General features: G+C 42.9%; 2 protein-coding genes across 4 annotated transcripts; one reads left to right on the top strand and one right to left on the bottom strand.

Moving 5' to 3' along the window:
• Positions 1 to 45,619: 45,619 nt before the first annotated feature.
• On the top strand, positions 45,620 to 65,147 carry ptbp2b (polypyrimidine tract binding protein 2b). 2 transcript variants are annotated; one of them, XM_039003829.1, is made up of 14 exons: positions 45,631 to 45,731; positions 46,437 to 46,467; positions 46,564 to 46,615; positions 47,961 to 48,136; positions 50,310 to 50,453; positions 50,644 to 50,919; positions 51,114 to 51,309; positions 53,313 to 53,390; positions 55,994 to 56,109; positions 59,480 to 59,513; positions 60,054 to 60,146; positions 61,268 to 61,484; positions 63,398 to 63,475; positions 63,637 to 65,147. In XM_039003829.1, exons 1-14 carry the CDS (start codon positions 45,724 to 45,726, stop codon positions 63,764 to 63,766), a joined length of 1,629 nt encoding a protein of 542 aa, XP_038859757.1. In that variant the 5' UTR covers positions 45,631 to 45,723; the 3' UTR covers positions 63,767 to 65,147. The 2 variants fall into 2 exon arrangements, with proteins under 2 accessions (XP_038859758.1, XP_038859757.1); XM_039003830.1 differs by lacking the exon at positions 46,437 to 46,467 and having other exon boundaries at positions 45,620 to 45,731.
• A 16,389-nt stretch (positions 65,148 to 81,536) lies between these two features.
• dpydb (dihydropyrimidine dehydrogenase b) lies at positions 81,537 to 219,800 on the bottom strand. Of its 2 annotated transcripts, XM_039003827.1 has the most exons (23): positions 219,480 to 219,800; positions 207,861 to 207,971; positions 201,580 to 201,662; positions 182,830 to 182,917; positions 182,423 to 182,584; positions 168,416 to 168,612; positions 167,831 to 167,912; positions 166,575 to 166,662; positions 156,614 to 156,721; positions 156,074 to 156,243; positions 148,664 to 148,874; positions 145,376 to 145,560; positions 144,897 to 145,112; positions 123,393 to 123,557; positions 121,077 to 121,145; positions 104,520 to 104,603; positions 96,073 to 96,193; positions 95,574 to 95,693; positions 92,581 to 92,723; positions 91,016 to 91,195; positions 83,446 to 83,595; positions 82,946 to 83,086; positions 81,537 to 82,540 (listed from the first exon to the last, which is right to left on the bottom strand). In XM_039003827.1, the coding sequence occupies exons 1-23, from the start codon at positions 219,507 to 219,509 to the stop codon at positions 82,370 to 82,372; spliced, it is 3,075 nt and encodes a 1,024-aa protein (XP_038859755.1). In that variant the 5' UTR covers positions 219,510 to 219,800; the 3' UTR covers positions 81,537 to 82,369. The 2 variants fall into 2 exon arrangements, with proteins under 2 accessions (XP_038859755.1, XP_038859756.1); XM_039003828.1 differs by lacking the exon at positions 123,393 to 123,557.
• Positions 219,801 to 288,358: the final 68,558 nt, after the last annotated feature.

The following is a 288,358-nucleotide window of genomic DNA, read 5'->3' as shown; positions in this document are numbered from 1 at the left end:
ACATGTTAAGATTACAGCTCCAACACCAATGTTATTTCTGACGCCATATCGCTGTATACTTTTAATCTGCATCGGTTGTTGAGGACTATCAATTATCATTGTAGAGAATACATTTGTCCACAGTTTCAGTGTTTGTGTGTGCGTGTGAGAGACTATTGTGTGTGTGTGTCTGAATGCGTAGCCTACATATCCGTGTCTTACATTACAATAGACAAACCATCCTCTCTCTCTTTCTATTACAGTTGGCTTGTGTATTCTATCTCACCATGGGCTCAGTAGACATTTCTACACTCAAAGAATTAGGGGTTCAACAAGGGTTCTTCTGAGATCCTTAAAGTTCTTCGAAGAAAATTACCCCCAAAAAGGTTCTTCCAAGAACCCCATAGGAGGTGGGATTCATCGAGGAACCTTCTTAGTTGGTGGGGGTTCTTGCAGGAACCTAACTACCCAACTGAAACATTTGGATTTGAATGTGAAAGGAAAGGCACTGAACTGAAACATTTAAAGATCTCAATTTAAGGTAAGTTTTGTCCCTTGTATGATCTAAATGTATATTGTTTTATGATGATACCATCTATCTTTTCATATTTGTGCAAATCTTTCTAAAATAGAACATGGACACAATTTAATGGTTAACAATCAACAAAGAGGTAAGGCTATGTAGGCTATTAGAGTATGTTGAAGGCTAGCTGTATTGGGTGCAGATGACTGAACTGCTCACTTTTGTGTCTGTGTCTGCAGGTATACAGACGAGGAGGCATACAAAGGTATGTCAATAGGTATTGGTATGTAATACAGATCACATTTACCATCCTCCTCCCTTACCTCTTCAATGAATATCCCAGAGGCCTCTACATTATGGACAAGGTATGTTTATAAAAACCATTATCAAAACAGTTTTTTAAATTCACATTTAACACAAAAACCAAGGTATGAATACTGTTGTGTGCACGGTTTGTTAATCATCTGTATAATTACTATTTTTTGGATTCAGACTTCACCCTCCCAACACCTCTGATGAATATTACAGGAAACCTGTTCGATCACTGCAAAAAACATCAACACATTAACATCAACACGGTAGAGGATAAACCCATTGGACTTTGGGCTCTACTGGGAGTTAAACTCATATTTGGATTTTAAAATTCTGTTTTGCCACTAAAATCATAATAAACACTGACAACTAAAATAGTGTGTTATTGTTATGCATATTATTAATAATAATAAAAGAGGAGGGGAGGGGGGGTAGTTAAAAAACGAACCCCAAAAAGTTATTCAAAGGGTTCTTCGAGGATCCATTAAAATGAGTTATTTTTATAGAACTTATAGGGGTTCCCCCACCGTTTCAATTTGAAGAGCCTCTAAAGGATCCTCCAGGAATCTTTTCAGAGTGTGGTACAGGGCCTTATTGCTTAAATAAACACTGACAACTAAAATATGGTGTTATTGTTATGCATATTGTTATTAACAATAATAATAGAGGGGGGTAGTTAAAACATTTACCCCAAAGGGTTCTTCAAAAGGTTCTTAGAGGATCCATTTGAAGGTTCTTTGAAGAACATATAGGGGTTCCCCCATAGTTTCAATTTGAAGAACCTTGAATGGATGCTCCAGGAACTGTTTATTTTTAGAGTGTATGCCATACATACTACTACGTCCAAATGGGATAAAAGCCAATGATGGGGTGCTTATGAGCCATACGCCTTCCCTTTGCATAATTCATGTTTATTCTCCTCCTCGGCCAAGCCTCGCCTGCCTGGTCTCCATGCTCACTGTGACTCAGTGAACAAAGATAATGTCAGGCAATGTGTTCAGACAGTCAGTGATTATTAGTCCAGGTGATGGGAGGTAACATGCAGGTTACTAATGAAATCATATCAGGCTACTTGGATACCGGCCTCTAGTGAGGGATTATGAATTGATAGGCCAAACAATTAGCATATACGCTCAAACATGACTGGCATGCATTCATGCAAACATGCGTGGAACACAACACACACGCGCGCCCACACAGCTTTGAACCCGGGGAACAAAGATAGGTTATAAATGTGAAGCATACCAATAACTATAGCTAACAAAAACATTCCTGTCAAAATGGATTAAGAGTCATTTTACACAGTTGAGTAATACAAGAATCTGAGCTTCCGAATTTGAATAATGAAAGCTATCAGATACATTTTATTCTAAGAAGCAAAGACAACTTAACAAAGTTCATTTGTCAGGCGGCTGCACCACAACCAGATTTTGTTGCTGAGAGTGAAACGTTTCATTTCAGCTAATTCAGATTGGCAGGCAAATGAATCTTTCTCTTTTCGACAAAAATCTGCCTCCTTATTTGTGATTTACGCATACTAAATATTTAGAATGTCTCTGAAAAAATTGTCCCACACAATAAATCCTCAAAAAACGGGTTTCTGACTGAAAAGTCTTTCCTAAATAATACATTTCCTAATTTATGACTTTAATGATTTGCAAGCACTAGATAAAGCAAAATTATAAATAACTATACTGAACAAAAATATAAACGCAACATGTAAAATGTCAGTCCCATGTTTCATGAGCTGAAATAAAAGATCTCAGAAATGTTCCATATGCACAAAAAGCTTATTTCTCTCAAATTTTGTGCACAAATGTGTTTACATCCCTGTTAGTGAGCATTTCTCCTTTGCCAAGAGAATCCATCCACCTGACAGGTGTGGCATATCAAGAAGCTGATTAAACAGCATGATCAATACACAGGTGCAAATTGTGCTGGGGACAATAAAAGGCCACTCCAAAATGTGCAGTTTTGTCACACAACACAATGCCACAGATGTCTCAAGTTTTGAGAGAGCATGCATTTGGCATGCTGACTGGAGGAATCTCCACCAGAGCTTTTGCCAGTGACCTGAATGTAAATTTCTCTACCATAAAATAATTTTTGAGACCAGCCTCACAACAGCCGTGTAACCACGCCAGCCCAGGACCTCCACATCGGGATGTGCGGGATGGTCTGAGACCAGCCACCCGGACAGCTGATGGAACTGTGCATTTGCACAACCGAATAATTTCTGCACAAACTGTCAAAAACCGTCTCAGGGAAGCTCAGGGAAGCTCATCTGCGTGCTCGTTGACCTGACTGCAGTTCGGCATTGTTACCGACTTCAGTGGGCAAATGCTCTTCAGTGGGCAAATGCTCTTCAGTGGGCAAATGCTCTTCAGTGGGCAAATGCTCTTCATGGAGGAATCCAGGTTTCAACTGTACTGGGCAGATGGCGTCATGTGGGCGAGTTGTTAGCTGATGTCAATGTTGTGAACAGAGTGCCCCATGGTGGCAGTAGGGTTATGGTATGACGTGTACGACAGCGTTTTCCAGTTCCCACCAATATCCAGCAACTTCGCACAGCCATTGAAGAGGAGTGGGACAACATTCCACAGGCCACAATCAACAGCCTGATCACCTCTATGAAAATGAGATGTGTCTTGCTGCATGAGGCAAATAGTGGTTTCAACAGACACTGACTGGTTTTCTGATCCACGCCCCTACTTTTTTTTAAAGGTATCTGTGACCAACAGATGCATATCTGTATTCCCAGTCATGTGAAATCCATAGATTAGGGCCTAATTTATTAATTTCAATTGACTGATTTCTTTATATGAATTGAAACTCAGTAAAATCTTTGAAATTGTTGCCTTTTGCATTTGGATTTTTGTTCAGTGTATTTAACACTCCTATCACTGCATATACTGTGGTTATTAGTTACGAGTAGAAAATCCCCAGTTCATTGTTACTGTTACCCATGTTACTCTTAGTTCACCTCACGTGTCCATGGCATGTCAATCATTTGACCACCTGGTGGTAATGGAGTGGACGGGGCACCAACGTGGACACAGTAGCTCACCCTCAAACACCTCCTAAATGAAACATACTTAAAAAGAGGTCTTCCCCCTACATTCCCACCCTATCATGACACAGGTCTTGACTCTGAGTCTTGAGGTGAACTGCTATAACACAGGAGTCACACAGTGTACCATCCGGCAGCTTCCTCAATAATTTATACCAGTAGCACAAGCAGTGGGGGGTGGGTGGGGGGGGGCTGTTGTAGGAGACACGCCCGGGGCGACAAACAAACCCAGGCCTGATAGTTACAGTTGTACTCTCCCTGTAGAGCTCCCTTCCCCTCCCCATGCCCTCCGTCACTCAGGCCCCCGACCGGGCAATTGTTCATTAAATGCTGCCTACCACTGTTTCCATGGCGCCCTGAAGTGTTCTGTAGAGGAACGATCAAACAGGACGATGATCATGACAGGTTGAGGCCGGGGTCTGGGAGATGGTCAGTTGACCCGGGTCCTAAGAAAATTCCATAAAGTGAGGGTGTTTGTATGTGTGTTAAATGTTAGATATCATACTTCTAAAACGAAGCACAGAGATCACAACATCTGGGTGATTGGTACATTTCTGTGTTAAAGTTAATAGAATTTTGGCACAGGGTTCATTGTAAAACTGATTTTACATTATGCATAGAGGACATTCATTAATTTCACTCTTTTTCATTGTCATGGGAATTCTAAATCATAAAAACATAAAATAAACCAAAGCAAAGTTGGTAGAATGATTGAAGTTAGAATGTTTGGTTGACAATAGCAACAGTGTTGATCTGATAACCATTCTATTTCGTTGCCATGGCGATTCTATTTATATTTAGGATACATTTAAACATCATGATACAACAATTGAACTATAACAACTTTAGTATAATTGAAATTGTCTGTTTGATATGGCCCAAGACTTGCTTCTAATATCCAAGATGATACATTTTTCAACAATGAGCTTCAATACCCAGCGATGGGGGTTGATGCCAGCTGCTCCGCATAGGGCTACATGTGATGACAGCATCTGGCTCCGAGGATCATTCCTTGGCGATGAGGCCACTACCCAAACTATTTTAATAAGCGTTCATATTGCATTTTGTCTCTGTTGTTCATTCAGTTGAGCCTTAAACTCGATGGAAACAGTGATGAAGCAGAACATCCATTATTTACTATCTCCACTGTTCACTAACATACTTGATGTGAATGTATCTGTTTGGGGCTAGCTTACAGTACTCCTTGCTAAGTACTGAGGCATAAGAAATCTTGAACCCAGATTTACCTTGATTTCGAGTGGCATGCAATTCAGTTCCATGTTCAACAGCACAACATCAGTTTCTTTCTCCCCCCTCCCCTCCAAAAAAACAAACATATCTCCACAAGAGAGTACAACCCAACCCAGCCGCACTCAATCACCCTGGTTTTACATCCTTTGCTTCTATCTCCGTCTCTATCTCCCTGTCTTCAAACCTGGCTTATTGAAGCTTTACGGGCAAAACGAAACCTGCACCTTTATTATTTCAGTTCATCGTGGAACCTGCGATAGCTTATCTTGTTTTATGGGGCTAATATAATTTACCGACTTTAAAGCACACCCACAGGTGTCATACTTTAAAGCTTGACTGTTGCAATCAAGCCGTGTGACATGTTGTGATTTAACAAGCCATGGGAGACCCCCAAGGGAAACGGAGGAAGCGGGAAAATGAAAGAGAAAAATACAAACCGCAGAGAGAAAATCAAGCCGATAAACAGCTGGAGCTACAGCCCAGGCAGCGAAGCCTTTGACGAGCGTTATAGCTTGAGGTAATTATAGAGATATACATCAACCTCGACCATATATCGTGGAACTGCCATGAGCAAAACACAAAAAGGGTAAATCAACCTGTCTGCAGAAAAGTTGTCACTAGCCTTATTGAAAAATACTCCATACATTTTTCTTTGAGTGGGTGGCTGTATTTCTAATCATCTCTATCAGTCTTGATGGTATCCCCGAGCGAATGCCTGGGCTTTAGCTCGGTGGACTAACAAGATTTTCAGATCCCCAGACAACCTGAGGATAACATTTCAGCACTGGACAACAACTTATCATTGCAATTGCAGTGTCGGGTTCAGCTAGCTGCTAGACCCAATGTGTCAATAGAAGACAGGAGAGAGCGAGAGAGAGAGAGAGAGAGAGGACGATGAGGGAATTGTGTTGTTTAGCTTTACAGTGTGCCACAGAGCGATGGCTCCCTTCTGTCAGTCAAGGGAAACGTATTGATCAGTGGGAGGTTCAGAGGGGGCAGAGAGATGACTGGATAAGACTGCCTTTTAGAGAGAGGGGAGGGGAGGGAGAGGGAAAGGGAAAGGAAGGCAGCGAGAATCGGGGGAGAGGAGAGGTATAGAGAGGAAGGGAACAGGGCGAGGAGAAAGAAAAAAGAAAGAAAGAGACAGCAAGAGGGAGAGAGAGAGAGAGAGAGAGAGAGAGAGAGACTCCACTCAAGCAGACACAGCACTAGTCTGACCTGCCCACTTGATCACAGACCTTTAACAGGAAGAGGCAGCTTGCAAGAAAAACGTGCATGATGGGAGAAACCAGGCAGACTGGAGCATAGCAGAGCCTCATAGATACGTATACTATATCCATTTCTTTAGCTACAGTATCAGCTCTCTCTCTCTGTCTTTCTCTCTCTTTCTCTCGAGGACAACCTATATATAACTCTTCTATACTACAGCCTAACATTATACTGTTCTCTAATGCCAATGGACTATGATATTGAGGAGATTTATTGCGTTCTCATTGCATAATGCTGTGGTATTCATGGAAATCCTCTGCAGCAAAAAGAGAAAATCAATTATCTAACATTTCATATCCCGACTCTGTTACACTTTTGACGTAATGAGATACATCATTTGGGATTCGGCTCGGCCTCTAAATCACGTTTTCATGGTTGTCACAATGGATTTAGGGGAGTGTCCCATGTCCTTTCTCCCTGAATACAAGATAAGGCCTATTCACTCAATATGCTACAGTGCCTTCAGAAAGTACTCATACCCTTTGACTTATTCCACATTTAGTTGTGTTACAGCTTAAATTCACAATGAATTAAATATATTTTTCCCCTCACCCATCTACACACAATACCCCCACAATGACAGAGTGAAAACATGTTTTAGAAATTGAAGCACATTTATTGAAAATTAAATACAGAAATATCTAATTTACATAAGTATTTTACAAACCTAAGTCAATAATTTGTAGGAGCACCTTTGGCAGCGATTACAGCTGTGAGTCTTTCTGGGTAAGTCGCTAAGAGCTTTCCACACCTGGATTGTGCAACATTTGCCCATTTATTCTTTTAAATATTCTTCAATCTCTGTCAAATTGGTTGTTGACCATTGCTAGACAACCATTTTCAGGTCTTGCCATAGATTTCAAAGTACATTTAAGTCAAAACTGTAACTCGGCCACTCAGGTAAGCAACTCCAGTGTAGATTTGGCCTTGTGTTTTAGGTTATTGTCCTGCTGAAAGATGAATTCATCTCCCAGTGTCTGGTGGAACGCAGACTAAACCAGGTTTTCCTCTAGGATTTTGACTGTGCTTAGCTCCATTCCGTTTCTTTATCCTGAAAAACTCCCCAGTCCTTAATGATTACAATCATACCCATAACATGATGCAGCCACCACTATGCTTGAAAATATGGAGAGTGGTACTCAGTAATGTGTTGTATTGGATTTACCCCAAACATAACACTTTGTATTAAAGTGAATTTCTTTGACACATTTTTTTGCAGTATTACTTTAGAGCCTTGTTGCAGTGACTGGGTGTATTGATACACCATCCAAAGTGTAATTAATAAATTCACCATGCTCTGCTTTAAAAAAAATTGAACCCATCTACAAATATGTGCCCTTTTTTGCGAGGCATTGGAAAACCTCCGTGGTCTTTGTGGTTGAATCTGTGTTTGAAATTCACTGCTCGACTGAGGGACCTTAAAGATAATTGTATGTGTGGGGTACAGAGATGAGGTACTCATTCAAAAATCATGTTAAACACTATTATTGAACACAGAGTGAGTCCATGCAACTTATTATGTGACTTATTAAGCACATTTTTACTCCTGAACTTATTTAGGCTTGCCATAACAACAGAGTTGAATACCTATTGACTAAAGACATTTCAACCTTACATTTTTAATTAGTACAAACTTTGAAAAACATAATTCCACTTTGACATTGTGGGGAATTGTGTGTAGGCCAGTGACAAAAAATCTAAATGTTATCCATTTTAAATTCAGGCTGTAACACAACAAAATGTGAAAAAATTCAAGGGGTGTGAATACTTTCTGAAGGCACTGTATATCCAGGAGACTAATAAATATACATATCTAATCCTACCGACTATGCTAAATGTAGGGCTATGCATGCTCACTCAGATACACTGATAATGTCACATTTCCTATATACATAGTTACAACTGTACGTTCTATCTAGATTCAGGGGGGATTGGCCTGGGTTGCTGATAAGCACTTTGTATCAAATGTATTTGTAAAAAGTACTATGCAAATACAATGTGATTGATTCATTCAGTCATTGAGATTGATATGTACTTCGTAATTCAAGGGGTAGAACCATGGCTAGATAGTCAACTACTTCAACTCACACCCACGCTAACACCTACCGTATCAGGTGTGTGACCCCTCATATGTGGAAGCCGTGTAGCACACAACAACATGGCAAATCTGCCAAAAATGTCAATGTAATGTCAATTTAAATACATGGCAACTCCCATGTCAGGTTTCCAGGCATCCCAATAGTCTTTGATCTCTGCTGAATTATTCCCTCGTCAGAAAGTTTAGCTTTAACTCTCATTTTCTACCCAGCAGGTTAGATATCTGTCCACACTAACCGCTGTGTGTTTCCTCCTCCGTAAGACCCCACTTCCTCTCTCAATGGGTCCTGAGGACCTGTTTGAGACCATCAAATCCAGGGCCGCAACACTGTAGCTCCTGGCCTCTGAGGTTCCCCTCACTTTGAAGTCCACCGAGTGAGCTCTCTCTCCCCTCCAAAACCCAAAACGTATCAGTATTTTACAGAGGGACAACAACATGGGTAATATGTGCGGTTGGACCTGAGGCTTTGCTTTAACCTTGTTTGCTTTAAAGAGAATATTTCAAGTAGTAAAAAAAGGATGTGAAGATCCCAAATTTACTGTACACTCACATATTGCCGCATGGCACGTGTTGTCTTACTTGTGTGTTCCGCTGCAGGTTTGATGGGTGTTTGGTTCAGCTTGTCCAATGCTCTTTCAGTGGAGCTGTGTGTCTCCATTTTTGAACATTTTATCATGCTTTCTCCTATCTAACAAAAGACGGAATCAACAAATGCCTATGCAACATTACATTTTTTAGGGGGGGGGGGGGGGGGGCAGAAAAGAGGAAACGAATCAGTCCAGTATCTCTCCAAAAACACCTGCCTTGCCTGGTTTTCTACTTGTCAAACCAATCCCAGTGAAGAATAGGAGAAAATCCTAAGCCCTGTAGCCTGTAACATGGGACAGCATTTCCGCACTGAATGAGCCATTTTGCCACAGAGCATCAGAGAGGTAATAATGCCATTAAGAGCCATTGGGGAGAAAGGGACGAAGGCAAGTCGATCTATTTCAGCATGCAGGCCAGACTGCCTGTCATCTCCTATTTTCTGCCCAATTGACAACAGCTTCTCCGGGTGGCCTTTCTATTCTGGGTTCCTGTCACTCTCCTCTCGCACTGTATGGGGAGATACATGACCTGAACCAAACCGAACGACGCTGCTGGAGTCGACTGTGAGTCAGCCAGAGCCTCCCTCTGTGAAAGACAGGGTAAATAGAGGAAAAGAGAGGAGACGAGACTCTGATCTCATTGCGATGGTGGATGGTGGTTGGTTGATCTCTGTCTCACGAGGCAAATGCTTTTGTACACTTGGAGATCTCTCGCCTGATTGGACAGAGGTTCAGGGAGGTGAATGTGAAAGTGTATCTTTGAAGAGAGGGCTGTGGAGAAGCAGGGGACAATAGGTCGACTGGACTGGGTTGTCCTACAAAATATGCACAAAGCGTATCTCTGTTATGGGGCTAACACAGCTGATTAGTTTGCGCTCATGAAATCTACAGTAGCACTTCTTTTTGCCATTCCCCATTCACTCGTTTGAAGTGGTACATGGATACCCCGAAAGTTACCTCTGAAATAACACACAGGACCATGCAGTGTTGTTGCAGTCTACACTAAAGAAGTACAATGCGACACAAAGGTAGACTTTAGTAGAGGGGGCATCAGGTTGGAGTTGCTGTGTGGATGTGACAAGCACCTGCAGTATAGGTCTTGAATCTTCACCTCCCATCAGTCTCTCAGTGACTAGAGAACCCTGACCTTTAAAGTGGAGCTTTGCCAGGAGGGAAACAGGGACGCAGTCAACGTCAGTCTCATATGTTTACATTGTGTTGTGGTGACAGACCTAAATGTAACAGGCTTGGTTTGGCAGGGGAGAAGCAATAAAGCGTATAGAAGTGAGAGAACCAGTGAAGTGGACTCTGTCTTTCTTCCTGCTTTGTCTTTTTCAGTGTTTGGCATGTAGTTTCATGTAGTTAGGCTTTCATCAGAACTAGTAACATTTTTGCACATCTACAGATGTAGGATATTAATGAGCAAGTTTGGTACAGCAAGGAAATTATGTGAATTATTATGCGGATTATAAATAGTGGACATTTTTGTAGGGTTGTTACATTTTTTACAAGAGAAAATCAAGTCTGAAATTTCAAAGTGGAAATGACAAACTTCAGAAGCCTTTTTAAACGTCAAATACACTACAGGGTTTACATTTCTTGCATTGCAGGAAAGTTCTCTTGCAAAAGGTGATCAAATTAGGACACTACATCTGTATGCAAAGTAACATTTTCGGATGTTTTCGGAAGTCTGTCAGGTTCACTCAATCATCAACCATTTTCACTTCCCAATAATGTCTCCAGGTCCGCAACCAGAGTTTTAGTTTTAGTGAGGTCCGGAAGGGAGTAAAGTTGATTTAGTGCATTTCTATACAATAAAAAAATTATTAAAATTCTATTTGAAGGACAGCAAAAACAAGCAAAAATGACCCCAGACATTATCACCTCAGCTGCTGTACACTCTTAGAAAAAAGGTGCTATCTAGAACCTAAAAGGGTTCTTCGGCTGTCACCATAGGAGAACCTGTTTTGGTTCCAGGTAGAACCCTTTTGGGTTCCATGTATAACCCTTTCCACAGAGGGTTCTACCTGGAACCAAAAAGAGTTCTCCTAAGTGGACAGCTGAAGAACCCTTTTTTGTAAGAGTGTAGATTCATTCACCTCAGTCGATCTACAAACACATAGCCTATTAGCTATACCATTGTAATGGTATACCCCTGAAAGGGGGGAAATATGAGGCATGATTCACACTGACACATAGCATCAGTGACGAAGCGAAAACGTATATCATTTTTAGAAATGTATTGTTCGCGTTTTGATTGCATTTTAATGTAGGCCTATAGGGAAGATAGGCTATGTGGAGATGTTTCTATTGAAACATATTTTATTTTTTAACGTTCCTAACTTGTTTGATAAGATTAGTACAGATTTTCTCAGGGGACCCCACATAGGGCCCGACCACTGTACTAAACCACTGTACTAAACTCTCTCTCTCTGCTTGCTTCCTTTCTCTCTCTGTCTCTACTTCCTCCTGCATGCATTGCAGCCTGCCTCAGCCTCACCACTGAGCGCCACGTCACTGTCTGTCTCAGTAGCCTCGCTCTGTAAAGCAAAGGTATGATAAAAACTTAATAGTGTATTTTTTGCTCCTGCTGGGTTAGGCTCTGTTTAACCTTAACTTCATCCTTCTAGCTGGCTAAGTAATACTAGCCAGACCCCTTCAACGTTACTGCAATATAAGTCTCTGCCAGTAGCAAGCCACCTGAGTGACTGACATATATATATATATATAAGTGACTATTTACCAGTTGTGCACTCTCAGAGAGTCTGTTTTTGTTTGTTTGGGGGATGTCTGTAGACATGGCAAGAGCCGCGGGACAGTTTTGAAATGTCCTTTCATCCGGAATCTCGCAAACACACTGTCATCAGGGTCTCTAGATCTTACTCTCTAGGTGCCTACTTGAGCCGACTGGGAGCCGGGGTAGTTCGTTTCACATCTCAGGCCCTCGGCCTGTGCCGCACGTGGGCGGAGTTAGCCATTTGAGAGAGTGGTGAATGTGCTGCTAAAAAGGCGAATCTGAGGAGGCAAATCTGAGGAACGCATGCAAATATAACGAAGAAACCACTGTTCATGATTCAACTCATTTCTCAAAGAGGCAGGCGCGATTAAAACTCAATCAGATGCATTCTGAGCTTTGATCATTGTTGGGAGCAATATTTAGATGTTGACCTGTAATTGATTTTCTTTATTATGTACAACATATATATTTATATTATTATAATTTTCTTTCAAATTAAACCGGACCTCAGTGTCCTCATATGCAGTTACAGCCATGTCTGTTAGAAAACATGATTAGTCCAAAACTTCTTCTTCATACCACAAGTATCGATTCAGTCAGAGTCCACTGTTTAAAAGGATCGACAATCTCGATCCATCCTACTTTGAGATTCCCTTCCTGCTCTTTTCCTCTCTCCATCATACAGCTGTAAATTGATTTCACACTTAAGTGATAACCTGGCCAGTGCCTAGCTGCTGGAGCTCCCATTGTCTGCAGGCAATGCAAATTAATTACTGCAATTAGCTGATGGAAGAGGAGTGGACTGGAAGGGAGGACGAGGGGAGAGAAAGCTGGCTGTGTTTTTGTCACTGTGCTCTCCGTGACTTGAGAGGGATGGCTAAAATTAGCATCCATCTTGTCAACGTTGGAAGGTTTCGGTTGTGACAGAGATGGAAGCTATACTGTAGGTATTTCTGCTGTACAAAGAGAAAACAAGGGGCTAAGAATGGATCCCTGCTGGACCCCACATATACTTCAGGTTGGATCTAATGTCCAGAATATGCATTTCCTTGAAAACCAACAATGACACATTATTCCATCACTTGCAGGTGTCATCTCATGCCCACTAGCTGCTGTGCTTAAGTAACTGTTATATTTAAAGGCTTAGGCAGCCTTTCCAAAGACAAATATGTCCATTTGAGGGAGGCCTCATTTGAGACCGAGACATATTTTAAGCAGTTTCCTGGAACACAATGTGCTGGAGATTTATTTTGGTTTGAATTGCTCTGGTGGTACATCTTTGTAATGGAGCTATGAGCGGTGTGAGTTTGACAATTATCTCTGGCAGCTAAAGAGCGACAACATTGTTTGTCTCCCAGTGGCCTGCAACCATACAGATGACATCAGTCGTTCTGTAGAGAAAATGAGACAATCTCGAAATGACATTCTGTTATGCTACCCCTTGTACAAATATACAAGCATGCATAACACAAGCACACATTTCTGGGTTGGGGCTTTAGCTACTATGTAATAAATAGGCAACAATATAGAGACAACATATATCTCCTATTTTATTTGTACAATTTGTATTATGAGTCACACTCAGGATTTAACAATTCAATCTATTTTCCCCCTTTGTTTGGAGCATATTTCTTTCTCACTATGTTTCTATCCTCTACCTCTTTTACATTTGCATGCTCTCTCCCCTCCCCCTCTCCCTGTGTTGTTCTCTTTAATTTCGTTAATCCACAGCTCTCGGCTGCTAATCTCCAAATTAAACAGAATGGTTGAAAGGTCAGCCCAGAACAATCTGCTGAGGCATTATGGATCCCCTGAAGCCTCATTCCTGGGTGGAACTAATCTCTCTGTGGCCCAGCAGCAAGGGGAGCCCTGGTCCAGCGTTGCGCCCACTCCGTGTTACAAATGACACGCTCCCGTCGAGCCAGCCACACTACGTTAGCCATTAGCAAGAGCGTGGGTGGAGGTCTCCGGGCCTCCTTGACCTCCCTGTGCTAAATGTATATTAGCATATTCCCACCTGTGGCAACCATTATGCGCTAGCCTTGGTTACATGAATTAAGCCTTGTTTGCTGTTAATATTATGCCAAAAGTGATACCATGGGAACGTTAAAGCGCATTGGTACCATTTTGTGTCCTTTAGTGCTTGCCCAAATCCATCTGTATTCATTAGTAGCCGATGCACGATGCTACTGAGTGAACTAAGACTCAAATAATCCATTAGGTTGAAGAATGTTTAGTTAGAATTCCTGTGTTAGGATGTTTGTAAAATGATAGGCCAACTACTATTGGGCAATGTCACTGTTCTAGGCATAGGGATCGATTTTCCTTTAACTCTGGACTGTAATTCTAGTGCTATTAAAACTCTATTTGCAAATCACAATCCTTACCTCCCATTTCCTCCCCGTCTCGCCTTACCGTCTCTCTCACAGTTTCAATTAGAACAAATTGAACAAGAGGGAGAAAAAAACGCAAAGACGAACATAAAAAATACATAATTGCTATCACTCCCTTATAATTGCCTGTGATGGAGATTGCACTGTAAACCTGCATGGTACTCCAGAGAAAACATACTCATATAACAGCCACTGAAATCTTACCATTGTGATTGACATGCCACAAATTTGCGCAATTGTTCTCCGTGCCTTCGATGGCGTTAAGTTCTGTTAAGCACATTAGGAATTCATGAAACATCAGGTCGTAGTTGCATCTGACTAATTACCTGAAGACCGTAGTTGGTAAATAGAATGTTTTTCCTCGTTGACAGCATATTTTAATCAAGCACGTCATTTGTTAGCAGGAGTTAACATCAACCTGCTTCACCAAGAAAAATATATGATGACGTTACTTTGTCTTCTTGGTCAGTGCTCGTATTGACAAAAACAACTCTCTCTTTAGACAACATTTTGCCACATTAGTTATCCCAGACGAGCCCCCAAAAATCTGGAACATGTGTAACATGATAAAATGAAGAGAACCAGAGATGTTACCTTGTTTTTGGTTGGCTTCTCTTCCACTCATCAATGTGAACTAACATCGCCTACAATTTTGGATGACGTACAGTGTATTTGGAAAGTATTCAGACCCCTTCACTTTTTCCACATTTTGTTACATTAGAGCCTTATTCAAAAATGTCCCTCATCAATATACACCCAATACCCCATAATGACAAAGCAAAAACAGGTTAAGAAATTTTAGCAAATGTATTCAAAATAAATAACTGAAATATCACATTTACATAAGTATTCAGACCCTTTACTCAGTACTTTGTTGAAGCACCTTTGGCAGTGATTACAACCTCAAGTCTTCTTAGGTATGACGCTACAAGCTTAGCACACCTGTATTTAAGGAGTTTCTCCCATTCTTCTCTGCAGATCCTCTCAAGCTCTGTCAGGTTGGATGGGGAGCGTCGCTGCACAGCTATTTTCCGGTCTCTCCAGAGATGTTCAATCAAGGGCATTCAGAGACTTTTCCTGAAGCCATTCCTGCATTGTCTTGGCTGTGTGCTTAGGGTTGTTGTCCTGTTGGAAGGTGAACCTTCACCCCAGTCTGAGGTCCTGAGCGCTCTGGAGCAGTTGTTCATGAAGGATGTCTCTGTACCTTGCTCCATTCATCTTAGCCTTGATCCTGACTAGTCTCCCAGTCCCTGCTGCTGAAAAACATCCCCACAGCATGATGCTGCCACCACCATGCTTCACCGTACGGATGGTGCCAGGTTTCCTCCAGACGTGACGCTTGGCATTCAGGCCAAAGAGTTCAATCTTGGTTTCATCAGACCAGAGAATCTTGTTTCTCATGGTCTGAGAGTCCTTTAGGTGCCTTTTGGCAAACTCCAAGCGGGCTGTCATGTGTCTTTTACTGAGTAGTGGCTTCCGTCTGGCCACTCTACCATAAAGGCCTGATTGGTGGAATGCTGCAGAGATGGTTGTCCTTCTGGAAGGTTCTCCGATCTCCACAGATTAACTCTGGAGCTCTGTCAGAGTGACCATCGGGTTCTTTGTCACCTCCCTGACCAAGGCCTTTCCCCCTCGATTGCTGAGTTTGGCCGGGCCGCCAGCTCTAGGAAGAGTCTTGGTAATTCCAAACTTCTTCCATCTAAGAATGATGGAGTTCTACTGTGTTCCTGAGGAACATTAATGCTGCAGAATTTTTTGGGACCCTTCACCCAGATCTGTGCTTCAACACAATCCTGTCTCGGTGCTCTATGGACAATTCCTTCGTCCTCATGGCTTGGTTTTTGCTCTGTTACATCTGCGCCTGCCACGCCCTCTACTGCTCATCCTGTGTGTCCCTAACCTGCCGCCGCTCCCCCAGTGCTCTCTCCCTCTTTCTCTCTGTGCGTGGGTGTGTGTGATTTTGTGGGCGGAGACAGGTGTGCTGGAGTCAGAGCAGATCCCCACCAGCTGCAACCTGTTCCATAATCAAGACCTCTACAAATATTCAGCCCTGCCATTTCCATGCTGCCAGATCATAACTTCTGCTCAGTCAGTCTGCATTTTTAGCCGTTTGTTCCTGCATATATCCTGTTTTCGTGTTGCGCCTGTTTTCCCTTACCTGAAGCTGCTTTCCTCTCCACTACAGTTCTGCCCGCTCTGAATCTGGTCCCTGTCTCCAGTCCCACGTCTCGCCAGTCCTGCAACCCTGTCCTGGACCCCCCCACTCTACTGCTTCCTTGGATTCCTCCCCGGGACCTGCTTACCCAGCCCCAACTCCCCTCGCTCCAGCCTCAGCACCTGGCTCCCTGCAACCCGCCCAAGCTTTCCCTGGCCTGCACCCCATCTGCCCCTGTTTTTCAATAAATAACTTGGTTACCTTATCCCAGTCTCCTCGTCTGTCTGCTCTTGGGTTCACCTGCGCCGCTCAGCGTAACACTGTCAACTGTGGGACCTTATATAGACAGGTGTGTGCCTTTCCAAATCATGTCCAATTAATTGAATTTACCACAGGTGGACTCCAATCAAGTTGTAGAAACATCTCAAGAATGATAAATGGAAAAGGAATGCACCTGAGCTCAATTTCAAGTCTCATAGCAAAGGGTCTGAATATTTATGTAAATAAGGTATTTCTGTTTTTTAAATTCAATACATTTGCAAAAATGTCTGTCCAAACTTTTTGTCACTGTGGGGTATTGTGTGTAGATTGATGAGGATTGTTTTTTATTTAATCCATTTTAGAATAAGGCTGTAACATAACATTTGGAAAAAGTCAAGAGGTCTGAATACTTTCCGAATGCACTGTCTCTGTACATCAGCACTGATGAAAACTATGTGTGGTCCATAGACAAGTTCTTAGAATTAATGTAGCAGCAAATCAACCCACTCATATGTGGTCGTGACAGTGGCAAACAGAAGCAAATCCCACACACACACAAACAAAACTCCTACCTCCATGCTCGAGCTGATTGTTTTTGAATGTGATGGATAAATACGTGTTGAACAACTTTTGGCAGACAAAACTACCAATTTCAAATGAGTCCAAGTGGCACCCATTTACACTCAAACTCTAAACACTCCTTGGGCCACAAATCTCTGTTTTTCATCTAAGAAATAATCACTGTTGCTCCCTCAATCTCTGAATAGTATTTCCTTACATGAATCACTTGTAGGCTAGGCACACATATTTGAACTGTATTGTTTAATAGGATTTTGAAGAATGTCTTTTAAATCATGTATGCCCATGATTTAAATATATATTGTCAGTGCGTGCCGACCTTTAATAAACTCTGTGTGAATGGGATACATGAACAGTATGTGGAGTAATGGGAGATATTGTGTGTGCTGTGGGTATTGCTCCTCTCTCCATCAGCAAGGTGGAGTCCCCTCATCATCGTGACCTTTCTATTTCACTGGAAGTGATTGCTTCCTCTGCCGCGATGACTCACAGAGCTAATGCACCCACTAAGTGTGTGTGTGTGTGTGTGTGTGTGTGTGTGTGTGTGTGTGTGTGTGTGTGTGTGTGTGTGTGTGTGTGTACATGTGTGTACGAGAATAGTACATATATAGTACATTCTGTGAAAGTCAACTCTTGTGCACGTGTGATTATGTGTGTTTTCAGGCATCCTCTCCTGTGTGTGTGTGTATATATCCAGCATCGTCTGTGTGAGTGACACAGGAGCTGATGTGACATGGACTGGCTTGAGGGGCTGTTGGAGGTGTGAGGTGTGAGGTCTGGGTGAGAGGACCGCAGCAGTCAGTCTGCCTGGCAGGACTCAGCCACTGAACACACTCGTTAGAGTCCAGGCCTGGTGAGATGATGTGTGTGAGGCAGAGGATTGCATGTGTGCATGTGTGCATATGCTGTATGTGTGTGTTCGACTTTGCATGTATGCGTGCAAGTATAAATGCACGGCGTGTGTGTGTGTGACAGCAGTGAGGCCCAGTATGACTTTCCTCCACAGTGTCCACTAAGTCAAGGAGGACAGTGACCCCATTTCTCAGGCTGATCTCTATGTTCTCTCTCTGTCTGTGCACAGGCTGGAAAACCATAATGAGAGGGAGCAGAGCAGAGGGGGTTGGCTTCGGCTTTATGGGCTGGGTTATGGTGTTATTCACATGGAGTGTCATTGTGAGTGTGAGTGTGTGTGTGTGCATGCGTGCGTGCGTGCACCAAGGGCCACATAAGCATTTCATTTGATGACATTGTGGTATTCGACATCGATGTTGAAATTATGGCCCTTGGTGCGCAAATACAAATCATGTTTATTACTATGCAGCTTGTGCTGTTCTGTAAAACACACTTCAAAAGGACCAGTGCAGTCCAAACATATATACACTACCGTTCAACAGTTTGGGGCCACTTAGAAATGTCCTTGTTGTTGAAAGAAAAGCTACTTTTTTGTCCATCAAAATTACATCAAATTGATCAGAAATACAGTGTAGACATTGCTAATGTTGTAAATTACTATTGTAGCTGGAAGTGGCAGATTTTTTATGGAATATCCACATAGGCGTACAGAGGCCCATTGTCAGCAACCATCACTCCTGTGTTCCAATGGCACGTTGTGTTAGCTAATCCAAGTTTATCATTTTAAAAGGCTAATTGATCATTAGAAAACCCTTTTGCAATTATGTTAGCATAGCTGAAAACTGTTGTGCTAATTAAAGAAGCAATAAAACTGGCCTTCTTTAGACTAGTTGTGTATCTGGAGCATCAGCATTTGTGGATTCGATTACAGGCTCAAAATGGCCATAAACAAAGAACTTTCTTCTGAAACTCGTCAGTCTATTCTTGTTCTGAGAAATGAAGGCTGTTCCATGTGAGAAATTGCCAAGAAACTGAAAGATCTTGTACAACGCTGTGAACTACTCCCTTCACAGAACAGCTCAAACTGGCTCTAACCAGAATAGAAAGAGGAGTGGGAGGCCCCGGTGCACAACTGAGCAAGAGGACAAGTACATTAGTGTCTAGTTTGAGTCCTCAACAGGCACCAGTCCTCAACTGGCAGCTTTATTAAATAGTACCCACAAAACACTAGTCTCAACGTCAACAGTGAAGAGGCTACTCCGGGATGCTGGCCTTCCAGGCAGAGTTCCTCTGTCCAGTGTCTGTGTTCTTTTGCCCATCTTAATATTTTCTTTTCATTGGCCAGTCTGAGATATGGCTTTTTCTTTGCAACTCTGCCTAGAAGGCCAGCATCCCGGAGTCGCCTCGTCACTGTTGACGTTGAGACTGGTGTTTTGTGGGTACTATTTAATGAAGCTGCCAGTTGAAGCTATTTTTCTTTCTTTTTGACAATTTTAATAGAAAACAATCACAGTAAGGTACTGAATCATTACCCAGAAATGATTTGATAATGAGATAAAAACATCTGCATTGGACCTTTAAATAGAGAGGTGTTTTCTTCATTCTCTGCAATAAAAGGATGATACTATCAAGAGCAATAATCTTACAGTATATGTGACTTACTTACTTCCACAGAAGCGCTGGTATAAACTGTAGTCATATGAAGTTAGTGTTAGATTCTCCTATGACCATAATAATAAAAGGCATGAGGAAGTACAGTATATCTAACATGTTCATGGTATCCTGCCACCAATAGCAAATATTATATTCCCCTGTGATTGGGTCTTTCTTGTGATAGCCTACCAGGATCTAGTGGACAAAATGACCTTATTACCAGTCAGAAGACAGTTCTGTCAAATGGCACTGGTTTCATGTCAAATAATTCATTTGATACCCCTTGGGGTCCTTAGATCGATACTATATCTAATCAAGTGTTCAGCAGAGATAGGTTTGTTCAAGGTTGTTATGCTATGCTCTTATGTATCACTTCAGTTTCAGTCAAATAGACGCAAACCTCAGCACTGGACGCAGGAAGCCGTCTACCCTGCTGTCTTGGTGCTGAAACATAGACAAAGCTGAACTATGCAACAGAGGTGCTTAGTTATTTTACACATATTTTTGATATATTGATTCTTACTTTTCCAAAGGGGTGATTTAGTACAATAGTACATTGTAGTAGTACAATGCTGTAGTACATTCAAAGTACATAAAATAAATAAACAAACATGCAAAAGGAAGAAGTCACAAACACTTGCCCCACACTGTTGATAGTTTCCAGATAATCTCAGCCTGAAGCACAATTTTATCCCTCCATCCATCTCTCCATCCATCCCTCCATCCATCTATCTATGTATGGATCTGCCTTTTCTGCAGCAGATGGGCCTCTTAAGCAGGATGGGGAGGCATTGCGGTAACACTGAGCTCCTAAGTAACTCCAGTCAATCACCCTGCCACTCAGCCAGCCTGCCGGCCAGCCACCAGAGCCCATGTCTGCTTCTGCTTCTGCTCTACTCCAATCTTCCACTGCCACCGGAAGGGCCTGGTGGAGAGATAAGGGCCCCAGCGAGCAGACAGACTCATCAACACTGCCTCCCAATTAACTGTAACATAACACCGTGTGTGTGTGTGTGTGTGTGTGTGTGTGTGTGTGTGTGTGTGCATGTGTGTGGGCGTGTACCCCTCCCCCCCATCCCTAAACCCATCACCGTTCACCAAAGACCCCAGTCAAAACAAATCCAACTTTTGGGCTGCCCAAAAAAACAAAAACCACAGCACAGATTGAAGCCCTGACAAACAACAGCGGGATATATCAGGACCACTTCAGATGGATAGATACAAGGCAGAAAGGAAATGAAAGAGGAGAGGGGATGGGGTTTTTGTTTTGTTTACAACAGTACCTGACGTTTATTAAGAAGTGAAGGCAGGGCTATTGATTCATGAAGACAGAGATAATGTTGGGCACAAAATAACCCTGATATAGCATTACAACTTTATTGACATTAGAATCGATCAACATAAATCAATGTTTTCTTTTCAAACCGCTAGTTAAATAGTAGATATGCATGACACAGCCTAGTTCAAGGCATTCAGTGAATGTATAAACTGAAAAACAGCTGACGGTGAGACATGTATGTTTTGCAGGTTTTGCCTGAGGTAGCTGAAACTGTGAAACATGATGGAGAACGGAAAAGCATTAACTGCTAGGCAACAGTGGAGCAGACTGATTTAAATCTCAGGCCCACTAATCAACCATATGTCATGGATTTTACTCCATAAGCTTTAATTAACATTTCCCTCATCTGTGGGTTACCTCCCAGATGCCGGTACATTTCCCTAGAGGCCCAGAGAGTTGCTACTGTTATTTGTTCAGTCTGTTTGGTCCTGGACTTCTCTCTCTGGTGGTTGATTATTATCTACACTACAGCTGTCCATCCCTTGGGTGTCCCCTCCATAAACCCTAACCAACAAACGGAGCACTCTCACACTCAATCAACAATGATTACGTGTGTGCGTGTGTGTACTTCGGCTAAAACAAATACCAAAAAAAATATACAGTACACAGCCATCTCCAACGTAAGGAAGATAACTTCTGCCATTGCCTTCTACACAGAACAAAAATATAAGCGCAACACTGTGGCCCACAGTGTCTCCTGACCCCTCCTGTCTCAGCCTCCAGTATTTATGCTGCAGTAGTTTATGTGTCGGGGGGCTAGGGTCAGTTGGTTATACCTGGAGTACTTCTCCTGTCTTATCCAGTGTCCTGTGTGAATTTAAGTATGCTCCCTCTAATTCTCTCGTTCTCTCTTTCTTTCTATCTCTCTGAGAACCTGAGCCCTAGGACCATACGTCAGGACTACCGGGCATGATGACTCCTTGCTGTCCCCAGTCCGCCTGGCCTTGCTGCTATTCCAGTTTCAACTGTTCTGCCTGCGGTTACGGAACCCCTACCTGTCCCAGACCTGCTGTTTTCAACTCTTAATGATCGGCTATGAAAAGCCAACTGAGATTTATTCCTGATTATTATTTGACCATGCTTGTCATTTATGAACATTTTGAAAATCTTGGCTCTCTCTAATTTTCTCCTTCTCTCTTTCTTTCTCTCGGAGGACCTGAGCCCTAGGACCATACGTCGGGACTACCGGGCGTGGTGACTCCTTGCTGTCCCCAGTCCGCCTGGCCTTGCTGCTATTCCAGTTTCAACTGTTCTGCCTGCGGTTATGGAACCGCCACCTGTCCCAGACCTGTTGTTTTTCAACTCTTAATGATCGGCTATGAAAAGCCAACTGAAAATTATTCATGATTATTATTTGACCATGCTTGTCACTTATGAACATTTTTGAACATCTTGGCATAGTTCTGTTATAATCTCCACCCGGCACAGCCAGAAGAGGACTGGCCACCCCTCATAGCCTGGTTCCTCTCTAGGTTTCTTCCTAGGTTTTGGCCTTTCTAGGGAGTTTTTCCTAGCCACCGTGCTTCTACACCTGCATTACTAGCTGTTTGGGGTTTTAGGCTGGGTTTCTGTACAGCACTTCGAGATATTAGCTGATGTACGAAGGGCTATATAAAATAAACTTGAAATAATCTTGGTCCCATGTTTCATGAGCTGAAATAAAAGATCCCAGAAATGTTAATTTTTCTATCAAGTTGTGTGCACAAGTTTGTTTTACATCCCTGTTAGTGAGCATTTCTCCTTTGCCAAGAGAATACATACACCTGACAGGTGTGGCATATCAAGAAGAAGATTAAACAGCATGATCATCACACAGGTGCACCTTGTCCTGGGGACATTAAAAGGCCACTTTAAAATGTGCAGTTTTGTCACACAACGCAATGCTATAGATTTCTCAAGTTTTGAGGGAGTGTGCAATTGGCATGCTGACTGCAGTAATCTACACCAGAGCTGTTGCCAGAGAATTGAATGTTTATTTCTCGTTTTAGATCATTTGGCAGAACGTCCAACTGGCCTCACAACCGCAGACCACGTGTAACCACGCCAGCCCAGGACCCAGTGGGTGGGCCTGGCTGCCAAGTGTGTGAGCCTATACCCTCCAAGCCCCACCCATGGCTGCACCCCTGCCCAGTCATGGGAAATCCATAGATTAGAGCCTAATGAATTTATTTCAATTGACAGATTTCCTCATATGAACTGTAACTCGGTAAAATCTTTGAAATTGTTGCATGTTGCGTTTATATTTTTGTTCAGTATAGAAATACTGTAGGGGTTTGGGGATCTCCAGAGGTATCCTATTAAGGTCGCCATTAACTCTTCCTGCAAGATCTTTGTAGTTGCATGAGTCATGACAAGTGTCCTGTATGTCTACAGGCTAAGTGGGCTTTGCAATGAGCTGTGGCCATGTTGGTGTCCCTCCAGTGTAGGTGTCAAACACTAAAGTGTGTCTATGGCGATCTGAACCGCCCAGAAGAATGCTCCTCCCATTAACTCAACTTCCTGGACCTTTTTATCCATATATTCCATCCAGATCCCCACTACAGTACTAGTGTTTTCATCCATACAGCAGCTCACAAAGAGAAACCAGAAACCGCCCATGCTTTGTGCAGCAATTCGAATCCTTCATTCATCTACTAAACGTATAATATGTGTTTTCAAGGGGAGAATGGGTCATCACTGACTATCATTGGCAGAATTATGACAAAGGAGGACTGGCTCTTTGCCTTGCCTTACTGATTTAGGGGCCAAGATGTATTCCGAAACTCCCTAAGGAGTGTATGTCACCACGGCAGCTGAGAGTTCGCCCAGGCATTAATGGGTTTCCTCGAGCAAACAGGATTGGCCACAGCGTCAACGGCCATGGGCACAGCTCCTGGGAGATTATGGGATGGTCACAACAGGATAACAGGCAGGCAAAAGCAGCTTAAAGCTCAGGGGCGCCCCTCTCTGGGAGAACCACTGACCTGTTGTAGGGATGTGGAGATGGGGTGTGTGTATGTGTGTGTGTGTGTGTGGGGGGGGGGGGGGGGGTAGGCCAGGGATAGCGGGGGAGTAGGCCATGTCTTCTTGCCTGTGCAACTCCCATTCCCCCTCTGTGCAAGTGCATCACAGCATCACAGGAAACCTTGCCTATACGGGTTAGTGTTTACACCTCATCACACAAACAGATATTCCCCCGCTTCTCTCTCTCTCTCTCTGCCTCTCAAATACGCACAAACACACACACACACACACACACACACACACACACACACACACACACACACACACACACACACACACACACACACACACACACACACACACACACACACACACACACACACACACACACACACACACACACACACACACACACACACACACACACACACACACACCAGTGTTTGTGAGGACTCATCTACTTCAGTGTCTGAGGACTCAGTGGAGACGCAGAGACACCTTAACAGCTCCTGTTAACAATGATCCTTTATTCCTAACTCTTTTGTTTGGCCGGCTGTGCTTCATTAAGTCTTTGTGGCCCCCGTGTCCCTCCTTAACAAGCTGCCTCGTGTAGCAGGATCACAGTGTGTCACAGCGCTGCTTTAGAAAACCTATCAAGGTGGCCATGAAGGGTTCCCTCTCCTTTCCCCCCTCAACACTCAATGGTTCATCTCTATAATCTATTCTATAACACGTAATCATTTCATTTTTGCTGACTGTCATTGGATTCCACAATGCTGTGCGGTATTTTATTTCAATTTTTGTTCTTTAATTAATAATTATCCTTCGATATTACAGGTTTCATCGACATTTCTGTCCTTATTCAACCTTTCCAAAACTGTCATGAAAAAACTACTGACTTACAATTCTGGGTGTATACTGTAAAGCTCACTATATTTAACAAGGACAGATGGGGGAGTAATTAGCTAGGTTTCCATCCAATTGGCGAACAGATTCCCATGCGAAAATTCAAAAATCTGCTTAAAAACAAAGATGCGCATTTTTTCACCAGAGGTGTGTTTCCATCAAATTGACTTGTTGCGCATGATGACGCAGTGCACATAAAACTAACTTGAGGTTTTACTGCTCTGGGGTTTGATCACTTACATTTTGTGGTCTTGACTCTCAGATGTGCAGAATTGAAAAGCTTATAGCTAGCTAGCTATAAGCCAAAAATATAGACTTTTCATCCCAAGTCCAGGTAGCAGATAATGGACTTAATCAAATATTTATATAGTTGCTGCTGCATATAAAAACCATGAAGTCTGCCGGAAAGGCCCGAACCCAAGATCATAATTTTGATGACTGACACAATGAGCCTACTGTAACCTACTGTACATAAACTGGTGCGCACCAAGTTGTACTTCACATTATAGTATGGAAAGCGGCTTGTGAGGATTTTTCTACAACATTCACAGCATATTGACACAATTACAATCTTTATAGAATTAAAATCGAATTGAATCAATTACATGCGGAAAAACGTATTTGAGTGAACATTATCAAGCCAGCAGCAGATTGAACAAAGTGAATTCTCTCCTCGCTCTCTCCCCGGTTGTAGCTTGCAGCTATAACTGTCTAGCTGGCTAGCTTTCGGATATTTACTAGCCAATACCAGTGACAAACTATGTTATTGATATATGGCAGTACATAAACAAAATCTACCTCCCCTCCAAAGAAAGCCCGTCTCCAGGACTTCTCCAAAATGACCCGAGATCCCCGATCAGATCCATGACCAAAGCTTCGCATTTCAATTTTGCCTGAAGGCAGGCTCTATAGAAACTCCCCTGGCGCCACAGACACCATCCAACGAGCCATCCACACACACACAGAAAACCCAAGTGCAGACAGCCAGCGGCTTCCAAAACACAACTCATGAGGCAAGCTCCAGAAATAAAACTTTCCAATTGAGCAAAATCCACAATCCACCCCTCTAAAGAAAACCTGTCTCCTTTCTCTGAAATGCCACCAGACCCACGATCGAATACATGGCTGAAGCATGTCTGTTTAGCCAGCCATCAACACACATAGACACACACACAGTTTTGGCCCCAGCCACAGGGCTCTATACAGAAACATTGACCTCCATCACGACCAAAACTACTCTTTTCCTGTAGGCTTGTACTATCTATAGTATGACAGCACCAGCAGTTAGCTACCAACAGCTGGCAGACATGTTTATATGGTTACTTTAGCGTTCATTAATCAGTGTTATTTAGATGGAAGACGTGAGCTAAATGCAGTAGCTCTACAGCTAGCTAACATTAGCATAGAGGTAGCAAACCAGCTCTTTCACTTAAATGGTGAAGCCCTGATAATGCTGTCTTTGCTGATGCTTCTGGCTGTTTGTGATATCAGCCACGTTGTTGGTAGGGCCAGAATCCACCTTGAGAAGAGACATTTTGATGAAGCCCTCCTTCCATTGTTGATACATATGGAAGTTCTCTAGGATGAAATGTGCCCCGCAGATTGACGAGTAGATGTCCAATTCGGCCGCCTCATTCTCACAAATGGAAAGGGGAAAACCTAGTCAGTTATACAGCTGAATGCATTCAATTGTACAAAACAACGTAATCAGCGATTGGATCATCTCTAACCAGTCAGAGTAGCAAAGCCAATGACAAACATCCGCTTTACCCACGTGTGTTCTGGCTCTGGCCCAACAACCCATCAGTTTCTGGGACTAATCAGAATGGTTAGAATGTTTTTCCATTCTAGAAATCATCATGGAGGTACGTAGATCCAGACTAATTGCGGAAAAGAAACTAACGTCCGTGGGTGTGTCGTAGCGTTTGGCTGGAGCAAGGAGTTTGGGCAGCCAGGCAACTGATGAAGAGCTCCAGCCTGTTTGTCAGACTGTCATTGTTTCTTCCTGGCTTTACAACCAATGCCCCTGCCACTGAAGCTACACTGCACTTCCAATCCAAACTACCTCAACTCCCAACCTTTACAGCATCTGAAACCCTTACTGACATTCAACCCACTGGGCACACACTGGTTGAATCAATGTTGTTTCAACGTACATCATTTCAATGAAATTACATTGAACCAACCTGGAATAGACATTGAATTGATGTCTGTGCCCAGTGGGAATCTTCATCATCTAAATTTACAGGTGTTGTTTGTTTGCGTTTTATGCGCTTTGAGATTATTTTCGGTAATGAAAAGCGCTATGCAAATTAAATAAAGTATTAGAATTTTGTATTTTATGTACCGAATAAAAAAATACAAGTTAAATGGGTTTCCATCGCATTTTCAACTCTACTGATGGTTTTGTGACAAAACATTTTGTTATAAAAAGAATGTGTCCATTCTGGTCTTGGCATCTGCGCTCTTACCCAATAGCTCACAGATACAGTGTGGGTACAGTAGAGCCTACATTATGAGATTATTATGAACAAAAGAGTGAGATCATTTTTATTTGCCAAACGGCATGCAGCCAAGCATCGATCATCTTGTCACCGGAATAAAACCCTCAATATTTTTATTGGAATGAAGCATCAAGCTCATCACTGTGCTCTTTTGGACCATGCAACATATCATCGTGTGACTTGAAGTTTACTTCGACATGATGGTTATTTCTATCAATATTTGCGCAAAAAGGCATTTCCACCGCCATTTCTCTCATAATTAATTTTACAGACACACAAAAAAAAAAAATCAACCTGTTTCCATCAGGCCATTTTTTATTCGATTTCTTATCCCGTACTTTATTCGCATAAAAATGTTGGATGAAAACCTGGTTATTGAGCAGTGGTGTAAAAGACTTAAGTAAAAATACTTTAAAGTACTACTTAAGAAGTTTTTTGGGGGTATCTGTACTTTCCTATTTATATTTTTAACAACTTTTACTTTCACATTCCTAAAGAAAATGATGTACTTTTTACTCCATACATTTTCTCTGACGCCCAATAGTACTCGTTATATTTTGAATGCTTAGCAGGACTGGAAAATGGTCCAATTCACACACTTATCAAGAGAACATCCCTGGTCATCCCTACTTCCTCTGATCTGGCAGAATCACTAAACATACATGATTCGTTTGTAAATTATGTCTGACTGTTGAGTGTGCTCCTGGCTATCAGTACAGTTAAAAAACATGAACATTGTGCTGTCAGGTTTGCTTAATATGAGCAATTTGAAATTATTTATACTTTTACTTTTGATACTTAAGTACATTTAAAACCAAATACTTTTAGACAGTGGTGTGAAGTACTTAATTAAAAATACTTTAAAGTACTACTTAAGTAGTTTTTTGGGGTATCTGTACTTTACCATTTATATTTTGCCAATTCACACACTTATCAAGAGAACATCCCTGGTCATCTAATCTGGCGTACTCACTAAACACAAATGCTTCGTTTGTAAATTATGTGTGAGTGTTGGATTGTTCCCCTGGATATCCGCCAATAAATAAAACAAAGAAAATGATGCCGTCTGGTTTGCTTATTATAAGTAATTTTAAATGGTTTATACTTTTACTTGTACTTTAGGTACTTAAGTACATTTTAGCAATTCCATTTACTTTGGTACTTAAGTATATTTAAAACAAAATACTTTTAGACTTTTACTCAAGTAGTATTTTACTGGGTGACTTTCACTTTTACTTGAGTCATGTTCTACTAAGGTATCTTCACTTTTACTCAAGTATGAAAATTGGGTACTTTTTCCACCACTGTTATTGAGACAGTGGCTTTATCTGCTATTTATTGAAAGAAATGTAGGAGCTATCACCTCGCAGCGTGCCCTCCTTATGACTTACTGTCTTGCTGACTGCCGTGCTACAAACTTAATTCCCCCGGAGACACGATTCAGAACCTCTCGTAAATTAAATAAATTAGCACAACATAAAACGCTTCCAAGAGTCATAATGAGAATAACATTTGAGATGTGGTAGGGACAGCGTTAAAAAATAAATACCAACAGGTTTGGGGAGTAACTAATCCCTACATGTAATCAGTTACATGTAATCTGATGACCAATTATGTTTGAACTGTAATCAGTTACATGTAATCTGATGACCAATTATGTTTGAACTGTAATCAGTTACATGTAATCTGATGACCAATTATGTTTGAACTGTAATCAGTTACGTTACCAGCAAAAATACTGTAATAAGATTACAGAAACTTTTGAAAAACTAGAAGATTACTTCATGGATTACCTTTAAATTCCAAAAGGATTTTTGTGAAAAAAATACATTATGACACCTTTCAGTTTTCTCGATGACCTTCAATTCAGCTTTGAAAAAAGGCGCAAGTTTAATTTTGCTCCACCTGAGTGAGTCTGACCGCAAGTCAGAGACCACAATGATGACACAGTAAATGCGTTTGATTTATCGTTTTTGTCTTCTTCTAATGCCTCTTAAGGGGAAAGTAACTGAAAGTAATGAGATTACGTTACTGAGTTTGGGTAATTCAAAAGTTATGTTACTGATTACATTTTTTGCCAGGTAACTACTAACTGCAATGGATTACACTTAGAAAGTAACCTACCCAACCCTGAATACCAAGTAAAAAGGTCAAGAACACATTCGCTCTTCATAAAAGAAGTCCTAAAGACATGGAGTTCAGCTTCTTGCAAGAATAGCCCTCATTACCTAGTCATGGCCGAGAGGATCACACCACTCATACTGAACACTGCTTGCTGAACCTAGAGGTATAAGTGAACACTTATGTGAAAATTAGATCATATTTAATTAACTGAAAAGGTTACAGCATTTGTCTTTTCAACTAAGCTTCCTTGGTATCTTTTGACCAAATCTGTCTAAAAATCACATTATATGGCTGTGAAGATTGCATACATATTTCAGTCTGGTATTGACTACAATAGCTACAATATATACAATGTTTATTGGTTTAGACGATGCACGCTTCTTTTAAAAGCAAATAGGCTGGCAGAGACCGCGGTGAATGGACACGGTGAATGATGTCTGACATTACTGGCAGACCTTTCAATGACTTTCCAACCTTGCTCTGAAAAAGAAGGGAAAATGCTTTCATTCCTAGACACGACCTCACAAAGATATAACCACATCATGATTCTACCTATTGACTAGTATCATCAGTCTGATCTCTTGGCTCACAATGCCACCGAATAAAGAAAGATCTGGGAGGGAAATAGCTCTGGATGAGATGATAGACACAGTACAAGTCAAGAGAAACTTTGACCAACTCCAGCCTAGTTCCAAGATCCATTTGCAGCCCTTAAGCAGAGTTGGCAACCATCAAACACTTCAAGCCGTCACGGCTGGTGGAAAGTGAGTGGCCATAAGAACAGAACTGTGGACAAAGTGGAATAAGAAGGCCAAATCTCTATGGGCACATAAAACAAGAAGGCCAGTAACCTAGTGTACTTTTCACACACTCGGCCCACTAAAGGAATCAGGGAGGTAATAAGAGTGGTGCCCTGACATTTTAAAACACACTTCACTGACCGGGAGTCCATTTCAAAGGCCACTTGGCTTTGCAAAAAAAGGAATGGTTTGTTGACTGAAGTTACAGAGGTTTTCTAGAGAAGCTATTTGGGAATGTGTGTTTAATTGATCTAAGGACTGGCTTTGTTCCATTCTGCTTTATTGGTATCTTTATCAATTTTGACGCACCGATATGCTCGGAGTATTATGCAGCCCCAATGTCACCCATTTATTCCTTTAAGTACTTGATTGGCTCTTATTTTTACATGTTTCATATAGCAGGCACTCTTATTCGGAGCAACTTACTGGAGCAATTAAGGGGAAGTGCCTTGCTCAAGGGCACCGACCTTTCGGTTACTGGCCCAACACTCTTAACCACTAGGCTACCACTGCACAGCACAATAAGTTGAGGAAAACTGCACCCGCGGATTTCGCCTAATTTTTTTTACTTGCTTCTTAAGAAATACTGGCGGCATTGACAGAAGCCAAATGTGAGTTGGCTTGGGTGTATCCTTGCCAGACCCATCTGTTAGAACCTTGCCCGCAGCTGTTTCCCCCCAGTCAATAACAACAAACAAACCCCCGGCAGGTTTGAATAGGTTAGGGAGCTTTGAATTTGTCAGTAGCCTACAGAGTCATGAGAAGAATGCAATTGATACATTTATGTAGATATTCTAAACTAAATGTTTCGATACATTTCAAATGTGGTAACAGGTCCATGTAGAATAAACAACCCTTCACATAATACCATAGAAGCAGTGTCCTGCTAATATAACACTTTTTAATTGTCATTCTCAGCCGATACAGATACTATGATTATCTGCATTTTGTCTGGTGGTAATGGGGCTACGTGTACCTTGGCAAACATGTCAGAGTGGTCATACCTTCCTGTGTGGTGTCCCATACAGTGAGCACCATAATTCATTAGACAGAGACCATTTTTTTGTTATTTTGGTTCTGTACTCTAGCACTTTGAGTTTGAAAAGATACAATGACAATGAGGGTGAAGTGCAGACTGTCAGCTTTAATTTGAGGGTATTTTCATACTTATCGGACAAACCGTTTAGAAATGACAGCACCTTTTGTACATGGTCCCCCCCCCATTTTAAGGTACTACAAGTATTTGTTGAATTGGCTTCACAGTAGTGTGTCGTTAGGCAGGTGTACTCATTTGTGTCGTTAGTGAATGCAGGAGAGCAGTTGATGAATAGTATTGATTCTAGACTTTGCTATTGCCTTTGGAGGTTGTTGTTGGGGTGTGACAACATGAGGAAGACAGCAGTGTCGATGCAAATGAAGCTGGCTGTCATAAAGCTCAGAAATGAAAACCATTCAATCAGGAACATTGCAAAAACCCTGGGCATGGTTCATCATTAACAAGAAAAAAACAACCGGTGAACTCAATTACGTCAAAAGACCCACTAGGCTGAGGAAGACCACTGTAGTGGATGACCGGAGAATGCTCTCTATGGTGAAGAAAACCCCCCTGACAACAGCCCAACAGATCAAAAACACTCTCCTGGATGCAGGTGTAGATGTGTCAAAGTCTACCATACGTAGAAGACTACACCAGCAGGACTACAGAGGGTACACTACAAGATGCAAACCACGGATAAGGCTGAAGAACAGAAAGGCGAGATTACAGTTAGCTAAAAAGCACCTAAAGAGCCCCAAGATTTCTGGAAAAAAGTATTGTGGACAGATGAGACAAAGATTAACATGTACCAGAGTGATGGAAAGAGGAAAGTGTGGAGAAAAAAAAGACATGTCCATGATCCAAAGCATACCACCTCATCCGTGAAACATGGTGTAGTAGGTGTTATGCCTTGGGCCTGTATGGCTGCCAGTGGAACAGGCTCACTTGTCTTCATCGATGATGTGACTGCAGACAGAAGTAGAACAATGAATTCTGAAGTCTACAGAAATATTTTATCTGCTCAGATAAAACCAAATGCCTCCAAACTCATTGGACGGCACTTCATCATTGCAACAAGACAATGACCCTAAACATACTGCTAGAGCAACGAAGGGGTTTTTGATGGCAAAAAAGTGGAAAATCCTTGACTGGCCGTGTCCCTGGATCTGAATACAATTGAACATTCATTTTACATGCTGAAGAGGAGACTGAAGGCAATAAGTCCCCGAAACAAGCAGGAACTGAAGATGGCTGCAGTACAGGCCTGGCAGAGCATCACCCGGGAAGATACCCAGCGTCTGGTGATGTTACAGGCCTGGCAGAGCATCACCCGGGAAGATACCCAGCGTCTGGTGATGTCGATGCATCGCAGACTTCAAGCAGTCATTGCATGCAAAGGATATGCAACCAAATATTAACAATGATTACTTTATTCTACATTACTTTAAACTGTCTAATGTTTTTTGATGCCCGAAAATGGGGGGACCACGTACAAAAGGTGCTGTCATTTCTAAACGGTTTATCCGATATATATGAAAATACCCTCAAATTAAAGCTGACAGTCTGCACTTCACCCTCATTGTCATTGTGTCCTTTCAAACTCAAAGTGCTAGAGTACAGAACCAAAACAACAACAAAAATGGTCACTGTCCAATGAATTATGGTGCTCACTGTATAAGACAGAAGTTCCCTGATCCTCGTGAATACACAGAGCTTCTCCCTCCCCATATTGACCTATACCATTCAATAATTAAAAAAAGACAATACAAGTAAACGTTGTCTAGTAAAAATGTTATGCAGAGTGCCAGGTCCCTCTCCATTTAGAGACTTTAGTATCAAGCCGGTCACTCCGGACTCCATCTTGCAAGTCTCCAAGTGCTGGCTCCATAAATGCATCTGTGAACACATACAGTCACTGTTCTATTACCAATGGCAGTTAAGATAGGTGATATATGCCAAGAGTGTGCAAAGCTGTCATCAAGGCAAAGGGTGGCTACTTTGAAGAATCTCACATACTAAATATATTTTGATTTGTTTAACACTTTTTTGGTTACTACATGATTCCCTGTGTGTTATTTCATAGTTTTAAGTTATTCACTATTATTCTACAATGTAGAAAATAGTAGATATAAAGAAAAACCCTTGAATGAGTAGGTTTGTCCAAACTTTTGACTGGTACTGTAGGGCGTCACTAGTTAACACAGTCACAAAGCCTGCCTATTTCTACAATTTCTCTTTTTAAAATGTGATTTTAAACCTAACCTTAACCACACTGCTAACCTTATGCCTAACCCTAACCTTAAGTTGCAATATAGCCTTTTACAATAAACCCCTAATTCTATGCTTTACAGATGTACTGCAGTCTGACTGTAGCTCCAGATTGGATTACATTCCGTTACGGTTTGTTGCTCCTAGTTCACTATATTAGTCAGATTTAAATTAGCTACCACGATAGCTGCATCCATTATTTCGTTTTTCCCTTGACAATACAGAATACACTTGTAAGAGCGACGAACTAACTACGCCAACTAACCTGCATCACTATCAAAAGATATCTACCTACATAAACAGCAATAACGTTATCTAACATGGTCGTTAAGATATACCAGAGGTCATTATATCCCAGTTTCTCTGGTTATACTCCCCACAACCGGTTGTTGCACACCAAACGCTAGCATTACTGGTGCAGACTTGGGGACCGACAAACTCCAAGCATCTATTCTGCATACTAGCTAGGGTCCTTTTTCGGCAGGGCATGCAAACTATAGAACTTTGGCTGTGGAGTCATGATCAATCCGTATAGGGTCAGTTGTCCTTTGAACGCATTGCGGACGATGAAACAACAGAGCCCCATTCAATAAAGGGAAGCGAAATGGGAGGAGGGGAGATTTGCACGTGGATCTTTGCAAAAGTGGGAATGATTTGTTAGACACTGACTTTCTGACCAATAGTATCCTATTTATACTTTGTAGACAATTTTGACACTAGAATAAAAGTTTGACTCATATCGATGCCACATCTGCCGTTTTCAAATGGATTAGTTGATTTTTAGAGGTAGTTGCTCTTTAATGAAAAACAACTTAAGTTCAGTATAGATTGGAGCAAACTAGTGCTATTATTTAGGCAAGAGATTGAAATTACCCAGATCAGAAATGAATAATGACCTATCAAATTGAGAAAAATGTGAGCCTAAACTAATGCCTTAATTTGGTCATCAACTCCAGGGCTTTGGAAATTATTAGTTAAATGGGTAAAGCCTTAGTTTTAAGACACCTTCTGAGGAAAGGGGGCTAATGTAATTGGATAGAGAAACTGCCTGGATGAACACCTCTCATTGATTAATGCAGCAATGCTATCTAATCATATACCCACATCACTAAAAGACAACCCTGTGCTGTTTCCCAGTTTAACAGTTCTCGCAAGAAATGTAATAGCTCAGAAATTATAGATTAAACACTTCAACATACAGAGACACAACCAATCACTCTATATTCTTTCCTTTGTGGGGATTGAATTGGCCGTTTTCGGGTAAAATAATAAAAAAAAGTGTCATACTAAGTGTGTCACGTAAACATACAGTGTCGTAAATCATTAACAGGTCTGTGAATTCTCAGCAGTCAGGGTTTATTTGAGGACATTAATCCACTTGACATTCTCCAGTCCCGTTCATCTTCCCTGGATAAAGAAGTAATCTTCAGCAGTGCCCTCTGAGGTGAGCTGGGGAACCAATGGAACAAAGACAGTGTGGTTTTCATGAGGAAATAAATGAGAGAAAGCTGTAAAAGGAACTGTGAAAAAATAATTTGGGATCAAATATTAAAATGGTCCAACTCATGAAATGAAAATAAAGCAAGCGAATGGTTTGGAAATTCTGATGTTCATATGCATTTTATTTGGTTATTTTATGTAATATTCTTTTTATGGATTTAGATCACAATAATCAATCTATATTTCCTTGAGTATAATCAGTCTCAAGGTGCCTTTTCAGTATCTTGGCAATTAAAACAGAAAGACATTGATTACAAAAAAATACTGATAATCAATGAAATCCTATTAACCCAGTAAAATGTATTGTTGAGTGGAAACTCCTTCAATCTCTAGGCCTATATGATGTACAACACTCAGCCTAAAACACCCCAAGTGACAGATTGCATGGGGGTGTAGACATAGTGTGTGGGCTTGTATTACCATCCTCGTGGGTACCAGAATTTCTCCCTCATGGGGACATTTCCCAGGTCCCCAGGAGGACAAAGGCTATTTTAGGGCTTAGGGGTTAGGGGTTAGAATTAGGGTTAAGGTTAGGGTAAGGGTTAACAGTTTGGGAAAATAGGATTTTGAATGGAAATCAATTGTAGGTCCCCACAGGGATAGTAAAACATGGTGCTTTCAATACACCGATTCAGAAACAAAAAAAACGGGTGGATAGAAACAAAAGGGGTGGAATTGCATCCTCCCTGTTCACTTTGTGACTGGGCCCCATTGCAATGAGTGTCCTGAAAATTGAAAATCTATTGGGTATAATGACCAATATATATATATATATATATATATATATATATATATATATATATATATATATATATACACACACACTGCTCAAAAAAATAAAGGGAACACTAAAATAACACATCCTAGATCTGAATGAATGAAATATTCTTATTAAATACTTTTTTCTTTACATAGTTGAATGTGCTGACAACAAAATCACACAAACATTATCAATGGAAATCAAATTTATCAACCCATGGAGGTCTGGATTTGGAGTCACACTCAAAATTAAAGTGGAAAACCACACTACAGTCTGATCCAACTTTGATGTAATGTCCTTAAAACAAGTCAAAATGAGGCTCTGTGTGGCCTCCACGTGCCTGTATGACCTCCCTACAACGCCTGGGCATGCTCCTGATGAGGTGGCGGATGGTCTCCTGAGGGATCTCCTCCCAGACCTGGACTAAAGCATCCGCCAACTCCTGGACAGTCTGTGGTGCAACGTGGCGTTGGTGGATGGAGTGAGACATGATGTCCCAGATGTGCTCAATTGGATTCAGGTCTGGGGAACAGGCGGGCCAGTCCATAGCATCAATGCCTTCCTCTTGCAGGAACTGCTGACACACTCCAGCCACATGAGGTCTAGCATTGTCTTGCATTAGGAGGAACCCAGGGCCAACCGCACCAGCATATGGTCTCACAAGGGGTCTGAGGATCTCATCTCGGTACCTAATGGCAGTCAGGCTACCTCTGGCGAGCACATGGAGGGCTGTGCGGCCCCCCAAAGAAATGCCACCCCACACCATGACTGACCCACCGCCAAACCGGTCATGCTGGAGGATGTTGCAGGCAGCAGAACGTTCTCCACGGCGTCTCCAGACTCTGTCACGTCTGTCACATGTGCTCAGTGTGAACCTGCTTTCATCTGTGAAGAGCACAGGGCGCCAGTGGCGAATTTGCCAATCTTGGTGTTCTCTGGCAAATGCCAAACGTCCTGCACAGTTTTGGGCTGTAAGCACAACCCCCACCTGTGGACGCCGGGCCCTCATACCACCCTCGTGGAGTCTGTTTCTGACCGTTTGAGCAGACACATGCACATTTGTGGCCTGCTGGAGGTCATTTTGCAGGGCTCTGGCAGTGCTCCTCCTTGCACAAAGGCGGAGGTAGCGGTCCTGCTGCTGGGTTGTTGCCCTCCTACGGCCTCCTCCACGTCTCCTGATGTACTGGCCTGTCTCCTGGTAGCGCCTCCATGCTCTGGACACTACGCTGACAGACACAGCAAACCTTCTTGCCACAGCTGGCATTGATGTGCCATCCTGGATGAGCTGCACTACCTGAGCCACTTGTGTGGGTTGTAGACTCCGTCTCATGCTACCACTAGAGTGAAAGCACCGCCAGCATTCAAAAGTGACCAAAACATCAGCCAGGAAGCATAGGAACTGAGAAGTGGTCTGTGGTCACCACCTGCAGAACCACTCCTTTATTGGGGGTGTCTTGCTAATTGCCTATAATTTCCACCTGTTGTCTATTCCATTTGCACAAGAGCATATGCAATTTATTGTCAATCAGTGTTGCTTCCTAAGTGGACAGTTTGATTTCACAGAAGTGTGATTGACTTGGAGTTACATTGTGTTGTTTAAGTGTTCCCTTTATTTTTTTGAGCAGTGTATATATATATATATATATATATATATATATACACACACACACACACACACACACACACACACACACACACACACACACACACACACACACACACACACACACACACACACACACACACACACACACACACACACACACACACACACACACACACACACACACACACACACACACACACACACTGTGCTGTAACCATTGTGGGCTAGGCCTGGGGTGGTGAGAGAACCCATGGCCAGACAATGTCAACCAAAGAAAAACAAGTATTATACACTGAACAAAAACTGATCAGGCAGTTGATTGTGGAATGTTGTCCCACTCCTCTTCAATGGCTGTGCGAAGTTGCTGGATATTGTCAGGAACTGGAACGTGCTGTCGTACACATCGATCCAGAGCATCCCAAACATGCTGATGGGTGACATGTCTTATGAGCTATTGAAGAACTGGAACATTTTCAGCTTCCAGGAACTGTGTACATATCCTTGCGACATCAAATCAAATGTTATTTGTCACATGCGCCGAATGCAACAGGTGTAGTAGACCTTACACTGAAATGCTTACTTACAAGCCCTAACCAACAATGCAGTTAAAAAATATATATATAAAAAAACAAGAATAAGAAATAAAAGTAACAAATAATTAAAGAGCAGCAGTAAAATAAAAATAGCAAGGCTATATACAGGGGGTACCGGTACAGAGACAATGTGCGGGGGCACTGGTTAGTCAAGGACATTTTTTACATTTGATTTAACTAGGCAAGTCAGTTAAGAACAAATTCTTATTTACAATAACAGCCTAGGAACAGTGGGTTAACTGCCTTGTCCAGGGGCAGATCGACAGATTTTTACCTTGTCAGCTTGGGGATTCGATCTAGAAACCTTTCGGTTACTGGCCCAACGCTCTAACCACTAGGCTACCTGCCGTAATATGTAGGCAGAGTTTTAAAGTGACTATGCATAGATAATAACAGAGAGTAGCAGCAGTGTAAAAAGGGGGGGGGGGGCAATTCAAATAGTCTGGGTAGCCATTTGATTAGATGTTCAGGAGTCTTATGGCTTAGGGGTAGAAGCATAGGGACGTGAATTATCATGCTGAGACATGAGGTGATGACGGTGGATAAATGGCACGACAATGGGCCTCAGGATCTCGTCACGGTATCAATAAAATGCAATTGTGTTTGCTTTCCGTAGCTTATGCCTGCCCACAGCATAATCCCACTGCCACCATGGGGAACTTTGTTCATAACGTTGACATCAGCAAACCACTGTCCCAAATGACACCATCTGCCCAGTTGAAATGATTCATCCCTGAAGAGTACACTTCTCCAGCGTGCCAGTGGCAAGGTGAGCACTTGCCCACTGAAGTCAGATATGACACCGAACTGCAGTCAGGTCAAGACCCTAGTGAGGATGATGAGCACACAGATGAGTTTACGTGAGACGGTTTCTGACAGTTTCTTCAGAAATTCTTCAGTTGTGCAAACCCACAGTTTCATCAGCTGTACTGGTGGCTGGTCTGAATAAGCCAGACGTGGTTACATGTGGTCTGCGGTTGTGAGGCCAGTTGGACATACTGGACATACAGGACATACTGCCAAATTCTCTAAAACGACATTGGTAGAGAAATTAATATTAAATTCTCTGGCAACAACTTAAAATTTGAGAGAAATAAACTTTTCGTGGATCTAAATGTTTTTCCTCATAATCCTGGACTATCAGACCACCATTTTATTACGTTTGAAATCGCAACAAATAATCTGCTCAGACCCCAACCAAGGATCATCAAAAGCTGTGCTATAAATTCTCGGACAACCCAAAGATTCCTAGATTCCTATTTTTGATACTGCCGCAAAGCTAACTAAAAGCAGCATTCACTTCAGCAGTGATGAATTCATGAACTTCATTAGAAAGCAAATTACGGACTCCTCTTTGAATCTACGTATTTCTCCAAACTCAGTTGTCCTGAGTCTGAACAGAACTGCCAGGACCTAGGATCAATGGAGAAACCATTTTATCTTGACACATTCATGAAAATAGCAATGGCCTCTAAACCGGCAAGCTGCATACTGCACCCTATTCCAACTACTGAAAGAGCTACTTCCTGTAGTTGGCCCTCCTATGTTGAAAATAATAAATGGCTCCCTATCCACTGAATGTGTACCAAACTCACTAAAAGTGGCAGTAATAAAGCCTCTCTTGAAAAAGCCAAAACTCCCATTCCTCTCGCCAAAAAATGTAAAAGCTGTTGCGCAGCAACTTACTGCCTTCCTGAAGACAAATAATGTATACGAAACACTTCAGTCTGGTTTTAGACCCCATCACAGCACTGAGACTGCACTCATTAAGGTGGTAAATTACCTTTTAATGGCGTCAGACCAAGGCTCATCTGTCCTCGTGCTCCTAGACCTTAGTGCTGCTTTTGACACCATCGATCACCACATTCTTTTGGAGAGATTGGAAACCCTAATTGGTCTACACAGAAAAGTTCTTGCCTCGTTAAGATCTTATCTGTTGGAAAGATATCAGTTTGTCTCTGTGGATGGTTTGTCCTCAGACCAATCAATTGTACGTTTCGGCATTCCTCAAAGCTCCGTTTTAGGACCACTATTGTTTTCACTATACATTCTGTCTCTTGGTGATGTCAAAGATATCTGCTGTTTGATCTGACAATTCATCTTGATGATTGTACAGTTGTCTCAAATAAAACTTTGAAGGACCTCAGCGTTACTCTGGACCCTGATCTCTCTTTTGACGAACATATCAAGAATATGTCAAGGACAGCTTTTTTCCATCTTTGTAACATTGCAAAAATCATAAACCTTTTGTCCAAAAATGATGAGGAAAAGCTTATCCATGCTTTTGTCACTTCTAGATTAGACAACTGCAATGCTCTATTCTCCGGCTACCCGGATAAAGCACTAAATAAACTTCAGTTAGTGCTAGAATCTTGACTAGAACCAAAAATATTATCATATTACTCCAGTGCTAACCTCTCTAGACTGGCTTCCTGTTAAGGCTAGGCCTGATTTTAAGGTTTTACTGCTAACCTACAAAGCATTACATGGGCTTGCTCCTACCTATCTCTCCGATTTGGTCCTGCCATACATACCTACATGTACGCTACGGTCACAAGACGCAGGCCTCCTTATTGTCCCTAGAACATCTAAGCAAACAGCTGGAGGCAGGGGCTTTCTCCTATAGAGCTACATTTTTATGGAATGGTCTGCCTAGCCATGTGAAAAATGCAGACTCGGTCTTGACCTTTAAGTCTTTACTGAAGACTTATCTCTTCAGTAGGTCCTATGATTGAGTGTAGTCTGGCCCAGGGGTGCCAAGGTGAACGGCAAGGCACTGGAGCGACGAACCGCCCTTGCTTTCTCTGCCTTCCCGGCTCCCCTCTCTCCACTGGGATTCTCTGCCTCTGACCCTATTACAGGGGCCGAGTCACTGGCTTACTAGTTCTCTTCCATGGGTGCGTCATTTGAGCGGGTTGAGTCACAGACGTGATCTTCCGGTCTGGTTTGGCGCACACTCAGGCTTGTGCGGTGGAGGAGATCTTTGTGGGCTATACTCAGCCTTGTTTCAGGGTAGTAAGTTGGTGGTCTGTTGATATCCCTCTAGTGGTGTGGGGGCTCTGCTTTGGCAAAGTGGGTGGGGTTATATCCTGCCTGGTTGGCCCTGTCCGAGGGTATCGTCCCCCGACCCCCCCCCCCCCCCCCCCCCCCCCATCTCAGCCTCCAGTATCTATGCTGCAATAGTCTATGTGCCGGGGGGTCTAGGGTCAGTCTTTTATATCTGATGTAATTCTCCTTTCGTCATATCAAATTTTATTTGTCACATGCGACGAATACAACAGTTGTAGACCTTACAGTGAAATGCTTACAAGCCCTTAACCAACAATGCAGTTAAGAAAAATACACACAAAAATTAAATAAAGTAACAAATAATTAAAGAGTAGCAGTAAAATAACAATAGCGAGGCTTAAAAGAGTAGCAGTGACATAAGAGTAGCAGCAGCGTAAAATATGGGGGGGGGGGGGCAATGCAAGTAGTCTGGGTAGGCATTTGATTAGATCTTCAGTAGTCTTATGGCCTGGGGGTAGAAACTGTTTTGAAGCCTCTTAGACCTAGACTTGGTACGCCGGTACCGCTTGCCATGCGGTAGCAGAGAGAACAGTGTATGACTGGGGTGGCTGGTGTCTTTGACAATTTTTATGGCCTTCCTCTGACACCGCCTGGCATAGACGTCCTGGACAGCAGGAAGCTTGGCCCCAGTGATGTACTGGGCTGCACGCACTACCCTCTGTAGTGCCTTGAGGTCAGAGGCCGAAGTAGTTGCCATACCAGGCAGTGATGCAACCAGTCAGGATGCTCTCCATGGTGCAGATGTAGAACCTTTTAAGGATCTGAGGACCCATGCCAAATCATTTCAGTCTCCTGAGGGGGAATAGGTTTTGTCCTGCCCTCTTCACAACTGTCTTGGTGTGCTTGGACCATGTTAGTTTGTTGGTGATGTGGACACCAAGGAACTTGAATCTCTCAATCTGCTCCACTACAGCCCGTCAATGAGAATGGGGGCGTGCTCGGTCCTCCTTTTCCTGTAGTCCACAATAATCTCCTTAATCTTGATCACATTGAAGGAGAGGTTGTTGTCCTGGCACCACACGGCCAAGTCTTTGACATCCTCCCTATATGCTGTCTCGTCGTTGTTGGTGATCAGGCCTACCACTGTTGTGTAAACAGCAAACTTAATGATGGTGTTGGAGTCATGCCTGGCCGTGCAGTCATGAGCGAACAGGGAGTACAGGAGGGGACTGAGCACGCACCCCTGAGGGGCCCCCATGTTAAGATCAGCATGGCGGATGTGTTACCTACCCTTACCACCTGGGGGCGGCCCGACAGGAAGTCCTGGATCCAGTTGCAGAGGGAGGTGTTTAGTCCCAGGGTCCTTAGCTTAGTGATGAGCTTTGAGAGTACTATAGTGTTGAATGCTGAGCTGTAGTCAATGAATAGCATTCTCACATAGGTGTTCCTTTTGTCCAGGTGTGAAAGGGCAGTGTGGAGTGCAATAGAGACTGCATCATCTGTGAATCTGTTGGAGCGGTATGTAAATTGGAATGGGTCTAGGGTTTCTGGGAGGATGCTGTTGATGTGAGCCATGACCAGCCTTTCAAAGCACTTCATGGCTACTGACGTGAGTGCCACGGGGCGGTAATCATTTAGGCAGGTTACCTTCGCTTCCTTGGGCACAGGGACTATGGTGTTCTGCTTGAAACATGTAGGCATTACAGGCTCGGTCAGGGAGAGTTTGAAAATGTCAGTGAAGACACTTGACAGTTGGTCCGCGCAGGCTTTGAGTACACGTCCTGGTAATCCGTCTGGCCCAGCGTTTTTTTCAGGTTTTGTTCTCATCGGCTGCCGAGAGCGTTATCACAGTCATCCAGAACAGCTGGAGCTCTCGTGCATGTCTCGGTGTTGCTTGCCTTGAATTGAGCATTAAAGGCATTTAGCTCGTCTGGTAGGCTCGCGTCACTTGGCAGCTCACGTCTGGGTTTCCCTTTGTAGTCCGTAATAGTTTTCATGCCCTGCCACATCCGACGAGCGTCAGAGCTAGTGTAGTAGGATTCAATCTTAATCCTTTATTGATGCTTTGCTTGTTTGATGGTTCGTCTGAGGGCATAGCGGGATTTGTTATAAGCGTCCGGATTCGTCTCACGCTCCTTGAAAGCGGCAGCTCTAGCCTTTAGCTTGATGCGAATGTTGCCTGTAATCCATGGCTTCTGGTTGGGATATGTACGTACAGTCACTGTGGGGATGATGTCATCGATGCACTTATTGATGAAGCCGATGACTGAGGTGGTGTATTCCTCAATTCCATTGGATGAATCCCGGAACATATTCCAGTCTGTGCTATCAAAACAATCCTGTGGTGTAGCATCTGCGTCATCTGACCACTTCCATATTGAGCGAGTCACTGGTACTTCCTGCTTTAGTTTTTGCTTGTAAGCAGGAATCAGGAGGATATAATTATGGTTAGATTTGCCAAATGGAGGAAGAGGGAGAGCTTTGTATGTGTCTCTGTTTGTGGAGTAAAGGTGGTCTAGCATTTTTCCCCCTCTGGTTGCACATTTAACATGCTGATAGAAATGAGGTATAACGAATTTAATTTTCCCTGCATTAAAGTCCCCGGCCACTAGGAGCGCCGCCTCTGGATGAGTGTTTTCCTGTTTGCTTAAGGCGGTATACAGCAAATTGAGTGCGGTCTTAGTGCCAGCATCGGTCTGTGCTGGTATGTAGACAGCTACAAAAAATAAAAAATTAACTCTCTAGGTAGATAGTGTGGTCTACAGCTTATCATGAGATACTCTACCTCCAGCGAGCAACACCTCGAGATTTCCTTAGATATTGCACCAGCTGTTTACAAATATACATACACCGCCATCCCTTGTCTTACCAGAGGCTGCTGTTCTATCCTGCCAGTACAGTTTATAACCCGCCAGCTGTATGTTATTCATGTCGTCGTTCAGCCATGACTCAGTGAGACGTAAGATATTACAGTTTTTAATGTCCCGTTGGAAGGATATACATGCTTTTTAGTTTGTCTCATTTATTTTCCAGCGATTGTATGTTGGCCAGTAGTACGGATGGCAAGGGCAGATTAGCCACTCGTCGGCAGATCCTCACAAGGCACCACAATCTCTTTCCGCAATATCTTTTCTGTCTCTTTCTCATCTCTTTCTGGGATGAGGGCCTGTTTGGGTGTCTGAAGTAAATCCTTGTCCGACTCATTAAAGTGAAATTCTTCATCCAGTTCAATCGCTGTTTTGATTTCCAGAAGCTCTTTTCGGTCATAAGAGACGGTAGTAGCAACATTATGTACAATATAAACTGTAAAAAAAAATAAAAAAATAGCATGGTTGGTTAAAAGCCCATGAAAACGTCAGCCATCCTCTCCGGCGCCATTTTACACTTATCTGGTGTCCTGTGTGAATTTAAGTATGCTCCCTCTAATTCTCTCTCTCTCCCGGAGGATCTGAGCCCCAGGACCATGCCTCAGGACTACCTGGTCTGATGACTCCTGCCTGTCCCCAGTCCACCTGGTTGTGCTGTTGCTACAGTTTCAACTGTTCTGCCCACAGCTATGGAACCCTAACCTGTTCACCGGACTTGCCATCTTGCCCGGACCTACTGTTTTTGACTCCATCGCAGCTGCTGTCTCTACCTCTGAATGACCCTGCTGGTCATTTATGAACGTTTGAACATCTTGAAGAACAATCTGGCCTTAATGGCCATGTACTATCGCCACCCGGCACAACCGGAAGAGGACTGGCCACCCCTCAGAGCCTGGTTCCTCTCTAGGTTTCTTCCTTTCTAGGGAGTTTTTCCCTAGCCACCGTGTTTCTACATCTGCATTGCTTGCTGTTTGGGGTTTTAGGCTGGGTTTCTGTAAAGCACTTTGTGACATCTGCTGATTTAAAAAAGGGCTTTATAAATACATTTTATTGATTGTGTGTATAGACAATTTCAGCTCATGAAACATGGGGCCACTTTACATGTTGCACTTATATTTTTGTTCAGTGTAGTTGTACATTGATTAAGGATCTGAAGTTGCATAAGTCATGAATAAGTACTGGTAGTGAGGTCCAGTGGCTTGTGATTGAGTTTTTGCTGATTGTTTTATTTATTTAACTAGGCAAGTCAGTTAAGAACAAATTCTTATTTACAATGACGGCCTAGGAAAAGTGAGTTAACTGCCTTGTTCAGGGGCAGAACGGCAGATTTTTACCTTATCAGCTTGGGGATGTTAGCTCGGGGATTCGATCTAGCAACCTTTCAGCCCAACACGCTAACCACTAGGCTACCTGCCGGCTAACAGCTGAAGCTGTTGTTTCCCTTATAATGACAATAAATGCAAGTGCGGGAATGTTTTGTTCAATAAAATGCTTTTAAAAACCTAAGTAGCAAACAATAACACTTGCCTAAACTCATATTTAAAGAAAGTATATCTTTAAAAATGTGGAATTAAGCCATTCCCACTGATGCACTGTAGATAAGTGGAAACTCGGTTTTGTTCGGCATTTTCCGTCTCTCGGCATACTTCATGACAGCATTTGCGACCATTTTGCTGACGTGCTTGTGTGTCTGAGTGGAGCTGAGGTTTAAAGAATAAATAGATACACGAAAATAAACCTCATTCGGCAATGGACGGGTATGTGTTCACGTTTGCATGTTGCTCTTAATTAGATTCGCTAAAGGTTTTAATGTTGCATGGAAATAGCTATTCAATAACGTTAGCAAGCTAGCTAACTCACTGGGCCACGTTTGCCTTCGTTCTGGACATGGTGCCCGTCTGCCACCCATCTTGTTAGAATTACATTAGCTAGCTAATGCGAGTACAGTAGAATTTGACATCGTGTGTTGGATGGTATAACTAGCTACCCAGGAGGTGTGATGACTACGCAAAAATTGAGTAGCGTCAATATTTCTACAAGTTCGTTTGGCTAACCATTCACAATGTCGTGTTATTCTCCGTATGTTCGCTACTACCTAGCTAGGCGTGCAGGCACTCCTGCGCTTTGTTATGGTTGTATGGCAGGTTTTCCTTTGTCTCTTCGGATGAGTTAGGTGGGCACTGTAGCTAGCTCTCATGTACCGCTAGCTGGCAAGGTCTGATACTCGAATATACTAAAGTAGAATTTGCAATGCGCTTTTATATCCAACCTGTAAATACGATGAATACACATTTAGCTAAATATAATTGAAAGCCAAAACTCACGCGCCTTGGAAGATGGTTTTAGCCTGGATGGATAACGTTAGCAAACCGGTAGGATAGTAGGCGTAGCTAACTTGATTATTAATTGCAGACACCCTAGCAATATTTTTGGTTCCGTTAATTTTCATGTTTCTTATTCAGCATTGCCACTGATGTTGCAGTTGGCGTGAAGGTAAGTTTGCACTTTAGCACCTGACTTTTCAGGACACTTTCATCAATTGGGAAATTATGTACCAAATATATTAATGTATGCATTCTTATTTTACAGAGAGGCTCAGATGAATTAAATCTCTACAGCACCAGCCCTAACTCTGTGACTGGTGAGCACTTTTTCTCTCCCATCCAGGCATATAGGAAAGTAAAGCTAAAGCCATTCACATTCTAACATATTATCCAGTCAATTGTCATTGACATGTTTTAAAGGCCCAGTGCAGACAAAAATGTGATTCCTTCCCCTGTGTTTTACATATATATTTCTACATTGAGGTTGGAATAATACTGTGAAAATTATGATAATGCCCTTTTTGTGTAAGAGCTGTTTGAAAAGACCGCCTGAAATTTCAGCCTGTTGTGGTGTGATGGAGTGGCTCCTGAGTGGCACAGCGGTCTAAGGCACTCCCTGGTTCAAATCCAGGCTGTATCACATCCGGCTGTAATTGGGAGGCCCATAGGCAGGCACACAATTGGCCCAGTGTTGTCCGGGGTAGGCCGTCATTGTAAATAAAAATTTGTTCTTAACTGACTTGCCTGGTTAAATAAATTTAAAAAACGAGTTTTGGCCTGCCTGAGGCGGTAAATTAGTTAAACTAATAAGAAAGAGTTCCAAACTGCTCTGCCAATAACAGCTAGTTTTCCCCTCCCCACTTGTTACCCAGAAAGGATTTGGTGTTATTTATAGTGTTATATTGATATTGATTACTACATTTTTGGGTTCAGGCCTTGTAAGTAAAGCATTTCACTGTACTTGCAGTGGTGGGAAAAACCAATTGTCATATTTTAGTATAAGTAAATATACCTTAATAGAAAATTACTCGAGTAAAAGTGGAAGTCACCCAGTAATATACTACTTGAATAAAAGTCTAAAAGTATTTGTTTTTACATATACTTAAGTATCAAAAGTAAATGTAATTGCTAAAATATACCTAAGTATCAAAAGTATAAATCATTTCAAATTCCTTATTAAGCAAACCACACTATTTTCTTGTTTTTGATTTAATTTACAGATAGCCAGGGGCACACTCCCAACACTCAGATATCATTAACAAGTGAAGCATTTGTGATTAGTGAGTCCGCCAGATCAGAGGCAGTAGGGATGATCAGGAATGTTCTCTTTTTAAATGTACGGGGTAAAAAGTACATTATTTTCTTTAGGAATATAGTGAAGTAAAAGTTGTCCAAAATATAAATGGTAAAGTACAGATACTCAATACAAGAGTGTTGGGCCAGTAACTAAAAGGTTGCTGGATCGAATCCCCGAGCTGACAAGGTAAAAATCTGTCGTTAACTGCCCCTGAACAAGGCAGTTAATCCACTGTTCCCCGGTAGGCCTCCATTGTAAATAAGAATTCGTTCTTAACTGACTTGCAAGTGAAATATAAAAAAGTCAATTTAAGGGCTGACCAACAGTTGATGCGATATATTCATGCACGATGCTTGATTTCATAGCTAACGGCAATGACAGCAGTAAAAAACTGAGAGTAGAGGACAGGATGGAGAGTCCCCCATCCCGGGTGCTCCACATCCGGAAGCTGCCCAGTGAGGTGTCTGAGACGGAGGTCATCGCCCTGGGTCTACCGTTCGGCAAGGTCACCAATATCCTCATGCTGAAGGGCAAAAATCAGGTGAATTTTGTGGCGGAAATTCTATTGGATATTCTTTTTTGTTGCCGTTATTGTAGTGGCATGATTAGGGCCAGGAGTTTATCCTGACCATAAAAAGCAGGGGTATGCAACTATGGAGCTGATGGTCGGGGGGTGGAACAATATTATAAGTTGTATACTACTGCAAATTGACCATAACTATGCACAAAAACGATTTTTTTTAAATATACAGAACAAAAATAAGAACGCAACATGTAAAAAGATCACAGAAATGTTCCAACTTATTTTTCTCAAATTTGGTGCAGAAATTTGATTACATCCCTGTTTAGTGAGCATTTCTCTTTTGCCAAGATAATCCATCCACCTGACAGGTGTAACATATCAAGAAGCTGATTAAACAGCATAATCATTATACAGATGCACCTTGTCCTGGGGACAATAAAAGGCCACTCTAAAATGTGCAGTTTTGTTACACAACACAATGCCACAGATGTCTGAAGTTTTGAAGGAGCCTGCAATTGGCCTGTTAACTGCAGGACTGTCTACCAGAGTTGTAGCCAGAGAATTTAATGTTAATTTCTCTACCATAAGCTGCCTCCAACATCGTTTTAGAGAATTTGGCAGTACTTCCAACCGACCTCACAACCGCAGAGCATGTGTAACCACGCCAGCCCAGGACCTCCACATCCTGCTTCTTCACCTGCAAGATTGTCTGAGACCAGACAGCTGATGAAACTTCTGTCTGTAATAATGCTCTTTTGTGGGGAAAAACTAATTCTGATTGGCTGGGCCTGGCTTCCAAGTGGGTGGGCCTATGCCCACCCATGGCTGCGCCCCTGCCCAGTCATGTGAAATCCGTAGATTAGGGCCTAATGTATTCATTTAAATTAACTGATTTCCTTATATGATCTGTAATTCTGTGAAATCGTTTACAATGTAGCATGTTGCGTTCCTATTTTTGTTCAGTATACAATCATTTCATACATTGAGACACGATCACATCTTTAAAAAAATGTTTTTTTAATGGGAATACTTGGTGAACAGATATCCTAAATGAAACCCATTTTTGCTGAATTCCTGGTGATTTTAGTCTTTATTTTTTTTGGGACAGCCTGCTGCCGACCCCAAATTAAAAGTGATTTTTGCATTGATTTAGACCCTTTGACTACTTCCCCAGAGTTAGAAACTTGTGTATATACCACTTGTATGTGTCTGCATCCAGTATGAAGGGAGTTGCGTGGTAGTTTCTCGTACCAATAACTAACTAATGTTAGCGCAATAACTGGAAGTCAACAGCAACAGCTAGTATGACTTTCAGTCATTGCGCTACTGCTAGTTAGCAATTGCGCTAACCCTAGTTAGCAACTTCCATCAAACTGAAGCAGAGAGGGAACATGGTATGAGTTTATCTGACTCATATAGATGAAGGGCTTCATTGACAATTTTGAAGTATCCCTTTAACCGTATCAGTCCCGAGACCCCAGCAAGAATCGTCTTTTCATTTATGACTTTCATTTATCTGCATGTCTAGCTCTTATATTTAGCCTCACAATTAAGTGTTTTACTATTTTATTTTCAAGACAACCAGGGCTACAAGTAGAACACAAAACAATTTGACAAACTGTTGCATTCATGACTTTGATTTACAAATAAGGTCCACCAAATCAAAACCCGATAAATGAATTCATATGAATGCTGTAAGTACAGAATTTGTTTGCTCACCGGAAAATTAATATCCAATTACTCAGTAACAACTGTGGAGTTTGTGACTGCAACTATGTGAGCTTATTACATTATAGACACTATGTCCTAAGATTTCCTATGATCTATGTAGAATAACCCCTTACCTTTTCTCAAACCCTGCTCTAGCTCAGCCCTCGTTAATCACAGAGGCTAATAGTTGCTATCTACGGATGCAGTAGAAATGGACAAATCCAATTAAATCTGTAGCTCAAACACACAGTTTAAAAGGGGTAAAAGACCAAAATGTGCCCGCGTTAGTGGGACTCTTGTGTTAAACCTCGCCCGAGCTTTCCCTGTTCAGGTCAAATGGTCAGGAACTCCTGAACCTACGTTTTTTTTTATTTTTTATTTTTTATTTACCAAGCAATTTAATACTACAACGTAGTACTGGGCATAGAACAAATGTTTCCTCTTTTGTCTTTCTTAAAATTGTCCTCTGTCCGTGTGCAAGGCGTTCCTCGAGCTGGGTACAGAGGAGGCGGCTGTTACAATGGTGAACTACTATACGGCAGTGACGCCTCAGGTCCGCAACGTCCCCGTGTTCATCCAGTTCTCTAACCACAAGGAGCTCAAGACAGACAGTGCTCTCAACCAGGTGAGATTGTCCTTTCCCAGAAAATACACCTGTGCATGACTAGTATTGAGTCTCTAGTGTAGACACACAGAAATGTTGTACTAGGCAGCCTTGGCATTTGCGACTAAATCTATGAAAGTGCAGACTGCCATCTTAATTTCTTATTTTCTCTCTTCCTCGCTCTTCCTCTCTTTCATACATACCCGCCCAGCGTGCACAGGCTGTCCTCCAGGCAGTGTCGGCGGTTCAGGAGGGTGGCTCTCCCAACTCTGACACCAGTGCGCTGGATAGTGTTCTAGCGCAGGCCCCGAGCCCCGTGCTCAGGATAATCATCGACAACATGTTCTACCCCGTCACTTTGGATGTCCTCCAGCAGATCTTCTCCAAGTTTGGAACAGTCATGAAGATCATCACGTTCACCAAGAACAACCAGTTCCAGGCCCTGCTCCAGTTCAGCGAACCAGTCAACGCCCAGCAAGCCAGACTGGTGAGCAGACATTCAAACCAGTAGTATATTCAGTTCCTCAGTTCTCAGTCAATTTACCTGTTAAAATTAAGGTTGATAACAATTCCGTTTTGTCTCCTGATATCTCTCTCTCCAGAATATCACAATGTTGAAAACAAAAATTATAAAAACAAAAAGCTTACTAATGAAGTTATTTCTTTCATCACTGTCTCCAGTCCCTGGACGGCCAGAACATCTACAACTCATGTTGCACACTGCGGATCGACTTCTCCAAACTGGTCAACCTCAATGTCAAGTACAACAACGACAAGAGCCGCGACTACACCCGGCCCGAGCTGCCCGCTGGCGACGGCCAGCCCTCCCTAGATCCTGCCATGGCTGCCGCCCTCAACAAGGACTCCTCCCTGCTTGGTAAGACCTGCCTCCACCTGTCCAACCATCTTCTCTCTTCTCTCTCCCTCTGTTCTCTTCTTTTTTTCCAGTCAGCTCAGTCCAGTCAGCTCTCTCTCCTCTGTATAAAGGTCAATACCACTAAGTGTTTTCTCTCAATGGGAGGCTGGGTATATACAGTTGAAGTCGGAAGTTTACATGCACTTAGGTTGGAGTCATTAACTCATTTTTCAACCACTCCACAAATGTCTTGTTAACAAACTATAGTTTTGGCAAGTCGGTTAGGACATCTACTTTGTGCATGACACAAGTAATTTTTCCAACAATTGTTTACAGATGGATTATTTCACTTATAATTCACTGTATCACAATTCCAGTGGGTCAGAAGTTTACATGCACTAAGTTGACTGTACCTTTTAAACAGTTTGGAAAATTCCTGAAAATGATGTCATGGCTTTAGAAGCTTCTGATAGGCTAATTGATATAATTTGAGTCAATTGGAGGTGTACCTGTGGATGTATTTCAAGGCCTACCTTTAAACTCAGTGCCTTTTTGTTTGACGACATGGGAAAATCAAAGAAATCAGCCAAGACCTCAGGGGGAAAAAATGTAGACCTCCGCAGGTCTGGTTCATCCTTGTGAGCAATTTCCAAACGCCTGAAGGCACCACTTTCATCTGTACAAACAATAGTATGCATAAACACCATGGGACCACGCAGCCGTCATACCGCTCAGGAAGGAGACACATTCTGTCTCCTAGAGATGAACGTACTTTGGTGCGAAAACTGCAAATCAATCCCAGAACAACAGCAAAGGACTTTGTGAAGATGCTGGAGGAAACGGTACAAAAGTATCTATATCCACAGTAAAACGAGTCCTATATCGACATAACCTGAAAGGCTGCTCAGCAAGGAAGAACCACTGCTCCAAAACCGGCATAAAAAAGCCAGACTATGGTTTGCAACTACACATGGGGACAAAGATCGTACTTTTTGGAGAAATGTCCTCTGGTCTGATGAAACAAAAACAGAACTGTTTGGCCATAATGACCATCGTTATGTTTGGAGGAAAAAGGGGGAAGCTTGCAAGCCGAAGAACACCATCCCAACCGTGAAGCACGGGGGTGGCAGCATCATGTTGTGGGGGTGCTTTGCTGCAGGAGGGACTGGTGCACTTCACAAAATAGATGGCATCATGAGGAGGAAAATTATGTGGATATATTGAAGCAACATCAAGACATCAGTCAGGAAGTTGAAGCTTGGTTGCAAATGGGTCTTCCAAATGGACAATGACCCCAAGCATACTATCAGAGTTGTGGCAAAATGGCTTAAGGACAACAAAGTCAAGGTTTTGGAGTGGCCATAACAAAGCCCTGACCTCAATCCTAGAGAGCATTTGTGGGCAGAACTGAAAAAGCGTGTGCGTGCAAGGAGGCCTACAAACCTGACTGTTACACCAGCTCTGTCAGGAGGAATGGTCCAAAATTCACCCAACTTATTATGGGAAGCTTGTGGAAGGCTACCTGAAACATTTGACCCAAGTTAAACATTTTAAAGTCAATGCTACCAAATAGTAATTGAGTGTATGTAAACTTCTGACCCACTGGGAATGTGATGAAAGAAATAGAAGCTGAAATAAATAATTTTCTCTACTATTATTCTGACATTTCACATTCTTAAAATAGTGGTGATCCTAAAACGGAATTTTTACTGGGATTAAATGTCAGGAATTGTGAAACTGAGTTTAATTGTATTTGGGTAAGGTGTATGTAAACTTTCAACTGTACATATCTAATGCTTTGTAGAGGTAGTAGGTGGACAATAAATCCATACCAGTCCAGTAACACACCACGAAGTGACAAACAAAAGAAGGAACGAGAACAAAATGGGTCACTGTATATTATCGACAGTCTGTTCCAAGCCATAAAAGGGCCTTGTCGATTTGCTTTTCTACATTATAACTGCTCTCATCCAGCCCTACCCAAAGTGTATATTTGAGCCTTTTCCTGTACACACTCTCTGTAGGTACCCCCTCAGGAATGGTAGCTCCCTACTCTAGCGGTGGAGGGTTTCAGTCTTCTCTCTCCTACTCGCAGGGCGGAGGTAACTATGCTTTACGTTATCTTTTCTTTCTTTCACTCTCAAGTCTTACCTGGTGTGTCTTTTGCCCTGAGACAACAGAGACAGAAATAGCTGGTGATATAGCAACCACTCCTGTCAGACCAAGGAAGAAAACACGTCTACTAGCATGATTGACTTGTTTGAAATTACACTGAACAAAAATATAACTGCAACAATTTTAAGGATTTTACTGAGTTACAGTTTATATAAGGAAATTGAGAAATGCATTAGGTCCTAATCTATGGATTTCATGTGTCTGGGATTACATATGTATCTGGTCACAGATACCTTTTAAAAAAAAAAAAAAAAAAAAATTAAGTAGGGAACCATCTCAGGGAAGCTGAAAATCTCTGAAAACCAGTCAGTATCTGGTGTGATGTCATGCAGCGCGACACATCTCCTTCGAGTTGATCAGGCTGTTGATTGTGGCCTGTGGAATGTTGTCCCACTCCTCTTCAATGGCTGTGCGAAGTTGCTGGATATTGGCAGAAACTGGAACACGCTGTTGTACATGTCGATCCAGAGCATCCCAAACATGCTCAATGGGTGACATGTCTGCGTATGCAGGACATGGAAGAACTGGGACATTTTCAGCTTCCAGGAATTGTGTACAGATCCCTGCGACATGGGGCTGTGCATTATCATGCTGAAACATGAGGTGATGGTGGAGGATGAATGGCACGACAATGGGTTTTCAGGATCTCGTCACGGTATCTCTGTGCATTTAAATTGCCATCGATAAAGTGCAATTATGTTGGTTGTTTGTAGCTTATGCCTGCCCAAACCATAACCCCACCGCCACCATGGGGCACTCTGTTCACAACGCTGTCATCAGCAAACAAGCATTTCGCTACACCCGCAATAACAGCTGCTAAATATGTGTATGTGATTTGAAACCACACGACGCCATACACGGTACGCTATCTGCCAGGTACAGTTGAAACCAGGATTCATCTGTGAAGAGCACACTTCTGCAGCGTGCCAGTGGCTATCGAAAGTGACCGTTTGCCCGCTGAAGTTTGTTATGATGCCGAACTGCAGTCAGGTCAGGACTCTTGAGGATGACGAATACGCAGTTGAGCTTCCCTGAGATGGTTTCTGACAGTTTGTGCAGATATTCTTAGATTGTGCAAACCCACAGTATCATCAGCTGTCCGGGTGGCTAGTCTCAGAAGATTCCGCAGGTGAAGAAGCCAGGTGTCTAGGTCCTAGGCTGGCGTGGTTACACGTGGTCTGCGGTTATGAAACCGGTTGGACGTACTGCCAAATTCTCTTAAACTACGTTGGAGGCGGCTTATCGTCGAGAAATTAATATAAAATGATCTGGCAACAGCTCTGGTGGACGTGTCTGCATGACAATTGCACGCTCCCTCAATTCGCATCATCTGTGGCATTGTATTGTGTGACAAAACTGCACATTTTAGTATTTTTTTATTGTCCCCAGCACAATTTGCACCTGTATAATGATCATGCTCTTTAATCAGCTTCTTGATATGCCACACCTGTCAGGTGGATGGATTGTCTTGGCAAAGGAGAAAAGCTCACTAACAGGGATGTAAACAAATTTGTGCACAATTTGAGAATGTTTTTTGGTGCGTATGGACATTTTCTGGGTTCTTTTATTTCAGCTCATGAAACATGGGACCAACACTTTTACATGTTGCGTTTTCATATTTTTGTTCAGTGTATGATAGTTGCTTGAGAATAACCAAGGATGTTGTTATGAAAGGACTTAGAATGTGGAATCATGAAAGGTTAGCTTTAGAGTTGACTAACCTTTCGTGTGTCTTGAATAGCTTTTGACAGAGGTTGTGTGTGCGTGAGCACGTGTCCCCATGTGAGTGCACGTGCTCCTGTGTGCGTGTCCGGCCCATTATGTAAATGTTTGCAGGCATGGCATGCACACTAGCGCATCGATTCCCAAACTAGGGGTTGCAACCCCAAGTGGGGTCGTCTGGTTTGAAAATGGAGTTGTGAGAGAAACTCGACAAAAAAAAGTGCTCGGTTCATAGCACCTCGGTACGTCAGTAACCTCTGGTACTAACTGCTAGATGCGGTTGTAATAAATAGTGGTGCCTGTTTTCCTCCCACCAATGTGTCTATCTTTTTTGAACGGTTTAATACTATGACCCCATCACTGAAAGATACGACTCTCAGGAACACATACGTGTCTTCTGTTGTGCTTTACAATGCCCACAAGCCGCGCAGTACTCATTAAAACAAAGTGGGCAAGACCAGGCACTAAATCAGACTGGGGGGGATCTTCCCTATTCCTGATGATCTTCTAAACTTCCCAATACCTTTCTGGTGCATTTCAGTCATTTCAAACTATACTTCATTCAGATTAGGGGGGGGGGGAAAGAAGCCCCAATTTAAAAAAAAAAAAAAAAAAAGAAGAAAAAAAAAGACATAAGCTGTTGATTACATTAGTTTTTCTTTTTTTACATGGTGGGGTTGTGAAAAATGTTTATCAAAATGGGACCAACCCCTGCTGTAGTACATGCCTGTGTGTTGTGCTTTGCCTGTGCTTGCTCTCTGTCCCCATTACCATGTTAACGTGCCTGGCTCTCTGGCCATTCCTCCAGGAGCCATCAGTCCTCTGAGTGCCGCGGCTGCAGCGGCGGCAGCTGCAGGGAGGGTGGCGCTCTCCGGACACTCTGGCTGCAGCGGCGTGCTCCTGGTCAGCAACCTCAACGAAGAGGTCAGTAACATCCCCCAGACCTCCCCCTTTCTCTCGCTCTCCTCCTACAGGAGGATCTCATGCTTCGCTGACGTTACATACTTGTTCATTGTTTCTGACATGGAGCAGACATTTTTTATGGTTGGTATGACTGGTGTTATTTCATGAGTGGAAAGGCTCAGAAGTTTGGAGGGAAATATCCTCATCTGTACAATTTGGCTATTTAGTCCACCCTTACATTTAGTTGCACAAGTACTCAATACCTGCATGGAATTATCTATTATACCCCTTGATCAGTACACAGATCTGAAAATATATTTTATAAGATGGCTACAACTTAAATGACTAGTATATTCAGTGTTGCTCAGTATTCCTTGACTGTTATTCTATAAAGCTCTGCTGCACACACATCTAGTTTAGCCCTTGGAAATGCAGACCCAGTTTTCCTTGCATAACATTTTAAGTGATTAAGACTGCCAAAAGAGATCCCTAATAACCTATTCTTGGGAAAAAGTCTAATTGACCTGATATTGCCACGCAATCCACACAATATGCATCGTGTTTGTTTTTTAAATTGTTTTTGTATCACTTAATTCCCTGCGTAAAGACTGACATAGACGGGTTAGCTGACAACAAATAAACCTCAAACGATGTGTACGATTCAATGGGCAGAAGTTTGTGTTGTGATTCTGGAAGAACAGATAGTTAGCAACAGTGAAAATAAGTGGCTCGTTTTATCTTGTCTTTGATAGCATGTATTGTTTTGACGTCACGTCTATGCAAAAATTCGCTAGCTAACCAACAACTTTAACAATGTGTTTGAGACAAGTGCTCATTGTGCAAATATATTTGTTTTCAATAGACATTGGCGACAAATGTAGTTTACATGTTGTCAACAATCGAACAGGGTGACTACACCGTGCGTGAGCGTTGCAAAATAAATTTAGAAATCCATGTTATTCAATTATTGCACTAACAATGCTCACGCACACCAACGAGCGTCTACGTTGCCAAGGGCTAAAATAGAAATCAGTTCTATTTCTGAAGCAGATCGCGCTGCAAGTCCTGCCTCTCCCATCTCCTCATTGGTTTATAGAAGCAGGTGCCCATGTGCCATCTCCTCATTGGTTATACCCACGTGGGTGACTGAAAGACGAACGAGGTCAGTGGCGGTAATGCACCTAATTTATGAAAGTTGCCAATCGCAATATAAAGTCAAGAGAAGAAAAAGCCTGGAAGGAAGAGATGACTAGAAACGATTCGGTTGACCGTTTTATGTGTGGATTAATTGGCGGAGTAGAGGACCTTGTGCATTTCAGGTAAAATAACAACTCAATGTTTTATGTCCCAGGACAAATTAGCTAGCAACAGCAAGCTAGCTAAATAGGACAAATTAGCTAGCAAGCTAACTAGCTAAATTGCCATAAATGTTTAATGCTTTTTGACCTGTCCCCAAATTAATATAGTTGATTCAGAGTTTATTTTGACATTTTAACCTGCGTGCCGTGATCGCGTTTGGTGTGGGGGGACAAAATACATTTATGCACGATGGCGCACGCACGCAGCCGGTTTGGGTTCCGTGTAAGCCAACCCAGTCTGTTTTGCCCATAGTTGCGCACACTGTTTTGTTGCTAAGCAACCAATCCGTCTATATAGATGATGCGTGCGAATCAGTGGCCACAAGCCGCACGTTATGATTCTGAATGGTCAGATAGCTAGAAACAATGACAAGAAGCAGCCATGTGGGGAATCGTAGGTGTCAGCTCCTTGTATCTTGTTAATGATCTTGTTTTTGACTGATTTCATGTCAATGCTAATATGGCTAAAATTTGCTAGCTAGCTAACCAACAAATGTAATGATGTGTTTGAGACATTTGCCTATTGTGCAAATGTATTTATGCTTTCAATAAACATTTGGAGGCAACAGTTAACATGTCAACAGTCGATAAGCCAACCCTGTCTGTTTTGCCGCTAAACAACCAACCCGTCTATAGGACATCAGGCTTTAATTAAAGGGTTAGTCTGAGGGTGTAAGTACCAAGATGAGTGGATTGTGTTTCTCTGTCAAGCGTCATTCACCATGAGGAAAGACGGAAGGGTGGGAATGAACGAGGTTGCACATCCAGTCAAGAGATGTAATGCGAGTGATGATGATGATGCATTCTCACATCGGTGCTCATTTGTGAATTTTATGTTAGCCTCAGTGCTTGCATATGTTTTGTCTCCATAGCCTAAGTCAACTGAACTGCAGTTACTTCTCAGGCTCTGTCTTAGTGAATGGAGGGGCTCCGTTCACTCTCTCTCTTTCTCTATCTGCTATGCATTCTGTGCACATTTTAACCGCTGTCTCCTAAACTCTTTCTCTCTTTCTCTCCCTCCCTTTCTCCCTCTTTCATGTCAAGTGATAGTCCTTCCTAACTGTCGTTCTTTTCTGTCAAGCCCCCCCCTCCTTCACTCCTCTCTCCCAATGAATTTCTCTAAGCTATGTCAAGTTGGTATGAACTGTGGGGGCTATACCAACCACTCCCACACCAAATTTTCTCAGCCACTGTCTCTATCTATGCTATATCTATAAATTCTCGACAGAAGTAATATTCTCAGATCATTTCTCTCTCCAAACACTGGGTTTGTGGACTTGAACATGATAAGTTTTGTTTTATGCCATAACTTTGTAAGGTGGTTTTCATGTCTTTACCTGCATGCCCCAAACGCTCCTCCTTTGGAAATTGATAGAGGGTAGCGCCCCTGCCACCCGCTTTAACCAATATTCCTGCATTTCATATGCTACCAAGCTTACTTGCGTTACTAAAACCTTAACTTGAGACTCTTCTGCATGCCCAATCCATGCCCCCCCCTCATCACTATTGGCCACAAACTAGGCTTGGGTGTAAATGTACTCTGCTCCCCCTTTGGTCTCAGGTGTTGACATTTGGCACTATTATTTCCTTGTATGTTTGGGATTAAAGCCCCCCACAGCAAAACCAAATCCAGCCATTTTCTGACCAAACTCCTGCATTTCCAATGTACTGACCTGTTTTTATTTTTGTCCCCCACCCCAACTCTTTGTTTTTGATTTACTCCGCATTGCTGCCCCCTCCCACCCCCCTTCCCCTCGTTCATTCCCACCCTTCCGTGTTTCCCCCTTTGTGTCCTGTCCTCACCCTCCTCCTTTCCTCCCCCCTCCTCCCACACGTTCATGCTTTGTGCCTGAACAAAAATGTTCCTCCTCGGACCAACTTCCCCAATTAACTGCCTTGAACCCATGCTCCATGACCACCTCACCATTCTACGGGAAACCACCCTCCGTTATGGATGATCTGTCCATCTCCGCTCTACCTCCGACTCTTCTCTCTACCTGTCTTACGCTGCTTGCTCTTCTCTCCTTCTAAAGATGGTTACGCCCCAAAGTCTGTTTACCCTCTTCGGTATGTTATCGTTAGCACTCTACCTTTTCCGTTTTTAGTTTATTTATTTTTTTACTCCATGTTTTTTGTTTTCTCTATCTCATTTGATTTATGGTTAGTATTTCCATAGTTGAGTAACTGTTTCATGTTTTTCTTTCACGTTTTGTTTAATCGCACATATTGATTCAGTTGAGTACAGATTTTGGCCTTCAAGGCCTCTAGTCTCATCTCACTCCATGAATAAATTACGCTAATGCATGGTTGATTATTTGGCATGTATTTATTTTTATTTTTCATTTCAAAGCTTGTTTTTTGGAGGGATTTTATCAGCATATTCTCTCTTCTCTCTCTCTCTCTCTGTTATAAGGCTATTGTTCGAAGACTCTCTTTGATTGGTTTAAATCATATGGATGATTGCTCCATCCTTTTTCACGTCTCATATTTAAACTCCCTAAAGCACTAACTTTGTCCTTCATGGTTCACTCCTCCCTCTCCTCTGCCTGCCTTTTGCTCTCTCCTCCTCTCTCTTCCTCCCGCCGTCTGCCTATCATTATAATGAAGGGGTGTACGGTGATGCTCAGCGCGTGAAGATCCTCTACAATAAGAAGGACAGTGCTCTCATCCAGATGTCGGACGGGAACCAGGCCCAGCTCGGTGAGTGGGTTCCCATTTACCATTCACATGCGTAGGCAACGGTTGGCAGGCTTCAGCGCGTCAGGCAGCATGCAACTTGAAAACACATGTCATTAAAAAAATTAAAAAAATTATAATATTATGAGGTGTCTTACCTTGCTTGAAAGTAGCATAAAGCCAAAATCCGACCATATCGTCGAGGCAATTATTTCATAAAGACTTCCATATGCCATTGCAACCAGTAGCGCCTCTTATGTTCTATTGGTTTTCAAATCACCTTTCTTTCATTGTCCGGTAGTCATATTAGTAACCCGTGCTAGTTGTTGCATCTTTAGTTGTCCTTTTTTTTTTTTTTATAAACATTTATGGATATTTTTATCTGTCAGATTAAACCCCTCCCATGTGCGGTGTGCTTTTGACAAGTGTTTTCCTGCTAACTGCGTTATGGAATGAACATTAGCGCGGCGTAACCTACTGCTTTGCGCGCATTGCCTTCGCTTATAATGTGAAGACATTAAGCTAAATGTTCAGATCTGTTGCATCAGCCTCAAAGCTTTTTAGTTGTTTTGTATGTATCCTAGGCCTGCCTACTGGTTGTATGAATTTGGATCTATCGTCCCAGGCATTCTTTCTCGCACAGATTGACAAGATTAATAGAATAGATAAACTCTTCTACAATGGAGGATAGTAGTTAGACAGGCTAGTGATTTTTCTGTTTGCTTTACTCGTCTTGTCTGAGAAAAAGTAAATGTGGACAGTTATTCTATCATCAAAGTGCGCATCGGAATTTCGTAAGAAGGATGCACACCGTTGCATCCCATGTATCTTCGAGTTGCATGTTCTGTTAAAATAAATTGCCACAATCTAAATGTAATTAATTTCTGTCATTCTGAGCAGCACCCCTAATCAGGTTAAGTACCCAATGCATATCGATCTGATACATTTCTCAAATTTCCAGTGAATTTAAATCCTGCTGGTCAAATGTCCGGGGCCACATTTTTCTGACGGAAACCCTGTTCCTAACTAATCAGTTAATGAATCAATTCATTTCATGTTTCTAATTAATGGCAGAGAAACATCTCCACATTAACCACATGAGAAACATGTCACTGTAACCATGTTTCCTATGTGCCTTTCCTCAGCGATGAGCCACCTGAACGGCCAGAAGATGTACGGGAAGATCATCCGTGTGACGCTCTCCAAGCACCAGGCAGTGCAGCTGCCCAGGGAAGGGCTGGATGACCAGGGCCTAACCAAGGACTTCACCAACTCCCCCCTGCACCGCTTCAAAAAGCCAGGCTCCAAGAACTTTCAGAACATCTTTCCTCCGTCCGCCACGCTCCACCTCTCCAACGTCCCGTGAGTTTGTCTTGTGGTTTGGCTTGATTCTGTCTAACATTTCATGTTTGTTGTGTGCTAGCTAGTGCATTAGCATGGTCTATGGAGTTCCTCAAGGCTCTGTTCTCGTACCACTACTGTTTTCATTATATGCTGCCGCTCTGTTACGCTACATGACCAAAAGTATGTGGACACCTGCTCCTCAAACATCTCATTCCAAAATCATGGGCATTAATATGGATTTGGTCCCCCCCTTTGCTGCTATAACAGCCTCCACTCTTCTGGGAATGCGTTCCACTAGATGTTGAAACATTGCTGCGGGGACTTGATTACATTCAGCCACAAGCATTTATAAGGTTGGGCACTGATTTTGGGCGATTAGACCTGGCTCGCAGTCGGAGTTCCAATTCATCCCAAAGGTGTTCGATGTGGTTGAGGTCAGGGCTCTGTGCAATCCAGTCAAGTTCTTCCACATTGATCTCGACACAACATTTCTGTATGGACCTCTTTGTGCACGGGGGAATTATCATACTGAAACAGGAAAGGGCCTTCCCCAAACTGTTGCCACAAAGTTGGAAGCACAGAATCGTCCAGAATGTCATTGTAAGCTGTAGGGTTAAGATTTCCCTTCACTGGATCTAAGGGGCCTAGCCCAAACCATGATAAACAGCCTCAGACCATTATTTCTCCCCCACCAAACTTAACAGTTGGCACTATGCATTGGGACAGGTAGCGTTCTACTGGCATTCGCCAAACCCAGATTCGTCCGTCGGACTGCCAGATGGTGAAGCGTGATTCATCACTCCAGAGAAAGCGTTTCCAATGCTCCAGAGTCCAATGGCGGCAAGCATTACACCACTCCAGCCAACGCTTGGCATTGCACATTGTGATCTTAGGCTTGTGTTTGGCTATCTGCCAAGGAAACCCATTTCATGAAGCGCCCGACAAAAAGGTATTGTGCTGGCGTTGCTTCCAGAGGCAGTTTGGAACTCGGTTATGAGTGTTGCAACCGAGGACAGACTATTTTTACGCGCTTTAGCACTCGCCGGTCCCGTTCTGAGAGCTTGTATGGCCTACCACTTTGCAGCTGAGCTGTTGTTGCTCCTAGACGTTTCCACTTCACAATAACAGGACTTACAGTTGACCTGGGCAGCTCTAACAGGGCAGACATTTGACTAACTGACTTGTTGGAAAGGTGGAATCCTATGAAAGTGCCACGTTGACAGTCACTGAGCTCTTCATTAAGGCCATTCTGCTGCCAATGTTTGTCTATTGAGATTGCATGGCTGTGCTCAATTTTTATGCACCTGTCAGCAACGGGTGTGGGTGAATTAGCAGGATCCACTAATTTGAAGGGGTGTCCACATACTTTTGTGTATATGTTATTTGGTTGCGAGAGTTGTAGAACATTAGCATTGTTTATTTTTGCACTAGACTATATTATTTTGTAGTTTTGCTACTGTATTTAAAGGGATACGTTGAGGTTTTGGCAATGAAGACCTTTACTTCCAGAGTCCGACTAACTTGTGGATACCATTTGTATGTCTCTGCGTGCAGTTTGAAGGATGTTGCTAACTAACGTTAGCGCAATGACTGGAAGTCTATGGGAACAGCTACCATGCTAGCTGTTCCTGTAGACTTCGTCATTGGGCTAACCACTAACGCTAGTTAGCATTGGCTTGCGAAACTGCCTTGAACTTCCTTCATACTGGATGCAGAGACCTAAAAATGGTATCCACAAGTTCATCTGACTCTGGGGAAGTAGATAAAGGGCCTCTTGCCAAAATCCCGAAGTATCGTCTTTAAGGGTTGGTTGTAGTGCTGGTTAGAAGGTCTTGCAACACAAGTAAATTTAAGTAGTTTAAAGTGTACCATTGACATGGCTGAATGTGCTTGCGTTGAGTTTCGCTCACTGTTGATTTCGGATTCGACAGGGAGGACGTGACTGAGGAGGATCTGAGACAGCTGTTCTCTAACGCAGGTGGCACTGTGAAGGCATTCAAGTTTTTCCAGTAAGACACTATCTTTAACTGCCTGTAACTTCTGATCAAATTTAGTCCCAAGCCTGGACCTTGGAACACCATTTGGAATGTGCTGCCATCATCATCATAACCACCTGTGTGTTTGACTAGATCGTGGTTATCTGAACACGTTCTTCTCCTCCCCAATATAGAGGCCACAAAATGGCGCTACTCCAGATGTCTACAGTCGAGGAGGCTATCCAGGCCTTGATGGACCTCCACAACTACGACATGGGCAGCAACCACCACCTGAAGGTCTCCTTCTCCAAGTCAACCATCTAGATGAACCACGCCATCACAACCCAACCCCTTCTCTGACAAATCTCAATGTGTGGTGCTCACCTGTTCAGTCCCCTCGGGGAGACCACAATGATACTTACCTCCTAGGGAAAACATTTGAACCAGTCATTCCTTTTTAGACAATATAGATTATCAAAAGCCCCACACTAGATGTGATGGTAGTTTCTACGATGTCACTGTCGTAAAACATCACCCGTCGAGGTCCCCTTATCCCCCTCCGCCTTAGTTTGTGTGGTTGGCAAGCTCCCTCCCTTTGTTCATCACGAGAATGAATTGGATTCCCTCTTTTTCTTAGAATGAATCAGCGAAAATGTGCCTTACTCAGCAAAATATTCTCATCGTTTTGCCTCCTTACGTTTCTAAAAGTGATAGAGGTCTAGGCACATTCTGTTTGGTTGTGGTTTCTGTTTTGTTTTCCCCTCCCCTTTTACATTACTTGATGTTCACCCATTTGAAATGTAGATTTAATAGTTTTGCTTTTGCGCTTTGTTGATGATTAACCTAATTTAGCGGACTTAGATAAGGACGCCCATCTCTATTCAGTTGGTTGGGTTGTTTAATCCCAAACAACTCAAGGCAAGGCCATTTTGCCCGGGTTGAGAATGATTACTGTAAAGGCTGTTGATGCCATTGTACACTTCACCTGCTAAGGATGACTGCTTAGATGTTTCCCTTACTGACTGTAAATGCTGTCTAGATGTTTTTCAAACCTTACTTGCATACGTCAATGTTCCCCTTTTTTTGGTCATTTTTTTTTCTTTCTTTAATTGAAAATGGCAGTGAATCTTTTTGAGCATGTACTAATGGGTCATGGTAGTAGTGAAGACATGTTGCTGTTGCATGCGTCCAACATCCAGATGGGCAATGTGTTCACTGGTGAAAGTGAAGTATGATTGTACATGAGGACGGACTACCTGTTGGGACCAAAGTAAATGTGCCTATAGTCCTACTTTACGATTTAATTTAAAAGAAAAATATTTCACAAAAACAAATGTGGATTATGTGTTTGAGAAGGGGGAACAATACAAATCAAAGTCGAACCCTCACAGAATGTTTCTCTTTGATTTCAACAATCTTCTGTGGTGTTTTTTGGTCAAGAATTACCCTTAAACTACACAGCTTCAGTTGAAGCAACAACAACAACAAAAAGATTGGAATGTGTGGGGAAAAGTTATCAATATTTTCTACATGGATTGAGTTTTTACATCTCAATTGTAATAATCAATATAGTTTGGAAAAGGCACGATTAAAAGCTCATTTTCTACCGCGTGAGTCAATGTTTGATGGTTCCTGCTGTGTGTACCTACTCTGATTTACATCTGTAGCATGCTCAATAAACTTTCCTGTAGCTCTATTCACCCTCTTCTGTCTCTATGCTCTCGCTTTCTTTCTCCTCTACACCTCACTCTTACTGTTCTGATTTTCTCTGCCCAGGGTGGGAAATCAAAATTTCTTTGTGGCACAACTGCAAACCAGAAGATGACTACATTTAAAACATATTTACTAAATTTGAATTTCCCACCCTGCTTTCCACTCTTGCTTTACTGAGATCTCTCTGACTCTACTGTCACTGTATGTTCTCTAACCTCTACATTTTCAGCATGAACTCCTGTCTTTTGATCGCACTTTTATCTAAATCTCTGAAATTAATATTGTGTTACTATATTCACCTATTTTAATTGAACTGTACAGTCCTGGAACATGAGTGTCATACTGGACCACACTCAACCGTACGGGATGGATATCCATTCTCCAACATTGTAATCTAAAGATGTGCAAGAAAATGACCTAGACCTGGGGTCTTCAACCTTTTCTGTGTTAGTAAAATGTCTCGTCTTATCAGGTCAATGATAATGGGAAGGAGAAGTAATCAACATTTTAAAATGAATAGATGTGGTAAATAGTTTAGCATTATTTTGACCACATAATTGTAAACTATTAGCTAGAAAGGTAACTCCAACCCATAGAGATAAAGGGACTCATTAGACATAGTGTCTGTGACGGCATGGGCAGCGTCATTGAGGCAATTTTGAAGTAGTCCATTTTCTTCACGATTGGCTGATCCTCCCTGGTGATGACCACGTTCAAAGTCCCACCCAGTTGACTACATTAAAATGATGGAAGACCTCAGTGGCACTGCTCTGCTAGTACAGCCTTTCATTCTCTATGCTCAACACATTTTCTCTAACAGGAGCTGTTTAGCTCATTAATCCTTAAGTCTATTCTAAGTAACATTTAAAAACATCCCCATCAAAATCTGTCAGTTTAAACTAGAGATATGTTTTTGGGCTGTGTCTTAATCCGCCTATGTCGGCCTTCCACGTCTGCGGTGGAAGGTGGCCGAGCTACAGCGGTGTTTGTCAGACCATGAGACATCCTGAAAATCAGTCTTTTCACAAAAACGTCTGTAGCGTCTGAACGGTTTGGCTAAACTAATATGAGCACTCTATGGAAAGATGACTCTCGTGAATAGGACGGTGTTTTCCGTTTTGCACTACGACTCCCACAAGCCTCGGGACTTGTCTGAAGATAACCCATACAAATGAATGGAAGAATGGTGGTAGTTTTGTGCCGAGACAAATATGTATCCAAAAAAACTAAAATATTTCCTGAGCTTTCTTATATCTCCTTCAAAATCTTATTCCTTATGATTTTTTGACTGTCTTTTTTGCCATTTATGAATGTGTTAGTCAATTTGTTTCTATGGCTATAGTAGTAAAGGCTATAACCCTATTTGGATGGGATTCATTTTACTCGGAGAGGTAGGGTAACATTATGTGCACGAGCACAAAACACCACATCCTTCATTTTTGTCACTTGCGAATCTGCCATGTCAGTAATTTTCACATGGGAGTGTAACAATTCCAGCCAGAATAGCCTACTGTTTTTCGGCAGATTTAGGTCCTCTGATAGTACTTACTCCGTGTAAATCTATATTCCTGTGTTTTGAGGGGTATTACATTGTTCAACACCAATTCAGTGGCCTTTTGGTTAAAGTGTCAGCCCTGAGTTTGGAAGGTTGGGAGTACGATCCCCGGCCGAGTCATACCAAAGCCAAGAAATGGGACCCAATGCGTCTCTGCTTGGCACTCAGCGTTAAGGAGATACTGTAGATTGGGGGTAAGGAGTTAGATTGGGGGTACGGCCCTTCGATAGATTAGCATCCTGCCCAGGGGTGTACTTGTACATCAAGGTGCCTCATGCTACAGAAATAAGTTATACTGTTGTACCATTGAGAGCATCGTGACTGGCTGCATCACTGCTTGGTATGGCAACTGCTTGGCATCCGATCGCAAGGCGCTACAGAAGGTAGTGTGTATGGTCCAGTACATCATTTGGGTTGAGTTCCCTGCCATCCAGGACCTCTATACCAGGTGGTGTCAGAGGAAGGCCTTCACATTTTTTCAAGACTCTAGCCACCCAAGTCATAGACTGTCCTCTGCTACCGCGTGGTACCAATTCACCAAGTCTGGAACCAACAGGACCCTGAATAGCTTCTACCCCCAAGCCATAAGACTGCTAAATATTTAACCAAATTGCTACCTGAACTATTTGCATTGACCTCCTCTTTGCACTAACTCTTTTGACTCATAAAATACACTGCTGCTACTGTTAATCTATCCTGTTTCCTAGTCACTTTACCCCCTACCCATATGTACATATCTTCTCAATTACCTCGTACCCCTGCACATCGAATCGGTACTGGTAACCCGTGTATATAGCCAAGTTATCATTGCTCATTATGTATTTATTCCTCAAGTTATCTTTCTATTATTTTTCTCTCAGCATTGTTGGGAAGGGCCCGTAGGTAAGCACGGTTAGTCTACACCTGTTGTTTACGAGGCATGTGAAAAATGCATATGATTTGATTTGAGATAGGCTCCTGCTACTATAACCCGTCTTTTCTGCTGTGCTATCGCGCGTGCGAAGATGTCAAAGTGAGAAAAAATGAGCGCCATGGGGCCAATGTGTACCTTACCAATTTCACAATACCATGGTGATTTCCAAAAGATTGTAGAACATTTATCTAAGACAAAGATGTTCATGGCACCATCTTGACTTGGGGAAATTGCTGTCTGTCTCAATAGTTGTCAAAGACTGAATAATTCAACATCCCTTTCACTGAGCATATTTCATTAGTGCTGACCTCCATCTCTATCACATAATGTCAACAAGAGTGAAACAGGTGTCATTTCATTACATACAGGTCAAATTCTCCTTATTTTCAATACATTGTGTTTGTTAAGGTGCATTGCAGAAGCATTAGAGGAGTTTTTTAAAAACCTTTTGGAGAAACAGCTGGTGGGCAAGACCGCCCCATGCAGGAGGGCCCATCCACTACTTCTACATTGTTGACAGGTTTAGTAGACATCCAGCAAACCTTTCATTCTTCAGCAGACATCTTCATTCCTCTGCTCTGACAAGCATCGGTGCTGGTAGGACACACTGCATACATTTATTCACAGATTAAAGCCGAAACGTGGCGAATGCCCCTTTTAAAACAACATTGAATGGACTTTTATCTATATGCAAATGACTCTCCTCTCATACGTGGTTTCAATAATTAACGTGGATGACGGTTGACACTGGGGCCAGGATGTCTTTTGTCTCACTAGATAACCTGCTCAAGCTGCCTCTCATCTCTGATCGGAAACAATTAGTTTTGTTTGGAGACACAAGCTGGGCTCCCATGTTGCTGGTGTGCTTCTGTATACCTGAGCTATGAAAAGAGGACTGTATCACTCTGTACTGCTTTTTAGGCTTTGTAATTCCCCATCAATACTGTATCAAGAGATAATATTTTCTTGAGCACGTTTTTTTAAAAATTGCCTTGACAGGACAAAATAAAATCACATGAACATCATATATACACCGTCATTTGAAAAGGATCCAACAGCATGAATTTGACATTGTGAACTCCCGCATCTCATTAAACTGAGCTCTTCCAGCTGTGTCTGACTAGATCAATGAAAAGACTAAGCAAAGCAGCAGCAGAGCTCTCTAATTCAGAAGCTCATGAGCTCCTTTGTGTTCGTCTGCAGATGTTCATGTAAAACATTAGTGACTATCAAAGCAGAGGGGCGTGGTTTGAGGCTGCAGGCTTTAAACATCACGAGACAAAGACAGCTACATTGAATTTGAATCTCTTGCTGCATACAACCGTGTCTTCCCTTCAGTACCTTCTTAGTAGGAATTGGGAGTTGCTGTGTTTCTTTGGAGTATGGAAATAGGGAGATTGTGGTGATGAATTCTCCCACTCCTCCTTTCTCTTTTTCTCTCTCTCTTCTCTTTCTCACTCTCTCGCCCCCCCCCCTCTCTCGACCTGTTTCTCTATCTATCTATCTCTCTCTCTCACTCACTTGACCTGTTTCCCTCCCTCTCTTCTCTCCCAATCTCCCTGAGCTGCCGACAGTGTGTAGCTGAGAGAGCCTTTTTCCACAGTAAAAGTAATCACCTCCATTACCATCTATCAGGGGACCACCATTTAACAGCTGTTTCAGGCAGGCCTCTAAAAGGGAAAATATCTCCTGTTTCACACAGCAGAGTCTTGGACTTAAAACAGCAGGGCAAATGCCTGAGATTGGAACTGGTACATATCATTTTTTTGGAGCTGATGCTTAGAAAATCCTATTCACTGTTCTTCCACAGGACTATTAGAGAAGAATTGTGTTCACCCCTGGAAATGTGGCAGAACAATTAACACACTGATGAAAACGCTTATTTTGCCAATATCATTAATTGGTAATTAATTAGTGTAAGGAAATGGGTTTGCTTCGGGAGAGGTACTCATGCCAAACCCTCTTCATGTTTGGCTGGCACACTGATGCCCTCCTGTTTGGTTTTGCCAATCCCCTGGCACCCAGCGCTGCCTGCCATTCCCGCTCCATAGATCCTCAGTGGGCATAAGCCCAGGCCTGGCATTGCTACAGACCCAGAGCCAGGACCACATCATGCTTACGAGCTGGTTGTTGTTGGATGCCCCTACCATGCACGTCTTGGATGCCCTGCCATGGATGCTCTAGCTCGCTCCAACAGATTTATTAAATTAAGGGCTCTATTCAATCAGATCAGCATTAGCTGACATCCGCATAGCGGTTGTTTTGATGGTGTCGGAGGTGGAACCGTGTTGGAGCTGTCAAATCCACAACTGGCTCCCGGCATTATACCTAAAACGGATATTGCCATTGGCTGCACGGAGTCGCATTAACAGAAATCCCATGGAGCCTTGTTTACAAGTTCCAACACTGGAATGTGAAATGTAATTTGAGCGCAATGATTTCTACATAGCCTACACTTTCTCGTTCTGAACTTCTAACGCAACATCCGCTATGCAGGTGTCTGCTATTGGTTAACACTTGATCTGATTGAATCTTGGCCTAAGAGAACGGACATCCCGCTTCTATTTGGGAGGAAGCCATTTCTTAAAGCACACGGATTAGATCAATTATTGCTGGGCTTAATGTGAGGAAAGATGAAATAGCATTATTGGATAACATTGTAAAAATAACTTTGATAATACAGTTCAAACTAAACAGGGAGAGGTTTGTTTTAAAGTCTAACTTCTCTTGATGGGAAGCACAAACCATGAGTAAGATGGATCAGTCAGCATTAGATACGTTTAACTTAGACCAATGAATATTCAGGTGTACTGTGGCTAAAACAATACAAATAGTCACTGTTATGCATGTGTGCTCCGCCTAACAGTCACTCTTAACTCCATTACCCATCCAATCACCACTCCAGTTGACACGCCTAGATAACTATTCAGTTGAGTCGAAGCCATCAAGCATTTACAATAAATGATCAGTCATGATGGCTCTCTCCTGTTGTCCTTCTAATTTGCCACAGGCCACCATGGAGGAGCATGAACACCTCTCTTTGAGCTTCCTGGTAGTACCAATTACCTGAGGTCAAAGGTCAAGATGCTATACACAGCTCACCGGCAGCTCCAATTTAACACTGCGTCAATATGCTAATTCACTGTCATGGTGATTGTCAGACTGCAACTTGCAAATTAGTTAACAGGAGCAGTGGTACAATTCCTATTTCCTACTGGTGTTAATGGGAATTATTAGGGAAAGTTTTGATGAAGTATGCATGTCGCCCTGTCAAACATCAATGCAAGTACAGCAAATACAATGACTATGTATTACACAATTACTGTACCCTTTTTACAGTGCTTTCGGTAAGTATTCAGACCCCTTTACTTTTTCCACATTTTGTTACGTTACATTACGTCCACATTTTGTTGCGTTACAGCCTTATTCTAAAAATGATTCAATCGTTTTTTCCCCTCATCGAGCTACACACAATACCCCATAATGACAAAGCAAAAGTTTTTGTTTTGTTTGTGCAAATTTATTACAAATAAAAAACAAAAATACTTTATTTACATAAGTATTCAGACCCTTTGCTATGAGACTCAAAATTGAGCTCAGGTGCATCATGTTTCCATTGATCATCCTTCAGATGTTTCTACAAGTTGATTAGAGGTCACCTGTAGTACATTCAATTGATTGGACATGATTTGGAAAGGCACACACTGTCTATTTAAGGTCCCACAGTTGAGAGTGCATGCCAGAGCAAAAACCAAGCCATGAGGTTGAAGGAATTGTCCGTAGATCTCCAAGACAGGATTGTGTCGAGGCATAGATCTGTGGAAGGGTACCAAAAAATGTATGCAGCATTGAAGGTCTCCAAGAACACAGTGGCCTCCATCATTCTTAAATGGAAGAAGTTTGGAACCCCCAAAATTCTTCCTAAAGCTGGCCATCCGGCCAAACTGAGCAAATGGGGCAGAAGCCAGTAAAAGGCACCTTAAGGACTTAGACCATGAGAAACAAGATTCTCTGGTCTGATGGACCAAGATTGAACTCTTTGGCCTGAATGCCAAGCGTCACGCCTGGAGGAAACCTGGCACGGTGAAGCATGGTGGAGGCCGCATCATGCTGTGGGGATGTTTTTCAGCAGACTCCAAGCGGGCTGTCACGTGCCGTTTTACTGAGGAGTGGCTTCCATCTGGCCACTCTACCATAAAGGCCTGATTGGTGGAGTGCTGCAGAGATGGTAGTCCTTCTGGAAGGTTCTCCCATCTCCACAGAGGATTTCTGAAGCTCTGTCAGAGTGACCATCGGGTTCTTGGTTACCTCCCTGACCAAGACCCTTCTCCCCCAATTGCTCAGTTTGGCCAGGCGGCCAGCTCTAGGAAGAGTCTTGCTGGTTCCAAACTTCTTCCATGATGGAGTGATGGAGGCCACTGTGTTCTTGGGGACCTTCAACGCTTCAGGAATTTTTTGGTATCCTTCCCCAGATCTGTGCCTTGACACAATCCCGTCTTGGAGCTCTACGGACAATTCCTTCGATCTCATGGCTTGGTTTTTGCACTGACATACACTGTCAACTGTGGGACCTTATATAGACAGCTGTGTGCCTTTCCAAATCATGTCCATTCAATTGAATTTACCACAGGTGGACTCCAATCAAGTTGTAGAACCATCTCAAGGATGATAAATGGAAACAGGATGCACCTGAGCTCAATTTCGAGTCTCATAGCAAAGGGTCTGAATACTGTAAATATTTTTAATACATTTGCAAAAATTTGCAAAAACCTTTTTTCATTTTGGTAGTATGGGGTATTGTGTGTAGATTGATGAGGAAATGTGGAAAAAGTCAAAGGGTCTGAATACTTTCCCAAAGGCACTGTATTTTTTCAAAATATGAATATCATAAAGTGGATGCCTATAGGGCTATGTATGCAATGCCCTGATGCATTTAGTGCTCAAATCTCTGACAGCTGAATCTTGAGGTGGAAAATGATTGTTTTAGGAAAGTAAAAACCAATAGCCTAAAACAATAGCTTTTGCATATGCTACACATTGAAACACAAGGAATAGTGTTTTTGTCATTTGTTATAGTTTTTAAGGACATTTAAATTAGGCTGATTTCGTCATTATCCATGATAAACCCTGATATACACAATACTGTATACACTATAGACTACAGCATGTAACAAAATAAACTTTCCGGTGACACTGACTCACCCAATGATGGTGAAGCATAGGCTACTCATCGTTGTGCTCGTGACAATATCTCAAGATAAACTACTTTGAAAAACAGTGTTGTTAGCTCAGATAGATTAGTCTGTTTTTCTCGTGATTGTACTTTTAAATATGTGAAAGGCAAACGGACAGCCGCAACCAACCATAGAAATATAATTCATAGATTGCAGTTCCCATTCAAGTCAGGAGTAGCAGCTATTGCTAATGTACCCATGAGTTTAACCTTTTAACCTTTTACTGCAGTGGTCTAAATAATGGGTTACATAGAGTGTTACAAAGAGTGTTTCTTGGTAGTATTAAACAAATCTACTAGGAAAACAAAAGTATACACCTCACACACATGGTTATGGTCTAAAAAAAGAAGAAGACACCTGTACCATGTCAGATATAGAGTTGAAATGTATTCATTTTGAGTTTGCATCCCAATGTTTAACCTTATATACAGTTGAAGTCGGAAGTTTACATACACCTTAGCCAAATACATTTAAACTCAGTTTTTCACAACTCCTGACATTTAATCCTAGTAAAATGTCCCTCTCTTAGGTCAGTTAGGATCACCACTTTATTTTAAGAGTGTGAAATGTCAGAATAATAGTAGAGAGAATGATTTCTTTCAGCTTTTATTTCTTTCATCACATTCCCAGTGGGTCAGAAGTTTACATACACTCAATTAGTATTTGGTAGAATTGCCTTTAAATTGTTTAACTTGGGTCAAACATTTCAGGTAGCATTCCACAAGCTTCCCACAATAAGTTGGGTGAATTTTGGCCCATTCCTCCTGACAGAGCTGGTGTAACTGAGTCAGGTTTGTAGGCCTCCTTGCTCGCACACGCTTTTTCAGTTCTGCCCACAAATGTTCTATAGGATTGAGGTCAGGGCTTTGTGACGGCCAGTCTAATACCTTGACTTTGTTGTCCTTAAGCCATTTTTCCACAACTTTGGAAGTATGCTTGATGTCATTGTCCATTTGGAAGACGCATTTGCGACCAAGCTTCAACTTCCTGACTGATGTCTTGAGATGTTGCTTCAATATATCCACATAATTTTCTTTTCTCATGATGCCATCTATTTTGTGAAGTGCACCAGTCCCTCCTGCAGCAAAGCACCCCCACAAAATGAGGCAGCCAACCCCATGCTTCACGGTTGGGATGGTGTTCTTCGGCTTGCAAGCCTCCCCCTTTTTCCTCTTAATATAACAATGGTCATTATGGCCAAACAGTTCTATTTTTGTTTCATCAGACCAGAGACCACATTTCTCCATTTCTCTTTGTCCCCATGTGCAGTTGTAAACTATAGTCTGGCTTTTTTTATGGCCGTTTTGGAGCAGTGGCTTCTTCCTTGCTGAGCGGCCTTTCAGGTTATGTCGATATAGGACTCGTTTTACTGTGGATATAGATACTTTTGTACCTGTTTCCTCCAGCATCTTCACAAGGTCTTTTGCTGTTGTTCTGGGATTGATTTGCACTTTGTGCACCAAAGTACGTCCATCTCCAGGAGACAGAATGCGTCTCCTTCCTGAGCGGTATGACGGCTGCGTGGTCCCATGGTGTTTATACTTGCGTACTATTGTTTGTACAGATGAACGTGGTATCTTCAGGCGTTTGGAAATTGCCCCCAAGGATGAACCAGACTTGTGGAGGTCTACAATTGTTTTTCTGAGGTCTTGGCTAATTTCTTTTGATTTTCCCATGATGTCAAGCAAAGAGGCACCGAGTTTGAAGGTAGGCCTTGAAATACATCCACAGGTACACCTCCAATTGACTCAAATGATATCAATTAGCCTATCAGAAGCTTCTAAAGCCATCACATCATTTTCTGGAATTTTCCAAGCTGTTTAAAGGCACAGTCAACTTAGTGTATGTAAACTTCTGACAGACTGGAATTGTGATACAGTGAGTTATAAGTGAAATAATCTGTCTGTTAACAATTGTTGGAAAAATTACTTGTCCTAACCGACTTGCCAAAACTATAGTTTGTTAACAAGATATTTGTGGAGTGGTTGAAAAACAAGTTTTAATGACTCCAACCTAAGTGTATGTAAACGTCCGACTTCAACTGTACATCACAGATGGCTGAAATTTAACAAAACCATTTGACAGAAACACCAGATTTTCTGCCTTAAAAATAAAATAATGTGTATTAATTATGAATTATGCGGCCACTAAAGGGCGATTTGGTCATTTGACTGCAGGAAAGGGGGTACCAGTCCAAGTGCCAGGGTCAGAGGTTACAAAATCCTTCTATGAGTTAGAACTATGGCCACAACGCAACAAGCTGTTCTATATTTGGTGCGTGCGCTGCCCAAATTGTGGCCTTCCTGACTGTAAATGCTTGTGAGAAATACTTAATCCACAGCTATTTTTTAGAAGCTATTGTTCCTCTGTAGCTAAATTATGCTCTTTGGTGTAATATTTGTAATAATTTTATTTTTGTCTGTTCAGACAGGAGTAATATAATTTTTGGGGATTTCTTTTGATAGCCTAGTTTTCCAGCACCCGTACTTCCCATCTTTAATATGTTTTGTTTTGTCTTTTTTAATTTGTATTGTGTTGTTTTTGTTTTTGTGTTTTTACATTTGGTTTGTTTGTTTTCTTCTTAGCGAATTGTACATATTTGTATGTATTGTATCTTGAAATCGTAATTGTCTATGACAAGCAAGAAAAAACTAATAAATAATTGTTCACAAAAAAACGAGACATTCTGAGGTTACTGTTATCTTTCTTTCGACTGAGGTGACGTCGTGTACACAGGCGTTGAGCAGTTACCCAACACTGGAAGTCTCTGAGCACTCAGAGAAAAGTTCTGAGGGTGAACCCCTGTGGAACTGTCGGAACGACGTGATGCGGCCATCCGATAGTGTTGCCTGATTAGAGAGACACCTAGATGTTCTATTTGGGAACCAAAAAGTTATATTTATGGTTACCTTGTAACCTAACTTGATGAGGTGGGTTACAAGGGAAGCCGTGTCTTGCACTGCTTGCTCCTGTGTCAGGGAGCTAATCATCTATGTCTATGATTCTCAGGAGTGCTAGAGCTGCCTCCACACACTTGCTGTACGTCCGGCAGAGCTAGCGCTAGCCCGAAGGGGACTGCGAGTTAGACTGTGCCCTGAAAAGCAAACCTGAGAAACCTGTGTGATGGCAGAATACTTGTGAAAATAAGCGTATTGTAGGTCGACTGAAGTGAACCTGTCGCCTCGGATAGAGTTCGACAGCATGTTGAACGCAAGCATAAAGAACGTGAACTTTCTCAGATGGCTGTTGAAGACCCATAGGTCCAGAATGGGGTGCATCCCCCCCTCTCCTTTTTGGGAGCCAGGAAGTACTGGGAGTAGAAGCCAAAATGGCTGTCTGATGCTGGTATTGCTTTGATTGCCCCTTTACTCAATAGAGAGGACATTTCCTGCTTTAGTATGAGAACTGGGTCGCCACTTGCCACTGAAGCTAGAATCCCGTTGAAAATGGCGGCGACACCCTACCCAAACAGTTCCTTCGGATAAAGACTTAGTGAGTACCACATTAGTCTACCACAGGAGACTTAGTGAGTACACAAAGCAAAAACTTTCCCTTTTGGTCAGTTTTTCAACATAAAAAGACGGTTCGCCTGAGAACAGTTAAACAGAAATACAGGGATCAAGATGTGCTGAAGAGAGCTTCAGGAGCGACGTGATCTTCGCACGGAAGAGAGCGAGAATAACCAGAGGGAGGGGCTCACCTTATTTGCCACTGGACCGGTCTGCCCCCGGCAGACATTGCTGGAGCGAATCCCATTGTGAGACGCCAAACGATTATTTGAAAGAGAACTACCCAGTTCTTTTACTTCCGGGGGCTGTCAGGTCATTGTATTGCATTGTGGTATAATTGTGGTATAATTGGCTGACTTCTGCCTCCAAATTAGCTTTAACAGAGAGGAAGAGGCAAAGCGATAAGTTTGCCCAAAATCTGTCCTTGCGAAAATAAGAGTTTAGCAGACTTAGTGAGGAGTTTTTGTATGGGGGGGCAATGAGAGAGTGTTGAATTTGGTCAAGATAAATGTTAATTGCTATTTTGATAGGTGAGGCGTATTTGATCTAATAGAAGTTTCATAACGCTTAGATTGTAACGAGTGTACTGATATAAGTGCAACGCACGTGACGTTCCAGCAACTTTAAGAAAAACTATTTTATATCGGAGTTGTGGCTTTTGTTCACACGCCTATCTGCCCTCTCAATGGCTAGAATGTTCCCACCTGATCTCTCCTCCTCCCACCTGCCTTTCGCCTTTACGGACATGTATTTCCATTGTTAGAGCAGTCAGTTGACCATCTTGTTAATATAATAGATCATCTTTGGCTTTAACAACATCGACTTCCTGGTGTCATACAGTCTCTTGACAACAAGGTAGATGAAATTCGAGCAAGGGTTGCCTTCCAGAGAGACATCAGAGATTGTAACATTCTCTGTTTCATGGAAACATGGCTTTCTCGGAATATGTTGTCGGAATCGGTTCAACCACTGGGCTTCTCCATGCATCGCGCCGACAGATATAAACTCCTCTCTGGGAAGAGGAAGAGCCGGGTGTATGCTTCATAATTAACGACTCATGGTGTAATCATAACAACATACAGGAACTCAAGTCCTTCTGCTCACCCGACCTATAATTCCTTACAATCAAATGCCGGCCATATTATCTCCCAAGTGAATTCTCGTCAGTTATCATCACAGCTGTGTACATTCCCCCTCAAGCAGACACCAAGACGGCCCTCAAGAACTTCACTGGACTTTATGTAAACTGGAAACCATATATCCTGAGGCTGAATTTATTGTAGCTGGGGATTTTAACAAAGCAAATTTGAGAACAAGGTTACCTAAATTCTATCAGCATATTGATTGCACTACGCGCGGGTGTAATACCCTCGATCACTGCTACTCTAACTTCAGCGATGCATACAAAGCCCTCCTCCGCCCTCCCTTCGGCAAATCCGACCACAACGTCATCTTGCTCCTAACGTCTTATAGGCAGAAACTCAAACATGTACCAGTGACTAGAACCATTCAACGCTGGTCTGACCAATCGGAATCCACGCTTCAAGATTGTTTTGATCATGTGGACTGGGATATGTTCCGGTCAGCCTCAGATAACAACATTGATCTAAATGCTGACTCGGTGAGTGAGTTTATAAAGAAGTGCATTGGAGATGTTGTACCCACTGTGACCACTAAAACTTACCCTAACCAGAAACCGTGGATGGATGGCGGCTTTCGCGCAAAACTGAAAGCGCGAACCATCGCATTTAACCATGGAAAGAGGTCTGGGAATATGGCTGAATATAAACAGTGTAGTTATTCCCTCAAAAAGGCAAGATAAATGCCGGTACAGGGACAAAGTGGAGTCGCAATTCAATGGCTCAGACACAAGACGTATGTGGCAGGGTCTGCAGGAAATCACGGACTACAAAAAGAAAACCAGCCACGTCACGGACACCGACGTCACGCTTCCAGACAAACTAAACACCTTCTTTGCCCTCTTTGAGGATAATACAGTGCCACAGTCGCGGCCCACTGACAAGGACTGCGCCCCCCCCCCCCGTCTCCGTGGCCAACGTGAGTAAAACATTTAAGCGTGTTAACCCTCGCAAGGCTGCTGGCCCAGACGGCATCACTAGCCGCGTCCTCAGAGCATGCGCAGACCTGCTGGCTTGTGTGTTTACGGACATATTCAATCGCTCCCTATCCCAGTCTGCTGTCCCCACATGCTTCAAGACGGCCACCATTGTTCCTATACCCAAGAAGGCAAAGATAACTGAACTAAACGCCCGTAGCACTCACGTCTGTCATCATGAAGTGCTTTGAGAGACTAGTCAAGGATCATATCACCTCCACCTTACCGGCCACCCTAGACCCACTTCAGTTTGCATACCGCCCCAACAGGTCCACAGACGGTGCAATCGCTATCACACTGCACACTGCCCTATCCCATCTGGATAAGAGGAATACTTATGTAAGAATGCTGTTCATTGACTACAGCTCAGCATTCAACTTCATAGTACCCTCCAAGCTCATCATCAAGCTGGAGGCCCTGGGTCTCAACCCCACCCTGTGCAACTGGGTCCTAGACTTTCTGATGGGCCACCCCCAGGTGGTGAAGGTAGGAAACAACAACTCCTCTTCAACACTGGGGCCCCTCAAGGGTGCATGCTCAGCCCCCTCCTGTACTCCCTGTTCACCCACGACTGCGTGGCCATGCACGCCTCCAACTCAATCATCAAGTTTGCAGACGACACAACAGTAGTGGACTTGATTACCAACAACGACGAGACAGCCTACAGGGAGGAGGTGAGGGCACTCAGGAAAACAACCTCTCACTCAACGTCAACAAAACAAAGGAGATGATCGTGGACTTCAGGAAACAGCAGAGGGAGCACCCCCCTATCCACATCAAAGGGACAGCGGTGGAGAAGGTGGAAAGTTTTAAGTTCCTCGGCGTACACATCACGGACAAACTGAAATGATCCACCCACACAGACAGTGTGATGAAGAAGGCGCAACAGCGCCTCTTCAACCTCAGGAGGCTGAAGAAATTTGGCTTGTTACCCAAAACCCTGACACACTTTTACAGATGCACAATCGAGAGCATCCTGTCGGGCTGTATCACAGCCTGGTACGACAACTGCACCGCCCTCAACCGCAAGGCTCTCCAGAGGGTGGTGCGGTCTGCACAACGCATCACCGGGGGCAAACTACCTGCCCTCCATGACACCTACAGCACCTGATGTCACAGGAAGGCCAAAAAGATCATCAAGGGCAACAACCACCCGAGCCACTGCCTGTTCACACCGTTACCATCCAGAAGGCGTGGTCAGTACAAGAGACTGAGAGACTGAAAAATAGCTTCTATCTCAAGACCATGAGACTGCTAAACAGCAATCACTAACTCAGAGAGGCTGCTGCCTACATTGAGACCCAATCACTGGTCACTTTAATACATGGATCACTAGTTACTTTAAACAATGCCACTTTAAATAATGCCACTTTAATAATGTTTACATATCTTACATTACTCATATCATATGTATATACTGTATTTTATACCATCTATTGCACCTTGCCTATGCCGCTCGGCCATTGCTCATCCTTATATTTATATGTACATATTGTCATTCATCCCTTTAGATTTGTGTGTATTCGGTAGTTGTTGGGAAATTGTTAGATTACTTGTTAGATATTACTGCACTGCCGGAACTAGAAGCACAAGCATTTCGCTACACTCACATTAGCATCTGCTAACCATGTGTATATGACCAATAACATTTGATTTGATTTGACAAGTCAATATATAAGCATGAAGGGCTCTGTCAATGAACATTGAACATGAGTGATTAAAGGGCATGTCCAGACACATCATTTCCTAATTATAATCAGGGAGGGAAGGGGAAGTTATCTGGGATGCTGCATGAAGGAGGGAGGGAGAGAGGATGTATGGCTTGGATGGGAATGTGAATGGCTGCCGGATCTTTAACAGATGGAGACAGGAGACTCACTGCCGGAACAGAGAACAGGGCCTTGGGTTTTAGTTTGAACTTTAGGCTGATGTCTCAGATACCAGTTCATTGAAGAAATAAAAGTAATGTAGATTCATAAAGGTTTTCTGGACACAGCCATTTCCCTGGAGCAGTAATGGATAGGCTATGTAATGTATACAGTATGTATTTGAAGGGCGCACACAGTATACTGGGAACAAGCTAAATTGTTGTCTTTTGAATTGTAATGGTAAATTAACCAGTTTTCTGTCAATGTTTCCATATGGTACCCTGATAACCCTCGAGGCTGATACATTTTCAGAACCATGGACTGAATATTGCTATGTCGAACGTGGTCATTTTGTGAAATGATTAACGTTGGATTAAAACATCGAAATTATAGAGATGCTCCACTCTTTTAAAATGGTTTACGTTAAGACATACGAAAATATGAAATACCCAATTTCAGCATGTCTGTCTACTCTTTCAAACGAGTACGCTTAATAGTTTTCAAAAAATACCCTTTCATGGAGAGACTACCCTTATCCAGAGATGGCAGCGATAGCATTTTAATTAACTCACATTTAACGCTTACCCAATACACAGAATTGGGTGTTTGTTTGTGAATTCATTTGGAAAAATGAAGAGAGAAAAGAAGGGAGATTGTGGAGAGATTGCATTAGCATAACAGAGAACACTCGTTACATTATTTTGCTTTTTATTCAAATCACAAACAGACAATGTTTTGTTTTTCAATTCTGTTCACGAATTATGAATATGGAATTAGCTTTTAGAATTTTCTCTAAAAGAACTCACATATAATTGAGTAGGTATCTGGGTACACTTTATTTAGACAGTCTGTAGAGCATCTACAGATGATGGGCTATCAGTAACATTTCAACTAACTATTTTCTAACCCTAGCTCTAACCCTAACCTTAACCCTTACTCTAAACCTAAACTTAACCCTTACTCTTACTATAAACCTAACCTTAACCCTTACCCTTATTCTTAACCCTTACCCTTATTCTAAACCTAACCGTAACCTTAGCAAGCAGTTGCTTATCAACAGATAGTTTGTTGATAGTATGTAGAGCATCTACAGATGAGAAATCCGGACTATTCAAATGAATTGTGACCGGCGTCTGATCTAGAAGTCAAAGGCGTCCTCTCTGTGACACTCACAGAGATACCCAAATTGCAGGTCATATGTTTATTTCACCAATATGAATATTAAATCAAATAAATCAGAATTTGATAACATTTCAAAATGAGTTATTTTAAACCAGTCTACAATGCAACTGACCTGTATTCACATTCTAAAGAGATATCATTAATACAACCTAAAAGGCATATGTCTAAAAGGATATATCGCATTAAAATCAATTCCTAAATAATGTCACCAAATAAGACATCACACAACACCTAAACCTTTGCTATAAACCCTTAGTTCACTGAACTATAACCATTACATCATGATTGATTTTCATCCCTCTTTGATCAGTGCATTACCATTTCCACTGGTCCAAAATATAATAATCAATGAATATGATTATCAATACATGCACCTTGAAGCAAGGCCGCTTCGCCACACAATGTCTATCAACTCCCAGCAGGGCAGACAAAAAACAAAACCACACATAGCGAGCCATTGTTTTAGAAATAACACAAACTATTTCGCGTCCGGTATAATTATTTCAGGATAATTGGCTTGGGAATATAAGGTAATTACCGCTTCTGGCTAATTATTCGTTTTCATAATAAAGGTAATTTTTCACTCTGCAATTACATAGCCAATCAATGGTGTAAGGTAGACATCGGGTCCCCTCTCTCTCTTCTCCCCACTCTGCGGTGGCCAGGTATTGCCTGGGTCATATTCATTAGAGCATGCAACAAAAAAACATTTGAAAACATTTTGCAACGGGAAACAATATGACAATTTCTCATTGGACGAGCCCAGGTAGTCCCTCCCTGTTTCAATAATTTTTCTTCCATTTGGCACATAATGAACACAGACCTGTTGTCTAGCCTTTAGCAAATGGGATTAACAGCTTGAGGCAGCCCCCTCTTAGGCACGTACGCCGTTGGCCTGGTAACCATTTTGATGCAGTCGATGATGGGGCAGACACTGAAGCAGAGAGTGCAGCCAGTACAGCTGTCAGTGATTACTGGGAAATGGGTCTCAGGGTCAAACGTAATAGCCTGCAAAAGAAGAGGAAGCAGAGAGACAGAAAAAAAAAGCTATTACATTAGAGCAATTAGTGACTCTCCATCGGAGAGAGGACTTATCCTCTCGATCTACTGGGTGGACAGAGAGAAAAAAAGAGAGGAGGGAAAGAAACCAGTCCGCAACATGACCACAACGGTGCAGCAGCATCCGGCCATGAGAACAGGTTAATCAAATAGAGTTTTACAGCACTGTGTAATTATATCTCGCTCCAGTTGAGAAGATAGTTACCTAAACAAGAAAAGAGTGCTACATTCAAGTTGAGGGGACAAACAAGACAACATCTATTTCCCAAACAGAGCACTATGTAAGCAATAGGATGCCCTTTGAGAAACACCACATTCCCAGAAGGCTGTGTGCGTGTGTGTATGTCTTAGTACCTGGTATCCTGAGTCGTTGCAGGTCATGTAACACTTCCCACAGTTGATGCACATCTCCTCGTCGATCAGAGCTATCACCTGCTCCTGGTTGTCCAACTCCACGTAGGCCCCGATGTGCTTCAGAGCCCTGGCGATCACATCCTGCAGGGGACACAACAACAACAACAATTACAATTAGTTACTACTAGTCTGGCAATAACAACGAGCAACAACAAGCATAGCTAGTTAATGTACTAGTCTGACTCTAGGACAGGAAACAACAACAGCATGCTCTGGAATGCTTTATATTCTTTATATAACTAGATATAAGTGTTACCCATGTTGTTATTGGTTTGAAATGACCTTAGTAAGGTCACAACAACCCTTTCATTAGGAACAGATGTACTATCACAAACACTAAAGCGGGAGTCTCAAAACTGGTGACCCGCCAGCGGCCCTATATAAATATATATAAAGACATAGCAAAGTATTATTTGTAATCCAGGCAGCCTCTCTCTCACCTTCACAGCAGGAACTGGTTTCTTGGGCATGAACACTCGGGCAGCGTTGGTGTCACCTACAAAGTTGTCGTTGACATCCTGCAGTTTCTTCTTGTACTCAGCCAGCACTTCTGTCTTCTCCAGGAGGTAGGGTCCAAAGCTAGGCAGGCTCTGAGAGAGAGGGACAGTAGTGGTTTGGTCAGAGGGTATCAGGAAAAGGATGGTTTCTACACTATCAATACTTAAAAGGTGATGTATTTCAAAGTATTGTATTTCAAAGTATTTTATATACCAAAAAGTGTTTATACTGTGGTACAACTTCAAACAAATAGAGAGAGAAAACTCAACATGGGCTACAGCACACCAAATAGCCTTGTCATAGTAGACTGTCAACACGTTTGTACCACTATCAAATAAACGATTGGTCTACTATTAATTGAAAACGATAAAAAATATAGTTGAAGAACTTTAAAAAGATGGAACGTGCCACCAGGAAGCTGAAATCAATTAAAATTGTGCCAAGACAGGGTTCTGGAGGATGTCTGTGTAATTTGAAAATAATAATTATAACGCATTACAGCAGCCTGTGTAGTGATTGTTGCTTCCAGCCATCCCAATTCAAATGAAGACAAATGAAAATCAAATATGATCTAAAACATGCAAGTCAGACAGAATTAATCAAGTCATCATCACACGGATTAACTATGACTACTGTTTTGCACGTGAATTAATCAGGTAGAATTCTAACATTTCCATCAGAGAAAACTCAATACTCTGTGTCTGTTTGAACGTTTCCTTTAAAGTGGAAATGTAGACTGAGATAACTCCCCTGCCCTCACGCACAGACACAGCCTACACCCTGAAATATATTCACCTAGTCTAGCGAACCCTCCTCTCTAAAGAGCCATTCCTATTCACAGTCACACTCCATGGCTACATGGCGGCTATGGGAGGAGGAGAACAAGAAACCAGGCTCCAGCCACTCCACTCAGACTCCACTGAGAGTTGAGGGAACGTGCCCTAGAAACCCACCTCACCACACACCACTCTGGATGGGCTGGGATATGCTGGTCGGGGCTGATTTTTTTTTAATGGCAGGCTGTCCACGTTGGCATTCAATGTGAGTGCATCGTTATCATCGCCACCACCATTACTACGAAAACCCCAGGAGGAACTTGAATGGGAAGCCATATAATAGTAATTTGTGGCGCTAGGTGGTGTGACAGGGACATGGTGATTTCCTGGAAGGATGATTCATCGTAGAGGGATAGTTTCCTGTCAGTTGGACACTAGCGAAGACTGACTGGCACCAAAATGGCTGCCTCTTTGTCTAACCAAAATGGCACCTCAGTCCTAACAAAGGCTGTCTGTCGGAACTGGACTTTTTTGTGTCGCCGTCTTCACTCAAGGAGACATCTCGATAGAACCTGACCCTCACTTTTCACACGGTCAGCTGTCACTCGCTAGTCTGCCACTAAAAGGACCTAACAAGCCACATTTCTTTATCAGTCAGCTCCAGTAAAAACTCCTCTTTTGCCTTTGTCTTTTTTTTTGCTCCACTGACACAACAACAGCGTGAGAAAAGCATAAAAGCCGGAGCCATTCAGAGCTGGGGTCATCAAAGGCGTCAGAGTGACAAACGCTGGAATCTGTGTGAGCAGTGTTTATTCTCCGGCTAATGGCTGGGTCTGGGGAACGAGGAGACGCAGTAGCAGCCTTGATGTATTTATGTCCCTGTAGCGCTAACACCAGTGGGCCTAGCTACTCTGACTGACTGAGGCTCCGAGTAAAAGCATAACATCAGCCATGCAGGCAGGCAGCAGCAGCCATACTTTGACAGCCCTAATGAATCAGCTGTTATAGCCTCAAACCAGAGCGGCTTGGCAATGGGAGACCAGAGGTTTTAATCATGACAAAGAACAGCTACTGAAATACACACATGTGCACACGCGCACACACACACACACACACACACACACAAACAAACTCAACTCAGAGACGGGTACAAAGCTAATTAGTTGGATATTTAGCTGGAATCGGAGCTACTGCAGAGGCAGAGCGAGTCACTGGGTTCTTCAAACGCAGAGATTGAAATTCATTTAGAGAAAAAGCTACGAGTAGAAGTCTGAGACAGGACGATTGATCAATGTGAGTTTATGGGGAATTTATATATATATATATATATATATATATATATATATATATATATATATATATATATATATATATATATATATATATATATATATATATATATATATATATATATATATATATATATATAAAGGAATTATAATAAAAACTTCAGCAATATTTCTCTGTGGTTTGTTGGCCCCAATGTGTGAGCCAGGGAGGCCACTCCTTAGCTTCTCTGTGAAGTGTTGCTGCTGCTGGTGGTGTGTGTGTGTGTGTGTGTGTGTGTGTGTGTGTGTGTGTGTGTGTGTGTGTGTGTGTGTGTGTGTGTGTGTGTGTGTGTGTGTGTGTGTGTGTGTGTGTGTGTGTGTGTGTGTGTGTGAGTGTGTGTGTGTGTGTGTGGGGAACTAACAGAGATGTGACAGAGTGCTTTCAGCAAATGAAATTGTGTGTAAACACCCAGGGAGCATCGTTCAGTGGAACACTTAGGGAGAGCCACGGCCATTTAGAGGAGGGGAAATATCCTCCAATGTAACGGGGAAGAGAGGACCCACAGTCGGAGGCGCTCTGTGAGTGTGTGTGTGTGTGTGTGTGTGTGTGTGTGTGTGTGTGTGTGTGTGTGTGTGTGTGTGTGTGTGTGTGTGTGTGTGTGTGTGTGTGTGTGTGTGTGTGTGTGTGTGTGTGTGTGTGTGTGTGTGTGTGTGTGTGTGTGTGTGTGTGTGTGTGAGAGAGAGAGAGAGAGGCGAGAGAGTGTGTGTTTACTCAAGTATTGCGCTATTTTTCTATGGCCATTCAAAATGCCCAATGGATTATAAAAAACATTCATATAAATAACACATTTCCTATCCATGCTGTTTCTGGGAAAATCCCCAATCTTTCCTTCACCTGATGAGAATAGGTTATTGAGACCACAGAGCTTCTTTAACGTATACAGCAGCCAAAAACGAATCTATACTTTTCTGTTTAGGAAACAACGGCTTTTCTATTGGAATATCTAGCCTATGTGGCGTCTATATCTAGCTACTGAAGGTGTACAGGCGCAGCCAAAGCCCCCATCCTCCTGGGAAGCAACATGTCTAATTACAAACACAGCTCTCCAAAACACAGGGCGGGTCAATTATCCCACTACCCCTCTAGATTGTAAATCAAACAGCAACTGTTAAAGAGGGAAATGACTTGTGTACTTGGCAGAGAAATGTAGCCATTAAAAGGCAACACTTTGTATGTTGTGAGGAACACACATATATGATGCCTTTATAAGCACGTGTAAAATACCTTATGAGGCATTATTGTGCATTATAAAGCTTCTAAGCCTTTTGCAGGTAGTCTGAATTTATGGATAATGAGCCTCTTTGAAAATGTCAGGGGTTAAACTGGGCAGAAATTTGCCTCGGAGGCGCTCACTGTTCCGCTAGGAAGCAATTCAGACTTTTCGGACATCGTAATAGGCGAGCAGTTAGCAACAGGTGGTCGTTTGGTTTGGGTTTGTTTGTGTGGACATTGATCAAATCGTCCTTCTCCGCACATTGGCTTTTAGCTCACGTCAATTGGTCGTTGTTACATACATATGTTTGTATATGTATATATATATAATATATACATATGTTACATACGTTTAAGGTCTATTATGCCTATTGTGAGCCGTTTCAGAGTGGCCTTTCGTAATTGACTGTGGGCTGATATGAAGGTCAGTTAAGTGCCTCTTGTAGGAAGCCAAGTCGTTCAAATGAAACCTTTCAATGTACGGTTCAGTTCCACATTTCTGCTCACTCCTCGTCCTTTAACAGCTCAAATGTGAACGCTGTAAAGGCACACACGCACACGGATAGACGTACAGATGCACACACTCATCATTAGCCTCCTTATAGCCATGGAAACCACTGCACACTCACACACACACACACACACACACAGACCCCCCGTGGAACCAAAGCTGCAATTCCTACCCCAATCCCCCTTCAACCTACCCTACATAAAGGCGGTTGGGGGACATGCATCATGGGAATGTAAAGCTCTTAAATATGTGTTTGGCTGTGTGAGCCCCTCGGCCCGGTGCCTGGCTAGCTGTGGGGATCTGGCAGCCTAGCAGAGGTAATGAAGCTGTGTCTATCCTCTATCTGCCCCGCCTCAACAGCATGCCTCTCTCGCTCGCTCTTTTTCCACTCTCTCTCTCTGCTGCGGAGCATGCTACTGTGCACTGACCATGGCTGAAGAGGAGAGGAGAGTACAGGGGGAGGGGATCAAGCTGGGAAGGAGGGGAGCTGGGAAGGACGGAGGGAGGGTTAGGAAATGGCAGAGATTTGGTTTATGAGATGTACTCCAATATTTGTGTATTTGTTCAAGTATTTGGGCTTGTGTTTGTGTGTGTGTGGTAGAAAATGGAGCCTTCGTGTAGGGTAGGTTGAAGGGGAATTGGGGGTGGAATTGCAGCTTTGGTTCCACGGGGAGTCTAGAGGCTGTGTGTGTGTGTGTGTGTGTGTGTGTGTGTGTGTGTGTGTGTGTGTGTGTGTGTGTGTGTGTGTGTGTGTGTGTGTGTGTGTGTGTGTGTGTGTGTGTGTGTGTGTGTGTGTGTGTGTGTGTGTGTGTGTGTATAGTGGTTTTCATGACTGTAAGGAGGGTAATGATGTTTCTGCTCAATAGAATAGTAGCTCATCTGTGATTCAGGGATGATATGAGGTATGGGGGGATTCACAATGGTGTGCTACACGGCAGACTATCCATGTTAGTACACACATACAAACAAGGCAGAAAAATAGGGGTAACAAGTAGAGAAATGTTGCTCTCTGCTTTAAAAGAGAATGCATTGAAGCTACAATAAAATACATTTCTATTATATTGATAAATCAATATCCGTAATAAAAAATGAGGGTGTTCATATGTATATAATTGAAGTGATAAACGAATGAGTGCCTTTCTGGGAGTATTTCTTTCCCTCACCCACAGTTTTCTCTCTCTCAAACACATTTTTTCTCTCTGCAGTCTCTCTCTCTCTCTCTCTCTCTCTCTCTCTCTCTCTCTCTCTCTCTCTCTCTCTCTCTCTCTCTCTCTCTCTCTCTCTCTCTCAAACACATTTTCTCTCTCTGCAGTCCCTCCCTCTCTCTCTTTCTTCCTCTCTCTCGGCAGTCCCTCTCTCTCTCTCTCTCTCTTTCTCTCTCTCCTCTTGAGGGTGCATGAGGGTAATGCAATACCTTTTCTTCTGTCGCTTGTCTTGCCACATCATAGCCTGTTCAAAATGTCCCTCTGCTTGTCCCAAAGTGTGTTTTCATCTATGTGTGTGTGTTTGTGTGTGATGTGTCAATGCATGTGTGTTTGTGTGTGTGTGAATGTACTGTACTTTCGACTGTGCGTGTAAGTGCCTGTATGTGTAAGTGCCTGTATGTGTGTGTGAAAAGTGTGTGTGCGTCGGTGAATCTATGTGTGCCTGTGTGTGTTAGAGCGTGTGTGTATTCATTGAAGGCTGGGAGCTGAGCGGGTCAGCTGTGTGTCGTTTTCTCTGTTGACAGGAGTTGTGTCAAGGTAAGCGAGGCCTGGCTAAAGAGACACTGTGAGAACAGCCTTTCCTCACCTCTCTCAATTAGCAGACCGAGGAAATGCCAGCACTGCCGAGGGAACAGTAGCAGGATAGAGAGAGAGAGAGAGAGAGAGAGAGAGAGAGAGAGAGAGAGAGAGAGAGAGAGAGACAAGTAGAGAGAGACAGAGAGAGAGAGAGAGAGAGAGAGAGAGAGAGAGAGAGAGAGAGAGAGAGAGAGAGAGAGAGAGAGAGAGAGAGAGAGAGAGACAGACAGACAGACAGAGAGACAGAGAGACTGGATGATGTATAGTATGTTTATCATGACATTTATAGTATTGTATTAATATATGTAATGTCCTTGGTTTTCAGTGTCCAGACTGCTATTTGTGCGTAATGGCTCAAATTGAACTAGGCTCTCGACACTTCTCCTGTTCTCAATAACTGTGACTGATTTTCCCCAACAATACAATACAAACATGTTATCTTAACCAATCTGTCCATTCTCTTTCATATGAGTCTGTGGCTGTGCGTCTCTCTCTCTCCACTCCAGATCACACTGTACAGACTCACACATTGCCACCTCACCACATCTCCAATCTTCGTCCATGCACACACACACACACACACACACACACACACACACACACACACACACACACACACACACACACACACACACACACACACACACACACACACACACACACACACACACACACACACACAGAGTGAGACAAATGACAGACTAATTGTATACTTATCCCCTATTCTCCCTCTGCCTCTATCCTTCATTCATTCGTTCATTCTCTCCACTCTGTCCCTGGTGTGGCGTTGCCATTGAAGCTAGTTGAGGCCGGCCACACAAAGACACCCCGTTGACGTTAGAATAAAGAACTCTCCAGCGACAACATGTTTGAAAGCACACGCAAGCCTCCCTCGTCTGCCGTGTCGGAAGAATAGCCCCGCATCAGATAAAGGCTTTTCCAATTTCAAATATTCCTTCCACTTTGAAGGGTGTTTATCGCAAATCCAATCATTTGCATATTATTTTCTAAGTGTGTTTTCTGTACTTGCTTCTTTTGTCGCGTAAAAATGAATGAAAGTATGGAGGGGTGTAGGTGGAATCACACCTTTGTCTGGTTATTGTTTGCTTCTTTTCTCAAGGAGAACTGTAATTGCTTGCGTTATCCTTGCGTTGTAATAAGTATGGTTTTGATGTCGACGGCATTCGGTTTTACTATGAAGGGTAAATGCGCCATCAAACAACAGAATATGGAATATATGCAAGGAATATACTGTATGGAAATGAGTCAGAAATAGAGGTTGGATTTATACGTGTGTGCGTGTGTGTGTGTGTGTGTGCCTTCTGGGAGGCAGTATAGTGCAGCCTCTGTACAATATCTTAAGGTTGGCATGCGTGACCTTTCGTGTTTTCTTATGAATTTACACTTTGAGGAAATCCGGGTGGTGACATTTCAAAAACACCTAGCTCAGTCCAATCACAAACAACTAGCCACTAGCCACAACTAGCCCCCCCCCCCCCCCCCCCATCTCACAGTATACTGGTACACACTAGAACTAAAATTTGAGGAATTCTGTTGGGAATTTATCTGATTAATAGTTTTACAGCTGTGTCTGCATACAATATCAAATGGATAAAATGTAGGTACGGTATATCAGTATTCTGAAGTACATTTGGTTTACTGTACACTCATTTCTGCAGGTTCAGCTGAAGAAACAATCTATCCAAAACCATGCTGCACCGTAATTGCATTAGAACCTTTTCGTCTTATCTTTTTTTGTAGAATATCGCTGACGTAGACACTGGCACGGTGCTGGAGATAATTAACATGGAGTTTAGTAGTGTCCCTTTAAGGTTGGATGAGGAGAGGGTTAGGGAGGGACTATCCTGTAACGGCAACCCATGGTGATGATGGTTGGACTCACCTTACCCACCAGTTCCTCCACGCGGGTTACAGGTTTGCCCTTCTGGTGGCGCAGGGTGGGGGGAGACTGTCCATCCCAGCCAGTCAGCTCCTCAACGCTCTTCAAGTAGAGCAGAGCCTTCAGGCCCAGGCAGTAGTCCTCGATCAGGGTGAAGTCTTGGTTCTGCACCGCACTACAAATCTGGAGAAGATGCATGCAGTGGAATGCATTTGTGTATTTGCTAACACACCCAGACAGTTGTGTCGTTGTATTCGTACACACGTGGAGGTACAGTTGTGGGAAATATTACGTTTTCCCACAGGTTTTTGCGACAAACTATTGCCAGTAGACACTGGAGCGCTGTGACGCGTACACGTTGCGGGGAAAAATTCTGCCAATACCGACCTAACATTTTACTGCCCGCAACTGTATACCCACACACACACACACACGTACACTAAGCGATGTGTCTGTCACCAGGAGGCTATATTTCTAAGAAGTAGCAGAGAAGACACACAGCCGTATGCAGCCTAATGTGTCAAAACCACCGAGGCTTTCACCGAGGGTGTCATCTATTTATGCTACATTATTTGGTGGCATAATGAGTGTGTTCGCATTTATTTATTTATAAACAGATTTCTGAGGCTCGGACCCCCCCGCTGAGATAATAGGTTTATTTGCTCTAGCAACTTGTTCAGTGTATTATATTAGGATTTACATGAAGCTTGTTACTGGCAATCTGTTGCCATAGCAGCCGGGGGTATACACAACCAAAGCGTTGGGTAAATTCCTTATTAGGCAGTGACAAAGCTTTGTGTGAAAGAAGATAATGTTTTTGTGTTGGGGAAGGAGAGAGGAAGGGATGGAGAGGGGGAGGAGGGACGAGGGAGAGACAGAGAGATCGAGAGAGCCGAAAAAAGCTCTTTGATGTGATGGCTTCATCTTTCGTAAAAACAAGGAAGTAAATTCCCTGGGAAGGCGATTGATGTCGATGACGATCACTAATAGACTAGTAATCATATAGAATGTAATGCAAGCTTGGAGTTAAATCCTATTAAAAATTGATCAGTGTTGAATATCAGACAAAAGACACATCGATGCTAACATGAAGGTAACATGAATGTTCCACACTGAGCTGTTCTCAAGACATGCTTAGCCCTCATTTCCCTCATGTCCCTGTGTGTGGTTGAATATCCAATAGGTGTGATTATACTGAAAAACAACATACTGACACACAGCTGGGTACCCAGACGTGTAATCCGATCTGTTTGTGCATTTTTATCATTAGTCCTCATTTGTCATCTGACAATAAATGTTAGCTATAGCAGAACCTAACTATATCACAAGTCAACTACAGTACAAGTTGACTACAGTACAAGGTACCTATGACAAACAGTTTTAGCTACCAGGCTAGTGGTTAGTGCACTTTAAAAAAATTAACAATTTCATCTTGTCTCATCCCTGCAACTCCTCAACGGGCTCGGGAAGCGAAGGTCAAGTCGTGCCAATTGTGCGCCGCCCTATGGGACTCCCGATCACAGCCGGTTGTGATAGTGAGTGCACTTTTTGTTGATGTCTCTGCTTACTTGTAGAACAGAAGCTCCAGCGTGGAGGAACTGCAGGCCTGTCTCGGCTGAGTCGATCCCCCCAGTCGCTAGGATGGGGAACCCTGGCAGGGCCTTGCCGATGGCGGATACAGCGCGCAGGGCAATGGGCCGGATGGCATTACCTGTGGAGATGGATCAGAATTCATGTGGAAGGATTAAGGAAAAAACGCATTCTTAGACCTACCTTTCTTATAGAAGATGAGATTAAACCAAACGCATAGTTGTGTAAATAGCACAGTTTTTCTGTTTCTCAATCTCTCCAGAAATAGATACATTGTAACATATGAAGAGGACATATTGACAATCATCCAATCTCTATTTCTCACCCACACATGCAGTCATGCAGGCACACACACACATACATAAACACACGCACACACTTGATGTATGCACACACACACACACACGAACGCGCGCACACACACACACACACACACACACACACACACACACACACACACACACACACACACACACACACACACACACACACACACACACACACACACACACACACACACACACACACACACACACACACACACACACACACACACAGTGTAAACACACTCCACAATGGGGTCCAATGCAGGCCACTCTATCATTAGTTGGCTGGCATGGGGTCCCTACAGGATGGGGTTGGCTGTGCTCTGTGATCAGGCAGACAGATGGAGACATTTATCACATTACATTTAACCTGGTTCCCCCACTAGGTTCTCGCTCATTGATCACAGTATAGCCTTGTACACATGTATTTGACCAGAGAGGCTCATACGTACACACGCGGGCAACACACAGACACATCCATATATACTTGAACATAGGCGTTCACACATGTACACACACAGAATCGCTACACACACGCAGAAATACACACACACACACACACACACACACACTAGGTTGACAGATAGAGACAGCACCCTCTCTCTCCTCCCATGCTAAATGATCCTCATTAACTAATGCCAGCCTCTGAAATTGGGATGATGAATTGAATCAAAGCATACATTTTTGCATATTCTCCATGGATGGTTAATTGTATGCATATTCATGGCTCTCACTCTCTCCGCCCTCTTTGTTCCTTGGCGCTTCTACTTTCCCTCTCCTCCTCCTCTTCTCTCCCTCTCTCTGACTAAAGTCTCCCAAATTGATGCTGTTCTACTTTCGTCTCCCCTCACCCTCTCTCCGACTGAAGTCTCCTAAATTGATGCTGTTCTACTTTCGTCTCCCCTCACCCTCTCTCTGACTAAAGTCTCCTAAATTGATGCTGTTCTACTTTCGTCTCCCCTCACCCTCTCTCTGACTAAAGTCTCCCAAATTGATTCTGTTCTACTTTCGTCTCCCCTCACCCTCTCTCTGGCTAAAGTCTCCCAAATTGATGCTGTTCTACTTTCGTCTCCCCTCACCCTCTCTCTGACTAAAGTCTCCCAAATTGATGCTGTTCTACTTTCGTCTCCCCTCACCCTCTCTCTGACTAAAGTCTCCCAAATTGATGCTGTTCTACTTTCGTCTCCCCTCACCCTCTCTCTGACTAAAGTCTCCCAAATTGATGCTGTTCTACTTTCGTCTCCCCTCACCCTCTCTCTGACTAAAGTCTCCCAAATTGATGCTGTTCTACTTTTGTCTCCCCTCACCCTCTCTCCGACTGAAGTCTCCCAAATTGATGCTGTTCTACTTTCGTCTCCCCTCACCCTCTCTCTGACTGAAGTCTCCCAAATTGATGCTGTTCTACTTTCGTCTCCCCTCACCCTCTCTCTGACTAAAGTCTCCCAAATTGATGCTGTTCTACTTTCGTCTCCCCTCACCCTCTCTCTGACTAAAGTCTCCTACAGAAAATGTATGAGGGTTCAGGTGGAGTTATTCATTTGTGTAGAGAGGTTGAAATAAGGATGCAGTGGTAGAGAGGTACACAGTGACTGCTGAATTAAGATGTGTGTATTTTAAGTCTTCAAAGAAAACTATACAGTCGACATGAAATGCTGCATGTTGAGTGGCTGCAATATGGTTGAAATCCAAGAGAAATTAATCAACTGATTATGATTAGGTATACTGTAAATTATAATGTGGCGACCTTATTGTTTGTAGCCTAGGCATTTTTCACACTCCCTTTTCTAGCATTCGTTCTTAGGTAGTAAAATATGAAATAGGCAATCATTTTTGGTTAAGGGCCACATCGTGATGTAAAAATTCAGGTGAGTTATTTGAAAACTTATAGGTCCATACAAATTTCTACATAGGCTACTTTCTATCTAGTTTTAGACATGCAAGAGGACTAGGACAGTAATGTTCAATGACCCAGTCGAAAGGGAGGGGAGAGGGAGCTGGACTGCCCCCAGCTAGGGGACTCCCGAGAGTATGGAGCTACAGCCCAGCCACATCCACAAGTTACACCAGGAGAACTACACTATGACAGCTGGTACTTCTTGCTTGCATAAAATACTGCATCAATATTCTCAATCATCGTTTTGAAATGCAGGCTGCTTTCTTGACCCTGCGACTGCCTGAGACTGGCTCAGAAGGTGTGTTGGCAGCTGAGAAAGAGGGAGGGAGGGAACAAGCTGGGAGAAGAGCGGAGGTGAGCCCGCAGAGAGAGAGAGAGAGAGAGAGGCATAATCATAATGATTCACACACAAACACACACATTTTCACACACACATTTACACACACACACACGCGCACACGCGTGCGCACACACACACACACAAACACACACATTCTCACACACACATTCACACACACACACACGCACACGCGTGCGCACACACACACACACACACACACACACACACACACACACACACACACACACACACACACACACACACACACACACACACACACACACACACACACACACACACACAGGGGCTTTACACCGACAGACTTGAACACACGATAGCGGACTGTAGCTGTAAGGTAATAGCGCTGCTTACAAGACAAAGTGTTTGTGTGTGTGGGTGCGTGTTACTTACCAGACACTCCTCCGTAGGTGGTGCGCTTGCCCTTGCCGATGCCAGGCCAGGGGGTGCTGTCAGCTTTTAGGCCCATCATTCCAGACACTGTGTTGGTGGCAGTGACTCCATCTGCCCCTCCTATAACAACAAGACCACAGTCACTATTGAGCTTGATATTGCTGAAATTCCAGTCGTTCAAAAATGGTTGTCTGCTGCTCCTTCCCCTCCACCCCCCATTCTACAAATACTTCAACCTCCCTTCACATACTTTCCCAATATGAGGACAAAAAGGAACAAGTGAGAAAAAAGAGGCTGGGGGGGCAGGGATTTGAAGCTAGGTCTCATTTCATTTCAGACAGACAACGTCAACAGCCGATTACATTGGATTTCACATAGTCTCACAGTAGGAGTGCTGATCTAGGATTAGGATCCTCCTGTCCACATAATCATATTCATGTCAAAGGCAAAACTGATCCTATATAAGCACTCCTACTCTGAGACTCTGGACTGTCGTTACCTTCGTGTGCAGCCTTGGCGATGTCCACGATGTTGGTGACGTTGGGCGTGAGCTTGGCGAAGAAGGGGATCTTGGCGGTCTGTCTCACCCACCGACAGATGTTCATCACCATCACAGGATCCTATAACAACAGATTCAGGATCAGTTTGAGGAAATAAATACAATATTTCACTTCTGTTATAATATAATGAAGTTGTCCTCTGAAGAGGGGTGTTGCTGGCTCAAAATAAAAAAAGGATGATCTCACCCAGTTTTCATGAGTGCTAACTTGTGAAGTTTCGGAAATGTTAACGTTTGTGAGGAATTAGGCCACTAAACCAACCTCCATCTGTTGTAGCATTGAAATGTTTGACAGGTTTTTGCAAATATACCCTTTTTGTCATAATGTAAGCACGCACGGGCACAAACACGCATGCTCACACAGCTCTGTCTGAGTTCCTCCTGTAAGCTCTGATGGGAAAGAAAATCACTGTTGTGTCCATACAGGTTCATTCAAAGACCCTGCAGCCTCACGGTTGCATTTTCATAGCAGCTCAGTTGCTCTTCCTCCTCTCTCTCCCTCCCTCTCTACCTGTCTCTCTACCTCTCTCTCTACTTACTACTTTCTTGCCCTTTGTGCTGTTGTCTGTGCCCAATAATGTTTGTACCATGTTCCTCCCTCTCTCACTTTTTCTTTGCACCCTTTCTCATGACACAATTCTACTCGTTGGCACATACTCTACACCCATTGGCAGTGGTATTTTGTTCTCCTGTGTTAACTGAAGGGAGATTGATGATGGCTGAGCCATATCCCCAAGGTACTGTGGTAAAGGCTGCCTGTCTGTCCACACAAAAAGTATTGACAACCTTGTTAAAGATGAGCAATAATGACTGTATAACATAAATAATTAAAATACTGAGTTGTATTGTATGCAAAAAAAGGGGGAAATTATATTACTTCATACTAATACAATTGCTCAAAGAAAGAGATTTGGTTTAACAAGTAATATATTTTTTTCTCAAAAAGGTAAGGGTCAAAATAATTGACACCCCAAAAGATTCTTATAAATAAAGTAGTCAAAGGTTTGGTATTTGTGACCCATTTCAGGAAACTAGGCGTATGTCACGGGTCACTACTTCACAGGAGAGCCATTTGAACGAAACCTTTTTTTTTTTAAATCGTTTTTTGGCAAAAATGCCATCTCGAACATGTAAACTTTCATGTGCCTTAATAACAATCTTGTATGCCATCTGTAAATACAAATACAATTGTTAAATTACGAGCCTAGTTGGTTTAGCCACAGAAAAAGTCAACAACCTTCCCGCTAGCCATGATTGGCTGAAATAATGAGTGGACTGGACATGTCGAGAGATGACTTTGGATTGGTCTGCCATATAGCACGCTTCTGTCTATTTGAGCAGGTCAGTATGTCTAGGTAATCCTGTCTAACAATACTTTAAAAAAAATGTATCGCGTAGTAAAACTGCATAAGTGTTGCTCTCCAATTTCTGGAGGACCGAGTTTTGAAATCTGTGGTATTAGAGTATGATACCTAAGGAGATGGAGAAAACACCTGTCTCCGGATTACATCTTCAAACTAAGGTCAACCATGGTGTCCGACAGGAAACACGTCTGTCCATGATGTATACGGGTAAGATAGTCTAGCTAGCTACATGTTCAGATATTACACATTTCTAATGTTGACAGAAAAGGAGTTTCATTTCAAGTTAAAGTGTACTGTTTGCTAGCTAACGTTAGCTGGCTGGCTCGCTAGTTAACGTTACATGTATGATCTTATTATTCGTATCTCAGAGCCATTTGCTTGGCTAGTTATAGCCTAATGTTAGCTAGCTAACATTGAACCTGGTTGGTTAGCTACCTGCAGATTCATGCAGTGTAGTAACGTCATGAGTTGGGATTATGGTTCATTGATTAGCTAGCTAATTACATGTCTTAACAAAAGACTCCACTATGCAAGTAACCATTTCAGCTGAGTTCAATTTCAGAGCACTCTCGTCTGAGTGTGCCAGAGCGCAGAATAACTGATGAATTTACGAACCCTCAACACCAGTTGAATATGGCTGGTGTCAGTAAACGTTGGCAAAAAAAGCGTAATTAAATTGTTGCCTGCAGCACAGTTACAGTCACCAATGCTCTGGATAACATGAAAACAGCCTAACCAGCTCTGCTAGGGCGAGTAAAATGGTCAGAGTTTGGGTGGGGGCTAAAGATTAAGAGGATGTGAGCGATGCGGAATGGGTGTAGACAAAGAATAGCCCTCCAGTAGGTACCCAAACATTCAAAGGCCATTTTCTAAAAAAGTGAGGTTACAAGTTTATCAACTTTCAGCTGCCACATGCGTCCCTTAAGTATGTAAAAAAGCCCCGTTTAAAATATTGCTACATAAGACCGAATCAAGGCGGTCGGTCACATTTGGTCCCATATTCCTAGCACGCAGTGACTACATTAAGCTTGTAACTACAAACTTGTTTGATGCATTTGCAGTTTGTTTTGGTTTTGTTTCAGATAATTTTCTTCCAGTAGAAATTCATGACAAATAATTGTCATACTGGAGTCACTCTTATTGTAAATAAGAATAGAATATGTTTTTAAGGCCTCTCGAGTGGCGCAGCAGTCTAAGGCATTGCATCACAGTGCTAGAGGCATCACTACAGACCTGGGTTCAATCCCGGGCTGTATCACAACCTGCTGTGATTGGGAATCCCATAGGGCGGCGCACCAGTGTCGTCCGGGTTAGGGGACGGTTTGGCCGGGGGGGGGGGCTTTACTTGGCTCATTGTGTTCTAGCAGCTCCTTGTGGCGGGCCGGGCGCCTGCAGGCTGACCTCGGTCGTCAGGTGAACGTTTCCTCTGACACATTGGTGCGGCTGGCTTCCCGGATTAAGGTTTGGTGGGTCATGTTTTGGAGGACGCGTGACTCAACCTTCACCTCCCGAGCCTGTTGAGGAGTTGCATCAATGAGACAAGATCGAAATTGGGGAGAAAAAAGCTGTAAAAAAATGAATCAATATTTATTTTGAACACTTCCCCGTTAAATGTGGATGCTGCCATGGTTACGGATAATCCTGAATGACTTGTGAAAAATGATGAGTTACAGAGGGTCAAAGATCATAACCACAAGACATGCTAACCTCCCCTGTTATTGGTAAGAGTTTAGCATGTTAGCATGTCTTCGGGGTATGATCTTTGATCTTTTTTATAGTGATCGGTGCCACTATTATTATAGTGACTCAATCTGTGTTTGTGATACTTGTATATGGCAATGTGATTAGCCTGAGGTAGCATTTGTCCGTTGAAACCATTAAAATCCGGGTGATGCACAGCATACTAAACAGCTATTTAACAGTGCAGGTCTTCTGCCCAACGAGAGCCTTTCTCTGTGGTTCTCTAAGTGCGAACTCTGTTCCGCTGTGTGTGTATGTGATCATTAGTGTATACGTGTGCGAATACACTTATATTTGTGTGTGTGTGTGTGTGTGTGTGCGTCTGTGTTTGTGTGTCCACCAGAGTGGGTCGTGGGAGGGATGTAGGCGGCATGTGTTTTTAACATGGCTGGCAGCGAAACACAAATGAGAAAGCCTGACCGGGGGAAGAAACTGGAATGTATATGGATGGGAAAAACTGAGTGATGGAGAGAACACGAGTGAAAGCGGGAGAATGGATGATTTTATTGTCGATTTTAATGTATTATTCAACATGGGATCATGCAAACAAAGCTTCTTTGAATTTGAATGGCAAGTGTGAATAAAAGTGAACAAATACACTGAGTGTACAAAACATTAGGAAGGATTTTTAAGCCTTGAGACAATTGAGACATGGATTGTGTATGTGTGCCATTCAGAGGGTGAATGGGCAAGACAAAAGATTGAAGTGCCTTTGAACGGGGTATGGTAGTAGGTACCAGGTGTACCGGTTTGATTGTGTCAAGAACTGCAATGTTACTGGGTTTTTCACACTGAACAGTTTCCTGTGTGTATCAAGAATGGTCCACCACCCAAAGGACATCCAGCCAACTTGACACAACTGTGGGAAGCTTTGGACTCAACATGGGCCAGCATCCCTATGGAACGCTTTTGACACCTTGTAGAGTCCATGGCCCGACGAATTGAGGCTGTTCTGAGGGCAAAAGGTGGTGCAACTCCCCATTTTTTTTTTTGTACACTCAGTGTACATGGAATGAGATGACGGAGGGAGAGATGAAGGAGGGATAGGAATCGAGAGAAAGGAAGAGGAAGGGAGAGAGAGGGTGAACAGTGTAAATAGCTATGTCAACAGCTGGAGTAATGACAGAGGATTGACAGATCAGGGGAAGAAATAAAGCCTTTCGTGTCCATAATGTGTAGGGATGTTGGAGAATGGGGTGCATCTGCAGCCTGCGAGAAGAAAGGAATGTGTGTGTGTGTGTGTGTGTGTGTGTGTGCGTGCGTGCGTGCGTGCGTGCGTGCGTGCGTGTGTATAAAAAACACTAGTAAGCCAGTCCTAGAAGGCTAAGACTGTGTGTGTTTTAACAGATGCTGCTGGTAAGAACCTAATGTCCTCACAGAGGGGGGTGATGCTGGTCTGTGAAGCAGGCACACACACTCACACGCACACTCCTGTGACAGCTTATAGAAGACATTGGGCTGCAAGTGTGTGTGCAGCAACCAAAGCCGCTGGCCTGCGAGGACCTCTCTCAGCAATGTGGATGCAAAGTACTGCCTCCTGCACCAACTTCCCTTTAGGCCTCCCCTAACTCGTCATACCCCTCCCACACACCACACAAGCCCAGAGAGAGGTGTCCTCCTTGGGAGAGCTTTACATTTTTGATCCAGTGCAGCCTGCATGGGCCAATATGACATATGCTTCCTTTTGTCTCTTTTACAGGGTGGTGGGTGGTGCGGTGAGAACCAGGAAGACCATCTCGTGGTGTTGAGGGACATTAAGTGCCACTGTATATCAACGGCTCCATAAAAAAAGAGCCTGTGCAGCAAGGCAATAGCTCTGATCCTCGGGCACATCGTCTACTTTTGATCTCGGGGGGGCTTTTGTTTCGGTTTTAACACAATACTTCAATGTGACTCCTGTATTGAGGGAAAGGCCCATCAAAGTGACTGGGGCAGAAGTAAAGGATGGTTTCCTTGCACTGAGCTGGAGAGGGATCTATCCGCGCAGAACAAAGCATAGGATCGAATAGAGGAGGGGGGATAGAGTTTTGGAGGCTTTGTGGGCTACGCCTTCAGAGGAGAGTGAGAGGGAATCACAGGAGAATGAGAAGCAGGACCATGGACAGCTCCTAGGCCTTGGGGAAGGCTGTATGAAGGCATGGTTTTGTATGTACCTATGTACTGCTTTCTTTCTTGGGCCGAGGCTGTGATACCTTTAATTATGTGTGTGTGTATGCATATGTGTGTGTCTGCACTCAGTACACTATATATGTGTGTATATTCTGTGTGGGGGATGTAGTATCAGTGGACACACACAGAGAGAGAGAGAGAGAGAGAGAGAGAGAGAGAGAGAGAGAGAGAGAGAGAGAGAGAGAGAGAGAGAGAGAGACAGAGAGAGACAGAGAGAGAGAGAGAGAGAGAGAGAGAGAGAGAGAGAGAGAGAGAGAGAGAGAGAGAGAGAAAGAGAGAAAGCGCGCGCTGTCCATCCGTCTCCAACGTTTGTTTTTTGGACTGCTGATGGAGAAGCGTGCCACATCTCCTCTCCCCTGAGGATCACTAATTTGTTTTCTAAAATTAAAACTGACCTGGGGGCTGTGGCTAATGGCCACGGACATAACACATTAAAGTAGCACACGTCTCCAAAACCCACAAAACTAACTCATTTCAGTTATCTATATTTTCTCTATTCTTACCTATCTACAGTTGAAGTCGGAAGTTTACATACACCTTAGCCAAATACATTTCAACTCAGTTTTTCACAATTCCTGACATTTAATCCTGGTAAAAATTCGCTGTCTTAGGTCAGTTAGGATCACCACTTTATTTTAAGAATGTGAAATGTCAGAATAATAGTAGAGAGAATGATTTATTTCAGCTTTTATTTCTTTCATCACATTCCCAGTGGGTCAGAAGTTTACATAAACTCAATTGGTATTTGGTAGCATTGCTTTTAAATTGTTTAACTTGGGTCAAACGTTTTGGGTAGCCTTCCACAAGCTTCCCACAATAAGTTGGGTGAATTTTGGCCCATTCCTCCTGACAGAAATGGTGTAACTGAGTCAGGTTTGTAGGCCTCCTTGCTCGCACACACTTTTTCAGTTCTGCCCACAATTGTCTATGGTATTGAGGTCAGGGCTTTGTGATTGCCACTCCAATACCTTGACTTTGTTGTCCTTAAGCCATTTTGCCACAACTTTGGAAGTATGCTTGGTGTCATTGTCCATTTGGAAGACCCATTTGCGACCAAGCTTTAACTTCCTGACTGATGTCTTGAGATGCTGCTTCAATATATCCACATCATTTTATTTTCTCATGATGCCATCTATTTTGTGAAGTGCACCAGTCCCTCCTGCAGCAAAGCACACCCACAACATGATGCTGCCACCCCCGTGCTTCATGGTTGGGATGGTGTTCTTCGGCTTGCAAGCCTCCCTGTTTTTCCTCCAAACATAACGATAGTCATTATGGCCAAACACTTCTATTTTGTTTCATCAGACCAGAGGACATTTCTCCAAAAAGTACAATCTTTGTCCCCATGTGCAGTTGTAAACCGTAGTCTGGCTTTTTTATGGCGGTTTTGGAGCACTGGCTTCTTCCTTGCTGAGCGGCCTTTCAGGTTATGTCTAGATAGGACTCGTTTTACTATGGATATAGATACTTTTGTACCTGTTTCCTCCAGCATCTTTACAAGGTCCTTTGCTGTTGTTCTGGGATTGATTTGCACTTTTCGCACCAAAGTACGTTCATCTCTAGGAGACAGAATGCGTCTCCTTCCTGAGCGGTATGACGGCTGCATGGTCCCATGGTGTTTATACTTGCGTATTGTTGTTTGTACAAATGAACGTGGTACCTTCAGGCGTTTGGAAATTGCTCCCAAGGATGAACCAGACTTGTGGAGGTCTACAATTTTTTTTCTGAGGTCTTGCATGGTTTCTTTTGATTTTCCCATGATGTCAAGCAAAGAGGCACTGAGTTTGAAGGTCGGCCTTGAAATACATCCACAGGTACACCTCCAATTGACTCAAATGATGTCAATTAGCCTACCAGAAGCTTTTAAAGCCACTGGAATTGTGATACAGTGGATTATAAGTGAAATAATCTGTCTGTAAACAATTGTTGTAAAAATGACTTGTGTCATCCACAAAGTAGATGTCCTAACCGACTCGCCAAAACTATAGTTTGTTAACAAGAAATTTGTGGAGTGGTTGAAAAACGAGTTTTAATGACTCCAACCTAAAAATATGTAAATTTCCGACTTCAACTGTATGTTGTAGTCTTAACATCCACAGGCCTAGCCAGCGTAATGATATAATTGTGGTTCTAGTCTTTGTAAGATCTTAAATTGGTGCCACCTCCAGCAGTGAGCTCTGGTTTCAGATGGTAGCTTTTTAATAGGTCCTTCCCTGTGGTTAGTTTCAGTAGCATAGCTTTTGTACTGGGAGGTCAAAGCTTATTGTTAGCATTCCTGGAAGATGTACCAGCAAGCAGCCGTAATCCCATGCTTATGTGTCATTAAATCATTTCCCTTGCATTTTCTTCGAATCTGAAAAAGATGTCACCCTGTGTGTGTGTGTCACCCTCTCTCTCTGCGCATATATGTGTGTGGCCACCGTCGGTGTGATTAAATGCTATTTCCTTGCTTTAGTTCACGCAGAGGTTACCTGCCAGGAGGCAGAGGCCTGTGATTAGCCTTGTGTCCTTACAGAGGGGGGATCCACACACAGTGCGGTGAAGGGGGGGGGGGGGGGGGGGGTAATTTATGAGCACTGCAGGGGGCACAATGGTTCTGTCTCGTGTTTAGAGGGAAACAGGCCCAAGTCCCCTGGCGATCGTAAACTGCCAGGGTAAGGAGACGGCAGATGGAGGAAATCAAGTCAAATCACAGCATTGCTGTTAGAAAAGACACCAAGTGCTACATTTGTGGTAGTGATTGGATTTTGTTGGTTAAGGCCCATTTTGGGGATTTTGACACATTTGTTTAAATAGTTTTAATCTGTAACTTTTAAGGGTTTATTACAAGACGAGTGTATGTATTCATCAGAGTATTTCTCTGAATCTAAAGTGGAATTCTGTAAGAAATATTTTTTCGGGGTAAAGAAATTGTATTTTCAAAGCAATTGGCTATGTGTATGGCTATGTGTATTGAGTGCATATTAAAGAATGGCGAACGATCGACACAGGACAGAAAGGGTTGGATGTGGTTCAGCCGCGTTCCACGAGGAATTTAAAGGTCTAAGTAATTAAATGGTTTTGCCAGAGTGTGTGACACTGGTGGAGTGTGTGTGTCAGTGTGCTGGTAGATACCTGTCCACAGGCCAGTCCCATGCCCCTTTCTCCCATTCCGTGGGGACAGGAAAGGTTGAGCTCCAGTGCATCCGCCCCGGAGTCCTAGATAGACAAACACACACAACCGTCAGCTGCGTCTGCATTGATGTCAATGGGACATTAAGTGAAAATTCGACTTAAGAGTGGAGAGTAGGGTTCTCCCCGATGTGATTTCTCTGTGATAAAAGGAAACAAGGGAACATCCCAGCTAGGTTCCCAAGAGTTGTTTTGAGTACATTTTACTGTGACATGTTAAAATCTTCGCATAGCATAAATGATGACTACCGAACATAACAGTTCTCAAGTACCTGTCATGCCATCCGCAAAGAGACAAGTAAAGAAACGACACAACACATCTACATTAGTATCAATGGCGACAGAAATAAAAACACTGCATGCATGAGCACGGGGATACCACAGAAAAACACATTTCAAAGAGAGACTCAACTGAGATGCGAACCGAGCGTTGCAAAGGAAAAACGAGTGCCTAACACCTTTAAAAAAACACTCTTAAAATAGCTGTGGAAACTTGTTGTTGACACGTCAAAGAAGCTATAAAATAATGGTGCTGGTGGATGGGAGGGGAGAGGAGAAATGGGTAGTGGTGGTTCAGGAGAGGAAGGAGAGGAAGAAATAAGGCATTCAACAGGCAATTACGCTGTGGAGAAGCGTTCTGACAATGAATCAAAATGGCGGAAGCATCTGGACGATTTCCAGAGACCCTTTATTTCTGAGTCCCATCCAGCCTGCCTGCAGAATGTCAGGGCACCACAATCTATGGCCTTCCTCACAACTGACAGCCATTAGAGAGCAAGAATGAATAATACGGGTTTTAGCCGTTCTAAAGGAGAAGGGGGAGAGAGTGGTTGGATAGCTGGATAGAGCTATTTATCACAGTCAGCTTTCAGGAGAGGTGGGGGGCATGTTGGTCGTGTGATCCTCAAACTAAACTCCATGGTTAATTAAGCTAAATGGACGGGAGAGGGGAATGTATTGAGCCAAAAAGCAGAGGAGAGAGGACAGTTTTCCTAAAAGGGGCTGGCGCTATTCCTAAAAGCTTGCTTTCATCTTTCTCTGTGGGGAAGGCATCTTTTTAAAAGGGAGGGCAATGAGTAACAAAGTCTGTATACCTGTGGGTCATCGTTCAGGCAAACATAAAACATTGACTGTTTTTATGGACTTGCTCATGCCCAAACAATTGTGTGAAAGACAGGATATCTACACCATTTGATCGCCTGCCATCCCTAATATTTCCACATACACTAAGTCATTAATGTTGACTAGTTAGTATACCGTGTGGCCGTGAGCTCACGTGATTGCGCCAGTCAATGTAAATGGCATCAGACAGCCTTGGATAGTGCTAAACACTAGACACCAGCATTCTAATAACCAAGACAATAGAAGTAAGGGAAGCACTGCTAGGGTACACAATAGTATGGCTTGGGAGATAGAAAGTGCTCTTTGGTAAAAGGGGTTAATTGGTCATCAAAATACAAAGAGGACCAAGGCACTCCTCGTATCATTAAAATGCCTTTATTTGTATGGCATGTCGAATGGAAATAAAGATTTTAAAACTTGTCTTCGTCAGGGAGTACAACGACTGCCTTGGTCCTACTTGTTGCAACCAGGTTGCAACACTTACACATGACCTTGGTGTACAAAGACAGTTACCACCAATTAACAAACGTTTCCCCATTGGCACAAGTGAGCCCTACTGTCTGGCGTCATACAGTATAGCTACTTTGAGATCTCTGAAAGGCTCCGATCCACTGCTCTTCATCTTTATGCATTAAGTTAAGCTGTCCAGAATGATGTACGCTGTGTGTGTGTGTGTCTGTTTATGTTTGTCTGTGAGAGCAGGTGTATCTCATTTTGCCTGTGAACATCTCAGGGCTCTGTAGATACGCTCCACTTCAGAGCCAGAGGCCTCAAAACGCACGCACGCACGCACACACACACACACACACACACACACACACACACACACACACACACACACACACACACACACACACACACACACACACACACACACACACACACACACACACACACACACACACACACACACACACACACACACACACACACACACACACAAAGCTCATTTATTAGGGCTGACGTTAACTTCGACAGAGTTTAAGTACCCCAGCTTGATCAAAGCGAATCTAGCCCTCACTATCGAAAATGTTATCACATCAAGGCTGCTTTGATAGACAATTCATCTGGGAAAATAAAAAGCATTTTTGAATGAATTCAAAGCTGACATTAATTAAAGGCCTCTTCAGTTGGAGAGACTCAAAGCTGAAAGACAGTTTGAATAAGTCTTGTTGGAGAATATCTGTTTGAGTTCTGGACAGTGGAGATGTCTATTAGGTAGTTAGGTAACTGGACAGTTTGGTAGTTAGGTAGCTAATCCGTTTCCCAAACTATTAGGCCTGCTGGCAACAGTACAGCCCCTTACCAGACCATAAGCTCTAGTGGTTAGCAACAGCCTCACCAGGAGTAAGAGTCTGGCCATGATAGGCATAACTCAACTCTGTAGGATGTCAAGTGCTTTATAGCTAGCTAACAGTCACATGTTGGAGGGAATCCATCCGTTACAGTTTTTCTCAATCACATACAAGCAATTGTTGGATCTGTGTTGAAATGTATGTACAGCGGAACGGCGATGATCAAATGCTCAAATACATTTTCAGAACTTCTGATCTTGCCTTAGTACCTGACTTGCATATCTTAGACCACATTTAGCAAAACTTGAAATACAAATGTTCTCGGTGTTTGGTTCACAGAATATAAACACATTGTTTTCATCAGAAGAGAAATGTGTGAAATTATGTTCTCTGTTTTCAGTGTAGTAGTATCATTAAATGCTACTGCACAAAATTCTAAATCATCCCTTCAGTGTCATACTATGTACAATATATGGAAAGATCTAGGCATTGGGGACTGTCTAATTGTTTAAATTTTTTATAATATTGGGGACATGCAGAGATTGAAGTTGGGTTACTCCTAAATCATCAGATTCAACACTGTGACCTTCTAAGCTTTACTTAGGTGTGGATTAAGGCCTGTACAGTGCCTTCGGAAAGTATAAAGATCCCTTGACTTTTTCCACATATTGTTACGTTACAGCATTATTCTAACATTTATTAAATTAAACAATTCCTCATCAATCTACACACAATACAACCTAAATGAAAAAGCGAAAACAGGTTTTTAGAAATGTTTGCAAATGTATTAAAAGTAAAAAACAGAAATACATTATTTACATAAGTATTCAGACCCTTTACTGTGAGACTCAAAATTGAGCTCAGGTGCATCCTGTTTCCATTGATCATCCTTGAGATGATTCTACAACTTGATTGTTGTCCACCTGTGGTAAATTCAATTAATTGGACATTATTTGGAAAGGCACACACCTGTCTATATAAGGTCCCACAGTTGACAGTGCATGTCAGAGCAAAAACCAAGCCATGACCAAGGAATTATCCATAGAGCTCCGAGACAGGATTGATCTGCACAGATCTGCGGATGGGTACCAAAAAATGTCTGCCGCGTTGAAGGTCTCCAAGAACACAGTGGCCTCCATCATTCTTAAATGGAAGAAATTTGGAACCACCAAAACTCTTCCTAGAGCTAGCCGCCCGTCCAAACTGAGCAATCGGGGAAGAAGGGCCTTGGTCAGGGAGGTGACAAAGAACCCGTTGGTCACTCTGACAGAGCTCCAGGGTTCTTCTGTGAAGATGGGAGAACTTTACAGAAGGACTACCATCTCTGCAGCACTCCACTAATCAGGCTTTTATGGTAGAGTGGCCAGACGAAAGCCACTCCTGAGTAAAAGGCAAATGACAGCCCGCTTGGAGTTTGCCAAAAGGCACGTAAAGACTACCAGACCATGACAAATAAGATTCTCTAGTCTGATGAATCCAAGAATTGAACTCTTTGGACTGAATGCCAAGTGGCACGTCTGAAGGAAACCTGGCACCATCCCTACGGTTGTAATGGTCTGGGTGTAGCTGGTGGAGAGGAGTCAGGCACAGGACAGCAGAGATGAGTAACACAAGTAACCTTTCTCAAATATTCCAATAACATGTCGTAATACCGAGCCCACAATAACGGACCGAACATACATAGAACAATCACGCACAAAAACCATAGGGAAAACAGAGGGTTAAATAATGAACATGTAATTGGGGAATTGAAACCAGGTGTGTAAAACAAAGACAAAACAAATGGAAAATGAAAAGTCGATCGGCGATGGCTAGAAGGCCGGTGACGTTGACCGCCGAACGTCGCCCGAACAAGGAGAGGGACCGTATCCCCCCCCCCCCCCCCTTGACGCCCGGCTAGACGACACCGACCTCGGGGACGACCCGGAGGATGAGGCGCAGGGCGATCCAGATGGAGACGGTGGAACTCACGCAGCAACGAAGGGTCCAAAACGTCCTCCACCGGCACCCAGCATCTCTCCTCCGGACCGTACCCCTCCCACTCCACGAGGTACTGAAGCCCCCTCGCCCGACGCCTCGAGTCCAGTAGTGCTCGAACAGCATATGCCGGGGCCCCCTCGATGTCCAGAGGGGGCGGAGGAACCTCCCGCACCTCAGACTCCATGAGTGGACCAGCCACCACCGGCCTTAGGAGAGACACATGGAACGAGGGGTTAATACGGTAATCTGGGGGAAGCTGTAACCTGTAGCAAACCTAGTTCAGTCTCCTCAGGACTTTGATTGGCCCCACAAACCGCGGGCCCAGCTTCCGGCAGGGCAGGCGGAAGGGCAGGTTTCGGGTCGAGAGCCAGACCCGGTCCCCCGGAGCAAACACCGGGGCTTCACTGCGGTGGCGGTCGGCGCTCAATTTCTGACTCCTCACGGCCCGCTGCAGGTGCACATGAGCGGCATCCCAGGTCTCCTCCGAGCACTTAAACCATTCGTCCACCGCAGGAGCCTCGATCTGGCTCTGATGCCAAGGTGCCAGAACCAGTACGCACTGGAAGGGGGAGAGGTTAGTGGAGGAGTGGCGGAGTGAGTTTCTCTGCCCAGGGGATGAACGCTGCCCACTCCCCCGGCCGGTCCTGGCAATAAGACCGCAGAAACCTACCAACATCCTGGTTTACTCTCTCCACCTGGCCGTTACTCTCGGGGTGAAAACCCGAGGTAAGGCTGACCGAGACCCCCAGACGTTCCATGAACGCCCTTCAGACCCTTGACGTGAACTGGGGACCTCGATCAGACACTATATCCTCAGGCACCCCGTAGTGCCGGAAGACGTGTGTAAGCAGGGCCTCTGCAGTCTGTAGGGCCGTAGGGAGATCGGGCAAAGGAAGGAGACGGCAGGACTTAGAGAACTGATCCACAACGACCAGGATCGTGGTGTTACCCTGTGAGGGAGGAAGATCCGTGAGGAGGTCCACCAATAGGAGCGACCACGGCCATTGTGGAACGGGTAAGGGCTGTAACTTCCCTCTGGGCAGGTGCCTAGGGGCCTTGCACTAGGCGCACACCGAGCAGGAGGAAACATAAACCCTCACGTCCTTGGCCAAGGTGGACCACCAGTACTTCCCACTAAGACAGCGCACTGTCCGACCGATGCCAGAGGAGGGTGACGTGTGGGCCCAATAGATCAAACGGTCGCAGACAGCAGACGGAACGTACAGACGCCCAGCTGGACACTGGAGGGGAGTGGGCTCTGTACGTAACGCCCGCTCTATGTCCGCGTCCAGCTCCCATACCACCGGTGCCACCAGGCAAGAGGCCAGAAGTATGGGAGTGTGATCTATGGACTGCTCCTCTGTGTCATACATCCGGGACAGTGCGTCAGCCTTAGCGTTCTGGGAACCTGGTCTGTAGGACAGGGTGAAAACAAAACGGGTAAAGAACATGGCCCACCTTGCCTGGCGAGGGTTCAGTCTCCTCGCCGCCCGGATGTACTCCAGATTGCGGTGGTCACTCCAGATGAGAAAAGGGTGTTTAGCCCCCTCAAGCCAATGTCTCCACGCCTTCAGAGCCTTGACGACAGCCAACAGCTCCCGGTCCCCCATATCATAGTTTCGCTCCGCCGGGCTGAGCTTCTTCGAAAAGAAAGCACAGGGGCGGAGCTTTGGTGGCGTACCCGAGCGCTGAGAGAGCACGGCTCCTATCCCAGCCTCGGACGCATCCACCTCCACTATGAACGCCAAAGAGGGATCCGGATAAGCCAGCATGGGAGCCGAGGTAAACAGAACCCTCAGGTGACCAAAAGCACTGTCCGCCTCAGCCGACCACTGCAGTCGCACCGGTCCCCCCTTCAGCAGTGAGGTAATGGGAGCCGCTACCTGACCAAAGCCCCAGATAAACCTCCGGTAGTAGTTGGCAAACCCTAGAAACCGCTGCACTTCCTTTACAGTGGTGGGAGTCGGCCAATTACACACGGCTGAAATGCGGTCACTCTCCATCTCCACCGCTGAAGTGGAAATGCAGTACCCTAGGAAGGAGACGGACTGTTGGAAGAACAGACATTTCTCAGCCTTGACGTACAGGTCATGCGCCAACAGTCGACCAAGCACCCTGCGCACCAGGGACACATGCTCGGCGCATGTAGCGGAGTATATCAGAATGTCGTCGATACACCACTACACCCTGCCCGTGCAGGTCCCGGAAAATCTCGTCTACAAAGGCCTGGAAGACTGATGGAGCATTCATCAACCCGTACGGCATGACAAGGTACTCATAGTGCCCTGAGGTGGTACTTCCACTCGCCTCCCTCCCGGATACGTACCAGGTTGTAAGCGCTCCTGAGATCCAATTTTGTGAAGAAGCGCGCCCCGTGCATTGACTCTATCGCACTGGCTATGAGAGGCAGCGGGTAGCTGTACCTCACAGTGATTTGGTTGATACCTCGATAGTCAATGCACGGGCGCAGACCTCCATCCTTCTTCTTCACAAAAAAGAAACTCGAGGAGGAAGGTGAAGTGGAGGGCCGAATGTACCCCTGCCCCAGGGATTCGGAGACATATGTTTCCATAGCTGCCGTCTCCTCCTTTGACAGGGGATACATGTGAAGCATGGTGGTGGCAGCATCTTGCTGTAGGGATGTTTTTCAGTTGCAGAGACAGAGAGACTAGTCAGGATCGGGGTAAAGATGAATGGAGCAAAGTACAGAGAAATCCTGTTTTTGCTTTGTCATTATGGGGTATTGTGTGTAGATTGATGAGGGAAAAAACGATTTCATCAATTTTAGAATAAGGCTGTAACGTAACAAAATGTGGAAAGTCTACAAAAAAATTAGCAAACCAGCCTTTGTATTGAATACATAGAATTGGATTGTGATGATACTGATGAATGATTCCTGCAATCAATGTGCTGGAATAATATTTGATTTGATGTGTTTGAAATTGTTCGGTGAAATATGCATTAAAGAAGCGTAATTGACCATAATTCTGCACTTTGGGATAGTTGTACTTCCAATTTTGATCATAATTATTTAGTGACTGCAAAATCTAGTGGGATTTTCAAAAGACATACTAACTTTCTGTTTTGTCTGCTTGGACTCAAGAGATAAGTATGGTGCATCTACATCTGCATTGCTTGCTGTTTCTGTATAAGCACTTTGTGACAACTGCTGATGTAAAAAGGGCTTAAAAACATATTTGATTGATTGATTGATTGGTTGTGTTAATCTTGTTAACACAACCAATCTTGTTCTTTCGATTAATGTACTTGCAATTTTTATTCTATTATATGGTTTTGATGAATGTATTTATATTTAGAGAAATCAACAACATTTTGAAACGCATTTACTGTTTTGCCAAAGGCCACAGAGTTCTATGTCTTGTGAACTCTGTTTGAAAATTGTCAACATTGTTCCAAAAAATGCTTTAATGAGATTAAGAAAAACTGTAAATGTGTGTCAAGTGTGCTACCTCTCCGGCCTCTAGGTCACCAGGCTGCTCGTTATGGCGCACACCTGTCACCATCGTTACGCGCACCTGCACGTCAATAGACTCACCTGGACTCCATCACTTCCCTGATTATCTTCCCTATATATGTCACTCCCTCTGGTTCCTTCCCAGTCGTAATTGTTTCAGTTTCATGTCTGTGCGTTGTTCGTGTTTCTTGTTTTGTATTATGTTTTCATTTATTTATTAAATGATTCACCCACAGAACTTGCTTCCCGACTCCCAGGGCACACATTACAATGTGACTGGTGTCGTTTCAGGAAACTAGGTGTATGTCGCAAGTCATAACTTCACAGGAGAGGCATTTGAACATAACGTTAAAAAACAATGTAAATGCGTTTTTTGGCAGCAATGCATTCTGGAACATGTGAACTTTCATGTGCCTTAATAACAAACTCGTATGCCATCTGTAAATACAAATACAATTGTTAAATTGCGAGCCTAGTTGGTTTAGTCACAGAAAAAGTCAGGAACCTTCCCGCTAGCCATGATTGGTAGAGATAATGGATGGGCTGGACATGCCGAGAGATGAGTTCGGATTGGTCAGCCATGTAGCACGCTTTTGTTTATAACATGAGCTGGTCAGTATGTGTAGGTAATCCTTTCTAACGCAGCGTTTTTTTTAAATATATCACGTAGTAGAACTGCATAAGTGTTGCTCTAAACTTTCTGGAGGACCAAGTTTTGAAATCAGTGGAATGCCCGGTGGAAATAGAGTATGATAGCTAAGGAGATGGAGAAAATTCTGCCGTTTGATTGCAAATATGCAGAGGGATTCGGAAAGAGAACACAGAAGGCTGTTGTATGAAACCTGTCTCCAGATTATATCTTCAAACAAAGACTACCATGGCATCTGTGACAGAGAGGGAGAAGTGTCCAGCCATGTAAGATAGTCTAGCTAGCTACATTTTCAGATATTATACATTTCTAATTTTGTCAGAAATTAGTTTTCATTTTAAGTTATTAAAGCATACAGTTAGGTGGCTGGCTCGCTAGCTAAAGTTATGTGTATGAACTGTGTATTAATATTATTCGTATCTCAGAGCCATTTGCATTACTAGTCAGCCTAATATTAGCTCGCTAACATTGAACCTGGTTGGTTAGCTACCTGCAGATTCATGCAGTGTAGTAACGTTATGAGTTGGGATTATGGTTCATTGTTTAGCTAGCTAGCTAGCTACATGTTTAAACAAAAGACTTCACTATGCAAGTAACCATTTCACTACACCTTCTGTATCCGGTGCATGTGACAAATAAACTTTGATTTTATTTGATGTAGTATGTGTTTACCAGAGACAGTAATGTGAAGAACATGACCTGCACCAAAGTCAAATTAGGATATAACATTAGGCCAGACAGTATCCAAGTTCTAAAAATTCTGCGGAAGAATGTCCTGCTTTTGTTTCGTCACACTCACAACCATAAACTATTTTCTGTAATTGGCTCGCCATTCATTTGTAAAAAATTATCTTTTTGTGAGTTTATTGTCCTGTAATAATCAAGGAAAATGAGCGAAAGTGAAGATGTTGTCAGCTATATGATATGGTCATTATTTGAACTGCTAAGCCAGCTAACTTAACATTAGCTAGTTAGCTAACAAGCTAGTAACGAACCCAAAGATAGTTTAGAAGGTTGCTTTTAGTTGCATGGTTTGCTAGGTTGACATATACTAAATTCATTCTTAGAGTTTATTGGTGTTAACTTCTTATGGCTGCAAGGGGCAGTATTGAGTAGCCAGTTAAATCGTGCCCATTTCAAACGGCCTCGTACTCAATTCTTGCTCGTACAATATGCATATTATTATTACTATTGGATAGAAAACACTCTCTAGTTTCTAAAACCGTTTGAATTATTTCTCTGAGTGAAACAGAACTCATTCTGCAGCACATTTCCTGACCAGGAAGTGGAATGTCAGAAATCGATGCTCTGTTCAACTTCCTGCCTATACATGGGCATGATACGTAAGAGTCTACGTACACTTCATACACCTTCCCCTGGTTGTCAAGAGGCGGTGAGAGAAGAAATTTCGTGTTTATCTTGGTCTGAGGTGGAATTAAAGCTCTTTGTATGACGTGACCGTCCATTTCCTGTTTCTGGAGCGCGCGAAAGGGGACATGGATTTGCCTTCTGTTTAGCTGTCGTTATGGACGACTAACATCTCCGGTTTAGATTTTATTTGATACATGTGACCATATCATCGTAAAGTATGTTTTTTCAATATAGTTTAATCAGATTATTGAAATTTTTTCGGGAGTTTTGCCGTGTTCCGTTCTCTGACTTTGTTGACGTTGGAGAGATCCGTGCCACTTGGCAAGTGCCCATGCTAAATCAAGAGGGAAATTTGCCGTTCCAGATCCAAACAACGACTGTTCTGGACAAAGGACACCTTGTCCAACATTCTGACGGAAGATCACCAAAAGAAACAAGAAACATTTTATGATGCTATTTCTAATATCTGTCGTGCATGTGAACTGGTCGTGGGCGCCCAAGTGTTTCTGGCTATTGTGGCTACGCTAATATAACGCTATATTGTGTTTTCGCTGTAAAACACTTGATAAATCGGAAATAATGTCTGGAATCACAAGATGCCTGTCTTTCAATTGCTGTACACTATGTATTTTTCAGAAATGTTTTATGATGAGTATTTAGTTATTTGGCGTTGGTGTCTGTAATTTTTCTGTCTGCTTTCGGTGCAATTTCTGACTGTAGCTGCAATGTAAACTATGATTTATACCTGAAATATGCACATTTTTCTAACAAAACATATGCTATACAATAAATATGTTATCAGACTGTCATCTGATGAAGTTGTTTCTTGGTTAGTGGCTATTTATATCTTTATTTGGTCGAATTTGTGATAGCTACTGATGGAGTAAAAAACTGATGGAGTAAGAAAAGTGGTGTCTTTTGCTAACGTGGTTAGCTAATAGATTTACATATTGTGTCTTCCCTGTAAAACATTTTAAAAATCGGACATGTTGGCTTGATTCACAAGATGTGTACCTTTCATATGCTGTATTGGACTTGTTAATGTGTGAAAGTTAAATATTAAAAAAAAATATCTTTTGAATTTCGCGCCCTGCACTTGAGCTGGATGTTGTCATAAGTGTACCGGTGTCGGGCTGCACCCCAAACAGGTTAAAATACACTAGTTATGCTATTTTGGACCACCAGGCTGCTGATGTCATGTATTTATACTTTTTCATAACGACAACGATAAGTTTGATGTCAGACGACAATAGAATGTTCTTGATGTCATTGCGACAACTGTCAAAATACATATTATAAACCAGCCTTTAGTCTTGAAATCGTTGGTTGTTTGGTACATGCCTCATGTGAATCCGGGGCAAAGGCTGAATGGGTGTAGCTAAAAAGCTCTCCAGTAGTTTTACCCAAACATTCAAGGGACATTTTCTGAAAAGTGAAGTTACAAGTTTATTAACTTTCAAAGTAGAATTACTTTCCCATTGTTCCTCAACTGTAGTGTATGATATACAATTTTCTAGCTCCGAGTCTGTACTTTTATCCAATGTAAAAAACACAATTTCAAATTTTGCTCATAAGACCGAATCGAGCCGGTCGGTCACAAATACCATTCCCTAGCAATGAAATACTATGGCACTACTACTACCATTATCAATCATCACAGTGGTTTTAGCATGCCTGATGCAAACACAACAGTGTTGGTTTCACATCAATAACCATGAGTTCAATAGGGCTATGTGAGGTGACAGAGCAAAGCTGAGAAGGAACGATAGAATAAAAGATAGATTTCAGAGGCAAACATCCACATCGGAGGAGAAAAAGAATAACAAAAAAATATGTTTTTAAGATTTATATCTCCCCCCTTTCTTTCTCTCTTTCTCTCTTTCTTTCTCTCTTTCTTTCTTTCTTTCTTTCTTTCTTTCTTTCTTTCTTTCTTTCTTTCTTTCTTTCTTTCTTTCTTTCTTTCTTTCTTTCTTTCTTTCTTTCTTTCTTTCTTTCTTTCTTTCTTTCTTTCTTTCTTTTCTCCCTCTTACTCTCCCTTACTCTCTCTCCTTTCTCTCTCACTCTCCCCCTCACTCTCTCCCTTACTCTCTTCCTCCCCTTCTGTCCCTCATCTTTCTCCATCTCACTCTCTCCTACTCCCTCCCTCCCTCCCCTCTCCCTAAAAGTATGTTTTTTACATTGGATAAAAATGAACTCTGTTTGAAACATTGTTCCAAAAAATGCTTGTATGTGATTGAGATAAACTGTAAATACCATTCCCTAGCAATGAAATACTATGCCACTACTACTGCTATTATCAATGATCACATTGTTTTTAGCCTTCCTGATGCAAACACAACAGTGTTGGTTTCACATCAATAACCATGAGTTCAATAGGGCTATGTGAGGTGACAGAGCAAGGCTGAGAAGGAACGATAGAAGAAATGAAAAAACATTTTATGATTTATTCCCTCTCTCATTACACTCTCTCTCTTTATCTCCCTTTCTCTCTCTCTCTCCGTTACTATCGCTTTCTCTTCCTTACTCTCTCTAAGAATAATAAGAATAAGAAATAAAAGTAATTAAAGAGCAGCAGTAAAATAACAATAGCGAGACAGGGGGGTACTGGTACAGAGTCAATGTGCGGGGGCACTGGTCAGTTGAGGTACTATGTACATTTACATTTACATTTACAGTTATTAAAGTGACTATGCATAGATGATAACAACAGAGAGTAGCAGCGGTGTAAAAGAGGGGGAAGGGGGGGCAATGCAAATAGTCTGGGTAGCCATTTGATTAGATGTTCAGGAATCTTATGGCTTGGAGGTAGAAGCTGTTTAGAAGCCTCTTGGACCTAGTGTAAGACTAGGGTGGCTCTAGTCTTTGACAATTTTTAGGGCCTTCCTCTGACACCGCCTGATATAGAGGTCCTGGATGGCAGGAAGCTTGGCCCCAGTGATGTACTGGGCCGTTCACATTACCCTTTGTAGTGCCTTGAGGTCGGAGACTGAGCAGTTGCCATACATGGCAGTGATGCACCCAGTCAGGATGCTCTCAATGTGCAGCTGTATAACCTTTTGAGGATCTGAGGACCCATGCCAAATCTTTTCACTCTCCCGAGGGGGAATAGGTTTTGTCGTGCCCTCTTCACGACTTTCTTGGTGTGCTTGGACCATGTTAGTTTGTTGATGATGTGGACACCAAGGAACTTGAAGCTCTCAACCTGCTCCACTGCAGCCCGGTCGATGAGAATGGGGGCGTGCTAGGTCCTCTTTTTCCTGTAGTTCACAATCATCTCCTTTGTCTTGATCACCTTGAGTGAGAGGTTGTTGTCCTGGCACCACACGGCCAGGACTCTGACCTCCTCCCTATAGGCTGTCTCATCGTTGTCGTGATCAGGCCTACCGCTGTTGTGTCGTCAGCAAACTTAATGATGGTGTTGGAGTCATGCCTGGCCGTGCAGTCCTGAGTGAACAGGGAGTACAGGAGGAGACTGAGCACGCACCCCTGAGGTGCCCCTGTGTTGAGGATCAGTGTGGCAGATGTGTTGTTACCTACCTTTACCACCTGGGGGCGGCCCGTCAGGAAGTCCAGGATCCAGTTGCAGAGAGAGGTGTTTAGTCCCAGGGTCCTTAGCTTATTGATGAGCTTTGAGGGCACTACAGTGTTGAACGCTGAGAGGTAGTCAATTAATAGCATTCTCACATAGGTGTTCCTTTTGTCCAAGTGGAAAAGGGCAGTGTGGAGTGCAATAGAGATTGCATCATCTGTGGATATGTTGGTGCGGTATGCAAATTGGAGTGGGTCTAGGGTTTCTGGGATAATGGTGTTGATGTGAGCCATGATCAGTCTTTCAAAGCACTTCATGGCTACAGACATGAGTGCTACTGGTTGGTATTAATTTAGGTAGCTTACTTTAGTCTTCTTGGGCACAGGCACTATGGTGGTCTGCTTGAAACTTGTTGGTATTACAGACTCGGACAGGGAGAGTTTGAAAATGTCAGTGAAGACACTTGCCAGAAGGGCAGCGCATGCTTGCAGTACACGCCCTGGTAATCTGTCTGGCCCTGCGGCCTTGTGAATGTTGACCTGTTTAAAGGTCTTACTCACATCAGTTGCAGAGAGCGTGATCACACAGTCTTCCAGAACAGCTGGTGCTCTCATGCATGTTTCAGTGTTATTTGCCTCGAAGCGAGCATAGAAGTAGTTTAGCTCGTCTGGTAGGCTCGTATCACTGGGCAGTTCTCAGGTGTGCTTCCCTTTGTAGTCTGTAATGTGGGGACGATGTCATCGATATGCTTATTGATGAAGCTAATGACTGATGTGGTGTACTCCTCAATGCCATCTGAGGAATCCCGGAACATATTCCAGTCTGTGCTAGCAAAACAGTCCTGTAGCTTAGCATCTGCTTCATCTCACCACTTTTTTATTGATCTAGTCACTGGTGCTTCCTGCTTATATTTTTGCTTGTAAGCAGGAATCAGGAGGATAGAATTATGGTCAGATTTGTCAAATGGAGGGCGAGGAAGAGCTTTGTATGCATCTCTGTGTGTGGAGTAAAGGTGTTCCAGAGTTTTTTTCCCTCTGGTTGCACATTTAACATGCTGATAGAAATTTGGTAAACCAGATTTAAGTTTCCCTGCATTATAGTCCCTGGCTACTAGGAGCGCCGCCTCTGGGTGAGCATTTTCTTGTTTGCTTACAGCGGAATACAGCTCATTCAATGCTGTCTTAGTGCCAGCCTCAGTCTGTGGTGGTATGTACACAGCTACAAAAAATACAGATGTAAACTCTCTAGGTAGATAGTGTGGTCTACAGCTTATCATGAGATACTCTACCTCAGGCGAGCAATAGCTCGAGTCTTCCTTACATATCGTGCACCAGCTGTTATTTACAAAAATACATAGTCCGCCGCCCCTTGTCTTACCAGACACAGCTGTTCTATCCTGCCGATACAGCGTATAACCAGCCAGCTGTATGTTGATAGTATCGTCGTTCAGCCACGACTCCTTGAAGCATAAGCATATTACAGTTTTGAATGTCCCGTTGGTAGTTTAATCTTCCGCATAGGTCATCGATATAATTTTTTTCAAAGATTGCACGTTTGCTTGCGGAATGGAAGGAAGTGGGGGTTTATTCAATCGCCTACGAATTCTCAGAAGGCAGCCTGCCCTCTGGCCACTTTTTCTCCGCCTCCTCTTCACGCAAATCACAGAGATCTGGGCCTGTTCCCGAGAAAGCAGTATATCATTCGCGTCGGGCTAGTCAGACTCGTTAAAGGAAGAAAAAAGGATTCTGCCTATCCGTGGTGAGTAATCTCAGTCCTGATATCCTGAAGTTATTTTCGGTCATAAGATACAGTAGTGGCAACATTATGTACAAAATTATGTCCTTTTAAAGTCTATATAAACTAGAGACCTGCAGTGTTTGTCTCCATACCCTGGTCAAAACTTTGGTATTCAGTTATTGCATCTGAGCTCCTAGATTGTGAGGCTCTCCTTTTCTTTTTCAAGGTTTCACATCAATAACCATTAGTTCAATAGGGCTCTCACTCACTCACTCACTCACTCACTCACTCACTCACTCACTCACTCACTCACTCACTCACTCACTCACTCACTCACTCACTCACTCACTCACTCACTCACTCACTCACTCACTCACTCACTCACTCACTCACTCACTCACTCACTCACTCACTCACTCACTCACTCACTCACTCACTCACTCACTCACTCAATGATTTATTCCCTCTTCCTCTCCCTTACTCTCTCTTATCCTCTGCCCCCCTCTCTCTCGCTCTCTCTCTCCCTTACTCTCTCCCTCGTTATCTCCCCCTCTCAATCTCTCTTCCCCATCTCTCCCTTGCTCTCTTTCTTTCTCTCTCTCTCTCTCTCCCTCTTTTTATCTCTCTCTCTCTCTCTCTCCCCCTTCTTGTGAACTCTGTTTGGAAGATCGACAACATTGTTCCAAAAAATGTTTGTATGAGATTGAGAAAAACTGTAAATACCATTCCCTAGCAATGAAATACTATGCCACTACTACTACTATTATCAATCATCACAGTGGTTTTAGCATGCCTGATGCAAACACAACAGTGTTGGTTTCACATCAATAACCATGAGTTCAATAGGGCTATGTGAAGTGACAGAGCGAAGCTGAGAAGGAACGATAGGAGAAACGATAGATTTCAGAGGCAAACGTCCACATCTGAGGAGAAAAAGAACACAAAAAATAGTTTTATGATTTATTCCTCAGTTTGTGAGCACAGTGGGTTTCTGTTGCCTCTGAGACGTAAATCCGATGTTATCTAATGCAAATTTAATGTAAGAAGCTGCTTTTTCTCAAAGAGACCAATGAGGCTTTAAGCCATGAATATGGATGCCGGTCTATTTCAGAGTGATACTCTTTAAGGTATCTGTTAAAGCATATTTTTTACATATTGACATGCATGTTTTTAGAGAAGACAAAGGAAGTCATTTAAATCCATTTGATTGGTACAAAACAGTTGGCCCAGAAGAATGTGAATGGATCAAATTGAACAGTCCCTTCCTTGACTCTTTCTTCAAGTCCAGCCCTGTAAAGTCAGGTTATATTCTGAACCAACAGACAACACAAAATGGACTCACCTCTGCCATTTTAGTAAGCTCAACCCAGTCGGCTTTGTTGTAACCACACATGATGCTCGAGATGACAATCTGAAAAGGAGAGAGAGGAGAGAGAGCGCGCGAGAGAGAGAGAGAGAGAGAGAGAGAGAAAGAGAGAAAGAGAGAAAGAGAGAGAGAGAGATTAAGAGAGAGGAAGGGAGAGAGGGAGAGAGAAAGAGAGAGAGAGGGCAAGTAACAACTGTGATTTCACCTGCTGTGCCTTATCTTGTCTGAGAGCCTGAGAACACATAGTGGTTTCAAAGACTACACAAACATCTGAGAGAATAACAGAGGAACAATATAATGTGTCTTTCACCCATCAGTCCTCCGCACTCAATCCTCAACGGTCCTCAGTCCTGTTGTGGAAACTATAATCTACCCATAAAGTAGGGGAGATATAACTCTCCCTTTCATTGCTTTGGATTTTAAAAGACACAAATAGGCTGATGTGTCCACAATGCACAGAGGGACATGCCTGCCTGTGATATAAGTGTGTGTTTGATTTTATAGATCCTGCATCTTTCCGTGTCCGTATTGTTGGAGACTTGTGATAACCCTTCATCCTCTTTACCATGGGAGTCGGCTACTGAACTGCAAATATTGATTACGGGCCAGTTGAAGTGGAAATGAATAGCAAACAATGCTACGTTTCTCCCCCTGATCCACTCTCAAGTGGCATATGCTACGTACAGTGGCCAGACTATTGTTGGGAAAAAGTCTTTAGTATCTATTCACATTGTTTGAAGACAGAAGGAAAGGGACAAGACAGACAAACGTACATGCAGACGTGCCGACAGACAGACTGACAGGCGGTGTGCACTGCAGTAGAACCGTTCTAGCTGAACCCCATCCCGAGGAGGCGGTTTATGGGGTAGAGTGAATTGCAGCGATAGTGGGGCATGTGTCTGTATGTTTGTCCGTCCATCCTGCGGCTTGCCTGTCTGTCCGTCTGCCTGTCTGTCTGCGAGGAGCAGAGCAGAGCCAAGCCTAGCAGGGGGATCCTCCTGTTATCTCTTTAATAATGTAGTAGTGTTAGTAAGTGAGCCCATCCACCAAAACCCTCTACACTGCCTCTCCAGGGACCCCCGGCAACACTGCAACTGTCAATCACCGCTGATATGGAGATATTAGAAGAGGGGAGGATGGGGCTGCACCTTTTCACTTTCTTCCCGCTCCCTCTTTCTCCCTTATTCTGCCTCTCTCCTGCTCCCTCTCCCTCTCTCTCCCTTTCTTTCTGTCAATTTGTCCCTATGTTTCCCTGTTAGTCTCTCTTTCTCTTCCCTTTTTTACAATTCCATTCCTCAGGTGCAGCATTATTACAGGCATGCCCGCTGCCTGTAAAACCTGACACACACACACACAGACCACTCCACTCCACAGTCTCAATCAGTCCCTGCAAGGGAGAGGTGTCTCAATCTCCCCAGCCCCTACAATTTCACATCATTTGGGGAGGGATTTTGCTATTAATCACTCCCCTTCTCTGAGTATTCATTTTGCCGAGCGGAATACACCGGTGACCTTTAACCTCCGGGAGGCACGCGCTGGGATGAGTTTGGCTCTGCCTTCACCAAGGACGCCCTTCAAAGCAACCCAGGTGGACCGAGGATGGTAACCCACAAGGTCACGTCATGTTGAAGACGAGCGCAGAGGAAAACAGGAATAATGAATGGGAATAATGGGGGAGGGAGAATGGCCTTGACCTCCCTGAAATCAATGAAAAAAAATTAATGGATGTCTCTCAATGGAAGCTACATATTTATGTTTTACTGCGTTGGTAAGTAATTTGGGGAGGATGGAACAAGGGGATGGGCTCTGGCAACCAGGTAAAGGAAATAACAGGAGGATGAAGGTCGGAAGAGGTCAATTGTGAAGAGGATTTCTGGACCTGAGCTTGGTGTGGAAGCACAGCAGTGTAATACAGTGTAATCACTGTAGACTAAATGGGACAGTCTGACATGAATATACAGCAAATACCCCTACAGGAAACACAAATAATCCCTGAGGAGGTGGGTATTATGTTCAATGAGACAGGCTCACTGCATTTTTCACTGTAATTCATTCTGGACTAAATAAATGTTTGAGTGACATTTATTTAGCTGAAAAAGATTGGTTGAGTCTTCAAATAGTAAACTACAGAACCGAACCAAGCCAAACGGAGCTGTGCTGTGCTGGCCTGGTTACACATCCACCAAAGTTGTTACTGGAAGCAAGCTGAAAAGACTATGTGAGAGTATCGTAGCACAAATCGGTTCCAGTAGGTAGTGTGAAATGGGCATCTGTGGAAAAGAGTGAACTCACATTCTTGGGGAAGTCTGTCTTCAGCTCTTTGACACCCTGGCACCAGTAGGCAGCTGTCTTCTCACTGATCAGTTCGATGTTGAGGAAGGAGCCCTGTCCGGGGCCGAACACATGACCTGACGTGGTACCACGCACGATACGGGGAGAAACATTAGTCACCAGGTCCTGTGGGAAGAATCACAGGAATGAGAGAAATGACGCTCCAAGAAACAAAATGGCTGACTGTTTTGTTAGGTCAGGCCAGTGATGGAACGAGCGAGATTGATCCATTACCATGAGGGCCAGGATTTTTTCCTGGCAATAACTGTTCAGTATAATTCGGGCTGTGGTGGAATTATTGTAATCAAAAGGAGAGACTTTTAGATTTCTTCAAAACAATCAACTTTATTATTTAATTACTGCAGTAATGGAGCTGGTCGGTAATCACCCCTGGATGTGATCACTGAGAACTCAACGAGCTGGTTCGAGGCACAGCATTTTATAGCAAAGTCCATCCTCCTTCAGTCTACATGACAAACAACAGATGTATGGAATGGGTCAGAAGGTTAAGATTTGCATGAAAGATACTTATAATTCACAGCAGACAGTATCTGCTGTAAAAACAGTTCTCATTGTGTAGAGACCAGGGTCTGTCCCCCAACTCCATACTGGAGCCATCTCCCCCTGGTACCCCAGTACAGAAACATTAACTCATGATCTGGAATGCGGTATCACCCAAAGACATTGTAAATCTTCTAGAGGCCCATCCTCAGTAGAACACACACAGATGATCATTCTAATAACCCCTTACTCTGTTGCATAAAACAGCCATTTGATGCAATAACAGCCTTATAACATAATCTTGTAATTTCCACCATAGGGCTCAGAGTTTTTCCTTGTCAGGCCAATTGGTCAACAAAATCTCCTGCTAACATGACTCATCTGCATGAACAACATGACATTACATCTTATGAATAGGAGGGAGGTGCAATGTCAATATTTGATAACTATAATGTCACTTAATTGTGAAGCTTCAATTGTGAATCTGAATGTCATGTTTGATTCAAAGCCAATGAGAAGAGCTGTTGAATCTAAAGAAGTACCACTCATATTCATGATATACAGTTACTTATAAATTCACCACAGAGACATTGATTTTTTGAAGATGTTTCATTCTGCTCTCTATTACCAATTAGTAGAAACCAATTTGCATAATCAAATATTTAAAAAACGAGTCCATATCAAACGATTGCAACAATAACACACTAATAGATGTAATGATTGTAACGGATTTCCTCCTCCTCTTCATCCGAAGAGGAGGAGCAAGGATTCGACCAAAATGCAGCGTTGGAATAGGACATAATGAATTTATTTAACAAGACAAAAAACGAACTAACTTGAATAACTAACAAAATAACAAAACGGAGTAGACAGACCTGGACATGCGAACTTACATAAAACGAAGAACTCACGAACAGGAAAAATGACTACACAAAAGAACGAACTGACAAACAAACCGAAACAGTCCCGTATGGCGCGACAAACACAAACACAGGAGACAACCACCCACAACAAACAATGTGAAAACACCTACCTTAATATGGCTCTCAATCAGAGGAAATGAAAACCACCTGCCTCTAATTGAGAACCATATCAGGTCACCCTTTAACAAACATAGAAACACATAACATAGACTACCCACCCAAACTCACGCCCTGACCGTCAAACACATACAAAATAACAGAAAACCGGTCAGGAACGTGACATAACCCCCCCCTCAAGGTGCGTACTCCGAACGCACCACCAAAAGTCTAGGGGAGGGTCTGGGTGGGCGTCTGACCACGGTGGTGGCTCAGGCTCTGGGCGAGGTCCCCACCCCACCATAGTCAATCCCAGCTTACGTCTCCCCCTTAGAATGACCACCCTCATATTACACCCACTTAATTTAAATGGTAACCTTAAGATAAGGGGCAGCACCGGGACAAGGGGCAGCACCGGGATAAGGTAGCTCAGGACAGAGAGATAGCTCAGGACAGAGAAGTAGGTCAGGATAGAGAGGTAGCTCAGGATAGAGGGGCAACTCCGGACTGAAGGGCAGCTCCGGACAGAGAGACAGCTCTGGACTGAGGGGCAGTTCTGGATAAATGGCAGCTCTGGGCTGAGGGGCAGCTCATGACTGGCTGACGGCTCTGGACGCTCATGGCTAGCTGACGGCTCTGGACGCTCATGGCTGGCTGACGGCTCTGGACGCTCATGGCTGGCTGACGGCTCTGGACGCTCATGGCTGGCTGACGGCTCTGGACGCTCATGGCTAGCTGACGGCTCTGGACGCTCATGGCTAGCTGACGGCTCTGGACGCTCATGGCTGGCTGACGGCTCTGGACGCTCATGGCTCGCTGACGGCTCTGGACGCTCATGGCTGGCTGACGGCTCTGGACGCTCATGGCTGGCTGACGGCTCTGGACGCTCATGGCTGGCTGACGGCTCTGGACGCTCATAGCTGGCTGACGGCTCTGGACGCTCATGGCTCGCTGACGGCTCTGGACGCTCATGGCTGGCTGACGGCTCTGGACGCTCATGGCTGGCTGACGGCTCTGGACGCTCATGGCTCGCTGACGGCTCTGGACGCTCATGGCTAGCTGACGGCTCTGGACGCTCATGGCTGGCTGACGGCTCTGGACGCTCATGGCTGGCTGACGGCTCTGGACGCTCATGGCTCGCTGACGGCTCTGGCAGATCCTGTCTGGTTGGCGGGTCTGGCAGATCCTGTCTGGTTGGCGGCTCTGGCAGATCCTGTCTGGTTGGCGGCTCTGGCAGATCCTGTCTGGTTGGCGGCTCTGGCAGATCCTGTCTGGTTGGCGGCTCTGGCAGATCCTGTCTGGTTGGCGGCTCTGGCAGATCCTGTCTGGTTGGCGGCTCTGGCAGATCCTGACTGACGAATGGCTCTAGCGGCTCCTGACTGACTAACGGCTCTGACGGCTCGGGACAGACGGGCGGCTCTAATGGCTCGGGACAGACGGATGGCTCAGACGGCGCTGGGGAGACGGATAGCTCAGATGGCGCTGGGGAGACGGATGGCTCAGATGGCGCAGGGGAGACGGATGGCTCAGATGGCGCTGGGGAGACGGATGGCTCAGATGGAACTGGGGAGACGGATGGCTCAGATGGCACTGGGGAGACGGATGGCTCAGATGGCACTGGGCAGACGGATGGCTCTGGCCGGATGAGGCGCACTTTAGGCCTGGTGCGTGGTGCCAGAACTGGAGGCACCGGGCTAAGGACACGCACCTTCAGGCTAGTGCGGGGAGCAGGGACAGGGCACACTGGACTCTCAAAACGCACTATGGACCTGGTGCGTGGTACCGGCACTGGTGGCACCGGGCTGAGGGCACGCACATCAGGACGAGTACGGGGAGAAGGAACAGTGTGTACAGGGCTCTGGAGACGCACAGGTGGTTTAGTGCGTGGTGCCGGAACTGGAGGCACTGGGCTGGAGACACGCACCATAGGGAGAGTGCGTGGAGGAGGAACAGGGCTCTGGTAACGCACTGGAAGCCTGGTGCGTGGAGTAGGCACTGGTGGTACTGGGCTGGGGCGGGGAGGTGGCGCCGGAAATACCGGACCGTGCAGGCGTACTGGCTCCCTTGAGCACCGAGCCTGCCCAACCTTACCTGGTTGAATGCTCCCCGTCGCCCGCCCAGTGCGGGGAGGTGGAATAACCCGCACCGGGCTATGAAGGCGAACCGGGGACACCATGCGTAAGGCTGGTGCCATGTAAGCCGGCCCAAGGAGACGTACTGGAGGCCATATATGAAGAGCCGGCTTCATGGCACTTGGCTCAATGCCCAATCTAGCCCTACCAGTGCGGGGAGGTGGAATAACCCGCACCGGGCTATGAACACGTACAGGAGACACCGTGCGCTCTACTGCGTAACACGGTGTCTGCCCGTACTCCCGCTCTCCACGGTTAGCCTGGGAAGTGGGCGCAGGTCTCCTACCTGCCCTCGGCCCACTACCTCTTAGCCCCCCCCCCAAGAAATGTTTGGGGTTTCTTCCCGGGCTTCCGTGCTAGCCGCGTACCTTCATATCTCCGCTCCTGGGCTGTGGCTGCCTCCTTCTCCTCCCCAGAGCGGCGATTCACTCCCACCTTAGCCCATGGTCCTTTTCCTTCTATGATTTCCTCCCAACTCCAGAAATCCTGCAATCCTTGTTTCGTGGACCACTGTTCGTGGTCCCGCTGCTTGGTCCGGGTTTGGTGGGTGGTTCTGTAACGGATTTCCTCCTCCTCTTCATCCGAAGAGGAGGAGCAAGGATTCGACCAAAATGCAGCGTTGGAATAGGACATAATGAATTTATTTAACAAGACAAAAAACGAACTAACTTGAATAACTAACAAAATAACAAAACGGAGTAGACAGACCTGGACATGCGAACTTACATAAAACGAAGAACTCACGAACAGGAAAAATGACTACACAAAAGAACGAACTGACAAACAAACCGAAACAGTCCCGTATGGCGCGACAAACACAAACACAGGAGACAACCACCCACAACAAACAATGTGAAAACACCTACCTTAATATGGCTCTCAATCAGAGGAAATGAAAACCACCTGCCTCTAATTGAGAACCATATCAGGTCACCCTTTAACAAACATAGAAACACATAACATAGACTACCCACCCAAACTCACGCCCTGACCGTCAAACACATACAAAATAACAGAAAACCGGTCAGGAACGTGACAATGATATGTGGTTTATGTAGTATCTTTAGATAGAAGAAAAATGTCATTAATGATAGAAAGTAACGCAGACATAATCTGCAGTAGGTTTATAATCCTAAACTCCTAAACCAATGCTATCGTGGCGAAAATTCAAGAGAGCATCACAGGCAACAGTAGAATTCATTGTGATCACGAATTTGTTTCCCTGTGACATCTGCTGTGTTCACTGCTAATAGCTGGGCTTTATCCACAGGGCAATGTTTGAAGGATTTAGCTCAGCGCTGCACTGTGAGTTCAGTCAACTATGAAGGCAGCTCCTCGCTAGCTAACCCTGATGAAGTGCAAGACAAGTCAGGACAAATTGTTTGAAGTCGGCGAGTAGAAAGGAATACGAATGAGATTAGATAAAGCTCTGGACAGACGTGGGAGCCACGTCTTTCGATGAACAAATACGGAATGATGGGTGAAGGGTTCGGTGCGTTTGCACATACGGAATCAATCACATAAAATAGTAAAGTAATCCATAACGCCAAAACACATAGGCTAGGCTACAGTACCACACACACGCACACGCAACCACGCACACACACACACACACACACACACACACACACACACACCACCACCACGTAATACATGCACCTGTGAAGAAAACATAGCCAGTAATCTCTGTAACAACATCAAATCAAATCAAATTGTATTTGTCACATGAGCCAAAGGGGGGGAGCGTCAATGTATATAGTCCGGGTGGCCAGACTATTTACCACCAATCCACATGTACTACGGTCCTCAACAAGGATTTAGATACTATAGGTTACCGGGTCCATATTGTCTGGTTTTCTGCTAACCATTGGGCTATAACAACAGTCCAGGTCAACTAATCAATCCCCACAACCTAGCACCTTTATGAAAAGATGTGATAAAGAGTGCTCAGATATCACAGCCACGGCTCTAGCTCCTCCAACACAGAGACAACCAAAGATTGGCCGTCGGCCATGAGGAGGCACATTCCAGGTGATTACCGAACAGCGGTTAGTTACATGGTCTCTTGCCTCAAGACACTATTCTTTCTTTCTGCAGGGAGGAGAAGCGAGAGAGAGAATGATGGAGAGAGATAGAGAAAAAATAAAAATATACGTTTTTCAGTTGCACACCGTGCGGCCCTGGCTATTTTTAAAGCTGACACAGAAACCATTCGACCACAATTATCTCTATTACTACATCCATCATTATCGCCGGAGGGAGGGATGTACGTGGTCAGGGGTGGTGGTGGATGCTAGTAAGTGAACAATTCTCTCTCTCTCCCTCTCTCCCTACCTCTCTCTCTCTCTCCCTCTCTCCCTCTCCCTCTCCCTCTCCCTCTCTCTCCCTCTCCCTCTCCCTCTCCCTCTCCCTCTCCCTCTCTCCCTCTACCTCTCCCTCTCCCTCTCCCTCTACCTCTCCCTCTCCCTCTCTCTCTACCTCTCCCTCTACCTCTCTCTCTACCTCTCTCTCTACCTCTCCCTCTACCTCTCTCTTTACCTCTCTCTCTCCCTCTCTCCCTCTACCTCTCTCTCTACCGCTCTCTCTCTTTCTCTCTACTCTCTCTCTACCTCCCTCACTCCTTTTTCTCTCTCTCTCTCCTACTCTTCATGGTGAGTTTAAATCCCTCTCTTTCCCCCCTCTCACCCCTCTCTCTTTCTCTCTCTTTCCCTTACTCTCCCTCTCTCCCCCCTCTCCCTGCTTCCCGCTCCCTCCCTCTCTCTATCTCTCTCTTACTCTTCATGGCAAGTTTAAATCCCTCTCTTTCTTCTCGATCTCTCTTGGCAGATGTTTTTAGTAGTCCACTTGTTGCCCTGTCCTGCCCTGTGCTGGTGGCTGACTTGCCAGCCGGGTCAAGAAGACCAAATGGAACATCACACAGCTCAATCATACCTTCAGCTATAGCTCTGGTGCCACCATGTTCTATCTATAGGTTAATCACCATGACCCTGGATTGAATGTTAAGCCATTTTATTCTATGTGACATTAGAGGGAGGGCAGCGGGCATATAATATATTGGGAGGTGATTCTATCTACTTTGTTCTGATTTCTTTGGTCCAGACAGGGCAAGTGACCTGCGTGTTAATTTACTTCGTTTTTTTTCTTTCTATTTGCCACTTTGATCTATGCATTTTTCATAAACAATCTGAATCTAATCCTCCTCCCATTTGTCATCTTAAGTGGTTTCATGACCCTGTAAGTTCCATTTAGAGGGAGAGGCATGCATACTCACGGTCTGGGCAGAGAACAGAGTTCCTAAGGGCTGTGGCAAATTGCTTTCAATATCTCGTTTTTCTCTTTCAATCAGAGCCACTACAGCGCAGCAGCTTTCAGTGCCTGAAAAGGCATGTCTTGGGTATGACCTAAAATTGTCATCTTTTAAAATCAGTCCCTTTATCACTCTGGGAGATGCATTCATGCTCCCTGTGTTTCAAACTTTTCTGGCTCATTTTGGAAATATTCTGAGATATTCATATATTCGGAAACTATAGGCAAAGAAATGCATCTAGGAATGCCATTTCGTGGCGAAGTGCTGAAAGTGTACAATTGAGCTTCACATATAATATGAAGCGTTTTCTTGCCAAACACGGTGCAAAACTAAAAGGTAGCAACAATAACAACGAGAGTGTACTTTGAGTGAAAATGTCATTTTGTGACCTACTTCCCTAACGGTGTTATAAACAGAGACATATTATGGGCAATTTAAACAATAAAAAATGCCCTCCAGCAATTGTTTAACTTTTTTCTGTTGAAAAGTGATATCCCATTGAAGTACTAAGTCATTTGAAAATGACTGCAAGAGAAATATAAGTGCCCTTGCCAAAGGGACTAAGTGGTCATAGTTAACACATTAGACAGAATGAACACATGCTGACTTCAGTGATAAAAAAAACAAAGAATAAATAACATCGCTGAATTCAACCCCTCAGAAGGTAAATCTCAGAACTACCCTTCAAAAACAACGTCAACGAAGTTTGTGTATCACGAGATAGGTAAGTTTGTCCTGAGAATAGTAAACCAAGATTGACATGATTCTTGTTTTTTTTTTATTCATGTGATGCAAATAATGAGCTTCACACAATTACCACAAACAACAAGCAACCAGGCAATAAATTAGCTTCTCGTACAAAGAAGGCTAAACTCGTAAAAATAACACCCACTGGTAATATACAAGCATTAAAAAGTTTTTTGTTACTGTAAATCTATAAAGTTTTGACATCTATAAAGTTCTTCCCACACACTGGTAAGTAGGCAGACTTTCACAAACATAGAATGACCAATTACATAAATCTCTCATCTGTAAATTTAGACCTGCTTTTCTCATAATGATTTAAGTTTCACACATAAACTATGAGACAGGGTTCAGCTGCTAGACAGAGTTTTAATTAGCAAACAAAGCGATTTAACTCTTCAGTTTTCAGGGACATGGAAAAAGTGACCCTTACATAAAGGGCCCTATTTTGACAAGGCAAGAAAGGCGCTAGTTTCGTTTCAACAAGATCCTAATACGCAGTGCTTGTAGTGGATTCTATTGAGGTGCCTAATTCTGTGGTGTGTGTGTGCGTACGAACACATTTTCTTCTGTGTATTTAGGTAACGCTATGGAGTTACCCCGGCCTGTACCTGAATACCCGTGCTACACCAGCAGCAGAGGCCTCTGGGAGGAGGAGGAGCCACCCATACTGCATCCCCTATGAGATCACACATAACAAATTGGCACTAATTTCAGGAAGATGGCCGCCTAGTCTCTGGCCCTGTATCGATTTCCCGCCTCCTTCTGCCTTCTGGACACATGCAGCCATCAGGGACAGAGTGGGAAGATGCTCACTGCTCACGTCTGATGAAGAGCAGGCAGCAGACGGACAGTACAGATGGGAGAGGCTTGGCTATAAATAGGGATGACATCTAGAAGCCGGATGGTTGACTGGAGAACAACACTGAGATCCCACCACCAGAAACGGAAATCCTTAAGGGGTCAAGTTGAATTAAATACGAATAAGGATACGTTATACATTTAAACAACCAGGCGGAGGTTGAATGAAGAGAGGATGAGCTTCGTATCTATCTTATATGCACGGATGGTAATCCTGACATAGCGTACGGTACGTTTTCATTCTTGAGTTTGAGGGAGTTCTTGCTACCTATGACTGAGAAGTATATGTTCATTCTAGAGTATGAGGGAGTTGTTGATGACTATGAGTGCAGAGATAATTCCACACTATTGTTACCTTCTGAGGGCGGCCTGTGTGACACTCTTGTTGTTTGCAATAGCTAATTTGAGATACACATACAGTATTTCATATTATTGGTTGGAGCAAACAATATCTATTATTGTTTCTCAGCCCTGCCATCCTCTGCCTTTCCATATCTCTGCAGTGCATCTCACACTTACCCCTGTTTCTTCTGCCTATCAATGACAGTTTCCTATCTATACCACCTAGCTACCACCCAAAGAGACACAACAACGGGAATGAATCCATTCACCAACCACTGCCTGCTATTCTAGGCGTACCCCTAATTAAGCATCTAGCTTAATTAGACAATTTACTGGGTAATTAGTAGGCAATTAGCTGACATCTCTCTGATCTTTGCAGTACTGACTGCTTTGACAGCTCGGGCTCTGTGATATACGCTCTGGGTCCTCGCCAGCCTATGGCCATTTTCACTTATACTGCAGCGCAGTGGGGCGGAAATGGCACCTTGGTGCTTTGCCTGATTAAATATAATGTAACTGCAGGGGATACACATCTGTTTCATGGCCTGGAACATCCTTCCCATCCCATTTCACCGGCTCCACCGGGAACAGTTTTGACCACTGTTGACAGTCTGACAACGCCATCAAGAAATGCCCATGATCATCCAGCATAATTGTGCTGTAATGACAGGGGAGATGGGTAGACGAGGAAATGTAGAACCAAGCACTAGGACTTCCAAAATGGCCTTTTAGGTACGTTAATGTTGGGAGGAAACGTCTTGATCCTTACTCATGTGATCATGTAGGTTGATTCTTTGACCTGTCTATGCTGTGTGTGAGTTTGCATTATTCAGTTGCATGTGTGTGAGAGACTATACTGAACAATAATATGAATGCAACATGCAACAGTTTCAACGATTTTACTGAGTTACAGTTCATACAGCTGAAGTCGGACGTTTACATACACCTTAGCCAAATATATTTAAACTCAGTTTTTCCACAATTCCTGACATTTAATCCTTGATAAAATTCCCTGTCTTAGGTCAGTTAGGATCACCACCTCATTTTAAAAATGTAAAATGTCAGAATAATAGTAGAGAGAATGATTTATTTCAGCTTTTATTTCTTTCATCACATTCCCAGTATGTCAGAAGTTTACATACACTCAATTGGTATTTGGTAGCATTGCCTTTAAATTGTTTAACTTGGGTCAAACATTGTGGGTAGCCTTCCACAAGCTTCCCACAATAAGTTGGGCGAATTATGGCCCACTCCTTCTGACAGAGCTGGTGTAACCGAGTCAGGTTTGTAGGCCTCCTTGCTCGCACACGCTTTTTCAGTTCAGCCCACAAATGTTCTATAGGCTTGAGGTCAGGGCTTTGTGATGGCCACTCCAATACCTTGACTTTGTTGTCCTTAAGCCATTTTGCCACAGCTTTGGAAGTATGCTTGGTGTCATTGTCCATTTGGAAGACCCACTTGCGACCAAGCTTTAACTTCCTGACTGATGTCTTGAGATATTGCTTCAATATACCCACATCATTTTATTTCCTCATGATGCCATCTATTTTGTGAAGTGCACCAGTCCCTCCTGCAGCAAAGCACCCCCACAACATGATGCTGCCACCCCTGTGCTTCACGGTTGGGATGGTGTTCTTCAGCTTGCAAGCCTCCCCCTTTCTTCTCCAAACATAACTATGGTCATTATGGCCAAACAGTTCTATTTTTGTTTCATCAGACCAGAGGATATTTCTCCAAAAAGTACGATCTTTGTCCCCATGTGCAGTTGCAAACCGTAGTCTGGCTTTTTTGGGGAGGTTTTGGAGCAGTGGCTTCTTCCTTGCTGAGTGGCCTTTCAGGGTATGTTCGATATAGGACTCGTTTTACTGTGAATATAGATGCTTTTGTACCTGTTTCCTCCAGCATTTTCACAAGGTCCTTTGCTGTTGTTCTGGGATTGATTTGCACTTTTTGCACCAAACTGCGTTCATCTCTAGGAGACAGAATGCGTCTCCTTCCTGAGCAGTATGACGGCTGCGTGGTCCCATGGTGTTTATACTTGTGTACTATTGTTTGTACAGATGAGCGTGGTACCTTCATGCGTTTGGAAATTGCTCGCAAGGATGAAGCAGACTTGTGGAGGTCTACAATTTTTTTTTCTGAGGTCTTGGCTGATTGTTTTTGATTTTCCCAATAAGTCAATGAGGTTGAAGGTAGGCCTTGAAATACATCCACAGGTACACCTCCAATTGACTCAAATTATGTAAATTAGCCTATCAGAAGCTTCTAAAGCCATGACATAATTTTCAGGAATTTTCCAAGCTGTTTAAAGGCACAGTCAACTTAGTGTATGTAAACTACTGTCCCACTGGAATTGTGATACAGTGAATTATAAGTGAAATAATCCGTCATGTAAACAATTGTTGTAAAAATGACTTGTGTCATGCACAAAGTAGATGTCCTAACTGACTTGCCAAAACTATAGTTTGTTAACAAGAAATGTGAGGGGGGGGGTTGAAAACGAGTTTTAATGACTCCAACCTAAGTGTATGTAAACTTCCGACTTCAACTGTATAAGTAAATCAGTCAATTGAAATCAATTCATTAGGCCCTAAGCTATGGATTTCACATGACTGAGCAGGGGCACAGCCATGGGTGGGCCTGGGAGGGCATAGGCCCACCCACTTTGGAGCCGTGCCCAGCCAATCAGAATACGTTTTTCCCCTCAAAAGGGCTTTATTAAAGACAGAAATACTCCTCAGTTTCATCAGCTGTCCCAGTGGCTGGTCTCAGATGACCCCGCAGGTAAAGAAGCTGGATGTGAAGGTCCTGGGCTTGAATGGTTACAAGTGGTCTGCTGTTGTGAGGCCGGTTGGACGTACTGCCAAATTCTCTAAAATTACTTTGGAGGTCGGCTTTTGGTAGATTTTGGAAAACTAACATTCAATTCTCTGGCAACAGCTCTGGTGGACATTCCTGCAGTCAGCATGCCAATTGCATGCTCCCTCAAAACTTGAAACATCTGTGTAATTTTGTTGTGTGACAAAACTTCACATTTTAGAGTGATCTTTTATTGTCTCCAGCTAAGGTGCACCTGTATAATGATCATGCTGTTTAATCAGTTTTTTAATATGCCACACCTGTCAGGTGGATGGATTATCTTGGCAAAGGAGAAATGCTCACTAACAGGGATGTAAACAAATTTGTGTAGAAAATTTGAGAGAAATAAGCTTTTTGTGCGCATGGAACATTTCTGGGATCTTTTATTTCAGCTCATGAAACATGGGACCTGTAACGTTCGTCTTGTGGTGAATGAACGGACCAAGGCGCAGCGGGTGATGAATACATACTGATTTAATAGACAAGACGAACACTGACACGAAAGACACTTGATGATTTACAAAAACAACAAAACGACGTAGACAAACTTGAACTTACGAACTTACAATAGACACGAAGAACGCACGAACCGGAACAGACTACCTAAAACGAACGAACAGACGAAACAGTCCCATGTGGCATACACAGACACAGGAACAATCACCCACAAACAAACAGTGAGAACAACCTACCTTAATATGGTTCTCAATCAGAGGAAACGTCAAACACCTGCCTCTAATTGAGAACCATACCAGGCAACACATTAACCCAACATAGAAAACACATAACATAGACTACCCACCCCAACTCACGCCCTGACCAACTAAACACATACAAAACAACAGAAAACAGGTCAGGAACGTGACAGAACCCCCCCCTCAAGGTGCGAACTCCGGGCGCACCCCTAAAACTCAAGGGGAGGGTCTGGGTGGGCATCTGTCCGCGGTGGCGGCTCCGGCGGTGGACGAGGACACCACTCCACCACTGTCTTTGTCCCCCTCCTTAGCGTCCCTTGAGTGGCGACCCTCGCCCCCGACCATGGTCCAGGAACCTTCACCAACGCCCCTCCTAAATAGAGGAGACAACTCAGGACAGAGAGGTAGCTCAGGACACAGAGGTAGCTCAGGACACAGAGGTAGCTCAGGACAGAGAGGTAGCTCAGGACAGAGAGATCGCTCCGGACAGAGAGATCGCTCCGGACAGAGAGATCGCTCCGGACAGAGAGGTAGCTTAGGACAGAGGGACAACTCTGGACTACTGGCAGCTCCGGACTGAGTGGCAGCTCCGGACTGTAGGGCAGCTCCGGACTGAGTGGCAGCTCCGGACTGTAGGGCAGCTCCGGACTGTAGGGCAGCTCCGGACTGTAGGGCAGCTCCGGACTGTAGGGCAGCTCCGGACTGAGTGGCAGCTCCGGACTGAGTGGCAGCTCCGGACTGAGTGGCAGCTCCGGACTGGGTGGCAGCTCCGGACTGGGTGGCAGCTCTGGACTGAGTGGCAGCTCATGACTGAGTGGCAGCTCATGACTGAGTGGCAGCTCATGACTGTGGGGCAGCTCATGACTGTGGGGCAGCTCATGACTGGAAGGCAGCTCATGACTGGAGGGCAGCTCATGACTGGAGGGCAGCTCATGACTGGAGGGCAGCTCATGACTGGAGGGCAGCTCATGACTGGAAGGCAGCTCATGACTGGCTGGCGGCTCTGGCAGCTCCTGACTGGCTGGCGGCTCTGGCAGCTCCTGACTGGCTGGTGGCTCTGGCAGCTCCTGACTGGCTGGCGGCTCTGGCAGCTCCTGACTGGCTGGCGGCTCTGGCAGCTCCTGACTGGCTGGCGGCTCTGGCAGCTCCTGACTGGCTGGCGGCTCTGGCAGCTCCTGACTGACGGACGGCTCTAGCGGCTCCTGACTGACGGACGGCTCTAATGGCTCGGGACAGACGGGCGGCTCTAATGGCTCGTGGCAGATGGATGGCTCAGACGGCGCTGGGCAGACGGATGGCTCAGACGGCGCTGGGCAGACGGATGGCTCAGACGGCGCTGGGCAGACGGATGGCTCAGACGGCGCTGGGCAGACGGATGGCTCAGACGGCGTTGGGCAGACAGATGGCTCAGACGATGCTGGGCAGACGAGCAGTGCAGGCGGCGTTGGGCAGACGGCCGACTCTGACCTGCTGAGGCGCACAGTAGGCCTGGTGCGTGGTGCCGGAACAGGTGGTACCGGACTGGAGACACGCACCTCAAGGCTAGTGCGGGGAGCAGGAACAGGGCACACTGGACTCTCGATGCGCACTATAGGCCTGGTGCGTGGTACCGGAACTGGAGGTACCGGGTTGAGGGCACGCACCTCAGGGCGAGTGCGGGGAGAAAGAACAGTGCGCACAGGGCTCTGGAGATGCACAGGAGGCTTGATGCGTGGTGCCGGAACTGGTGGTACCGGGCTGGAGACACGCACCATAGGGCTAGTGCGTGGAGGAGGAACAGGGCTCTGGAGACGCACTGGAAGCCTGGTGCGTGGTGTAGGCACTGGTGGTACTGAGCTGGGGCGGGAAGGTGGCGCCGGATATACCGGACCGTGCAGGCGTACTGGCTCCCTTGAGCACTGAGCCTGCCCAACCTTACCTGGTTGAATGCTCCCCGTAGCCCGTCCAGTGCGGGGAGGTGGAATAACCCGCACTGGGCTGTGTAGGCGAACCGGGGACACCATGCGTAAGGCTGGTGCCATGTACACCGGCCCAAGGAGACGTACTGGAGGCCAGATATGTAGAGCCGGCTTCATGGCACTTGGCTCAATGCTCAATCTAGCCCGGCCAGTGCGGGGAGGTGGAATAACCCGCACCGGGCTATGAACACGTACAGGAGACACCATGCGCTCTACTGCGTAACACGGTGTCTGCCCGTACTCTCGCTCTCCACGGTAAGCCCGGGAAGTTGGCGCAGGTCTCCTACCTGACTTCGCCACACTCCCCTTTAGCCCCCCCCCCCCCAAGACATTTTTGGGTGAGCCTCTCGGGCTTCCAGCCGCTCTGCCTTGCTAGCGCCTCATAATGCCGCCTCTCCGCTTTAGATGCCTCCAGCTCCGCTTTGGGGCGGCGACACTCCTCTGGCTCTGCCCAGGGTCCTTCTCCGTCCAGAATCTCCTCCCATGTCCATTCCTCCTTGACCCACTGCTGCTGTCGCTGCTGCCCGTTAACCCGCTGCTTGATCCGGGTTTGGTGGGTGATTCTGTAACGTTCGTCTTGTGGTGAATGAACGGACCTAGGCGCAGCGGGTGATGAATACATACTGATTTAATAGACAAGACGAACACTGACACGAAAGACACTTGATGATTTACAAAAACAACAAAACGACTTAGACAGACTTGAACTTACGAACTTACAATAGACACGAAGAACGCACGAACCGGAACAGACTACCTAAAACGAACGAACAAACGAAACAGTCCCATGTGGCATACACAGACACAGGAACAATCACCCACAAACAAACAGTGAGAACAACCTACCTTAATATGGTTCTCAATCAGAGGAAACGTCAAACACCTGCCTCTAATTGAGAACCATACCAGGCAACACATTAACCCAACATAGAAAACACATAACATAGACTACCCACCCCAACTCACGCCCTGACCAACTAAACACATACAAAACAACAGAAAACAGGTCAGGAACGTGACAGGACCAACACTTGTTGCATTTTTATTTTTGTTTAGTGTATATGTTCATGTGTGCAGTCTGCGGTAAATTCATGTTCTAAAGAAACATATCCACCTTTACTATTGCAATCATTCAGTTCGATTTGATCAATCGCAAGGGGAGAGAAAACTTGGATATGTTTGTGTGTGTGGGGTGAGAGTGGTGTCTCATGAACTCCAGCCAATGACCCGCACATGAAACAAAAGCAAACTTAATTCATTATCTCTCTGTTTTAAACCTGTCGATGAAAGCCGCTCATGACTCCAGTTCAGTTTGATTAGTGAGACCTCCTGGATGGGAGCCAAGGCAGCCCTTAATTTTGTATTATTTGTATTTAACCTTTATTTAACTAGGCAAGTCAGTTAAGAACAAATTCTTATTCATAATGACTGCCTACCAAATGGAAAAAGGCCTCCTGCGGGGACGGGGTCTGGGATTAAAAATATAATAAAAATATAGGACAAAACACACGTCACGACAAGAGAGACACCACAACGCTACATAAAGAGAGACTAAGACAACAACATAGCATGGCAGCAACACATGACAACAACATGGTAGCAGCACAAAACATGGTACAAACATTATTGGGCACAGACAACAGAACAAAGGGCAAGAAGATAGAGACACCAATACATCACGTGAAGCAACCACAACTGTTTCCATGATTGAGTCTTTGAATGAAGAGATGGGGAAAAAACTGTTAATTTTGACTGTTTTTTTGCAGCTCATTCCAGTCGTTAGCGTTAGCTGCAGCAAACTGAAAATAGGAGTGACCCAGGGATGTGTGTTCTTGGGGACCTTTAACAGAATGTGACTGGCAGAACGGGTGTTGTATGTGGAGGAGGAGGGTTGCAGTAGGTATCTCAGATAGGGGGGAGTGAGGCCTAAGAAGATTTTATAAATAAGAATCAACTAGTGGGTCTTGCGACGGGTATACAGAGTTGACCAGTTTACAGAGGAGTATAGAGTGCAGTGATGTGTCCTATAAGGAGCATTGGTGGCAAATCTGATGGCCGAATAGTAAAGAACATCTAGCCGCTCGAGAGCACCCTTACCTGACGATCTATAAAGCGTTTAACACAAAATCCTGGGAGGGGCCAGCTGAGTATAAGACTGTATGATCTGCATATAAATGGATGAGAGAGCTTCCTACTGCCTGAGCTATGTTGTTGATGTAAATTAAGAAGAGCGTGGGGCCTTGGATCAAGCCTTGTGGTACTCCCTTGGTGACAGGCAGTGTCTGAAACAGTAGATTTTCTGATTTTATACACTGCACTCTTTGAGAGAGGTAGTTAGCAAACCAGGCCAAAGACCCCTCAGAGACACCAATACTCATTAGCCGGGCCCACAAGAATGGAATGGTCTACTGTATCAAAAGCATTGGCCAAGTCAAAAAAATAGCAGCTCAACATTGCTTAGAATCAAGGGCAATGGTGACATAATTTAGGACCTTTAAGGTGGCAGTGACACATCCATAACCTGGGAAACCAGATTGCATACCAGAGAGAATACTATAGACATCAAGAAAGCCAGTTAGTTGATTATTGACAAGTTTTTCCAACACTTTCGATAAACAGGGCAAAATAGAAATTGGCCTATAACAGTTAGGATCAGCTTGATCCCCTCCTTTAAATAAAGGATGAACTGTGGCTGCCTTCCAAGCAATGGGAACCTCCCCAGAAAGGAGAGACAGATTAATAAGGTCAGAGATAGGCGATGATAGGGGCAGCAACCTTAAAGAAGAAAAGGTCTAAACCATCTGACCCAGATGTTTAAGGAGCTCCTGTAGCACCTTGGAGTCAGTGACCGCCTGCAGGGAGAAACTTTGTAGTGGGGCGGGGGAAAAATAGGGAGGAGCATCGGGGCTAGTCGCATTAGAAGGGGTGGGAGATGAGGAAATGTTGGACGGGCAAGGAGGCATGGCTGAGTCAAATAGGAATCCTGCCTTAATGAACTGGTGATTAAAGAGCTCAGCGTGTGCTCCTTGTCAGTAACAACCACATCATCAACATTAAGCGACATGGGCAGCTGTGAGGAGGAGGGTTTATTCTCCAGGTCTTTAAACGTTTTCCAGAACTTCTTGGGGTTAGACCCACAGAGAGAGAACTGCTCCTTAAAGTAACTAACTTTGGCCTTCCGGATAGCCTGAGTGCACTTATTTCTCATTTGGTTGAATGAGAGCCAGTCAGCCTGAGTATGCGTGCGCCAAGCCTTTTGCCAAATTTAGGTCTTGGTCAGGTGGTTTAAGGATGTCCCAATTTAGGTCACCTAATAGGACAAATTCAGACTATTTGTAAGGGGCCAAGCGAGAGCTTAGGGAAGGCAGGGTGCAGGCCGGTGTTGATGGTGGACGATAACACCCAGCAACAGTTAAACTGAAAGTTTAATGCTTAAAACCAGCAAATCAAATTGTTTGGGGACAGACTTGGTGGAGACAACCGAGCACTGAAGCTGTTGCTTGGTAAAGATTGCTACTCCACCGCCTTTGGAAGTTCTGTCTTGCCGAAAAAGGTTATAACCAGAAAGGTTAACATCTGTGTTCAAAACACTCGTACTTAACCACGTCTCAGTAATGACCAACACGTCTGGATTGGAGCTGTGAACCCACATTTTCAATTGATACATGTTAGGTAATAAGCTACTAGTGTTAACGTGCAGAAAACCCAGGCTTTTACAAGAGCAGAAGTCAGTGAAGAAGATATCAGAGCACAAGTCAGAATTGGTGCTAGCAACAGTAGATGGGCCAAGCTGTACATGCACATTTCCAGATATGATAAGCAGTAATACAATCAGGGCACGGCAGAGGACAGGGAGAGCTCTGCAGTGTTGATTTATGACATTTAAATGACATTTGAATGGCAACAAGATCATATTGTACAGCAATTTTATCAGGTAACATGAATACAAAGCCGGCGAGAGGTGGTTAGAATAGGATGGGAGGCCAAGAGTCCATGTAAGCAATAGAGAGTCAGAGTCCCGAGTGTGGGAACAAACATAGTCTGTCCCACGGTTGGGTAAACAAGCAAGTTTACCCAACTCTCCCTCCTTGGGAGACGTGAAGGTCCTGTAAGCAGTAAGTCACACACACACACACACACACACACACACACACACACACACACACACACACACACACACACACACACACACACACACACACACACACACACACACACACACACACACACACACACACACACACACACACACACACACCAGTTAGAGAGGCTAATTGAGCCGTAAGGGTTCAAACCTCTTCAGATCCATGTGCTCCAGCTTCACAAGGGATCGTCTCATCACATCAATCGAGGATAGAACTGGTCAATGTTCAGGACTGCGACCCCTTCAACAGCAGCCCAAGCTGCTTGACTGTCATGTCACTCAGTGAGGAGATGTGGTTGAGACAGGGTTTACCACCAGGTTTACCAGGACTCTGGTCTGATCCCTGTGTCCTTGATTTACATCCCACGGTAGAAGCAATCCTCGCCAGAAGGGAAAAAAACATTTACATATGCAATGTAGTTCATTAATTATAATGAATGGAAGTGCCGCCTGCAAGTTTAAGCGAGTGGGCTTCCGCTGTATCGCGCCATACGGCAATTAGCTATTCCGCACACGCACACCGTGTTAGGATATTTCCATATCCACTGTGACAATCAGGCCATGCGCCCTGAATGCTATCGACGCGGAGCGGCTGGGGTGTTGCGATCGGGGGGGAGCGCTTGGCGGGTGGGGGGAGAACAGGATATTAAAAAGAAGTCCCTCATGTTTAGGGTATAATGATGGAACAGAGGAGCACTGTTGACACAGTACTTTCTTTATCCTTCTCAGGGAGAGCGACAGGAGAGGCGCAGTGCAATAGTTTGACACACAAAGCACACAATAGAGTGCAATATGATTTCTGTTTACAGAGATATGAGCTGGGGGCGAGCTGCTGCGCTGCTGGTAAGCAGGAGCTATTGGGGAATAGTAAGGCACATGGCACTGACATTGACCAGTATGAAGAGCAAAAGAGCGGTAGCGAGTGAAAAATGTCGCTACTGTACACATTCCAAATCAAATCCAATTTTTATTTCGAGAGCACATTTCTTACAGGGGCTGTATTTCAAAGTGCTTGACAAATAAAATGAGTCACTGAGAGGGAGGAAGTGAGGTTAAAAATATGGATTTTGGCCAAAGGCTAACTTGCAAACAGAGTCCAAGGTGTTTTAATGTATTTGTCCTGAAAATACATCTACAGGTTCCATGTGAGTAGGGTGTTTTTCAATGCTCAAGGACATGTACAGGTTAGTTAAGTAGTAAAGCCTGCACAGCAGGATCTATACAGCACATGCCTTGGAATGTGGACTCAACTTTAGAACACTTTCAGGGTGAAGGAAAATGCCTGAAAAACATTGATACTCGTTAAACTATCCCTCTAAGTAGTGTTTAAAGGGATAAACAGACATGATGTTGAGAGGCAGGCTAGTTGCAACTGTAATAACCACTTTAGATAAAAAAAATGAAAAAAATTGAAAACACAAATAAATCCAATGTCTATTGAATTACTCTTAGTGGTTGGACCATCATCCAGGAGTGTGCTTCTTGAAAAACTGTCACTCTTAGCACTATAGATTCAAGTCCTTATTTATTATTTTTCAGGCAGAAATCTATTTCTTAATTTAATTTGAAAGCTTGGCGAGACTTCCACCAATTAGTCATAATAGATTTTTTTAAACCGTTCGGGAAAAGCATGGCACCTTTTGGCCTAACCAAATACTCTAACAAATTCTCAACCGTCTGGTAACAGATTTCCACTCAATTTTATACGAGATAATAATTTCTTCACCACAGTCAGAGAAAAAAAACTTAATGTGAGGTTGCACCTGATGCACTACCCTAATTGTTGCTATAGCGATGCCTTACACAACTCCGAACAAGCGCTCCTTGTTTGGTCTCTCTTTTTTCAGCAAATTTCCATTTCTAACTTCACTAATAAAGAGCTGCCAGCGAGAACAGAGCAAACAGATGTTACTGATTAATTTCCCCATCACTAGAATTAGAAAGTAAATTAAAAGAAAAGATTTCCTGCTGGAGCTCAATAAGCAACTAATGGCTCTCTCTCTCTCTGTCTTCTTTCTCTTTTTTTTCACTCTCCTGTCAAGAGCAAATGTTACATTGCTAACAAGGCAGATGCCTCTTGTTCTAATGGGAGCGTGTTGGTTTAGCTGGAGTGTCTGCCACCTGACGGGAGCTCATTACCGGGGAGCGTGTTTGCGTGTGAGGAGCGCTTTATTGCATTCCTTTATGAGTTATTAGGGCTTTATTAATGCACACGTCTGTGGATGGAGGCTGCTTTTATGTGCTACCGTTATGACTTATCGGAGCCTTGGCCATGGTTAGACAGGCTCAAAGACAAGGCACAGAGACACGCAACGGTCTGTTCATACCGCTTAGACACTCAACACTGCTGTAACACCGTGAAACGTTTGCATGCACACGTATGTCAAAAACATCAGCGTTGCCAAAAACGTCAGTGTTGCTCCTGGATTTGTCGCTAGAAGTCGCTAGATGACGTTTTGCCGTTGCTGCGATGACGTCACGGCACCAATTTGCCTTGCTGTGGCACAACTGCGGTCCCCCGATGTAGCGTTTTCGCTGCACACCACCTCTCCTTGTGCTTCTATGCCTGCATGTGCGCCGTTGCTGCAACTTCTGTTGCACAGACAGCTTCTCCCACTCTCGTTTGCTGCAGAATTGAGTGGGTAAAGTTTCTAAATGCTATCAAAACCATAGAAATCATCTGTTTCAAAACTCCCCAAAGGCAACCTGAAAAGTAGCTGGATTTGTCGCTAGTCTCTTTTACCAATAAGAGTTGCTGGAGGGGTCTGAAAACTTGGTAAATATAGCGACAATGTCGCTAAATTGGCAACACTGCACACACATACACACACACACACAGACGACCATTAACAGCATACTTCTAATGTGCATGTGTGCATCTCTCTCTGTCTGTCTGTCTGTACCTTGTCCAGTCCAAAAGTCTTGGTGAGAGCGAAGCCCCAACCCTGTTGGAAAGCCCTGCGGATCATGGCCGTGCTGGTGGTGGGGGGGGCACTGGCCAGGCCAAAGGGGTTCGGGAAGGTGATGCCACACATCTCTACACTGATGTCCACCGTGTCGATGGCACAGTTGAACAGAGGCAGCGCGGGGGTGCTGTCCACTGTCTGGCCGTGGAGGGACTGTAGGGAACAGAAGCAGAATTGCAACAGGTTTTATGAAGGCATTATCATAATTGTTGTAGTCATCATCATTATTGGCTGTGCGGTATTCATTAGGCACCAAATAGGGTAAAAACAGACAAACAGGGAGGGACTAGCTGGACATGCCAACAAGAAATGTTTCCATTCTAAAACGTTTTGCTACGGTGTGCCGTAATGAATACGACTCATGTGTAATAAATAGCCCATTCAACTTTGCAGCGAGTCATAGTTGTCCCACCCACCTGGAGGTACTTGTGGATATGCCAGGAAGCCTGCTTTCCGTCATTGACAGACTCCACTGTGGTGTTGGCCAGGCCTGCGATGTCTCCGCCAGCGAACACCCAAGGCTCACTGCTCTGCATGGTCTCAAGGTCTAGGTCTGGAGTGCCCCACCGGTTCAGCTTGATGGGAGCCATGGCATCCTGGACTGTTTAGAACGAGACATAACAGACATGGTTAATATGACATTATTACAATAGACAGACGTCCCCAAAGTTCAGGGGTCAGCACATAGCAGCGGGAAGATGTTTGGGGGTTGGAGTGCTGCGACGATGGTGGGAGAGGGGTATTTCTCGCCGTGCTGCAGATGGCCGTATCGGTTTGCTAATACAGGAGTAGTAAAGGCCCAGTGAAAAGTTTGGTGAAAAGTAGTGCACTTTTTTATATTATTCTTTTTTTTTCAGGGGGTGCTGCAACACCTTGAGCACCCCTACTTCCTGGGTTAGCAGGTTGTGTTATATTTGTATAGGAGCAGAATAATGAATGTGTGTACTGTATAAGACATCACAGGGGGGATATTTGATATACTGTAACTTATTCTTTATTGATACTGTCCCCTTGTTGCCCCACCTGGTACTGCATTTGGACTGATAGTCCAATGACCATTGTAAGTGGAGGGTCCATCACACACGCCCCCCCCCCCCCCCCCCCCCCATTTACTGTAGGAAGGCTGTGGAGTGTGACATGTCAGAGACTCCTGAGATCTTCTTAAATAACATCACTTCTTCCACAGACCTCCACTCTATCTCTCTGGAGAAAACTCCACTGACAGATGCTGATTGCTGAGCTCCATTAGTGAGAAGAATCCATGCTGTCATATGGGCCTCTGCCAGGCAAGACTACACACACACACACACACATGCACACACACACACACACACACACACACACACACACACACACACACACACACACACACACACACACACACACACACACACACACACACACACACACACACACACACACACACACACACACACACATAGGCATACAGACAGACAGACAGACAGACAGACAGACAGACAGACAGACAGACAGACAGACAGACAGACAGACAGACAGACAGACAGACAGACAGACACCTTTAGATATTTGTCATGTTCTTGACACACCGCACCCCCTGCAGATTGCAGGGCCGATCTCAGCCTTTTTGTTCTCCCTGACGAGTCATTGACTGCCTCCTCTGTGAGCTGGTGATTCATACTGTACATCTACTAGCCAGGTAAGAATATAGTGGTATTTATCAATTAGTCCACTATCTGCCACTATCTAATCTGCTATCAGCATTTATTAGTCCTCTACTTTACTGTACAATGACTAAGTTGAAACTCACTGTATCTGAGATTTTTGATAACAGATAGTGATACCGAGAGACTGGTCAAGGCAACTTCCAGTAGGCTATGTAGCCAACTATACAGTATATGACATACAGTGAGCTCCAAAAGTGTTGGGACAGTGACAATTTTGTGTTGTTGTTTTGGCTCTGTACTCCAGAACTTTTGATCTGAAATGATTAAATCAATATGAGGTTAAAGTGCAGACTGTCAGCTTTAATGTGAGGGTATTTTCATCCATATCGGGTGAACCGTTTAGAAATTACAGCAGTTCTTGTATATATTCCCCCCATTTTAGAGGACCAAAAGTATTGGGACAAATTCACTTATATGTGTATTAAAGTAGTCAAAAGTTGAGTATTTGGTCCCATATTCATTGCACGCAATGACTACATCAAGCTTGTGACTATACACAAACGCACAAATATCATACCTCCCCCAACATTGCTAATCTCCCCTGTAATTGAAATGGTGAGAGGTTAGCATGTCTTGGGGGTATGATATAAAACGCTAACCTCCCCTGTAATTGAAATGGTGAGAGGTTAGCATGTCTTGGGGGTATGATATAAAACGCTAAACTCCCCTGTAATTGAAATGGTGAGAGGTTAGCATGTCTTGGGGGTATAATATTTGTGTGTCTGTCTCTCACTCATCGTTATTCACGATTCATTCAGGAATATCCTGCGATGCAGTGCCCTAGACCACTGCGCCACCCGGGAGGCCCGACAGTCTGCACTTCACCCTCATTGTCATTGTATCATTTCAAATCCAAAGTGCTGGAGTACAGAGCCAAAACAACAACAACAATTGTCACTGTCCCAATACTTTTGGAGCTCACTGTGTACATTATGCAAAATACATGACATTCAACAACCAATCATCTATGTAAGTATTAATAGAGTATGTGAGTGTCAAATATTGTCAAGCGAAAGATCTAAAACATTCTAATAGCTGCCTCCTGTTTAGGCTAATATTTGGTTGTCCGTAGACTAGGTTCAATCACCCAAAAGGTCTGGATGATCTCAACAACAAACACAATAATCAACACGATCCTCTCATTTCCAGCTTATGGGTTGTAACCAGCCCTCCTCCCTCTGTGGGTGATTCGTATCACACACCCTGCTGAAATCTACAATCTGTATAAGTACAGATAAGTGGAGCCGCAGAGAGGTCAGAGATCTCAAACTCAATTCCTGAAAGGGCTGGTGTTTGTTTTTGTTCCAGTCCAGCACTAACACATCTGATTCAGCTAATAAAGGTTTTTATTGAGGACAAATTCTTTGTTTATTAGCTAGATGAAGCGTGTTAGTGCTTGGTTATAACAAAAACATGCACACTCACTGGCCCTCCAGAAATTACATTTGATACCTCTGAGTGCTCTATTTCTCTATAGATCGGTGTGAAAGAAATCCCATACAGAGTTTCCAGATACGTGACAGGCCACCATAGAGGCAAAGGGAAGTATGGAGAATGGATTCTGGGGAGAGCGATGAGTGCCCTCTCCCGGCAGGCTGTCTGCTGGGGCATTAACACTGTAGCTAATCTCTTACAAGACCTTGGCTGCCGCAGATGACAGAGATCGCTTAATGCGAGGTCAGTGTGGATTTGGATGAAATGCCTGGCACGTTCTTGTATGGTACGTTTAGTGTAGAGGTGTTCGGTGACTGAAAAATCTTGATTAGACCACACCTAAAGTGGAGCTGTATTTCAACATAATGTATTGTCATGTATTTTAGTGTAATGCATATTTAGGGACTGATAATCAACATTCTGCCAGAACTCTGCCAGTTATGTCGGTATTCTGTTTTATCAGGTCAATCCTTCAACAGTCACTTCTAAGGGTACTTCAATAAAGGGGGCATGTTTGAACATTCCCCTTCTGTCAGACCTGATTCGCCTTCTCTCAGACCTTACTTTGAGGGTCAGTCAGCATGGAGCCGAAGGCGCTGATGATATAATCGGCTTTGAGACGGACGATCTGGTCCTCGTCCTCCAGCCAATCGCCGCGCTCCGTCTGCTCGGTGCGGCAGAACTGCAGGCCGGCCACTCGGCCGTTCTTCATGATGACCTCACGGGGGAACAGGAAGGGAAGAAACTCACACTTCTCCTCCTTGGCCAGCTCCATCTGAGGAAATGGAGAATTTTTATTTGTATTTTTATATGATCTTTTTTCCTCAGTTTCCCCTAAGATCCCAACTTCACAGCCTGCAGGACTTTCAAGGATGAAATGTGTTTTGAAACATGACAAAAGACATTTAGATGTGATGTTGATGCCACATTTAATGCAGTTTAATATCCCTGAGTCTAAGGGCCCGGGGCTGGGTTTCTACTAACCAAACATATGGAATTGTTTTAAGATGGCCATACCAAGGATCATTTAGCTTTTTGAATTTACAGACCGCTGTAGCCACATAAAAAAAATACAGTACTTACTATAGAATTCTGTAGTAAACTCGTATTATACTGTAGTATGCCCGATCGAGTAGTGCTTACTTTAGAATTTTGGGATAAATTGGACTACTAGCTTTGTCAATGTGGCTTTGAACGTGTTAACCTTGGGAAGCTCTAAGGTTCCCCCCGATGGTTTAGAGCTTACTATAGAATTTGGGTTTTTTCTATACGCCACACTGTAGTGTCCCTTGATTGATCGATTTTTATTTGACTATTTAAAGACATAATACATTTAGAAATGTGTTGAGAATAACAAAAAGTTTAATGCATTTCCATTGTGGTCCTACTATAGTTAGTTCTAACATCCAATAAGTTACAGCTAACACACATATATATAAAAAACACTATACTATGGTCTAAATACCGTAGAATTACTATATTTCTATACTAATATTGACTAGTGTTTTTGCATCATTCACTTAGCCATCATTCACTTCCATTTCTCCTGCAGACCTTGATCATGTCCGCAAATGTACTGCAATGAATACATAGTATATAAATATAGTATTACTACAGCATTTAGACCATAATATTTTTCATGTGGGTAGATATCCCTGAAACATAAACACATTATTTTGAAACATTGAATTTGGCCTTACAGCTATTAGCCCATAGAAACACATTGAATAACATGCATACATGGAAAAACAGTCCCAAATATCTATAAAAGGGAAATGTTTTGAAGTGTCTGTCCTATATCTGAGGGATAAGAAAGCTCCGGAATGTATTTAGCTTTTACCGTGGAATGACCCGTATACCTTTGATGAGGGTATGCCATATTCACTTCCATTCATTTTTTGGGGGGCCCAGTGCCGGGTACCTTCATACGAGTCACGTGATGATTGTGAGGGTCGTAGAGCAAAATGGAGAAAGTGTTTGTGAAAGTCACTTCTTTCATATAGAGGTCATATTAGTTGGTCGCTCAAACTGTTTGAACGCTACACACAAGTTGGCACATCGGCAGTGCTGACTTCAGACAAGTCCGTTGAGTCTGTGAAGCTTGTTGGGGATCACAGAGCAAAATGAAGAACAGCATCGTGTTTGTGAAAGTCTCCTCTATGCATAGAGGGGTATTCCTTTTGTAGCCCAAACGGTATGAACGATAGATGTTTTCATGAGATTTTGGGGACGTCTCCTGATCTGACAAACACCGCTGCAGGTTCTGCCACTTTTCTTCACAGATGCAGGCCAACAAATTGACTCAGCCCATGCCAGAAAACAGATATCTCTGAAACACTGATTTTCATGGGGATTTGTTTTATTATGCTAATTACATTTCCGCGCGGGGGTGGACATCAACTGGAGGGGTAAGGTCAAAACCTCTGAATCGCTGAATCTGTTGATAACCCAAAACAAAGACAGACTTTATTTATAGGCTATTTATGTTCGTACAGAGCCAAGTTTCACATCTTTCTCCCATTCCCCCAGCTATGGATTTCTTTGAATTCATGATCAAACTTGAGGAATTCCGTAGAGCAGCTTAAAACCAGTCAACGACACAAGTCTAATTACTGTGTCTGTCCACAGCGGTGCACAGTAGGGGGACAGACAGGCTGCTATAATGGCCATGGTTCCCCCCTGCTGCTGTTAAGCAAATGAGTTCAAAATCCTGGCCTCACGCAGTATAGTCACCTCACTGCCACTCCTGGTATAAAAACCTTGGCCACAAAAAAAAAGTTTAACGAACAAAAATAGAGGTTAGATATCTCTGTTCTATAATAATGTATGTTACGTATGTTTGAGGCCTATACAGCTATGTTAGTGCCTTCAGAAAGTATTCACACCCCTACAAATTAAAAATACATCTGAAATATCTTGAGTCAAGTATTCAAGCCCTTTGTTATGGCAAGCTTAAATATGTTCAAGAGTGAAAATGTCACATCAGTTGCATGGATTTCAAACAGATTCAACCACAAAGACCAGGGAGGTTTTCCAATGCCTCGCAAAGCACGGCACCTATTGTTAGATAAAAAGTAAAAAGAAAGAAGAAAATAGCATTGAATATTATATGGTGAAGTTAATTACACTTTGGATGGTGTATCAATACACCCAGTCAATACAAAGATACAGGTGTCCTTTGTTGCCGGAGAGGAAGGAAACCGCTCAGGGATTTCATCATGAGGCCAATGGTGACTTTAAAACAGAGTTTAATGGCTCTGATAGGAGAAAATCGTGGATGGATCAAAAACATTGTAGTTACTCCACAATACTAACCTAATTGACAGAGTGAAAAGAAGGAAGCTTGTACCGAATACAAAATATTATACAACATGCATCCTGTTTGCAACAAGGCACTAAATTAGTACTGCAAAAATTGTGCCAATGCTTGGAATCGTTAAGGACTGGGGAGTTTTTCAGGATAAAAAAGAAATGTAATGGAACTAAGCACAGGCTTAGAGGAAAACCTGGTTCAGTCTGCTTTCCACCAGACACTGGGAGATGAATTCACCTTTCAGCAGGACAATAACCTAGAACACAAGGCCAAATCTACACAAGTTGCTTACCAAGAAGACAGTGAATGTTCCCGAGTTACAGTTTTGACTTAAATCTGCTTTAAAATCTATGTCAAGACCTGAAAATATTTGTCTAGTAATGATCTACAGCCAATTTGACACAGCCTGAAGAATTTTGAAAATAATACTGGGCAAATGTTGCACAATCCAGGTGTGGAAAGCTCCTAGGCCCCGATTCCGACCTGAGGTGTGTAAATGGAACGTAAATTCCTTTTTTATGAGCTTTTCTCAATAAGTATTCTGACTTTGAACTTAAGCATGAGAATAGCATGCTATTCACCCACTATTCGTTTGAGGTGGAGTTCGAATGAATGAAGGTGTGGCAGAAATGTGTCTACAGATACGTCGTATTCTGACCTTGACTTAAGGTCAGAGGGAACCATAAATAAGCTGCGCAAACCAGTCAGTTCCAAGTGGAAAAAGCATCTTTCTTTTTTTCCCGCCAGAAATAACAACATTCTCCATGCACTGTAATTTATAAATTAATAAGAACTGTTGATAAGAGCTAGGTAAATTAGTAATCCGTATGGAGAAGGGGATTGTAAATACACATAGCAATTGTTTTAGATCATTTTTCTTTAAGATCCCTGGAGACAAACTGAAAATCATATCAACAATAACATGAATTGTGGCCCCTTTTTCCACTGTGAAACTGCTTGAGAAAATCTGTTGGCCAGCAAGTGGGAGAGTTTTCAGCGGTTTAATTATATTTATTCAGAGCGCGCAAGCTAGCCACAACTGCAGAGCCCATTATGGGACTGAATAAGATAAGTCTGACTACCAAATACTGAGAAGTGCGTAGGAAAAGTGTGCCTAGGAAAGGCATAATTTCCTAAGTCATTATGATGTATTGTGTGTAGACGGGTGAGGGGAAAAAATCTATTGAATCCATTTTGAATTCAGGCTGTAACACAACAGAATGTGTATTAAGTCAAGAGATATGAATACTTTCTGAAGGCACTGTATGTACCGTATGTTTGAAACTCACTTTAAATCGCCTAACTTTCTTAGTATCATTATTTTTATTATGTTCTTTCTGTTTCCATGGTATCAAGGCTACTGATGTCACAACCGGCTGTGATTGGGAGTCCCATAGGGCAGCTGTCACGTTCCTGACCTGTTTTCCTTTGTCATGTATTTGTTTTAGTTGGTCAGGGCGTGAGTTGGGTGGGTTGGTCTAGGTTTGATTTACTATGTTGGGATTTTGTGTTCGGCCTGGTATGATTCTCAATCAGAGACAGCTGTGAATCGTTGTCCCTGATTGAGAATCATACTAAGGCAGCCGGGGTTTCACTTGTGTTTTGTGGGTGTTTGTTCCTGTGTCAGTGTTTGGGCCACACAGGACTGTTTCAGGTTAGTCACGTTTGTTGGTTGTTGTATTTTGTAGTGTTTGTTGTTTTCCCATTAAAATATGAATACTTACCAATCCGCATCTTCGTCCGATCCATGCTCCTCCTCGTCTGAGGAGGAGAACGACTACGACAGCCGTTACAGAAACACCCACCATAACAGGACCAAGCGGATTGGAGAAGGAAGGCAAGAACAACAGCAATGGGGAAAAGAGGAATGGACTTGGGAGGAAATCCTAGACGGGAAAGGACCCTGGGCAGAGCCAGAGGAGTGTCGCCGCCCCAAAGCGGAGCTGGAGGCAGCGAAAGCGGAGAGGAGGTATTACGAGGCGAAAGCAAGGCAGAGCGGCTGGAAGCCCGAGAGGCTCACCCAAAAATTTATTGGGGGGGGGCTAAGAGGTAGTGGGCCGAGGGCAGGTAGGAGACCTGCGCCCACTTCCCAGGCTTACCGTGGAGTGAGAGGGCGTCGTACTGGTCAGACACCGTGTTATGCGATGGAGCGCACGGTGTCCCCAGTACGCGTGCTTAGCCCAGTGCGGGCTATTCCACCTTGCCGCACTGGTAGGGCTAGGTTGGGCATCGAGCCGGGTGCCATGAAGCCGGCCCAACATATCTGGCCTCCAGTACGTCTCCTCGGGCCGGCGTACATGGCACCAGCCTTACAGGTGGTGTCCCCGGTTCGCCTGCATAGCCCAGTGCGGGCTATTCCACCTCGCCGCACTGGCAGGGCTACGGGGACCATTCAACCAGGTAAGGTTGGGGAGGCTCGGTGCTCAAGAGCGCGTGTCCTCCTTCACGGTCCGGTATATCCGGCGCCACCTTCCCACCCCAGCCCTGTACCATCAGTGCCGACACCACGCACCAGGCTTCCAGTGCGTTTCCAGAGCCCTGTTCCTCTTCCACGCACTCTCCCTGTGGTGCGTGTCTCCAGCCCAGTGCCTCCAGTTCCGGCACCACGCACCAGGCCTACTGTGCGCCTCAGCAGGTCAGAGTCGGCCGTCTGCCCAACGCCGCCTGCGCTGCTTGCCTGCTCAGCGCTGCCCGAACTGTCTGCCTTCCCAGCGCTGTCTGAACTGCCTGCCTGCCCAGCGTGGTCTGAACTGTCTGCCTGCCCAGCGCTGCCCGTCTGTCCCGAGCCTTCAGAGCCGTCCAGCCAGGACCAGCCAGTGCCGTCCAGCCAGGACCAGCCAGAGCCGTCCAGCCAGGACCAGCCAGAGCCGTCCAGCCAGGACCAGCCAGAGCCGTCCAGCCAGGACCAGCCAGAGCCGTCCAGCCAGGACCAGCCAGAGCCAGCAAGCCAGGAGCAGCCAGAGCCAGCAAGCCAGGAGCTGCCAGCCAGCCAGGAGCTGCCGGAGCCAGCCAGCCAGGATCCGCCAGAGCCAGCCAGCCAGGATCCGCCAGAGCCAGCCAGCCAGGATCCGCCAGAGCCTTCCGCCAGCCAGGATCCGCCAGAGCCTTCCGCCAGCCAGGATCCGCCAGAGCCTTCCGCCAGCCAGGATCCGCCAGAGCCTTCCGCCAGCCAGGATCCGCCAGAGCCTTCCGCCAGCCAGGATCCGCCAGAGTCATCCAGCCAGGATCCGTCCCTCAGTCCGGAGCTGCCGTCCCTCAGTCCGGAGCTGCCCCTTATCCTGGTGCTGCCCCTTATCCTGGTGCTGCCCCTTATCCTGGTGCTACCCCTCGGTCAGGTGCTACCCCTCGGTCAGGTGCTACCCCTCGGTCAGGTGCTACCCCTCGGTCAGGTGCTACCCCTCAGTCTGTTACTGCCCTTTGGAATAGTGGGATTGACATGGAGGGTGAATATTGGGAGGAGGCCACGGAAGCGGGGGTTGACTATGGTGGGGTGGGGACCACGACCAGCGCCAGAGCCGCCACCGTGGACAGACGCCCACCCAGACCCTCCCCTAGACTTTGTGCTGGTGCGCCCGGAGTTCGCACCTTAAGGGGGGGGTTCTGTCACGTTCCTGACCTGTTTTCCTTTGTCATGTATTTGTTTTAGTTGGTCAGGGCGTGAGTTGGGTGGGTTGGTCTAGGTTTGATTTACTATGTTGGGATTTTGTGTTCGGCCTGGTATGATTCTCAATCAGAGACAGCTGTGAATCGTTGTCCCTGATTGAGAATCATACTAAGGCAGCCAGGGTTTCACTTGTGTTTTGTGGGTGTTTGTTCCTGTGTCAGTGTTTGGGCCACACAGGACTGTTTCAGGTTAGTCACGTTTGTTGGTTGTTGTATTTTGTAGTGTTTGTTGTTTTCCCATTAAAATATGAATACTTACCAATCCGCATCTTGGTCCGATCCATGCTCCTCCTCGTCTGAGGAGGAGAACGACTACGACAGCCGTTACAGCAGCGCACAATTGGCCCATCGTCGTCCGGGTTTGGCCGGGGTAGGGGGTCATTGTAAATAAGAATTTGTTCTTAACTGACTTGCCTAGTTAAATAAATGTTAAGTAAAACATTTTTTTTAAACGTGATTGTTCAGAACGATAAGTCTTAAAAAATATATATTATTGTTTTGGGGGAAAATTCCAGTTTCATAATCCACTCAAGTAGTTTTTTTTCTTTTTCTTTCAATTAAACAAAGTAAGACATTTTTCAGTGCAATAAGTTGTATTACTTTTTCAGACTTTTTCCCAGATAAGACAAAGGACAATGTGAATGGCCATGAGCTAATATAAAGGCAAGACTAAAGCCACCATAAGCTTCCTATCACTATACAACAATCAGAAATCGTTTTGTGAGTAATTGAGCATGTTCAGGTTCTAGGTGTATGCTTTTAGGGACACATTCTAACTTGAGACCAGTATGTATAACTCTACTGCATAATTCATGCACTGAAATCAAAGGAAGAATTTTGGCTAAAATAAATCTCAAGTTATAATGCTGCCCAGGGCTCGTTTTCAAAAAGCATCTCAGAGTAGGTGGTCACAATCAATACTGTGGTCCAAGGAGCATGGGTCAGAAACAACTCAACAACTAAAGCCAGGGTCTGAGAAGCTCTAGCTTCATATCCACCTCTTCGGGGACGGCACGGATGTTAGTGAAGCCCTTCCTGAAGACCACAAAGACCCGGCGGGCACCGCAGCGCAGGGCAGAGGTGGCACAGTCGAACGCCGTATCACCGGCACCTAGGACGATGACCACGCCACGGAGCTCGGGCAATTGAGACTTACAGCTGCACATGCCTGAGGGAGAAAGAGTGGGGGAGGACGAGGGAGAGAAAACAGAGAGAGAGACAGAGACCGTGATAGACAGAGGGAGGTTGGAGAGAGGAAAGAGAGAGCAATAAAACCAGGTAGCTCTTTTACCCTGCTCTTACGTTTCAAAAGCCAAACATGTTTTCATATCAGTAGTACTGTACTTCAGAGTTGTGCTTGCGTTTGCTGTCTGAACATGTATTATTCCTGAACTGACTGCGCCATTTTTGATTGTCAGACAAGCATCTGATTTCATTTATTTTAGTCTAAGTACACACCTACGGTACACAATGACAAGTGTACCTAATTCTGTGTGACTATGAAAATCACTTTCTTTATCATTTCCTTTATAACGTACCGGCTTTACTGGCCTTGGCCACCAGTGGCAGGAAGTCCTTGGATGTGTAGAACCCCTGGTCCACTGTCAGCCCCTGGAAGATCTTAGCCTTGTTTGCCTGGGGCAGACCTGTTCCAAACCAAAACCATCACCAAGAATGAGCTCGTTAACATAGCAGACATATCCATCCATCACTGAACCCAACCATTTCCAAAGTTCAGTCATTGTTGATGACCTTTTCCCCCCACCATTAATACTGAACTCCTGGAGTAAATTATACAAAATTGGATCTCAACAGATCACGACAATGTAGTGAGGAAAAAACATTTGTCAATATTGTACTGAATCTATGTGTTCAATATGACTTTCATAAGCCCCTTCATTATGAGATGAGGACAGTAATAGTCAAACTCATGTGTTCATAAAACCCACCATTTGAATCAATCAATTATTCCAGTGAGAGAAGTGGACCAGTAAATCAGAATTACAGACTAATAATCTCTTGGTTAATCATTTTCATGATGCAGGGATATAATCATTGTAAAATATACAATGGGATTCTCTAGTACCTTATGATTGAGCCAATGAGAGCCAATAACGGCCCACTTATGAACTGGAGCAATAACTAGGGAATACTGTTATCCTGTAGTCCTCAAACGACAGAGCTATAATATACACGGAATGTCCAAAACATTATGAACACCTTCCAAATACTGAGTTGTCGCCAATGCTTCACACAGTTGTGTCAAGTTGGCTGGATGTCCTTTCGGTGGTGGACTATTCATGATACACATGGGAAATTGTTGAGCGTGAAAAACCCAGCAGCGTTGCAGTTCTTGACACTCTCAAACCGGTGTGCCTGGCACCTGCTACCATACCCCGTTCAAAGGCACTTCAAACTTTTGTCTTGCTCATTCACCCTCCGGAATGGCACACATACACAATTTCTGTTTCAATTTTTTCAAGGCTTTTTCTCAAAAATTAAAAGTCTCCTCCCCTTCATCTACACTGATTGAAGTGGATTTAACAAGTGACATGAAGGATCATCACTTTCACCTGGATTCCCCAGGTCAGTCTGTCATGAAAAGAGCACCTGTTCTTAATGTTTTGTACACTCAGTGTTCATTATACTCTATGTCAGGGTTTCCCAAACTCGAGGGGGGGGGGGGGGGGGGGGGGTGCTCCACAAATACCATGGAATACTCATTACTGCTCTGTCATTACATTTCAGAAAGAGTGCATTCTGGACGGTTTCCATGTTCAATCGGCAGTGTACGGTGTAAATTATTGCAAAAACGTGAATGGTATTTTTACTTGACTGCTAGAATACATTACCTCTAAGAAGTTTATAATCAAAGACATGTTCAATCAAATTTGGTCCAATTTTCCCTTGAATCGTTTTTTTCTTTACATACAATATGAATAGCTTATAGATAAAGAGGTGTTGTGTTAATTGTATTGACTGTGCCAATTACTGGTTGATGAGTAGTGATGTATAGTGATGAACGGTGATTGATGGGCTGTGAGTGATAGTACATCAACGCTTGAAGGTCAATCTGGATGATTACCTCAGAACCCAGAGTCACTTGGTACCGCTGGCTGCATGTGTTAGCTGTCATTTACAATGTCAAAGGTCACTAAGAACCAATCCGATCTCTTTATGTACATCTTCTTGTTCAATTTATTTCTTCAAATCAAATAGGAAGACTGGATAACCATCGCAGGTCATTTTTAGATTGTGATGGTATATTTCTGTGAGTGTTTTTGTATGTTATCTATAAATGATGCATAAGTTTCCTTTCCTTCATCCCCTATTCATTACTTGACAAACCTTTCTCTAATACATAAACAATCCAACATGTTATCCCCCAACGCCCTTTTATGTTGCAATTAAATTCCATGCAGTAATCTTTTTGTACAAAATAATCTGCAGTTTAAATTTAAAGACCTTGCCTGGGGTTTCAGTTATAAAGGAACGAATATTAATGATGTTAAATATCATAGTTTATTCAAAGAAAGACAACCTGAGATTCACCTCATTCAGAACACAGGCGTTAGAAAGAAGGCATCATTCTGGAAATGTTTTTGATCAAATAAAGTATTTCTGAAACTACAAAGGATGACATTTGTCCTTCAGATAAATAACTGTACACAAAGCAAACTGGATTTTAGTAGTGTCTGTTGCTGCAAAGGCAATTTCCTGACAAAGAACGCAATTACCCCCTGGGTAACTCTGAATGCTTCAACACACAGACGGTATATCACTTTTCAAACAGAGACAACAGTCTCCGTAACAACATCTGTCCAAGTGATATTTCTTCACCTTCTTTGGTATAGCATCTTCTTCAAGGAACTTGGTAACACTTTTTCTACGAGCAGCTCATTAGACGATGTTACCAACACAAGCGTTAGTGTATAAAACAAGCTCGGTATGACAGGAAGTGGAACTCTAAGAGTGTTACATGTCTATATACTCTTCAATAAAAGAAACAGTCATTAAAATACATAACCGTATCTAGTATGTAGACGACCTACCTACTGTACTAGAGAACATAACACAATGTGCCACTGCTAACTGTGCTTAGGACAGAGAGATCCTCCAGCAGAGTAACAGCATGGTCACCCTCCTCTGTGGCAACACTGACAGATGCTCCATGCTCACTCAGTTGGTTTTATACACCAGGGTGTCCATTTGTATTCTGTGCCAAGATACATTTTAAAAAAGAAGAAAAATGCTAAGAAGGGAATGACAAAGTGTACTTTAACAATAACACCACTGCCGGTGACATCTACTTCATAAGTAATGCCATCTCATTTTTCAGGTGTGTGCATCCCATTTGACTGGGGAAAGGTGCTTTGGCTCCAGAGTCGGGCGGAGAGACGCTGAAGTGAAGGGAGGTAATGCCTCTGAGGGTCATACATCATCGCCTTTCAAGTGGCTTCTCGCTCACTCTGAATATCTCTCTCTCTCTTTGTCTCGGTCTCTCAGTGCTTGGCTCTGCTTGGCCAGCCCTCGTTTATCACGAACTATCGCCCACTGTGGCTTTGGCTGACGGTGGGAAACAGCAAAGAGAGTAGTGATACTACTGTAACGTTACTGTAATTTCTCTGTAGTTCTGTCAGGTTAGGTACCCATGAGTATTGGGCGAGTCACTGGCCTTGTGTGAACAGCTACTATGTACTATATGTTACACTAAAAAACAACTCATTTTATGCTATGGGCTAAGTTTAGTAAGGCTATACGGTAAGCATAACGTCTGTTCATAACCAAAATCTGTGGCCATATTTTGACTATTTTTTGTGGTGCACAGTAACAACAATATTTGTCAAAAACAGCCGCCCCTTCATACCGGCTCGAAACCTGTTCAATGGACTTTATGGACACCAAAGGCTCTTTTTCTTAATTTGATGTCCTTAATGCACCTCTTTCATACTTTTCCAGCCACAGCACATCAGTGTACTTCCTTTGAACCTCGCTGTTGAGAAGAGCTCCCATCAAAAGCTTGTTTTATGGAAAATGACATTGGTTCGTACAAAGTAATATTATGTGCATTGCAGAATTTGTAGTCTATACAATCTGCCTGGCTTTATGCCTTTGAAGCAAGCCATTTTTGAAAAAGCACCATCTGAAAAAGGATCTTGGGCTTTGAACAATTGGAACAAGAGAGCGACTCAAAGATTCCACTGCTATAACCACCATCAGGACCATCAGCAACACAACAGCAGTGATAGGTAGAACACTGCACGTGTTAGCCAGCGCACTTAACTGCCAGAGAAATAAACCTTGCTCTTCAACCTGCTCTAACATTCTGAACAGTGGGAAACATTTGCATGTCAATCTCAGCAGAGGTTTTGACATTTAGAATAAAAAACAGAACTGGTAAAAATTTCACAGAAACAAGACTCTTTCATTTTCTTTCTGAGTTCCAATTTATTCACGTTCTGCTATGAGAGAAGAAAAAAGAGAAATCCCTGAATAGTTGAAAGGTAACTCCATGCTCTAATTACCAAGCCACGCACCAAAAGGTTCCAAACATAATAAATACTATGCAGCTTATTTTCATTACAATAAAGGAACGGCACACACACCACATAGCTAGGCCTCCCACCAGGGTTATTTGAATTTCCTAAAATCAAATCAATATAGGCATGGCAGGGTGTATTCTCTTACATCTCTAAATATAGAATTTCATTTGAAACCAAATTACTTCAGTCTAGCATCTCCCTTCACTTGTGTGAGTAAGAACAAGGTCTTCCATGAGTTAAGGAGCCATACTGTTAACTATGGTCACCAGACTGTGCAGAGGAAGAGAAGGAAAGTGACAGCGGCAACAGGAGACTATATAGAAGTGAGAATGAAGCCCCTTGTTATACTGTCTTGTTACGAGAATGAGGGAGACAAAAAAGAAAGGAGAGAAAAACTAATGAGGCAGATAACAGAGGTGTGGACTCGAGTCATATGACTTGGGACTCGAGTCACATGACTTGGGACTCGATTCACATGTCTTGAGACTCGAGTCACATGTCTTGAGACTCGAGTCACATGTCTTGAGACTCGAGTCACATGTCTTGAGACTCGAGTCACATGTCTTCAGACTCGAATCACATGACTTGGGACTTGAGTGCAAATTTAATGACTTGAGACTCGACTTGATAGAAAACAAAATAACTTGAGGCTTGACTTGGGCTTGAAGCCTCAATATACTGGACTCAACTGTGACTTGAAATTGATGACTTGAAATGATCTAGCCAGGTTTTACGACACAGTCTCTGTGGATTACTCTCCACGCAGCCATAGACAGTAGCCACAGCATCACACCTGAATTTAAAAAAATATTTGTGAGGAAGACAGGGGCTTTCCAGTTGGCAATGAGCACTCCTGTAGGCAAGCGGCCCTCCAAAGTGATAACGCGTGGTGCAGGTTTACATCTGTCTTCTGCAACCTCCACAGCATACAGGTAGGGTAGGCATATTATCCTGTTTACTCTGGACTCCAGAGAAGTGACATGATATCCCTAGTTGATATTGGCTGCTAACATGAATGACTTTCATCTTAAAATGCAGGTGTAAAACGCAGATTGTTTCCGTGTCTTGCGTTTTAAACTGCATCACCGTTTATGGCTGTAATCAGGGCCGTAGCCAGGGTCTAAGTTCCATTCAATACATTGTAAGAAAGTCAAGCTAATTTACTGCATTTCTATACAATTTCAAAAACTCTAAAATGCTATTTGGAGAACAGCAAAACAATGACCCCAACCATTATCAAAATGGTTGCTGTAGTTTCATCACCTCAGTTGATCCACAAACACATAGCCTATGAGCTATACAATTAGCCGCTACACATTAACTCATTAAACTATAATTTAATACATACAGAGGGTTCTGTTAGCAGAAAAAGTATTTAAATAACAAAAGGTAAACAAATATCTTTGCTTTACAGAACTTTTTGTTGTTTTACAGCTAATTTCATGCAATTCTACACATTTTGCCATGGGGTGGGAATAAATGAGTGTTCTCTCTTAGAGTTCCACTTCCTGTCATACACAGCTGGTTTTATATACTAACGTTTGTGGCGGTAACACTGTCTATTGAGTGAGAGTGGCTTAAAAAAACAATGGGGGGACCCCTGGAGGTTAGGGCCCCTGGGCTCGTGCCATGCGTGTCTGGTCGGTAATTCGGCCATGATTACTACGTTTAGATAACTAGACTAACTAGACTAATGACAATCCAAACATGTTTTACCGACATGGGCTAACAGAGTGGCTCAGTGAGTGACATATACATAACAAGAGGAAAACTGTTGATGCACAACTCAATTTTGAAATTGCATATTGTGTATTCTACTATTCTAACTTTCAACACTAAATTTGAGACCCCGACTGAGTTCCTAAAATTACCAGACCTCAGTGTCCTCACATGCAGCTGCGGCTTTGGCTGTAATGACAAGCTATATTTAAGCAGCAATTGCAAGTGTTTGCGCTAGTGCGTGTGTGTACGCGGGTGGTCGCCAGCTTTGAACCACTCCTTTTTAGGGGTCGCAGGTCAAAAAGTTTGAGAACCACTGAGCTAGCGAACATATTGCTGATTTGCTGTACAGCTATATGATCGGGTGCAGCACAAACATCAAATCGTAGAGAGAGAGAACTGCCATGACTAAACCCAAAAATTGTGGGTGATCATGAATATTTACTGTTTACTTTGTAAGCTCACCAGCAATGTGGCATCACGCAACAATTACTAGCATTGGCCTACTGGTCTGTTGGTATGAAACTGGTTAAAATGTATAATTTACTTATGAAGCTTGCATTTGAAATTTGTTGTTAAAATGTATTATTACATCATTAAAATATGTTGTAGACAAAATAATGTAAAGGGCAGTCTGGCAGCCTCAATAAATAGACAAAGATTTGTAGTTGAACAAGTCATTGCATGTATATATATATATATATTTTTTTTTACTTGACTTCAAAAAACGTGTGACTCGACTTGACTTGCTCTTAGAATGCACGACTTGGACTTGACTTGAGATTTGACCCATTCTACTTGGGAATCCACTTGAGACTTGGACCTTGTGACTTAAATAATAGGGACATGGATGGTCTGGCAGATTAATATATGAAGTAGACAAAGACAGAAAGATAGAGCACTACAACTGTGGGTTTCACTACAGCATTCATTGCTACAGTAAGTACTGTGCAGTAAGTAAGTAGCTCTGTCTCACTTTAGTCCCATTGAAAACCAAATGGAACAGACAGAAATGTCAGTCTGGTGAAATGGGAAAGGTAGTGTTAAGAGGATAACTCTCTCTCTCTCAGACAGACCCTTCATCATGATTGCAGAGGGGCACCGTGGCACAGTGCGTGACTTATGTAGCTGGCATACTGGAGATTTTAAGAGCCTCCGGTGCCATCAGTGTATTATCAAGTCAATCAACCTCCTGTACATATATAGTACCTTCAGGAAGTATTCACACCCCTTGACATTTTCCACATTTTGTTTAGTTACAGCCTGAATTTAAAATTAACAAACATTTAAAGTGGATTTATGTATTTCGAAAAAAAAAAAACTGAAAAGCTGAAATGTCTTGAGTCAATAAGTATTCAAACCCTTTGCATGGCAAGCCTAAATAATTTCAGGAGTAAACATTTACTTAACGAGTCACATACAGAATGTCACAAATAAGTTGCATGGACTCACTCTGTGCGCAATAGTAGTGTTTAACATGATTTTTGAATGACTACCTCATCTCTGTACCCCACAAAAACAATTATATGTAAGGTTCCTCAGTCGACCAGTGAATTTCAAACACAGATTCAACCACAAAGACCAGGGAGGTTTTCCAATGTCTCACAAAGGACACCTATTGGTAGATGGGTAAAAATAGAAACATTGAACATTGAATATCCCTTTGAGCATGGTGGAGTTATTGATTACACTTTTGATGGTGTATCAATACCCCCAGTCACTACAAAGATACAGGTGTCCTTCCTAACTCATTTGCCGGAGAGGAAGGAAACCGCTCATGGATTTCGTCATGCCCAATGGTGACTTTAAAACAGCAACCACAGCTAATAAAGTCACTGAAACCCTTAACAAAGAGATACAGTCTGTTTTGGAATGGGTGGCCAGTAATAAACTGGTCCTGAACATCTCTAAAACTTAGAGCATTGTATTTGGTACAGATCATTCCCTAAGTTCTAGACCTGAATGGTGTGGCTGTTGAACAAGTTGAGGAGACTAAATTACTTATTTGATTTAATTTATTTATTAGCCGACGCCAATGGTGACAGCTAGTCTTACTGGGGTCCGTCATATAATGAAAAAGACATTACAGACAAAATACTTTTCAATTTACATACATTAACCAGATTATAAACTGTCATGGTCAAAACATAGATTCAATGGTTGTAAAGATGGGGAGAGGTATGTCCGTAATAAAGAGATGCTCTGTTTTGTTGACACCCCACTCCACAAAGCAAGTCCTGCAGGCTCTAGTTTTATCTTATCTTGATTATTGTCCAGTCATATGGCCAAGTGCTGCAAAGAAAGACCAAGTTAAGCTGCAGCTGGCCCAAAACAGAGCGGCATCTTCATTGTAATCAGAGGGCTAATACTAATACTATGCATGCAAGTCTCTCTTGGCTAAGAGTTGCGGAAAGACTGGGTGGCCAGTAATATGCGGAAACACCATGTTTTTATAAGAAACATTAATGTGTTGGAAATTACAAATAGTTTGCATAGTCAACTTACACACAGCACTGACACACACACTTACCCGACCAGACATGCCACCATGGGTCTTTTCTCAGTCCCCAGGCCCAGAACAAATTCAAGGAAACGTGCAGTATTATACAGAGCCATGCGAACATAGAACTCCCTTCCATCTTACATAGTGCAAGTGAACAGCAAACCTGGTTTCAAAGAACAAATAAAGCAACACCTCATGGCACAACGCCTCTCCCCCATGTCACCTACTTGTTGTGTGTATTTGTGACATGCTCCGAACACAACAGAATACAACCTTACCGTGAACTTACAAGCACTTTACTAACAATGCAGTTTTAAGAAAATAAAGTAAAGAAAATATTTACTGACTAAAGTTAAAAAAGGAACACAATAAAATACCAATAACGAGGCTATATACATGAGGTTCCGGTACTAGGTCAATGTGCGGGGGTACAGGTTAGTTAATTGATGTAATATGTACATGTAAGGTAGTGGTAAAGTGAAAGATGCACACACACACACACACACACACACACACATTACATGTTAATGTTTTTAAAAGTATGTAAATTACTAAGTCTTTTGTCTATAATGTATTTTTCCTTATGTGTCGGACACCAGTAAGACTAGCTGTTGTCATTGGCGTCAGCTAATGGGGATCCTAATAAATCAAATCAAATCAAAGCAGTTACAGATAGAAAACTGAGGATGGATGAACAACATTGTAGTGACTCCACAATACTAACCTAAATGACAGAGTGAATAAAAGGAAACCTGTACAGAATTAAAAATATTCCAAAACATGCATCCTGTTTGCAACTAGGCACTAAAGTAATGATGCAAATGTGGCAAAGAAGTTCACTTTTTGTCCTGAATACAAAGCTTTATGTTTGGCACAAATCCAATACTCCACATTACTGAGTAGCAGTTTCCATATTTTCAAGCATAGTGGTGCCTGCATCTTGTTATGGGTATGCTTGGGGAGTTTTTCAGGATAAAACATTTATGGAATGGAGCTAAGCACAGGCAAAATCCTAAAGGAAAACCTGGTTCAGTCTGCTTTTCACCAGACACTGGGAGATGAATTCACCTTTCAGCAGAATAACCTAAAATACAAGGCCAAATCTTCACTGGAGTTGCTTACCAAGAAGACAGTGAATGTTCCTGAGTGGCCGAGTTACAGTTTTGACTTAAATCTACTTCAAAATTATGGCAAGACCTGAAAACTGTCTTGCCAGAAAACGGTTGTCTAGTAATGATCAACAACCAATTTTACAGAGCATGAATTTTTGAAAGAATAACGGGCAAATGTTGCACCATCCAGGTGTAGAAAGCTGTTAGAGACTTTCTTAGAGACCCAGAAAGACAACTATAATCGCTGCCAAAGGTGATTCTACAAAGTATTGACTCAGGGGTGTGAATACTTATGTAAATGTGATATTTCTGTATTTCATTTTCAATACATTTTCAAAAATGTCTAAAAACATGTTTTCACTTTCCCATTATGGGGTATTGTGTGAAGATGGGAGCGAGAAAAATATATATTTAATCTATTTTGAATTCAAGCTGTAACACAACAAAATGTGGAATAAGTCAAGGGGTATGAATACTTTCTGAAGGCACTGTACATCTTATAGTCTTTGAATTTGAGTAATTCATCCTACTCTTAAAAATGAGAGTTGCTTTGCAGAACAAGCTACACTATATCACAGCATATTTTATGTAAGGTAAGAAATGATATATGCAAGTGACTGACCAATTCCAATGAAGACAGCCTGGAATCCCTCGTCTTTCAGAGAGGTCAGACTCATCCCGTTCATACCCAGTCCCTTCTCTAGGACAACCTGAGAGGAGAAAAGTAGCACGTTAGGCATTTTAGGGATTTTGTGCATTTGCCACTGTATTATTAGCTGTAACTTACTTACTGTAAGTTAATAATCAGTGACATTTGTAATTGCAACTAGCTTAAATAAATAAACACAACGAAATAGAAGTACAAAGACAATAGGACAATGGTCGGATAGCATTAATCTGGGGTTAAGTAACCACATGGAACAGAGACAAAGGACACAGTCACAACAGCGGTCTATTTGTTTGTGTTTGTCACTGGTGTAATAGAGTGAAGTCCTTCTCATTTCCCCCACACTCTTTCTCTCAATTAAATTAATTGAGAGGCCATCGTAATGGGATTCATTTCTGGAGATAAATAAAGCCTTGAAGTAATTGGTCAGAACACAAGAAGCAATATCTACCTCCCCTCCCTCCATCCCTTCGCTTCTATCTAGCCAACCTCAAGGAATGCTGTCTCCCTCACTCTCTTTTATCTCTCTTTCTTTTCTCTCTCCGTCTTTCTTTTTCACCCCTTTTCCTCTCCACCTTTCTCCCTACCCCATCTCTTTCTCTCTCTCTCTCTCTCTCTCTCTCACTCTCTTCCCTTCTCCTTCTCTCTCTGTCACCCTGTCAAATAAATAAACAATTAAGAATAAATCAAATTAATCACGGCCAGGTGAGCTGGATGAGTAGTATTGATTGGCCCTTTCCCAGGCTGTGGCATTCAGACAATGACCAGATGGATGCCACTCGCCGGAGGAAGTCTCTTTGTCACTTAGCTTCCCCCACCGTGGCTTCTAATTGTCTCCTTCTGCCCTGTCCTTGTTTGTTTGTTTAGGGCTTTCTATTGTCGTTATTAATGTCACTGATATTTTCCTGGTGAAGGGTTCATAGCTCTTGACAGTGAGAGTGAGACTGCTGCGTGTGAGTAAGCATTGTGTGTCCGTGGTTGAGTGAATGTGCGTGCAGTCAAGTGTGTACAAGCGATGAGGTGTGTGTAAGCAGTCAGGTGTGGTGAGGTGGTGTGTGTACGCACGTGTGCATTCGTGTGTGCTTGCGTTCTTGCTCGTGTGTATGTGTGTGCTTTCGTGTGTGTGTGCGTGCGCACATGCTTTCGTATGTGCACGTGTGCTTGCTTTCATGCATGTGTGTGTGCGTGTGCGTGTTCTGTGTGCTTATTACCTTCACCCCCAGGTCTTTCATTAGCTCAATCTCAAACTGCACCACCTCATAGGGCAGGCGGAACTGAGGGATCTCTGCAGTACTGAAACAGAGGAATAGAGGAAGAAATGAAATAGTACCAGTTATTAATCACTAACTATCAATCAAGTAAATAAATCATCAATACTAATAATATTTGATCCACTGGATAACTTAAGGCTTTTGGCTTAAGGCTTTTGCACAAAGGTCTTATCTCTGAAATGGAATGCCACGGTGTCAAAAATGGTTGAATGTAAAAGAATTACAAACAGGATTGTGCATCCATTGATCACATACTGTATAATGTGTTGAGTTAACGTAGATGCAGCATAAGGAGTTCATACTTTCATATGCGTACACAGTATTCCAGGCATATGACCAGGCATTATGTACAGGATGTCATCCTTATGGAAGTGTTATGTAAGCATCATGACTGTCGCTCCAAGTAGAGTGTATTGCAATCTCCCCCTTCAACATTGAGTGACCTCACACACAGTACAGATAGAATCACATCTAATTAAATTCCTAAGTCTCGGAAATTAGTAATAATAAGTGCAGCCCATCTACCTCAAGCCACCGATATATTTCTGTTTCTCGAACACGGTGATGTTGCCATATCCCAGTCTGGCCAGGTAGGAGGCACAGCTGATGCTCGCCGGTCCGCAACCAATCAGAGCGATCTTGGCATGAAAGCTCTCCGGCATGTCATCCGGAGGCGGCAGGTCAGGGTTCCGCACCTGAGGAATTCCCATTTTGCTGAAAACCTGGAATGAAAAACGACGGAACGACGTCTTAAGAAGAAGAAAACAAAACATTTCCAGTATCCGTTTGACAGGCCAGGAAGAAGTTCATATGGACTTGACATTTATGGTTGTCACATTGGACAAAGGTCAGAGCCCTGAGTGGGCTGGGATTTTAGTGTGAGGGGCATTCCAAAAGAGGAATTGCACATTAATATGTGACATTTGATATGAGAGGAACTGACAAGTTGAAATTGAACAAAATGATTACAGTCCATCTTTAACCCCACTGCTACTTGTTGAGATGGAGGACTGGTGCTCTCGATGGTGGTTCTGTGCTGAGCCATGCTAGCCAGTCTGCAGTAGTTTACAGTATCATAACTCTATTTTCCAGGGAACCTCTGACACACTATGGCAGTTTTATTATGTGGGTACTATGATAATGGTGCCTCATTTATGTGCAGCTACAGAATGTGAATTGAATAGCCTGCATATCGGATGAGCAAAGTTGGCAAAATAACATAAATGTATTTTCAGAATGTTTGGGTATTTATGGTATTTTTTTAATTCTGCAAGCATCTTTCGCCTGTACCTTTAGGGAACCTGGGTACTATAGGCGTCCAGCTCGGTATCAGCATATAAGCGTCCATCTGGTACGATTTTGTTAAAAGATTAGCATCAAGGAACATGATGCCAAAGTGAATACATTGCATTCAACGGGGTGAAGATTAGCCTCACAGTATTGATGCCTAGAGAAAGGCATCACGGGACATGATGCGTAAGTGAATACGCATCATGCATTGAATATTTTTTAAGATCATTTTGTATGTTGTCTGTAATAAATCATAATTCACTTACATGTTAAGGGAAAAAAATATTCTCAGAATGCATTAGATCAAACACTGAATGGAAGGGAGCAGTCTACTGTAAGATATCATGGCTCTGGATAAGAGCGTCTGCTAAATGACTTAAATGTAAATGTAATGGCAAAAATACAAACAAAATACTGGTTGACATCTTTGAAATATAATCAAGCTAATATGAAATGGCCCATCTCAACGGGGGCTTACGTAAGAAAATCAAAAATGCTTGTTTTTACAGATGACAAAAGTTCAGATTCTGAGCTGCAACATGGTATTTCATACAATGTGATTGGAGGAAGCATGGGACATTATTCTGCTTTTAAATGTGATAATCTTGTTAATCTCTTAGGAGACAAGTAGGAGAAAAAAGCCCTTGAAAGATTTTGTTGAGTGCTAGAGAGCTCTGCTTTGTTGACGCCCATTCAGCATCGTTCACACCCTCTTAAGCATCGACCCACCCATCACTTTAAGAAATCACATGTAAATGTTTTGCAAACCGTCTCCATGGTCAACCCCTCCATTATCTCAGCCAATCATGGCTAGCTAGGAAGGACCCTGTCTTTCACCCTACATAGCTCAAGGTTTTCTCCTTGGCTAAACTTGTCTCATAATTATTTTTTTTAAATATTTGTATCTGCTAAGCCCCGTCCCCTTTGTTACTGTTGCAACATTGGACAACATTGTCTGTTTAAGCGAAAGATAAAGTGTATTTTTGCATCTCAATCCACCGCATCCACCTATGTCGCACTTCCACATCTGGGGTGAAAGGTGACGGAGCTAGAGCGGTGTCTTCTCGCAAAATCGTCTGCCGCGTCCGAGCGGTTTGGCCTAGAAACTGTTATGACCCCTCTATGGAATGATGATGCTCCCCCAGTACCAGTTGGAAAAAAATTTATGGAAGTATATGGAGACTGTTTAGTGCCAAAAATAAGGGGTTAAATACATATTTTTTTTAAATGTCTAATGTTTCCTGATCTTTCTTATACAGTATCTCTCAGATAAAGGACAGACACTTCCTTTTGATTTTTTTGGGGGGGACTATCTGTTGTTCCATGTAGTGAATCTGTTATTCAATGTGTTTGTATAGGCAAATAGCAGTAAGGCCCAACATTTTTTTTAAACATTTGTATCAAATAATATATATATTTTTTATACTTCAAGGGGTCTTGAAATTCTAAATCAATAGCTAAATTATCCTTCGTACGACCTTCTTAAAACAATTCCATATAGCACCCCCCCCCTCCACACACACACCCCCTAACCCTAACCTTAGCTTCAAGTCCACATTCTGACTCAACCCTCACCTAAGACTTAACTCTAACCCTAACCCCAGCCTAAACTCTAACTCCAGTTGAATGTCCACATTCCGGCTCAACCCAAAACCTATCCTCAACCCTTACCCTATGGCTAGGGGGAGAGAGAGGGAGGGAAGAGAGAGAGGAGGGAGAGGGGGGAAGGGTGAAAAAAGGGCGAGGGAGAGAAAAGAGGAGAAGATAAAGATCATTTTATTTTACCAGGCAAGTCAGTTAAGAACAAATAATTATTTACAATGACAGCCTACCCCAGCCAACTGCACACCGCCCTATGGGACTCCAATCTCAGCCGGTTGTGATACAGCCTGGAATTGAACCAGGGTCTATTAACTCTAGCATTGAGATGCAGTGCCTTAGACGACTGCGCCACTCAGGAGTAGGGGATTAGAGAATGGAGAGAGAGAGAGAGAGAGAGAGAGAACAGCTATAAAAACCGACAGACGTGTTACGCAACTAATAAACGTTGATTTGATTTTGTCTGTCTGTCTGTCTGTCTGTCTGAGTATTTCCCCAATTTACCCATTGCAGCTTTATCACCACCGTTTTTGCCTTCAATGCAATGTCCTGATTTATGTTAACTCCCTTTACACACATCTATGCATCAATACCTTTACTCATATATTTTTGTATTGACTTAAGCATCATGCCACGTGACTAATCACCCTCCATTGAATGCAATGTATTCACTTAGGCATCACGTCCATGATACCTTTCTCTAGCTTCCATAGTGTGATGCTAATCTCTCCCCCATTGTAAGCAATGTATTCACTTAGGAGTCATGTCCGTGATACCTTTCTCTAGGCTTCCATAGTGTGATGCTAATCTCTCCCCTACTGAATGCTGTCACGCCCTGGCCTTAGTATTCTTTGTTTTCTTTATGCTTTTTAGTTAGGTCAGGGTGTGACATGGGGAAGGTATGTGTTTTGTAATGTCTAGGGGTGTTGTATGTGTATGGGGCAGAGTTAGAGTAGTGTTGTCTAGTTATGTCTATGGCTGCCTAGATTGGTTCTCAATCAGAGACAGCTGTCATTCATTGTCTCTGATTGGGAGCCATATTTAAGGCAGTCATAGGCAGTAGGTTTTTGTGGGGTGTTGTCTATGTTGAACGTTTGTTGCTTGTCTGTGCACTTACGTTATTTAGCTTCACGGTCGTTTGTTGTTTTGTTAGTTTGTGTATAGTGTTCGTTTCGTGTTTTTCTCTCTTCCAAAATAAAGAGATGTGTTTTGCACACGCTGCGCCTTGGTCCTCTCTCTCTCACGAAGACGATCGTGACAAATGCAATGTATTCACTTAGGAGTCATGTTCCCCGAAGCCTATCTTTTTGCAAAATCATACCAGATTGATGCTTATCAATGATATCATGTTGTGGCATCCCACTGTCCCTTACTCAGCTCCACTGTTGACCTGGGATGTCCTGTGACAACTACCGTGATCTGGTGCTCTTAGAAGCAATGTTTCTTCTGGCAATTGAACTGCTTGAAAAAAGATTTAGACAGGACCCGTAACAGGTATCAGTATTGAAAATTCAAAGCACAGGTATCAGGAATATCTCCGGATATACCTGACCAATATTGAAAATTCAAAGCTCCTTTGCTAAAAATCTTTTTAGAATACTGTAAAATCTCAGCATACAAAATTAACGCGGAAAATATCAATATACAGTTGACGTCGGAAGTTTACATACACTTAGGGTGGAGTCCTTAAAACTCGTTTTCAATCACTCCACAAAATTCTTGTTAACAAACTATAGTTTTGGCAAGTCGGTTAGGACATCTACTTTGTGCATGACACAAGTAATTATTTCACTTATAATTCACTGTATCACAATTCCAGTGGGTCAGAAGTTGCAGAAAATGATGTCATGGCTTTAGAACCTTCTGATAGGCTAATTGACATAATTTGAGTCAATTGGAGGTGTACCTGTGGATGTATTTCAAGACCTACCTTCAAACTCAGTGCCTCTTTGCTTGACATCATGGGAAAATCAAAAGAAATCAGCCAAGACCTCAGAAAAAAAATGTAGACCCCCACAAGTCTGGTTCATCCTTGGGAGCAATTTCCAAACGCCTGAAGGTACCACGCTCATCTGTACAAACAATAGTACACAAGTATAAACACCATGGGACCACGCAGCCGTCATACCACTCAGGAAGGAGACGCGTTCTGTCTCCTAGAGATGAACGTACTTTGGTGCGAAAAGTGAAAATCAATCCCAGAACAACAGCAAAGGACCTTGTGAAGATGCTGGAGGAAACAGGCAAAAAAGTATCTATATCCACAGTAAAACGAGTCCTATACCGACATAACATGAAAGGCCGCTCATCAAGGAAGAAGCCACTGCTCCATAAAAAAGCCAGACTGCACATGGGGACAAAGATTGTACTTTTTGGAGAAATGTCCTCTGGTCTGATGAAACAAAACAGAGCTGTTTGGCCATAATGACCATTGTTATGTTTGGAGGAAAAGGGGGAGGCTTGCAAGCCGAAGAACACCATCCCAACAGTGAATCATTGGGGTGGCAGCATCATGTTGTGGGGGTGCTTTGCTGCTGGAGGGACTGGTGCACTTCACAAAATAGAAGGCATCATGAGGAAGAAAATTATATGGATATATTGAAGCAACATCTCAAGACATCAGTCAGGAAGTTTAAGCTTGGTCGCAAATGGGTCTTCCAAATGGACAATGACCCCAAACATACTTCCAAAGTTGTGGCAAAATGGTTTAAGGACAACAAAGTCAAGGTATTGGAGTGGCCATCACAAAGCCCTGACCTCAATCCCATAGAAAATGTGTGGGCAGAACTGGAAAAGCGTGTGCGAGCAAGGAGGCCTACAAACCTGACTTAGTTACACCAGCTCTGTCAGGAGGAATGGGCCAAAATTCACCCAACTTATTGTGGGAAGCTTGTGGAAGGCTACCCAAAACATTTGACCCAAGTTAATCAATTTAAAGGCAATGCTACCAAATACTAATTGAGTGTATGTAAACTTCTGACCCACTGGGAATGTGATGAAAGAAATAAAAGCTGAATTAAATCATTCTCTTTACTATTATTCTGACATTTCACATTCTTAAAATAAAGTGGTGATCCTAACTGACCTAAGACAGGGAATGTTTACTAGGATTAAATGTCAGGAATTGTAAAAAACTGAGTTGAAATGTATTTGGCTAAGGTGTATGTAAACCTCCGACTTCAACTGTAATGGCAATAGGAAAAAGAAGAAGAATAGCTCATGATCTACAGCAATCCTATAAGTGGACCACAAAAAATATGAAATACCTAGGATGCTTAATAAGTGACAACAAATATACTGTATAAAGATAAAGATAACTTTATTCCAATTAAATCTTCAATCTTCACATAAATCATACAGGTAGAATAAACCTCGTCAATGTTTTTGTATTTATCGTCAGTAATACCAATTACCCCACCAAAGACATATACTTGGTCATAACAGACTTCATATGGGAAAATAAAATTCATAGAATAAAAAGGAAAGTTTTACATCTTCCTAAGTCTGAGGGTGGTTTTAGCCTTCTAGAATTGTATCAACTCGCTACCCAAGTCTTTAACTTGTGACATATAGTCAAATACCCTAAAGAGGAACAATTGGTACATATTGAAGATGTACACATCCCCAGAATATTTGTACGCGTCTATTTTCAAAGGATAAAGCTAAGAACATGAACATCTTCATAGTTAAGAACACTACAACAACATGGAAGAAAACGAAACGTATTCTACAAGAACCAATATTTCTCCCTAAAAACACAACCCTATGGAACAATCCTTGGATAGCTTTTCACAATTCAATGATAAATTGGTCCACAATAGCATAGAAACCGTAAATGACTTGCAAACAGGAAAAACATTTATTTACATGACAGAATTGAAAAGCAATTTTGGACTGGCCAATGTAGACATTTTAAAATACATGCAACTTAAAAGTTACATATCATGAAAATTCTATTTGAAATCTTTTGAACATCAGAGCAACCTACAAAAACCTTGCGAAGAGCATATAAAATTGACAATCTCTTAGATTTTTTTATTTTAATTTCTGGAACCAAGACTTAAAAGGAACTGATGTTGGCACAAGATGGAGGGAATGTTGTAGCATAACTAACAAAATTACAGTTAATTAAAATGTATGCTTAATCCAGTATAAACTAATGTATAGAATTTATTATACAGAATTCACAAATTCTACAGCACAACCGTAGAGTCATGTCTTCAGTGTAAAACTAATAATGACTCAATAATCCATGCTTTTTGGGAATACTATAAAGCCCAAAAGTTATGGGCGGAGCTAGAAAGTTGTCAGACGTATTACAATATAAACATCTTTTTAATTTGTCTGTTTGCAAATCTCAAGACATGGCATTATGGGGGTGTAGTGAGATACCCAATGGGCTGGACAATTCCCTTCTCATCACTCATCTTGAAAAACGTGTACTAAAAACGTGGAAATCAGTCAATCCACCATCATTAACACAATGTAAAAATCTAATGATTTATTATTGAAGTATTTGAAATAAAATAGCATGGGCGACCGAGAAAAACGAATTGTTACAATTTAAGGCCATGTGCCAAACAATTACGCAGGCACTAGGGAGGGCGTATGAACATGCAGGTCTGGGCAGAGAAAATTGATTCGTTGTTTGTGTGCGTCTGTAAATTGTTGATCAAATCTGTATGTTTGTATGTGGTGTGGATAAAAAAAAAAAAATTGTTTGTTTTTTGTACTCAGTCAAGTTTTTTTTTTTTTTTTTTACTATTTTCTACATTGTAGAATAATAGTGAAGACATCAAAACTATGAAATAACACATAGGGTGGCTATTTGAAGAATCTCAAATATGGAATCACGTAGTAACCAAAAAAGTGTTAACCTTTCTCGCCCAGGGGTTCTGCTAGCGGAACACCCACAACATTCTGCTGGAAAGGCAGCGCGCGAAATGAAAAAATATTTTTTAGAAATATGTAACTTTCACACATTAACAAGTCCAATATAGCAAATGAAAGATTAACATCTTGTTAATCTACCCATCGTGTCCGATTTGTAAAATGTTTTACAGCGAAAACACAACATATATTTATGTTAGATCACCACCAAATCCCAAAAACACACAGCCATTTTTCCCAGCCAAAGATATTCACACAAAAGCAGAAATAGAGATAAAATGAATCCCTAACCTTTGATAATCTTCATCAGATGACACTCATAGGACATCATGCTACACAATACATTTATGTTTTGTTCGATAATGTGCATATTTATATCCACAAATCTCGGTTTACATTGGCGCCATGTTCAGAAATGCCTCCAAAATATCCGGAGTAATTACAGAGAGCCACGTCAAATAACAGAAATACTCATCATAAACTTTGATGAAAGATACATGTTTTACATATAATTAAAGATACACTTGTTCTTAATGCAACCGCTGTGTCAGATTTTTAAAAAACTTTAGTAAAAAGCACACCATGCAATAATCTGAGACGGCGCTCAGATTTAACAACATTTCTCCGCCATGTTGGAGTCAACATAAATACGAAATTACATCATAAATATTCCCTTACCTTTGATTATCTTCATCAGAATGCAGTGCCAGGAATCCTAGTTCCACAATAAACTGTTGGTTTGTTCGATAATGTCCATTACTTACAGTGGGGCAAAAAAGTATTTAGTCAGCCACCAATTGTGCAAGTTCTCCCACTTAAAAAGATGAGAGAGGCCTGTAATTTTCATCATAGGTACACTTCAACTATGACAGACAAAATGAGGGGAAAAAAATCCAGAAAATCACATTGTAGGATTTTTTATGAATTTATTTGCAAATTATGGTGGAAAATAAGTATTTGGTCAATAACAAAAGTTTATCTCAATACTTTGTTATATACCCTTTGTTGGCAATGACAGAGGTCAAACGTTTTCTGTAAGTCTTCACAAGGTTTTCACACACTGTTGCTGGTATTTTGGCCCATTCCTCCATGCAGATCTCCTCTAGAGCAGGGATGTTTTGTGGCTGTTGCTGGGCAACACGGACTTTCAACTCCCTCCAAAGATGTTCTATGGGGTTGAGATCTGGAGACTGGCTAGGCCACTCCAGGACCTTGAAATGTTTCTTACGAAGCCACTCCTTCGTTGCCCGGGCGGTGTGTTTGGGATCATTGTCATGCTGAAAGACCCAGCCACGTTTCATCTTCAATGTCCTTGCTGATGGAAGGAGGTTTTCACTCAAAATCTCACGATACATGGCCCCATTCATTCTTTCCTTTACAAGGATCAGTCGTCCTGGTCCCTTTGCAGAAAAACAGCCCCAAAGCATGATGTTTCCACCCCCATGCTTCACAGTAGGTATGGTGTTCTTTGGATGCAACTCAGCATTCTTTGCCCTCCAAACACGACGAGTTGAGTTTTTACCAAAAAGTTATATTTTGGTTTCATCTGACCATATGACATTCTCCCAATCTTCTTCTGGATCATCCAAATGCTCTCTAGCAAACTTCAGACGGGCCTGGACATGTACTGGCTTAAGCAGGGGGACACGTCTGGCACTGCAGGATTTGAGTCCATGGCGGCGTAGTGTGTTACTGATGGTAGGCTTTGTTACTTTGGTCCCAGCTCTCTGCAGGTCATTCACTAGGTCCCCCCGTGTGGTTCTGGGATTTTTGCTCACCGTTCTTGTGATCATTTTGACCCCACGGGGTGAGATCTTGCGTGGAGCCCCAGATCGAGGGAGATTATCAGTGGTCGTGTATGTCTTCCATTTCCTAATAATTGCTCCCACAGTGGATTTCTTCAAACCAAGCTGCTTACCTATTGCAGATTCAGTCTTCCCAGTCTGGTGCAGGTCTACAATTTTGTTTCTGGTGTCCTTTGACAGCTCTTTGGTCTTGGCCATAGTGGAGTTTGGAGTGTGACTGTTTGAGGTTGTGGACAGGTGTCTTTTATACTGATAACAAGTTCAAACAGGTGCCATTAATACAGGTAACGAGTGGAGGACAGAGGAGCCTCTTAAAGAAGAAGTTACAGTGCTGTGAGAGCCAGAAATCTTGCTTGTTTGTAGGTGACCAAATACTTATTTTCCACCATAATTTGCAAATAAATTCATAAAAAATCCTACAATGTGATTTTCTGGATTTCTTTTTCTCATTTTGTCTGTCATAGTTGAAGTGTACCTATGCTGAAAATTACAGGCCTCTCTCATATTTTTAAGTGGGAGAACTTGCACAATTGGTGGCTGACTAAATACTTTTTTGCCCCACTGTATGTCCAAGTAGCAACTTTAGCTAGCATGTGTAGAACACGTGTCCAAACGCTCGCGCAGATGCAGGCAAACGTCGGATGAAAACTTCAAAAAGTTATATTACAAGTCGAATAAACTGGTCAAACTTAGTAGAGAATCAATCTTCAGGATGTTGTTATCATATATATCCAATAACGTTCCAACCGGAGCATTTCTTCATGTCTGTATAAGTAATGGCACACATGGCCATTCCATGACTAGCGCGCGTTGCCAAGAACTAGCATTCTGCCAGACCACTGACTCAAATAGCTCCCATCCGGCCCCACATCACACTAGAGGCTTCATTCCACGTTCTACTGACTGTTGACATCTAGTGGAAGGCGTAGGAAGTGCAAACAGATCCATATATTACAGGGAATTGAATAGGCGATGACTTTCACATCAACCCTTCTCAGAATTCTCACTTCCTGTTTGGAAGTTTGCCTGCCATATGAGTTCTGTTATACTCACAGACATAATTCAAACAGTTTTAGAAACTTCAGAGTGTTTTCTATCCAATAGTAATAATAATATGCATATATTATCATCTGGGACAGAGTAGGAGGGAGTTCACTATGGGCACCAATTCATCCAAAAGTGAAAATACTGCCCCCTATCCCAAACAGGTTTTAAACAAATCAAAATATATTTTATATTTGAGATTCTTTAAATAGCCACCCTTTGCCATTATGACAACTTTGCACAACCTTGGTATTCTCTCGACCATCTTCATGAGGTAGTCACCTGGAATGCATTTCAATTAACAGGTGTGCCTTCTTAAAAGTTCATTTGTGGAATTTATTTCCTTCTCAATGCATTTGAGCCAATCAGTTGTGTTGTGACAAGGTAGGGGGGTATACAGAATATAGCCATATTTGGTAAAAAACGAAGTCCATATTATAGCAAGAACAGCTCAAATAAGCAAAGAGAAATGACAGTCCATCATTACTTTAAGACATGAAGGCAACTCAATACGGATAATTTCAAGAACTTTGAAAGTTTCTTCAAGTGCAGTCACAAAAACCATCAAGTGCTATAATGAAACTGGCTCTCATGAGAACTGCCACAGGAATAGAAGACCCAGAGTTACCTCTGCTGCAGAGGATACGTTTATTAGAGTTACCAGCCTCAGAAATGGCAGCCCATATAAATGTTCAAGTAACAGACACATCTCAACATCCACTGTTCAGAGGAGACCAGAAAGAAACCACTACTAAAGGAGACCAATAAGAATAAGAGACTTAATTGGGCCAAGAAACACGAGCAATGGACATTAGACTGGTGGAAATTTGTCCTTTGGTCTGGAGTCCAAAATGCAGATTTTTGATTCCAACCGCCGTGTCTTTGTTACACGGTGTGGGTGAACAGATGATCGTCGCATGTGTATTTCCCACCGTAAAGCATGTAGGAGGAGGTGTGATGGTGTGGGGGTGCTTTACTGGTGACACTGTCTGTGATTTATTTATAATTCAAGGCACACTTAACCAGCATAGATACCACAGCATTCTGCAGCGATACGCCATCCCATCTGGTTTGGGATTAGTGGGACTATCATTTGTTTTTCAATAGGACAATGACCCAACACACTTTCATGCTGTGTAAGGGCTATTTTATCAAGAAGGAGAGTGATGGAGTGCCCGATCAGATGACCTGGCCTCCACAATCCCCCGACCTGAACAAAATTGAGATGGTTTGGGATGAGTCGGACAGCAGAGTGAAGGAAAAGCAGCCAACAAATGCTCAGCGTATGTGGGAACTCCTTCAAGACTGTTGGAAAAGCATTCCAGGTGAAGCTAGTTGAGAGAATGCCAAGAGTGTGCAAAGCTGTCATCAAGGAATAGGGGGGCTATTTGAAGAATCTCAAATATAAAATATATTTTGATTTGTTTAACGCTTTTTTGGTTACTATATGATTCCATATGTGTTGTTTCATAGTTAAGATGTCTTCACTATTATAATACAATGTAGAAAATAGTGAAAGTAAAGAAAAACCTGTGAATGAGTAGGTGTTCTAAAACTTTTGACCGGTAGCGTATATTATAAAAAAAATAAGCTCTGTGTCTCCAACAGACCTCAATCGAGGAAATGCTCTTTCCTGTGTGTATTAGAGAGCTAGCCTGTGGAGCAAGTGTGTGTGTGTGTGTGTGTGTGTGTGTGTGTGTGTGTGTGTGTGTGTGTGTGTGTGTGTGTGTGTGTGTGTGTGTGTGTGTGTGTGTGTGTGTGTGTGTGTGTGTGTGTGTGTGTGTGTGTGTGTGTGTGTGTGTGTGAGAGAGAGAGAGAGATACAGTACATTTAAACATTCTTGCAAATGTATCAAAAATAAAAACAAAAATATCTTATTTACATAAGTATTCAGACCCTTTGCTATGAGACTCGAAATTGAGCCCAGGTGCATCCTGTTTCCATTGATCATCCTTGAGATGTTTCTACAACTTGATTGGAGTCCAACTGTGGTAAATTCAATTGTTTGGACATGATTTGGAAAGGCACACACCTGTCTATATAAGGTCCCACAGTTGACAGTGTATGTCAGAGCAAAAACCAAGCCAGGAGGTTGAAGGAATTGTCCGTAGAGCTCCGAGACAGGATTGTGTCGAGACACAGATCTAGGGAAGGTTACCAAAAGATTTCTACAGCATTGAAGGTCCCCAAAAACACAGTGGCCTCTATCATTATTAAATGGAGGAAGTTTGGAACCACCAAGACTCTTCCTAGAGCTGGCCGCCCAGCCAAACTGAGCATTCAGGGTGGAAGGGCCTTGGTCAGGGAGGTGACCAAGAACCCAATGGTCACTCTGACAGAGCTCCAGAGTTTCTCTGTGGAGATGGGAGAACCTTCCAGAAAAACAACCATCTCTGCAGCACTCCGCTAATCAGGCCTTTATGGTAGAATGGCCAGACAGAAGTCACTCCTCAGTAAACGGCACATGGCAGCCTGCTTAAAGTTTGACAAAAGGAACCTAAAGCACTGACAGACCATGAGAAACAAGATTCTCTGGTCTGATGAAACCAAGATTGACCATAAAATAGCTGTGCAGCGACGCTCCCATCCAAACTGACAAAGCTTGAGAGGATCTGCAGCAGAGAAGAATGGGAGAAACTCTGCAAATACAGGTGTGCCAATATTGTAGCGTCATACCCAAGAAGACTCGAGGCTGTAATCGCTGCCAAAGGTGCTTCAACAAAGTACTGAGTAAAGGGTTTGAATACTTATGCAAATGTGATATTTCCATTTTTAAAACATTTAATATATTAGCAAAAATGTCTTAAACTGTTTTGCTTTGTCATTATGGGTTATTGTGTGTGATTGATTAAGGGAAAAAACTATTTAATACATTTTAGAATAAGGCTGTAATGTAACAAAATTTGAAAAAGTCAAGGGGTCTGAATACTTTCCGAATGCACTGTATATAACTGTATATAACTGTTCTGCCCCTGAACAGGCAGTTAACCCACTATTCCTAGGCCGTCGTTGAAAATAAGAATTTGTTCTTAACTGAGTTGCCTAGTTAAATAAAGGTAAAATAAAATTTAAAAAAATATATATATAGAGAGAGAGGGAGAGCGAGAGAGGGAGAAGGTGAGAGAGAGTGTGTGTCTTCGTGAGTGTGTGTGCATACGTATGTGTTTGTGTGTGTCTGTGTGTGAATGCATGTGTTCCTGTGTGTCTTCTCGTGTGTGTGTGTGCGTAAGCGTTTGTGTGTGCAGAGGCAGGATAGGGATCTCAGAAGGGGTTATCTAATCATCAGTCTGATAAACAACCGTGACCTTTCGCATTTGGGGAGAGAGGAGCTGTCACTCTGTTGGAGACACACGCTTTACAACCCTGAGAAGGAAGGAGAAGGACTTGGGAGGGAAGGAGAGGAGAGGAGAGGGGAGAGGAGAGAGGAGGGGAGCGGAGGGGGGAGGACAGGGGAGAAAGGAAGGGGAAGAGGGAAGAGGAGGAAGGCGGACAGGGAATAGAATGAAGCAGGAACAGCGAAGAGAGAAAGGAAGCAGATGGGGAGAGATGAGTGTTTTTGTTCCGACTACTGCTGTGGGCTCAATGGAGAGCAGTGGAGTGGAGGGGTTGGAGGAATCGTACAGAGAGAGCTGTGGTGGCTATATCTGGACATTTGATACAAGCAGCACTTCACAAATTGTAATGTAATATTGTGGCTGAAAGTTCTTAGCCTGGGTACTAGTCTGTTTGTGCCAACAAATATTTGGCATATGACACAGAGCGGAATGTTAGCAAAAAACAGGTCTGGATTTCAGTCTACAAGGATTTTTGCCAAGAACAAAAATCTGCAAATGGCTTTTTCTAAAGGTTCAATACTGAGGTCAAAGCTCATTTTTCCAAAATATATTAGAGCAGGCTACGTTACCTCCACAGCAAACTGCTGCAGGCCCCCAATGTTGATAGGTCCTTCCTCGGAGGCGAAGAGGTTGCAGCCCCCCACACAGAGCTCCGAGGTGGGGCACACCATCCCACACGACAGCCCCAGGGGGTTGTCCGACAGGATGGCCTTGGCCGCTCCATAGTAGTTCTGATTAGAAACAAATACACACACAGGCATGTTGATATTGTAGCAACACAGTGGAGGTGAGAGAAAGGTACCGGTTGAATTGGTCAACTCTAGAGTAACTATACATACAGTTAAAAACGCATTCATGCATTTTTCTTTGTGTTAAGGTAATTCATATAAAGGAATTTGACGATATACCATGTCTATGCATTCCTAATACTGTCTGTCCATTATCATCAAGACCAAGCGAGAAAGCGCTTTCTTGCCTTGTTTGAGATGCTGGTGATGAAGGACTTGATCTCCAGGTTGGTGGGGCAGCTCTTCTGGCATGGTGCATCAGCACATTTCAGACACCTGCGGGGGTGAAAACATGATTACATTCACAATATACCAATCACCTAAAAATGACAGTAAATGATTGTTCCAAAGCATTTCAGATACCTCCTGTATAATATTTGACTACAAAGAATTTCTCTGTTATGATATGCCACAATAATAAGAACAGGCACCACTTTTTGCATCAAAGGCACATATGATACCATTGTATTACTATACTATTAAGGCCTAACTACAGTAGCCTATGTTGTGAAGAGTAACCAATCATCCAACAGTCCTGATTGGATGAAAGAGATGTTGTGTGTGTGTTCAGTGGTAGCCCATGTATCTAATGCTGTCTGGACCAAAAGAGTATAACATGTTGCCACCATAGCATTTGATTGATTGATGCCAGCAAGCATTAGGCCTCCCTTGATAAAACAATCGTAAAATAATTAGCCAATCAGCATTGAGCCCCCCCCCCCCCCCCCCCCCCCCCCCCCACCCCCCGAGGGAGGCCAGTTTGGATTTGGCTTCAGACCAATCACATCACTTCCTTAGCAAAACAACATTTTCAGAAAAACTGTTTCTGGTCTGCTTGTGTTGATGTCCTGTAGTTGCTAATTCGTCCCTTTCCTAAGCCATGGCTGGAGATGAGGATTTGGATTTATTTCTCTGTACGGGCCAATGCTTATGACAACGAATCTGAACTAACCATAAATGAATATGTTGTGCCACTGGCCTGAGACGATTGAAGTTCAATATGTAGCCTAGATGTAGCCTAGTAGGCTCACGTTAACTAGCTCGCTAGCTTAGCTTGTCCATGCGAGGAAGTTAGGCAAGCAAGTATTTTAGCTAGGTAGCCTATGACAACAAAAACTACAAGCGTACTGTATGACAGAGCCATAGACCGTTTTGCCAAAATGAAAGAGAGGTGGATGGCATTGGCATTCAACTAGTCTGAAAGGAGGGTAAGTCAACATTTGTTGTTTTACTTGTGCACGCACGCACGCACGCACGCACGCACGCACGCACACACACACACACACACACACACACACACACACACACACACACACACACACACACACACACACACACACACACACACACACACACACACACACAAATCAGTACCATGGACAGCCACATGATATTTAGAAACATTGATTGGACTAAATTGTTTTCGGCATCTTGACGTTTGTTTTCAGTGTATTAAACTAAGCCTATACACTGAGTGTGAAAAACATTAAGAACACATGCTCTTTCCATGACATAGACTGACCAGGTGAATCTATTTTTAAATCCAGTGTAGATGAAGGGGAGGGGACAGGTTAAAGAAGGATTTTTAAGCCTTGAGACAATTGAGACATGGATTGTGTATGTGTGCCATTCAGAGGGTGAATGGGCAAGACAAAATATTTAAGTGTCTTTGAACAGGGTATGGTAGTAGGTGCCAGGCGCACCAGTTTGTGTCAAGAACTGCAACACTGCTGGGTTTTTCACACTCAACAGTTTCCTGTGTGTATCAAGAATGGTCCACCACCCAAAGGACATCCAGCCAACTCAATGAATTGAGGCTGTTCTGAGGGCAACTCAGTATTAGGAAGGTGTCCTTAATATTTTGTACACTCAATGAAATAGCCTTGTTGATTTGATGATGTTTAAACGTTTAAATTGAAATGGTACTGAAATAGCGGAGGCAGTGCTCCTGAAGTCTTTGTGCTGACATGCGGTAACTCTCTGGTTCTAAATCAATAGTTGTTTAGTAAGCTGTCAAAAAACATTAACTTGCTTTATCCATACTGTAATTGATATAACGGTTTGTTACATGCAATATTTGCTTTGTGGACTTCACTGGACAGATGTTGCTCTCCGGTTTTGTGATGAAATAAACATATGTGTAATTGAATTTATTCCTCCACTGTGTGACTGTCATCTTTTTGTTGTCACGGCCTTATTGTATGTCACGTGGCATATGAACGAATGGGTTATAGAGCAAGCAACGCAATTATCACAACATAGGTATTTTTTACTGGCTTGGCTTGGCTTCCTCAGTGCTTTTACCCACACACCGCTACTGGATGCAACTCTAATAATTATTTGAAAAAAAGTTGCATGAAAGGCATGTGCTCTGCTCTGTTTCTTGCACAGGCTGCACACACTTCATCAGTCTCTCATTCACAATTTGACAAGACTTTTTTAATATTCTCACCCATCAGACTATTCTCAATTTAATCTGGTCTTTACATACAGCCTACTAATATAAGTGTGGAATTATTTTTGACTCAGAGTGGCCCACCACAACAACAAAAAACAAACTCGAAGTGAATGGAGAAAGCGCTTCCCGCGGTTACGTATTTAATATACCAGGTAGGCTACACCAGTTGTAAAGTGTATTAATGTGCTTGATTTGAAGAATTTAGCAATAGATAGGCTATAGCAGCACGAGAAAGCTGGTATCCTCCTTTAAATAGTGGCCAGTCAAAACTCTGTTTTTACACACGATTGCGCAATGACTGGCCTTATAAGAACACATGTATAGGCTCCGTAGGCTACGGGCTCTCCAACCTTGTTCAAGGGTGTCCTAGGCATATATGCAACACTTACAGTTACCTAGCCACTACATGATGCATGGTGCATGATGCATGGTGCATGATGAAAAAAATGAATGCACTGTTTCTTGCCTTAGTCTGCACACGCTGGGCATCATTCACAAGTGATAATATTCTCACCCATCAGACTATCCTCAATGTAATCTTGTCTTTACATATACTAACTAATATATATATGTGAAATTAGTTTTGATTTAGAATGGGCCATTGTCATGTACCATGGACAGGGGAAAAATACATCCGTATGCACTTGGACAGCAAATAGAGGACCCTTTACCTGCGGTTCATTTTCGTTCAAGCCAGGTTGGCTACTCCGGTTGTAAAGAGAAGCAATGTGCTGAGTATTAGGAAAGTTGAGAAATATATAGTGTAGGCCTAGTTTATAAAAAGCTGATGGGACCCTCCTCTTTTTAATAGAGGCCATCACAATTTTCTTACACAATTGCATAGCCTATAGAAATGTTACACAATTCATGCATCAACCAGCCATGAAGAGCTGGCTCTCTCTGCACAACAGGTGATCCTATTCCGCTCATAGTTTGAATGCCAGGGCTCTCATGAAGTGTTTGATTAGATTTTCTATTGCATTTGCCTTGATATCAGAGTGATTAGAGGGACAATAGAGAGCTGAGTACCAGGCCATTGGTGATTGGCCGTTAGGAAGTTTGGTAGGCTACTAATGATCATCAGCGGCATCAGAGCACAGTTTTGGAGAAGCCTAGTTACCGTGACTCAACGGCCAACGTGGAATTTGACTGCGGTCATGATTCATGACTGCCGGTGTGGCGGTAATACGTCACTGTAACAGCCTTAGGCCCTTTGTCTCCATGGAGACAGTGGGGTCCAAAAACAAATGACTCCGTAATGGTGGTGGAGACGCCATATTGGTAGACAACAACACGCCGTCGCTAAATTATACATGGGTTAATTTGGCTGGGCCTGATTAAATATTCATGAAGTAACAAAATGGATGCAGCGCTGCCAGTCCTGTCAAATGACAAGACCTCAGAGAGATAGAAAGAGGAAAAGAGAAAGAAAGAAAGCAGGAGGCGGGACTGAGCATGTGTCCTGCCTATGTGAAGCTTGTTTTCTGTTTCCCCTACTAAACTAGTCAAAGTAAACAGCCTTTAAAAATTGACAGGCTTTGGTGAGGATACATTTGTGTTTTTTTGTTTGTTTAATTAATTGCCGTTTCTCTTTACTTTTACCTCATCAAATAAAGATGCATCATTTCGAAGTTAACACGGGAAAACTTGCAGATGAAATATCCTCTCTATCCCTTTCTTTCTTTCACTCTACTTTTCACTCTCTCCCTTTATCTTCCACTCTCCCCCCCCCCCCCCCCCCCTCTCTCTCTCTTTCTATTTGCATGGAAGCATTGAAACATTAAAACGACAGACGACACAGCCACAGCAGTCACTTCAGCTTTCCTGACCAGCGGCTCTCCAAAATGTCAAGTGAAAATAACTCACAGGCAATCCTATTTGATCAGGAGTTGTAAATGGTCTGTGGCAGTGCGTGCCAGGATCCTGAGTACCAATAACAAAGGGTCTTTCTCTGAGCCACTCTGAGTAGAACACCTGTGTTTTTCAGGTCATGATTAAAGGCAGGCACAACACACAGACTTCCAAATGCATTCTTAATCACATTAAATACGAGAGAGAAAATGTGTACCCACAAAGGATGTAGTTCGATGGTTTATCTAGAATCAATCCTTTGTAGTGAACCTGTTGCGAGTGCTCAATAAACATGTAGAAGTGGGACTGAAATTCACTAATATGACTTTGTAATCACGGGCTTGGTTCAAAGTCGATAGATTTACACAGATGTCACAACTCCCTCAATGTAAACTCCTTATGTTGAACTTCAAAGGACGAGTTCACTGAGTGGTTAAGGTGATGGACTACTAATCCATTGTGATCCGCACATGGGTGTCCGACTCCCATTCCTGTCACACAACATTTGTTCTTTAGGGGCGGCAGGTAGCCTTGAGGTTAAAGTGTAGGACCAGTAACTGAAAGGTTGCTGGTTTGAATACTGGAGCCGACAAGGTGATTTCATTATTTTTTTGTTGCTGTGCCCTTGAGCAAGACACTTGCTCCAGGGGCGCTGTACAATGGCGACCCTGGCTGTGACCCCACTCCCTGATGGTGTCTCAGGGGGAGTTTCCATTACAGGACAAATATAAGCACCCCCCAAATTAATATTAAATGAAATCACCCTCAACTCAGACAAACACCAACTTTTCAACTTTCTGAACTATAATAGCTTACTCTCATAGGGATTGGAGCACACACAACACTATCGCAAACAACCTTGAGCAAAAACATAAACAAATGCTATCCCAAACTAACCCGGGAGAAAACAAAGACGAAGACAGCGTCATAAAACGACAGAGAAGCGTCCGCCCTTAAGGCTGTACTATATCTCAGCACACCAAGGCAATAATACTACAGCCTTTATTACAGAGTGGTAACTATAGCTAAGCCCCCACAGCTTCTCACACACACACACACACACACACACACACACACACACACACACACACACACACACACACACACACACACACACACACACACACACACACACACACACACACACACACACACACACACACACACACACACACACACACACAATAGGTGAGCCCCCTCCCCAGCTTCTCCCTGTGTCTGTGTCAGGACGTCTGATGGATGTCTTCTCACCGCTGCCTCCAGTCTCTTGCATTATTAACCGACCAACCGGGGAATCTCCTCAAACATCACCACTCAAGGGTACCAGCCTTATCTAACCAATCAGAGACAGAGATACAACAGCCTCAGTCACAGTCATAGGAATAGTCCCAGATCTGGATGACACAGAGCTCTGGATGACACAAAGCCTATAAAATATTCACCTGATATTGGTCTAATATTCTGAGGGGCCCTACCAGAATTGTATATTACAATTGCTTAAAAACTCAGTACAGAGGGGGGACACCCAAGGACACCTATTTCCATGCCGCACACCTAACTTCCAACGCTTCCCATGGCATCTCTAAACAACTCTTCTCTTTCCTGTGAACACAACAATCAAACAATTCTAGGCTCGTCCTCTCCTTGTTCTCTTTGATTCAGCAGCCTGTTCTATTATTTATGGTGGCTTTGTTTTCAGGTCTTAAGATGTGTGGCAAATGAGCCACAGAGGGAGGTCAACTGGCTCCTGACCCACCATTACACATTCAACTCAGGCTCCTGCATTAGACTCCAACACCTTGTTAGGTTGCCATTGCGGCGCCATCTCCAACTGTTGTCCTCCACTGTCTCTCTCTGTGTGTGTGTGTGTGTGTGTGTGTGTGTGTGTGTGTGTGTGTGTGTGTGTGTGTGTGTGTGTGTGTGTGTGTGTGTGTGTGTGTGTGTGTGTGTGTGTGTGTGTGTGTGTGTGTGTGTGTGTGTGTGTGTGTGTTTGTGTGCGGTACTTTATACCCTCAAAGTACATTAACATGTAGCACATTATGCTATCTGGCTATCTGATACTATTTCGGTTTAGCCCTGGGGATTTGATGGAAGAGAGAGAGAGAGATTATGGCATGTTTAAGGGATGTCAACGTAGCTGTCAGAGCTGTCAGGATGCAGCAGACTGGAGGTCCATAGAGGAAGAAGGTCTACCAGCTGCACACAACGCCCACTAAGCCTGGCCCTGCCATAGGAGACACACACCGTCGATTCTAATGCTAGGACCAACCCCACACAACTGCTACCCACAAGGGAGAGCTGGGGTGTGTGGGGAGGCGGGTGGTTGGGGGGGTCTGTGTGTTGGGGGTGTGTGAGGTGTGTGTCTGTGTGTATGTGTGTGTGTTCGCGTACAGCAGTGCCTTAAAGCTGCTTTAAAGGGCAGCTATCCTTTATTGTTCAGCTTTAAATATTCTGTAGGCTGTATGAGGAACATCACAAACCATACTCACAGTTTTTAGGCCACATAATGAGACATTACAAGAATACTGATTGAAAAACAGACGTATATCGCTACATTTTCTCACTTACATTCCTTGAAAGCCATTGAAATGAGTAGGGCATACCCTCTTTCCACAAAACGATCATTCCACAATAAACAAATACACCATTACAGACTAGTACTTGTACATTAATGACTTTAAAGTGCTACACAACCTCTTAGAGGACCGAAGACCCTGGGGAAACCCCTCACTCCTTCAAATGGGACAGGGGACACATTATAAAAGCCATCGTCGCCAATCGTCATAATGAGAGCCCTGGGGAGCACGCATGGAGGGACGAGACCGTCCACTCCAAAACCAGGCGCTGTCATCATAATTACACAAACTGCCTTACGACGTGACCAATTAAGACTGGCTTCAGTATAAAATAAACCCTCCCCTCTCTCTCTCTCTCTCTCTCTCCGTCCTGCTGTCTATATCTACTCGTGCTGCGTACTAGGGAAGGGGGAAAGTCAGTGGAAAGGGACACTTTTTCTTCTCTTCTTGTCATAATGAATCCACCTTCCTGGTGTGATGCCGAGGAGAAGAGAGGTGGGGGACTTCAGTCGCAGCAGTAATGGAGTCTTTGAGGAAGACGAGGTGTTGCTCTTCCTAATTAGTGACAACGTAATGTCTCAGGGACTAATGATGGCACCTTACTTCAATCACCAGGGATATCAATGCCTTTCAGTGTCTCTGTGTTGAAAGCCTTTTTGTCTGGTCACAACTCACAAGTCTCTGATGGGTCGTTAGCAGCTTCAAATGCTCACCGTCGATTTTTATAAAGGGAAAAAAAGATGTTCAAAAACTGAGCCAAATGGCAATCCCTCTGCAAAAATACAGCAAATGCTGAAAATAAACTACACCTCAGTGCACATAAGACACACATATGATCTTGTTCAACATACACCGAAAACATCCAAATACATCATCTACACAGATAAAAGCAACAACGCGATGTCAGAACAAGTTGACATTGAGTTTAAAGAAAATCAATTTACCAGATTTTGCCAAGATTTACTTTTGGACAAAATCTAGACGTCAATATTCTTGTAATGCTTTTTTGTATAATAAAAAAAATTCCGTCTCAATTTGAGCACATTCTGAATTTGCGGTTAATCGGGATTAATCACAGTAAATTCAAATTGTTCGACAGCCCTATTATGTAAGGAAGGACAGACTCTTTTATCCAGTTTCTGTTCTGTTTCCATACTCTTCTTTATTAAATAACCCATGTAAAATCCACCTCACCTTTAATTGTACAACCCTGTTGCAGGCAGTGGCGGCTGCTGTTGGTTGAATACCGGTGCTAGGAGAGGAGGGGTGGTGGTTGGAGTTTATCAACAAAATAGCATGACAGAAATATGATGCCAAGTTTTCAAACTACCAAGAGTTTCTTTGTGAAGATATATAAAGCAATATGTACATTTGAACAACAACATAAATGCATCTATTTCATGTTTGCTTGTCCAAAACCCAATGACCACTGCTGCACATGCTGCTACTGAATAGATTATAGTATTTAGAACAAGCAGCCGGCTCACCAACAAATTAGTGCACCAGAAGCAGCGAAAATACGTTATCTAACTAGGGTATAGATAATGTAATGTCACAAAGCATGTGTCACGCCCTGACCTTAGAGAGCCTTTTTATGTCTCTATTTGGTTTGGTCAGGGTGTGATTTGGGGTGGGCAGTCTATGTTTTGTTTACTATGATTTTGTGTTTCTATGTTTTGGCCGGGTAGGGTTCTCAATCAGGGACAGCTGTCTGTTGTTGTCTCTGATTGGGAACCATACTTAGGTTGCCCTTTTTCCCTCCTTTCGTTGTGGGTAGTAACTTTGTTTGTGGCACTAATGCCCTGTAAGCTTCACGGTTGTTTTTCGGTTGTTGTTTTGTTGGCGACATTTTGAAATAAAAAGGAAAATGTACGCTTACCACGCTGCACCTTGGTCTTCTTCCAGCAACGGCTGTGACGGCATGATGCACTAGTTACATAACTTTCATTCTCAAAGAACTTAGTTAGTCAATAAAGTTAGTTAATAAAAAAATTAATATATACTGTGCCTTCTGAAAGTATTCAGACCACTTGACTTTTTACACATTTTGTTACGTTACAGCATTATTATAAAATGTATATATTTTTTTGGGAAATCCTCAGCCTGCAGCCTATTTCCATTGATCTATAACGTCTGCTTCCAACTCACACTCTCAAACACGTAGATCCCTTGAAAGCAGCTCACTTTCCAGCCCACTTTCCAGCTCACACTCTCAAACACATAGATCCCCTGAACGTAGCTCACTCTCCAGATCCAAATCGCCTGAATTATGATCACCTGTTCACACACCTGTCATTATCACACACTATTTAGTTAAGTTCTTTGCACCCCATCATTGTGAGGTATTGTTTGTTTTGTGACACACTTCTATTCGGAACGCTTTTTTCCCCGTAATTTAATCCCCCCATTTATGATAGTTTTTGCCTGCCTCACTAACGACGCCTTTTTTAGCTGTACAGGCAGGGAATCGGATTTCCTGTTATCAACCTATTGCTTGATCTCCTGGACGACGTTACTAGCCTTTTCCCTGCCTGTACTGTTGCTTTTTTGGACCCCCTGTGTATGACCTTCTGCCTGCCCCTGGACCCAGCTACCTGTCTCCTCCTGTGGTCCTTTACCAATAAACACCTGCTGTGCCCTGCGCTTGAAACCAGCTCTCTGTCTCCCATCGTGTTCATTACAGAATACCTCACCAAAAACGACAGATGGACTCAGCGGAGCTGCAGCTACGTCTAGCCCGACAGGAGGGACGAATCGATGAACTGCGACCTCCTTCGCCAGTCCATTCCTGCTTCACCGATATCAGGTGCCACAGCCTCCTCTCGTTCATCTCCCCCCATATCCATGCCTAATAAATACGACGGCTCCCCAGGGAAATGTCAAGGATTTCTCATGCAATGTAACCTGTACATAGACCATTACCCCGATGACTTCAGCACTGACAAAGACAGGGTGGACTTCGTCATCTCCCTACTCACAGGCAAAGCTATGGATTGGATCACAGCCCTGTGGGCCGCTCAAAGTTCTGATCTGTCCTCTGAATCACATTTCCACGCCCTCTTCAAGGAGGTGTTCGACCATTCAGTTTCAGGTCGTCACACCGGGGACCTGTTATGTGAGCTGCGACAAGGCCGTCGCTCCACCACTGAGTATGCCCTTGAGTTCCGTACCATGGCTGCCGGTAGTGGATGGAGTGAACCAGAGCTCCTTACAGTCTACCGGAGGGGTCTTAATCGGGAGTTACAATTCGAACTGGCCTGCAGAGGAGATCTAACAGACCCAAACCAATACTTCCGGATGTCCATATCCATTGGCAACCTACTGGTGGACCGCCGACCAATACAGTTGCCCATGGCCTGTGAGTCTTCCACTCCCTTCTCTCGTCCACCATAGTCTAATAGCCCCGAATCCATGCAACTTGGCCGCGCCCCTCTCACACCTGCCGATAGACATCGGAGGTTACGTGAAAACCTGTGCCTCTATTGTGGAGAGAGTAACCACCTACTCAATAGCTGTCCGGTTTGCCCCCCACAAAGGGGTGATCACAGCCCCTCCACTTCCGCCAGGGTAAGCAGCTCTACATTTTTGAATATTACCAAAAGGCAGTTTGGTATCCCGGCTCTTCTTTCTGCTAATGGGACCACTCAGGTTGTGGAGGGACTAGTGGACTCTGGGGCCGCAGGTAATTTCAATGAAGAACAATTGGCACACCAGTTAAGAGTCAAACTAATCCTTGTTAATCCTCCCATTAGGATTAATGTGCTGGACGGACAACCTCTCGGAACTGGTCTTGTGACTCGCATGACCGAAAGTATCACCCTTCAGATTGGCCTCCTTCACTCTGAGGTCATTCAGTTAATGGTGTTGTCTTCGCCTAAAGAACCCCTCATCCTCGATCACCCCTGGCTAGGCCTTCACAACCCTGCCATCTCCTGGCGGCAGGGGAACTGCTGTCATGGTCTCCCGCCTGTTTTAAGAACTGCTTCAATCTACCCTGTCGAGCCACCTCTATAGAAGAATCGGAGTCTGCCATTCCAACCCACATCCCAACTGTATATGCCCAGTTCCAGACTGTCTTCAGCAAGAAAAAGGCATCCATTCAGCCCCCTCATTGCCCGGAGGACTGCACGATCGACTTCCTTCCTGGGGCATCCCCCCTAAGGGTCGGATCTACCCCTTGTCCATCCCAGAGAATGAGGCTATGGACACCTATATAGAAGAGGCCCTCAACATGGGATTCATCCGTCCATCCATGTCGCCGGCTGCATCCAGTTTATTTCTTGTGAAAAAAAAGGATGGTAGTCTCCGTCCCTGCATAGATTACCGACCCCTCAATGACCTTACCATCAAGAATCGCTTCCCTCTTCCTTTGATTCTGGCCGCACTAGAACAAGTTGGACAGGTTACCATCTACTCTAAACTGGACCTACGTAGTGCATACAACCTGGTCCGTATCTGAAGTGGGGATGAGTGGAAGACGGTGTTCATCACCGCTAGGGGTCACTACGAATACCTGGTTATGCCCTACGGTCTCACCAATGCTCCCGCAGTCTTCCAGTCCTTCATGAATGAAGTTTTCCAGGACATGATCAACCAGTTCCTCATCGTGTACATTGACGATATCTTGATCTACTCTCACTCCATTGCAGAACACGTGCAGCATGTGCAACAGGTCCTCCAACGGCTACAGGACCACCATCTTTATGTCAAGGCTGAGAAGACCGCCTTTCACATTACTACTGTAACCTTCCTAGGTTTCGTGTTGACACCAGGAGGGGTCAACATGGACGAAGGCAAAGTCACGGCTGTGCTTAACTGGCCCAAACCTACCACCGTAAAGGAATTACATTGTTTCCTAGGATTTTCCAACTACTACCGTCGGTTCATCCAAATCTGCAGCAGCACAACCGCTCCCCTCTCAGCTCTCACCAGTCAATAAACCCATACCCTCCATTGGACCGACACCGCCCTTACTGCATTTCAGACCTTGAAATACCTCTTCACTTCTTCCCCCATCTTTAGGCAGCCAGATCCTACCCTTCCTTTTGTTCTGGAGGTTGATGCATCCGAGGTCGGCGTAGTAGCGGTTCTCTCTCAGCGGGTACGGACACCTCCCAAATTACACCCATGTGGCTTCTTTTTCAAGAAATTGTCACCCTCAGAAGAACTATGATGTTGGGAACTGAGAGCTCCTCGCCATTAAGCTGGCTATCGATGAGTGGCGCCACTGGTTAGAGGGAGCTCATCACCCATTCCTTGTCCTTACCGACCACCGCAATTTGGAGTACTTAAGAAGTGCTAAGAGGCTCAACCCCAGACATGCTCGCTGGGCACTCTTCTTCCCCCGCTTCAACTTCACCGTCACCTATCTGCTTGGCAAGAAAAATGTGAAGGCTGATTCCTTATCCTGTCTATTTGACTCCCCTTTCTCTATTCCAGCTCCCGAGCCCATCCTGCCTCCGTCTTGTGTTGTGGGACCCATACAGAGGGAAATCCAAACAGCCGTCCAAGAGGCCCTACTCCACAACCCAGCACCTCCCGACACCCCTGCAGGCAAGACCTATGTTCCGGCCTCCATCAGACCCCAACTAATGCAGCGGTGCAATACCTCGCTGAGTTCTGGCCATCCCGAGAACACCCGAACCACGGAGATACTGACACGCAAGTTCTGGTGGTCATCCTTAATAGCAGACGTCCGAGATTACATATCTTTCCTATCCCGTCTGTGCATGGGCGAAGAGCCCTCGCCAACTATCTACCGGTAAGCTCGAGCCGTTACCTACACCACACAGACCATGGTCCCACATCGCCATGGATTTCCTCACTGGTCTGCCAGACTTTGGGCTTCAATACTATTTTAGCTGTAGTGGACCGGTTCTCCGAGATGTGCCGACTCATCCCCCTACTTTAACTGTATAGGCAGGGAATTGGATTTCCTGTTATCAACCTATTGCTTGATCTCCCGGAAAACGTTACTAGCCTTTACCCTGCCTGTACTGTTGCCTTTTTGGACCCCCTGTGTATGACCTTCTGCCTGCCCCTGGACCCAGCTACCTGCCTCCTCCTGTGGTCCTTTACCAATAAACACCTGCTGTGCCTTGCGCTTGAAACCAGCTCTCTGTCTCCCATCGTGTTCATTACATGATCGTCCTTGAGATGTTTCTGCAGTTTTATTGGAGTCCCCCTGTGGTAAATTAAATTCATTGGACATGATTTGGAAAGGCACACAACTGTCTATATAAGGTCCCACAGTTGACAATGCATGTCAGATCAAAAACCATGTCATGAGGTTGAAGGAATTGTCCGTAGAGCTCCGAGACAGGATTTTGTCGAGACACAGATCTGGGAAAGGTTACAGAAAACATTCTGCAGCATTGAAGGTCCCCAAGAACACAGTGGCCATCCATCATCCATAAATGGAAGAAGTTTGGAACCACCAAGACTCTTCCTAGAGCTGGCCCCTGGCCAAACTGATCAATCGGGGGGGGGGGGGGGGCCTTGGTCAGGTGTGTGACCAAGAACCCGATGGTCACTCTGACAGAGCTCTACAGTTCCTCTGTGGAGATGGGAGAACCTTCCAGAAGGACAACCATCTCTGCAGCACTCCACCAATCAGGCCTTTATGGTGGAGTGGCCAGACGGAAGTCACTCCTTAGTAAAAGGCACATGACAGCCCACTTGGAGTTTTCCAAAAGGCACCTAAAGACTCTCAGACCTTTGGCCTGAATTCCAAGCGTCACGTCTGGAGGAAACCTGGCACCATCCTTACGGTGAAGCATGGTGGTGGCAGCATCATGCTGTGGGGATGTTTTCAGCGGCAGGGACTGGGAGACTAGTCAGGATCGAAGTACAGAGAGATCCTTGATGAAAACCTGCTCCAGAGTGCTCAGAACCTCAGACTGGATTAAAGGTACACCTTCCAACAGGACAACGACCCTAAGCACACAGCCAAGACAACGCAGGAGTGGCTTTGGGACAAGTCTCTGAATGTCCTTGAGTGGCCCAGCCAGAGCTCGGACTTGAACCTTATTGAATATCTCTTGAGAGATCTGAAAATAGCTGTGCAGCGACGATCCACATCCAGTCTGACAGAGTTTGAGAGGATCTGCAGAGAGGAATGGGAGAAATTCCCCAAATACAGGTGTACCAAGCTTGTAGCATCTTAATTTTTTATAATTTGAAGAAAATTCTAAAACCTTTTTTTACTTAATCATTATGGGGTATTGTGTGTAGATAGATGAGGAAAAATGTATCCATTTTAGAATAAGGCTGTAAAGTAACAAAATGTGGAAAAAGTCAAGGGGTCTGAATACTTTCCAAAGGCACTGTATAAACTACAGACCAAAAGTATGTGGACACCTGCTCGTCGAACATCTCATTTCAAAATCATGGGCATTAATATGTAGTTGGTCCCCCCCTTTACTGATTTTGGGCAATTAGGCCTGGCTCGCAGTCGGCGTTCCAATTCATCCCAAAGGTGTTCGATGGGGTTGAGGTCAGGGATCTGTGCAGTCAAGTTCTTCCACACAGATTTTGACAAAGCTTTTCTATATGCACTTCACTTTGTGCACAGGGGCATTGTCTTGCTGAAACAGGAAAGGGCCTTTCCCAAACTGTTGCCACAAAGTTTTAAGCACAGAATCATCTAGAATGTCATTGTATGCTGTAGAGTTCATATTTCCTTTCTGGAACTAAGGGGCCTAGCCCGAACCATGAAAAACAGCCCCAGACCATTTATCCACATACTTTTGTATATACAGTTAAAAGTTTGGACACACCTACTCATTCAAGGGTTTTTCTTTATTTTTACTATTTTCTACATTGTAGAATAATAGTGAAGACATCAACACTATGAAATAACACATATGGAATCATGTAGCAACCAAAAATGTGTTAAACAAATAAATATATTTTATATTTGAGATTCTAGAGCGGCCAGCTCTAGGAAGGGTCTTGGTGGTTCCAAACTTGTTCCATTTAAGAATGATGGAGGCCACGTTATTCTTGGGGACCTTCAATGTTGCAGAAATCCTTTGTAACCTTCCCCAGATCTGCGCCTCGACATAATCCTGTCTCTGAGCTCTACGGACAATTTCTTTAACTTTCTGGTTTGGTTTTTGATCTGACATGCATTGTCAACTGTGGGACCTTATATACTGTAGACAGGTGTGTGCCTTTCCAAATCATGTCCAATCAATAGAATTTACCACAGGTGGACTCCAATCAAGGTGTAGAAACATCTCAAGGATGATCAATGGAAACAGGATGCACCTGAGCAACATTTTGTGTATCATAGCAAAAGGTCTAAATACTTATGTAAATAAGGTATTTCTGTTTTAAAAAATCAGTTTTCGCTTCATCATCATGGGGTATTGTGTGTACATTGATGAAGAGAAATTCATTTTTAATTCATTATAGAATAAGGCTGTAATGTAACAAAATGTTGAATAAGGGGTCTGAATGCTCCCATGACTGTTATAATTAGTGACATAAAATTGAATTACAATTAGCTTTTTACTTTAGCTCCATTTGTACATGATAGAGAAGATCTAGGCTCATGTGTGGAAGTAAGCCGTCTGGCACGAGAGACTCATTGGGAGGGAGACTAGAGCAGACCCAGAAGTTCTGACTGAGTGCATATTTGAGCGCCTCAGGACGGTCCACTTACTTTCTGCTGTTAAATTTCTGCTGTGGAATCCTGCGATTTCATTGGGGTAGTTCCCCCTCATAGCAGCCAAAACAATCCAAGCAATGTTTGTACGGCTGTGCACCCTGCTGCTGTTGCTAGCAGAGTCACTAAGTGGTAGAGTAGTAAGTAACTGAACAGCTTGTTTTGAACAATACACTTTTTAAACAGAAATATGTGCACATTTACCATACTTATGTGCATTTAAAACATACTCTATTAATTATGTAATACTGTACATCAAGAGTTGGAACCATTTCAGGGAACAGAATAAAAAAACGGAAAATAACAAAATGATTTGTGGAACAGAACCCGAACTGAAAGTGATCTATACTGTTCCGGAACAGAACTGTTATTTTAAAAGCATAGGAACCAGTTAATAACGCTATTTTACATTCCAGGCATTCTTTTCCAGTCCCACAAAAATCGCAACAATGCATCAATGCAAAGCCCTCACTCTGTCATTCAGAAACGTATACCAGCATCTGCTTGTCAGCCCAAAATGTTGTGCCTGTGGGTGTGTGTGTGTGTGTGTGTGTAAGCTACCTCCCCCTCCCCTCTGAAGCATAGGTTACTGTAGCCGCCTGACAACGTTACAAGCGTAATTCAGAAATTAGGGAGATGTTTAATTAGAGAAGAATGGATTTACTTTTTCAATGCTAATTAAGGATACTATAGTTATCATGTTTCACTTTGGATTTCTTAACTACGATACAAAAAGGTAAGACGTGTTTTGAATTTTAGTGCTGCTCTGCACACAAAAGCTTGTTAGTTAGCTAGCTAACGTTTGCTCTTGTCCAATGGTAAACCAACTCGGAAGCTCAAAGATTTTCAAAGTTCCTCAATAGAGGCTGCTCCTCCATAGGTATAATTCTGTGGGCCTAATTCAGACAATGCATGTCATAACATGATGCCCTGCGCTTCAAAGCAAGCTTCCCTCAAAATTTTAGTTGCATCTCACGCCCTACACTGTGACTGACAGCATAGTGTGTGTGTTTGTCTTTCATTATGATTAAACCATGCTGTTATTGCAAAATACAATTTGCTCTTAATGACTTCTCTATACACATTAAATCGCTTACCCGCTACAGAGCAAGCTGCTCTATCAGCACTGATTGGTGTGGTAAATTAATGTTGAGCTAAATTGTAAAAATACACTACCGGTCAAAGGTTTTAGAACATCTACTCATTGCAGTCGCAATAAACCATCAAGCGCTATGATGAAACTGGCTCTCATGAGGACCGCCACAGGAATGGAAGACCCAGAGTTACCTCTGCTGCAGAGGATAACTTCATTAGAGTTACCAGCCTCAGGTGGACATGTGTCCTTTGGTCTGGAGTCCAAATTTGAGATTTTTGGTTCCAACCGCCGTGTCTTTGTGAGACGCGGTGTTGGTGAACGGATGTGTATTTCCCACTGTAAAGCATGGAGGAGGAAAGTTATGGTGTGGGGGTGCTTTGCTGGTGACACTGTCTGTGATTTGGCTACTTTGAAGAATATAAAATATATTTTGATTTGTTTAACACTTTTTTGGTTATGATTCCATATGTATTATTTCATAGTTTTAATGTCTTCACTGTTATTCTACAATGTAGTAAATAGTAAAAATAAAGAAAAACCCTTGAATGAGTAGGTGTTCTAAAATGTTTGACCGGTAGTGTATATATACACTTCAGAGGTTTAAAAAGGAACAGAAAGGAACGATATAAACCGGTACTGTTCTTGGTTCGAACCGGTTCATAACTTTATTTTGCAGTGGAATGGAACAAAAAAAGAATGGTTCTGTTCAGAACAAAACTATTGGGGAAAAAATTATGTTTCAACCCCTGCTGAATACATCACTTCCTGGATCCTGGATGACTCAACATAAGTAATGAGAACAGGATGTCAGCAAGCTGCAGCAGTCCGTGGCCACTGACAACACACCCCACCAGCCCTACGACCCACCCACCCTCACACTCAACCCCTCATCTCCTACCCTAGGAGGAACACACACACACACACACACACACACACACACACACACACACACACACACACACACACACACACACACACACACACACACACACACACACACACACACACACACACACCCTCCTTACCCTAGGAGGAACACGCCCCCTCCCTCTCCCTCTCCGACTCTCCAGCCCTTCCTTTGCCATCTACTGTGATCGTGGTGAGATAAAGGCACGGGCTGGACTTTGATGTCAGACATTATTAGCTGTCAGGGAACCTGCATCTTTCATTAGTATTGCAGGGCCCTCGCCCGCTCACACAGGTAGGGAGTAGTGGGGTAAGTTAAGCCATGTTTTACATTCAGCATCACTCCGTCAAGGCAAATAAAGTATTCTTTCTAATAAAGATACCTAGATTTATTTTTTAGGATGTTGTCTATACCTGGAAATAATCTGAGTTCATGTAAACATAATAGTTTTGAAAACATAGCTTAGAACATGGAAAACATAATGGACAAGGTAAGTTGAGCCGTAACAACCCAACTGACCTTACAACGATGCTGGCTGTGTTGACTCAGCAAACAGAGAGAAGCATAGACCAACAGAATAAAGTTCACTTTCACTGTTTCAAAATAGTTCCGGAAGGTATTGATCAAACACTCTGTTAAAAGAACTAGTGTCATCTTGTTTCAAACCTGTGAATCGTATTGGCTGCTCAAACAGAACTCATAAAACTTAACCATATACTGTACAGTACTATATTCTAGTAAAATGGCTTATGGAACCATTATTATAATTATTATATTTCAGAACAGTCTATCTATATGTATGTTTTGCTCGTGTAATGTACTTCTACTTATGACAGACTTTGAGATGTATGCATGTTATTTGTCACTGTGGAATTAAATCAGTCCTTGATGTATCTAGCCATGTGGTAAAGCAAACATCTTCAGACAAGAGAACAGATTGGCAATCTTGTCACAATGTCAAAGGTCTCCCTCCTGTGATTTCCAATGACTGCTAAATAAATCTTGAGCTCTAATTGCAAACACCCTTATGATTCAACGCTTAAAGTACTCCAATACTGCCTGGGGACTCCCATAAGCATTATTTTCTAGCGAGCAGCAACAAATGAAACATTTACATTTTTTCCAGCGTGCAGCCAGGCTTGGCGTTTCCTGTGTTTAAGAGCCAAGACGCTGGCCTCGGGGGAGGCCTCCCCTTCAGACAAATGAATCCCTCCGAGAGGTAGAGGCTGAATGGTGACTATAAAACTCATTTGTTCCTCCAATAATGAGGAATGACTTAGAACCCCCCATCCCCATCCTTCCATCACCACTCCTGTCATGGCAACGGGGACGTTTCCATGGTGACCCCCTCATCTCCTCTCATCGCTTCCTCCTCTCACCTGAACGCCTCGCGGAGTGCCCCACGTTCGCTCAAAGTTGTGTGCTTGATGTCGTCGAAGTTGTTCTCCAACTTGACGCAGCTCTAGAGAGAGAGAGAGAGAGAGAGAGAGAGAGAGAGAGAGAGAGAGAGAGAGAGAGAGAGAGAGAGAGAGAGAGAGAGAGAGAGAGACAGGGAGAGAGACAGAGACAGAGAGAGAGAGAGAGAGAGATAGACAGACAGACAGACAGACAGACAGACAGACAGACAGACAGACAGACAGACAGACAGACAGACAGACAGACAGACAGACAGACAGACAGACAGACAGACAGACAGACAGACAGACAGACAGACAGACAGACAGACAGACAGACAGACAGACAGACAGACAGACAGACAGACAGACAGACAGACAGACAGACAGACAGACAGACAGACAGACAGACAGACAGACAGACAGACAGACAGACAGACAGACAGACAGACAGACAGACAGACAGACAGACAGACAGACAGACAGACAGACAGAGAGAGAGAGAGAGAGAGAGAGAGAGAGAGAGAGAGAGAGAGAGAGAGAGAGAGAGAGAGAGAGAGAGAGAGAGAGAGAGAGAGAGATTCTATATTAAATACTGTAGCATGATGAGATGACGAGTCCATCCTTTAAAACAGAGCCATGAAAATACTATAACAGCTGAATACATTCTAAACTAATACATTACCATAGAGATTAACTAAGATTTATATATATGACCTTTTAGGGGGATTAGACCACTGAGTAATGCACTATAGCTACAGACCTCTTATAAATTCCCTGTTTCAAATAAGGAGGATTAATTTGTGCTATTTAACATAGTAACGCGACACGGTTTACATTATCTGGGGGGATTTTATTGAGATCCATTTTATAACGTATACAAAGTTCACCATAAGCTGTTTCCTTTATTTAATAGCCTAATACAGTTCAGGCCCAGACTCAGTTCACTGACTTAATCCTCTTAATGATGCACAATGGGAGAAAAGACTGGAGAGAGAAACCATTCAAGTAAATACAGCCATCACAGTAGGCCCATTTTTGATTAAAGAGCAGGGAGAAGTTTGTGTAGGGAGTGGAGAGGAGTTGCATAGGGAGTGGGGTGGGAGACTTTATAAAGCTAATGCATATATAATTTTAATTCTCCTGCCTCCTACCATTAAAAACACCGGAGGCTCTCGGGTAATTGATATGTACAGTGCCTAGTGAAAGTCTACACACCCCTTGCACAGTCTTCACATTTTGCTGCCTTAAATTTAAAAAGGGATCAAATGACATGTTTTTCCCCCTACTGATCTACATTTACATTTTAGTCATTTAACAGACGCTCTTATCCAGAGCGACTTACAGTAGAGTGCATACATTTTACATACTGAGACAAGGATATCCCTACCGGCCAAACCCTCCCTAACCCGGACGACGCTATGCCAATTGTGCGTCGCCCCACGGACCTCCCGGTTGCGGCCGGCTGCGACAGAGCCTGGGCGCGAACCCAGCCCAGGCGCGAACCCAGTCTCTGGTGGCGCAGCTAGCACTGCGATGCAGTGCCCTAGACCACTGCGCCACCCGGGAGACCGATCTACACAACATACTCCACATTCTCAAAGTAAATGATGTTATAGAAAAAAATATTGAATATTTTGAATAATATTCTACCGACTTTGCAACTCTTAGCGCAACATACAGTGCATTCAGAAAGTATTCAGGCCCCTTGACTTTTTCCACATTTTGTTCTAAAATGTATTAAATAAAAAAATATCCTCATCAGTCCACACAAGATACCCCATAATACCGAAGCGAAAGCACGTTTTTAGATTTTTTTTGAAATGTATTACAAATAAAAAACAGAAATACCTTATTTACATAAGTATTCAGACAATTTGCTATAAGACTCGAAATTGAGCTCAGGTGCATCCTGTTTCCATTGATCATCCTTGAGATGTTTCTACAACTTGATTGGAGTCCACCCTTGGTAAATTCAATTGATTGGACATGATTTGGAAAGGCTCACACCTGTCTATATAAGGTCCCACAGTTGACAGTGCATGTCAGAGCAAAAAACAAGTTCGAAGGAATTCTCCGTAGAGCTCCGAGACCGGATTGTATCGAGCCACAGATCTGGGGAAGGGTACCAATCAATTTCTGCAGGGTTGAAGTTGGCCTCCATCATCTATCCTTCTTAAATGGAAGAAGTTTGGATCAACCAAGACCCTTCCTAGAGCTGGCTGCTTGTCCAAACTGAGCAATCAAGGGAAGAAGGGCCTTGGTCAGGGAGATGACCAAGAACCCCATGGTCACTCTGACTGAGCTCCAGAGTTCCTCTGTGGAGATGGGAGAACCTTTCAGGACAACCATCTCTGCAGCACTCTACCAATCAGGCCTTTATGGTAGAGTGGCCAGACGGAAGCCGCTCCTCAGTGAAAGGCACATGACAGCCCAGCTCTGGTCTGATGAAACCAAGATTGAACTCTTTGGCCTGAATGCCAAGCGTCATGTCTGGAGGAAACCTGCCAACATCCATGCCTGAAGCATGGTGGCAGCAGCATCATGCTGTGGGGATGTTTTTCAGTGGCAGGGACTGGGAGACTAGTCAGGGTCAAGGGAAATAATAACGGAGCAAAGTGCAGAGAGATCCTTTATGAAAACCTGCTACAGAGCGCTCAGAACCTCAGACTGGGGCACAGTTTCACCTTCCAACAGGACAACGACCCTAAGCACACAGCCAAGACAACGCAGGACTGGCTTCGGGACAAGTCTCTGAATGTCCTTGAGTGGCCCAGCTGGAGCCGGGACTTGAACCCGATCTAACATCTCTGGAGAGATCTGAAAATAGCTGTGAAGCAACGCTCCCCATCCAACCTGACAGAGCTTGAAAGGATCTGCAGAGAAGAATGGGAGAAACTCCCCAAATACAGTTGTGCCAATCTTGTTGTGTCATACCCAAGAAGACTCGAGGCTGTCATCGCTGCCAAAGGTGCTTCAACAAGGTACTGAGTGAAGGGTCTGAATACTTATGTAAATGGGATTTTTCAGTTAAAATCTGGTCTGCTGGGTCTGCTTGTCACCAGCAGGGACTGAGGAGTTTGTTCGGAGCAAAATAAATAAGAAAGGAGCAAAGCCCAGATAAATCCCCCTAAGTCTTCTGAAGACCTAACCCTGGGATAGAAGTTTATTACACACATTTGAATGCCAAAGAGGTGTGGAGTGTTCCTGAATGGTCCAGACTCCGCCCTGACTTAAATCTGCAAACAAGATTTGAATATTGCTGTCCATCAATGATTCCCGACCAACTGAGCTTGAGGAATTTTGATTAAAACAATGGACATACAGTGAGGTCCGAAATGATTGACACCCTTGATAAAGATGAGTAAAAATGACTGTATATCATTCACATACTGAGCTGTATTGTATGCAACAAATGAAAGTGAAATTCAAATCAAATCAAATGTTATGTCACATGAGCCGAATACAACATGGGGTAGACCTTACCGTGAAATCCTTACTTACAAGCCCTTAACCATCAATGCAGTTTAAAGAAAAATAAGAGTGAAGAAAAATATTTACTACATAAACGAAAGAAAAAAATAAAAGAGCAACAATAAAATAACAATAACGAGGCTGTATACAGGGGGTACCGAGTCAATGTGCGGGGTTACAGGTTAGTTGAGGTAATATGTACATATAGGTAAGGGTAAAGTGACGATCAAATCAAATTTTATTTGTCACACGCGCCGAACACAATAGGTGTAGACCTTACCGTGAAATGCTTACTGACGAGCCTTTAACCAACAATGCAGTTCAAGAAATGGAGTTAAGAAAATATTTACTAAATATTAAAATTATATTATTTTATACTAATACAATTGCTTGGAGAAAGAGACTTTGTTTAACAAGTAATATAATATTTTTTGCGAAAAGGTAGGGGTCAAAATGAATGACACCCCTGTTTTCAATACCTTTCAATACCTCACCTTGTGAGGATAATGGCACTGAGCCTTTTTCTAAAATGTTATATGAGTTGGAGAACACGTTGGGAGGGATCGTAGACCATTCCTCCCTACAGAATCATCCCAGATCCTTGATGTCATTCGTCTGCGCTTATGGACTGCCCTCTTCAATTCAAACCACAGGTTTTCAATGGATTTCAAGTCCCGAGAACGAGATTGCCACTGCAAAATGTTGATTTTGTGACCAATTAAACATTTCTTTGTGGATTTTGATGTGTTCTTGGGGTGGTTGTGTTGCTGGAAGATCCACTTGCGGCCAAGTTTCAGCCTCCTGGCAGAGGCAACCAGGTTTTTGGATAACATATCCTGATACTGGGTAGAGTTCATGATGTCGTTGACCTCAGCAAAGGCCCCAGGACCAGTTGAAGGAAAATAGACCCATAACATCAAAGCTCCACCACCATATTTTACAGTATGTATGGGGTTCTTTTCTGCTCATGCATTCTCATTTCAAACCCACCACTGGCGGGCGTGGCCAAAGAGCTCTATTTTCATGTCGTCCAACAAATGTTAACACCTGGCGTTTGCTAAACGGCATTGTCACTTGGATATGAACCGGTGCTCTGGTCAGATGACATGAAAATAGAGCTCACTATGTTGCTCTAAGATGAGTTTTTTGGATGGTAGAATGATATTTCAAATGATTCACAGCTGTATTGGCTGCCAAAGGTGCTTCACCACGTATAAACTCAAGGGTGTGAAGACATACGCAATCAATACATCCTCATTTAGTATTTGTAAGGCGATAGGAAAATGTTCTATAACTGTTCACTTTAGAAATGTGGAGTAGGTTGTGCAGATCGAATGGGGGAAAAAATCGAATTTAATCCTTTGTTAGATTGAATTTTAAGGCAGAGAAATGTGAAGACTGTGCAAGGGGTGTGTAGACTTTCACTAGCGACTGTTATTTTAAATGCATACACGTTTTTCCCCCTACCCCACATTCAAAGTGTAACATATTGAGCTTTGTCGTGGTGCTGCTGGGAATAATATTAAAAGCTGCATTAACAGTACTTAAATTGTGATTATTATATTGTGTTTGTGCTTTAGGATGAACTAATAATAACGTGTTTGGAAAAATCAACACAAAAAACACTCCATATGTTCCCGTTCTAGCGGCTTGCTGCTCTCGCTCCCTCATTCCCTTCCCTCAGGGAACCCATATTAGTCTGCATATTGTAATCAGCTGTTTTGGTCCTGCTATTGCTGTGCTATCCTGTAATGGCAGGTGGAAATTTTCTTCCCATGTGCAATTACCTTTCCACCCCCCAATCAACCTTGCCCTCTGACCTCTTGGATAACACAATGAATACACTGCCAGTCTGCCTTAATAGAATTAGCCCTTACAAAACCAACACCTCTGTGACATCTTGCCCGGGGGGTTACAAAGAGGCACAAGCTTTTCATTAAAAAAAACCCTTGCCAATGCCAATTTAGCATGTTGAGAGTGAAGTGCGGTGGACAGCTGAAAAGGCTGTAATGTTTATGATTTAGGACTTGATTCTGTAAAGTCTTCTAACATGTTAGCCGAGCTCATTTGTGCTATACAATACAATATACTGTAATTACATTTCCAATTACAACCGCGAGCACAGGTCGCCACTGGGAGAACCATTGACATTTTCACTGAAATTACCAGTGTTGCATTTATAGTCTGCAAAGGATTTGTCTAATCCAACATCTAGAGACCCTATTATTAATAATTAGACAAAATGCTTAGTGTTGGGAATTGCCAACATAATATAAGCATCTTATTAATATGGGTTCTCTGGAAACGAGATTGTTCTAATAAATAAAACAATCGCCACATGGCAGAGGGGAAAAGCATAAGAAAAATTGCATTTGAAAATGGTTTTGAGCCTTGACTGAGGCTGGAGCTATGAGACGATAAGCAGAGGAAATGTGCAATATTTAACCGATTTAGGGCAGCAGCTGCTGGGTATGGTCTTTCTGATTCATGTCCCATTAAAGCTGATACTTCAGGATGTTGATAGGCACTCCAAAATATTTCAATGAGGACTGAAGAGGGAAGCGTGACATTAAGAATGATTGAGATATGAATGTAACTACATCATAGGATCAGAGCTTTTTTCTCACTAAGTGACCTCTCCAGAAAAAAACTTTGGGCCCTAGTTATTTTTCCTGGGCCTACAGTTTTTCTGGGGTCGGTCACAGGGTCAGGAAAAATGTCTGGCCCTAGAGATGAACATGGAGCATAATGAAAAACAGTTTGTATAGAGGAAGGAAAGATGGCAGACTTACATCACAGCTCTTCTCTGGGTTTCTCTTCCAGTGTTTCCTTTCTGTCTTCTTGGCGCCCGTTGAGTGGATGGCAGCGTGGGTCTGCACCCTCGGGTTCAGAGACAGGATACTCTGTGGCACATTGAACATGGCTCATTAACACAGGGCGGCTTATTGACCCAACACACTATTGTGAAATAGACAATTCGTGTCTATTTCTGATTCGTGTCTGATCACAATAAGCTGTGAGAGTGGGTTGCAACACCACAAGGGTCTCAGTATTGAGTGGGTTTGAGTGTAGTACATGTGAGGAAATGCAGGTTATATTGGAAGAAACAGAGACGTAAAAAGGAGAGAGCATTGAGGCACATAGGAATTGTTTTAGGCCGAATCGTTAATGGTAAGAAGGATTTTTTTGTGTGTTTTAGTATAGCATACAGTGGGGCAAAAAAGTATTTAGTCAGCCACCAATTGTGCAAGTTCTCCCACTTAAAAAGATGAGAGAGGCCTGTAATTTTCATCATAGGTACACTTCAACTATGACAGACAAAATGAGAAGAAAAAAAATCCAGAAAATCACATTGTAGGATTTTTTATGAATTTATTTGCAAATTATGGTGGAAAATAAGTATTTGGTCAATAACAAAAGTTTATCTCAATACTTTGTTATATACCCTTTGTTGGCAATGACAGAGGTCAAACGTTTTCTGTAAGTCTTCACAAGGTTTTGACACACTGTTGCTGGTATTTTGGCCCATTCCTCCATGCAGATCTCCTCTAGAGCAGTGATGTTTTGGGGCTGTTGCTGGGCAACACGGACTTTCAACTCCCTCCAAAGATGTTCTATGGGGTTGAGATCTGGAGACTGGCTAGGCCACTCCAGGACCTTGAAATGCTTCTTACGAAGCCACTCCTTCGTTGCCCGGGCAGTGTGTTTGGGATCATTGTCATGCTGAAAGACCCAGCCACGTTTCATCTTCAATGTCCTTGCTGATGGAAGGAGGTTTTCACTCAAAATCTCACGATACATGGCCCCATTCATTCTTTCCTTTACAAGGATCAGTCGTCCTGGTCCCTTTGCAGAAAAACAGCCCCAAAGCATGATGTTTCCACCCCCATGCTTCACAGTAGGTATGGTGTTCTTTGGATGCAACTCAGCATTCTTTGTCCTCCAAACACGACGAGTTGAGTTTTTACCAAAAAGTTATATTTTGGTTTCATCTGACCATATGACATTCTCCCAATCTTCTTCTGGATCATCCAAATGCTCTCTAGCAAACTTCAGACAGGCCTGGACATGTACTGGCTTAAGCAGGGGGACACGTCTGGCACTGCAGGATTTGAGTCCCTGGCGGCGTAGTGTGTTACTGATGGTAGGCTTTGTTACTTTGGTCCCAGCTCTCTGCAGGTCATTCACTAGGTCCCCCCGTGTGGTTCTGGGATTTTTGCTCACCGTTCTTGTGATCATTTTGACCCCACGGGGTGAGATCTTGCGTGGAGCCCCAGATCGAGGGAGATTATCAGTGGTCGTGTATGTCTTCCATTTCCTAAAAATTGCTCCCACAGTTGATTTCTTCAAACCAAGCTGCTTACCTATTGCAGATTCAGTCTTCCCAGCCTGATGCAGGTCTACAATTTTGTTTCTGGTGTCCTTTGACAGCTCTTTGGTCTTGGCCATAGTGGAGTTTGGAGTGTGACTGTTTGAGGTTGTGGACAGGTGTCTTTTATACTGATAACAAGTTCAAACAGGTGCCATTAATACAGGTAACAAGTGGAGGACAGAGGAGCCTCTTAAAGAAGAAGTTACAGCGCTGTGAGAGCCAGAAATCTTGCTTGTTTGTAGGTGACCAAATACTTATTTTCCACCATAATTTGCAAATAAATTCATTAAAAATCCTACAATGTGATTTTCTGGATTTCTTTTTCTCATTTTGTCTGTCATAGTTGAAGTGTACCTATGCTGAAAATTACAGGCCTCTCTCATATTTTTAAGTGGGAGAACTTGCACAATTGGTGGCTGACTAAATACTTTTTTGCCCCACTGTATGTTTACCTTTAGGCTACATGTTTATATGTAGAGAAAATGTCAATTTCTACTCTCTAAAGTAATCATAAAGTAAATCATTTTAAAATGTGGCCTGTGACACTTTGCTTCTTGAAAGTCCAATATCTTGAAACTTGACTGCTGACATGCAAAATATTATGGGACTGTATCAACAGTGGACTAATACAAAAATACTCAAAGATAGTTCTTTAATGGATTTTCCCTTTAACACTGATTGTGCTAAAACACCATCGGATTGTGATATCAACCTGTATTAATTACACAACACATTCATCTAATCCATAATTCACAAGCAGGCAAATGCATCGTGAAACAAGACCCACATTGAGGCTGAGTACTAGATTCTCATCCTGTGAGGTAACTTTCTCTGACACACATTGCCCATTGATTCACGGTTGCCAGTCAAATGATCATGGTATGAGCAAGTCTTTCAAGATGGACACAAATGTAGAGCAGGGTCCTCTGTTCAGATGGCAAACACAATTAACAGCCAAGCTAACTGAGGGAGAGGAGGGAAATGGGGGGGCATAAACAGAAAAGGAAACAGCCATCACTGGCACACTAATACTCATTTCATGCTCTTTGTAGGGTAAAGGGGAACCATGTCTGCATTAGTTTCAGTACCCACGACTAGCACAATCAGATAAAGGGAAGAACAGAAAGGCCAAGCGCAAATTGAAATGAGCCCCCTTTGGTCCTGGTGCTGAACTGAGACTTGAAGGCAGCTTGTGAGGTGGGTGCCAGCTGGATAATACCATTAAAGCTTGAAACACAAAGCAAGCAGATCCAAGATGTCATTCAACAGAGACCCGCATACCAATGAACATGGATGAATGCCCTACAGCTCTCAGTACGTTTATAAGTAGAGTGTAAATTGTGGTACGCTGTTATCAAATGTTTCAGAACTAACTTTTTTGTCTTGTCAATATTTGAGTATTTTTCAGGTAATGACACAAACAACAACAATAAAACGGGGCTGCTATCTGCAAGTTATTTTTTTTCTTAGGTTTCAGTGGGGGAATGAACAGGTCAGCCAGACCTGAAGCAACAATTTGCACTTCAGTGAGAAACTGATTTTCTATCGCGCACAGTGAATCTATTATTAAAACCACTATCAATGTATGTAAGGGAAGTATAGAGAGTACACTCTGTATTCAGCCTATGGTCCAGTGCCTGTTGTGTGGAAACAGTTGTATTATTTTGAGATGCGGAGCATTTGTGGTATTCTTTATCAGACTTTGCCTATGATTCAAGTTTCATTCATTTCTATAGTTAGGCTACACCCTAAAAACACCAGAAAATGAACCAAGTACAGTTCTAAAAATAGCTTTCATTAATATTATATGATATTGATAACAGCCCTCTATTTTATTCAAGAATAAGAATACATTATCAAACAAATCATTTGGGGAAGTGTCTTGCTATGCCTTTAGGGTAGAGAAAACCATTCCCGCAGGAGGCTTCCAGATATAATTTTAAACACGATTATATTCTCCTTTCCTCGCAGTCCTCTGAGGAGCAGTGGAGGCTGACTTTATCAGTCTCCACTGATCACACCCAGCACCCACATCACTAATTCCACAGAGTCAGTAAAAATCACAATCACACACTGCAGAAATTAGGAAGCGATGTCAGCCGTTTAGCAGTGGTATTTAAACTCTGGACTGCTGATGTTTCGGCCATTGAGAGGCTTGAAGTCACCAGTCGGCCATATTGGCACTCCACAATAGGAGCAGTCCTCCATAGGACTGAATGGAATTCTACAGTATTTCAATTAAATACGAAGTTGGGGAAACACGTGTGGACCTGAATTGCGATAACTGCAGTGGCCAAAACAATAACAAGTTTGTGCTCTGGTATTGTGCCTGGTGGACCATGCACAAGCTCCACCACAGTCTGGACCTTCACTTCCTGATCACAGGCCACACCAAGTTTGCCCCTGACTGGTGCTTCGGCCTCATCAAGCAGCGCTTCAGAAAGACCAGAGTGAACATTGTCTGAGATTGCTGGTGTTGTGAAGGACAGCACTGTGACAGGGGTCAACATCCCACAGCTGGTTGGACTGGAGGATGGTACGGTGCTGGTGGAAAGCGATGGCTGGCTACAACACTCCGTACTTCAGGCCGCTGCCACAGATCAAGCAGTACCAGCACTTCAGGTGAAAATCATTTTCATTGCATTGCATGAGGTTATTCTTCTAATCTAAACTTGTGAGTTGAATTGATGTTGTGCAGGGTTGTAATGTCTTCTGATGTTTTGTTGTTTTTATTCCCTGTTTTACAGCTTTGGAGCCTGGTGTTATTGTCGCCAAGGAGATTTTGGACTGTCGGGACCAGGTTTCAGCTGCTGCGCAACGCTGACATCCTTCCTCCCATAGATGGTCTGCCTGTACAAGCACCACCTGGACTGGACACAGCTAGACAAACATATCTTTTTGAGAAGATCAGGGAGTTTTGCAACGAAGTCGAGGGCAGGACAGAAACAGGCTCTCCGAATATAGATTCCCTTGTTCATTCGTGGTTTGGACGGACCAGTCATCAGCACTATCTGCAGTGCCTCTATTCAAATGACTCTCCTAACACGTAAGTTGCTACTACAATTTATTTTTGTTATCCTGCTGCTCAGCCACTTTACCCCTGATTTTATGCATATACAGTAACTACATCGTCTATCACTGATATCGTTATTGATATTGTTCTTGTACATACTGTATATTTTATTTTGACATGATCTATCTCTGATGTTGCTATTATGCAAGTAACCATTTGGCTGTACCGTTTAAACCTTCTGTAGAGACCCATCCACTTAGCAAGACTTATAAATATAAAATGAATATTGATATGTGTGGTCGTAACATGATTTTGTGACATACCACAACAATATCAAGTGTCCACCACATGAATATATGGCGCATGCATTTGTTTATGTACTGTACATGTGCACCTCACTCAGGTTTCAACTCAGGTTGCATGGCCTTAACTTATGTATGGAATACTATGTGATAAGTGCGTGTGTAACAGTATATAAAGTATGCTAATGTACTGGTGTGAAGGCATTTGGGCGGTGGTCAAATACTTTAAAGTACTACTTAAGGTTTTTTGGGGGGGTATCTGTACATTACTATTTATATTTTTGGCAACTTTTACTTTTACTTCACTACATTCCGAAAGAAAATAATGTACTTTTTACTCCATACAATTTCCCTGACACACAAAAGTACTCGTTACATGTTGACAGGAAAATTGTCCAATTCACACACTTGTCAAGAGAACATCCCTACTGCATCTGATCTGGCAGACTCACTAAACACAAATGCTTAGTTTGTAAATTATGTCTGAGTGTTGGAGTGTGCCCCTGGCTATCAGTCAATAAAAAAAGAGAGAAAATAATTGTGCCGTCTGGTTTAATATAAGTAATGATTTATACTTTTACTCAAGTATGACAATGTAATACTTTTTCCACCACTGGATGTGACTGGAGGTTACAGCATTTCTTTCACATGACCCATCAATTTAGACAAGTGTGTCTGGGTAAGCGTCATCTAATATTTATCAAATATTTCTATCTGAACACTTTCTGTTTACCTGGAATTTTTCCTTATTGTAGACTACTTCCACTTTTAGTCTTAATCTTTACTTCACTCCTCACTGTTTAGCACATGACCTCATGTGAATCCATAAAGAGATGGGTGGGGCTGGCTTAAGAGGGTGTGAACAATGCTGGATAGGTGTAGACAAAGGAGAGTTCTCCAGTAGGTACCAAAACATTCAAATGCCCTTTTCTCAAAGGTGAGTTGACAACTGTATCAACTTTCAAAGCAGAATTACTTTTCCATTGTTCCTCAAAAATGTTGTGTATGATATACCATTTTGTAGCTCTGAGTCTCTATTTTTATCCAATGTAAAACATTTTACTGCATAAGACCGAATCCAGTTGGTGAGTCACATATATAGTACCAGTCAAAAGTTTGGACACACCTACTCATTCAAGGGTTTTTCTTATTTTTTATTTATTACATTGTAGAATAATAGTGAAGACATCAAAACTACGAAACAACACAAATGGAATCAATTAGTAAACAAAAAAGTGTTAAACAAAATAAAATATTTTCAATTTTAGATTCTTCAAAGTAGCCACCCTTTGCCTTGATGACAGCTTTGCACATTCTTGGCATTCTCTCAACCAGCTTCATGAGTCTTGAACAGTCTTGAAGGTGTTCCCACATATGCTGAGCACTTGTTGGCTGCTTTTCATTCACTCTGCGGTCCAACTCATCCCAAACCATCTCAATTGGGTTGAGGTTGGGTGATTGTGGAGGGAAGGTCATCTGATGCAGCACTCCATCACTCTCCTTCTTGGTCAAATAGCCCATGGGTCATTGTCGTGTTGAAAGAGAAATGATAGTCTCACTAAGTGCAATCCAGATGGCATGGCGTATCGGTGCAGAATGTTGTGGTTGCCATGCTGGTTAAGTGTGCCTTGAATTCTAAATTAAATCACTGACAGTGTCTCCAGCAAAGCACCCCCACACCCTCACACCTCCTCCTCCATGCTTCACAGTGGGAATCACACATGTGGAAATCATCCAATCATCTACTCTGTGTCTCATGAAGACATGGCGGATGGAAACAAAAATCTCAAATTTGGACCCATCAGACCAAAGTACAGATTTCCACCAGTCTAATGTCCATTGCTCGTGGATCTTAGCCCAAGAAAGTCTCTTCTTCTTATTGGTCGTTTAGTAGTGGTTTCTTTGCAGAAATTCGACCATGAAGGCCTGATTCACACAGTCTCCTCTGAGCAGTTGATGTTGAGTTGTGTCTGTTACTTGAACTCTGTAAAGTATTTATTTGGGCTGCAATTTCTGATGTGCAGTCTACTCTAATGAACTTATCCTCTGCAGCAGAGGTAACTCTGGGTCTTCCTTTCCTGTGACAGTCCTCATGAGAGCCAGTTTCATCATAGCTCTTGATGGTTTTTGTGACTGCACTTGAAGAAACGTTCAAAGTTCTTGACATTTTCCAGATTGACTGACCTTCATGTCTTAAAGTAATGATGGACTGTCGTTTCTCTTTGCTTATTTGAGCTGTTCTAGCGATAATATGGACTTGGTCTTTTACCAAATAGGGCTATCTTCTGTTTACCACCCCCACACCTTCTCACAACACAACTGACTGGCTCAAACGCACTAAGGAGGAAAGAAATTCCACAAATGAACTTTTAACAAGGCACACCTGTTCCAGGTGACTACCTCATGAAGCTGGTTGAGAGAATGCCAAGAGTGTGCAAGGTTGTCATCAAGGCAATGTGTGGCTACTTTGAAGAATCTCAAAAATAAAACATCTTTTGAGTTGTTTAACACTGTTTTGGTTACTACATGATTCCATATGTGCTACTTCATAGTTTTGATGTCTTCACTATTATTCTACAAAATAGCAAAATAAAGAAAAACCCTGAGTAGGGGTGTGTGTGTTGGCGGGGGGGAGGGGGGGGGGGGGGGGCTCAACACTGCGCCCCCTATAAGTAATTTAGTGTATATATAAGTCATTGTTCACTCATAGGTATAGCCCACATACAGTCAGAGATAATTTTAGTAGGACACCAATGATCCTAGTAATAGGCTATTGCATCATGAAACTGAGGGGGTATGAAGAATAACACAGTGCAAACAAAGAGCTCTGTCAGTCTCCCTCCAATTTCCCACAATGCCATTTTGAATAGCATCATACTTCAAACAAACTTGACTAAGGTCTCAGAATGCCCAGAGATCAGTAGAAGAGACCCCAGCCACTCCCTCAGAGATTCTAGTCTTTCATAAAAGTAACATATTTCCTCCCCGGAGCTGGATAGTTAAACATCAGCTGGCAATTCACTGTCTTATTGCTCTGTGTCTTCACCTGGAAATCGATAGATGAATTTCCACATATTGATCCGCCATGGGTGAGATAAAGCAACAGTATCCTACTGCACTGGAGGCATTCAGCAATATTAATTCAGTTCCAACATCTGATGCAGTGATACAGGTTATGGAGAGTGTAGGCTGTCCTCCTTGGGTTCATCCCTGAATATCGCTGTATTTAACTAGAATGGGGAAATTAAATCTAACAAAATCGCACAACTAAAGGCCGTGGTCCCAGGCCAAAGGCCCAATTCGATTGAAACCAGCTTATAGGCTAAAGCAACATAGCATTTCTCGCCTAGGGGGAGAAAGCATGCTTGAATCAATATTAAGTTTGTTCTCTCCAGTTGCACATAGTAAAATATAGTGGCTCTATTATTGTAAATATACTCTCTCAAATTGCAAGAAAAAGAACATGATTGTGATTGGCTAACTGTCCCAGTCAAGGGGACCTTATCTTGCATGAGGAGGAGGGCTGAGTTGAGGGTGGGAAGCGTTGCGGGGTAGAAGTTCAGAGCACCACACGTTCCTGACCTCACAAGCTGGGCCAGAGGGTGCTTAAACACACTATACCGGGAGGAGGAGAAGGGCTGTCACCTGTGTTCAGGGGAATTATTTAACTAAAGGAAAAGGGGGCAGCAGAAGATGGACGATGTGTGATTTAGCTCACTGTTGGGCGAAGAGAGAGAGAGAGAGAGAGAGAGAGAGAGAGAGAGAGAGAGAGAGAGAGAGAGAGAGAGAGAGAGAGAGAGAGAGAGAGAGAGAGAGAGAGAGAGAGAGAGAGAGAGAGAGATAAGAAGATGGGTGGAGGAGTGGGAGAGATGGGGTGTGCCGGGGGGGGCAGTCTCGTGTTGGCAAGTCCTGGAATGATCTGTGACTTGCTGATTGATTAACAGAGCAATCAAGGTGAACTTACCCAGGAGCTACATTTGCTAGGCCATCTATTTACATGTCAGTGGTTCTTTGGCACTGCACACAATATAGAGCCACTGATTCCAATAGGTTAAAAGTTCTGCAATAGGTATAGCGAGATTAAGAGAAATAAGTTCATGTGTCAGGTAATCACCATGAAGAATCACATTTAAAAGGGATAAGAGGAGAATCATTGACAGAATCACTGTAAAACTTCCCAGCGAACAGTGAACGTTCCTGCAACAATTGTTTGGGTGCATTTCTAGAATGTGTTATCGGAACGTTCAAAGAGAAAATGTTACATCCATGTCATGGTACCATCCCTAGCTGGGAACATCTGTCTAATGAGAGACTGTTAGAAAACTATTTTGACCTTGTCAGAACGTCCCTACTAACAAGGTAAGCAGATAGTTTTTGGGGTCTTTATGGTGTCAAATCATGTTCAGACCTCTACAAACAGGTCAGCAGACACTTCATGACGATCACAACGCCACAATACGCCTGAAACAGAACATTCCAGGAAATCCAAATGTCCTCTTGGTTATTGTTGAAGAGATAAGATAAAGATTAGCTAGGCTATCGGTTCATGACCTCTTATCTCCAAGCACACTATGATGAAACGCCTGTGCATCCCGCCTGCATCACCTGAACCTGGACTAATATTCTCTCTTTTGGACTTATGCTCTTTGACAAATGTGTAAGTGAAGGTTTTACGTGCGTGATGTATGTGATAGATCCCCCTATAGCCCTATGCTATGCTTTACTCAAATGGTTAAATCACTGGGTTACATATCCTTGGGTTAAATATACAACACGTTATGGGTATAGTGTCATCGTTGCGATACATTATCAATGAATGGCATACAATACTCTGTACGACGGTAGAGGGATGTTGTGGAACGTTAAGCTTATACCGCAGTAGGCCGGCATTAAAAGTGTGGTATATATCACATGGATGATCACTCAGCTGGGGTATAAAACATGCAGTACCTCCAACACTTGTAGGATTATTCTAAGGGGTTTCATGCTTAGACTTACAGCCTTGATAGGAGAGCAACTCGTTAAAATCCTAGACGCTTGACACTGAGGCGGATGTCTGCGAGACACACGTTTCCTTGTCATCGTTTAAATGGGAATTTTTGGTGCCTATGTTGCCAATAGCCTGTCCCTGCACTTGACTTGATAGTCCTGTTCTGGAGGCTGGCCTGGCAGGGTTCAGGGCCAGACATAAAGTGTATAGACCTTTCTGTAAGCGGACACATTAATCTCATTTCTAACGAACACTGATGGCCATCCTAGACATTTTTAATGAATCCGTGAGCACACACAAAGGTGCACGTTTAGCTTTCTCACAAAGGCAGGATATTAAAACGAGACGTCTCCAGCGCAGCACAAGATGAATGGCCGGTTTAATTGCCCCGCAGACGGCCGTTATTATGACATTTAGTGAGGTATTTTCGACAGCTGACAGGAGTCATTTAGACCACGTCTTAAGCGCACCCTGACACAGCCAAGGTCACATGAGTGTTGTCATAACAGCCATTAATAGAAATGCTAATGGTGGCCGTCACTTACCCCGGCACACTCTCCATTCAAATGTCTTCAATAAAAGGAAGTCTACATGTCACCTAGGCAGAGGTGTAGGTATTGTCAAAGGATATTATGCATGCCCATCCACCAGCATGTCTTGGGTTGGTTTAATACAAGGATGTATTCAGTAATACCAGATATTATTGTATAAAGCTTATATTTTTTAGAGGTTATGTAGGCCTATGTCCCATCATTGATTACAGTATTTGCAAGGTGAGTCATACTAATTTACAAGCATTGATTATACTAGGCCTTCTTGTCAAATGGCAGATACAAAATATCCGTATTCCTGTTTTCTGTTGGTTCAGTCTACAGTTTTGCCTTTAGTAAAAGTGGCTTATGCATGGTGTTGATAAAAAAAAAATGTGTAGGCTACTGAATTAGTGGAATCCCCCATCGACTATTATTACAATGTTTAGGACAATTCTTAAAGCAACGGTTATTGTTTCGTAAATATTTTTTCCCCATCAAAATAGATAGGCATACTGCAATCCTGTAACTGGCTGCACATGCGCAGTCCATGGTGCTGAAACTTCAGTGGTAGCTACAGAATGATTGGCTAGTATGAGAAGGAAGAAGGAATTCTCGTGCTAGCCGATGAGAAGCTGTAGCATTGTAGCTGGTTTATTCATTTCTTTTTACAATTGCATTGCCTGAACAAGTGTGTGAGTCTATCACAGAAGGAAAAGACTGAAAGTAGTCGGCAAATTTCCGTGCAAAACTCGCATGGGCTCTCTTAGACTGAAGAAATGGTCTCGTGGTGTCACTTTATCTAGCACGTTGCTCAAAATAACACTACTTACTTAATTACTGACTTTATTGTCCCCATGGGGAATTTAGGTTGCAGTGTCATGTACACGATATACTGTTTTAAGGTAAGTTCTCTTTCTCCATGTAGCCTAAAAAAACAAGTCATAAAAAATCCCAAAGAAAAATACCTCCATAAATTGGCAAACGTGGAGAGTAGGCTAATTTGTAAATTCCTGCTAGCTGCTCCAATCCATCTAATTCTAGCGGTTTGCCAACCCAGATGTATTTACAACATGGCTCAAGCAGGTAGGCTAAACACTGCGCATAAAAAGTAAAGCAAAAAGACACCTCACTCCCAAAACCAGGGGTCGCAAATTGAGATTGCAAGTGAATAAAACAGATTAACAACTATAAAATCATGTACCTCAATGTCCGGAAGGTCTTTACTCAGCATGTTTCTCTTTGGTCATTTAGCTGTCAGGTAAAACTGAAACAAACCCTTCGGTTTGTGTGTTCAAAACTTCTCTTGTGCTCTGTAGTAGCTTATTACGGGAAGAAAAAAAGCAATCCAAAGAGCCAGACTATTCCATTCTCAGTCCGAATGCGCAGTCTGAAACATCAGATATTTATTTTAAAATGTGCATCCAGTTAAACACAGCTGCACATATGTTATCCATAAAGATTGCTGTGTTTCTTTGGACCAATAATAATTTTATTAGTTCGAAATGGTGGAGCCAGACATGTCGACACACTGATAAGGGAGTTTGAAAGGTTAAAGTTTGTTACGAGTCCATTAAGGTGAGAAGGGGGCACATAGCATGGATAACTGTTCTGCATCATGTTGAACTGTCAGCACGACCCCCCCCCCCCCCCCCCCCCACTGGGCAAAACACACACACACACACACACACACACACACACACACACACACACATACATATACATATACATATACATATACATACTAATACAAGTGGATGCTTTGTCCAGGGTCACATGTGCACCCACTGGGCAAAAACTGGTTGTTTCTGCGTCATTTCAACCCTAAAAGTAAATGTGATGACGTTCAAACAAGGTGGAAAACCTAAAGTAAGGGAATTTTGTCTTTTTCTCACCCAACTGTTAACCTAAATCCAATGACATGGTGACATGGTGAATTTACATTAGTTGACAACTCAACCAAAGGTAAATCCAAACTAGATGTTGGACTGACATCCGCTCCCAGGTGGTAGGCTACTGTAGGTTGCTGCATTGTTTGCTGCCTTTCACCGCCACGGTTTTCAAGGACAGTTGTGCAACCCTGGCCATGTGCAATAAAAGAGCTGTGATTTGTCTTTCAGCTGCAAACTAAGATATTGGAGGAAACACACTGTCCAGGGGCCTCATTTATAAACGTTACGCTCATTTATAGCGTAAATGTCACACTACATTTCTGCAGGCACCATTTCTGAAAAGTCTGCGCACATACAAAAATATTAGGAATTATACACTTGGCACACGTCATACCATACATGTATTTTTCTGGTTATAAATCAGACCGATCATAAAACTGTGGTGGGTGAATGAGAAAAACGCCCTGCATTTACCTTTTATGTTGACAATAATGTCATTTGCGGTATTATTTATTATTTATTTGCGGTATTATTTGGAACTATTGGCATTAGGCCACGGCATGCAAACAACTAATTGTTGTTCAATATGTAGTATATCAATAGATTACTGGGTTTCTATGTTCTGCCTTGGTATACGCTCTAAGATGAAATACGCAATGATGTCATGTTCCTATAGCACCACATGTAGCCTACCCAACTATTTCACATAAACTATCAGTCTATTTACTGTGTTGTTAGAATGTTTTACTCTTTAGCAGTAATGTATGCTGTATCTGGGAAAGGACTGTGTCAGTTTCTGAAAGAGAAAGCAAATGTTTTGGACCTGTTAGCAGAACTTTTGAATTCAACAATGATTTGCATCGACTTTTCCCCCCAACCTAAAATGATGGACTGCCAGCGAATTCTGAAACATTGTCTAAGGCAAGCTACTAAAATAGAAATGCAATTACAGTACTGACAGTAGGTTACTAGTAGTGATGCACCGATATGACATTTTTGGCCGATACCGATATCCGGTATTTAACATTTTAGTGGCCTTTTAAGCATTCTAGTACAGTTAAATAGTTAACACACACACACGGATGCAGCGGTCTAAGGCACTGCATCTCAGTGCAAGAGGTGTCACTACAGTCCCTGGTTCGAATCCAGGCTGTATCACATCCGGCCGTGATTGGGAGTCCCATAGGGCGGCGCACAATTGGCCCAGCGTCATCCGGGTTTGGCCCGGTAGTCCGTCATTGTAAAAAATAATTTATTCTTAACTGACTTGCCTAGTTAAATAAAGGTCACACACACACACACACACACACACCACACTGACCAAAACTTATTTTGTTGTAATGTCCCCATTACCAGTAAAACATAATCAAAACCTTTCACTTACTTGCTGTGCTGTTTCGTTGTTCATTTGTTCAGTCATTTCATTCTCAACCAGGATTTCTATGGAACGCCGTTTGGGTCTTTGCATGTCAAAAATAACCCTATTTGACATGCTCAAATAAGCATGCTGACCAATCAGGACCTGAATATGACTGCAAGTCACATAATAATTTAACACGTTCATCAATATTTTACTTAGTTATTACACATTGATTACACTATCACTCGTATTTCATATGTCACAACGATTCATCGAGACATATGCTATAATGCTGGTAAAGTTGTCTCGCGCATCTACACTGCTGGTCATAAAAAAAGCTAGCTAGCTCATGGATGCAAACAATGTTCTTCACACAAAACAAAGCAAAACAACATAATCTATGTGTTATCATCTAAAATAACCCTAATTTATAAAACAGTGGAATGGACTTTGCGGTTAGCCTTCAAAATAAAAGTATGGCATAATTCGACTATTTGTATTCATTTCTATCACTGTCAATAACATACTTTTATTTTGAAGGCAGACCACACATTCCACTATTGTGCCTAATCCTTATTGTGGCTAGCTTCACAACAAAGAACCCGGTCCGATCGACCCTCACTAGTCAGATGAAGCTAGCTGGCTGCTTATAACGTTAGCTTTGGGCAACAGGATTAAGTAGCTGGCTAGCTATTTATTTTCATGAAATTAAGTTCAATTTCAATAGGCGAACAACAAGGGGCAACCTAGCAAATACTTACTCACAAGGATTCCTAAATCATTGCTAAGAATAATGAAAATTACTGCAGTTTCTACAGGTCAATGTTTTCATGCTGGTTGTATTGGTGCTAGCTAGGTACCAAGCTAAAGCTAGCTACCCCAGAAGTTGCGGTCGAACAAATTATGCTTTATTACCAACGCGGTATTGTAATCACATCATTCGTGGCCAGTGTTTGCAGACTTTTGTTCAGCTTTGACAGTGCTACTGTATCTTTTTTGACACGCAAAGACCCAAACAGCGTTCCATAGTATGTATGTCATGAAAACAATAGCAGTAACGCTATTACTGTGTAACTCCGGTAGGGTAACATCTGAAAAATAGCGCACTTGGTAGTGTGTACCGGTGCTCGACCAGTTGGCGAAAGCCAACATCACCCACGATAGAGAACGGTTGATTGTCAAGGGCAATGAATTCCATTATCTTGGCTTTAATGGATTTCGCCTTTGAGTGACTGCTCAAATGACTGCTCGACTTGTTGACTGCTCGATCCACACAGCAGACATTGTGGGCTAGGTTAGGAATGATGTGTTGCACGTGTAGCACAACATTTTACATGGCGTCATTACGTCATGTACCTACATTATATAGGTATACACGGTAGCTTTGACGTTTTTAATCGGTTTTTAACATTTTTAACAGGTACAAAGTATCTATATCCACAGTAAAATGAATCCTATATCGACATATCCTGAAAGGTCACTGAGCAAAGAAGATGCCACTGCTCCAAAACCGCCATAAAAAAGCCAGACTACGGTTTGCAACTGCACATGGGGACAAAGGTCGTACTTTTTGGAGAAATGTTCTCTGGTCTGATCAAACAAAATGTAACTGTTTGGCCATAATGACCATCGTTATGTCTGGAGGAAAAAGGGGGAGACTTGCAAGCTGAAGAACACCATCCCAACCGTGATGCACGGGGGTGGCTGCATCATGTTGTGGGGGTGCTTTGCTGCAGGAGGGACTGGTGCACTTCACAAAACAGATGGCATCATGAGGAAGGACAATTATGTGGATATATTGAAGCAACATCTCAAGAAATCAGTCAGGAAGTTAAAGCTTGGTTGCAAATGGGTCTTCCAAATGGACAATGACCCCAAGCATACTTCCAAAGTTGTGGCAAAATGGCTTAAGGACCACAAAGTCAAGGTATTGGAGTGGCCATCACAAAGCCCTAACCTCAACCCTATAGAACATTTGTGGGCAGAACTGAAAAAGTGTGTTTGAGCAAGGAGGCCTACAGACCTGACTCAGTTACACCAGCTCTGTCAGGAGGAATGGGCCAAAATTCACCCAACTTATTGTGGGACGTTTGTGGAAGGCTACCCAAAACATTTGACCCAAGTAAAAATATTTAAAGGCAATGCTACCAAATACTAATTGAGTGTATGTAAACTTCTGACCCACTGGGAATGTGATGAAAGAAATACTATTATTCTGACATTTCACATTCTTAAAATAACGTGGTGATCCTAATTGACCTAAGACAGGGAATTTCTACTAGGATTAAATGTCAGGATTTATGAAAAACAGAGTTTAAATGTATTTGGCCAAGGTGTATGTAAACTTCCGACTTCAACTGTATCTATTTCCTAGGCAACTAGGTCCAATTAAATTAGAAATGCAGATGATCATTTGTTGTATGGCTCCTTCCGGAATATGAACCCATCACGGCCAAAAAAGGTAAATACTTTATTCTGCAATGGTTATGAAAATAAAATAAATAGGAACAAGATCACTATGTCTAATTATCTTAGATTCTAAAAACAAAACATATATCTTCGCAGTAACGGAAAATGGCTGCATTCTTGTTGATGTGTTTTTGTGTTTTTTGTTTTTCATGAAAAACATTTTCATTAAAATACTTACTTACTTTGCGTACAAACTGGTGTATACACATTTTACGTTATGTTTTGTATATGCGCGCGGTTTATAATCCCCTGGACATTGTTAGAATGATGAAGGTATCTCTAAAAGGCAAACATTCAGGTGCCTGCAGTTACATAGGTCTGCTCTATATTATACAGTAGGGAAACACTGGAAGAGCAATACGATTGTGTACACATGTAGCCTATCAGACAATACAATTTAATTAAATACAACTTTATTAATTTCAGGGCTGTAGCAGGGCATTAAACATTTAGAACAACACACACACACAATCTACACATTGACAGAATGTAATTCAATCCCTGTTAGTGCAGTGAATGTAACAAAAGAGATGTATAAAGTATAAAGTATAAAATAACCATGCCCAATTGATCATCTTTAAGAGGACTCCCTCATGTGTTTTGATAACTACCAAGAACCTCTAATGATATCCACACATAAAAGAAGTCTCTGAGCATTGCAAGTGTGTGGAATGGTGAATATAGTTGAATTTGATGACAGAGGTATGAACTGCATATCAGGACAGTGCAAGTGGGTTGTGGTGTGTTACTGTACACTGGCTCTTGAACACACACACACACACACACACACACACACACACACACACACACACACACACACACATACACATACACATACACATACACATACACATACACATACACATAACCTCATGCCATTAGTTGTACATTTTTACTTCCTGTTAGCAGCTGACTCAGACAATCCCATTGGTCAGTGTGGTGTGAAATTGTCCCCTCCAGAAAGTTTTAATAGATGTGCTTACAAACAGTATATTCATATTGTACACCAGCCAGCTCAAGGTCAAAGACTGGGTCAGGAGTTGATTGATTGATATGCATGCTCAACCAATCCGGTCCACTATCCTAGGCCTGACAAACATGGATGTGATGATTCAGCAGGAATTCTGTCTGGGGGAGATGTCATTCAAAGTGAGTTGATTTACAACTCCTGGCTCTGGCTGGCACACTGTCAGCTGATGTAAACCCTAATGCATCCATCCCTTAAATACACATGATTAAATTACGAGAGAGAGCGAGAAAGAGAGAGAGAGAGAGACAGAGAGAGAGAGAGAGAGAGAGAACGTAAAAACAAAGACAAAATGTATTGATTTTAAATATTGTATCCACTATGCAGGACTGTGTGCCCTTCTTTTCTTACACATTGCTCATATCACATTCTGAGGTTGCTCTTCGCCATCTGTCTTTTTCCAGCGAATGCCAGGGATCTCCAGTGGGGGACTGTTCACGTTGTGAATCCACTGAGTGGCTGACACCACAGAAGAGATAAGGATCTGAGATGGTGCTGAGCTAAAAGAGACAAATAATGCACAAGAGATCAGGCAAGTATACTCTTATCTTAAAGTTATTGTAATATAATAAGCATATTATAGGTATTGCATACTCTTTATTCATCAGAAGGATGGCAGTCGTTATGAGTGATGATTGTGGTCAATATTCCCAAGGTTTGACCAATATTCCCTTTTCCTAACAGAACAGTAGATGAAGGTTGATGTTTATTGGGATGAGTCTTGTCCTGTAGGCAGAACTGAGAAATTTCCACTAGATGGGTTTGTTGCAAAGTCGAAATTGTCTACACTCAATACATATAAAAGTTAGGGTTAGGCATTACGGTTAGCAGTGTGGTTAAGGTTAGGCTTAAGGTTAGGTTTAAAATCTGAGTTTATGTCTTTTCAGCTGTGCCAGCTAGTGACCACTGCAGAGCTGCCTTCAGAACAAGATTCATTACAAGAAACGCAAACCTGCGTAGTAGGCTTACCTCCATCTAAGTCTAAGTGATGGTAAGGAGAAACACTGGCTCATATACTGTACAGTGCCTTCCGAAAGTATTCAGACCCTTTGACTTTTTCCACATTTTGTTACGTTACAGCCTTATTCTAAAATATATATTTTTTAAATGATTCAGCAATCTACACACAATACCCCATAATGACAGAGCGAAAACAGGTTTTTAGACATTTTATTTACATGAGTATTCAGACCCTTTGCTATGAGACTCGAAACTGAAAGAGGTGCATCCTGTTTCCATTGATCATCCTTGAGATGTTTCTTCAATTTGATTGGAGTCCACCTGTGGTAAATTCTACTAATTGGACATGATTTGGAAAGGCTCACACCTGTCTATATAAGGTCCAACAGTTGAGAGTGCATGTCGGAGCAAAAACCAAGCCACGAGGTTGAAGGAATTGTCCATAGAGCTCTGAGACAGGATTGTGTTGAGGCACAGCTCTGGGAAAGGGTAGAAAAAAATGTCTGCACCATTGAAGGTCCCCAAGAACACAGTGGCCTCCATCATTCTTAAATGGAAGAAGTTTGGAACCACCAAGACCCTTCCCAGAGCTGGCATCCCGGCCAAATCGGGAGAAGAGCCTTGGCCAAGAGTTCCTCTGTGGAGATGAGAGAACCTTCCAGAAGGACAACCATCTCTGCAGCACTCCACCAATCAGGCCTTTATGCTAGAGTGGCCAGATGGACGTGGCCCGTTTGGAGTTTGCCAAAAGGCACGTAATGACTCTCAGACCATGATAAACAAGATTCTCTGGTCTGATGAAACCAAGATTGAACTCTTTGGTCTGAATGCCAAGCGCCACGTCTGGAGGAAACCTGGCACCACCCCTACGGTGAAGCATGGTGGTGGCAGCATCATGCTGTGGGGAGGTTTTTCAGCGGCAGGGACTGGGAGACTAGTCAGGATTGAGGCAAAGATGAACAGAGCGAAGTACAGAGAAATCCTTGATGAAAACCTGCTCCAGAGCACTTAGGACCTCAGACTGGGGAGAAGGTACACCTTCCAACAGGACAACGACCCTAAGCACACAGCCAAGACAACGCAGGAGGTGCTTTGGGACAAGTCTATGAATGTCCTTGAGTGGCCCAGCCAGATCCCGAACCCGAATGAACTTCTCTGGAGAGACCTGAAGATAGCTGTGCAGCAACGCTCCCCATACAACCTAACAGAACTTGACAGGATCTGCAGAGAAGAATGGGAGAAACTCCACAAATACAGGTGTGCCAAGCTTGTAACTTGTAATCATTGCCAAAGGTGTTTCAACATAGTACTGATTAAAAGGTCTGAACAATGAAATGTGATATTTCTTTTTTTTTTAAATAAATTTGCCAACATTTCTAAAAACCTGTTTTTGCTTCGTTGTTATAGGGTATTGTGTGTAGATTGATGAGGGGAAAAAAACATTTTAATACATTTTAGAATAAGGCTGTAACGTAACAAGTTGTGGAAAAGTCAAGGGGTCTGAATACTCTCCGAAGGCACTGTATATACAAAAGTATATCCCCTTTGTAGATTCGGCTATTTCAGCCGCACCTGTTGCTGACAGGTATATAAAATCGTGCACACAGCCATGCAATCTCGATAGACAAACATTGGCCATATAATTCCCTTACTGAAGAGCTCAGTGATTTTCAACGTGGCACCGTCATAGGGTGCCACCTTTCCAACAAGTCAGTTTGTCAAATTTCTGCCTAGCTAGTGCTGCCGTGGTTAACTGTAAGGGCTGTTATTGTGAAGTGGAAATGTCTAGGATCAACAACGGCTCAGCCATGAAGTGGTAGGCCACACAAGCTCACAGAACGGGACCGCCGAGTGCTGAAGCGAGTACCGTGTAAAAATTGTCTGTTCTCAGTTGCAACACCCACTACCGAGTTCTAAACAAAAAGACTCACAGCTGTAATCACCGCAAAACGTGCTTCTACAAAGTATTGACTTGAGGGGTGTGAATACAAATATGGCCAGCCTCCTGGGCTTTTCACGCACGACAGTGTCTAGGGTTTACCGAGATGGTACCAGTCAGCGGCAGTCCTGTGGGTGAAAATAGCTTGTTGATGAAAGAGTTCGAGGGAGAACGGCAAGAATCGTGCAAGCTAACAGGGGGGGGGGCACAAACAGGCAAATAACGGCGCAGTACAACATTGATGTGCAGAACGACATCTCGGAACGCAAAACTTGTCGATCCTTGTCACGGATGGGCTATTGCAGCAGACGACCACACCGGCGCCACTGTGTACACAAATCACCAACACTGGACAGTTGAGGAGTGGAAAAAACATTTCCTGGTCTGACGAATCTTGGTTCCTGTTGTGTCATGCTGATGGCAAAGTCAGGATTTGGCGTAAGCAGTCCATAGCCCCATCCTGCCGGGTGTCAACGGTACAGGCTGGTGGCGGTGGTCTAACCTAGTGGGGAATGTTTTCCTGGCACAGATTAGGTCCCTTGATACCAATTGAGCAAAGATTGAACGCCACAGCAATCTGAATTTCTTTGCTAACCAGGTGTATCCCTTCATGGCTACAAGGGGGTCCAACCCGGTAGTAGATGAGTGTACCTAATAAACTATCCACCTAAAATGTATAGATAAAAAATCTGAGAACAGTAATATTTTACACACACATGAAGGTACCCATAAGCAATAATTTCTGATTATTTTTTTATTTTTATTGCGGATGTAGCATTTAGAAATACCCTCTTCATATATTACATCACCAGCATCACATCACATAATTTACAAAAATGTTTTATTTTAAAGACAGAATCAGTGTGTATCTGAGGATAGGTAAAGAGTTTCACCTGCAAGTTGGCCTCTTTTTCCCCCTTAAACCAAAAACATGATTTCACGTGAAATTTCACGTGTCACCATGTGTAGTTTCATGTTATTAAATCCCACTGGGAACAGCACATCATTTCAACGTGGATAATTGGGTAATATGTGGTTGATGCGTTAATAAATGACATTACAACCTATATTCACCTACTCAAAAAGACAGCAGAAAGTTAGTTGAATTTCCAATGTCTCATCACTCTGCTTTCAAACATCTAAAAGTACAACCAAATTTCAATGAAAAAACAACGTCTGATTTCTCGTTTAGTTGTCACCCAAATGTCTATCACGGCGCGTTCAACCATTTAAAAGCAAAGTTCAAAGGGGAATACAATATCAGATATTTAGTTTATTTATACAACAGATTCATGTTTTATCACTGGTCTTCCAATCTAATTTGTGTATTTATTATTATGTATTTCACTTTTAAATTATTTTGATATTCTCTGCATTGTTAAGAAGGGCCCGTAAGTAAGTATTTCAATGTTAGTCTACACCTGTTGTTTACAAAGCATGTGACAAATAAAAGTTTATTATTTTATTTCAATTGCAGAACCAAATGACCTGTATTGCATTTCACAGTTTGAGATTCTGCACAGACTATTACTGTCACGTTCGTTTAGAGATGGATTGGACCAAGGTGCAGCGTGGCAGGCTTACATCATAAATGTATTAAATGAACACCAAAAACAAGAAAGAATAAACGACACGTAAAGTTTTGTAGCGCTAACACAGCAACTAACCAAAAACAAGATCCCACAAACTAAAGGTAGAAAAAAAGGCTGCCTAAGTATGATCCCCAATCAGAGACAATGATAGACAGCTGCCTCTGATTGGGAACCATACCCGGCCAACCAAGAAATAGAAAAACTAGGATGCCTACCCTAATCACACCCCGACCTAACCAAATAGAGAAATAAAAAGGCTCTCTAAGGTCAGGGCGTGACAATTACAGAAATTGTGAAAATCTCCACAGACCTGCGTTGATGTATGCATGCTATCTTAAACATGCATGCTTTATATGATTACATAAGAAGAAATGTATAGTAACAGAAACCTCAAAATGTGGCCATTGATGAGTTACAGTACTCATTTTAAGATTCAATGTTGCATTAGTTTGTAAGATATTCTTAACTTTAGGCTATTTACTGTAATATACAAATGTAATATTGAATTGTGTTTGGTTGACAACACAACCAAATATCAACATTTAAAGGAGATGTATCTACTGCTTGGATTAGTTCCATCTGAGCCACTGGCTTAATCCCATTATTTAACTTTTATTTGTGGTCTGCAGGTAACAATTGTGAGAAGCATTGGAGTCAACTTAGGCCAGCATCCCTATGGAACACTTTCAACACCTTGTAGAGTCCATGCCTGGATGAATTGAGGCTGTTCTGAGGGCAAAAGAGGGTTCAACTCAATATAAGGAAGGTGTTCCTAATGTTTTGAACACTCAGTGCAGATTCCACATCGCAGAACGTTGACAAATTACGTTGCAACAACGTTGATTCAACCAGTTCGTGCCCAGAGGGTTGTGACATGTTATCACATTAACTTCACATAAGATCATGTGATATGAAAATATGTGTTTTTGGAAAGCTTCACGCGTTCACATGTGAAGTTCATGCAGTTTTTCATTAGGGCCTCCTCTCCTTCCTTGTTTCCACTTCTGTGGCTACATTCAGAGCCTGTTTCATCCCAGCACACAGCAGGTGAAATGCTCTCACAGAGCTTGACGTTCAAACAACTGCGTAATTGTGCAGGTTGGTTTTAGTAATGCGGTACACTGGTGTGCATTGTACTCCCTCTCCTAGCAGGTGTGTTATTATTACTGTGTGTGTGGGGGGGGGGGGGGGGGGGGGGGGGGGGGGGGGGGGGCTGTGTGTGTTCGTGAGAGCATGTATGTGTGTGTGTGTCTGTGTGTGTGTGTGTGTGTGCACGTGTGCGTGTGTGTGCGCGTGTGTGCGTGTTCACTCCTGTGTAGTAGCTGTTGTGGCTCATGTCTTGTAGAGAAATGCTCCACTATTGTCTTTCCACACACGTTCTTGGCATAACAATCAATAACTGGCAGCATGTATTGATTTATTGGAACGTTTGCAAGATGGGATCTCTTGAGATGCACCATCTCGTTTTCAGGGGTGTTCCCAAAAAAACAAGAATAATGTCAACCAGTGTCTAATAACAATAACAATGAAATAATAATCTTTTTTTTTAAAACATACATTGCCCTACAGTGCTTCAATACATATTTATTCCTTAGAAACTAATTTGAATATCATAAAACATTTGTTGCAGCGACAGGGTATTGTTTTAACACTCTCATTCCATTAAAACACTCTCCTAAGATCTTATTCTAATAAGGCAAACCTTAGGCTAATAGTTTTTCTCCACATTAATATTCATGTTTGGGAAATGTAACTGTTGTTGTAGCTAAGTTCTTCCTGCTGACAGCTCAAAAGCTTAAGGCGCCACACTGATCAGAGAGTGCACTTGATTCCGGGGGAGCATCAGGTCTACAACTAAAATGTCTGCTGTTGGAGGTACTCAGCACTATTCAAAGGAAGTGCATTGTAACACCAAAACTAGTGGCAACTGAGCTGCCACCAACTTGAAGGAGACGAAACCCTAACTTTGCTGGAGTATTGGAACACATCATCCTGAGGTTTTGATACATTACATGCTGTGTTGTAACACCTTGCCAGGGACTGGGAGCACTACCGGAAAATACTGAAAACACTATTTTGGTGTTTCGAGTCTTGTTCAGTGCAGATTTAGATACCTTATCTTTTGGTGCCGTTTCCTCTGTTTATAGATTCTAAAAACCATTATAGTGTTTCAAATCCTGTCTAGTGCAGAGTTAGATCACTTCTTCTGGAGTATTTAATGGTTAACATTGGTTTATGTATCTGATCATTTGCCAGTTTAACCCATTTTGGCAGGCAGTGTCTAGAGGTTTTACAGTAAGAATTGCAGGATACTGTATTTGCTTCTACCATAAAAAGTTGGAAATGTGGGAATGGGTTGTCTCATCATTGAACGTAATTTAGCCTGCCGGTTTTCATATCATTCATCATGATCCATTACACCTCATGGCACAACAAGCTGCTTAATACTAATATAGATTATACATTTCTTCTTATACATTTTGTATAATAATCATTAAGTTAAATAAAATGGAATTACCCTCAGTCCTCTGAAAACAGAGCCACGTGGCAAGATAGGAAGTGCAAGGAGATTAAAACCAGACTTCCAATGGGTTCAATCACAAAATGTTCTCTATCTGGTTATCGTCATAAAAGATACTTAAATTCATATTAAGTTGGTTTTATTCTTAAATCTTTTGGTAAAATGAAATGAGCAAAACTTGCATTCATTTGTAGTAACTTCTGCATATCTTTTTATGTTAATTTCTGTTTTTGTTGTAAATTCCAATTCACCAAGAATGACTTTTTACAGTGTGACTGTGTGGTTGAGTGTGCCAAATTCCAATGAAATGTACCATCTAGCCTCCCGGGTGGCGCAGTGGTCTAGGGCACTGCATCGCAGTGCTAACTGCGCCACCAGAGTCTCTGGGTTCGCGCCCAGGCTCTGTCGCAGCCGGCCGCGACCGGGAGGTCCGTGGGGCGACGCACAATTGGGCTAGCGTCGTCCGGGTTAGGGTGGGTTTGGCCGGTAGGGATATCCTTGTCTCATCGCGCTCCAGCGACTCCAGTGGCGGGCCGGGCCGGGCGCAGTGCGCGCTAACCAAGGGGGCCAGGTGCACAGTGTTTCCTCCGACACATTGGTGCGGCTGGCTTCCGGGTTGGAGGCGTGCTGTGTTAAAGAAGCAGTGCGGCTTGGTTGGGTTGTGCTTCGGAGGACGCATGGCTTTCGACCTTCGTCTCTCCCGAGCCCGTACGGGAGTTGTAGCGATGAGACAAGATAATAATTACTAGCGATTGGATACCACGAAAATTGGGGAGAAAAGGGGATAAAAAAAAAAAAGAAATGTACCATCTGACTGGCCCAGAAGATGGGATTCAATTCCTGCTTCCGCCTGTCTTTCACTCCTTCTCTGTCTCCCCTTGTTCCTAATCTGTCTAAATAAAGCATTACAAAACGTATTGTGTGTCATAACGATTACATTGGGTTCATAAAACAGATCTCAGGTTAGGTGCACTACTTTTCACGGCTTTATTACACAATCATGGTGTTCTGAATGGTTCTATTTTTACAGTGTGGGACCGGATTATAATTGAACAAATACACAGGGAAACTTTCATAGTTAACATTCATAACATTCATAAAAAGTAAATCTCAATAGAAAACAATGGCACAGGTGTCATTCGAAATTATAATTATCATGCGTGGGTAGAAATGTCTATTTTTAGGTAACGCTCTTCAGTAGTCAAAATCTCTTTGGGGTGAAAAATGAATAACCGTTAGCAGCCCTATATCATTTGAAGGACATTTACCGTCCTCCCATGCGACTGTGTTGATTATTTGCATTGGTTTACACTGTACATCCCCCATAGAGTTTTGCCACTATTCACCATGACTAATTGGCAGTTAAAGAGTTAGTGTCACGGCTGTTGAAGGATGAGGACCAAGGTGCAGCGTGGTAAGCGTACATTTTACTTTATTTAAGAATGACGCCGACAAAAAACAATAAACCATACGAAACAAACCGTGAAGCTAAAGGCAATAGTGCCAACAAACAGACAACTTCCCACAAAGAACGGTGGGAAAAAAAGCTACCTAAGTATGGTTCCCAATCAGAGACAACGATAGACAGCTGTCCCTGATTGAGAACCATACCCGGCCAAAACATAGAAATAGAAAATCAAAACATAGAATGCCCACCCCAACTCACGCCCTGACCAATCCAAAATAGAGGCATAAAAAGGATCTCTAAGGTCAGGGCGTGACAGTTAGTGTGGTGCAGCAACCCATGACTCACCTCCCACCACGCTTTGATCCCCAGAGAAAAAGGGTTCCAATGGAGTTAGAGTTGAAGTTAGTTCGAAGAATGTATAGAAGTGTCATTCCACAATGATACAATAGTTCACAATGCAAAATACAGATTTTAAAAGCCACATTGCGGGCCACTCAAATTGAGTTCTGAGATACTAAATGCAGTCATAGGCAAACATAGTAGAGGATTGCATTTGGAGTCATCCATAATACATTACATCATCTATACATCATTGATATCAGTTGTTATAAATGATGTAATCGACACACGTGTGCATCAACAAAAACGTAGTAGAGTAGATAAAGAAGTATCTTCGTTGGAGGATAATGTGTCAGGCTTTGGCACAGGCTTTTACATTATTGTTACCTAAATAAAATGGCACACAATTGATTATTTTCATCTACAGTTCAACGTTAAAATTGTCATTATGGCTAGACAGTTGACGAAAAAAATCATTCCTAATGTTGTTGTGTAACCCACAGCAAGGCTTCAGCGTCTGTGGAAGGGAAGCAAATCAAATCATATCAAAGCTAATTTTACTTGTCATATGCGCCGAATACAACAAGTGTAGACTTTACCGGGCTTGCTTACAAGCCCTTAACCAACAGTGCAGTTCAAGAAGAAGAAAATATTTACCAAGTAGCCTAAAATAAAAAGTAATAATAAAAAGTAACACAATAACGAGGCTATATACAGGGGGCACCGGTACTGAGTCAGTGTGCGGGATTACAGGCTAGTTGAGGTAATCTGTACATGTAGGTTGGGGCGAAGTGACTATGCATAGGGAACAAACAAACAGCGAGTGTAAAAAAGACAACAGTTGTAGCTATATTGTTAACTGGTGCTTCTTGTGACAGCCTAAAATGTCCTCAAACGCTTCCACCTGCTTGGCTTACTGTTTTTCATGGTAACGTCTTGATAAAAATGGTTAATACCTTCATACAATACATATGTCAACTCCCATAGCCAAGAGGGGAAAATAAATATGGAATGACATTTTCTTTTTAGTGCTTGCTTCAAAAAATAAAACTGATTTAATGCCATTTTTGGGGGGCTCTTGATTTGTGGGTTTGCTGCTTGCATTGACATAGAGGAGGTTTACTGTATGTGATGTCTTGTGTTTTTATGGAAATAGAAACTCGTCCCACATTCATCCCGGTTGGATTAAGGCTTGAAAATGAACATACTGTATGTCAGGGGTAGGCAACCCTGGACCTGGAGTGACGCAGACCCTTCATGTTTTTGATTGTACCGACCTAGAAGCTCAGCTGTGTTGAATTTAGGCAATCTCTGAACTGATCAATTAGCTCAGTTGGTCAGGTGTGGAGTGGAGTTGGAACAAAATCCTGCAGTACCTGTGGCACTTCAGGAACAGGGTTGCCTACACCTGCTGTATGTCATGCTTGAAATTCTGCCTGTACGTTCCAGTGTTCTAACTGTTGGTTTAAAATGCCATCTGGCATCTCTGTCTTTGTAGCCGCAGACTGACCTCCAACACTAACAAGATTCAAGGAAGCCTAAATCCATGATGAAATAACAGCGTAAGGCACTGCAATCATGTAACTTAAAGTTCCAATGCAGCTGTTTTTCTCCCTATGTCAAATAGTTTCTGTCTAACAATGAAGTACACTACTGCGATTGTTTTAAATTCAGATGGTCAAAAAGAAACAAAAATGGCTTCATAGTAAAGAGCAAATTCTCAAGCAAGAATTTTACTGCGAGTGGTCTGAGTGGGGAGGGGAAAACTGAAAATTGTTGGCAGAGACATTAGGAACTCTTTCTTATTGGTCTATTAACTAATTTACCACCTGGTGATGTCAACGGGCAGGCCAAAACTCCCTCCCACCAAAACAGGCTGAAATTTCATGCGGTCTTTTCAAACAGTTTTTACACTAAAAGAGCATTATTATAATTTTCACAATTTCACAGTATTATTCCAACCTCATAGTGTGGAAATATATATATACACCACAGTAAAATCACATTTTTGACTGCATTGCAAGGCTTTAACATACCTCGTTCTTCGTTATTCTCTTTTGTTATTCCTTTGATGGAAACCCACAACACACTGAACCAATGGCTTTAAAAGGTGTAGAATGTCGGAGCACCTGATCAGTTTACCAAGCCACCTCTAAGCAACTTCAGACCATAGCAACCCCCCCAAAAAATAAATAAACAGGATACACGTTTTTCCTGAAGAGTTAAGTCCCTCAAAGCTTGTTTTAGATCTCAGAGGTCCAGTTTGAGTTCTCCACACCTCTTGAACTTGATCCAAAATAGTCTGTTTTTGGGGGGGAAAGAGCACTGGCTTAAGGCAGCCTATTGATTGATTGTATAACTTTTTTGCACATTTTTCAGCTTTTTGTACATAAAGTTTGCCACCTTATTGTGAACATCAAAACTTGTGTCCCAGATTGATTTTATTTGCCAGTTTAAAAACACATTTGACTCGTTTCAGGAAACTAGGCATATGTTGCAGTTTACTACTTCACAGGAGAGGCATTTGATCATAAACATTTTTTTTTTTTTTTATCAAAATGAGTTTTTGGGCAGAAATGCCTTCTGGAACATGTGAACTTTCATGTGCCTTAATAACAAACATGTATGCCATCTGTAAATACAAATACCTATTTGGTCTAGCCTAGTTGGTTTAGCCAAAAGCAAAAAGACAGGAACCTTCCCGCTAGCCATGATTGACTGAGAGAATGGATGGGCTGGACATACTGAGAGAAGAGTTCAGATTCGTCTGCCATGTAGCATATTTCTGTCAAAGATATTTATAACTAAACTTCTCATTGGTCTGTCTGTGCTTCTGTCTTTAATGAGCTGCTCAGTATGTGTAGGTATTCCTTTCTAATGCAGCTTTTTTTAAAGATATCATGAAGAACTGGAAAACTGTTGCTAATGCTCTCCACTGGAGGACGATTGTGCCGTGCTGAGTCTCTCTGACTCTGAAAATTAATAATTGAACCAGACATTGTAGAATCTTCTGTAACGGTGATCAACAGTGTTGTTGTCATGGAAGAAGTTGACTGAGTTTTGAAATCAGTGGAATGCCCTGTGGAAGCAGAGTATGATAGCTAAGGAGACGGAGGAAATTCTGGCATTTGATTGTAAATAGGTGGAGGGAGTCAAAGACAATACACAGAAGGCTGTTGTATAAAACACCTGTCTCTGGATTACATCTTCAAACTAAGGGCAACCATGGCATTCATCAGTGACAGATGGACCTTTCATCCATGTATACAGGTAAGAGAGTCTAGCTAGCTACATTTTCAGATAGTATTCAGTGCATTCTGAAATTATTCAGACCCCTTGACATTTTCCACATTTTGTTACGTTACAGCCTTATTCTAAAATAGATTAAATTGTATTTTTCCCCCTCATCTACAGTATCTACACACAATATCCCATAATGACCAAGCAAAAACTGGTTTATAGAAATGTGTGAAAAAATATATATAATTATATATCACATTTACATAAGTATTCAGACGCTTCACTTAATACTTTGTTGAACCACCTTTGGCAGTGATTACAACCTCAAGTCTCTTGGGTATGACGCCACAAGCTTGGCACACCTATATTTGGGGAGTTTCTCCCATTCTTCTCTGCAGATCCTGTCAAGTTCTGTTAGGTTGGATGGGGAGCGTTGCTGCACAGCTATTTTCAGGTCTCTCCAGAGATGTTCGATCATGTCCAAGTCCAGGCTCTGGCTGGGCCACTCAAGGACATCCAGAGACTTGTCCTGAAGGCACTCCTGCATTGTCTTGGCTGTGTGCTTAAGGTGGTTGTTCTGTTTCAAGGTGAACCTTCACCCTAGTCTGAGGTCTTGAGCTCTTTGGAGCAGGTTTTCATCAAGGATCACTCTGTGCATTTCTCCATTCATCTTTCCCTTGATCCTGACTAGTCTCCCAGTCCCTGCCGTTGACAAACCTCCCCACAGCATGATGCTGCCACCACCACACTTCACCGTAGAGATGGTGCCAGGTTTCCTCCAGATGTGACGCTTGGCTTTCAGGCCAAAGAGTTCAATCTTGGTTTCATCAGACCAGAGAATCTTGTTGCTCATGGTCTGAGAGTCCTTTAGTTGCCTTTTGGTAAACTCCAAGTGGGCTTTCATGTGCCTTTTACTGAGGAGTGGCTTCTGTCTGGCCACTACCATAAAGGCCTGATTGGTGGAGTGCTGCAGAGATGGTTGTCCTTCTGGAAGGTTCTCACATCGCCATGTCCAATCAATTTAATTTACCAATCAAGTTGTAGAAACATATCAAGGATGACCATTGGAAACAGGATGCACCTGAGCTCAATTTCGAGTCTCGTAGCAAAGAGTCTGAATAATTATGTAAATAAGGTATTTTTTAAATATATATTTTTTAATCAATTTGCTACAATTTCATAAAACATGTTTTCTACTTGTCATTATGGGGTATTGTGTGTAGATTGATGAGGAAATGTTTTTATTTAATACATTTCAGAATAAGGCTGCAATGTAGCAAAATGTTTAAAAAGTCAAGGGGTCTGAACATTTTCCGAACGCACTGTACATATACTCTGGTGGTTCACTCACAATGAAAGGCTTTAAAAGGCGAAGAATGTCGGAAAATGTCGGAGTACCTGAACAGTTTACTTAGCCACCTCTAAGCAACTTCATACCATAGCAAATCCCCCCCCAAAACGAAACAGGATAAATGTTTTTCCTGAAGAGTTAAGTCCCTCAAAGCTTGCTTTAGATCTCAGAGGTCCAGTTTGAGCTCTCCACACCTCTTGAACTTGATCCAAAACAGTCTGTAGTTTTTGGGGAAGGAGCACTGGCTTAAGGCAGCCTATTGATTGATTGATTGATTGTATGACTTTTTTTACACGCTTTTCTGCTTTTCTGTCCATAAAGTTAGCCACAATATTGTGAACATCAAAACTTTTCCCAGATTGATTCATTCATTTTATTTGCCAGTTTTAAAATACATGTACACACAGTACATACATTTTAAATACGTGACATGCATAACACAATGAAGTCAGAAATGTATTTTCAATAAGATATCTATGGCCCTATGTTGGAGTGGAATAACTTTAAGACAAACCACTTACCTTGCCATGAACCATACATATACTCTGGTGGTTCATTCACAATGAAAGGCATCAACATGACTATTGAGACACTGAAATTAAATACAAAGGCCACATTTCGCAGCTCAACCTGTTGCCCTGTATAACCATCAATATATCCCAGTCCAGACAGGTCTGTTCATTATCTGACTGGTATAAACACAGCTTTGGGCCATATTGACTCGGCAGGGATTCTCTCTTTTACCTTTTATTCCTTGCAGGAGCACTGTCAGAAAGCATAGGGATTAAACACTCTCTGCCTGCTTGCCTCTACCGCTGTGGCCGACCGGGGGAAGGAGAGGATTACCTTGGAGGAAAGGGGGACAGCCAGCTACACCGCTACACCTTTGAGTCTGCTTGGGGCTGTTTGAAGTGCTTTATAGACTCAAAGAAGGGAATAGAACTAGGTGCCGGACAGCTTTCCCCTCTAAACTGGATTGATGGGCCCTTGTTTTAGCTGACCACTAGGTTGCCTGTAGCTTTGCAACGGTCAATGTCGGGCTCCTGTCACTTCTTATAGGAGTTGTTTCCTCTGCTTGGAGAAGAGCAGCCCAGGTTCCTACTCTATATTCGAGAGGTTGGCCCTATTTGGCTTTAAGCCTATGTGACAAGGTGTTCTCAGTCTTGTTCCTTGTCCCTGGATCTGGTATGAAGCTACACCATTCAGAGTCGGGTGTCCATCGCCTCAGGAGGTAGAGTGTAAAGAAGTCACAACAGCGTGACATACAGTTGAAGTTGGAAGCTAACATACGATTAGGTTGGAGTCATTAAAACTCGTTTTTCAACCACTACACAAATTTCTTGTTAGCAAACTATAGTTTTGGCAAGTCGGTTGGGACATCTACTTTGTTCATGACACAAGTCATTTTTCCAACAATCGTTTACAGACAGATTATTTCACTTATAATTCACTGTATCACAATTCCAGTGGGTCAGAAGTTTACATACACTAAGTTGACTGTGCCTTTAAACAGCTTGGAAAAATCCAGAAAAGTATGGCTTTAGAAGCTTCTGATAGACTAATTGACATCATTTGAGTCAATTGGAGGTGTACCTGTGGATGTATTTCAAGGCCTACCTTCAAACTCAGTGCCTCTTTGCTTGACATCAAGGGAAAATCAAAAGAAATCATGCAAGACCTCAGAAAAAAAAATGTAGACCACCACAAGTCTGGTTCATCCTTGGGAGCAATTTCCAAACGCCTGAAGGTACCAGGTTCATCTGTACAAACAATAGTGCTCAAGTATAAACACCATGGGACCAGGCAGTCGTCATACCGCTCAGGAAGGAGACGCGTTCTGTCTCCTAGAGATGAACGTACTTTGGTGCGAAAAGTGCAAATCAATCCCAGAACAACAGCAAAGGACCTTGTGAAGATGCTGGAGGAAACAGGTACAAAAGTATCTATATCCACAGTAAAACGAGTCCTATATCGACATAACCTGAATGGCCGCTCAGCAAGGAAGAAGCCACTGCTCCAAAACCGCCATAAAAAAAGCCAGACTACGGTTTGCAACTTCACATGGGGACAAAGATCGTATTTTTTGGAGAAATGTCCTCTGGTCTGATGAAACAAAAATAGAACTGTTTGGCCATAATGACCATCGTTATGTTTAGAGGAAAAATGGGGAGGCTTGCAAGCCGAAGAACACCATCCCAACCGTGAAGCACGGGGTTGGCAGCATCATGTTGTGGGGGTGCTTTGTTGCAGGAGGGACTGGTGCACTTCACAAAATAGATGACATCATGAGGAGGAAAATTATGTGGCTATATTGAAGCAACATCTCAAGACATCAGTCAGGAAGTTAAAGCTTGGTCGCAAATGGGTCTTCCAAATGGACAATGACCCCAAGCATACTTCCAAAGTTGTGGCAAAATGGCTTAAGGACAACAAAGTCAAGGTATTGGAGTGGCCATCACGAAGCCCTGACATCAACCCTAGAGAAAATCTGTGGGCAGAACTGAAAAACCATGTGCGAGCAAGGAGGCCTACAAACCTGACTCAGTTACACCAACTCTGTCAGGAGGAATGGGCCAAAATTCACCCAACTTATTGTGGGAAGCTTGTAGAAGGCTACCAAAATGTTTGACCCAAGTTAAACAATTTAAAGGCAATGCTACCAAATACTTATTGAGTGTATGTTAACTTCTGACCCACTGGGAATATGATGAAAGAAATAAAAGCTCAAATAAATCATTCTCTCTACTATTATTCTGACATTTCACAGTCTTAAAATAAAGTGATGATTCTAACTGACCTAAGAAAGGGAATTTTTACTAGGATAAAATGTCAGGATTTGTGAAAAACTAAGTTTAAATGTATTTGGCTAAGGTGTATGTAAACTTCCAACTTCAACTGTACCAAGGTGTTAGTCTGTACTGGAAGACTGGCCACCACCCTTCTGAACTCCTGCCAGGAACCAGGAGACCCAGGGCCCTCTGGCGTCCCACTATTTTTTTGGATCACTGTTCTCCCCGGGCGGATGATCGGCTACAAAAGCCTTAGTAAAGTCATCAGAAGTGTGGAGAAAGTTGCATCAGTAGCGCCATCAGAGGCATTGTAGATGAACCCTCTCTGACCTTACAATGATGCCAGCCAGCATGGCACAGGGTGGCATGGGGGACACATTGACCCCGCAGGTGACAGATGGCAAGGTGTGACATAGACACAATCTGAATCTGCAGGAGCACCATCCAAGCCGAAGAGAGATGGAGGAGTCACAGAGAGGGAGTTGGGTCGACAACCATCAAGCTGTTAGTAAAGCCCTCTGGTCCATTTCACATCGCATCGCTTCCGTTCTGTTTTCTATAGGAACTCAAGTATTTAGTGCCTGTCACTTAATGAAATGAGTGACATGTGACCTAGAGGCAACAGCTGTGAGGAGCATTGCATTATATTATCCTATAGCATTGGTTCAATCTACACTAGAGCTGGTCAGAGTTAATCAGTTAATTCAAGTTCGCTTTTTATCATTTTAGTGCATTCATATTTTTCATTGTAATTAATCGCATTGTCTGAAAGCATTCAAAATACACTGAAAACATCCCAACTACATAATCTATACAGCAAATGCAATGCAAAAACAAGTATACATTGAGGTTGAAGAAAGCGTACTTTCTCAATTCACCTATTTGAAAGATGAAAGATCTTAAATTGCAGTTTAATTTGAGAAAATTCAGAATTTGCGATTAATCATAGTAAATCCTGCGATTTAACTCAATAAAACAATTGTATCGTTTGACAGCCCTAATCAACACTAATACTGGAAGCCAGTGTGAAATGTGTACAATACATTACACACTAGATGTTCTCTGTAGGTCCTGGCAGGAGCATGTTTTACATAAAAGACCTGCTGTAGGATTAGCAAAGACAATCATTTCCAAAACCATGACCAAGCCAATACATGCGCTTTAAATAAAACAATTTGTTCTGCCAACCGAACGCTATCCAAAAGCTCTCAGTCGCAGAGCGCAGAAGTGTTATTGTGATGCTGTGAAAGAAACTGGTGAAAGCAGAAGAAGGCACTCTTTCTTTGATCTTGGAGACGGCCCTGGCTTGCCAAGCCATTTGTTAAACAGAAGGATTCACTGCTATGTGTGTCAATGTGTCAGTTCAGTGCAAACAACTCTGGCAACTGTTGATTTAGAATTCCAGCGAGCGTGTCAACTTTTTTCAAAAGAAAAACAAAGAACTCTGGGAGAGCATCACTCTGTCTGTTTATTTTCACGCTTCCCATCAGAAGGCAACGAGGTGCAGCGTGTTATATATAGACGAAATATCTGCTGGCCATGCAGGCAGCACGCAAAGATATACAAGTTATTTACGAAGAATATGCTAAAATATTGATGTATTGTGGGAAAGCAATACACAATACATACATTAACGATCAAATATCCCTTCTACATCCATCTGAGAAAAGAAATACAGGATATTTGTACATATACTGACGAGGAGCATAGAACCAACAGGGCTGGAGATACTCAGGTTGAAGTGCGTAGCAACACGCAACACCTCTGTAAAATGCCTCCAATAACACCAAGCCGAAAAGCATAAAGCAAGCTGAAGGTGTCTGTGAATGTGTCACAAAGCTTTGGATTCTCAGAACAGGAAGAGTTTTGACAGTAAGAAGACTCCACAGCACCACATTTCTCTCAAAGCTCTCATTCCAACAGACCAGTGGCCCCGACTTTGTTAAACACACACAAACACATTCTTATACAGTAGATGCACACCGGCAGCAAAACTTTTTAATTGTACCTTTTTAGAGAGCACTACTGGGTATCATTTTAGTGGTGTGTGTGTGTGTGTGTGTTTATCAATGCAGATGAAAATTCCCTGATGGACTAATTAAAAATACGGAGTGAGAGAGAGGAGACCAGATGATGGAGGAAACCAGGGTCTGTGTGCAGCCTCCAGGAGATGATTATGTTCCAATAGGTCAGGGCTTACACACAGAGAGAGAGAGAGAGAGAGAGAGAGAGAGAGAGAGAGAGAGAGAGAGAGAGAGAGAGAGAGAGAGAGAGAGAGAGAGAGAGAGAGAGAGAGAGAGAGAGAGAGAGAGAGAGAGAGAGAGAGAGAGAGAGAGAGAGAGAGAGAGAGAGAGAGAGAGAGAGAGAGAGAGAGAGAGAGAGAGAAAGAGAGAGAAAGAGAGAGAAAGAGAGAGAAAGAGAGAGATGACAGCATGCCAAAGAACTCTGGTCCCCTATTTCTTTACACTTGGTCAGATCTGAACCTCAGCTTGCAATTCTGCTGTGGCATTAGTGTGGTGGACATGGCCATTGAGTTCCTTATTGTGTACTATTTCTTCTTTTTTTAGATTGGAATACATCGCAAATCATTTTTGGTATTAAGAGATTTTTAAAAAAGCATCAATGGAACATGAAGCAGAATAAAGGAACTATTCCAACGATGCATTTACAGAAGTTGACGTCTTTTGGACATCTTTATTCAGTCTTCTCAGGACCGGACATCTTTTTATGGTCTTTTTTTGTGTGCAGTCCAAACGAGCCTTGATTTAAACATCCAAAGACATGTATGTTTGGTTCAGATTTGGTCCGGTCCGGACATGCCTTGATTTGGCTCAGACAAAGACGTCTATAATTGGTTCAGATTTGTCCAGTCCAGACCAAATCTGAACGAATCGTAGACATCTACAATACCAGTCAAAAGTTTGGACAGACTTACTCATTCAAGGTTTTTTCTTTATTTTTACTATTTTGGAAGATTGTGTATAGGCTAGGTCATCTGATGCAGCACTTCATCACTCTCTTTCTTGGTCAAATAGCCCTTACACAGCCTGGAGGTGTGTTGGGTCATTGTCCTGTTGAACAACAAATGATAGTCCCACTAAGCGCAAACCTGATGGGATGGCGTATCGCTGCAGAATATTGTGGTAGCCATGCTGGTTAAGTGTGAATTGACTTCTAAATAAATCCCTGACAGTGTCACCAGCAAAGCAGTCCCACACCATCACACATCCTCCTTCATGCTTCATGGTGGGAACCACACATGCTGAGATCATCCATTCACCTACTCTGCGTCTCACAAAGACACGGCGGTTGGAACCAAAAATCTCAAATTTGGACTCATCAGAACAAAGGACAGAATTCCACCGGTCTAATGTCCATTGCTCATGTTTCTTGGCCCAAGCAAGTCACTTTTTTCTTATTGGTGTCCTTTAGTAGTAGTTTATTTGCAGTAATTCAACCATGAAGGCCTGATTTACGCAGTCTCTATTGAGATGTGTCTGTTATTTTTTACATTTATTTGGTCTGCAATTTCTGAGATTGGTAACTCTAATGAAGTTATCCTTTGCAGCAGAGGTAACTCTTGCTTTTCCTGTCCTGTGGCGGTTCCCATGAGAGCCAGTTTCATCATAGTGCTCGATGGTTTTTGCGACTGCATCTGAAGAAACGTTCAAAGTTCTTGAAATGTTCCGCATTGACTGACCTTCATGTCTTAAAGTAATGATGGACTGTCGTTTCTCTCAACTTATTTGAGCTGTTCTTGCCATAATATCGACTTGGTCTTTTACCAAATACGGCTATCTTCTGTATACCACCCCTACCTTGTCACAACACAACTGATTGGCTCAAACGCATTAAGAAGGAAAGAAATTCCACAAATTAACTTTAACAAGGCACACTTGTTAATTGAAATGCATTCCAGGTGACTACCTCATGAAGCTTGTTGAGTTCTGTATCCTACTGTGCTCTGTGCTCTACTGTACTAAAATGTGACGTACCATACAGTGATGTTCAAAATTGTAAGACAACCTAGACATCTATGATTAGTTCAGATTTGAATTTGGGCCCAACAGACCAAATTTGTACTTGTTTGGGGTGAAGCTCATTAGAATAATACCCGGCATGCTTTTCAATTGTTTGTGTTAACATTTACATTTTGGTCATTCAGCAGACATAATTACCCAGAGCGACTTCAACTAAAGAATAATTTTTTTGATCAGTAACCGTTACTGAGAATGTTATTGTAGTTGACGTGGTCTGTTAGTTTATTCTGTAGGTTGGACTATTTGAACATTACTGCTGCCAGTTTAAAGCTTCTTATTTAAAGCTAACAGATGGGAGCAATAATGAATATTCTGTTGCACTCTTGAATTGGCTCTTCTTTCCTATATTAAGATGCTTGAAAAAGTATTGTTTTGATTTAATGCTTTCTTCATTGAGAATGTATGTGCAGTTAAAACTTGGCCATATAAAAAATATATTGTCAAATACACCAGATAAGTGCAGTGAAATGTGTTCTTGTTTTAACATGTAAATACTGTAGTAGTTATATCATTCAGCCTACAGTAGCAGCCAATGTGTGGTGTTCAATGTAGGCCTACATTCCGTGAGACTTTTGAAAAAACATGCAGGGTTTAACATTAACCTGTTTATCCACTTGTCCTTCAGACAAGGAGGTGACTGAAAATGTTGTGTTGTTTGATGCAAGAAACCCCTTCACAAAATTAAATGCATTATTATTCCCATACCATTATCACAGAGAATCAGACAAATTATGCTACCGTCTACTTATTGGCTACTTAGCTTATTCAAGCCTGTCTCAAAATACAACGATGCCCCTTTAAGATAAAAAAAAGCTCTTTACCTGACTAGCTTTTCAAATATGTGTAGAAATGTACACGTTTTGTGCTCTTGTAGGAAGCAATTACTACCCTATTGCTGACTACAAATGATCTATAACTGGGCTAATAACTCACTAACTAGCAAAATGTATGAACAAAATGTGCACACGTGGCTACATGCAGCTTTGATCTCAAAACAAGCACATCTACTCACGAGCACAGGTGTAAACACAGTCCAGTTCAAAGTAAATGGCATAGATCCATATACGGCAATGGTCTATTTGCATATAGGCCTACTGCAGCTCTGATTGGCTATGCCGCACTGGTCTGTGTGGAGTACGGACATTAGTCACGGGCAATAGAATCCTACTCTGATGCGTTCTGCCTACAACAAAAAGCTATTGCATAGTTTGTTTAGTTTCGGAATGTTGCACTGAAAGTGGCTAGTATTGTGTTGACTCAATCACAATTGCCAAAGTGAAGGGAAACATTGATAGTGTTAACTAACAGGGGAAAACTCTAGAAAGTTGAGTGAAGTTCAATCTCAGGCTGATTTTTCTTCTACGCTCTGCTTGGCTATCCTGGGGAGCTGCTCGACAGTCTCAGGGCTACTGCACGCCCACATGCAGCTTAGAGGGGACATTGGTGCTGGCCCATATTGACTCCAATGCTTCCCACAGTTGTGTCAAGTTAGCTGGATGTCCTTTGGGAGGTGGAAAATTCTTGATACACAAGATACACGGAAAAATCCATCAGCGTTGCAGTTCTTGACACAGTTCTTGCACCTGGAACCTACTACCATACCCCGTTCAAAGGCACTAAAATGTGTTGTCTTGCCCATTCACTCTCTGAATGGCACACATACACTTGTCTCAAGGCTTAAAAATCCTGAATTTACCTGTCTCCTTCACATTATCTACAATGATTGCAGTGGATTTAACAAGTAACATCAATAAGGGATCATAGCTTTCACCTGGATTCACCTGGTCAGTCTGTCATGGAAATATTCTTAATATTTTCTATACTCCGTGTATAATACATATAATACAACTAAAAATACATATTTTCAACGTCTGTAAATTACGTTTTTTCAGCATCCGGAAAATACTTATCTTCGACCTCAGGAAAATATGTTTATTCACCTTTCATTCAGCACCTAAAATGCACCTGATTTCAACATCCATCTTTACAACGTCTTCACATGCCAGGTGCATTTTAGGTGCTGAATGAATGGTGATAAACGTATTTCACGAACGTCGAAAATATGTATTTTCACCGTTCATTCAGCACCTAAAATGCACCTGACGTAAAGATGTTGTAAAGATGTCTTTTCCGGACCTAAAATGCACCTGACGTCAACGTCATTTTGCTTACTGGGAGGCCTCAACTCTATCAACCTGACTTGGGTTGTGGATGCACTATGATCATATTCAGACAATCCCAAGCATCTCAGTGCAGTCCAACGGATCATCAATTGATCGAAGGACTCCAATACCCTTTTCACAGTACTGTGGCAAACTGAGCTGAACCAAGCCAAGCTGGCCAGGTTGCATATCCACCGTAAAAGCCTGGCTTTTACTGTGAACCAGGAACATGACTTGTGCTGTGTAGACGATAGAGTACTGGTAGATATCGTGTAGATGATAGAGTACTGATAGATATCCAATACTATAGCAGATCATCTCCAGCCTCCTCACCTACACACAATACCCCATATTGTCAAATAGGAATTATGTTTTTACACATTTTTACAAATTAATAAAAAATGAATGGCTCAAATGTCTTGAGTCAATAAGTATTCAACCCCTTTGTTATGGCAAGCCTGACTAAGTTCAGGAGTAAAAAATGGCATAACAAGTCACATAATAAATTGCATGTACTCAGTCTGTACTGCATGTACTCAGATTTTTGAATGACTACCTCATCTCTGTACCCCACACATAAAATGATCTGTAAGGTCCCTCAGTCGAGCAGTGCATTTCCAACACAGATTCAACCACAAAGACCATGAAGGTTTTCCAATGCCTAGCAAAGAAGGGCACCTATTGGTAGATGGGTAAAATGAAAAAAGGCAGAAATTGAATATCCCTTTGAGCATGGTGAAGTTATTAATTACACTTTGGATGGTGTATCAATACACCCAGTCATTACAAAGATACAGGCGTCCTTCCTTCCTAGGGATTTCACCATGAGAACAATGGTGACTTTTAAACAGTTACGGAGTTTAATGGCTTTGATAGGATAAAACTGAGGATGGATCAACAACATTGTAGTTACTCTACAATAATGTATATATTTTTGTATTGAACCTTTATTTTACCAGGCAAGCCAGTTATGAACAAATTCTTATTTTACAATGACGACCTACCCCGGCCAATCCCTTCCCTAACCCGGACGCCTTCCTATGGGACTCCCGATCACAGCCGGTTGTGATACAGCCCGGGATCGAACCAGGGTCTGTAGGGACACCTCTAGCACTGAGAAACAGTGCATTAGACCACTGTGCCACTCGGGAGCAATACTGAAAAGATGGAGGCCTGTACAGAATACAAATATTCCAAAAACATGCATCCTGTTTGCAATAAGCCACTAAAGTAAAACTGCAAAAAATGTGCAAAGACATTTTCTTTATGTCCTGAATACAAAGCGTTATGTTTGGGGCAAATCCAACATAACACATCGTTGAGTACCACTCTTCATATTTTCAAGGATGGTGTTGGCTGAATCATGTTATGGGTATGCGTCTCATCGGCACAGACTGGGGAGTTTTTTTAGGATAAAAATAAATGGAATGGGGCTAAGTACAGACAAAATCCTATAGGAAAACCTGGTTCAGTCTGCTTTCCAACAGACATTAGGAGACAAATGCACCTTTCAGCAGGACAACAACCTAAAACACAAAGCTTGAAAATCTATGGCTAGACTTGAAAATCTATGCCAAGACTTGAAAATGGTGGTCTAGCAATGATCAACGGCCAACTTGATGGAGCTTGAAGAGTTTTTAAAAGAATCCAGGTCAGCAAAGCTCTTAGAGACTTACCCAAAAAGACCCACAGCTGTAATCGCTGCCAAAGGTGATTGGAACATGTATTGACTCAGGGGTGTGAATACTTATGTAAATTAGATATTTATGTATTTCTTTTTTTAAATGTGCAAAAATTTGTTGAAACATGTTTTCACTTTGTCATTTTGGGGTATTTTGTGTAGATGGGTGAGATTTTTTACATTTTTTTATCCATTTTGAATTGAGGCTGTAACAACAAAATGTGGAATAAGTCAAGGGGTTTGAATACCTTCTGAAGGCAGTGTACATATTGTACTACAACTTCTGTTCTAATGTTCTGCCTGCTCTATAATCACAAAGATGGTAGGAAACAAAGCATTCGAATTCTAGAATATCAGGTAAGGTTAACACACCCTGGATTACAGAGGTAGATAAGGACAAAAAGACAAACTGAACATTAAGCCCAGGTCCTGGAAGAAAATAAACATCTGTTTATTTTTTTTGGGGGGGGGGGGGGGGGGTAAATTACTTTTTAAACCATTACCTTCAGCCACGCCACAGTGTACTACATACAGACTTGAGATAATTGGATGGTTTGAACACTCACAAGTGTGTGTTCATTCCCTATCTCCTTTCTGTCTTTGTGTATTTAACATGGGTCTGAAGAACTGCTTGAAGAACTGCTTGAAGAACTGCTTGAATCAACGTTGTTTCCATCTCATTTAAAAAACATGCTATGTGGTGACGTTGAATCAACATGGAAAACGGATTGGATTTGCAAAAAGTCATCAACCTAAGCAATTGTTGTCTTTTTTCAACCCAACTTTTAACCTAAATCCAATGTCATGGTGATTTTTTGTTGTTGTTGATTTCATGTTGAATGCACGTTAGTCGACAACTCAACCAAATGTAAATCAAAAATAGATGTTGAACTGACGTCTGTGCCCATTGGCTACAGATTGCCGCTGAACTACACTGACCAAAAATATAAACGCAACATGTTTCATGAGCTGAAATAAAACATTCCAGAAATGTTCCATACCAACAAAAAGTGTATTTCTCAAAAATTTTGGCAACACATTTTTTACATCCCTATTAGTGAGCATTTCTCCTTTGCCAAGATAATTCATCCACCTGACAGGTGTGGCACATCAAGAATATGATTAAACAGCATGCTGAGGAGTGGGTGGGCTTATGCCCTCCAAGGCCCACCCATGGCTGCACCCCTGCCCAGTCATGTGAAATCCATAGATTAGGGCCTAATTAATCTATTTCAATTTATTTATTTCCTTATATGAACTGTAACTCAGTAAAAACGTAGAAATTGTTGCATGTTGCATTTATATTTTTGTTCAGTAGATTGCTCTGACGGACAACTCTACATCTTGAAGGAGTAGATGATCTATCTGGTGTATGATTTAGGCGTGGTGCGTTACACTGTGTCATTGTTAAAGTCTGTGTGTTAGCCTTTGCTTGGAAAGTCTCTGAAGTCCTCCATTTGCAATGCATTGTTAAATCTAGCCAGGCATGACTAACTCTTTTAGAATTGCAACACATCTTAGTTACCAAACTAGGGTTCTGGTTCTACGACTAACAGTTTAAACACCCCTCAAAAAAACTGCCAAAGTCTTTATCTTTGTCTGGCCACTGCGGAGGAAATGGTGCCTTGCTAATCGAGAGGAATTGTCTATCGATTAAGGGGAGCTTATGTGTGGAGACGACATTATTCTCCTGGAGGAGAGAGAGCAGCCAGTCAGACAATCACAGGGGAATAATTGAAGAGTAAACATCAAAGTGTCCTGGGATCAGATTTAGCCATAACACTCCAAAGGCATCGCAATTGAGATTGAATGAATATCCTCTAATTTGTTTTGCATTACAGAGATTTAAAAAAAAATGATGGACATGATTAACATGATAAAATCACATAACCTGTCACATATTTCAAATTGTTTGTTTATTGTTTGTCATATTGTTTTCGGACCACACGATTTTACAGATTGTCTGGGTTTTCAACATGCCATAAAAATAGATACAGTCAATTAACGAAAATGTCAGATGAGGAAATGATGTTCAAAATGTCATAAACTGAATAAACAGATTGTCAAAAGCATGCCCATTTGTACTGCCAAACACATAGCTTTGCTAACAGTGTAAAATCATAGGTAGTGCTGATAAAGTAATTCTCCTTTTAAAACAGTTCATTGAGTTCATTGTCTGACTGTGAGCTACAGGGCTCCCCTACTGGTAGGATCCAATTATGACAGTACAAATAGATTCAATAGAGGCTAGAGCAGACATTTGCCTTCTCCTTTCAGTCTTAGATAAGCTTGAGATTGATAGGAACATTAGATTCATAGCAGACTCAAGAGATGTCATGGTAGCATTTTTAGAGGAACTTCAATTATTTATTTTATTTTATTTGATCTCATATAATGCAATCAAACGTAAGCTCTCTGGCCAAATTGATAAGTCGGTGGATGATTTGTCGAAGGGCAAGAAATTAAACAGCATGATTCAGCAGAAAATGACCGTCACAATAACACTGTAATGCAGGCCTCATTGATTTCCACCAGCGTAAGCTAAGAGAGGGTCATTTCCTGACACCATTAAAATGTAATGACTCTTTTTGATGTGCAAATCATTTTGGATGAGAATGTCCCTTTGTCGCAAACACATTAAGTCAGGGAATGATGTTACTGGGCTTGCAGAATTTATCTTCAGAGGGACGGCCTGTATGGCGCAAGATTGTGGAATAAATGAAATGTGCCAGTGCAGTTTCTCTGAGTATTGATATTTACTCTGTGATCACTAACAACCAGCTCTCTGTCATGAAATTCCCTTTAGTATTGATACACAGGACTGAGGTATAATATACATATTTTGGGTTCAAATTCAGTTACTCCTTCATAGTTTTTCATTCTCCTGACATATTCTCCCAATTTACTCTTTCACTCTCAATGAGGTATCCGCAGGCAATATGGCCATCTCTGGGCAGTAGTCCTGAGGCCAGAAACCGTGTTACCACAAAATCTATTTGTATGCAAGCTAAATGTTGCGTAGGAGGCCTTTTGTATTTTTAAGACCAATACAAATGTCCATTACTGCACCAAGCAAGCCTGTAGTACAAGACACAACTCCCTGAAGTGAAACGAACATAATAGCCTGTTTCATCCGGAAGCCAAAATGAACAAATTGTACAAAATGCTAAATAATAAATAAACACTGGTGGAGTCGATACACAGAAGACACAACATTCGTCAGAATGGTTAATCAAATCATATTACAGTGCACAATAATACGATATAGCCTACTGCGAAAAAACATCCTGGGAGAGGTAACTGTAAGAGTTTAATATCTCTCTCTCTCTCTCTCTCTCTCTCTCTCTCTCTCTCTCTCTCTCTCTCTCTCTGGCTGGAAAGCGTAGCTGAAAGCCCAGTAAAGTAATTAGGCTTTGTTAATCTGTCTAGTTGCTTGATAAATGGTCCTGGATATGGAAACCAGGCAGTCATCCTGGCTCTACTTTGGCTCATGCAGCAGGACGTTAGCTCCTTTAGCTCCTCCAAGTCAGTGTCGAGAGGACTCTCCTCAACTACGCGTATTCTTAAGCAATAACAACGTGATCCGTATTATCCACCCAAGAATACCCGTCACCGAAGAGAGTCACATAGGAGGGGGAGGAAGAGAAGAGAGGGCATTGGGGACAGCAGCAGGGGAACTCAAGAGGTCCTCAATAGTAGTGTGAGTCTGAGTGATGTCATGTTCTCTATGAGTTGAGTTATTGATTGAAGATAGCCTGCTCCCCGAGGATGGGGCAGGTGGGGCCCTCCATGTCAGATGTGTTCTGCAAACAGAAATGAAGACACTGTGCATTTGTGAACCGGTGCTGTGATGGGAGGGGTGAGTGTGCCTGGACGGGTGTGTTTCTATGTGTATATTCACGTGTATGTGTGTGTGTGTGCGTGTACAGAGGGAGGAACTAGGAAGTTGATGTCTCATTAGTGGAGCTCTTACCTGCAGGCACCAATCAGACCTTTCTTCTCCTCGGAATTCCCTTCATTCGATTGCACTCCTCTGTGGCACAGGGCAATCAGCTTTTACTGACGCAAATCCAAGCAAAATGAGAGCCCTGGAACAAAAAGAAAAATGGCAGTTAGATAAACAAACATGCATGAACAAATAAGTAAATAAACACAACTGGATAAATGAGTGGCAAATGTTTTGAGGGCTTGCTATGGAAACCATGGCCTTTCAACCCCGCCTTTAACATCACGATTGCCAGCTTCATTAATAGTCAACTGTGCTCTAGCCCCACTACATTCAAGTACACACACACACACACACACACACACACACACACACACACACACACACACACACACACACACACACACACACACACACACACACACACACACACACACACACACACACAGAAATGCACACACACACCAAAGAACACGCAGACACACACACATGCACACATGAACGCACACACACGCATATTGCACAAAAGACAGGCATAGAGGAGAAATCCATTAGCAGCAGGAGGCAAATTACAGATCGTTTGGGAAAAAAAGGAGGAAAAAAAGGGACGGCCCTGCAATGAAGGCTGTCAGAAACAGGAACAATGACTGTTATTAGAGCTCTCATTTTCTGAGGGGGGCAGAGGCTTTCTGTGGCCAAATGACAGAGGGGAGGCATGTGTGTGTGTGTGTGTGTGTGTGTGTGTGTGTGTGTGTGTGTGTGTGTGTGTGTGTGTGTGTGTGTGTGTGTGTGTGTGTGTGTGTGTGTGTGTGTGTGTGTGTGTGTGTGTGTGTGTGTGTGTGTGTGTGTGTGAGCGTGTTTCACAATTTACCGTGTGAATGTACCGCGTGAATGTGTGAATGGAATTCACTCAGGCTGTGTCTGCTCCTGTGATTTGACAGTGCACAGCATGTGTTTTTGGATATCTTTTTTTGTTCTGTTGTTGAACAGTATCATTACTGTTGAGTGGATATGTACAATTATGCATCTCTTGTTTCTGTCCCAAAATAAGAGAAAGGGCAATTTGAACATTTATGATTAGTACAACTGTCTACTTGATAAATAGTAATACTTTAAAGCATTTGCTGAGATAATACTGTATGTGCCCCGCCTACCATTTTGTGTGAAACTAAAACACAGGACGTGGCTGTGTGAAGCAATTGAACAGACTAAAACCCCAAATGAACACTACCGCTCTTGGACATGTATTAATGTCCAACTACCATGTCAACTGGACATTTGACCAGTTCTCACACACACACACACACACACACACACGCACACGCTCACGCACGCACGCACACACACACACACACACACACACACACACACACACACACACACACACTCTAAAATCACTCCAAAATTATTTAATGTTGAAAGAAATATGCAGCTTAAAAATGAAAAAAGTTTAAAGCACTTTCCCATTTCGTAATCCGGTAATTGTACTGTATCATTGAAACTCGAACGTTAGGGTCATCTACCTGCAGTTGACAACAAGAACACCTTTAATTAATGTCAGCAACATTGCACCCCTGAGACCAGTAATAGCTATACTTTACATTTAAACTCAAACACAGTCATATGCTCCATTGAGCACAGAAGCACTGCAAATAGGAACCACCATACACAGAAACACCAATAAAAACCTGAGATACCGACAGCTGTCCCATCAAACTAATACACATGTCAGCTTATGCAAACAACTCTTTTTTTTTCTTGTTCAAACAACCCAAAAGCGAACCTATAATGGATGTGTGTTCTACCAACTCTGTCCCTACATTGATCCCCATAATACGCCTGATACTAGAGAAGTTATATTACTAACAGAGCCCCTACTGCTCTCTGACTTGTCTTTCTCCAGTGCGGTGTTCATACGAGGGATGATCACATCCTACCACAGCCCTTCTACGGAGACAACACTGAGAGAAAGCAGACAGAGAGAGCAAATAGAGGAGCAGATTTCAGCACCACCTCTGTGGACAGCTCCGCTGCAGCTCCGCTACAGTACTGTAGCAGCCATCTACAGCTACACCAGAGTATGGCAGGGACATAAGGAAGGCAAAACGCCCATATAACAGACAACCTGGGTTACGATACAATGACTACTCTTTGATATGATTTGAATATTTTCAGTGGTAGCAAAATAAGACTATTGAAGCCTTGAAAGCTTAAATGTAACCATCCTACAAGAGCCTAATGACAGCTAGGGAGTGATACTAGAAACAGAGCGATACAAAAAAAAAGAGGTGCCACAAAAATCTGTAAAATTGAGGAATAATGAATAATGACAGAGAGAGGGGAGAAAGAAGAGTTGTCTTTCTCCAGATTTGTCTTTGGTGGGTAATTTCCGCCTCTCTATTACACACACACACACACACACACACACACACACACACACACACACACACACACACACACACACACACACACACACACACACACACACACACACACACACACACACACACACACACACACACACACACACCATGACAGTAGCTCCTTGACAAGTCACCTCACCGTCAAGCAATGATTGTCCTTTAATTGCAGAATGGAGAATTCCATGAATATGTTAATGGTTAACCACACACTTTACAAATCCATAGCAATCCACCAAACCGGACACTGACAATGACAAGATTACACACTCGTCATGCTTCACTCTGACACAAAATGTAAAACAATAATAATAATAATAATAAAGAAAAAAAATCTCCCCTCAAAAGAAATGATCATAGAATTTCAAGGGAAGGTTATGGTGAATCTGCATGAATCCCTCATCCGCTGAAGTAGGCTTACCCTTAAATTCCTGTTCCTCCTGAGAGAGAGCTTCCCTTCCACTGTGCACAAAGCCGGAGAGTCAGTCATCTGACGCCGCCTCGCCTGCGAGGAGAAGACTGGGATCGTTAAGGCTGCAGTTGCTGCCGACGGCGCCGTGCGGCCCCGTTCCATGCTTGATTCATGTGGTTTATCATGCTAGTGAGAGCAGGGAGCACAGAGGACAGAGCACAGGGAAAATATGTGCTCCTACTGCCGCCGCCGGTGCATTGAAACAGGCGTAACCCCCCCCCCCCCCCCCCCCCCCTGTATATCTTCAGCCTCTATGCTGGACGCCACAGCCCCAAAGCACCCAAGACCCACCGAGTCTGTCAGTCAAACAGTCAGTAAGGCAACCAGCCAACCAGCCAGCCAGCCAGTCTTTCTAGTCCCGGAGATGCACTCTTCCAGTATGGTAGGTGGTAGAGAACGTAGGCACAGCTCACTCATTAATAAGGGGGGGAAAAAATCTAATAAAAACAAGAAGATAGGAAAGTCACTGATCGGAGCCAGTTGTTGCACTCGCCAAGGCAAACAAACTCACGGACGGATAAAGAGGGACTGAGAGACTGAGGGAGAGACAGCGAGAGAGGAGGAGAAAGAGAGGCAGAGAGAGAGGAGGAGAGAAAGAGAAAGGGAGCCATAAAACGTCCAACCACAGGGCTTCTAGGAGCAGAGGACCGTCATTTGTTCTTAGGGGAAGAGAGCGAGAGAGAGGGAGGGAGGGAGGGAGGGAGGGAGGGAGGGAGGGAGGGAGGGAGGGAGGGAGGGAGGGAGGGAGGGAGGGAGGGAGGGAGGGAGGGAGGAGTGGAGAAGAGAGTAATTAGATTTGAGCAGCAACACAGTTACCAAAAGCAGTGAGTCGTGAATCGGTGGCATCTAATGGTGGATTAATTGAGGGAGATCCGCCTTGCAGTCTCGCATTGGTGACATCCCATCAGGGAGACCAATGCTCTCTGGAGACCAGGGCTAATACACAACCCAGCTAGCTGCTATTCAAGAGACGCTATTCAAATAGATAGATGTAAAATAGCATTAACCAGCAACTGAGAGTAACCCATCTTTGAAGTTAAATGTTGTAAGTGTCTATGATGTTGAATATATCCATCATCACATAGAGAGAAACTCATTAAAGACAAGTGGAAAATTTACCTCAGAGTTAAGGGATATTTTAATTCTTAAAAGTCTAAGCTGTTGACTGGTCATTCCATGGACCATTTAGCTATTTGATTTGGAATTTTAGAACCCCTTTAGGTATCAAAAAAACAAATATGATTTGATAAAATATAAAATTTGACCTTTACTACTATAGCCCATAGAAATGCATTGAATAACACATTCTTAAATGGCCAAAAAGACAGTCAAAATTAATCCTATGGAATAAGGTTTTTAAGTGTCTGTCCTATATCTAGGATATATAAGAAAGCTCAGGAAATATATATATATATATATATATATATATGTGTGTTTTACACATTGAACCTCTTTTTTAGGGTACACACAAAACTACCTCCATACTTCCGTTCATTGTTTTAAACCGGTACTGGTTACCATCAGACAGGTTTCGTGACACTTGTGGTAGATGAAGAGCAAAACGGAGGACGCCATCGTCTTTGGGAGAATCTCACCTTTCCATAGGCCAAACCGTTCAGACACTACAGATGTTTTCTTGAGAAGAACGATTTCCGGGATGTCTCATGGTCTGACAAACATTGCTTTAGCTCGGCCACCTTCCACCGCAGATGTGGAAGGCTGCCATAGGCGGATGCGGGGGATTGAAAAAAACCCAGATATCTCAACAAGAAAAAGAAAAGATATCTCTAGATTAAATTGACAGATTTTGGATGGGGATTTTTATTTTTATTTGACTTTATTGACTCACCAGTGCCCCAATAGACTCTACGGGGTTTTAAGGGTACAAATAATTACTAGGTTGAAGGAGTGATTTAAGTTATTCAGCCCCTTTGTTAATGGCAAGACTAAATTAGTTCAGGAGTAAAATTTGTCTTAACAAATCATATAATAAGTTACATGGACTCACTCTGTGTGAAATAATAGGGGTTGACATGATTTTTGAATGACTAACCCTTCCTCTGTCCCCCATTCATAAAACATCTGTAAGTTCCCTCAGTCAAGTATTGAATTTCATGCACAGATTCAACTACCAAGACCAGGGAGCTTTTCAAAAGCCTCAAAGAAGGCCAGTGATTGGTAGATGGGTAACAACAACAAATAAGACATTGAATATCTCTTTAAGCATGGTCAAGTTAATAATTATGCTGTGGATTATATATTAAACCACCCAGACACATTAAAGATACAGTCCTCCTTCTGAACTGAGCTGCAGGACGTCCCCATGAGTCCATTTGTGATTGTAAAACAGCTACAGAGTTCAATGTCTGTGAGGGTAGAAAACTGAGGATACAAAATGTACATGCATCTTGTATGCAAAAAGGAACTAACGTAATACTGCCCCAACAAATTACCTAAATGCTAATTCTTATGTTTGGGGCAAATCCAACACAACACATCACTGAGTAACTGCCACAACACATCACTGAGTAAGTGCCTCCTTATTTTCAAGCATGGTGGTGGCTGCATCATGGTATGGGTATGCTAGACATCGGCAAAGACTGGGGAGTTTTTCAGGATAAACAAAACGTTAGGGAGCTAAGCACAGGCAAAATCCTAGATGAAAACCTTCGTCAGTCTGCTTTACACCAAACACTGAGAGAGGAATTCACCTTTCAGCAGGACAATTACCTACAGCACAAGACCAAATCTACACTGGAGTTGCTTACCAAGAGGTCAGTGAAAGTTCCTGAGTGGCCAAGTTACAGATTTGACTTAAATCTGCTTGAAAATCTACGGCAAGACTTGAAAATGGCTGTCTTGCCGTGATCCCCAACATCTTGACAGAGCTTGAAGAATATTTAAAAGAATAATGGACAAATATTGCACAAACCAAGTGTGCAAAGCTCTTATCGACTTGTCCAAGAAGACTCACAGCTGTAATCGATGCCAAAGGTGTTTCTAACATGTATTAACTCAGGGAGCAGAATACTTATGCAATGACTATACTCTAGTTAATTCATTTCTATTCATCTTTTCTTTATTTTAACGAAATGTTCTTCCACTTTGACATTACAGAGTATTTTGTGTAGATTGTTGCCAAAAAACTGACAGTTAAATTAGTTTTAATCCCACGTTGTAACACAATAAAATGTGAAGAAATCCAAGGGGTCTGAATACTTTTGCAAGGCACTGTATGTTGGGTGGCCGTGAAGACATTGTAATTTCAAAAGTACTTTGAACTCTATTCGGTAAGAGTGACTTTCAAAGGCCGACATTTTCAATCACTCCAGTTTGAAACGATTTAAACCTGTAGTAGGTTAATTGTTTGATTTAAGAGTGGTAATGCGAAGACGTGTCTCCCTGTATCAAATATACTTATAGCCTACAAAGCATTTACATACATCTATGAAACATAACCCTTTACCTTTACAATGACTCCATATTAAATGCAATAATGTCTTGCATTTGTCTTGATTTGACATGCAAGTGACTCTTCATTTCACGGCTGACACACAGTTGAACTCGCAATATCCACCACAAAGCAAACAAAAATGATTCAAACACCAGAAAGGTTCACCTTGAGGCCCAAAGGAGATACATTATCTTGACTAATGTGGCACCTGATCATATTACAAAACACTGTATTGTTATAGCTCCAGTTTTTCTGCTGCAATATTTCCATGTCCTCCCATAGTGATATTTCAAGAATGACATCTTTACACTTAAAAGAGCTATTGTTTGAATACGTCATTGAGATATTTAATAAAGCTTTACTAAACCCATATCTCAGGGGAGGTGGGAGTCGACATGAGCAAATACATGTCAAAGGCCGGTGCTTTCACTTTATATGGAATAATCATTAAACTTTTTTGGTAAACATTTTTATAAAAAAAAAGACATTTATTTTAATCCGATAGAGGCAGATCGCTGCACAAAAGCAACGTTTTAGCTCTGACAATTTCCATGGTAAATAGTAAATAATAAAACAAATGTAAAGTGGTGGAGTTCAGAGAAGACAAAGGGGAATTTAGCTTGTTTCCTGATGGGTGGAAATCTACTGACCCCTATTGGTCAATTCGATTGGTACGTCCTCCTCATTACAATATAATTGATTGGGTAAGTAAGACATTGTCTTTCATGTGGTCCTCATTACAATGTAATATCGATAGAGTTTTTACCCCAGTAGAGTTACATATTTTTTTTATCGAACCATGTACTGTACATAGCACTGTATGAATTCACATCATTCACATCATAAATGAAGAATATTCAGTGATTACCTAGTAGTGGTTTGAAGTCTCTCTATGGCATTGCCATAGTAACAGAAAATATACCAGCTGACTAAAGCAAAATAGGTAATGTACTACTAGTGTATAAAGATGTATGACAGAATTATAGGAAATATGGCTGAGCTATAGAAGACACACTGTATATCACATGGATCTCTCTCCGCCCCCCCTTCTCACTCTCTCTCCCCCCTTCTCACTCTCTCTCCCCCCTCTCTATCTCTAGCTGAGCTGACACAGTCGGTTGGAGGAGGTCCTGGAAACGGCCCATCCTGTCAGATTAAAGAGAATTGGAGGGGAACGGGAAGCTTTTTCCCCATCTCTCCCCCTTTTCCCTTTTCATTACCCAGCTATACATGCTAATGATGCTCTCTTTTATGCAAATCACCAGCTAGTTTGGAGAGGTGCATGTTGCTGCTGCCGCTGGGACAGCTCTGTTTTTGTGTAGTCTAATAGGGCCATGGGAAGTGGTCGACATGAGGGAGCAAATGAAACACACATGAGTAGAATCGTTAGCACACACACACATGCCCATACGCACGCACACACGTGCACACGCATACACACATGCACGCGCAAGTGCCGACACACACAAAACAAACAGTGATTTTTTTTTTAAATAACAGAATTTTCTGTTTGATATCATCACAAACCAGGTGAAAAAGTAGAAACATTCTGGAATAAACGATTCACCAATTCTCCGAACAAAGTGTCAATGCCTCTGTCCCCAATGCTGTTCTCTATCTATAATGCAGCTCTTTTCGTCAGGAGTCTCCAGCTCTTTGCCTTTAGCTGTTTTTTGCCAATACACCAAAGAAATACACCAAAGAAATACACCAAAGAAATACACCAAAGAAATACACCAAAGAAAAATGATTTTCAGCGTAATTCATCATATGAATGGTTTTCCTTGGGGGGGGTTTAGGTCACGTGTGTTGCACTGTATCGGTATATGTTGGGCCTTACTTAACTTATATGGGCCAATCCTTACATTATATCTTGGCCCCGTTCACTGTAGTGGAGCAGAGATCTGATGTTTCATAACATGTATACGGGAGGTACCAAGCCTTTAATCAGACCTGTGATCAAATCCTCTGGTAGATGGCAAGACGCAGACCTCAAAGACTGTAAATGGGGCCATGCACTGTGGATCAAAACATACAGTCATTACTAATTCCTATCACAACACACACGCATGTATGCATACACATACAAACACACTGTAAACACTGTATCATATACTCTTATTTTAGTGTGGAGTTTATTTTATCAATCTGTCGATGTTGTATTATGTCTAAAATGTGGCCCAAGCAAGTTTTCCTCTTAGATAACATCCCATGAACAAACCTCCTTACCAATAAGTAAAGAAATTGATAAAAGACTACAATAGCACTCCCCACATACCCAATTTAAAATCAACAGGTGCAGTTAATCTGCATTGCATTGCAGCACACACAGGCCTAGTCAAGCTGAAAGAGTGTGTGCCAATGGGTGGTGTACCAAATCATGTCAAACATATGAGCTCTTGATTGGGCGTCCACTTCAGCATGAGCTCCCCAGCAGCACGGCGGCGGTGCGCTAGCAGACAGTAGCTGATGGGCTGTTGACACATTCTCATTATATCAAGCCCACGTCGCTTTCTGACCCTAGGCAGCCTGGCCCCAGCTGTGGTTATTTTTAAACATCCTCACCCATGTCATTATCAGATCTGTTTTAAATGTCTTTAGAATGTATTTTATTTGGGTTGTTGCCCCTTAGCTATGTGTGAATTGTGCTGTTTCAGATTCTGAATAATATAAAGGAATGAAATGTATGGTTTTGGAGATTTGTGTTGTGATGATTGGTGGATGAAACCCAACAGTGACTTAAGATAAGAAGTGGCTGTTAAACTAGTCCCCTCAATGAAATGGTATTTTAGTCAAATGTGTTTGCTAGAGTACAGCAGAAAAGGGGTTTCTAATTAGACAGACAGACAGACAGACAGACAGACAGACAGACAGACAGACAGACAGACAGACAGACAGACAGACAGACAGACAGACAGACAGACAGACAGACAGACAGACAGACAGACAGACAGACAGACAGACAGACAGACAGACAGACAGACAGACAGACAGACAGACAGACAGACAGACAGACAGACAGACAGACAGACACAAAGCCATGCAAACAGATTTTTTTAATAAAACAGAACATCCCAAAGGCTTGATCCCACATAATGCCATTAATAAACTGGAAAACCATAGACATACAGATTATCCTGAACTGATGCTAGTGTCTATATGTCATCCTATTCAGTCTTCCATTTCCTTTAGCCTAGTCCAGTGAACCTCAAATGGCTTTGGCGAGACGTTTTGTCAGTAAGAACCGTAATGACCAAGAGGCAGTGTGTTGGAATGGACTCCAACCAGGCTAGAGTTCAATAGTGTGGGTACATCTCCGTAATATTGCCCCCTCAACCCGCTGGCATTTGGAGAGATTTCCCTTGGACCAAAATCAAATCATGCTTTATTTGGACTGTCCGTGTAAACCGCTACATAACCCGCCATTACACTATTATTTCCAATTTCCAGATTGACTTCTCTATCAACCCTGAGAAAGCAAGGGTCATTGAGCAAAATTACCAATAAGTTTGAACAAAAGGAGACCTATTTTAGACCTGAATAGAAATTATTGACGAGGTAGCGGCTGGTGGTATCTTTTGTCACAGTTGGGAGAGGGGGGGAAGAAGGGAGAGGGGGGAGGGAGGTAGAGGGAAATTGATAGATACATTCGCAGACAGACAGAATTAGGGAAATAGAAATAGAGAGAGTTACGACAAAGATGAGAAAGAGAGCACAATGGTAAAGCAGCATGTCTTTTGAATGTTGATTTGTCTAAGCAGTTCTCAAAAAATGGTGTACTTGGGGTACAAAGGTTGACTTTCGGAATATTAATAATAAGGTATAATGAAAATTGCCATGATATTTTTCATGGCAATTTTCATGATACCTTATTTATATATTAATGTTACTAAACCTTTACTAAAGATGAATGGCCTGGATCGAAGAAGGAAACCACCATCTCTGCCAGACTGTGCCAGTGCATTGCCTATTCAGCAGGACCATATAGGTCTCCCCACCAGAGCCAGATCGTGTGCCAGGTGGTGATTGATCCACTTTGTTTTATCATCTCTAATTAAACATTCACACCCACAGGCTTCTCCCCATCGCCAAATCCAATTTCCTCACAATCTCAGTTCCAAACGCTGAGAAATCTCTGTTAGTAACAATAAACAGAGCAGTGTAATGAGTAAATAGGATAAAACGGCTCATTTACCATATCAGGCTGACTTGATCATTTGTATTGGTGAGCTTATTGAGAGAAAAGGGGGTGAGTGAAATGAAAGAAGGGCAAGTGAAACACTGTGCACACTGATACAGCTAAAGTCATTCCGCTACCTAAGAATGGTAAAGCACCCTTTACTGGTTCTAACAGCCGACCAATCAGCTTGCTGTCTCTTAGCAAACTTTTGAAAAAAATGGTGTTTGACCAGATACAATGATATTTCTCTGTGAACAATCTTTCAGCATACTTATAGAGAAGGACACTCACCATGTACTACACTGACACAAATTACTGATGAATGGCTGAAATACATTTATAATAAGAAGATTGTGGGAGCTGTATTGTTAGACTTCAGTGCAGCCTTTGATATTATTGACCATAATCTGTTATTGGAAAAACTTGTGTTACGGCTTTACATAATCTGCCATATCATGAGTTGAGAGCTATCTATCCAATAGAACACAGAGGGTTTTCTTTAATGGAAGCTTCTCTAATGTAAAACATGTAAAGTGTGGTATCCTGCAAGGCAGCTCTTTTGGCCCTTTACTGTTCTCTATTTGTACCAATGATCTACCACTAGCATTAAACAAAGCCTGTGTGTCTATGTACACTGAAGATTTAACATTATACACATCAGCAACCACAGCGAGTGAAATCACTGCAACCATAAACAAAGAGTTGTAGTCTGTTTTGGAATGGGTGGCTAGTAATAAACTAGTCCTGAACATATTTAAAACTAAAAGCATTGTATTTGGTACAAATCATTCCTTACCCAGCAAAACTATTGGTTCTGTGAAAGTTCCCACAACATTCATTAGGCCACGGCAAACTTTCTCATAACACAAAAACTGTTCAGTTGTGATGATGATTATAGAATGTTTGTTTAAAACAGTCACCTGATGTTGCAAAAACATTCCTAGAACACATTTAATCTGCTCTTTAAAGGTTCCCTGAATGACTCATTAAGTTGTGGGAACAGTCTGGTGAGAACATTGTAGGGACATCAGAAAATATATGTTCCCGAAAACACAAAAACTGGCCACTTGTACAGATGATTCTACAATGTATCTTTTAGGGTGCAAAAAAACATTCATCTGATGTTATAGGAATTTTCCCAGCACCTATTTAGTCTGTTCTTTCAAGGTTCCCAGAATGTTTCATTAAGTTGTGGGAACAGTCTCGTGAGAACATGGTGGGGACATCACAAAAGATATGTTCCCAAAACACAAAAACTGGTGCTCCCAAGTGGCGCAGTGGTCTAAGGCAGTGCTAGCTGTGCCACTAGAGAGCCTGGTTCAAGTCCAGGCTCTGTCGCAGCCGGCCGCAACCAGGAAACCCATGGGGCGGTGCACAATTGGCCCAGAGTTGTCCGGGTTAGGGAAGGGTTTGACCGGCAGGAGTGTCCTTGTCCCATCGTGCTCTAGCGACTCTTGTGGCAGGCCGGCACAGGCATGCTGACATGGTCGCCAGGTGTATAGTGTTTCCTCCGACACATTGGTGTGGCTGGCTTCCGGGTTAAGCTGGCAGCAGTGCGGCTTGGTTGGGTTGTGTTTAGGAGGAAACCCGGCTCTCGACCCTCGCCTCTCCCGAGTCCGTACGGGAGTTGCAGCGATGAGACAAGACTGTAACTACCAATTGGATACTATGAAATTGGGGAGAAAAAGGGCTAAAAATGTATATACTATTTATAGGTATATGTTTTGGTGAATTTTTAAAAAATATATGTTTTATTCTATAAACTACTGACAACATTTCTCTCAAATTCCAATAAAAAATATTGTCATTTATTTATTTGCAGAAAATGACAATTGGTCAAAATAACAAAAAAGATGCAGTGTTGTCAGACCTCAAATAATGCAAAGAAAATACGTTCATATTCATTTTTAAACAACACAGTACTAATGTTTTAACTTAGGAAGAGTTCAGAAGTCAATATTTGGTGGAATAACCCTGATTTTCAATCACAGCTTTCATACGTCTTGGCATGCTCTCCACCAGTCTTTCACATTGATGTTGGGTAACTTTATGCCACTCCTGGCGCCAAAATTCAAGCAGCTCGGCTTTGTTTGATGACTTGTGACCATTCATCTTCCCCTTGATGACATTCCAGAGGTTTTCAATGGGGTTCAGGTCTGGAGACTGGGCTGGCCATGACAGGGTCTTGATCTGGTGGTCCTCCATCCACACACCTTGATTGACATGGCTGTGTGGCATGGAGCATTGTCCTGCTGGAAAAAACAATCCTCAGAGTTGGGGAACATTGTCAAAGCAGAAGGAAGCAAGTTTTCTTCCAGGACAACCTTGTAAGTGGCTTGATTCATGCGTCCTTCACAAAGACAAATCTGCCCGATTCCAGCCTTGCTGAAGCACCCCCAGATCATCACATATCCTCCACCAAATTTCACAGCGGGTGCGAGACCTGGAGAGGCCTACAAACCACAGTGTCTCACACCCACTGTGAAATCTGGTGGAGGATCAGTGATGATCGGCGATGATTAGGTTTTGGGAACAGTGTGGGTACATTACAAGAGATAGGTTCCCAAAACACAAAATATGATCAGTTGTAACGACATTCATACAATGTTTAAGTTAAGTTGCACAGGACATTCCTATAATGATGTAAGAATGTTGGCAGAACACCTGGTTTAAGTTATTTAAAGGTTCCCAGAACATTTAATTAAGTTATGGGAGTTGTCTGGGATGTTGCAAGAATATTCTTGTGACATTCACGTAAGTTGCACAGAACATTCCCGCAATGTTCCACAATTTCCAAATAAGTCTGTTTTTATGATGTTCATAGCATACTTGTTTTAGGTTAAGCATAATATTAAATTGATGTTCACACAATATACATTTGACCTTGTCTTGGAGGTCCTCAGAACATTTCAAGAACATGTGAAAATGTTATATTTAAGTTTTACCTAATATTACCACAACATTCTCAGCATACAAATGTATAGCTGTCACGCCCTGACCTTAGTTATCTATGTTTTCTTTATTATTTTGGTTAGGTCAGGGTGTGACGAGGGTGGGTATGCTTGTTTTGTATTGTCTAGGGTTTTTGTATGTCTATGGTGGCCTGAATTGGTTCCCAATCAGAGGCTGCTGTTTATCGTTGTCTCTGATTGGGGATCATATTTAGGTTGCCATTTTCCCTTTTGGTTTTGTGGGTTCTTATTCTATGTTTAGTTGCCTGTCTGCACTAGCCATATTAGCTTCACGGTTCATTTTGTTATTTTGTTCGTTTTGTTCAGTGTTCATTCTTTAAATAAAGAAGAATGTACGCTTATGACGCTGCGCCTTGGTCTCCTCCTTACGATGGCCGTGACAATAGCTCCTTAAATCATAAGAAAGCATGTTTAGAATACATCTCCATTATGTTTCTCTCCAGATTTAATGGAAATTAAAGAAACACATTCATTTAATGCATAGGACATTTGAACAGCATTTAATCATACAAACACAACAATATTTTTTACACTTCATATGTTGACAATCTGCACATATGGCTTTTGAACCTGCAATGTTTGGTTCCTAAGCCAGGGTCACTTCTGCTTTCCAGATCATGAAAAATAAGGACCATGTCAAGCAGCTTAAAGTAGGTATTATATCGGGTACACTTTTTAAAGTTGAACAGCACATTTTTACACAGTGTTTAATATTTTAGTTAGTCTAACTTCTGCAAGTCTGCCTGGATTTATACATCTGAACGAAATAAAGACATCCTCTTAAATATAAGGACACAGAAGACAATTTCTGAGTTATTAAAATGGTCCCATACTCTTCATATGCTGTGTGAATGTTTTTTTGCACCTGAAAATAAGCATTGTAGAATAATCCTCACAACTGGACAGCTTTTGTGTTTTGGGAACACTTCTTTTGTGATGTTCCCACAATGTTCCTACAAGATGTCCCAGAACCTAATGAAACATTCTGGGAACCTTTAAAGAACAGATTAAATGTGTTCTGGGAACGTTCTTGCAACAACAGGCAAATGTTTCATACAAACATTGTATAATCATTAGCACGACTGGACAGTTTTTTTGTGTTATGAGAACATTTTTCGTAAGCTAACAAATGTTGTGGGAACTTTCACAGAACCAGTTTTGGTTTGCTGGGAAAACACCTGGAAACCTAAGAACAACTTTTGGGGAATATTCTGTGATGGTTGTTACAGATATTGTGTATAACATTTTAGTGAATGTTAGAAGAACATTCCAGGATATTTAATTTAAAACACAAATACATATATACAGTACAAGTCAAAAGTTTGGACACACCTACTCATTCAAGATTTTTTCTTTATTTTTACTATTTTCTATATTGTAGAATAATAGGGAAGACATCAAAACTAGGAAATAACACATATGGAATCATGTAGTAACCAAAAAAGTGTTTCTTCAAAGATTCTTCAAAGTAGCCACCCCTTGTCTTGATGACAGCGTTGCACACTCTTGTCATTCTCTCAACCAGCTTCATGAGGTAGTCACCTGGTGTCACGCCTTCCGCCGACGTCGGTCCCTCTCCTTGTTCGGGCGGTGTTCGGCGGTCGACATCACCGACCTTCTAGCCATCACTGATCCATTTTTCATTTTCCATTGGTTTTGTCTTCTTTTCCTTCACACCTGGTTCCAATCCCATCAATTACATGTTGTGTATTTAACCCTCTGTTTCCCCTCATGTCCTTGTCGGAGATTGTTTGATTGTATGTTTGTGTATTATGTGTTGGTGCGCGACAGGTTTTGTACCCACTTTTTATTATTTTGTAATTTTGGTTTTGGAGTTTTGTGAAGCACTGATTAAACAACTCCGTTTATACCAAGTTCGATTCTCCTGCTCCTGACTTCCCTGCAACCAACATGCACCCATTACACCTGGAATGCATTTCAATTAACAGGTGTGCCTTGTTAAAAGTTAATTTGTGGAATTTCCTTCCTTATTAATGTATTTGAGCCAATTAATTGGGTTGTGAAAAGGTAGGGTTGGGATACAGAATATAGCCCTATTTGGTAAAAGACCAAGTCCATATTATGGCAAGAACAGTTCAAATAAGCAAAGAGAAATGGCGGTCCATCATTACTTTAAGACATGAAGGTCAGTCAATACGAACTGAACGTTTCTTCAAGTGCAGTCACAAAAACCATCAAGCGCTATGATTAAACTGTCTCTCATGAGGACCGCCACAGGAAAGGAAGACCCAGTTAACTCTGCTGCAGAGGATAACTTCATTAGAGTTACCAGCCTCATAAATTTCAGCCCAAATAAATGCTTCACAGAGTTCAAGTAACAGACACATCTCAACATCAACTGTTCAGAGAAGACTGCGTGAATCAGGCCTTCATGGCTGAATTGCTGCAAAGAAACCACTACAAAATGACACAATAAGAAGAAGAGACTTGCTTGGGCCAAGAAACACAAGCATTGGATATTAGACCGGGGGAAATCTGTCCTTTGGTCTGATGAGTCCACATTTGAGATTTTTGGTTCCAACCGCCGTGTCTTCGTGAGACGCAGAGTAGGTGAAAAGATGATCTCCACATGTGTGGTTCCCACTATGAAGCATGGAGGAAGAGGTGAGATGGTGTGGGGGTGCTTTGCTGGTGACACTGTCAGGGATTTATTTAGAAGTCAAGGCACACTTAACCAGTATGGCTACCACAGCATTCTGCAGCGATATGCCATCCCGTCTGGTTTGCGCTGAGTGAGACTATCATTTGTATTTCAACAGGAAAACAACCCAACACACCTCCAGGCTGTGTAAGGGCTATTTGACCAAGAAGGAGAGTGATGGAATGCTGCATCAGATGACCTGGCCTCCACAATCACCCGACCTCAACCCAATTGAGATGGTTTGGGATGAGCTGGACCTCAGAGTGAAGGAAAAGCAGCCAACAAGTGCTCAGCATATGTGGGAACTCCTTCAAGACTGTTGGAAAAGTATTCCAGGTGAAGCTGGTTGAGAGAATGCCAAAAGTGTGCAAAGCTGTCATCAAGGCAAAGGGTGGCTTCTTTGAAGAATCTAAAATCTTGTCATTTGTTTCACACTTTTTTGGTTACTACATGATTCCATATGTGTTATTTCATAGTCTTAATGTCTTCACTATTATTCTACAACGTAGAAAATAATAAAAAATAAAGAAAAAACAGTTTTTACTGGTAATGTATATGTACTGTGTTTTGTTATCCAAAACATTATTTTTGTATTTTTGGAATGCTATCCTAATATTAGATCAAACCCTAGCTAGAACTTAATGGGATTCTTACCAAATGTTTTGGGAATGTTCCCGGTTTGCTGGGTAAGTTCTAGACATCAGCTGAATCTGGTAATGAATGATGTGGCCGTTGAGAAAGTTGAGGAGACTAAACTTCTTGGTGTCATCTTAGACTGCAAATTGTCATGGTCAAGGAATTTTGATTCAATTGTTGTGAAGATGGGGAGAGGTCTGTCTGTGATAAAGAAATGCTCAGCTCTTTTAACACCACAGTCGACCAAACAAGTCCTGCAGGCTCTATTATTATCTAATCTTGACTATTGCACAGCGATATGGTCGAGTGCTGCAAAGAAGGGCCCAGAAAAGCTGCAGCTGGCCCAGAACAGAGCAGCACGTCTTGTATTTCAATGTATACAAAGGGCAAATGGCAACAATATGCATGTCCGTTTCTCAGTTTCTCTTCTCAAAGTATTTTTTTGTGAGAAATATTATGTTGAAAATTCTAAATTGCCGGTATAATCAGCATATAGCACTGACAGACATACTTACCCCACCAGGGGTCTCTTCACAGTCCTCAAACCAGAATGAATTCAAGGCAATGCACAGTATTACATAGAGCCATAATCACATGAACATCCTTCCATCTCATATTACTCAAACAACAAACAGCACAACGACTCTCCGCAATCTGTACTAATGTACGTGTGTGTGAATGTCCGTAGGACCTTTTTTTGGTTCTATGGTCATTATTTTAAACGTGTGAAGTTCTGTCCTTGAGCTGTTCTTATCTATTGATGTTCTGTATTATGTCATGTTTTATGTTATCAGTGGACCCCAGGAAGAGTAGCTGCTGCTTCAGCAACAGCTAATGGAGATCCTAATAAAATACACAAAAGACTAACAGCAGGGTAACCCACCTCATACACTTCATAGGGACACTAATAACATTAATATTCCACACTGCTATATTTGCTTGGCACTGTTGGCATCTATTATCACCTACTCATGCCTTTGTTGTATTGACTGCTATGCTGCCTCGGAGTTAGGTCTTTTTAGCCTCTTTAATCTTTAATGTAGATTACCAGGGTTAAATATATCTTAAAATATATCAAAGAGAATGCCAGCAGCTTGTATAGTGTAATTGAAATCAATAGCGGACAAGGTCTCATTTGATTTTCCTACAGGTCTCTCCCCGCTTCCATTACTCATTGTCAAGCATGATATTCTACAAACACCATGCATCCAATGGAGGCAAGGCAGCTTTTCAACCCAAGGCCAATATATAATTATTAATAAATGGTTGTTATAAGTCAAATAGATTGGAGTGGAGACTGCGCGTTCAACTTGTCTGTCTGTTATGCTGATTCCAGGGTAAAAACACTTGTCTGCGACATGTATTTCCTGTCCATATCCAAATTAATAGGGATAGATTGACTAGACAAGTTTTGTTCTAATTATGATATCGATTAGAAAGTTTAATATTACATAGATGAGGGACTGTATGCTATATACATGTATTATTACATTTGTAATACTATTACTATATGTCAAGCTAAAACTGATCATCTATTAATGTCCTTTCATAACTTCTCTTCACTAAGCAGGGGTGTGGCACTGGCAGTAGACTAGTATTTTATTGGTTACATGCGCCTAATAGGAGTACACTTTAGCTTGAAAAGCTTACTCACAAGCCTATTCCCAACAATGCAGAGATAAAATTAAAATATTTGCTAAATAAAAAAGGAAATAGTAAAACTATAAAACAACAATAACGAGGCTATATACAAGGAATACAAGTACCGAGTCAATGTGCAGGGGTACGAGGTAGTTAAGGTGATTGAGGCAATACAACATTTAGATGTAGGTAGGGGTAAAAGTCACTTGGCAATCAGGATATACACAGAGTATACCAAATATTAGGAACACCGTTCCAATATTAAGTTGCCCCCCCCACCCCCTCTCTCCCTTTTGCTCTCAGGACAGGCTCAATTCAACAGGGCATAGACTCTACAAGGTGTCGAAAGTGATCCACAGGGATGCTGGCCCATGTTGACTCCAATGCTTCCCACAGTTGTGTCAAATTGGCTGGATGTCCTTTGGGTGGTGGACCATTCTTGATACACACAGGAAACTGTTAAGTGTGAAAAACCAGGCGGCGTTGCAGTTCTTGACACAAACCGATGCAGTTCTACCCATCCAAAGGCGCTTATGTTTTTTGTCTTGCCCATTCACCCTCTGAATGGCAGACATACAGTCCATGTCTCAATTGTCTCAAAGCTTAAAAATGATTCTTTGACCTGTCTCCTCCACTTCAGCTACACTGACAGAAGTGGCTTTAACAAATGACATGAATAAGAATCATAGTTTTCGCCTGGATTCACCTGGTCAGTCTATGTCATGGAAACAGCAGGTGTTCTTAATGTTTTGTATACTCAGTGTATAATAAACAGAGTACCAGCAGTGTATGTGAATAGTGTGAAAGTGTGTGTGTGTGGCGTCAATATGCATGTGTGTGTGTCACTCCCTGATCTGTTTCACCTGTCTTTGTGCTTGTCTCCATCCCCCTCCAGGTGACGCCCATCTTCCTCATTATCCCCAGTGTATTTATACCTGTGTTCTCGGTTTGTCTGTTGCCAGTTCGTCTTGTCTTGTCAGGTCTTACCAGCGTGTTTTCCCTGCTTTCTCAAGTTCTGTTCCCTAGTTTCCCCAGTTCTGACCATTCTGCCTGCCCTAACCCCGAGCCTGCCTGCCATTCTGTACCTGCCTGACTTTGACTCGTTTACGAACCTCTGCCTGTCCGGATCCCAAGCGTGCCTGCTGTTCTGTACCTTATTGACTCTGCCCTGGATTACGGACCTCTGCCTGCCTTTGACCTGACTTTGGCCTGCCCCCTGTTTGGGTCAATAAACATCTGCGACTCCAGCTGTCTGCATCTGGGTCTTATCCTGAGTTCTGATAAGTGTGTGTGAGCATATGTAAGAGAAAGGGAGATACCTAGTCAGTTGTACAACCGAATGCATTCAACTGAAATGTGTCTTCCGCATTTAACCCAAACCCTCAGAATAAGAGAAGTGCGGGGGGCTGCCATTATCAATATCCACAGTAACCGCCTTGCTCAGGGGCAGGATGACAGATGTTTACCTTGTTCGCTCGGGGATTCGATACAGCAACCTTTCGGTTACTGCCCAACGCTCTCACCACTAGGATACCTGTATGTGTGTGTGTAGGATTGTCATTGTAGTGTGTGGGTAGAGTTTAGTGTCAGTGCAAAACAATATACAATAATAAAGGGGGTCAACGTAAATAGTCAGGGTGGCCATTTGATTAACTGTTCACCAGTCTTATGGCTTGGGGGTAGAAGCGGTTCAGGAGACTTTTGGTCCCAGACTTGGTTCTCAGGTACTGCTTGCGGTGTGTTAGCAGAGAACAGTCAAGGACTTGGGTGGCAGGAGTCCTGGGTGAACAGGGAGTACAGGAGGGGACTGACCATGAACCCCTGAGGGGCCCCCGTGTTTAGGGTCAGCGTGGCGGATGTGTTGTTGCCTATCCTCACCACCTGGGGGCAGCCCGTCCGGAAGTCCAGGACCCAGTTTCAGAATGAGGTGTTCAATCGCAGACTTCTTAGCTAAGTGATGAGCTTGGAGGGCACTATGGTTTTGAACGCTGAGCTGAAGTCAGTGAACAGCAATCTCACGTAGTTGTTCCTTTTTGTTCAGGTGGGAAAGGGCAGAGAGGAGTGCAATAGAGATTGCGTCATCTGTGGATCTGTTGGGGCGGTATGCGAATTGAAGTGGGTTCACAGTTTCTGGGATGATGGTGTTGATGTGAGCCATGACCAGCCTTTCAAAGCATTTCATGGCTCAGAGGTGAGTGCTACTGGGCGGTAGTCATTTAGGCACGTTACCTTGGCGTTCTCGGGTACAGGGATTATGGTGGTTTGCTTGAAACATGTAGGTATTACAGACTCAGTCAGGGAGAGGTTAAAAATGTCAGTGAAGACACTTGCCAGCTGGTCAGCACATGCTCTGAGTATGATCTCTGGTAATCCATCTGGCCCTGCGGCCTTGTGAATGTTGACCTGTTTAAATGTCTTACTCACATCGGCTACGGAGAGTGTGATCATAGCTTCCTCTGGAACACCTGGTGCTCTCACGCATGGTTCAGTGTTGCTTGCCTTGAAGGGAGCATAGAAGGCCTTTAGCTCATCTGGTAGGCTTGTGTCATTGGGCAGCTCTCGGCTGGGTTTCCCTTTGTAATCCGTAATAATCTGCAAGCTCTGCCACATCCGATGAGCGTCAGAGCCGGTGTAGTAGGATTCAATCTAGTCCTGTATTGACGCTTTGCCTGTTTGATGGTTCGTCGGAGGGCATAGCAGGAATTCTTATAAGAGTCCGGATTAGTGTCCCCTCCTTGAAAGCAGCAGCTCTAGCCTTTAGCTCAGTACAGATGTTGCCTATAATTGATTGAGATATGTATATAAATTCAAAATCCCCGACACTCAAAGAAGGAGTAGACGGCGCTATAGAGGTCGGAACGCTGCGCACCCTAATGAGACTGCACACTAAGATGTCCAGGAGATGTCAACGTTCAAGGCCAACAATGCACATCACTATTTTCATTATTGAGCATTTCCTTCCATGGAACCAAAGACTGACCAACCACCTGTCATCATCGCTCCAAGTACTAAATACTTCAGAACCAATCAATACTTCAGAACCAATCAATACCTCAGAACCAATCAAAATGATCCAAGGATCAATCACAAGGACCTGTAGAACATTAGAAAACTTCAAGCCTCCGAACCTTAATAAACTGCAGTTCAGATTTGATTGTCATTATCTGACAGTGATAAAATGTAAAGACGTACATTTCCTGACCACAAATATGTTTTTATTAACCACTAAGCCTTTTGTTCTTATAGGCAATTGACAATATAATACATTTTGTTATTTCTGGCAAGGCCATTGAGTGATATCCATCTAAGGTTCAGCCACAACCTTCTACCATTACTAAGAAACATGATGCTGCCTGATTATAGGGTGGCAGGTAGCCTAGTGGATAACGAGTGTTGGATCAGCAACTGAATTGTTGCTGGTTCGATTCCCCGATCTGGCAAGGTGGAAAAATCTGCTGTTCTGCCATTGAGCAAGGCATTTAACCCCCAATGGAGGGGTTGGGTTAAATGCAGAAGACAGATTTCAGTTTAATGTATTCAGTTGTGTAACTGGCTAGGTGTCTCCTAACCAATGATCTTCTCCCACAACCCCCTTTGAAGATTTCTTTATCCATTTTCCTTCACAATGACAGCATGCATAACCAAAGGTCGTGCGAGTGGCTGCTTTGGCGTTAAGTAAAATAGACGAATGTCAGAGCAGCAAAGGTCAACACGTAATCTCCTCTTATTGTCTCGTCCACATCGGCCCACCGAGTGCTGAATGCCCAGCAGTATCGACATGTTTACAGTAACGATTTATCTTCAGGTTTATTATTCACCTCATTGGGTCCAGTTGTAATTACAGAAGCATGTTTCTATAGTAACTAGAATTGACACAGAACACGTTTGACGTAAATACTATGTTTGTTGGTCTTCAACGGTTGTCAGTGGTGTACATTGTTGTTTTACTAGTTATTTCTAATCATTGTTTTGTTCATGCTGAATGAATGAACCTGTTACACTAAATATAGTGTTTGTAATTCTTTAAAAGTAATTATCTCATATTTTCAAATAAACAACATTATGATTGTTGTTCATTGACTACCGTTTCATTTCAGAAGAGTGTCCACACCTGATATACTCTCTGTTATCTGCTTGAATAGTCCTGTCTAGACTAATTAATAACTGATCTAGGATTTCGGAAAGCATTTTAAAAGACTACTCGGTGTTATTAAGCCTCACAAAATAAACAACATTCACGATTGGACTGACTAGGTGGGTGCATTAGCTGTGAGGCAATAGCCACGTCTCCAGCAAAAATAACATAATGTTTGATTACGGATATGAGTAGGGGAAGATCGGACACCACAACGATGTCTCCAATAGTTTTATAATGAGTAATATCTCTTCTCTGACCCTGGTTCAGCAGTATCGACCATTATCCGACCACGCGTCGTGTGATTTGTATTTTAATGGCTGCGGTAGTGACAGTGTCAGGGAACCCAATAGCCAATAACCATTGACAGTCATTTGTAAACCAGATGGTGACAAAGTTTGCCTCTGTGAAGTAAGTCTAAATGTTGCAACAATGAACTACAAAATACATTGAAATCCATTTGAAAGAACTACAAATGAAAGAACACTTCCTTGATGCTAACTATTGACTATGATCTACTTCATAAACCACTCAGGGGAAAATTGCTCATCTGGAAATAAGAACGATGGCGTTCCACAGTTTTGTCTGCTACAGTTTATTACCATATGTATATGGTTTAAAATCATCTGTTAAAAACCTGAGTAGATTCACAGTTCATCCTGGCAGAATCATAAATGATAAAAACAGAGATGTTTGAATCATTTTCCTTTTGGCTGTATCTGCTGTAAATAATTCATACTGCTATTCTGACACATTTGAATTGAACAAACAGAGCATCGAACACAGTGTAATCATTAATATCTAGTCACAGTGTCCTTGTAGACACATACCGTACACACTGTCCAATGAAGTCTTCCCTCACCAATCCACCGCCTATCATCATAATAATGTCCATGCCAGTTCATACAGTGAAGACATTTTGATCATTCGTGTTCTTCGGTTAGAAGCGGGGGTTTGTGGCAAGCATTCCTATCAACCCCCACTGTTCCTGCACGGCTCTCTACTCAGCAGGTTACCCCCGCTATGTGGCCTGCATCCATTTTGGTCATGTCCTGGGGTGTGGACTGTGTGTGTGGTGGGGGAAGGGGTGGGTTTGCGGTTGGGTGGGGTGGGTGGGATGTGTGGTGTGTGTGTGTTTGCACAAGTGTGTGTGTGTGTGTATTTTTCCCAGCCCCTGGACTGCTTGGCACTAAGCTCAGTCTCCTCTCCTGGCTGTTTAGAATCATTAATGTTCTCCAAACGGCTCAGTGCTCCCGCATCCTGCAGAGTACAGTGGACTGTAACACATAGCCTGTTGGGAAGCTGATAAAAACCCAGGGAGCTGGGGGATTTGGAAATAGAATCAAAGTCCAGCTTCAAAAAAAGACGGCATTAGATTTTTCCTGCACTGCTCCTTATGAAGATGTGAGAAAAATGGAGAGAAGGAGGAAGAGGGAAAGCGGGAGATGGAAAACATGAAGTTGGTCAGATACGCTTGGTTGACTGTTGGGGAAGTCATATCAGACTCTGTAATGGGAATTTGTGATGGGACCCAGAGATGAGTCCAAGAGCAGAAGTCTGTTCTCTCTCTCTCTCTCTCTCTCCCTCTCTCTTTTTCACACTCACAGATGGACCTCCAAATGTTTTGGGGGAGGAGGACGCTCATCGTGTTGGTAGCGAGGGTATATTTGGAAGTGAAACAGACAGTGTGGGACATGAAACAGACCACTGTTGTTGCTCTCTGCTGATGCACAAGGGACCATCATGCAGACTGTGGCTTGTTGCTCATCATGGCCACTCATTCACCGCCCAGCATAACAAACTTCAGTCAGAGTCAGGATCATTAGTCTAATGGTTGATTAGATACATTGATTGTAAATAAAGAACATATTGATCAGGGGGCTCATTTTGTGTACTTTAGGGCTGCTATATTATTGCACCTTTCACATATACTACTGAAACCAGCCAAGTATGTGTAGCTGCAGCCCAATATGGCGACCGGACTATGGCCGAGTGGTTGTGTCGATAGGAGTGGGTGTATGGAAAGCAAATCAGCTAATTGGGCAGATTTGTTGCCACTCAAGACCGTTTTGAGTGGCTGATTGGGCTGCACAACTAAAGTGGCCATCTTTTTCCCTCCCATGATTTTATTTCAAGTAGGATAGCAGCTAACACAATAAATAACTAATATTGATAACCATCTAGTCATCTTGATACACACATACAGTCTACTACTCAATGGGGAGGGCATGAACGTCAAGAACACCTGGACACAGTGCCCTTCACTCCCGCTTGCCAAGTACTATTTTCCTGGCAACAGTGTTGGAAGTAACAGTACGCCCATAATCAGTACTTTTAATAAAAAATAAAAAATTGTCAGTTTTATAACTGAACATTATTACAATTATTTGTGTAAAACGTAGAGTGAAATAGGACTCAGAATCCTGTGGCTTCAAAAGTCCAAACTCTTGTGTTACGGTAGCTCAACAAAAACAACAAATGTAAATAAAACACAGCTCAATCAAAACCGTCTAACCGATAACAGAGCCCTTTCCACACACCCACTCCTTTCCTTTCACACCCACTCCTTTCCACACGCCCACTACTTTCCTTTCACACCCACTCCTTTCCACACACCCACTCCTTTCCACACACCCACTCCTTTCCACACACCCACTCCTTTCCACACACCCACTCCTTTCCACACACCCACTCCTTTCCACACACCCACTCCTTTCCACACACCCACTCCTTTCCAAACACCCACTCCTTTCCACACACCCACTCCTTTCCACACACCCACTCCTTTCCACACACCCACTCCTTTCCACACACCCACTCCTTTCCAAACACCCACTCCTTTCCACACACCCACTCCTTTCCACACACCCACTCCTTTCCACACACCCACTCCTTTCCACACACCCACTCCTTTCCACACACCCACTCCTTTCCAAACACCCACTCCTTTCCACACACCCACTCCTTTCCACACACCCACTCCTTTCCACACACCCACTCCTTTCCACACACCCACTCCTTTCCAAACACCCACTCCTTTCCACACGCCCACTACTTTCCTTTCGACACACCCACTCGCCCATACTCCGGTCGCCCTATTGGGCTGCAGCTACCCCCTTCTCAATCCAGCAGGAACCACTAGCAGAAACCAGATTTCCATGTCAGAGGTAGGTAAGGACCCTGGAGTTCTTTTGACATGGATGCTTCTCGGCTGATTTCATGCAAGAGAGTGAAGCTGAGGAATGGACATGTTTGGCAAGGGATAGTGTCATGATGAGTACTGACAGTACTACTGACTAAATACGGTAACAAGAGTTTGGTTAGGCAATTGAATATGACTATGTTCTCTTACCACAGGAACAATCCAAGCCATGCTGATGTGTCCCGACAGATGACAGGTCTCTGATCAGTGCGGTTATGGGCAGACCTGCACAGCAGCTTCAAAACTCCCCTCTCTACTGATCTGGTGTCAGGGGTCTGGGATGAGAGGATGAGGGTAATTTAAGGCAGGGGGAGGTGGGTTACAGAGGGTAATGGCTCACATGGGACTGCCAGGGACACAAACACACACACACATACAGAACCCCCCCCCCCCACACACACACACACACACACACACACCAACACACACTCCTACATACTTTGCAAGCACTGCACGTTTGGCCACGCGCTCCCTCTGCCCTCTGACATAAAACAATGGCACCCTTGTTGCTGCTCACAAGGGGGAGTCATTAAAAGTGAACACTGCTGTGACAAACCAGGTGGAGATCAATGGAGGCTGCAGCATACAGGAAGAGATGGCAACTCAATGGAAACACACTCCTAGCTTTGAAGCTGAGCTACAGCACACCGCTGAACCAGGCGACATTGTAATCATTTTTTTCTTCTTTTTTTTACAGTGAACCCAATGAGCAAGGTGCAGTATAAAGACCTGCAATGCCTTTTAAATTCAGCCTAGAGTTCTTTAGGATATGGTGTCTATTGTAAAAGAGAATGACTTAGCGACCTGGCTAAACAAAGATTATACAGTGTCCAGGATGTACAATGTCAACAAATTAATCAGTCTGATATTCCATGTAAATGTGTAATACTGTTGCCACAAAATTGCTGAGATAATGTTATATCCTTCCTTCTCAAGTGTCTTGTTGTATAAAACCAGTGCGACCAAGCCATTTCGAAACTGGTGTAATGTGCGCCCAGTTTAAGTCTAACCTCCTGTGTGTATAAGCCAAATATTGTCCCCTTCTTCCAATCCACACTCAGGGGTAGACAGCTCCATTACAATCCCCATAGCCGGAGGCATTGTCTCTCCCCAGCCGTCCACTGCACTCTGTAGACGTAAATAAAAGCACAGGTTTTTATTTCAACTGGGGATGAAATATTCATGGCGTATATTTTATTCACAGGCCAAGCCGCTGCTGGTACACCGGTGCAGCTCTACAGCTGTTGCAGTCAGGTTTTCGGGAAAAGCTGTGGTTTCTCTCTCTCTGTGTGTGCATTGTTTACATATGCCCTTAAGAGACAATACATTTCACTTCAAAACCTGCAGGATGTATCAGAATATATAAATATCTCATTCATGTGTATGTGGTGTACAACTACCTCCCTCCCCCCAACACATACAAACACACACACACACACACACACACACACACACACACACACACACACACACACACACACACACACACACACACACACACACACACACACACACACACACTGTGTTCACAGCCTTTGAAACAACCGCAGAGCGATACAAAACTGTGTTTTTATTCAAGACCTGCATGTATTTAATTCTGTCTTGCGTTTTTAGTTGTTGTTTTGTGGTATTTTTAAGGAGTATTGTCTGGAGAGGGATGTTTTGATACTGTATACAGTCACTCGTATTATCCCGTTTTTTGGAGACTTTACAGGATATTTTCAGATATGAAAGACTGTATCAGGTTATTCACACTATCCAAACAACCATGGGATTTGATTACTGGCATATAACCTCAGTGACTGTAAACAGCGAAGCACTGCAGAGACAAGACTAATAACTGGTGTGTTGTGTTTTTATTTACAATTTAAAATATGACAATTGCTTCTCCACTTGGAAAACCAACGGTATTAATACCCCTGGGAAAACCCAGGAAATGACAATCTACACACAATACCCCATAATGACAAAGCAAAAACAGTTTTAATCTAAATTTTTGCAATTTATACAAAAAATAAATGGAAAATGTCACATTTACATAAGTATTCAGACCCTTTACTCAGTACTTTGTTGAAGCACCTTTGACAGCGATTACAGCCTCAAGTCTTCTTGGGTATGACGCTAGAAGCTTGGCACACATGTATTTGGGGAGATTCTCACATTCTTCTCTGCAGATCCTCTCAAACTCTGTCAGGTTGGATGGAGAGTGGTGCTGCACATCTATTTTCAGGTCTCTCCAGGGAAGTTCGCTCTGGTTCAAGTCTGGGCTCTGGCTAGGCTATTCAAGGACATTCAGAGACTTGTCCGGAAGCCACTCCTGCATTGTCTTGGCTCTGTGCCATCACCCCAATCTCGCTCTGGAGCAGGTTTTCATCAAGGATCTCTATGTACTTTGCTCCGTTCATCTTTCCCTCGATCCTGACTAGTCTCCCAGTCCCTGCCGCTGAAAAACATCCCCACAGCATGATGCTGCCACCACCATGCTTCACCGCAGGGATGGTGCCAGGTTTCCTCCAGACGTGATGCTTGGCATTCAGGCCAAAGAGTTCAATCTTGGTTTCAACAGAACAGAGAATCTTGTTTCTCATGGTCTGAGTCCTTTAGGTGCCTTTTGGCAAACTCCAAGCCTTTTACTGAGGAGTTGCTTCCGTCTGGCCAGTGTACTATAAAGGCCTGCTTGGTGGAATGCTGCAGAGATGGTTGTCCTTCTGGAAGAGTCTCCCATCTCTACAGAGGAGCTCTGTCAGAGTGACCATCCGGTTCTTGGTCACCTCCCTGACCAAGGCCCTTCTCCCCCGATTGCACAGTTTGGTCGGGCGGACAGCTTTTTTATTCGGTACAGGCTTCCTTCTTTTCACTCTGTCATTTATTGGGGAGTAACTACAATGTTGTTCATCCATCCTCAGTTTTCTCCTATCACAGCCATTAAACTCTGTAACTGTTTTAATTGGCCTCAAGGTGAAATCCCTGAGCGGTTTCCTTCCTCTCCGGCAACTGAGTTAGGAAGGACGCTTGTATCTTTGTAATGACTGTGTGTATTGATGCACCATCAAAGGAATATTCAATGTCTGCTTTTTTAATTTTACCCATCTACCAATAGGTGCCCTTCTTTGCGAGGCATTGGAAAACCTCCCTGGTCTTTGTGGTTGAATCTGTGTTTGAAATGCACTGCTAAGATGAGACTCCCGAGTGGTGCAGTGGTCTAAGGCACTGTATCTCAGTGCTAGAGGCATCACTACAGACCCTATTTTAATTCCAGGCTGTATCACAACTGGCTGTGATTGGGAGTCCCATAGGGCGGTGCACAATTGGTCTGGGTTTGGCCGGGTTAGGCTGTCATTGTAAATAAGAATTTGTTCTTAACTGACTTGCCTAGTTAAAAATAATTGTATGTGTGGGGTACAGAGATGAGGTAGTCATTCATGTTAAACACTATGATTGTAAACAGAGTACGTGTTATTTGTTAAGCAAGTTCTTATTCCTGAACTTATTTGGCTTGCCATAACAAATTGTTTGAATACTTATTGACTCAAGACATTTCAGCTTTTCATTTTTTATTAATTTGTAAATATTTCTTAAAACATAATTCCACTTTGACAAATTCAGGCTGTAACACAAGAAAACATGGAAAAAGTCAAGTGGTGTGAATACTTTCTGAATGCACTCTATGTTTGTAAATTAATTTGATCAAGCTATGTAGCCTATTGATGAATAAATAAAACAAAAATGTTTTTGTTTTTTTGTAATACTAGACACCTAGTAATATTTTGAAGTTGACTTCAGCTTGCCAGCTAGATAGATTCCCAATTTCCCAACCTCATAATTAGCAACCAAGCCATTTCAGGCTATCAATCAAGTTAGAGTAGCTTGTCTAACTGGAATAGCTGGCATGCCTGCTGGCAAGGTTGCTAGACTTTTAAAAAAGCAAGCAATTACTAAATGTACTGAATAAGACTCACATTCCTTTAAATCTTTTACCCAGATTTTTATCAGAGACGCAAAGAAGAATATTGAGTTTCTTACAAAAGAGAACAACCAATCAGGAGGATACAGACAGCTCAAGAAGTATGCTTAGATATGCAGAAAAAGACTTGGTTTAAATGTAATCTGGCACCTTATGATAATATTATGGTATTTGTGTATAAATTATGATACCATGATATGTGCCTGTATTGATGAGGTGTGTTATAATCCCATGTACTGGGTTGAAATTTGGACGTAATATCCTGGGCATGTTAGTGCAGTATATTGTGATGTGTGATATACAACAGTCAGAATGACAATTCAACAGGTGAAGAGGAATGCATAGGTAACCTATGCAGAAAAATAGACTTATATATTTTTACATACATTAGGCATAATGATTATGGCTCTAGATTGCTGTTTAATTCTCTTCCATCCCCCCACTCCATCCTCCCGTACTTCGTGACCCCTCTAAAATAACGGGTGCATGACGCCCCTGGACCAGCTGGTCATCGGTGGCACTGAAAACAGAACAGCAGAGCAGCACTCTGCGTAGCATCTCTGATTAGCTAAACCGGTGCAAATGGGCATCCTGTTCTAACAGTGCATGATAATGAGAAGTCTAAATCAATATCAGTGAGGCGAGGGCGGGCAGAAGAGCCCTGAAACAGGGCCAAATCACTGCTCCTTCACAATGGGCTCATTAAAGCCTTAGGTTACTGCAGGCCGTCATCACTGGGATCTATAGCAGCCTGCCCACCCACCCAGACTCTCTCGCACACAGGCACGCACGCACACACACACACACACACACACACACACACACACACACACACACACGCACACACGCACACACACGCACACACACCCTCTCTCTCGCACACACACACCCTCTCTCTCGCACACACGCACGCACGCACGCACGCACGCACGCACGCACGCACGCACGCACGCACGCACGCACGCACGCACGCACGCACACACACACACACACACACACACACACACACACACACCCACCCTTGTTCACCCCCACTTCCCCATGATATACGTGGCTATGCGAGGTCATAGTGGTCAGGCTGATACTGATACTCTCCTATGCAGTGGAGGATGCATGCAGAGGTGATGTGCAGGATAGAGCATCCTCTCTGCATGGGGGGTCTTGACTCGGGTTGAATTAAGAAATGAAGGGAATTGGTTGCAGCACCGTGTTCACATCATACCTATTCTGTTCATAGTGGATTGTGTGAGTTGTTTTACAGCATTTGTGTATGTGACAAGTATGTGAATGAATATGTGTATATGCATAACTCTGTCTGTGTGAATGCCTTTCAGCATGTCACATACAATTACTAAAGACGTTAACATGGTCAGTCTTAACAGCACAAACAACAACTAGCTAAATGCATTGAGTGAGGGATTTGGCATTAGGTCAGAAAATTATGGGGAGAATGGGAGAGTATGCTCAGTGAAGCTGCCATAAGCCTAATTATTTAAATAGGTTCAGTCTCCTCTGTCGTCTTCCTCTCTCCCTCAGTCACGCCCTCTCAGTCTCTCTGTCTGTTTCTGTCTCTATCCTCTACCCTTCCAACCCCCTTCCTACCTCCCCTCTCAGTCCCTCTGTCTGTTTTGGACTCAATCACTCTCTACCCCTCTATTTTGTTTTTGAGCTTGGGAAACAGTGTGTTGCCTCTGACTTCCATTACGTGTTCTCTCTTCTTTTTTTTTAGATCCACTCTCTCCAGTGATGGAGCCTCATTATTGGAATGACATCCATGCTTGTTTACAATAATACAGGTGCAATATCCTCTGTTTCAGATGCTGGGGAAATCAGTGTGGCACATGGCTGACAACTACCTCTGCTGAGATGTCACGTCCAGCTTGCCTTCCCATCAGCACTGTGTCAGAGAGTTCACCGGTGTTTCTGTATGTGTGTGTGTGTGCGTGTGTGTGTTACTGTGGGTGTGTGTGTGTTTCTAAATTGTTTTACAACTTCTAAATTGTATTTCACTTGACCCTTTCTTCTGGGAGCCATCGGAAACCCCACTGATCACTGTAACATCAGTGTACTGCAACATATTCTCACTGTAGTAAATGAGAGTTGGTCTTTGTGTGACTCCAGTGGAGGGAGGGAGAGAGTGAGTGGGAGAGTGAGAGAAAGTAAGAGAGAGAGAGAAAGATAGAGCAAGAGCATGTGAGAGAGTGAGAATGAGAGAGAGAGAGAGAGAGAGACTGGAGGAACAGAGAGGATTATGAGAATGTGCTGAGATAAAGTGAAGCGAGAGATCTGAGGAAAAGACAGTCAGAGAACAGAGGAAGAGATACAGAGAACACGGGAGGATAAAAGAGTGACGGCATACCCCACCATTACAGTACAGACTGTTAGGATGTGTGTGTGTGTGTGTGTGTGTGTGTGTGTGTGTGTGTGTGTGTGTGTGTGTGTGTGCGTGCGTGCGTGCGTGCGTGCGTGCGTGCGTGCGTGCGTGCGTGCGTGCGTGCGTGCGTGCGTGCGTGCATATGTGCATTTGTACATGCACGCCTTTGTGTGTGCCTGCGTCTGTGCATGTGTGTCCTTGCTGGTGGATTTTTCATTGAGTGTGTGACTTACATCATACGCAAGGCCACCTTTGAAGTCTATACAGTCCAATCTTGGGTACACGTATCTACCAAAGCCTAAGAAACTCCCTGGCCTCTTGCTACAGAGATAGCATGTTTATATCCACCTATATCTTTGCTTAGGAGCAAAGCATTTTTCAAGAGACTATCTTCTTCCAAACACTGGTATGGGCTCATTGGTAGCACAGTTACAGGCCAACAGGCTGTAACTCTATTAACTGGGTGAATAAGGTTATCTCAGGTGCATTGGCTATTCTAATACACACTACAACATTATTGTACACCTGCACCGACCATCACCATTTAATGGACATCTAGCTACATTCATTTTGGGGAATCCTTAAAGAGTGACCACACTTCCTGATTTGGCCTTGTTTTAGATTTGGTTAATTAAGAAACGCTATCGGCCATGACTGAATTCAATTGTGAGTTGGTTTCAGGGTGGGGTTTGATGTTGGTGTCTCGTGTGTGTCCGCAGGTGGGAAGAGTAAGCCAAACTATTTAGCCAATTAGCTTCAGCTGGCTGGTGTGTGACCGTGGCAAAGTTGGTTTGGCTTTGGATACCCTATCTCTGCGGCTAGTTAGAGACTGTCAATAAATTACACAATATAAATGAGACAATATTTTCATGTTCTACACATTTTAGTTTTCTCATTAAATGCTTTCAATATTTGTATATGAATTTCTACAATTTATAGTTGGTTTGAGGTTTTTATGTAATTTAAATTTGGAGCTATTGGAATTTGTACATATTGTCCCATGTACATTGTGTAATTTACCGATGGTCCCTTACTATCCCCATAAGGATATCCAAACCAAATTTACCACAGCATTACGATTGGGTCGTGTGCAGCTGCACTCCAAACTGAGGATTACTTGTATGCTGCCAGCTGTGGGCATGTTGACAGGATTGAAACAAACCCAACCTTCACTTACATTGTGATGCAGTCATGACAACAAGCCTCACAAAACTCAGTTTTGGATAAGATTGACATTATGACAAAATAAATCCTATTTACACTTTGTAGTCAATTTTGACCATAGTATATATATTTCTTGACTCATATCGATGCCACATATATTGTTTTCTAAATGAGAAGTTGGTTTTTAGGGGCAGTTGCTCTTTGACATAATCGATAATAGCATTAGCCATCAATTCACATCCTTACTCTGACCAAGCCTTTCTCCTCTTACTCTCTTGGAATAAAGGTGCTATCTAGAACCAAAAAGGGTTCTTTGAAGAACCCCTTTTGGTTCCAGGTAGAACCTTTTTGGTTCCAGATGAAGTTCTACCTGGAACCAAACAAGGTTCTCCTATGGGGACAGTTGCAGAACCCTTTTTTTCTAAAGGGACAGATCGAAATTTACTGCGGGGGAGGGGTGGTCCAAAATAAGGGGGAGGGTTGTCCAATTTTTTTTGTTGCTTTGGGGAGGGTTGTGTTTGTTTTTTTGGACACGACCAAAAGTTTTAGAACACCTACTAATTCAAGGGTTTTTCTTTATTTTTACTATTTTCTACATTGTAGAATAATAGTGAAGACATCAAAACTATGACATCAAAACATCAAAACTATGAAATAACACATATGGGTTGACGTCACTTCCTCTTGAATTTGCAGACGTGTTGCTGTGCGTTTTGTTGCTGTGCGTTTTGTTGCCAACCTTACTTTGCTAGCTGACAACTTTACGTTTTTTTCTTTTTACTTTTTAATTACCGTTTATATTTTTAGTTTTTCCATCACAACTTTTTTCCCTCATTCAACTTTTTCACTCCGGACGCTTTATCTGGACATGGTTCGTCAGCACTTTCAACAGCCGAAGCTAAGTAGTAACATTAACATGATGTCTTTTAATTGCAGTTGCTGTACTCATAATATACAGGAGAACGATCGCCTTATGGCGAGGATAGCTGTGCTGCAAGCCCAGCTTCAGACGCAATCGTTAGGCAAGGGTAATTTCAGTGTAGGAAAGGAAGAAACAGCGTCTGTGCCACCAGTAAGTACAGATAGTAACGTTAGTATAAATCCCCCCGCACAGTCCCCGCAGCCGGACAACTTTCTCATGGCTTCTGGAGGGAAATGCTGTAGGAATGCTCAACTGGTGTCGCTCATTCAGCCGACAGAAACTTTCAACCGGTTTTCCCCATTAAGTAGCGAGTCGGAGTCTGAGGCCGAGTCTTCTCTTGTCTCTACTCCTCCCGTTACGGGGTCTGAGACGCCGAAGGCTCCCACCATTAGCTCTGACAAATTGAAAACCCTAGTCATTGGCGACTCCATCACCCGCAGTATTAGACTTAAAACAAATCACCCAGCGATCATACACTGTTTACCAGGGGGCAGGGCTACCGACGTTAAGGCTAATCTGAAGATGGTGCTGGCTAAAGCTAAAACTGGCGAGTGTAGAGAGTATAGAGATATTGTTATCCACGTCGGCACCAACATGTTAGGATGAAACAGTCAGAGGTCACCAAGCGCAACATAGCTTCAGCGTGTAAATCAGCTAGAAAGATGTGTCGGCATCGAGTAATTGTCTCTGGCCCCCTCCCAGTTAGGGGGAGTGACGAGCTCTACAGCAGAGTCTCACAACTCAATCGCTGGTTGAAAACTGTTTTCTGCCCCTCCCAAAAGATAGAATTTGTAGATAATTGGCCCTCTTTCTGGGACTCACCCACAAACAGGACCAAGCCTGACCTGCTGAGGAGTGACGGACTCCATCCTAGCTGGAGGGGTGCTCTCATCTTATCTACCAACATAGACAGGGCTCTAACTCCACAATGAAATAGGGTGCAGGCCAGGCAGCAGGCTGTTAGCCAACCTGCCAGCTTAGTGGAGTCTGCCACTAGCATAGTCAGTGTAGTCAGCTCAGCCATCCCCATTGAGACTGTGTCTGTGCCTCGACCTAGGTTGGGCAAAACTAAACATGGCGGTGTTCGCCTTAGCAATCTCATTAGGATAAAGACCTCCTCCATTCCTGCCATTATTGAAAGAGATCGTGATACCTCACATCTCAAAATA

Source organism: Salvelinus namaycush, chromosome 11 (genome assembly GCF_016432855.1).
Source record: "Salvelinus namaycush isolate Seneca chromosome 11, SaNama_1.0, whole genome shotgun sequence".
Taxonomy (NCBI): domain Eukaryota; kingdom Metazoa; phylum Chordata; class Actinopteri; order Salmoniformes; family Salmonidae; genus Salvelinus; species Salvelinus namaycush.
The sequence above is the reverse complement of the archived record's forward strand: the minus strand, read 5'-3'. Positions and strand labels throughout refer to the sequence as shown.

Coding starts and splice junctions, on each gene's coding strand:
- ptbp2b (XM_039003829.1), top strand. Junction 46,468..46,563: donor ATGTTGCAGTTGGCGTGAAG/GTAAGTTTGCAC, acceptor CTTATTTTACAG/AGAGGCTCAGATGAATTAAA. Junction 50,920..51,113: donor ACGCCCAGCAAGCCAGACTG/GTGAGCAGACAT, acceptor CACTGTCTCCAG/TCCCTGGACGGCCAGAACAT.
- dpydb (XM_039003827.1), bottom strand. CDS start 219,509: ATGCTGAGTAAAGACCTTCCGGACATTGAG. Junction 96,194..104,519: donor TGGGACTGGCCTGTGGACAG/GTATCTACCAGC, acceptor CTGTTGTTATAG/GATCCTGTGATGGTGATGAA. Junction 82,541..82,945: donor GCAACGACTCAGGATACCAG/GTACTAAGACAT, acceptor CTTCTTTTGCAG/GCTATTACGTTTGACCCTGA.